Source organism: Necator americanus, chromosome IV (genome assembly GCF_031761385.1).
Source record: "Necator americanus strain Aroian chromosome IV, whole genome shotgun sequence".
In the NCBI taxonomy this organism is placed as follows: Eukaryota; Metazoa; Nematoda; class Chromadorea; order Rhabditida; family Ancylostomatidae; genus Necator; species Necator americanus.
Genome location: NC_087374.1, coordinates 28,512,803 through 28,795,140, shown reverse-complemented (window position 1 = coordinate 28,795,140; position 282,338 = coordinate 28,512,803). Strand labels below are relative to the sequence as shown.

Genomic DNA, 282,338 nt, shown 5'->3' with positions numbered 1-282,338 from the left:
CCCTATTTTGGGCGATCGGAGCATGGACATGAGAAGTTGACGTTGTTCTACTAGCTTGTTTAACGTAAACGTTAGCTCGTAACAATATTGCAATGGGAGCTCTGTGGACAGAGAAGTTTTGTTTCTTCTCCAGGGATTAAAAACAATACTGGTCAACGAAATGTTCATAGCCGTGTTCCGATTGAACGTCCTAATTTTTATACCCTGTGTAAACTCTGTGGTTGATGCTGATTTCAAGTAATTTCATTTATTTCTAATGTTATCCCTCTACTTTTTTGTGCCTGACAAGCCTCTGACATTCACTTTGCGACGATCTCTTCAGTTATTGTTTTTTCCCTGGTCTGTTTTATATTTGTCGAACTTGATTTATCTAGGTTCCGTTGTATCTTAGTTCTGTTTCACAAGTAAGTAACAGTAAGAACTTATTGTATTAATCGCTTTGTTAGCAGTAACCGTCCTTTTATGGTCCTCCAACTGTCAAATCCTCGACGCAGCAGAAATATCGAAACCGCTTCAGATTTGAAACGAGAAGGGTTCGTGCATGGTAATGAAACTTCTGAAAGGAATTGTTGCCGGTGTCGTAAGTTCCGTCGCTGTAAGTAATTAACAGCCCCCTTAACGATAACTTCACAGAAAATCAAAGACGTTTTTATAGCTGATGGATACGACATTGTTCTACGCTGCTAACAATTAACATCTCTTATAATCTTATCGATTAAATGTATATGTGAAATTTCCCGTTGAATTGTTCCGCTATCTGGTACGAAAATAAAAAAAAAATGAAGGCGAAATGAATGGAATGGCAGAGAGATCACAGACTGAGATCAAGAAACATTTCCCTACGAAGAGAACTGAATTATGATAGTTTAAGGTAATTTTGCCAATTTCCACAGAGATACACGTATTTTCTACTTACCTAGCCTTAATCAAGAGCAATGTAACTACTAATTTAAGAATTAGAGAGTTTAGTAAATATTGGGTTTGAAAGAGAAGAACGTGATGCACGGTGATCATCATATACCAGTAAACCATTACAAATTACTGTCAACAGAATGCAAAATCAAGTTGAATTAATTAACAATCCTGATTGTACGCTCCAATTTTACAATAGTTAGAGATATCCACGAAAATGCGTTCACTTTCGTTGATCCTCAATCCTATGCCTGAATCTAAGCATTAAATATGAAAGTTATGTACAAGCATAGAGGGTAGATGGTGGAAACGGAGAAGGAGAAAAGAGAACACACAACAATAAAAAAAACACAGAGAGAAAGAGTTGTTTTCTCAGAGGTAGTCATCATTATCAGTCACCGTGATTTCTGGTACTTCCGCTGCTGGGGTAGCTGACGGCGTTGGGATGACAAGTAGCTAAATCTTTATGCAGTATCCACAAGTATTGGATGAAGGTGGTAGTTTGACAAGTCAATAACTCACCGACTCCTTCAGTGGTTCAGCAGATATTTCAGATCCATGCGATGGCGATCGGGATTTTCTGCAAAGAAATAGTCATGCATGTGCTTCTAGAAAGCAGGTGCGAACAACTAAAGGAGAAAACAGCCAAATCGCTCGGATAGATTTTCGAGTGTGTAATCTTTTTGCCAATGGGCAAGGGAGCAGACATGATTTGCAATTACTAGGGTGACAGCCTACGACTATTCCATAAAGTGATGCCGTTAATCGGTCAACACGTTCACTTCAATTCAGAATCGTTTGAGGTTTAAGAACGCGTAGCTAGCCTGTACAGTGACTTCGGTGTCCAGCCGATGTGTTAGGTCAGTGTATTTAGCCTCCCAGAGATGTGTTAAACCAATTTATCTTCCACGGAGGGCTAAGAGGCTAGGTTGGCACTGTCGACGTTTTGGATTTATGAAGAGGAGCTGCGTACGATACTTCTGAACAAGGTTTTAGTCCAATGGTTTCAAAGGTCTTATGATCGACTCCGATAATCGCAGAAGAGTGTGGTTTTGAGGTGGTGCTACTGCTCATTCAAATTTCATCTGTACTGTCCAATAGTGTAGTAGAGATTGGTCGGCCCCAGGGGAAAGTGTAGTTGGAAGGGAAGGGGGAGGGAGGGGAAGGGGGGGGGGGCTTGAGGATTAGTGGCATCTTAAAAGTTGTGAATCTGCAGAGACTCAGGAATTTTTGTGGATGATAACCTCAACTTCACGAACATGTTGATAATATCGTAAAAGCATTTTCTTCCCTTTTCCGGCTATCCCGCATTGCCCACACCACTAATCCGACTTTTCTCACCCGTCTATACAAATCGTTCGTCTTACCTTATCTTGAATATGGCTCTCAAATTTGGAGCCCTTTAAAGAAAAAACACATAGCAAAGCCCGAAAAGATGCAAGAGACTTCAACCCTTATGCTATTCAGGAGAATGTTAGCAGTCTTAGCGATGACTAGCTACAAGGATCGTCTCAAAAAATTAGGAATGAGCAGATTGAGGAACAGTATATACGCCGAACTAATCTTCTGTTTTCGAGTCCTCTGAAACGAAAGCAAGTTAGTGCCCAGCAAGTATTGATGCTTCAGGCCTACTATTGAAAGAACTGGTGGTTTCACATTACGCTAAAACGCAGCATAGGAACTTTGCTCTGATGTTCAGTAATTTCTTCTGTAGAACTGCTAGATGGTTGGAGTTTTTACCGCGTGATGTTGTTAAAGCCAAACACATCATTTGTCGGTGTTTCAATATTGATGTCTAACTGAATGCCACTGATTCTAGCAATTCTTTGATATGTGATGCCTTTTGCACAGGGCATGGAACTGGATCAAGCATTTCCACCGTTCTGATACCTCCTAATTGTCTTTTACATTTCTCTATTTCCTGCACTGTTTCTCCTATAGTTATCTTTTTCAGCTTACTACGAGCCCACTTTCTCTCTTCTTCCGACATATGAAGTCTATTCCGGTCACTGAAGCTAACGAGGATACTGATATCTTCTGGTTAAATCTCTCTTTGATTCGTTCCTTCATGTTACCTCCCCTCTCAATTACTTCTGAATAACCTCCACTTACTAATTTCCGCAATTCTTTTGGCAGGTTTGGTCTTTACCGCCGCTTGTCTAGATTGTGGTGGTCACTCGTTTGAGGATAACGAAAGTTGGTGAACCCTCTTGCTTAAGGTCCCCCGTGAGATTGGCCCCTAGTTCCAAAGTGATCCTTATGCATTGGCAGTCCGAACCCTGATATTTCGATAATTGGACCAATGCTAAGGCTCTGGATGGGGGAGTAGATGTCATAAGAGGATTCTTCACATTCTGGAGTAGGAGAACGACATGTTCGACTAGTTATCCGCCCAGAAAGGACAGCGCCAGATTCCTCTGACAATAAATTTGCTTCCGGTTTTAGTAAAATTTGCATTTTTTTCGTAGATTTTCTGACTCAGACAAAGTGTGTTCCATTTTTATCCTTCTTTTCTGGTGCAAGATTGGTGTATGTGAATAGTAGTTAAATAAATAAATAAGTAAATAAACTTCCTACTGAACCACAGTTTCGACTTTTTCAGAAAAGATATTGAATCCTGCACCCACTAAATAGGTCTTAACTTCAAAAACTTCTCCGAACACTGTCTTTGCGAGCTACAATTCTTACTGCAAACCTAAGAAGCTGAAGAGCAACTTACGGCTTTTTCGAAGTCGCCCGCAGTAACGAGGTCCTGAGTTCAGCAAGGCTGCAAATATACTCATTAATGCATTTATTTACGTAGTGCTCTAAATCTGCTACTTCCAAAATTTATTATTTATTTCTGCACAAATCTAATTCCTGGTTCGTATAGTGTTTGAAGTGGTAACTGTAAGAATTTTGAATTTTGAAAAAAAATCTAAAGGAGCTGCATTCTTGTGAGATGAGAAGTAGCTTGATAGTGCTGAGGGATCCTATTCTTAGAAATAGCAGATTTAGGCTTTTGTAACTGTGGTTCTCCGGGTAGTCGCAATGGTTGTACGATTAGGACAAGGCGAAAAAAGAGGAAGTATAGGTTGATCAGAGAAAATGCATTCACCGATGTCAGAAACCAAAAAAAAGCACCGTATTTACTTACATAAACAAAGCAAGGAGAAAAACTTTTCAAGTAATACTAAGCACACATTAAGGACCAGCTTATTTTCGGTCCATTGATTTATTTAATCTCTCTGAAATTTTCATTTTTACGTATCGACGAGACTGACGAAATGTGGAAACCTGATGAAAAACATAGAGTTCAAGGTGCAAATTATGAATGTGGCTGCGTTCAATTCTCCCTAACCGTTGTAAAAAAAAGCGTGGGAAATAGGAATCGTTCTTAGAAAAACAAATAAATAGGCTGCTGATGGAACCAAAGCGTGTGGAGGATATCCGTAATCTTTACACCGAACTCTATGTTTTCCATCACGTTTCTACACTACGCAAATTTACGCCACTTTTAAAGTACGAATAACAATTTCAAGAGAAAGTTAGCAGACCTTCTCGAAGCCAAACCGAATCTCGTGTTTAGCACTTACCGTCTCGTTATGCGCTCCCATAGTGTGTTCCGTTTCAACTCCAGCGATACAACACTCACTCCACCGGCAGACCCTCTCGGCAGGTTATGCGAAATCCTAGTGATAGGTAGGATTAAATAATGGGAAACGAGTGATGTTCACATAGATGTTGCCATGCTAAAGCGAGTTATATAGTTAGATCATTGCATTTTTTTTGTATATTTTTCGTATATATTTTTGTTTTTGTTTTTCTTACGTGATCAATTGATTTTTCTACATTTTTATCCGATAAAAAAGCATTGAATTAGAGATGATGGAACATCTAATGGGTGCAAAAAAAAACCTCTCCTATCTGAATTCCTCCAGCTAAATGCTTGAAAATTCGAAAAGTTCCAAAATGCATTGACCCTCCTTTTTACTTGCCACTGCAAATGATAGAAAATGGAAAATGGAAATACATGCACGTAGAGACTACTAGCGATAGGCAATTCACTACCCTCACATGAAGGTTCTAATGACGAAAGTTCTCCTCAAGCGATCTACCGAATTATTGTTATTGCACAGCTCTAAATATTTCTATAGGAAAGAACGACGAAGGGGATAGAGGAAAGAGGGAAATTTGCCATGACCATTAGTATGTACCTAGTCGCCATTCCTAGGAGAACAAATATATTTTTTTTTATCAAAGAAACATTTTTACAAGGAATTTCGCTTTAGTTATTAGTAATACTATATGGAATTCCTTATGCTTATGGTTAGTAGGGTGTGCAGAATCCATACATAGCTCTCGACCGCTTACTACTTAGCTTATCATACATCAGCACTTACTTCTGATGAAGCATCTTAAGCGAAGAGAATACGTTACTGCGGACAAACTTAGTAGAACGACGGAGTTTTTCCTCCAACAGTGAGTACGTGAAAAAGCACTGACAAACAACTCTGACCGTTCCAAAAATTCAAAAAATTAAAAACCCTTTCAAAAATGTGTTTCTCATCAAAATTAATTTTTTAAAACACATTTGACCGTGAATCGGATCCAACAATGAGGCAAAGCTCGCAGAAAAAACCGCTAACTTAGAAATCGATACAATTTAATTAACACCTAATGCTGGTCGAGAAAAACCACTTATTTTCATTCTAATTTTGTTTTTTTTTCTGATTTTTCCTGATTCTCTTTTTTCTTCTGATTTTGCTTATGTTAGATTCTCTAGCAGTTTTGTAATACCAATACTATATCAATTTCACTATTAAAAGGTGTCTATCCTATCTTATAAGTTTTTTTCCTTATTTTTCGATTATGTTCGCATCCAAGAGCACCTTGTATCCTCTTCTTTCGTGCTTACGCAAAAATTCTTAACGCAGAACAAAAAAACCGCGACCGTTAATAAACAACGAAGCAGCAAGTCACAGCCGACCCCGAACGGTATTGAATTGAATGTGTTCGGCTGTGATCTGCTGATATGTTAGGTGATGACCAGGTGCAGACTTGTGGGTATGGCGAGCGACGAACTCAAGAGCTCCATGCGTAGCGTGTGTGAACGACTGTCGTTTCCTAGCCATCGCCATCACGTGTTGTTGTCGAAGTTCTCGATTGATTAATGCGTACAGTACGGGATTCGCAGCTGAGTTGAAACACACCTAGAATTACTTACTATTTAGACATCTCTTGCTATTAAATTTGTACAAAAGATAAACACACGAGTCACAATAATACAAAAAAAAGTGTCATTAAAATTACACCAGAAAAAAAAGCTCCAGTATGTAGGTCAGAATGTTAAGAAATCCAAAAGTAAGAATGGGACGCCTCTCTCCTTACAATTGGCCAAAAAAAAATGTTTCTCGAGGGCTACATATACGGATATAACTAAAATAAAACAAAATCTATTCAGATCATAACACATGTGACACAAAATAGCACTTCTGAAGTGTCAAATAAAAAAATAGGTAAAAATCTCAAAACATTACTGTGAGGTCAATAAATTAGTGAAAGGCAGATCATTCAATTAGGAGGAAAGTGAGTCTTAAGAGATTACGGCAACCCAATAAAACGTAAAACGTAAATAAAACAAAGATTATTCTTGCCTAAATTTACTACGACTACGGTAATCGCTTTTAACTTATTTCTTTAATTAATTAATTATTTCTCTGTGGTGAGCAGAGTTGCAAGTCCATAAAATTACAAGAGAATTGCAGAAATTTTAGCCGACTAATTTTAACCATTTCCTGACAGGGAAAAATCTGAAAGGTGAAACTTTCATGTGGAGCGACAATACCTCTCCGGAAGGGCCTACTAGTTTATTCACGAGAATGTCGAATAGACTGTAATCTTACCAGGAGGTGAGCTACGAAAAACATTGCCGAAAGTGCGGGTGTCATCCATGAAACCTAAATACTTATTGGATTAATCAAACGCACTCTGTCCAAAAATACTACCACTCAGTAAAGAGAAACTAATGGCTTACATGAATAAGATTAAATTGTGTCATAATATTCAGCGTCCACTGAGGTGTCCAGCAAAGAAAGTAGAACAGAATCACTGCCACAATTCGTTTCGTTACCTAAAATGAGTGATTGGTTCAATTTATTGGGCGGTGTAGCGCAGTGGTGAGAGATTCCGCTTTGGCTGCACCATGATCGATCAGAAGTTCGATTCCGTCCTAGTGCCAACCAGGGCTTTCATCTTTCCGGGATCGATAAATTGGTGTCAAATGTCTTGTCTTGTCTTGTCCGGGAGGATAAAAACACTGACTTCCTACATCCACTAGCACCTTCAAGTTACTGTATATGCCACACATTCGTTAACCTCAAACGATTCGAATTGAAGTGAACGTAGTGGCGTATCCCAAGAGGATTGATTAGGCTTATTATCGTTTTTATACTATATTGGGTACTAACCTCTTAGAACTGACTATTACGATGAATCAAAGAACAGATGGAAACTTTCAGCGTCATATCTTTCATTCCAAAGATAACTGAGTTATTTGAGGGTTGTCAGGATTAATGAGAAAAGCTCTGCTGCTGTATCAGTGTGTTTGTCAATAAAACAAGGTTGTTATTGCAGTAACTGTTAACATTTACCGCCATATTCCGCGATGAACCCTGAACAAATTAAATGAGCTGAAAAGTATTGAATTCTTAGTTTATCCCACCTACTCTCTTAATGTTGCTCCTTTGGACCACTGTTTGTGCCCATCGATGGCGCAATTCTAATTTTGGAGAAGTGAAGAACTTTTAGTTTTAAGAATAAATTCCGTTCATAAAATCAGAATCAGAGTGAGGGAGTTCTCCGTGTCGAAACAATTGGAGTGATGAAAAAGAGACAGGATTCAAGAATTGGCCGAAATAATGGCGATGACCATAACAGTTTCATTAAATCCGGATTTTCGAGGGAAACTGTACGGATTGCAAAGGACAGTCGCATCACAATCGTCCGGCACTACGCAGATATTGCTGTTTTTACGCAGGGACATTGGTTGGTTGTGTAGATGTGAATTCATGGACGAAAAAGGAGAAGATTGTGTGTGTGTGCAAATCGGATTGGGAAGTACAATCCTACGTAACGAACGCTATGAGGCAACGACAACTGTTAGAGGATCTTGGCTCGAGTATTACGGAAAAACTCAACGCACTTCTACAGAAAACAATGTTCTTAAATGCAGCGTATCACGAAATTCACGATGTTGGGATCTCCCTGGGGAAATGCAGAGTTCGACGTGTAGATTTTGAGTATGAGCGTGGCCCGGCTCAATTTCCCCCAAGAGTTCTAAAAAACCGCGTAGGAAAAGGCGTTTGTTCCTAGGAGTACGTAAAAACACACCACTTTTGGGCACGCGCCGCATCCACCTGCGAGCGATAATGAAATACTGTAGAAATTTTTCAAAAAATGAAAAATGAATATTTGATGGATGTAGTTTTGCAACATTTAATTGTATGAGGTTCTTTCCTAAGAGACTAAGATTTTATTAATTTTTGATTCAGGAAAACAAAGAATGCTTTTTTCAAGCAAAACACTAGAGATATCTCTTCTCCGCTCAGAGGCAATCTCATTCTGAGGAACTCAAATAAAGAAGTTCTGTACCTGCTGAACACGATGGCTGGGGATGTCCTTTTTCCCCTGTTCAGGGATCGTACGCGCTCCACGCATGTTACGAGAGGACTTCTGCACCTTGCATATAACCTGTTACAATGAGAGCATTGAATTTAGTAAATAATAGCTAAAAATCAATCTGTTGGGAAAAAACCCACTCTCGAGTAAAACAACGTGATAAGAATTGCAGGAAAAGCGAATCCTATCATGAAAGTATACATAGTAAACACTGCGTCCGAGTCGAACACACATTTCGATATAGTTGTACCATGAAGATCTGAAAGATTTTCTTCTTATCTTTATCTCTTTTTTTCATAGCCAAAAAAAGATTCTTCTATGAACATGTGGCAGGAGCGCTGGCTGACCTGACAATCGATGTTCGTCAGAGTCGTCCTGTAATGGCATCATGCTCATTTTGTCAATTTTGAAGACCGTTGATTGAATAAGTACGGGGAGCAGCAGGATGACGGCGAGAAGAGAGCAGATCAGCAGCACCAGCAATGCGACACAGTTGCTCCGAATCCTTAAAAAGTACCGTAAATGACTATCTAAACGTCGAGATAGGACACAAATATCGTGTCTCAATCAACATCTTTGAAGCCCATCAAGTGTTCGGAACCTGTCGCTTATGTTGAATACTCCAAATTCTATCTTCATACTGTAGTCGGTCCAAAAAGACATGATTTTCGGTGCAGTTGCGTAAGCGGCTGCGCTCGAGTCAGGGCGGTAGTGGACGCTAGCGGCTGGGATCGAGGTGGAATTAGCCGCGAACTGCAGCGATAGGTGGCGCTAGCAATGGTCCTCACACGATCCTTACCACTACGCTCCACGGTACCGCTCCGAGCGCAACCGCTTACGCAACTGCGCCGGGCTTCATGACGTTGTTATAAACCATTCCTATATTCCTTTTTTATTCTTAAAATAGGAGTGGATGTAGTGTAGTGGTTAGAGGTTCCGCTTCATGCACGATCGATCGAAGGTTCGAAGCCGCCCTATTGCTCACCAAGCCTTTCATCCCCTGTATAATGCAGAATCACTGCCACAATTCGTTTCGTTACCTTAAACGAGTAATCACTTCAATTTATCATGCGGTGTAGCGCAGTGGTGAGAGATTTCGCTTTGCCTGCACCATGATCGATCGGAGGTTCGAATCCGCCCTAGTGCTCAGCAGGCCTTTCGTCCCTCCGCGGTCGATAAATTTGTGCCAGACTTGTCTGGGAGGATAAAAACACTGACTTGACACATCGGTTAGCCACCAAGTCATTGCATAGGCCAGTTGCACGTTCGTGAACCTCAAACGATTCGGAATTGAATTGAACCTGGGGTGCATCCAAAGCGGATTGATTAACGCCACTTTATCCTTCATACCAATTAGTGATGCAGTGTGAATCGCTTGTTTAAATCCAGCTTCAGTAAAAAAGACTGTATAGTAAGTTCTATGTGAAATTCAGCTTTCGATCTTCGTTTTCGGAATCAAAAAGACTTCTGACAACAATTTTTCACAAATTTCCAAGCATTACGGTGCATCTCTTCCAGGACCACAGCTAATCCCTATTATGTATTACTTTCCACTCAGTATATATGGCTATATACAGTTGTATTCTGTATCGATAATTTGGATGATTATTATAAGCAGATGTTTAAGATGTACGCATTTTATTACACCAAAAATTACTCAAACTATGTTTGTACAAGCGGCAGCAAAGCAAAAAAAATCTATTGTTATCATTATTGCGTCACGTCATCTCATGGGAACGCAGCTCCTGACATGAAGTGGGAAAAACGAGGAGCGTTAGAATGTTTTGATCACTGCGACGACTCACGATGCTGGCTCGAGAAGTTCCACCTTCGGTTTGCGCCAAATCGCATCGTGTTAAACTAGCTCATCAAGAAAATGGAAAAGAAACCTTCAGGAAAATATGGAGTTAAGGATACACGAGTATGAGCGTTATCCCATCCAATTTCCCTGAAGCTTGCTGGAAAACGGCGTGGAGAAACAGCGTTTTTTTCTACGATGAACGTAAGAACGCTCCTCATAGGAAAAAACGCGTTGCACCTTCGTACACGCGCTGCATTCACTAACGAACGGTCGAAGATCAATGCTGTATTCTCACAATAGGCTGATGGAAAAACCGGAGCGTGCACGAAAAGATGCGCCTAGGCTTCGTAGGAACAACCCCCGTTCCCGCAGATCTTTTCAGGATGATTTGGGTAAATGAGCGGGACCAGGGTCATACTCCTAGTCTACATCCCAAATTTTATCTCTGCCCACAGAAATCCAAACATTGTCAGTTTCGTGATACGCTGCCTTTAAAAACGCGTAATGATCGAGGCGTGAAGGTGTTCCAAGGATTATACGGTGTCGGTAATGTCCCCTACCATTCGGATGAGTGCGACATCGCATATCCTTCAGACCATCAGCGGTGAAACAACTCTGGAAGCAGAATTCGTGCGCATTGTCGCATAGAAGGGCGTACAGGACACATTTCGGTAATTAAATGATCCCGTGAAAAAGGATTATCAATTCGATAGCAGACTTCTTTCATTAAGGAAAATTGACCAATTTCCAACAATCAAACAATTTTTCTAACAGATGAATTTTTGAGAAAATTCGATGTTAAAAGTTCAGCTCCGGTTTTGTCCGGCTTTTATGCCGTCCCCAAAATCGTTCAACGAATTCCTATGCTTTGGGTCCCTATCCTATGAAAAAAGTTCATTGCCACATGGATTTCAGAAGAATTGTCGAACTCTTAGCGCCCCGTTCCCCACGCATGCATTCCATTGTGTCGACACTTCATAATAATTGTCGCTAACAACGCACTTGAGTAAAGACTAATACAGCTATTTTTGGATGCAATTTTCTGGCGCATTCCCTGTTCAAGTACAAAACAGACGAAAACAAAACATGACAACATGCGAACAAACAAGTCTTGCAAATTCTTTGAGGCAACTCCTAGGACCAAGTCAATCTGTTTACAACAACTTCACAATCAAAAATCATTTCGCGATGCGAAAGATACGACCTTTCAGTAAACAGTAAGAAAAATTGACAATAAAACGAAATAAACGCATAACTGCACCTTAAAGGCATCACCCCACAAATCTGAGGTGGTACAGATTTCAGGTGGAGTATCCTTATAAGGGATAGTAGATTATGGAGAGGAGGGTGATTCGGTCCATTTCTTCCTAATTGCCGTAAAAAAAACGGCCGGGAAGATGCGGCGCCGCACAAGGCAGGCGCGCTCCAGTCGAACTCCTTGTAGAAAATAGTGTGCCAGAACGTCCGAAGCCGTATCGTCCGGGCCGTTTTTTTACGGGAATTAGGAAGAAATGGACGGAATCACCCTTCTCCCCATAATCTACGATCCCGTATACGAATACTCTACCTGAAATTGTGACCCACTTCAGATTTGTGGGGTGATGCCTTTAAAGGCAGCGTATCACGATTTTGACGTGGTGCGGAATCCACGGTGAAGGCGTAGAGCTCGGTAGTAGATTGCGAAAACCACTATGGTTCCAGTCATTCGTTCCTAAGCGCCGTTTTTACAACTTTTTTATTGTTATTTTTCACTTCAGTTTTTTTTTTCCTATTTTTTTTTCAGTCGCAACACACCACTCTTGCACGCACGTCGCATCCACGAACGGATCACATTGAGTTACACGATCTACTTACCGAACTGTACGTTTTCGCTGTGGGTATCGCAACAGGTTGAAATTGTGACACGCTGCTTTTAAGGATTTTCAGATTTATATCGAAACTCAAAAATGTGTTCCTGCCGGGATCCGGTGAACTTATAATCGAGAGGTCAAGGTAGTCCCATTCCTGGGAATCTACAACCGCAATTTCCTTCCCTCCCACTCCCTTCGCTCTGCAATAAGAAATCGATTTTCCAGGACACTACAGGACACTACCAGAATTTGTTTGTATTACGCTTTAGAATTAAAAAAGCGTAATGATTATTTGAAATTTCCCGACATTATCCCTGCATTATTCTCTACCATACCTGCGGTAGAAAAGGAAGTCTCTTCTTTTTGTTAAATTTTAAAAAATGTTTCGGTTCTGAGCAGCTTACCTCATGGATTTGACGGGACTGCAAACCGCTAAGTATCGATCCCAGCTGAGTACTGTCATAACGAAAGAACTCAGCAACTTGCTGATGCTTTCTCCAAACCAGTACAGCTTGCACATTGCAGTTCCAAAAAGCCATTCACCTATAAATCCGTAAAAAGAAGTTCAAAAATCCATAGAAATTGTTTGTGTATTGTCAAAACCTTTCAAAAGATCAACGACGAGGAACGGTAGATGAAGTATGACGACAAGATCGACTACAGATAAACCTGAAACAGATTAATTAGCTTTTTTTGTAAACGGCAATGTTACGAAGTTAGTTGAGAACTTCTGCCTCCTCTGTCCGCTCACCCCCTCATTTCGATAGCATGCGATGCGAGACACGAGGTTAGAGGCTCAGCTTTCGGCTTCTGATACGATTACTAGCATCTCCTCTGCCCCTAAGGCTTCACGCCCATGATGTCATCAATTTGGCGAAAGCGAGACATGCGGACGACCCGATTATGCTCGGATTTTTAAGTTGAAAAGCGCTCGGCTCGGCGCTGACCCGAAAATTCAATCAGGGAGGGGAGGTGGCGTGCAATTTACTCTAGTCACTAGGTACAGCTCAGTCTCCCTTGGATTTCCAGAGAATGAGGAGGCATCTATCGATCTCCAAATAGCAGCCATCATTTCTTTGGAAAAAAAACCCTCATAAAGTCTTGTCATTTTAAGAGGTGAATTTTTTTTTCAAAAGAAAAAAAAAAGAGAAATGAATAGTTTTGACAATCGACTTTTAACGATTGTAACAAATGCACTTTCGAAGTCTAAAGGAATCGGGGTCAATCCAGGTCATCAGCAAAGATTTGGTAATTGTTTATGTCAGTAGTAGAAGATATCCAGAAAAAAGTAACAGTAACAATTACTACTAAAAAGTTACTGTAAAAGAATCGAATTTGTGCCTATAATATGTTATCAGGAAATACCGTGACATGTAACTGACCACATACATTTATTTACGCGATGTAACAAAAAAGAGCATAGTCCAATCAGATACGGAATAAAAAACTGCATAAATTGAAATCTGATCGCTTGCACACATCCTTAAAGCATCACCCCACGAATCTGAGGTGGTACGGATTTTAGGTGGAGTATTACTACACGGGATCGTAGATCAAGGAGAGGGGGTGATTCCGTCCATTTCTTCCTAACTGCCGTGAAAAACAGCCCGTAAGATCCGGCTTCGAGCGTTCTGGCGCGCTATTCTCTACAACGAGTTCGATTGGAGCGCGCCAGCCGTGTGCATGTGCCGTATCTTCCGGGCCGTTTTTTTTACGCCAATTAGCGAGAAATTGACGGAATCACCCACCCCTCCATTATCTACGACCCCGTATAAGAATACTCCACCTGAAATCCGTACCACCTCAGGTTCGTGGTGTGATGCCTTTAAGCGGAAAATTAACCGTTTCGACGGGAAAGATGGGTAAAAAATCAAATTTCTACTTGCAATCACAAAGTGGCAAACTGGTAGTCTTGGATTTTCTCAGATATTCATCGGTTAATACCTTCTACTGGTTTATATTTATGTAATATCGTGAACTTATGGTTTGTGTTACTGTAGTTCTGTCAGTTGACCCATCAGATCCCTACATACATACGTTTAAAAAAAAACAGTGTTATGTATCAGTTATGTATGGAGGATGCCGATGTATACTTATTAAGGTGTCATAACGAAGAAATTAAGTTATTAATTTAGTTTTTTTGTTTCAGCCTGATACTACTATTTTTTGCTTCTATTTACGGTTTGAAAAAAAAATTAGAAAAGGTCCCATGCCTAGCACATAGATGAACACGTGATTGGTGTTCGACAGCGATTTTCGTTTCCCACGTAATGATGTCCTCCGCATTGACGTCAACACATTGATTATCATCACTATGACGATCCTGGAAAATCCATTTAAACGAGTCGACTCTTTAAAAGTTCATTCTCTTCCTCCTCATATAGAATTTCATGATCTTACCCGTTTCCAATGGTCCCAACTAGAAAAAGAATGATGTAAGCGATGGACAGGCTCAATTTTAGCGTTGTCCTTGATGCTTCTACCGGTAACTCGGCAGTTGTTGCGTTGAATAATGTTGAGTTATCCATAAGAAGACTATCTTTAAACAAATTTAAATATTCCATGGGAAAAATTCAATGCGCTACGGAACGCTCGAGCTCGTCAAAGAATCAACAAAACAAAATATTCCAAAAAAAGCGGGCAGGCTCAAAAATGAAGATTCCTGAGCTGCGTGAAACTCGAGAAATTAATTTGTGAAAAAATTCAAAATGATTTCTTAAAAAATGAGATAGACGTGGATCAGTGGAAACACCAAAAAAGCAGTATCGATTAATTAGGTTCGTCCTGAAAATTCTCTCCTCAGAAACGATGGAAAAGAAACTATATGATGCACGTCTGTAATTCAGCAAATGCGCATTGGAAACAATTAAAGGAACAGAGAACAAAAAAAGGAAGAAAACAATGATACGCTACGATAATAATGATACGCTAGTATTAATGTAATTGTCCTCGTAGGTACTCCTACTGTACGCAGCAAAGGTCAACTAATCCTGAATAACCCTGTACAAGTATTCAGATTTCTTTTTCTTTTCCCGCTGAATGCAAATGTGAGAGTCTGACGTAAATGGGGATGCACGAAAAAAAAAGAACGAAGAAAGGAATAGCTATCTATTGCTGAGATTTAAAATTAGCCTTTAAATGATCCTATGATGTAAGAATTGTATGGACGTACAAAAATGTCCTGTATGGCTTACATAACCTTCTTCACAAAAAAAGTAAAAGTAAAGAGTATAAGAAAGAAGTAAAAAAGTACAAAGAGCACTTATGAGAGAAAAAAAAGGATATTTAAGTACTAAGTGACGAGCACGATATTTAGACGCATTCTTTGAGAACTCCTATACGTCTTAGACAAAAGAATCCTGAAACTTTCCATAATGATCAGTGCAGCATAATTCCCTTAGCCTACGTGAAGCTCCTTTCGCATCGTAAACAAAATTTCCAGAGAGAAAATTCCAGAGAGAATTTCCAGAGAGAGAGAAAAGGCTTTTTTATCCTTTCCAAATAGAAATTAATTGATGGCGCAGTGAAAAGCGCATGGCAGCAGAGCACATCTTGAGAGTCCGTGGTTCTTTGAAAACTTCAAAATGTATTTGAAAAGTTCATGAAAGCGGCGCGGTCTAAAAAAATCTAGATCTTAATGATGAGAGATGTAACGGCATTGGAAAAAAAAGAGAGAACATTTTTCATATTCGACATTTTTTTAGATCATTAGAAGATGTCCAATAAAAAACTTGCGATTTGAATTAGCGTCTAAGTGAACACGAAAAAAACAAGTGGACAACTAATGAGGAAGTTTTTCGGTTAAGGCATGAACGAGTTGTTGTTCCCGAAACTGTCAGCGAAGAGCGACAGAACAGTAGAAATGTGCAATATCTAGCCAAAAATCGCATTGAAGGGAAGAAGTTCGAGGAAAATGGAAATACATTTTGAATCCTTTTTAATATTGGAGAAATTCGAAGATTGAAAACAAATTCGCTGATTCGGTTTTTGACAGACAGAACTTTCTTTCCATCTATAGATTGGAGCGTGTGATTACACGAAAATTAAAAATATGACTAGCCCTGTAAAAAAAATTCAAGAACTTCATGATTAGCCCTGTAAAAAAAATATAGGTTTTTTTATTTATCTCTACTATGTAACTGAAACATCTAGTAATACTTACAATTCATACGTATACTCAATGATTTTCTTAAATCTATTTACAATTTTTATGCATGCAAAACACAAGCATTGATATACAAAAGGTTTTTCTTTTTACTACTAAAGAATATTTTTTTCTTTTAAATAATAAATTTTTCTTCTTTTCGGGAAGAAACACCATGTAAATAAATGCAGCTCTCGACATATTGTAAGCAAAAAAAGTTGTTTTATTATCAAAGCTCTATGAAGGACGAAGTTGCCGAAATGTCAGACCATAAATAGAGTGTCACTAAAACTTTGTTAAAATAAATAAATAAATAAATAAATCTAGTTGTTTCATTGTTTGACGCAACTTTGCCGAAGCGATGACAAAGTTCAGATAATCGCAGTAAAGGTGGAGTTCATAATTGAACTCCCTCTTTCCCTTTCCTTTGAAATCCTTTGAATATTCTGTGCAGGTCTTCCTTCTGTCATTCCAGCATCGAAGAGCAAAGGTGCTTTCATTTGGCGTGGGATTTCAATCCTATGTTTTCCCGTGTGGCGAAACGTGATAATTTGATCATCGACCTGAGTTAATAGAGTAATTGGACACACGGAGAGTCCTTTAATTATTAAGGAGAAGTTCTATATTCGATGCTATAATAGTGTTATATTTGTCTAATGTTGAATTCGTTGATGTTCAGCTATAGTGTAGTGGTAAAAGGACAACACCTTGCATGCGGGGCGGTCGATGGTTCGATATCAGTCGAGATCAATCAAGCCATGCTTCCTTCTGCGATAAATAAATTATCGTCAATTTCGTGCGGCTCCGATAGAATGAAATCTAATTTGAATGCAGAAAAAAAAATCAATTTAGTAGCAAATCTAAACCAACTCATCGTTTTTTTTCTAAATGAATAATATTCTGTAAAAACAACTTACTGATTAAATTAGATTTAATTTGATTTAATTTAATTTAATTTAATTACTTCAGTTAATTGAGATGTTGTAATGTTAGGTACATAAAATAATGCCAGAAAGTTCTACAGAAGATTACGTGGAGCTCCACCATTTATTTTTCAAAAAAAATCTACGATGGTTCTCTTGTCATTTGCGCAGATTGAAGTCAAAGCGAAACTTTGTATTAAAATTGCAAGTATTTTCACACTCTCTAAAAAAAAGAAAATTACCTCCATTTTGATTGATTGCTTTTATTCAACGAACGTTCAGGATGAAAAGTGGAAAGTAGCGAAATTACCATCATTGCAGTGCAGACGTGCATTTCATTGTATGTGCTTACCTCGGAAAAAACTACTTGACTACATGAAGCGTTGATACTTTGTGAGATATGCACACACTGAAAAAAAAGAGAGACGCGACAGTGAGCTTTAATAATCGCATTATTAGTCGGAACTTCTCCACATCCTCCTGAAAATCAGGATGTACTCAATTTTACTTCTCTGTTACAAAATTATTGTGAGGTTCTTGAGGTTCTTTGTGGAGCTACGCGAATTTCTCTCCTATGCCACTCAAGCAGTGAACATTCTACGAGTAGCTGCATGGTTTCAGCATTGTGCTGCGAGGAGTTTGCGCCGAAGACTGTGGAACATTACGGAAAATCACTGCCTGATACTAACTTCGAGCAATTAACCAGACCCCATCAAATTTAATTTTTTCTCTTCTTAATTTTCTCAATTTTAGAACTATTTTTGCAGGGAGCACTTGTATGAAAGTGCAGAAGTCAGGAAGTGTTCGGGTTTAACGGGGAATTTGATGAGAACTTTCCAGTTAAAATCAATTGAGTGAAACCGTACTAGGAAAATAAGTAGCAAATGATTCCAAGGAAAAAATTTGTGATTTCACTGTAAAACTCTTTGACAGATGAATTTAGAGCAGATAGAAGCATAAATGAACTATTTCCTTGATGTGAAAATGTAAAAAAAAAATAAATGCACAATACTTGAGCACTACCAGAAGCTAAAGAAATAATTCGAAAGAAATGAGCACACCATAAAAAAGTTTGTTTTGTCGACGGAAAACAGGAGCAACGGATTCAGAATAATTCGGGGAATAATTTCAATTGAATGGTCATTGAATAGTTGATTACTTTAATTGGGATAACGATTTCCATTTTCCTAGTTTTTGTAGGAATGAGATATCTGCGAGATGTGTGAGATAAATTACGTCTTTTCGAAGAAGAATTCAAAAGAATTTTATGATCCCCACTTTTAGACGAGTCCGCTAAGGATGCTGCTTATTAAAATGTATCATATAGTTGCGAATATGAGAATCCGTGATATAAGAGCACCGGTGTTGAAGAAGAACTCGTTCGAAAATTCTCCGAAAAACGAGTTTCCAGGAACTTTCAGACAATTTCCGTTTATACTTAAAATCTGCGCGCTGCAAAAATTCAAGAAGAAGAATGCGCCAAAAACTCAAATATGAATGTGGGCGGGACGCTCGTCGCCATAACTCGAGTTGATTTCCGGAAGAGCGTAAATGAACGCAGAATGGAGAAAGAAAAGCCGTCCTCACCAAATAAAACGGAGGAAGAATAAGTGGACACATTAAATTCAAATGCGCAAAATAATAGTGCAGAATCCGCTGACTCGTTGTAAGCTTATTTATTTATTTATTTATGAAATGCAGAATGAGGCTCGAACCGGAGAAAAAGACCGGAGAAGGGAAAAGCGGGTTGATGATAGTAGAAAGTTGAAAGAGAGTTGAACAGTGTAAAACAGAAAGATAAGAACACGTAGAGGAAAAAAAGAGGTCCATGCCATGATTAGATATGATGAACAACATGATAAACATGATAAATAAATAATCCCTCAAGGCTCCTACATCCAACGCTTGGAAAGCTTCCGATCTTCAGTTCACCATTCATTTTTTATTTCCATTTAAAAAAAATGTTCCATTTTCCATCTAAGAAAAAGATCTAGGATCTTCAGTTAAATGTTCCGGACAGGCAGTCATAGACATGAGTATGTGTTTCACCGAGACATAGGTGCTCGACTTTGTTGGGCAGTGGATTTGGGCGATCGTTAAAAGCGGAGAAACGATGCTGTTTGAAGTTAATGCGATACAAGCGCATGCATGCATGGAACTACCGTATTACAGTGGCTGGGGCTGGGATGCTTTCTATTGTTGGGCTCACGTCATCAAAGAAACACAAATGGCAATTGATTTGACCATAATTAAATAGATTTCATTATTGTAGGGATCCAATTTAACGTCACCAGTTCCTGATATGACGGCAAAAGCGGTCGGCCTTTGCGCTCCACGATGCCACGGAGGCGTAATCGTTTTATTCCAATTGTGGAAAATAGGACTACACTATCTACACAAAAACACTCATCGGTATTTTCCTACAGAAAGACAATTTACTTGCCTATTCCTGAAGATTTACTGGAGTACGCAAAAAAAAGAATTTATTCAAGTACATGCTTGCGGTATTATTATTATTATTATTATTATTATTATTAATCCCTATTACTATTTTTATTTATTATTTGTTTATATATTCATTGGTTTATTATTATTTATTATTATCATTATTATTATTTTATTTATTTATTTCGGGACTTAACGCAGCCGTGGTTCTCATTGACTGATCGAGTACTCTTTCTTTGAAAAAAAAAACTGAAAGTTGAAATTCCCTCCGAAACCCAAGTCCTGGAGTCCCGAATTCCCTAACACCCACACCCACACAGAGAGAGATGAAAACAATGATTGTTATCGGGGAACGTATGAGAATGCCGCGCAAATCCCCATCTAAGCCAAAAAGCAACCTAGCAAACGAGTCCAGGAATGGGAGCGAGGATGTGGTGGAGTGAACCGCAAATATTACCTTCTTCCGAGAGATTTCTGGATTTATTTCAAGGGTTGAATTGTAAAATTTCCACATAATTACTCATAATTTGATTTTAAATAAAACATGTACAGTAATATTTGGATGGGTTGACTTCTACTAGGTATTATTATATGTGACAACTTGTTCAAAAAATTAGATTTAAGCTAGGTTATTGATTTTGTTAGAACTTAACCCATTTTTTAATGTAATTAATAGAAAAGAGACAAAATATGTAGCTTTTAAAGTAAAAAATGATGTTCATAATCCTCAAGGCTTTCCGGATGCACCGAGAGTTTCCACTTCAGTTCAAACCCGTAAAAATTTATGAGCTCATATGCTGGGAATACAATGACTTCGCCAGCAAATCCATTGCTAAATTACTGTCTTTATCCTCCCAAAGACGAGTCTCGGACAGCAATTCTTCTATCTAGACGTATGAAAGGATTAGTCGGCGTTGGTCGTTTTCGAACCATCGACTTGTGAATACACTTCTGAAGTTCATACCACTGCGTTATACCCATTCTGGACAGGTCCAAAATAATTTTTTAAGGTACGGGGGCAGAACTTTCTTGTTCAAAATTGCTATTCAGATAAGGAAGAAGTCTGAAAATAAAGGAATCGAAAGGTAGAGGAGCAAAGGCGAATGAGAAAATAACGAAACACAATACCTTTCCCATTTGAGTAGACATACTATGTTTATGCTTGACTGAAGCACGGAATAAGAGTAGTTAGCGAGTTTTGTTTTTGTTTTCCTGCCAAACACGTACGTCACTCCCACAAAAAAATTGCATCGAGTCGACGATGGCCATATATTCCTCCTATACGGCCACTTAAGATGAGCGTAAATTTTCCTACTAATTAAGGAATAAATGGTTACGTGATGTATGATCTACTCGAAAAAAATTCATCACGTCAATAACCTATGTACGATCACCGGTTCGTTATAGTTTCCTGGATAACAAAATATTAATTTTCTTAAAATAAAACCCCTACCTTTTGCTTTGAAACCACCACACAAAATATAATGATGTTAATACGAAGATAAATAAAGTAAATACAATAATAACAATAATTAATAATAATACAACAATCAGCAAATATGTACAAAAAACTAAATACATTAAATTGGAGTGTAAAAGAAAATATACTATTATATGTATATTGCAGAATTTGCATTTTTCATAGAAATAAAGGAGAATAAAGGAACCAGCAAACCCATGAATGCTTTTCGAAAGTGAATGGGAAAAGAGCAAGAAAAAATTCTTGAATTATTAATGGAGTATTTGTGATGGTAGGGAGAAATGACAAAAACTGCGGATAAAAAGATGAGGTGTCTGACATTAGCCAATCCGCTCTTGCCATTTCGCGGCGTTCGATTTTAATTCAGAATCATTTGACGTCCGTGCATTTGTGTGTGCACCCAGCACAATGAATTACTGGTATCAGTCAGGATAGTTCTTATCGATCCTTCAGTTATCCACCTAGACAGGTCTGATATCGATTTATTGAACTCCATAAGGATGAAAAGCCTAGTTTCCCAGTTTTTAAATGTAGACTGTACATTCGAAACTGAAACTTTGCTTAACTCCGTTACACCCATCTTCCATTATAAGAAAATTCTATGAATCAATAAAATTTCAATAAGAACTTCTCCTGTACTTGCATTTGCAATGAATGTATTTCTAACATCAACCTTTTTTTAAAGAAAAGTAACATTAAGTAGGAAAAGTGTCAATAAATTTTTCAAAGCCAGCTCCTATATCGAAACTGGAGAGTTAGCGAAAATTCCCAAGTGAAATGGTGCAGATAAGGGGGTCAATGTGTAAGTGAAAGCTACTTGAAGAACAAGAAAAAGCTCCGTATCAAATTCCAGAATGTATCCAAAAAATAAAAACTGGAAGTGAGGTTTATTTGTATTATTTTATTTTTATTTATATTACATGGTGTGTTTTCTATGCAAAAAGTCATATGTGGTTACACACAAAAAAGTGCAGTTGACTAGTACTTGGATGAAAAGTGAAACTTGTGGATTTCGGTCAATCCTAATCAAGGATACGTTAGCTTGTTAGTCAGTCCGATATTTGAGACCGCACGACATGTTCGCTGTTAATCACGTTAGGATTCTTACTCACTTATTAATATGTAGTGTACATTTAAACATGAGTTTTTTTTTTCTTCGAAACAAAAAAAATACAAATCCTCAAAAAAATAAATGTAAGCTAAATCAAATATCTACTTCTTATTGTTGTGTTCTGGAATTCGGAGTTTGATTTGATGAAGTGCTGGGACTGAAATTTTGAGAAATCTGCAATGCTGAGTCCTCCTATTGGACAAGAAATTGTGATATAAAGGAAAAACAAATAAATAAATGAATTTTAAGAAAAAAATTTGAAAAAAAAAAATCAGCTCAACTCTTCGACTCATGCTGGTTTGGGTCGTTTCGTAGGTGAGATGAGGTGACTCCTCCCTCATTTTTCCCTTACTATGCGCGATAAATCAGCTTTGCGAAGGGATTATTCACCAGCAAACAAGCTATATAGTGCTTTATTTCCTTTTTTTCCCTTCTTAAATATGAACGTGCATTAAGAGCCGAGTTATGTATACGTGGTGATAATAAACTTTATGTGAAGCACTAAAAATCCCAAACAATAACATAGTCCTATTTCCAGCACTGAAGGAAGATGAGTTTTTAGAAAAAATCTAAAGAAAAAGTCTTGAGATCCATAAAAGATGACGAAGTCAGCTGGTCACTCATTAAAATCCATAAAAGAGTTTTTTTTTTGAGGCTTTCGAGGAGGTGGAAAAACAGCTATCACCAGACTTGCAGGGGTGAAATGCTGTTACAGGAATACAATGCTCGGAGGCGACCTCCTCAATCGTTCGAGCAATTTTCAAAATTACATGGAAGTAGGTCAAAAAGACAGGGCCTTATTTAAGAATGGCAACCAGTATTCGAAATTGAGGGAGATTTTTTTTCCTTTCTTTGCAGACCAAACGCAGTTCTAATTGTTGTATTTAAGGGACCCACATATCGTACCAGCGTATAGATTAGTTTTGTTTTTCTAGACTAGTGTTTTTTCTGATGAGATGCCGCAAGAAAACTAATCCTCAGTCAAATGGTGGTTTATTTGACCTACCCAAAGCGTTTGACGTGGTAAATAGCATAAAGCTGATTCTCAGACTCGAAAACTGTGGAGTTCGTGGACAGTTGGTCAACTGGTAGAAGTTGTATCTTCAAGAACCGCACACAACTGTAAAAGTCAAACCTGCCTGAGAGGATAAAAACCCTGGCTTGATACATCGAATGGCAATCGCAAGTCATTGTCAGCTTAAACATGCGTTTGTAAACTTCAAACGATTCTGAGTTGAAGTGAACGTGTTGGTGCACCCGAAGCGGAATGATTAACGATTAATCTCAGACACTTCATCCTTTATCCATTGCAAATTGAAGTTCCGCTGCGCCATGTACTCTCACCTCTTCTTTTTCTAACGTACATTGCTGACTATCCCAACTATTTCTGAAAATCCATCCTGACATGAAAGTTCAAATTTCCGCACACCACATCAAAATATACTTTTTGTAGCGATCCAGCGAGGAAGCTTCCACTCATAATGCGGTTCCCCTGCCAATCCACAGAATGATCTCATAAGCAAGAAAACGAGATTTGCATTTAAATCCTTCGAAAACAGTGGTTTTGCATTAAGCTCCTGAGATTCCCTACATATGCAATTCAACAGCTATTCGGTATCAAGAACAAGTTCGAGATGTTGGGGTAATGTTTGGTACACTCATTTTGACTCGGTGACGAAAAAAGCCCTCTCTTCTCTTCTTATCACATTTAGAAATGTGTACGGTAGGGATCCTGGCTTACTAGCACTAATTTAGAGAACGTGTTGTGTGTTTCCCTCAGTCATGTGATTTCCTTTGTTTTGCCACCTCTGGAATATGCCATGAAAATCTCGTGTTTGTTCTTAAAGGCAGCATACCACGAATCTGAGGTGGTGCGAATTTCAGGTGGAGTATTTGTACACGGGATAGTAGATTATGGAGAGGGGTGTGATTCCGTTTCCATTGCGCGACGCCGCATCTTCCGGACCGTTTTTTAGGGGTATTAGAAAGAAATGAGCGGAATCACCATCCTCTCCATAATCTACTGTCCCTTATAAGAATACTCCACCTGAAATCTGCACCACCTCAGATTCGTGGGGTGATGCCTTTAAGGAACGGTATCAACAAGTTGGAGAAGTAATAAAAGTAGTAAACAAAACAACTACTACAGATGCGGCCTACTCTGAAACGCTTCCATCCTATGAAAATCGATGGATGAAAGATCGTACCGATGTGTGTAAGATGTACGTACAGGGAGAAATAAATAAATCAAAAACCTGTTCCAATCGAAATAAATAGGGAAAACATAAAAATTCTGAGAACTCATCGCTGATTTTTGAAACGATGGAAAGTTTGGAATTGACGGTAGAATAACAAGAAAAAAATTACAGTCCACAGCAGTATTGCTGTTTTGAAAGAAAATATGGAATCACATGAGAAGAAAATAACAGAAAACATTGCTGATGAATTGAAAAGTGATCTAAAGAAAGTACCAACGAACTGTACGTTCCAACTAAAGCAGTGATGTCTCAGTTTAACACAAAGCAATGCAAAAGAGAAATTGACGATTAGAAAAGTGCTGCTGTTTTGACTATAAGTTAAGTTAATGAGATAAACAGCAGAATGTCAAAGTAAAATAGTCAATGAAAGATTTATAAGCAACTTAAAGGCTAAATAATCCTCGAAAAAGAGCGCTGGAATCCATCTTTCTGTATTCCTCTACGATGCAACTTAGAACGCGCCGCCGCTCCTGGACACGCGCCGCGTCTGCGAATGAGCATGCGATAATCAGTGAGGTTTCCCCAATAGCCTATTCAGGTGAAACCAATGGATGGGATGCTGAAGATCCAGGTGCTATAAGAAGGTGGCGTCATAAGGAGCATCGTAGAAAAATTCGTACCGGACCGCCATTTCTCATGATGTTCTTCAGGATGATTATGGAAAATCGACAGTAACACCTAATCTATACCCCTGTCCCTATCTTTTCGCTGAGAGATCCCAATCATCTTCAATTCTGCCTCTAAATCAGTGCACATTCAAAGGTATAAAATAGAATTACCCAGGATAAAAAGAGAAAAGAATAGCTAACTGAAATCCACTGTTGGAGTGTTTTAGCCGCGGTAGCCTTTCAGAGCAGGGGAATAAAAGGGCGCCGCAGGATCTTATGCTTTAAAGTCCGTTCCAAGGATTAGGAGAAAGATAGATTTTGTGCATAAAAACTCTGCGCGCAGGTTTTCTTCCGAAAGGATGGCTCAGAGCATTGAAATGGGCAGAAAACAGAAAAATATTCAATCAGGCCTTTGTTTTAGGCCAACGCAGCCCACCAACGATATGCCTGCGAAGCACGCATATCTTCGTAAAAATAGCGGCTCTGTGGTTTAGTGCATAAAAGTATGTTGGTTGGTATCCAGGGAAGCAGCTAAGACACAAATAACAGTTGTCCGCTGGGAAACAGTAAATCCATAGTACCACTAAACTTTGCACGCAAATTCAGTATAAAATGCAGGGGAACTCCAGTTAAATACCAGGACTATTCGCCAGTAAGTAAATCTTGGAGAGCATCCCGCAGAAGCTCAGCTATCACCGTGCGGTTTTCAATGGCTACGTATCAAAGGCAGCATACCACGAACGTGAGGGAATCCCTCTCAAAACGTGCAGATGGGATTGTATAAGGGTGTTCGGAAAGTAATGTCCATTTTGAAACGACAAATTCAAACAGACACATCTCAGCTCCAATTAAACTTTGTTACTCAAAGTACGAACCATTGCAATCAACACATTTCTGCCAACGAGATACGACCTTACGTACGCGAATAGCATAAAAATCTGGAGAGATCTAGGAGCTTCGGAGTTCTCTGAGATTCTCTGGAGGTCGTTCCAATGTCACTTTCGTTCTTGAAGCATTCATCCTTTGTCCAGGTGCTTGAAGAAATAGTGGTCCGTAGGAGAGAGGTTCGGCGATTATGGTAGGTGTGGGAAAGTCTCGTAGCCAAACTAGATCAGTGATTGCAGGAGTGGTCCCGCTCGTCTCTCCCTAATCGTCGTAAAAAAATAGCGTGGGAACCGTTTTGTTTCTTACGAGATATGTTAGAACGTTAGATATGTTTCTACGTGAACGTTCCGGATCTTCCAGAGTCTATTCATTAGTTCTACTTGAAAAGGCCAGTGAGAAGGCATCATTGATCTTCGATGCACAATGGGTGGCACGTCTTCCACGGGGTTTTTTCTACAAAGGTTGGGAAGAGATGACCGGAACCACCCCGGATCCCGCCATCTACATCTCCACCTCTAGCTTTTACATTGCGATCCCCTCACCATGTCAGATTTGTGGTGTGCTGCCTTTAAATGAAACGGGAAAAGCGGCGACTAACGACTTTTTCAGTAACTGAGAGGGCTCTTGTAGAACTAACCACTATATCTTCAATAGGAGACAAAAACCAGGCACTATCGTGACAAGCAGAGTAGAGTTGTTGCTATCGAAAGCCTCTGGGTAAGATTCAGTAACTAACAAGATTACAAGAGAAATGTTAAGCCGAATCCAATGGTAGACCATATGCAGGCAGCTAACTAGTTACTTTATTGGTATTTTCTAGGAAGAAATCCCACATAGAAGTTCTAAAAATGCGTTGTTAACGAAGTATTCAGGCGGAGTTTACCCGGGGTACACCGAGTTCTGTCACCTCAGGATAGACCCCACTGTCTTGAATTGTCTTAAAAAACTGCGCGCACGTTTTCTTTCGAAAGGATGGCGCAGAGCATTGAAATGGGCAGATAACACGAAAATATTCAATCAGTTCTTTCTTTTAGGCCAACGCAGCCCACCCACGATATGGGTGGCTTTACTCGCACTCCATTGCAGTGCAAATTTCAACCTAGACATATCTGTGCTTGGATGAGCATGTACAACGAATAATGTGATACCCAAATCAAATAATACAAATTTTTGACGGATGCGTTCGGATAGGAATGAGGGAACTGGTATTCGCAAACACGAACATGACTCAGGTGTAGAAAGAAATCAGTAAACGAATTTTAATACCTCCTTCTCAGCCGCGGTACATTCGGAAAAGAGAAACAAACGATTCAACTGAAGGCATGCATCAACTCAAGACCAGTATTAAGAAGAAAATAATGAAGGTTGTCACAGCAAACAATAGAACACATGAACCTAGCAATTGTCCAAGAAACAACTTGATTAACGGCTTCCGAATGAATAGCTCACATGAGTGAAAACCCTGAAAACTCACCTTACGAACCACTTCAACAGTGTGGAATTATATTATTGATAAAAGTCAAGATTTTACTTTATGTGACTTCTTAGAAAAAAGTGAAAAAAGTGTCAGAAGTGAAAAAGATTCTATCCTAAAGAGCTTTAAAGCAATTATTTGTAGTCAAAGGAGAAATCCTATGGTGATCCCCAACTTTATAACGACTTAAACGCATCACCCCACAAATCTGGGCTGGTACGGATTTGAAAGGTGGAGAGTTTCTATACGGGGTCGTAGATTGTAGAGAGGAGGGTGATTCCGTCAATTCTTCCTAACTGCCGTAAAAAACGACCCGGAAAATGCTGGGCGTGCGCCAGGCTGTCGCGCTCCAATCAAACTCGTTTTGGAAAATAGCGCGTCGGAACGCTCGAAGGCGTATCTTTTTAGGGAACCGCCCTCCTATCCATAATTTATGACTCCGTATAGGCATAACCCACCCGAAATCCGCACCACCCCAGATGTCGGGGATGTTTCGTGGGGTGATGCCTTTAAGCACGCTTTCATTAGAATGTACGAATGTCACGACGATGCTAACTTCCATAACTCTGGCGCAACATTGTGGATATTTCAAGTTGGACACTTTACCGCATTCGCGTCCGAAATTGGTTACGTAACTTTCTTGAGGCATTTGAAGAATTACAAACAATTACAAAAGAAACAAAGAGAGATTTCTTCACAAACAACGTTTGCAATGAGGCTCCAACGTGAAAAAGCCTTTCTTGTAAAAAGATTATTTTTACGTCGTAAAGTCGAGGTCGGATAAGGTCAGATAAAAGTTTCAGTCTACGTTTCTAGCAAATTTTTCGGTGCAGATAAATGAAGGAATTAGAGTAAATAGATCTAAAATTATTGAGTTCTTGAGGAATGAATCTTTTCAGCATCTACTGAGTAGACATATTGTGGCGGACGTAGCGCGATTAGGTCAGTTTGTAGAGCTAATCTCCTACAAAAAGTCTGTGAGCTTGCAGTGGTCCTGCGCTTATCCAGCAGAACGATCATATACCGTTTGTACACCGTCAGGAAACTGTAAACTTTACAAGGGTTTTTTCTTTTTACTTAAGGACAGTTGAGCTCGTTCTTTCTTTGCAGTTGCAGGAATCCTTAGGTTCTGCTCGCCCGTAAGCGGGTGCATTGTGATGGATCGGGACCCTTGCAAGAACCACTCATCACTGCAGTTCGCGGTGGTCCCACCTCGACCTCAAGCACCAGCTCCATCTCGTCGTTTCGAACGCAGCCGCTTACGCGACCACATCTACCTTCATGTTGTTTTAACGAAACAGTAGCCCAGCACAGACCGAGAAAACAACTCATTCGACAGTCGTCACCATGGTCAAGTGTGCGTTGAAATTTTTGCAACAGGGGAGAGAGCGTAAGAGATCGTAAGAGGCGTGTCGGAGCAGGAGAGGGTCGCAAGACAAGTCTGAAGAGGAGAAGAGAGCAAGGGAAAAAGACAAGGGGTGTTAAGCAAACACATATTAAGTGCTGCAAAATGTCAGAAAAATAGATGGCGTGAAGTGTTTCTTTAAAGATTTTGATGGTATAATTCTACATCTTTTAGTGCGGGAATGGTTTGGGAAAATTCTAAACAGAGGTGGGAAATCGGAATTAGAATAAATGCAAGGGAGCACCGAGACAAGAAAAGAAGTGTTAATTATGCATTACGTTGTGAACTAAGCTTTGCGGCTTTGTTTTAAACTAAATTGTTTAAAGAAAACTTTACCAAGAAAATGGAAAAATGGAGCATGAGAGAAGGAATCAAAACGAGTAACTACTCGGTATCTGCAGTTACCTGTCAATTAGATTACAAACCATCAAATAACGAAGTAAACAAAATGCATTACAAATAATATAATAGAAGTTGTGTAGGTAGTAAAATGGAAAATAAGTGTTTTAAGTCCCCATGGGTGAATGAAAATTTTATTCCTCCTAAGAATTTAACTTGTTGTCATAACCATCAAATCCGAGCAGCAAATACAAATTTCTGTAATATTATTTTATATAAAAGAAATGGAACTAACCAGAGGTAACTTCGTATTGAGTAATAAGAGGCTGTAGGAGACAAACTTCATTTCTCTCATAGCCTGTTTCGGCACATTATAATCAATCCTCATTACATTATAATCATTATAATCCTTCATTATAATCAATTAAATATATTACGTACTCTAATGGATGGCCCTCTGAGGCACTGATTCAGTCCCAATCGATTACGCAAGGTGGTTTATCGCTGTTTTTATTACGACATTCAGTGATCAATCCCACGTAGCTGTGTGTTTTTGCATTAAGCGTTCAAAAAATTAAAAAGCATATTTTTCATTCGAGAGTAACGAATTTTCTTATTATCACCCGAAAGAGCAATTTCGATAATGTTACTGAGGGAAAAAAGACATCTGCAGTCAGTATTGACGATGAAATTAGCACAAGGTAGGGTCCACGAGTTTTTGAACAACGACAGAGTAAATTTCATCAATAAAACTTCTGCAAAGTTATAGATAGAGACTCCTACATTTGTACAAAGTTTGGTTCCTCTAACTTTCCTAGTTTTTTTTTTGAAACCAGTTGAAGTTGAAGTAGTTGATAAAAATTCTAAATTTTTCCTCAAGTATTCGAGTTTTCTTCAACTAGCCTTTGAGAGAACCAGAACTCTGGCACAGATCAAAATTTGCAGCTAAGGATTTTCGTTGATGCTCTATCAAAATATGGATTTTCTCAACCGCTTCACCGTAATCTGTCAACGAGATAAAATGCGGAATCTCAGATTTTCGGTTACGGGTCAATATTTGTTTGGAGTCATGCAAATTTTGACCCGTAACCGAAAATCTGAGACAATAAAAAAAGTCCAATAACACAGCTTGTAATAAAAAAGAATTCTTCCAAAGTATGTTGCAGAGGAGGATTTTTGCTACCAGAATCCATCTCTATTTTCCTCTAAGTGGTTCCCGTTTTCTAAAAGTAGTTGCGAAAAGTTGAGAAATTTGCTAAAATTCCAAACTTTTCCTCAACTAGCTTTCAAAAAACCAAAGAAGCTGGATGGTTTCTAAAAAAGATATTCTAACTATTTTATTCCGCATATTTTCCTTTACAAAAAACCGACACACCTGTCTTTGCCCGTTTGTTCTTCAGTTCGCTATTCATTTCTACTTAAATGTAACAAAATCGGACCAGTCCAGCTGTAATTTCCAATGAGGGCCTCGGCAAGTCACTAAAATGACCTATAAATAACTCCCATATGCAGCAAACAATGCTCCAAATACAATTTCAAAAACGTGCTTTAAGAATGCTTTAAGAATGCATAAAACGGTGCTTCAAGAATGCTTTAAGAACGCGTCCTGCTTTTAAATTACTCCTTTTAACGCTGTTTCTTACGATGTCCTCAACTGCAGCGCGCCACCCTTGCGCTCTTGCTCCCACCCGCCTGTGATTCGTTAGAATGGGTTTTAGACAAATCGCAGGCGGGGCGGGGTTGAGCGTAGCGCAAACGTTGCGCATTGCAACGTAAGCCGTCATAAGAAACAGCATTCCGTTTCCACTGATGCAGGGAGAAATGGACGGAATCACCCCCCTCTCCATAATCTACGATCCCATATACGAATACTCCACCTGAAATCCGTACCACCTCAGATTCGTGGGATGATGCCTTTAAATTGATACCAGACTTGTTTGGGAGGATAAGAACACTAAATTGACACACTCTCTTACTGGATGAACCCGTAAATCAGTGTGTAGGGTATAAAACCAGATTTCGAATTGAAGTGAACGCGTTAGCGCATTCCAAGCGGATTGATTAGCCCCAGAAAGTTTATCTACAATTTATCCTCCTTAAAATCTACTACAACACAAGTACCACACAGGTCTCGAGTACGCAGTTTGCAATAATGGCACAAAGGTTAGTGCCCTACACGGAATAGATGCAACAGGTGAACGCTTTGCTCAATAGTTTGCTCCTCTCGCAATATTCCTTTCGGCACGTTCGCTGCAAGACCCATCTTCGATGACCTAGATAACAGGGTGTGCTATAGGATTAATAACGGTTGTCACGGGAACACGTATCTAGTTCTGACTGCTATCTGCTAGCGGTCGCCCTGGTTTTATTAAAAGCATTCAGGAATTCGAGTGTACGCTCTGCGCACGTACAAACTATATAACTAGCACAGTTATATTCCGGAAGTTATCCAGATATTGCAAAAACAAGTATCGTCACTTGCGCACTGCCGGAGACCAACCCAAATAAACAAATACCTGGTTGGAATCCTTGGTGACAACTCTCCGTTTGTTTGCGGTGAAGTGCCGGACAGTTACCGGCAGTTCACGCGTGACAGTACGTCTCGCAGGATATGAAGCAGTGACAGAAAGATAGATTCAATGCGAACTGTTGCTGTAGATCAAGAAGATTTGGACAGAGTACAAACGACAACGGCTATACTCCTCGTTGAAAATGTAGGCCTCCGCGCCCGGCAATTATATCTCTTTTTTAATCTTTTCTTAGTTAGTTGGTACCTCTATCTTCTCCATTATCTTTTTTTAGTTCTTTGGTTAGTGTTACACGCTCATGACGATATTATCAGTATGAAATAGAGAAATAATGTCAATTGAATGTAATATGAACGAAAACAAACTTCCCAAGTTTCTCGAACTTTTTGAGATTATAAGAGCTATTACTTTAATTATAATATTACATTTATATTACTAATAATATTCCTAGAATATAATAATAATATAAAAATATATTATAATAGAATAATATTACTTTTTTTGAGGAACATAAAGAAACAGAGGAAAAATGGCAATGATAACAATGTCATTGGCAACTACAAAGAAACATATATAGAATGTGAAAATTAGCCGAAACTTCTGCTAATTTATCGAAGAACTGCAAAGTTTTTTTTTTTACAACGGCGAAGAGCTGAGAAATAAGGAGAATTCTTTTCTTCTCCTGGGAAACTGAATGTGCAAAATTCCTTCATGAGAAAAGTTTGCAGGCGAAAAGTTGAAGAAGTATCTGCATGTCACCGTCACATCTTCTCATTTGGACTCTCTAGCCATTTATTGACTAGTACTAGTATTCAAATTAAAAGATAAATACAAAAAAAATGCGATCCCGAAAATTTTGGAGCAGTTTGACAACGGTTTGTAATTAAACCCCAATATTTAGTTCAGATTTGGTTTTAACACTTACTCATCTCTAAGATGCATGCCTAAAAAGTTAGTAGTGTCCCTTAAAGTCTGGATAATTTGTGTATTAGCGCTGACCAATTGAATTTATTATTCTATTTTCGTTTAGTTATCAAATTTATACTAAATTTCGACCAGACTACTATCACCCAAATGTTCTCTCTCACATTAAGACTTGATATTTTATGATGTACGGAACAGTCATGATATATGCATGAGTTCTAGAAAAATCACGCGAAAATCCCTAAAAAAAACCACTTTTTTCTGCAAACCTACACAATCTCTAAACGTTGAATGAAAAACTGAAGTTGGAACGAAAAATTTCTGGTTGACTCAGGTTTTTCAAAATAAACTACACGCCGAAGCGAATGCTTCCGCATCTCATGGCAAGATGGCGGCGTAAAAAAAGATTACCATGGTAATTAGTAGCTACCTTTCACCATGGTACTTTTGTTAGAGACCGGAATAAACGAGGAAGACAGACAATTTCGTTGAGAGCACACAAAAAGGCTACAATTTCCTTGAACGAAAAAAACAACTAACTTTCTAAAAATGTTATCACAGAAGGTCCACAAAAATGACATGCCGTCGATGGTTCGCTTGGAAGCAGACTGTACCGTTTCCAGCCCAAATTCGCCGCACTTGAATGCTAACTGAGCACCGCCCTCACATCTTACAAGATGCTCAGTTGGCAGCTGGAGAGCTGAAGAAACAGCACAGAAAAACTGATAGAAATGAAAATAACTGCGTTCTAAGCAAGAAGAAGGAAGTAACCTTAGGATTAAATTGAATTGAGGACAGGGACTCATAAAATACAGCTCAGCTTCATTTCTCTCAAGCTAACAAGAATAGTTGATGTGATTCCAAGCGAAAAAAGTCATGAGACGCTAAAAAACGTAAATTTGATTGCTGTTCGAAATGCAAGATTTTCTATGTCTATCTGTCTATTTCTCCTGATTTTTTCGAACAGACGGAAAAAAAATTGAAGCGTCAGGGCTTAACGAACTCACAGGTCTGGTGCAATTCACATTTGCCCATGTACTTTCACATCGGAACAAAATCGCGCTCAAAAAATTTTATGAGAATGAGCGACGTACGTAGCGTCTCTCTTGACAAGTGCATATTAACTAGTACCACAATACGATCGCTTCAGATTTGTGATGGACATTTTTCGAATGTGAATGTGTGGTTTGATTGAAATTTACGAATTCAGAGCCTTCTATGCGAAAAGTGGATAGGTTTCCGTAGGCAGTGAGCTTGTGTGGGACCATTCCTGAAGTACATTGATTGTTTTATTTGTAAATATTTTGAGAAAGGAATATGCACAGAAATTAGAACACATTCGACACTTTGTGTACACTGTAATTAGCTACAAAGAAGCCACAAAGATATTTTTTTATTAATAAACCTTTGAAATTTTCAAGAAATTTTCTAGGTCATGTTACGAAAAAATCATCTTAATTTATTTACAATTCCAAGATAATTATTTTTATTTTTATCTAGTTATTTTTGCCAAAATCAAAGTAAAGATCAAAGGAACCGACTTCCAGAAAAACAATTGTTCGCATTGAACAATTGCACTTGGAAAAGAAGCCTAAATTAGGACTCGATAAAATAAAAACAGTGTTTGCGTGGACTTCGCCAAAATAAGAGCTTATCCTTGGCAAAGCCAAAATAATTGACTTTCAAGGAAGAAAATTAACTACTCTAAAGAATTGCACTTAGACAAGAAGCTTATTGAGAAGTACGCCAGTCTACGCTTTCAGCTCAAACATTTCCTTATCATTTCGTAGGAGAAATTGTGGATTTCCTATGAATAGCAACAAAAAAATTACTTCCTTCTCCTTAACATTACTACCTTATTACATCAGTATTGGACTTCTTTCTTCAAGAAACTAATATTGATGTAATTTAATAAATTCAGAAGAGTCATGAGTTCTGTGTCGTATTGACATTCATATCTTGTAGGAAATCGTTTGACAATCCAGTTTTCAGAGAAATAGCAGATGACATCAGATGTATGGGTCGCCTGTACTGAATAAACGGGGCTAACTAGTTACACGTTGAGCTACTATATATTCCCTATTAAGTGACCACGTTGATTCGATTGATATCCGAACATAGCGTCTGGCGTTAATCAATCCGCTTGGGATGCGCCCCCACGTCCACTTGAATTCAGAATCGTTTGAGGTTTACGAACGTGTAGCTGGCCCGTACAATGACTTGCAGTGGCTAGGCGATGTGTCAAGTCAGTGTTTTTATCCTCTCAGGCAAGTTTGGTACCAATTTATCGACCCCGGAGAGATGAAAGGCTTGGTGAGCACTAGGGCGGATTCGAACTTGTAGTCAATCGTGCAGACAGCGGAACCTCTTACCGACTGCGCTACAAGCGCCCTTGACCTTGATAAAACGCTTGACTTAAGGGTTTTATTTGTGAAAGTTGGTGCAACAGCAAACTACAAATTAATCCGATCGAAAGCTGGCCATCAGCTTATTTATAAAGCAGTCAAAAATGAGTAGTTCATAATAAGACGAGGAAAAAAACGTTTTTTAGACTTCTATCATACCCAGTACAATCTAAGCAGGATAATCACTAAAGCAGTGTTGGTCAGATTACTTGAAGCAAATTCCAGGAGAGAAGTGAGGATAATGCTGTTCGTGAACAAAAATACTGCTTTCAGTAATAATGCCCATGCCCTTTCGTCTTGAAAGATCGGCATTTAGAATTGGATTTACGTTTTGTTGTCAGGGAAAGGAGGTTCTGGTGAAACTTTATAACGATAAAGACGGAATGTTGGGCAAGAAATAAAATTTACCAAAACTTCGTTGGTACAACAAAAAACAGATCCATTGTCTTTAGTAGTAGATGATTAGCTCGGTGGCGTATCTTAAAAGCATCACCCCACGAATCTGAGGTGGTACGGATTTCACGTGGGGTCTTCATACAAGGGACAGTAGATTATAAAGAAAGAGTGATTCCGTTTATTCCTTCCTAATTGCCGTAAAAAACGGCCCGAAAGATACGGCTTCGGGCGTTGTGGCTGGCCATTTCCTACGAAAAGTTCGATTGGAGCGCGCCAGCCTTGTGCATGATCCGCATCTTCCGAGCCGTTTTTTTACGGCAATTAGGCAGAAATGGACGGAATCACCCCCCTCTCCATAATCTACTATCCCGTATACGAAAACTCCACCGGTAATCCGTACCACCTCAGATTCGTGGGGTGATGCCTTCAAACCACAGCTGAGCATGTCGTATGATCAAGTGTCACATAGTTAGAACTATGTGATGCAGATGGTTCCAGTAGCATTTTCTACTCAAAACAACTAAGGAAAATTTGACATTATTGCGGATCCAGTAAATAAACGAATCAAAGCGATTTTCTCTGCATGGAATTTTCCAAGCCAAGAAGGATATCGCTAGCAGGCGCTTGCTCAGCTAAATGAAGCAAATTATTGCGTGAACGATAATGGCGTTCTTTTTCTTTCATACGTATTTCCTAACTTATTCACAAGACTCTTCTGAAGACTAAAGGCACCGTATCACGAAGTTGACAAATATTTGGACGTCTCTACTAATATAAGCAGATGGGAGTGCAGTTTACGAAAATGAGCGTGATAACACTCAATTCCCTCTGCTAATCCAGAAAAATAGTAAGAAACAACAGCTTTGATCGCGTCTGCGCAAAGATCCAACATATTACATGAAGGAATAGAACGATAGCGATCAGCGTCGATGTAAGGCGTCGACGATCGCGTGGGTGGGGCAGCTTCTGTTGCATCCTTTGGAACGGATTACTTAGATCGGTGACGTTAGACGTCGACCAAGTTGCCCGCCAGTTGTTCTACAATGTAATAAGTTGCATAGTTGGAGAGACGGAATCATATAAAATTGTTCCATATTTTATTCCATATTTTATTTTTTATTTTATTTCACTTTTATGAATGTGTAAGAGGACGTGAGCGTGGCGCAAATTCATAAGCTGCAATCCTACCGTGCCTATTCGTGGAGTTAACCCAACGTCTCGTCGATATGTTTCCTTGAAAAACCCGATAACTTAGAAGAGATGTGCTCATTTTTGGAGAACCGACGTTTTTCCTGGTTTTATCTCACAACGGAATTTCACAATTATGCCTCGTAGATCAAGAAAACTTTCAATCTGGTTCAGCTCAGAACTCACACCCTATCAGCGAAGATGAACACGCGTTCACGTCTCAGTTTCTACAACCGTCATTGACTACGTTTTGTGGACGAATACACGATAACATACACAATATGTACTAACAAAATCAAGGAAGATTTCCGAAATGTTTCCTGTTTTCAGGCCATATACTCGTAAAAATTAAATTCTAGATGTATATTTGAAATTAGCAGCTTAGTTTTGTCCTCATAATATTTCTAAATTGCGTTTTCTCAAACCCCGAGGATTCGGATAACCTGCGACGGTCATGCTCCGCTGAAAAAAAAAACTTCTCCTTTTGCTCCGCGGAAACCGATACTGGGACAGAATTCGGTAACGGTGTTGTAGCGTAGCGGTAAGAAGTCACCATTACACGTCACAAGGACACGGTCGTTGGTTCGAAATCGCCGTAGTGCTAACCAAGCCTCTTTGGACGAGAAATTGGTACCAGACTTATGGGGGAGAATAAAGAAAAGTACTAAAAACAAAAAAAATAACAAAAAAAGATGCATCGGCTGACCCCGAAAGTCATTGTAAGGCTGCACACACGTTTATAAATCTCAAACGATTACAAATTGACGTCGAACGGGGCAGGCACATCCTTTTCTAGGGTTTAATTAAAGGCATCACCCCACGAATCTGACGTGATATGGATTTCCGATGGACAAAGACTATACGGGATCATAGACTGCACGAACGGGTGGGATCTCGCTCATTTCTTTTTCTAATAGCTGTAGAAAACAACCCGAAAGATACGGCCTCGAGCGTTTCGGGGCGCTATTTTCTACAACGAGTTCTATTGGAGCGCGCCAGTCGTGTGCACACGCCGCATCTTCCGGGCTGTTTTTCACGCAAATTAGCAAGAAATGGACGGAATCACCCACCTTCCCATAATCTATGATCCCGTATAGTTATAGCCATCGCAAATCCATACCACCCCAGGTTCGTGGAGTGATGGCTTTACGAACACGACTCACGAAACCGACGTAGTTGGGAAACCTATGGAAGAATATAGAGTTTGAGGTGTAAATTACTAGTATGAGTGTAGTCAATTTCCCCTAGTCGTCCTGAAAAGTGACGTGTTACGAGTGTCCCTACGAGGTACATGGAAAGGTGAAATATAAATTTTTCCAAAATTCCAATTTTTCTAGTGTAAGAAATTGACATCAGGCTTGTTCCCAACGTGAAGTGCACTAAATCCATTCATTCATCAACCTTCCTAGGTGATTTCCTAGGTTACCACAACGTTCAAAAACTCTCTTTATTAATCTCGACCTTATTGTCAAATCCTAGAGGAGAAATAATCAAGGGAAAAGGTTTTGACCCTCTAAATATTTATTAACCTACTACAAGGTTTTTTTCTGTAATTAAGCGAATAATTACGATATGCAAAGCGACGTGTATGAATATCAAAAACGAGGGAAAAAAGAAGGAGCGTAGGATGAAGCGTATTCACACATTCATATTACTAGTAGAATATGATAGTAGTGCGCCCAATAGTACCAGTAGGCGGAATACGACAGTAGTTTGTAGTATAATGCTAGTAATAAAGATTAGGAAGCGATCGGGTTCGATTTCTAACGGGATTATTCCTGGTTTGATGTGCAGGTATACGGTGGATAAATTGAAAATAAGGAGTTGACATCAAATTTATTCATGTATGTCACAAAAATTGACGGCTGGCTTTAGTTTAAAAAAATAAGCAGTTACGTATTTCCTATAAAAATCAAATGCAACCTGTATTCGTAGCGCAAATTAAAAACTGTAATTTCCGCATTTCCGTAGGTATTTGTTTAGCAATTAAGCTAAAGGCAACAAATGATTTCCGCTTAACGTAGGTATTTGTTTAGCAATTAAGCTAAAAGCAACAAAAAGTCAAGAAAATGGATATAATAAATAATAGACAGATAAATAAATAAAACAAAACATAGAAATATGTATGTACGAAGACGATTGCGAGACGAACTCAGCACGGCTCTAAGCACGAGAAAATCATATTTTCTGCTCTGTTTGCGCAGAGGAGCCACATTAGAGAAGCGACTGAAAATATCGAATGACACTTTTACATAGACATACAGAGACGCTTAAAGGCATCACCCCACGAATCTGAGGTGGTACGGATTTCAGGTGGAGTATTCTTATAATAGATTGCGGATTCCGTCCATTTCTTCCTAATTGCTGTAAAAAACGGCTCGGAAGATGCGGCGCATGCACAAGGCTGGCGCGCTCCAATCGAACTCGTTGTAAAAAATAGCGCGCCGGGACGCTTGAAGCCTATCTTCCGGCAGTTTTTTACGGCAATTAGGAAGAAATGGACGGAATCACCCCCCCCCCCCTACTCCATAATCTACGATCCCGTATACGAATACTCCACCAGAAATTTGTACCACCCACGATTCGTGGTATGCTGCCTTTAATGATTGGAGCAGCGGTTATTTTGAGCAACGAATTATCAGACATTACAGTACACCATAAATGAGTGTGTGCATGTGTCTGGGATGTCCTTTCTGGAATGATGTGTAGGTTGAAGTGATTAACATCTATAGAATTTTCCGTGACTGCCGGCCAAACAAACTCATTGTTGCATAGACAATTCGAGCACTCTGTTGCTTATTTGTTTTCCTGGAATCCATGAACGTAAACGCCATACATCAAAACGGATTGACTGAGCTCAGAAGAGCGTGATGTGACGAGTTAATCGAGCGTAAATTATAATTAGGAGCAAAGAGAAAACCTATTTGTGGGGGGAAATGTAGCGATGAGAAGAATCAATAATTCTTTTCCTAAAACCTCCATTTAATCATGTAATGTAACTAGTAATTCTGTTTTTAAGAAGGATTTAAAGTGCATGCAAAATATCTACTTTAATTTCCTATTTTTAGAACCTATTGTTTCGCGTAACGAATTCATTCTGTATGCATGCGGGGAAATTACCAAATTCAAATGTAAACCCACGCAATATTCTAAACCATTGAATAAAAAAATGGTTCGGAGGGGAATTTCCCCTTAAAATCCGTAGAGTGCATTTAAATGAAGAACAGTTAGTGAAGGTGGGGCTCATAGAGTAAAGTAAAAGTTTAGGTTAGGAAGAATTACGCTAATATTATCTTGGAGATAGGAAAAAACATAAAAACAACAGTAAGGAGGAAGAGAAGTGCTCCTTAGAGCTCCATTAAACTTCTTCCCATATTATTATTTGAAATTATTCATCCATTGCAAACTTTATTAACGCACGGAATTACTTGTTACTTGTTTTAAATTTTGAAAGCCTTAAAAATCATAATGTACACTTAATGCTACTATTTCACGGGAAGAATAATCACCTATAACGGATTATTAAATGAGTAATGAATTAATAACCAAGTCACTAAATATATAAATTATTATCAAATATGTAGGTGTTCGGACAATGTGGAGAAGTGTACAACAGTTTGAAAATGAGTTCGAAAAGATTGAAAGTCGCATGAAATGAGAATATGCTGCAGTCGAGACGGAAGTACCACCCACACCAACTGCACAGTCATAGTAAAGACGCAAGAAACTCCCAAAAAGGACATATTATTTTAAAAACTAAAGTTTCTATTTACTCGAACCGTAGAGTTACTTCTTCTCACGTTACTGAAAAGTAAAGCTTTATTTTCACTAACATCGACATCGATTCATCAACAACGGTTGCATTATAAAGCATGTGTGTGGGTACACAAATGCATTTTCAATTAGTTGTAAAGATTAAAAGTGAACAGCAACATACTTAGCGCAGTTAAGTTCACTCACAAAGTCCATACAAGGGATCGGCAAGAGCTGAAGTTGAATTTCCAAAAAAAAAATTAAAGGTGGGAGTCAAAGTCAAGGAGAACATACAAGGCAAGCTGAGCTTAGGTTTTTGACAAACTGCCGTGGGCGTGCACGTCCTCCATATTCCGGCAAAACTATCAAAGATACTTTTAACGACGTGGTATCGAAAAAAGAACGCAGCATAAATAAATAATTTCCGCTTTTCCATCCTGTCAACGCTATGCTTGATGACATTTTCTAGAAAACACATTGTGATCAGTTAATATGGAGAGAAGGAAGGGCGAGCGAAAATTGTTAGAATTCAACAAAAACAGAAGAGATATCTTGTAGGTACAACGAGCAAATTACATATATAGCGTCTTAGCGGTTAGAAAAATGCAGACTACGGATATCTGAAGGAAAATGGTGATTCTGCATTGTGGATCACGGAAGCGAGCGTAGACCCACAGTGGAAGACAGCGATCTTTCCTACGAAATCAGTTGCAACGCGCAGCATCCACGTCTATGCGTCCATTGAAAACCAATGACGTCTCCTCAACAGCCTATCATTGAATAGGTGGGACTGGAACCTACATAGGTGGGTGGGCGCGTACTAACGTCATTCGTAGGAAATAAAGCTGTTCTCACGATTTTTTTATGGGGCGACTAAAAAGAACTGAGCGGTGGCAGGCTTGTTTCCTTAATCTGCAAGCCGAGCTCCACGATATCCTTGAGATTTCCGTACTATGTCAATTTCGCGGCACGCTGCCTACAAAGATGCAGCGCGTTCAGATCATTCGGCTCGGGTAACAAACTGTAAGAATGCGCAAGTTCACCAACCCCGCTGGGCCGTGAGACTGATCAGTTTGTTTGTTCTCTGTTTGGAGTTCTTGTGCGATGTGCTCAAAATGTTATCGTGGATCGACAAGGAGGGAGAAGTTAGATAGGATACGCATAGCGTCCTCGGATCTTGGATCAGGCCTTTGACAAAGAAGAGGTTGTCGAAAGGTCAGGCCACTAATATCGTTGCATCAAAACCTCGTTGGTCCAACAAGAAGACATAAATAAAAGGATAAAGATATCAACAAGTTGGAAAAATAATGAAAAAACGATAAGGTAACTGGCGTATCAATCCGCTTGGGATGCGCCAACGCGTTTTACTGCAATTCGTAATCGTTGAGGTTTTGGAACGCGTGTTGGCCTATACAATGAATTGCGGGGGCCAGCCGATGATCAAGTCAGTGTTTGTATCCTCCCAGACAAGTCTGGTACCAATTTATCGACCCCGGAGGGATGAAAGGCTTGGTGAGCACTAGGGCGGCTTCGAACTATCGACTGTGCTGCCACAAAGGACCTCTAACCGACCGCGCCACAACCTCTAGCCCTAAACATAAATAAACAACAACTATTAGCAGAGTTCAAAATTCTGCTGTGGATAGAACAGGATGGCGCGTGCATGAGAGGAGCTTATGCAGTTCATTAATAAGTATAAGTAATGATGGCTTTCACGCCTATGCTCCAATGATTTTGCAGAAAAAAAAATCATCCGCGCTTATTAACTTTTTTGCAAGAAGATTTCATTCGACAGTGCAAGAGACATCATCGATGATCTTTTATCCATAACTTTTATTCACAAAGCTGATCCGTTAGGGATAGGGTGAATGAAGATGTCTCTTGCAAAAAACAATCACTGCAGAGCTAGAACATATGATAAAAACAAGCTAAACGATAAAGTTAAGAAGATGGATCCATCGCCTCCAATCTGGACGCTCCACTGAGGTTGAAGAAAAGGAATTTCCCTTCTCCTTCATCTGAATACGAACGATATCCTTCATGTGAGGCCAAATGTTACGTGTGTATGTGTGTAGAGACTAGAAATACGGTAGAAAACCGAGTTCTTTTTGTCTCCATATGGGCATATTTGAGCGAAACAAATGGCTTAGACCTACTATTTATAGAACGTAGTTAGAATAACACTAGTACTTTCCGAAGATAAATGGGGCTAAATGCCGAAAACTACGAACGTACTCATGGAATAACTACGAAGTGTCATCCTCCCCGCATTCTATGGAGAAAAGCCATAGTCCAGAAGCAGAACATTAGCAGGGATTAAGAAAAATACAGAGATTGATACATATCACCAAGATTTGAAGAAATTTATGAACTTCGTTAAAATTCGGATGCTCTGAATACAATAATTATCGAAATATGTGTAAGCTGCTAAACAACTACTCAAAAAGATTAAAAACATGCAGTTGTGGATAGTCTAAAATTTCCTTTTCAGGGATAAAATTACGTAATTCTGTTATTTTCGAAACCAAATGCTGTTTTGCCGCTTTCATTAACTATAATTATTTTCACCACGTCACATCTCACATTTCATGATTAGACAGCATTAAGCAGCTCCAAATTTTCCTATTAATTAACATTTCATTCAGAAAAAGAATCCATTTTGAAAAGTTGTACTTTCCTTTAAAAAAAACTGTAGAATTCAAAATTACGTTCGCATACTTTTTGAAGTCGCACCTGACTTCAGCGTCGATGCATAATTTTTTAAATTTAGTTTATCTCTAAACTTAAAATGCGACTTCAGGACACATAAAATTGTGTCTCTTTTTTTCGATGTGCTATTTTTTCGTAAACGCTCCATCGACAAGCCTTGAGACCGTGTTTATTCAAGCATTATTTTGAGAAAAAAGTATTTATGAACCGGTATACTGCTAAGAGAAACTCGCTGTCTTTTATGTGGGACTGAGTACATTTGCGAAACAGGAAGACCACTATGTGTCCGCGTCAGGGACCACCTAGACGGACTCGTAAAATCAAAACCATCATCCCCTTTAGGTGCTCATCGCAGACAGTGTCATGACAACACCAGGACAGCTTTCAGGATGGCTATCGCGATCTTGGCACGCGAATCAGACGTTCTGGCCATATCACGGCCAAAAGTCCAATTATGAATCGTAAAGAAGAATGTATCGCTGTGATCGACGAGCTGGCGCCATATCAAGATCTATGTGGGTTTTCACCTACGGGATCAGAGGCGGGGGCATCGTTACTAGTTACTACTAGCGGCGCAACTCCAACAACTGGTGGTCCGCTAACATGAGGATTTAATGGCTATCAAAGTGAGCGCCATGGTGGTCTGCTTTTCTGACGTTGCCTTTGAATAATCTGTTTGCTAAGTCATACCTTGTGGGATGACGAGGCGTTTGAGGGAGTAGATTACACGCGTCTCTGATTTTCTGAAGATTTTCTGGCTCTAAAGAAGGCGACGACGTCGAAACGTTAGCAAGCATGAAGATGAATAACAATCTTGGTTCTGCTCAAAAAGTAGTGCACAATCAAACTCTACGATGCCAAGATTTAAAGAAGTTCGAACTTGGGACTTACAAGAAAATCCTTAGTTATCAAAGTAATTTCATTTTGCAGCAGAACTTGTGTCCATGCCTGCTTTTCAATTTTTTGAAATATATTCTTACTTTTTGTCCTTTCATTTAACTTTTAGTCATTTAATGAACTAATTGAAATGGTCATGCACAGGAAGAAATCGACGGTTATGCTTGTCGTGTATCTTTGCCTCTTTTCTTTTTTCTTCTTTCTTTTCTTCAAAAATTGCTTTCGAAAATTCTGAAGCAATTACGCAGGAGAGAAGGTTGTTCACGTCGAGGTACGGTTGCTTGAATGACGTTTGCTGCACATTTATTATGCAAACGGCAGCACCATCCCAGGCAATTCTGTGCCCTAGCAACGGAAATGAGATAGTAAGGAAACTGGATAGTAAATGTAAGTGAATTATGGATATTCCTACTTCCTGAACAAATACAATTAGCTTTATGAGAAGAATTTCCGCAGAACACTAAACATGACATTTCTCTCGTCACCGTTATTATCCGTATTACAGAAAAAAAATCGACTATCATATTCCTAATCTTACGTGTCGTGGAAATAAAATTAAGAGGATTACGAAAAACCGGATTATACCATTCCTTAGAGGAGTTCACACAACTCCTAAACTTTCCAATCCCAAAAAATATTAACAAAAATAATTAGAAAACATTAAAACACTGTTGAATTGTTGAATTGATGAGTGTTGAGTACCTTATGCAGTCCCCTGACAATCGGAAATAATAGAAGGTCACATTCACTTTCTAATGTCTTCAGTTCTTCAGCAGAAGAAAGCTAGAACTCGTGAAGGGGAAAAAGAACTCCTCAACTGAGGAATTGTGGGGAAAATTGTTTGCTCGCCACCAATACGACGAAAAAAGAATTATTCAGAACCTGTTTTCAAGTAATTTTAGTTTCCGCTGTGAACCCATCTCCAACTTTTTTTACCCTTGAAAGAAAAATTATGTTTGAAAAAAAGACGCTTAAGAATTCTCTATATACATCAGAATTTCACAAAGAATCGGCTATATTCCTAATCTTACGTGTCGTTCTGCATAGAAATGGTGGTAGATCCATCCGAGAATGAGGTCATAAGGTGTTAGCAGTGGGACCCAATTCTAAGGGCAGCACTAAGCTTCACCGATTTTTCCGATGTATCCAAGAATCTAGGGATGTATGCTTTGTGGAAATTAGATAGATAGTAATGTGGTACATAGTACTGGTGGATAAAATTCAATCTCAGAGGAATCGGTCCTCATCAGGAACCATCCTAGGTAACGTGACGTAGGTAAGTAGATGTAAATCAGAAGAAAATCTGAAAATATGAAAGCAAAACACTTTTAAATAGGCGACAGATTTGATTTTTCTCAAGAAAAACTCCTGGAAAGTGGAATCATTCTGAGGTATATGCCAGTCGAAACAGGCGTAATTTAAATAAACTCGTACGTGAAAGAAAAAACGAAAATCTCCGAATTTTTCTACACTTCTGTACTTGTACTATGTTGCTCCGCTTGGCGAAACTGTGATATGCACTCTAGAGATTTGACCAAACAAATAAACTGAAGAAATAGCATAGACACGTAACCATTTACATGAATTTGACCTCAAATTCGGATTATTTTAAAGGTCCCTAAAAAATAGACATACATATGTCACAGAATCGTCAAATAATACATTTGACACACATGGTCTAAACTAGTTTCATATGTATAAATTTAACAACCTAGATATGTATATCAAAATTTTAAGAGCCGTCATGTCAAATGATTTTTGACGATTGACATCAAGCAACCAAAGAAAAAAAAATCTAATCAACAAGCCCGGAAAATAGTAAAAAAAACTATTATAGAAGATTGGAAACTTTCAATGAAAAGTGGTTCAGGAGAATTATTTCCTGTGGTGAAGTTAATTAATCGTTTATCGCTCATCAAACTTTGAAATAATGAGGTATAGGAGAAGAGGAATGAGCTCAACGCATATATATATATATATATATATAAAGGGAAAAAAGAAAAAGTTGTGAAAATCACTGGAGATTGCCACCACGTGGCCAGTCTAGAAGGCGTGAAGATGGACTCAAGATCCCCTCCAACAAGATCAGCACGAGGTGACGCACCATTTCAGTCAACAAGTTAAAGGAATCACTCCACGAATCTTGGGTGATAGGGGTTTCAGTTGGGTTATCCTTAAACGGGGTCGTAGATTGTGGGGAAGGGGGTGATCCCGTCCATTTCTTCGGCCCGGAAGATATGAAGCGGGCACAATTCCGGCGCGCTCCAATTGAACTCGTTGTAGAAAATAACGCTCGAAGCCGCATCTTCCGGGCAGTTTTTTACGGCAATTAGGAATAAGTGGACGGAATCGCCCTATTTCCCATAACCTACGACCCGTATAAGCATAAACCATCTGAAACCCGCACCATCCCAGATTCGTGAGATCCCCAGACTATCCTCCAGTCTCCCTGCGATTTTTTCTTATCGAGAAGGCTCAGGAACATAATATGCTCCATAATATCAGAAACATTTGGAACTCAGAGGCTGCGTGGATTAATACTTTAGAGTATTTGTAATATAGAAGAGTGAATTATCCATTTTCCAGCTATCAGAATGTTCTCCTGCCATTTCTTCTCTGTAAAATTCTCTTAAAAATCCGAACAACAGCTTGCATAAAAAATATACCAAAAGCTTAACAACTTTGAGTTTTCCAAGAGTTTTCCAGTTTAATGAAAATAGCTCCTACAATTTGGTTTTAGTTACGGTGGGAGTGTTCATTATTTCATTGATATTACTTATTTGATTCATGTATTAAGATTGAGTCATTAAATTGTGTGTGTGGTTCACCGTCGAAGAAGCCTCGATTCAGTTAGTACTCATCAAAGATGTAGAAGAAAAAGAACATCAGGTTCTTTTCAAACAATTTCCAATCAAGTGTCTCTGACGGCCATTCTTTCGACAGAATGCCAAAAATTTATTTTCGTCCGTTTGGATCGAATACTGTTTAAGAACGAGAGCTACTGCTTCTCAACGTATGTAATGTATCGTTGATAGCTCTCTGGATCCTTCCTGTCATATTTGGATTACATTTCGGTCCCTAATTAAACACAAATAAGAAAGGTTTGCATTAAAGATTAAAATGAGATTGTGTTAGATTGAAATGATTCGAATATGGACAAGTTGTAAATATTTAGAAAGTAAACAAAGACAGCAAATCACTGCAAGGACTAGGAACAGCGGAATATACAGCAAACGCTGTAAAAGTTCCGCAATCATAAATTAGCGTTGTTAGCAGATATGAAAATTCAATATACTTTGAATTAAATTTTAAGAAGTAATTTAAAATTAAAAGTTGAAATCTGAAAACATGAGGAGTCAAATGGGCAAAAAATGTCCTTTAAAGGGGTATCTGATATTTTTGCCAGTGAGGAGAACGTTATTACAAGGAGCGATGGATGACACATGGCCCTAATTCGAAAACAGAGTGTAGAGCGGGAGAAATAAGCATATGCGAAAGAAAATGTGAAGAAGTATTATATACAAAGCGCGAAAATGTTGGTTGTAGTTATTAAAATAAGAAATAAGTATTACTAGTAACGAAATGTATGATATGGCACTTTCCTTGACGTAATTCTCCAAAAAAAAACATTTTCCGATTGGAAACCCTCTAAATTCTGCAGAAACAAGATTGAAAACTTTTTTCATCGGACTAAAGAAAGGGATTACGACAATGAAAGTTCATTACTTTAGTTCATCCTTTACAGTTCAACTGAGAAGAAAAAATAGTGTAGAAAAAAGTATAACAAAAGCAAGAACATGAATATGACAATATGACAAGAATATGACAGAAGCATAACTGAAAAAAAAAAACCCTATTTCAATCTGACAGAAAAAAACGATTGTAGTGCCAGGCGACGTTCTAATAGTAATTGTCATTGTTGATAGAGAAACCATAGTCGGGTCAAAACGACATGGAGCACGTACGCAATTGCGTACGCGGCTTCTCTCAAGGCGCCTCGGTGGAGCGTATCGCCTAGGAGCGCGGTGAAATTTTTGCTGGCACCACCCATTGTTGCAGTTTCCGATGGTCCCACCTTCTTCCAGCTGTTGCTTTCACCACGCCGTTTCGAGCATGTACGCAAATGCACCGCAACTACATTCCTGATTCATTTAGTTTTGAACCGACTATAAAGCACGGCCCAGTTGCGTAAGCGACTGCGCTCGCAGCGGAGCGTAGCGGTCAGAATCGAGGTGGGGCAACTGCGAACTGCACTAAAGAATGGTGTCAGCAGGGGTCCCTACTGGATTCTGGCCGCTACGCTCCCCCGCACCGCTTCGAGCGCGGCCGCTTATGCAACTGCACCGTGTTTCATGTCGCTTTGACGATAAAGTAAAGTTATAAATCAGGCAAAAACACCGCCCCGTACATTGCTCTTTCATTCATGAAATGATTTAATATTAATGGATTTTGAAATCCCTATGACCATGGTGAAAAAGTAAAAATGCGAGCGGTACAATTAAACGAAGGGAACGGATAAAATTGACGTTTGTGCTAGGAAAAACACGAACACGAACATCTCCCAATTTTATTTTTAAAAAGAAAGAAAAACGGTCGTTGATGTGTTGATGCAGAGCAAATATGCTGATTCCAGACAGCAATTAAGCTTCGCTAAACTGAAAGCGATAGACAGCTGCAAATTAATTAGAATTTCCTACTGGGAAGAAGATCCGCACACATCGTGTTTTCATTACAAGAACTCTTTGTAACGAAAGTGGCTAATACGATCAGATCCTAATCCTAGATATACGAGTAAATAAACGAACACAGGTAAAAGCACAGTGAATTTACTGGGATTTTATTCGCTGTGGTCGTCTATTCCTCATCGTAAGATATATAAATTCATGACGAGAAAATCGAGAATTGCCCAATACTGTAACAGTTTCAGGACATCTATCGTTCAATCTTTGCTACAGTCCTTTCTGCAAAACAAGGAAACAGAGTTAAAAAAAGAAAGTATTTTTGAAAAAAAAACACGATTTTCTTTTTAACGAGCATTATCTCGGCGAGATCGTGAATTTCGTTGATGCTGACGAGGGTAAACAATTGTTTTGTCACATGAAGTCATGAGTAAGTCACTTTGAGCGCTTTTAGTACGGTACCACTAATCTGTTTTCTAGATTTGTAGGAAGTATTTTTTACCTTTGATGTGATATTGGCGAGCTACGTGAGCAACATTCCTCTGTTTACTACTGGGGAGAACCAAACATCGGAAATCTCTCGTGCCTTAACTTTAAAGGATACTTCAGAACTCAAAGGAGCGATGCTAGAATCTCTTATTTCAGCCGATATCTCAACGAGAAAAGTTATGTCACTTAACTGGTCAGAGGAGTTTTTGATTATTTGCGGCTAACTTAGAATTTCGCGTCTGCGGGATTACAGAATCAAGATTTTTTGGTTCATGGTGCAACATTGCGTAAGCGGTCACGTATTTCAGCTTTTCAACTGATCGTAGATGACTGCAAACATGCTATTGTAGTGCAGCTAACGACTTAGTTTTAGTTAAAGTTAGGCGAAGGTTCTTCCGCTGAATCGTTTACTGTAGATAACGTCAAAAGCACAATATAACGTATAGTCGGGTCAAAACGGAACAAAGTAGGGAGTATTTTCGTAAGCGGTTGTGCTGGAAGTGCTGCGATGGAGCGTAGCGGTAAGGAACGAATCAGTAGAGACCCTCGCTAGGAACATTCGTCCAACCGCTACGCTCCACCACGCCGCATCAAGCGCAGCCGCTTACGCAGCTGCACCGTGTTTCATGTCGTTTTGATCTTACTATACAACGAACATCTTGAATTCTATTAGAAATGGATCAGAGGATTATTTCATACGCTGTCATTTAAGGTTGCCTGGATTCATAACAATTTCTAGGTAAAAATTGCATGACATTAGAGCGTTGGTTCAAAAATGTGCAATATCTTGTTTATAGCCGGAAAAATTTTCCCAATTATTTCACAACCAGGCATTCTTATACAGACGGGTCAGAAGCACCTGAAGCTTGTTGTAGATGCGTAAGCGGCTACGCTCGAAGAGGCCCGATGAAGCGCAGCGATTGGGAATGAAAGGCGTCCCTCGCTGGTACGACTCATCGCTATAATCCGAGTTATTTTCGGGCGCACTAACCTACGCAAATACATACACTTCAGATGGTTCTGACCCTGCTATACTTTCAAATGTAGCGATAGATAGCGATATATAGCTTAGGGTAATTTCGAGGACCCGAAATATGCACGTATGGGACCCATAAGGGATAAGTGTATTTAAGGAGTCGAACGTACATAGAAAATAAACTGAATGCCGCAGACCACAAAATCAACATTTTGTCGCTTAACCATTTTATAATGTTGGTGAAAATTGAGAAATCCGTGCAAATCAGAAACATCTTACCATCATTACTCTATTTGGAGAGAAATATACAAAGTTCCATTCACCAATCTCCCTATAAAATGCTCATACCGTCTGAACCATTTAAAGGCATCACCCCACGAATCTGAGGTGGTACGGATTTCAGGTGGAGTATTCGTATACGGGATGGGAGACTACGGAGGGAGGGGTGATTCTGTCCATCTTTTCCTGATTGCCGTAAAAAACGGCCCGGAAGATACGGCTTCAGGCGTTTTGGCGCACTATTTTTTACAAGGAGTTCGATTGGAGCGCGCCAGTCTTGTGCGGCGCCTCATCTTCCGGGCCGTTTTTTACGGCAATTAGCAAGAAACGGAATCGCCTCCTTCTCCGTAGTCTCCCATCCCGTATACGAGTACTCCACCTGAAATCTGCACCACCTCAGATTCGTGGTATGCTGCCTTTAAAGGCATCACTCCACGAATCTGGAGTATTACGGATTTCAGATGTAGTATTCATTAACGGAGTCGTAGATTATGGAGGAAAGGAAAGGAAAAACGGCCTGAAAATACGACTTCGAGCGTTCCGGCGTGCTGTTTTCCACAAGGAGTTCGAATGGAGCGCGCCAGCCTCGTGCACGCGCCGCATCTTCCGCGCCGTTTTTTACAGAGTTTAGGAAGAAATGGACAGATTAACCCCCTCTCCATAATCTACTATGCCGTATACGAATGCACCACCTGACCTTTAACCATAAAATACAATCCAATTCTTGTTCTGGGCCCAGCTGAAGGTGTGGTGGAAGAAGGTGAAAAGTTGTATCTTTAACTGTTTACTTCTAAAAAAAATTAGACAACATTTTTTCATATTGAGATGGCTTTTAGATTGAGCGAGACGATACATTAGGAGGATGTGAGTGAGGATCGACGAGTGGAACAGCTAGTTAGGCCTCTTGACGATAACCTCGTTGATGCGGCTCACATCGGCTTGTCAACGCTATACGAACCATTTGGGGAAATCTGCCAGAAGCCAGTATTCACAGATAAAAAATCTAAGAGATTCGTTCGAGCTTCGAGTTCGTTTTGAGATATAATTGAGCCCGTTTCCATTGTGATTCAACAAAGTGGATAGAAGCAGTATGACGGATATTTGGGCAGCGCGTCAATCATACTGGTATCTGATGAAGATTTGTCCCTGCATAAAGACTTCATGTGACGGATACCGTATTTGATAGCAGATAGTCTCTTTCTTTTCTCTTGAGAAAAAAGTAGAGGAAATTGAGATACGGTCGGACCTTCACTTCCGACCTTCTTAATGTCCACCTCTCGCATCCGTGCTAGCCCATGGTTTTGCATCCGTTAACGTCACAATGTTGCACTTTTCTGAGCTGCGTTGCTCGTCCTTTGCTCTTTTGCTTTTCAAGTCATAATCGGTGGCTTCGAGACCCCAGCAAGCACAAAGCTCGCGATTGAAATCGTGGACAGTTAGGAAGCAAAAAAAAATGAGGACGGCATAAAATGAATGTAACTCCTACCTCCACATAACATAACAACATTCTTTTGAGGTTCCAACCTATGGAGCTTACCAAGCGGTCAAAAATTCGAGATCCCCATTCAGACTTCCGTTGTGCGTCGGAAGTATCCACAGTAGAAGTCTTCGCGGCGGTGCTCTCATACTAATATTCCGCCTTTGGACGGAAGCAGCCATGGTAGATGCACTGCAATGGTTGCCCACTGCAAGCGGCTGAAGATCCAGAAGATTACCCGCTTCATAGTCACCGGCGCGATACTGTACTATTAGTCAGAACGATTTAATAAAACTGTAGAGTGATATAGTCGGGTCAAGGCGACGTGAATGCTCGGTGCAGTGGCGCAAGCGACTGCGCTCAATGCGGCGCGGTGCAGCTAAGGTTAGGATCGAGGTGGGATCATCGCGGATGCAAAGCACCACTCACCGCTAAGCGAAGATTGGTGCTAGCAAGGGTCTCCCTCGATCCTGTTCTCTCCATAGAACCGCTTCGAGTGGTTGATAAGAGGTTATTCAACATATTCAAAATGTAGCCTCTCTGGTTAGAAGAAAACTACAGGAAAGAGGAAACTAGAGGAATGCTCCGCTTGCATCCAAATTCGTTAGGGAACCCGAGGAGGTTTTTGCAATTCTGCGAAAAACAGAGCAAGAGTAGCACTTGTTCCTGGTTCCAGCTCAATCATGCTGCACAAAATGAGGTGGGCGGAACAAAGTCGCGTTTTTAGTCCGGTGCCTGCTGTTCCTTTACTCAACCAGTCGGTTATAAGCAAACTCGTGGCGCAACAAGTAGCAGAGGTGGCACTCAGCGAAAAAGAAAATACTAGAATGGCATATACCCGACTTGACAGAAGCATGGATATTTTCAGTCATAAAAACACCTTCTTGTAGTAGGGTCAAAACGACATGAAACATGTACGCAATTTCGTACGCGGCTTCCCCGAGGGGCTTCTGCGGACGTAGCGGCTAGGAGCGTGGTGAAACTCTTGCAGGCATCGCTGCAGTTTGCAATGGTCCCACCTCGGTTCCAACCACTGCCTCCATCGCACCGTTTCGAGTGCGTACGCAAACACACCGTAACTACACTCGTGATTCATGTCGTTTTGACCCGACTATAACTTGATTGATTGCACACCGATCAGAGAAAAACATCCACTTAAAGGCATCACCCCACGAATCTGGGGTGGTACGGATTTCAGGTGGAGTATTCGTATACGGGATAGTAGATTATGAAGAGGGGTGTGGTTCCGTCCATTTCTTCCTAATTTCCGTAAAAAAAATGGCAAGAATCGGCGAAAAAAAAACACTTAACGTAGACATTTCGTAAAGCTTCTCATCGAAACAACTTTATACATGAAGCACACCTTTCGAGCTATTATTCCATCGTTGATGATGGCGTAAAGAATTGCCTCGATTGATGAATTGAGACTTTTGAGCACCAACGAGACCCCTGCTTCCCAGATTTGCGAGAACGTAGAATGCGAGTACTCGTCGCCATTTTTGAAAACCCGTCCCTGGCCCTGTCAGCGAAGGGAAGAAGCCGGAATTGAGGTGTCCCGCGAACCGTGCCTCTTACTGTAACATGAGGACGTTCATGGTTAATTTTTGACTGGACCCTATCGAACAGAATATTTCATGTTCTGACTTGTTAAACATGTCAAGATCCATCTATGCGCATGCAGCGCCAGCCCGCTCAATTCGTTTCGAGACCCGCAACGCAAACTAGAACGTTCGAGGTTGTGTATATGTAGATCTACTTATTTTCTTGTTGTTTTCAGTTGTTAGTTAGCGGTTTTTTTTTCGGTGTGACTGAGGTGAAGTATGTACCAAAAATGTTCTACTTCTCCTACTTCCAGGATAAATGACGAGCAGAGTCGAAGTCACGCTCGAAGCTATTCCGTTCATCAAGAAATCGGACGATCTTGCTGACCACTGCGTTCACAGAGCTAAAAATTTGTCTCGTACCATACGAGATGATCCGAATGCTACTGTAAGTACCCTTCGATGTTCTAAGAAATGTATTTTATTTTCGTTCTTTTTGTAGTTCATTCTTTTTCGTCTTTCCCGTTCTTTTTTGTTTCTCTTTGTTGCGATGATGCAAAACCTAAATTCTCAAAATATCGATGAGGCTCATCCTTGATTTACATCATAGCCTAGAAAGTGTTCCTAATCTTTGTTGAGATTTTATTAATTGGCAGAAGTCAACGTAGCCATATAAAAACACAGAACAATGATTTTTTGAACAGAAATTTTGAGAGCTGTAACATATGAAATTGCGCAGTGCCATTTCTATAAAAACATTGCCGGAAATCGAACTAGTTTCAGGATAAGAAATGATATATACAAATAATATTCTCGACTTGTAGAGAAGAAAAAACAGTACAACAGAGTGGTCATGAGAGGATGACCAATAAGTCGAACGTAGAAGAGAATGAGAAAGAGACAAGAGATTCTCTTGTCTCTTTCTTTGCAGCGATTCAAGGATTTGGACTCCAACAATGCTCGTGGACGCATTTTCTAGACATCCTCTACCAAGAGGTTGCAGCCGATAGATACAAATGAAGAAAAAGGATGAACATGAACAAAACTTTGACAGTCGCTCCAGTGGCAACGAATTTAATTCGATTTCCTTTCTAACCTTACTTTATTCGATTGTATGAATGAAACATTGTACGAAAGAAAGAAGAGAACAACATTCCTTTAGCAAGTGCTACCTTTTTGCTAGTCTGGTTCACATTTAACCAAAAAGATACATAGCTCGTCAAATCCAAGTGAGATTAAAGTTGATTAGGCTTGCTTCGATTACATCATTTTCAAAGCCGATCAATCTGATTAATATGAAGTTGAAGGAATGTGTTGCGTTAGGATGGACATGAATGTAACTGATCTGATAAACTTGTGCTGATGGGAAAACGAAAAATGCGGTAGGCATGTCAAAATAAAGGTTCCGACACTGTTTTCGTGATTTAACGTATCTGAAAGTTATCAATATTTTGATCGTAATAATTCCTTGCCTCTCCTACCTGCTTTTCGATTTTTCTGCTTTTCTTGTAATCGTGTTTTTTTAGTGCGTAGAAAATTAATATAACCTTGGGAGTATTTATGAACATCAATATTTGCATCAGGGGCTTTCAGACATCTCAGTGGCATGATCCAAGCTAATTGAATATTGTAAGATTTTTGCTTTTTCTTTTACAACCATTACTCAGTAGTTCAGTGTGTCTACCAAATATCGAGAAAAAAAACTCCAGATTGCGATGTTTGTCAGTAGTAATATAGTCGGGCCAAAACGACATGAAGCTTGGTGCAGAAGCGGCTGCATTCTAAGCGGTGCGGCGGAGTTAGAGGTGGGAGAAGTTGGGGTGGGACCACCCCAATTATGAGTCTTGTTTTCAGGGATCCCCCCGCCCCGCTATCCCAACTGCTAGGCGCTTCAAGCGCAGCCGCTTACACAACAGCACTGAACCCCATGTCCTTTTGATCCGACCCTACTGCTGACAGTAAGTTCTTTTTACTAATAACGTCAAACGCCAGTGCAGTATTGTATTCTGTAAAAACCTTGAGTATCGCTTACAAATATTTTTATGTTGTAAATATTATCCAGGACGGGTGTAGTGTAGCGGTTAGAGGTTCCGCTTCCTGCACAATCGATCGGAGGTTCGAATCCGCCCTAGTGTTCACCAAGCCTTTCATTCCTCCGGAGGTCGAGAAATTGGTACCAGACTTGTCAGGGAGGAGAAAAACACTGACTAGACACATCGGCTAGCCACCGCAAGTCATTGTATGAGCCAGTTACACGTTCGTAAACCTCAAACGATTCTGAATTGAATTGAACCTGGGGTGCATCCCAAGAGAAACTTCATCCTTTATCCTTTAAATATTATCCGGACACGAGTCAAAAACCAACATTCATAGAATAACATTGCAAATGGTTGGTTCCTGACTCTTTCGCTAATTTTTCGAAGCTGTGATCAGCTTCCTAAAAAGGCCTTTCAGATACCACTGAGCGATAGGTTTTATCTGATGAGCAGAGGCTACATCCCATTCGTTACACGTCCGAAATGGTCATGTCGCGATGGTCTTCCTGTCACTGTTGTCGCATACACTATGCGAGAAGATCAAACAACTCTTTCTAGACTGAAATTTCCCACGGTTGGTAATTTTATCAAATATCTATTTGGAATTCCATAATAAAGTATAGGAATATTATGAAGATCTGTCACGAATAACATTACGTATGCTATGATTCCAGATTTTTTTCATTCTCAGTGATGATTTACTACTTCTGTGCACCTTTTTCAGCACAACGATGATACCACATCTCTTGCAAGTTGGACCAAGCTAGGAGGTTGAATCGGTTTTATTCTCTTACCACTTTTTTCTGCTACACTTTAGTATGTTGTTTAGATAAAATGTATTTTTTATTATGCTGTGATGTAATTTATGAGCAAATATATGGACCCTGTCTAACATTTTGACATCTCTTCTTGTCTTCGGTCTGTTCACCTCAGTGCACACCATGTCCAATAGAATATGTTGAATATTAGAAAGAGGAGAGGAAACAATACACCTGCAAAGTTTTCAATTTTTTTTTACTTTTCTAGTTCTTTCTAGTAGTCTCATATGCGTCGTTTATTCAAACATTTAATAAAAATCTAACTATCTGTCAATGTCGAGTGCGTAGTACTTACGTGATTTGAGATCAATCATTTTCGGAGGATCGGCGTCGAACTTCCACTTCTGCCACCATGAAAGATGTGATCCATACCTTCGACTATGGTGGTCACGGAAGAGAGTTTCTTCATCGTGCCTTGCAGCTCCCCAGCTGTCTTTCTTGCTCTTAATACGGATTCATATGTAGCAGCACGTGCCAGATCATCCCATCTTTTTTCGAATATGAGAAAATACAAAGATGTTACACTCACTACTCTTTTTCTGCCGACCCGTTCTGAATGCCCAATATGGGAGTGTGCAGGGCCTGTAAAGTAAATTCTCAGCATCTCATGGGCCTCTTTTTCTGCTAATAGAAAATTACATTCATCCTGAAGAGATCCTCTGTACGAGACCCATGCAAATTCAAGCACTGCTGCGAATATGAAAGCTAGGCAGACTCCTATCCAGACGTCGACGGCTTTGATGTAAGAGACGGCTGGTAGACTGCTGTTGATCGAAGCAGCCTGACATTCCTCATTATTATTTTGAAATCTATCTATTTGATTGTGTTGCTATCATAAAAGCGTGCATTCCTGAGAAACGACGTAGGAAACGCCATTTGTTATTACAGCACGTCAAAAGATGCACACGCTCTGGTCTCTCAGCCGACTGTTCATCGGTTTTACTTGAATAGGCTGGCGAGAAGATGTCAACGATCTCCGACCGTCCGCTCGTGGACACATTGCGTGCACAAGATTCGAACATTTCCACGTACCGCACTGTAGCTGCGCGCGGACGAGAAATTTGTCCCGCGCAGTCGTTCAAGAACGAGCGTATTCTGCTTCCCTTGTCGATGTCAGGTTAGCAAAATATGAGTTTTGAGGGATTCCTCCTTCTTCAATCCTACAGCGATCGTTTGCAGCTGTTTATTGATTCGGTTACGTAGCTTCTACACGAAAAAAATCGCTGTACTGATAAAAGTAGAGTTTGAACCTCCTACGTAGTGTCGTGGGAGCTTTGTTAGAAGTCATTTTGAAGGTTTAAAATAATCTTCTAGTGTGAACAGTGAATACGAACTCACTTGTGTTGTCATTGTAAGGAGGGTAGTGACGCCAAGAGTAACTCGAGCAGGAACTGCGGTCCTATCCAGCCAAAATGACACCCAAGAAACAATAACAAGTAGCGATGACGGTATGTAGATTTGAGCCATATAGTAACTGCAAGGGTGTGTTTCTTTTGAAAAAAAAAAAATCCATAGCATAAATAGTCATTTTCGTGCACAAAAAAGACGTTTCATTCTTTTGTCCTAAGTGGTACCAGACAGTTCTGACAAAAAATTCTCCGCACACTATTTTTCCGTGGAGGTGATATTACCTGAAAAGCCTCTTCAAATGGAACACCATTCGAAGACATGAATATTCTCCTGTGGTTGTTATGCTCGAGCATGTGTCGGTATACGCTTCGTCAAGAGTGAAACATGGTAATGAAGTGTTTAGCATGGGGTGGAATTGAATAGGATCAGGTGGATGCCAACGATACACTGAAGTAACTTGTCACTATGTAGTAGAAGTATGTTACGTAGTTTGAGCTAACAATAAACATCAGGATGGATTCTATGGCAAAGAACCACCGTAGACATAGTCGGAGCAAAACAGAGCGTAAGTGGCTGCACTTGAAGCGGCGCATGGAAGACAGCGGCCGGAATCGAGGTGGGACAAACGCGAATCGGTGCGGCGCGTGTTGCTAGCAACGGTCCCACTACGATCCTAACCGCCGCGCTCCACCGCGCCGCTGCGGGCGCAGCCGCTTATGCAATTGCACCATGTTTCATTTCGTTTTCACCCTAGTATATATCTGGATTTGTTTTCTTGTTTTGCTAAGGCATGTTATTTATGGCCTGACGTCAACTTCGTCCTTATCGAAAGCCTAAAAATGGTGTAAGGTTTTTGATGCTGTGCGTATCTCATCAATCACACTCAATTTTACAGGTTCCGATGTCGTACAACTGGATGGGCGTTGTCCCACATGCAGTTCCTCAACGCCATTTGAACACAGATACTTAAAGGCATCACCCCACGAATCTGAGGTGGTGCAGATTTCAGGTGGAGTATTCGCATACGGAATGGGAGACTACGGAGAGGGAGGTGATTCCGTCCATTTCTTGGTAATTGCCGTAAAAAACAGCCCGGAAGATGCGGCGCCGCACAAGGCTGGCGCGCTCCAATCGAACCTCTTGTACGAAATGGTGCGCCAAGACGAATGAAGCCGTATCCTCCGGACCGTTTTTTACGGTAATTAGCAAGAAATGGACGGAATCACCTCCCTCTCCGTAGTCTCCCATCCCGTATACTAATACTCCACCTGAAATCTGCACCACCTCAGATTCGTGGGGTGATGCCTTTAAGGATTCTGCGCAGCGCGTAGAACTCATTTGACTATGTTGACAACCTGTAAGGAGGCGGTGGTTCACTAGCCTCGCTAGACGCTGAGACTGGTCAGTATATTCTCCTTTTGGTGTCCATGCGTAGTGTACTTAGAACAATATCGAGGCTTGGCAAGGAGAGAAGTTTGACGCGATACGCATACCATCAAAAACCTCGAAGCACTTCCGTGTCTTTGATAAAGACGAAGTTTTTGAAACGTCAAGCCATAAATAAAGCTTCACCAAAACCACATTGGCAAAACAAGGGAAGAAAACTTGAATCCAGTTGCCGAGGTTTCAAGAAGAGAGGAGTTGGAGATTGTTGACCTACATATATCATCAGTTGTGAATGCGTAAGACGCGAGATCCAAATTGCAAATCTGTTCGTCCATAGGATAGTTCTAAAGTATAGCGTGACATCGAAATCTCCCGCGGAAACTGCTGTCAAAGTAAACAGCTTCAGCATTTATATCATTGCTTGACGTACCTGTATATGCATAGGACAGGATAATGTGAGGGATATCCGTTCTGAATACATAACAGTGCCGTTAGCATGGACTCGAATCATGAGGTTCAGCTTGTCAATATCATGTCGGTGTGCTTTTTTCTCGTTCTGGAGCATCAACTCTTTTTATTATTGCAACTAATCACAAAGACTGCAAGATTACCAGAAAAAATGTGTCCGGAGTCCATATCGCGTCCTTTTCAGTTATTATCAGAAATTTAGGCACATCTTTTCCCGCAAACATGGAACTGTAGTCTAGACGTGAATCTTGCCAATACTGGCGGAACGTAATTTGAAGACTGTACTCCATCTTCACGAAGTCGATGTTTGACATGCTGAATAATCAGTTAGTAACGATACTACAATTCTTATGCCTGTAGAACCTACGCTTCTAGTTCTGGAAATCGTTACTTTGTTTAGTTATCGATTCCAGCACAAGAACGGTGTTGATATATCCTATTCCAGGTATGAACAAAAAAGGATAAGAAAGATGAAGTCTTCCGCATTAATCAATCCGTTTGGGGTTTGCCAACGCTTTCATTTAAAAGCATCACCCCACGAATCTGAGCTGGTACAGATTTCAGGTGGAGTATTCGTGTATCGTAAATCGGGATCTTAGATTATGGAGAGAAGGGTGATTCCGTCAATTTCTTCCTAATTACCGTAAAAAACGGCCCGGAAGATGCGCCTTCAAGCTTCCCAGAGCGCTACTTTCTACAACAAGTTCGATAGGAGCGCGCCAGCCTTGTGCACGCTCTTCCGGAAAGTTTTTCACGGCAATTAGGAAGAAATGGACCAAATCACCACTCTCCCCATAATCTACTATCCCGCATACGAATACTCCACCTGAAATATGTACCACCTCAGATTTGTGGGGTAATGCCTTTAAGTTCAGTAGCGTTTGAGGTTCACAAACGCGTATCTAGTTTACACAATAACTACCAGGGTATAGCTGGTGTGTCAAGTCAGTGTTTTTACTTTTCCAAACAAATCTAATACCACTTTGTTGACCCCTGAGGGATGAAAGGATTGGTTGACTTCGAGCCATCGACCGGCCGAGCAGTTACAGTGGAACCTCTTACTGAGTGCGCTACACCCACTAGATTAACGGGAGTAGTGAAACCTCAAACTGTGGTATTATATGTGTTATGGTGATCCACAACTTCTGAGGAGAAGTGGAAGGTGGCAAAAGATGAGTAACACCTGAGTCACCCACGATTGCATCGCTATAATGTGTATGCAAAGAATGAAATGATGGCGATAGTTACTACTGTGTATGTGCAGAGTATACAAATGTAGTGTGTACCTGTACGTACACAAGTAGGTGTCAATTAGCAGCTAAGAAATATAGTGTGCGCACGTTCCCCGCAGTCTCAAAGGTGTACTCACTTCAAAACGACATGGGTCTCGGTGCCGTTGCGTAAGCGATGAAGCTAGTGGTTGGGATCATGGATCGAGTTGGGTCCATTGCGAACTGCATCGATGAGAGGTGCTAGAAACGGTCCCTCTCCATCCTAACCCCTACACTACACCGCACCGCTTTTAGCGCAGCCGCTTAAGTTACTGCAGCTTAATGTCGCTTTGACCAGACTTACAGCCGAAGATCCTCTACGACCAGTTGTGGCTCTGTCTAGTCGGTAGGGATAGGTTGGCGTTTCAAGAATAAGTCACATTGCTCATCGCATTAAAGGCAGCATACCACAAATCTGAGGTGGTGCAGATTTCAGGTGGAGTATCCGTATACGGGGTCGTAGATTATGGAGCCGGGGGTGGTTCCTTTCATCTCTCCCTGCATCACTGCAAACAGCCGGCCCCTGAATGCTGTTTCCTACGACGCATTCTATTGCAACGCTCCACCCCTTGTGCCGCCTCCGCCCTGCGATTCGTCGAAAATCAATTCGGACTGCCCCGATAGGCAGTACGGGACGCTACGCGTGCAGAGGGGGCGCGCTGCAATAGATGGCGTCGTACAGAACAGCATTCCGGAGGCGGTTCTTTGCAGTGATTCAGGGAGAGATGAGCGAAGCCACCCCGGTCTCCATAATCTACGACCCCGTATACGGATACTCCACCTGAAATCCGTACCACTCCAGATTCGTGGTATGCTGGCTTAACGAAGACCTCACTGTTAGTGCTTGTACATAAGTCGTTTAGTTATTGGAAGATAAAAAAAACCTAGAACCCAAATCAAAACTAGAGAGCCCGAATTTCCGCCACTCTTGTCTTTATGTCCACGAACGATATGCTGTAGAGGTAGTATGTAGAACTGGGTGTTCTGCTTGCCAATTTATGAACCCAATTTATGAAAACTAAAGCAGATACTTACCTTCTCATGTAGAAGTTTATGTCTACAACAACGGGTTGGTTCTTCCCTGAAAGAACATTTAGTGCTCAACTATAGCAGTGCAATGCGAGGTTCTCGGACGTAAAAGGGTCAAAAGATGTGATACTGACCGAATGCATCATAATTCGGAGGTCGAATTCGTTTATCGTAGCTGGAATTCATTAACTGCGTGAAAATTTCACCAGCCCATACCTGAGGAAGTTTCCTATAATGATATTATCGAGTGCTGCATAGTACTTAACGGATTGGGAATTATAAACAGAGAAAGTATATTCTACAACATATTTTACTATTTAATTTTAAATTGACTTTTGTTACCCTGTATGACTCCTGTATGCAATTATGGTTGGATTTATTTAGGCAGAAAGAAATTGAAAACGACATAATAAAGCGAACTCAACTTCTATTGAGCCTATTTTTATAAGGTTCAAGTTTTTGAGGCTCCAATCCCCCCAAATATTGACAACAAATGTGATCGAAACAATATTCATTTCAGGTTGGTCCTGCCTTTCCGTGTACAAGTCCTGGATATCTCTTTTTATGCAATTACACGAAGACCCCTCTATGCAATTATGGTTAGGTACTGTGATGCATGGAATTCTTCGCGCTTAGCGCAAAGTACTTTTGTTTTTACGAAAAACGCCGTAAACTGGTGAAGAAATTCAAGAGAACGTCGATTAATGGTAGACTTTCCAAATCGCTCCTTGTAATGCGATAGAGAATGGGATGGCCTCGTAACGCATTAGATGGAAAAAGCCAATACTTTAACAATTCAGATCATAAGCACACACCATTTTATCCACATTTTCAAGCGACTCTTCACGTGTCTGTGTTTTCTCTTTGCATACAAACGTTCAGATTTTTGTTTTTTGTTCGCTTCAGGGCATCGTAGGAGCTCACGCGTATCGTGAGAGCTCCGAAATGGGAAGGAAGTGCGGGCGATGCGTCAGTCTGTCAGAGAGCAAAAGAAGCAACAAGGCTGCTCTGGCGGTAACGAGACTGCTCTGGCAACAACTCAGGAGCCGCGCAGCACAACTAAGCTTCTGCTTCATATACGTATTCATATATATTCATATTCATATACGGCCTCATATCAAACGGATACTTCTAGACGGTTCTCTTTCTTCTTCTCCAACACTTGTGTTGAATGTGAAATTCGCCCGAAGTCCTAATCCTTTTATCTTCTATCCGCTTTGGGATGTGAAACAGAATGGTAAGTCCTATCATAAACAGCGGCATAACGTCTAGTGCAGCGATCTTTTCCGAGATAAAATCATGCCATTCCACAGCCTGGCGAAATACCACGATAGCTTTCTGTTAAAAGCAGCATACCACGAATCTGGGGTGGTGCGGATTTCAGGTGGAGTATCCGTATACGGGGTCGTAGATTATGGAGACCGGGGTGGTTCCGCATCTCTCCTCGAATCACTGCAAGCAGCCGGCCCCTGAATTTTGTTTTGTAGAATGGCTTCTATTACAGCGCGCCACCTTTGCACGCGCAGAGTCCCTTACTGCCTATCGGGGCAGTCCGAACTGATTTTCGACGAATCGCAGAGCGGAGGCGGCACAAGGGGTGGAGCGTTGCAATAGATGGCGACGTACAAAACGGCATTCTGGAGGCGGCTGTTTGCAGTAATGCAGGGAGAGATGAGCGGAGCCACCCCTGTCTCCATAAGCCGTGTAAGATACTCCACCTGAAATCCGCACAACCTCAGATTCGTGCTGCCTTTAATCTTGTCGCTTTCTGATGTGGTTCCGACGGAAATGTGGTCTGCGACGATGAGATGTCTGCGCCATGTGACTCTCGTTTAGGTCCAAAGGAGAGCTTAAAGAAGTCTACTGTGTGTACTGTAATGACGCTCCTGCAATCAGCTGTGCGAGGACGAAAATTCCATCGCTTTGAATACAATGCTGTACGTTATAACGCACCTCAAAGGCAGCATACCATGAATCTGATGTGGTATGGATTTCCTACGAAAAGCTTCTGTACACGGTCGTTGACTGCGGAAAACCAGGTGGTTCCGCTCATCTCTCCGTAGTCGCTGTAAAAACGGCCCGCAAGAAGCTGTTTTTTTTTACGAGGACTTGGATTGCAACGCGTCACCTTTGTGCACGCCCTGCATGAACGAGCGAGTCTTCGAGGATCAACAAGATCTCCTCACCAGCCCATTCAAGTCAAACTGATGAATAAACCGATGAGGGGGACGGAACGTGCACATAGAAGCGTGTTCTAACGCACCTTGTGGGAACTGAAGGAATTCCCACGCCGTTTCTTGCGACGATCACGGAGAGACGAGCGGAACCACATGGTTTTCCGAAGTCTACAACCCCGTACAGAAGCTTTCCATGAGAAATCCATACCACGTCAGATTCCTGCTGTGCTTCCTCTTGGTCAAGACGTTTTGGCTAGAATACATATATGTAGTCCTTCCGTCTAGTCCTCTTCGATACAACGCAGAGAATACTTCGACTAAGAGGCAGCGTGACACGAAATTGACGACGTTGGGATCTCATTACAAACACATATGAGCACGTAGTTCACGAACACGCAAATTTGCGTGATAACTTTCAGTTCCCTTTAGTGATCCAGAAGAAGGACTACTGTGTGTGGACTAGCCATAGTTGCACCAATGTCCCCAACGTTGCAACTTGTCACGAGAGGTGGAACGATGGCAATCTGCAACGCAATTGCGGACATTGGACTACGGCGGAATTGTTCGCGTAAAGTGAAACAGTACAACCAGAGCTGTTTCCCACGCCTTTTTTAAGGAATAAGAGATAGAGTTGCGCTTGACTACGCTCACAGCCGTGGACTACACCCCCACCCCGTCTATTTCTATTCATGGAGAAAACCCAATACAATCGATTTTTTAAATAAAGAATATGAAATAGCAGAGATACCAGACCTGGTTTCATCGCTTGGAATATCACTGACATCATTGCTTTCCACACTCCTGCAATATTTGAAGTCTTAGTAGATTGAAGAAAAGGTTAGCTTGAAATTGAAAATATTCGAAAACCTCAGCAATGCGACTATGCCAATGAGACCACTGATCATCGCATTTGAAACGCCAAATTAGTTCGACCGATTAGCAGATAAATATCTGTAGACACGTGACTACAAAATGGGTGCGACAGAAAGAAGATACGAGTCGAGCGGTTAGCGACAACAACTAATTGAAGATGTGTTAAAGAAGTGACGGCATGCATTACTCGTGAACATATCATGAACGAGCGGACGGAGAAGTAAATGACTGTACATTTTAACAAAGTAGAATATGGAGTGGTAGAGGTAATGAATGAGGGATTTTTCAATTTGTTTCTCCGCTTAAGAACTGGAATCAGTGATGTGTCAACATTGAAACGAAGAAGCGATGGATGTTTTGAAGAAGCAGAAATCAAAAGTACGAAAAATTACTAGGATTCAAAAAAAAGAAGGAAAAGTAGAATAAAATTGCTTATTGTCTTAACCGGTTATACAGAAGATATATGGATGATTTAACTGCGATTGGTCAGAAACGTTAGAATGTCAAATTGTTTTTGAATGAATGCTAGAGTATTTCTAATAAAGGGTTTCTCTTTTGTACTTTAAAAAAATAATGAAAAGGCTTATATATTAGTACGCTGCTAGTTGTAATAATACTATATATATAGTAATATAATAATAAATTTAAAATAAACTGTGGACCAACGCACATGCATCCTCAAACTGAATCTAATAAAATTCTTTCCCTGAAAATTTTACATAGGAATTCCTTTTTGTGATATATAACGAATGATGTTATGCGTTGATATCTAATAAAAAAATTGACCTCCTCTCAAAGACGTGCTGCGGAAGCTGCACTTTTTCGCTTAGAATTAGGTCACGGGCTTCCGGCAATGTGTATAAGATGATTTTCAAAACAATATATGAGTTTTCAAATTAAAATGATTTTGAAAACTCGCATAATATTCTGAAAAAAAAACAAAAAAAGTTTTTTCACGGCTTTTTCCGAACATTGTTGGCTTGGAACGGGTAGGTCAATCCATCAAAAATTGATGCAAGGTAAATATATGTAATTCATATGTACTACTTGAGGAGCGAACATGTATTGTAGAAGAGTAACTCGTACAGAATCATTTTCAATCAGCGTGTTCAGAAAAAAGGTTGTTCATAAGTTTTTGAGGAATCCCATCTCTTCCTTACAGAAGGGATAGAAATGGAATCCAAAAAAAAAACCACAGAAACAATTCGAAGTTGAGAAACGGATGCATATAACACGTCAACTGGAAAAATGACATATGCAACGAGCGAAATATTTATAAGTTCATTCCATCAGAAACAAAAGTTTGGCTTTTTTCAGAGGGAAACTAGTCGTTTATGAAAATATACTTTTAGATAATTTACAGCGCTACTAACCTTCGAAAATGGGCGAAATTCTCGCCTAGTTGAGATCTGTAAGAAAATCTTTTAAGGAAATTGGACGCTTTATCAGACTTATCACACTCTTTTCTAACCACATGTTTGCCTTTATAGGATGGAGTAGTGAAGATAAGAAGTCGAAGTTTTCATTTCTGTGTCGTTATCTGCGACAACTGTGGGAAACAAGATTCAAAAGGAATAAGAGCACTGTCGTTCAGCGAAATGCACTGTTCAATCATACTTATTTTCAATAAAACATCGTTCTTTGCTTCTTTTCTGGCTGCAGAAAATCGCACAACATAGACGTAAATCCTACACAATTTTTCTGAAACTCCTTAAAATCTATCTAAACCTTAAAAATCAAAGCAGAAAATAGTCTGGCTAATGTTTACCTTGCCTCTCAATGAAATTTGATCTGGGAACAGCAACAACGTTTCCTTCTCGAGAAATCAGAAAACGGAAGCTGCACTTTTCTCCTTAATATCATCTTAACGTTAGGCAACATTGGCAAGGCCCAGATGTTACGAAGCACCTCCCAAAGCAGTGGTCAGTGGGGCGCACATTTCTTTTTTCGCCATCTACAAAAATGTTGGAGAAGAAATCCCAGCTGCGCAGCAAACTCGTAGAGAATCCACAAAAGATTGCAAAACGTCATAGAAGCACGTTCCTTTCCGGAGCGTTCACATATCTCTACGATGTGGTGCTAGGACACACACACACTTACACACACACACACACACACACACAAAAAACTTCCAGTATCCTAAAGCAGATTTAAAGTTACACTTAGTCTTCCTAATCCACGCAAAAAATTCCGGTGAATCTATAATTTTGAAACAGCCTTGCTTCATAAACTAGACAAGAAAAATACAATGCAGCAAAAAATAAAGTACGTATAAAGGTTTAATTTTAAAGAAAAAAACCTATAGAACAATTTAGAGATTCCTTCTTTAGATGCTCATCTCTATCCTCAACGGAGGGATTCATTGATGGCGAAGGATGAACGAAAATGAAACGAAAATGAATGAAAAATCCGAGGAATGAAATAGAATCTCTAGAAAGGAATTGAATAAGGAGAATGTGAATCACACAGCTAGATATCAATTTGAACAAAATTTCAAAAAGAAGTAAAATCTAACAGGAATTCGGTGATTAAAGGCATCACCCCACGAATCTGAGGTGGTGCAGATTTCAGGTGGAGTATTCGCATATAGGATGGGAGACTACGGAGAGGGGGGTGATTTCGTCCATCACACACACACACACACACACACACACACACACACACACACACACACACACACACACACACACACACACACACACACACACACACACACACACACACACACACACACACACACACACTTCGCTCAAAAAACTTTCAGTATCCTAAAGCAGATTTAAAGTTCACTTAGTCTTCCTAATCCGCAAAAATTCCGGTGAATCTATAATTTTGAAACAGCCTTGCTTCATAAACTAGACAAGAAAAATACAATGCAGCAAAAAATAAAGTACGTATAAAGGATTAATTTTAAAGAAAAAAACGTATAGAACAATTTAGAGATTCCTTCTTTAGATGCTCATCTCTATCCTCAACGGAGGGATTCATTGATGGCGAAGGATGAAAGAAAATGAAACGAAAATGAATGAAAAATCCGAGGAATGAAATAGAATCTCTAGAAAAGAATTGAATAAGGAGAATGTGAATCACACAGCTAGAAATTAATTTGAACAAAATTTCAAAAAAAAGTAAAATCTAACAGGAATTCGGTGATTAATGCAAAAGGACTACCCAGAAAATTGTAAGGAAAATGGAAGAAGAAAAAAAAAAGCGTCAACGAAGATTACTAGTAAGAACTGTAAATTGCAGTGATAACAATGATATATATGTAAGAAGAATGATGTGTTGATGGGGAGCGCTGGAAACTACTAGGCACGGCAAACTTGAATTCATATAACTGACGTTTTTCAGGCACTCGTTACATCAGAACTTGTTCTGCTGTCGAAGAATGGAAAAGATTGATGAGTTCTATAAACCTAGACGAAAACTATTCTTCACCATATGATATGGCGGAAATTGCGGTGCTTTATGTGTTTCTCGAGCAGTTATTCCTCAAATAAAACAGCATTTCTCGAGAAAAACATCGTTCCTCCGAGGACCAGCTCATTATTTCATCATCATCAACATCATCATCCTCATCATTTCATGGAGCTGTTTTCATGAGCCAGTCGTTACTACTACTTCGCGATCTAGTTGAGAGTAATTCTTGCAGTATTATTACTCATATTCTGCTATTTGATTGAATTAGGTAGGCGTATACATAGCTGGAGGAAGTTCACTTCGTCACTTCAGCTCAGATTAGAGCCGACGAAATCAAGCATGAATGGATATTTGGTAGGTGCCAACTATTCGGGAAGAGTACAAATATGTAAATACGAGGAAAATGCGTTAATTGAGAATAGTCAGTTATTTAATTAAATGCGCGAAGTAAAATTTGTGAGATTCGGGGAAAAAAGATTCGAGAACAAATTATGAAGTTCTTGCCGATTTTAAAATTTTACCCTCAACTATCGAAGATGAATATAAGATGAAGATGGATATCAAAAGTAGCAAGAGAAATGGATTGGTCAAACTTGGTGGATATGAGTCGCCGCCTTTAACAGCTAATCCATAGGAAAATGGGTAGGAGTGTAGAAAGTAATGGTCGAATAGAAAGCTAACCTATATATTTCCGAGCACATCCTAAGTAGGCTGGAAACCCATCTATAAAAGACGGGTGCTAAGCATCTTCTCATCAATTCAAGGATCCATCGAGAAGATTGCGGACTTTGATGCTGTGAGGAAGAATATTAAAGGAGTTCAAAGTACTATTTTAGATTGTTCGGGCTTCTCCATCGTTTAAATTGATTTAAAAATCTTTCTGAATAGAATCAATAATGAAGGAGTAATTTTGTTTGAGAGAAAACGGAGATGAAAAATAACTGTCAAGAATTCAGAGTATACTACAGGTTTGAACAGCGTGCGCTTTCATGCCGCACTCCTACATGTCGAGAAGAAGTGTAAAGTGAGGTCCTCGACATCATACTTATATTTCAGTTAGAAATTTAAAACTGACTGTTTTTTCCTCGGAAGGTTGTAAGCGGAAGTCTGCAGCACTAACGATAAAAATAACACTACGAATATATCTCTCTTTTCATTTATTCGTCAATTTTTCATTCCAAAAAGAAGCGCGTAAAATCGTATACGGACATTATGCACCGAATAAACTGAATAGAGAAATAAAAACAAGTATTGAAAAATTATAATGCGTTTAAAATACTGCGATGTTAAAAATTTACATAAAATTTTACTCAACTCAGGTCTTCCACATTTTCTAAATCACTGCGTAGTAACAAAAAAAATGCCCAAAATTACACATGTAGGTAGGGTATAAAACTTTTACTTTAACTGTGATATTTGAACCATTTTCCCGTCGAAACAACTTCTTTCTGGATTCACCTACTTGTTCTAAGGTCTCATTAGTTAAAAACATTATTTTGAACCTGGTTTCAGCTTCCATTTTCTCATTTTCCGTCCTTATTTTCCCGACATTCGCGGAAAGCTGTTCTTTCGACTTAAGTCAATTTTTCACTCTTTTAATCCATCATCATATCCTACCGTTACCACCTGAAGACTTTTAGAGAGTGATGCGTGTAAGTAGGAAAGCATAGATCCAGCGATTGCTCGCTATTGGGCGTATGACCTCTAAAAATCCGACGACAGAGAAACGCTGTTTCCACGAACACCCGTTGTCGTTTCTTGAAGGTGACTCCTTGACTAGATTACTCCGAGCAATTTTACTCCTTTCATTAGTGACATCTATTTTCAAAAAAAAAAAAAAGTTTTAAAACCAAATCAAATTTTTACCAAGCGACTCCTGATCAGAAATTTTTTAAATTAAAATAATAATGAGTTGTCATACTCCACCTTTACATGTAAAACTGCAGCGTGAAAAAGGATTTGGAATAAAAGTACTAGTAGACTTCCGTAACTAACGAAACTGGGTTAGTATGTGCTTAGATGAGCATGGGCGGAGCTTCGAAAACAATTGAAGTCTGTACTTGAAAAAAAGCACGAAATAAGTAGTATTTGTTCTATTCAATTCCGTTAGCTTTGATTATAAGTATATATTTCAGAGTATCATCCAGCAGCTTAATAGCGAGTACAATTCTTGTAAAAATCAAAGCAATTTTGCCGGTATCCACACAAATTCCTCTCCAGAACACTGGTTTCTTTTTCTTGGTAGCATACACTGACTACTCTCTGAATCTCTGTCTAAACCTGAAGGAATTTGAAGTTAACATTTTGCGAAGCCTGTGATCCTTTCGGCAAGTACAACCCTAGTGAGATTCAACAAAAACTTTTTGGGTGTCTGCAGATGAAGGAGTTTCCTGTTAACTTCATATATTAATCAAAGAGTAAAAGATAATGTGTAAGCTTGAGCTCAACAAAAAATTCTTGTACGGCTCAAGAAAGTCGTTCGAAATTTCCATCAGTGGAGGATTTTTGCAAAGCTGCCAGATGACGAGGACCTTGTCAGCATCGTAATAAAAAGACCTTAGATATGCTTAAACTTCTGAGTAAAAATTATTCGACCAAAAAAACTTCCAGACCGGAAAAACTCGGAAAGTGTGGAGAATGGCAAGCGTAACCTGGATGAGCAGTTTGCGGTTTTTTCAAGATGTGTGATTCCTTGGGCAATTTTTTTGGATTTTTTACGCAGAGAACTCCTTGACATTCCTTTGACAAAACGTCGTTACACCACATACGAAATGAGCTGTTCTTACTTAGGATTATTTTCATACGAAAAAGTGGAAAGTGAAATTTCTATCGAGTATAAATTTTCGCTGCAGTGCTGATTGATTTGCAGTTTTGGAATGTAAGAAATTACGAATTAGGGGAGGGTGTGGCGAATAGGTCCGTTAGAGGTCCGTTGTAGCCACACGGTCAAGGGTTTGAAACCACCCTCGTGCAAACCAAGAATTTCATCCTTCCGGGGTGGACAAATTGGTATCAGACTTGTTGCTTTATCAATGCTTTTATCCTCACTTGTCTGTGAGGATAAAAGCATTGACTTGATCATCAGCTGGCCCTTGCCATTGTATAGGCCAATACGGGTTCCAAAACCCTCAACGATTAGGAATTCCAGTAAAACGCGTTGGCGCATCCCAAGTGGATTGATACGCCAGTGACTTGACTTTGAAAAATCACCAACTTTTAAAATTACGAAAAGAAGCGATGACGACCAGCCGTGTATAAGTGGAGCTAAGACACTTACAAGAGTACTTTGCACTGTTACGTGGCAGAAGGTTCTGAAAATTGCAAAAGGGTGTGGCTCAGCGCACTGTCAGAGCCCATAAAATGGTAGATCACAGCCCAGAGGGTATATGTAATTTTGAACAACAAACATCCGCTTCGTACGTTCAACTAACTGACTTCAACTAACTGTAGAGTGAATTCCAACAGACCACTCTGTCCTGTTTGCTGCGATATCTGCATGCACCGTTTGCTTCATCGCAAGAAGAAGAAACTCGCATTAAAGAGCATTCCGTCAGCAACTTCAGAAACTACAGCACCTACTAGGACAATGCTGATCGGGAGAAAGTGATAGGCTGAACGCTCGAGAAACGACAACAACAACCTGACGAAGGAAGTTGGCCGAACGACAGCAAAAATTGCGCGTTTCTACGCGATTTCCGAATCGCAGAACACCAAAACTCTAGATACCTAAGGAACACCTAAGGTAAGGACACCTAAGGAAGCCCCTAAAGATTATTACAAGGATCCCTTCTGTGACCTGAATACCCTGAGGTCCAAGATACCCAACCTGAAAGCGTCCATTGTCGGAATAGACACGAGGGCAAAATTGCGACTCCAGGAACAATCCGATGTGCTCGGACAATGGTATTATCTCTCGATACAAATGACAGACAACGGTAATCGTTCGCTAAACTTTTGCAGGTAGACGAATCTCATCATTGCATCCATATCGAGTGCGATCATCGACGCCATCAAAAGTCCACCCTTTTACCACCAGAAAAGCAGCGCAAACAGAAAATGCATGACTCTTAAGCTTTAACTCTATTACGTTTTCATACGGGCTCGGCATGGCTATTCTGAAAAAAGTGGGACCCAGAATGAAGTGCGCCGAATGGGTATCGATCAATATTGTAACGCGGACCGACGAGAGACCGAGTTACGCCGACTCGTCTACTTAAAATGTCCAAGACATTATGAAGAAATTATGTTTTGTTGTTAAATAAAAAGTTCGCCTTCGCTTTGCAAGAACAGACCAGGCTGCACTTCTTGTGATCCCAGCCAGAAGAAGCGGCTGAGAAGGAAATTGTGTTATCGCCTGAAATATGATTGTGAGGAGACGTGCACTTAGTGGAGCAGTTTGAGAAGGCGTAAAAGAACGGAAATAGAAGCACAAGAAAAGTCTATAGTCTTTTGAGCGGTGAGCTTTCTGAACGTCAAACCTCTTTCGATTCTCCTCACCAAGCCTATCTCTTCATCCTTATTCACGATGGCGAAATGCAAGGAAGGTTCATATTCCTACGTATTGACATGAACCAACTAACAACTAATGCAGTTTGCCGGTGATTTCGTTATACTACTCGAAAGTAACACGATACGTCGACATATTGTCCATACGACCTCGTATAGAAATCTGCTGCAGTCTTTGAATCACTACCCTCATAATCAGAAGCAAAAATGGATCTCTTCGAGCCGAGCAACGTGAATCAGAGTAGGAAACCAGAGGAGATATCGCAATGCTTGCCCGCATATTGTGAAGTTAGTTCATCAGAGGATTAAGAAAATGAGCTGGACTACTTTGCCGCGTACGCCATGAAGTCCGGACTTTGTGTCTTCGTATTATCACGTATTCCTTTCGGTGAACGCTCTGGCAGAAGTTCGACAATTTCGATTAATTGCGCATCTGAACGGCCAACTTCTTTGGCTAGCGGTCATTCAATTCCTCAAGGAGAACGACCACTCTCCACGTGGACCTTGGTGTTGTTAACAGTTGTGGAGAATAGATCATAGGATAAAATGTTGATACTGCTCTGGTGAAAAATTTTGAAATTGCAAAAAGTCGCATTTTCCGAGACAACAAAATTAATACCTATGTGTTGACTGCAGTGAAACACCGGTATGGATCGAAGAATCATTTTCAATCTAGTAGTGATGATAGTGGTGGCGTGTTACTTTACCAACGATCGGAACTTCTATGAATTCGTTATTAGAAACATACAAGAAGAGTCTGCAGACGAACATGCATTCAGTTTTCATCGAAGATTCTGAGTGAACAAAGAAAAAATAAAAATGAAGAAAATCAAAGAACGTTTATTCTGTCCTGCTTGTCTTGCTTCTGCTGAAAGATCTTCCCTCACAATTCTTGTACGTGCTAGGATTTCAATTATTGCTGCGGTAAATTTCAGTTTCTCGGTCTTCACACATTTTTGAGCTGCAGCACGGCAAATGTTACAATAATGGCAGAAAAAGGAATATTCCGAGGGTCTATGAAGAAGAGCAACACGGATTTGCTGGTGTGGATAACGCCCATGTACGGCTCACTGATAGAGGAAAAATTTCAGTAATTCTCATTGCTTAGAAACGCGTAGCAACCAACAGAATTTGCTTCGCTGCAGGCCAGAGAACGGCTCCTCCACTAAAATTCCTTAAGTTCGCACATTTATTTCGGAATTACGTAACAGAAAAATCAACTGATGGATCCTGAGAACTGTCTATTAATTGCGTCTCCACGGTCCACGTTTATTGCTAACAAATCCATTTTAATTCAGCTGAGCGCTATAATCGAAAGCCGAAGAGCTGTGATGCAGGCGTTTAAAACTTAGAGGAAGATAATTTCCTCAAATCGAGAAGGAAAATAAACTTTACATTATTGCACATAGAACGAGAAAGGGTCTTCTCGTAAGGTAAGAAATACGATGTAACACGTTTATCAGCACATGTGTTGCAAAGAGGCAATAAAGAGACGATGAAAAACGACATTGAAAAGAGAAACGGAAGTGGTGAACGATGAAGGAATTTCGAGCAGAATAACATGGACACACAACATCATAGCGATCATCATAACAACAAAAAAAAAATGACATTAAAAACACACAACATAAAAAAAAGTACAGGATCACAACCTGATTTTGAGAGATAACTGCAAGCAAGCACAAAAGGACTGATTACAAAGTAAATGTGATTTGACTCACTGGGCCCCAGGCTCCACAAATTTATTAGGTTGAGTCATAAATAACACTCCCGCTTTTTTTCATACAGTTATTGTGATTGTGACATATTGAGCTTCTCTGCTAACTCCTCCGTTAGTTTGCTCCAACATTGACTCTCGAACACTCCACGCTCCATTTTGGTCCAACATTGACGACTTAAAAAAACCTTCATCGTCATCGATATCTGAAGTCCTCTTCCTCCATTACCATGCTTGTCTCTCAAGGCCACACCTCTAGAATGGAATTTGACAAACGACGTTTCACACGACGTAAATATATTTTTTGTTTCTGGTTCCCTATTTTCAAGGTGAACCAAAAAATTACACGTAACGTCCACTGCATTACTGTCTAAAGACCATCCGAAGTTCTGCCTAGCGATAGTTAAAAATTCCTTCTTTGGGTAGCCCACTGTAAGCGTTAGCAACAACAATCGTTAACTTGGGCACAGCAGGAAGTTATTTATGGCTTGTTTACGTTTTTTAGTTTTTTCAGTACTAGCTCATTGCTAGTCAATCTAGGAACTCTAGAGTTTCCTCTAGAACAATATTATCAGTCGGCACTCCAATTGAAATAACCCACCAAGAATTGTCGGTCTACCGATTTGATTGAAGTCTGACCCATTTGAGCCTTTCAGATAGATACTTTCTGCTTTCATCGCTTCGTCTTTCTTGGCTTATTGATATGTGAAAAATTTCCATGTTTCCTCCCCATTTTCCACACGCTCACTTATCTGTGACTGCTGATCCCGGACATATCGTGAATGATGTTCAATAGTTAGTGTCAATTCTTTAGATATCCATGCAGGTCCATCCAAGTGTCATCTTCGAAGTTTACTCAGTTGCACACATTGAACTTCACATTGATGAACGATGTACACTCAGTCCAACCGTCTAAGCAGTCTAAGCACAACACACACACGGCAACACACATGAAGTATCTATTTTCCTTTAGGTTTACGCGTTTCGATTCCATCCAATCACAAACGGGTTGGTTACTTCGACAGTCTTTTATTCCATGTTTATGCCTTCAAAAATTACGTCTGCGACGTGGTTGTTGATCCATAACTTTTCCCGCTTTGTAGAAGGAACTGCTGACAGTGTATAAAGCGTCGGTGGTTCAGTGGATTTCTCGCGTCTCAACTTCTCTCGAAGGTACTTCAAACTTGGGCAGTTAAACTTTATCCTTAATACACAAAATAACAATGAAAGAAACAATAAGAAACAATAAGAAACAATAAATGAAACAATCTCATGCTAGAGTTCACCAGAGCTCCTTTTCTTCAGGGTAAGTAGGCGGAGCCGCCTGGTATGTGCATGAGATATAAACATGATAAGCGAATTTTGTATGAGAATGTTTCAAGTGCTGCCTAGATCCGCCTACAGATAGCAAATCGAAGAGTTACACGATGAATCAGTGATGCTGATGCTGTGATGCTACATACATACACAAGACAATTAAGAATAGAGGAATCTCTATAGAGTGTTCAACCAGGTTACTAGTGCACCTTTAAGATAATTTCAGCTGAAACAACAAGTGGAGTAAGCAAAGCGTTCAAGCACACAAGTATACATTTCTTCAAAAATCGTTCATCAAAAATCTGCGCTATCTTTACGACGCTATTAAGTGCATCAAAATTTAAAAATTTCATCATAACTTTCTTCAAGCAGTTGAGGACAGTTAGGAACAACACTAAGCAAGTAACATGGATGGCAACAGGTGTTACTGACACACTGATGGTCAAAGGATAACTTCTACACCATCGCCGTTAAATCGAATATCCTCGGAATTAAGAAGAAGCGCAAACAGTTGCGACTGACAACAGATTAACATACATTATTTACATTACATTTATATACATTACATTTACATCACATGTACATTACATGTAACTAAGCTGGAAGCGCCACGACGGAGCGATCGGTTACTATCGCGCTCCGCTGTTAGCTTCATTCGGGTTGCAACGATGATGAATGTAGCAGCCCAAACTCGATCCAAACCATTAGCTCCACAGCGTCGTTTCGAACGCAGCCGCTTACGCAACTGCACCAAGAGTCAGGTAGTTTTGTCCCGACCATCGCGGATAGACCGCAATTGTGATCGTTCTCTAGTGATTGTTCATTAGTATTGGTACTATTAGTACTGATGCATTGCTGTTGATTAGTTTGTTAAGAAGATTGTGTTCTGGGATGAGTTTTCGTTAAATTGTGTTGTGAAAAGATTGAAAGAGAGAGGACTCGAACACTTCGCTTATCAATGTTAACAATCTTTCGTATAAAAGCTCAAAAGCACATTCTTTGGGCTGTTCTTCTCTTTTCTCTCTCAGTAGGATGCTGCGCTTTTAGCCCGTGCAATTCTACTTCATTCCATAATTGCGGGGCACAACGTTAAGGCGCCGATCCGCTGATACAAACTGCGTAAAGGTCACGATAGAAGGGAGGGCCACCTCTTTGTCCAAGTAAAGTACTTGAACTACTAGAGTTGAATATTGTGTCTGCCCTCATAGCCATCACGAAGCTTCCAAGGGGTGAACAAATGAAACCAAACTGCAACTTATTCGATCCTTAGACAATCGTAGTCTAGTCTTTCTGGATTATAGAGAAAACCATGCTCGAAGAACATGACCTTGGCGACAAAGTGGCGAGCTAAAAATGTAGCGACCTCGTCTTACAGTGCTCGTCTTTCAAACTGACATGTGTTGAGTGAACAGAATGCTCGACAAACTTGTCACAAAATGAACCCAATGACCTCTTCTTAGTGTAACTTACCTTCCACCTTTTATATGTAAATGTTTGTAATGTAATGTATTATAATGCGGTGCTGAGTGGGGCACAAAAATACGCTCTATTTGACGACTTAGAATAATAAGACCTCTGACGACCTCGCCTTACCGTAATACACCACTTAGGTACAAATTATAATGTGGTGCTGTGTAATGATAACACTTTGCTCTGACTAGCCACTGGTTATGATTTAGCTCTCCTCAGATGGGTCTGAAAACCACAAAATTGCAACAAACAATAGTAGCAGCAACTCAAAAACAGGCTACCTCTTCTTTCACTTCTTTTTCGCTTTTTTTGGCCGTATGGAACTTTTTCTTAGGGCTTCTCACTCGTTTAGCCTTTCATCTTCTTTTTTTTCTGGCAGGTCCGTTTTAGCCGGACTTACCTTTTATAAAATTCACCGCAATTTTACGTGCATACTACTCCTAAAGACTGACTCTCTCTCCGTTATGGTTCAGTTATGTAAAGTTGAAAAGAGAATAAAACCCTGCAGATACAGGTGGTTGTGGGATAATTTGGGATTGACATACAAAGACAGCGCCTTCTCAGAATTCACCAGAATTTGGAGGCAGCGTCTCACGAAAATGAACAGGATGGGTCCTCTCATCAATAAACGAAAGTAAAAGTGCGCTTTATGAAAATGAACGTGATCACTCAATTCTTCGGAGAACTTCTTCTACGTTTGTACGACTGTGCAGGTGGGGCACTTCTCTTGCTGGCTTATTTTCTGGTTTGAAGAAGTTGGAGGATGACTAAGTTGCACGCGCCCTGCCACGTTATAAGTTCCATTTTAGAGAAAACGGGATCACTCAGTGTTGTTTTACACCGGTTTTCTGGATTACTGGAGGATTTGAGTGTGATAGTGCTCACACTCGTAAACTACCCTAATCTGATCGTGCACAAGTCCCAATGCAGTTAATACGTATATATTACATACACCTTATATTACATACTTTTGATACAGCTCCTTCGTAATCCGTAATACGTAATCTATAGAGAACCATTATTAGATAGTTTAACTTACTAGTCATTCTCAAGATGCTTGGAACAATGTTTGGTTAGAATTGTGTGCTGAAGCTCCTTCCTTCTAAATGAGACTTGCGCTTTCTCAGTAGCTACTGTCGAAACAGCGCAACGATCCAGTTATAAACGCACACGTAGCGGTAACATAACTGTCTCATAAATTTCGCATTACCTTTGTTGTGAGGCCATCCTTTCTGATGCCTGAAGGAATAGAGCATGTGGGAATCAGTTGGTTATTGTGATCAGTTATGAGGTTAAGTTAATCATTCAAATTCATGGCGCGATGGCCGAGTGGTTAAGGCGTTGGACTTAAGTTCCAATGGACATAAGTCCTCGTGGGTTCGAACACCACTCGCGCCAATACTTTGTGAACTTCTTAAACCTATGTGACAATTACTTCATTCGGATTGTGACGATTTCAAGCGATCAATGAGTACTTTATAAGAGACTGATGGAATAAATCTCAAGGCCTATTCAAACGTAAATTTTACAGAAAACGTTTTCAAGAGTTCTCTCCAATTCTTGTCTTGTTTTTGGACCAGCACATTGAAGAAGTTTCGGGAGAAGAAGTGTAGAAGTCAGCCATTCCAACTTGTTCTAGATCGCATTTTTTGATGAATACAATTGGTGGGAGAGACAGCGTCACTAAGTTTTTTTGGTTGTTAGTCAGACGGACATCTACACCCACTGCCAGAAATTCTTTCTGCATTATTTGCTCTTCAGACCCTTAGGTAGAACTCCTCGAGTCTTCTCTGCAACAGTATGCTTGCAGAGAAGACTCGAGGAGTTTACAGATCCCTCTATTCAATTCCAACAACCGCCAAGTCTTGCTTCATGCTAAGCAAGACTTGGCGGTTGTTGGAATTGAATAGAGGGATCTGTAAAATCCCGGACGTACCACAAGAGAACTTGTAAGAACCTTGTCAGAGCACAATCAAGTTAAAGTCTAAGATTTGTCATCTTCTGCCGACGCTGCTCTTCACGCTTTAAAAAGGTTATCCTTCCCCACATAAGTTGGTGTCGTTGATGATTCCTCTTAAATGTGGCAGAAATTATGAAATTATCATAATATGGTCTTCCAAGCACATAGATTAACAGCAGACGGTACAGGCAGCATCATAGTAGTCTGGACTGACGGGTTGTTGCAATTCCTTTGACCGCGACAGGGGGTTCAACGTTGCAAAAAGGATGCTTTGTGCCACAAACTTTGTGTTCTCTCCAGGGATTTGACCTATGGGTATGCTGGACGACAGCGCCTTTTTGCGATGTCTTAGAAACTTGCGCCACATAATGGTGCAAGTTATGTAGCTCGTGCACTCCCAAGAAGTATGCCCGATTGTGTTTTTTCGTAAGCTGAGCCACCATGTGTAGGTTGATTTCACACTTATATACGCGACCTCCTCCACAACGGTTTACCGCCTCATAGTGGCGTGGAGGTGACAGTGGGCGTCAAACTGCGATGCACAGCGAGGTTCGTCCTTCGGCAGGGTCTCCCAAGCTGAGTAGTTCGACAGATCCGACATTCCGACTTCTCGGAATCGGAAGCCTGGCTAAGAGTAAACCACTGCTAAGATTCGCCACCGTCTTGGCAAAATGTCGCAAGGTGGCTCCCTGATCCATATAGGTTGGGCGATGACCTGTGGTGAAACCTAAGCTCGCCGTGGCATGGCTGCTTAGTTTGGGGAAAAGTCTTTTTGCCACTCCAGCATATACACTGCCTCAGTACCCTGCACACTGGGCCCTGCCGTCTCAGACGTCGGACAATATGGCGACCTGTAAGAGGCGATTAAATCTCAGGTTGCTCAGGACGTCATTGATTCTGGACCAAGGCGACACACGCATGACTCGCCATGGAGACTGTCTCAGACTGTGTACTTACAATTCGAGGACAGTGTCCACAGACGCTGACCTGCATGCCCTTCTCGGAGCTGCAGAGCGTATAAAATTTCACGTGATTGCTCCGCAGGAGACCAAGTGCAAAAGGAACGACGTACGACAGATCAATGACGGTACACTCGTCATTCGTGGAGAGAAGGTTCTGTCGCGAAATGTAGGCGGTTTTGGTTTTGTTTTGCACTCATTTGTCGTCCATCTTGTCGATTCTCACAAGATCCTGTCACCTTGTCTGGCCATTCCTTGCCTCCGCTCTCTGCGCCAAAAATCCATCAGTATCGTCAACTGCTAATCACCAACATCAGCAACTGATGAATCTGATTGTGTACTACTTTCTTAAGCTGAATCAAGATTGTTATTGATCTTTATTCTGGCTAACGTTTCGGCGTCGTCGCCTTCTTCAGAGCCTGGAAAAATCAAAGACACGTGTAATCTCGTCATCCAACAAGATATGATTTAGCAAACAGATTATTTAAAAGCAACGTCAGAAAAGCAGACCAGCGCTCACCTTGATAGCCACGAAATCGTGATGTTAGCGGACCACCAGTTGTGAGAGTTGCGCCGCTAGTATTAACTAGTAACGATGCCCCCGCCTCTGACCCCGTAGGTCAAAACCCGCAAAGGTCTTGATATGGCGCCAGCTCGTTGGTCACAGCGATGCAGCTGACTGAGTCTTGCAGACCCGCCTGTTGTAAGCTTGCTCGCACTGCATTGTTCATGTCATCCGAAATAAAAGGAAGGCAGAAAGGGATCTTTGTTGCTTGTTCTACCCTGTGGCACTGCCGCTCAGTTGCATGGCTCCGATTTGAATGAGAGACCTTTGCTGGGACCTTAAAATATGTTTAAGACAGCGGCAACCTTTTCATCTGAAGCTCAAGGGCGCATTGCCTCCATAAACATGGCTAACCGCATTGCTCAGTCCAATGGGTACTCAGCAAAGGTCTCTCATTCAAATCGGAGCCATGCAACTGAGCGGCGGTGCCACAGGGTAGAACAAGCAACAAAGATCCCTTTCTGCCTTCCTTTTATTTCGGATGACATGAGCAATGCAGTGCGAGCTAGCTTACGACAGGCGGGTCTGCAAGACTCAGTCAGAGTAGTGGGCACACCACCTGCGAACCTGAGGCAGCAGCCAGCTCGCAATCGCGCCTACGACAGACTTTGTGAGACCCCTATTTGCATCGTCTGTCCGAACGGGAGGCAGGGTGATTGCGTGGTATCAGGGGTTATCTACCTAATCACCTGTCAGTTATGTAGGGCTGAGTACATTGGCGAAACAGGAAGATCACTATGTATCTGCGTCAAGGAGCACCTAGACGGGCTCGTAAAATCAAAAACATCATCCCCTTTAGGTGCTCATCGCAGACAGTGTCATGACAACACCCCTTTCAAGATAGCTGTCACTATCTTGGCACGCGAATCAGACGTTCTAGCGCGAAAAACATTGGAAGCGTTTTATATCACGGCCAAAAGTCCTATCATGAATCGTAAAGAAGAATGCATCGCTGTGACCAACGAGCTGGCGCCATATCAAGACCTTTGCGGGTTTTGACCTACGGGGTCAGAGGCGGGGGGCATCGTTACTAGTTAATACTAGCGGCGCAACTCTCACAACTGGTGGTCCGCTAACATCACGATTTCGTTGCTATCAAGGTGAGCGCTGGTCTGCTTTTCTGACGTTGCTTTTAAATAATCTGTTTGCTAAATCATATCTTGTGGGATGACGAGATTACACGTGTCTTTGATTTTTCCAGGCTCTGAAGAAGGCGACGACGCCGAAACGTTAGCCAGAATAAAGATCAATAACAATCTTGGTTCAGCTTAAGAAAGTAGTACACAATCAAACTCTACGATGCCAAGATTCAAAGAAGGTCGAACCTGGAACTTGATGAATCTGAATTGGACGCATTTTACGAGGAGCTGGAGGAAGTAATCCGCAACGAGAAGTCCTTCTAAAAATTCGTTGTCGGAGACTTCAACGCAAAACTATGAAAGGCCACAGAAGAGGAATACAGGATTGGAAGATTTGGACTAAGGGACCGGAAAAAAAGGATCGCTGAACATGAAAATCGCCCAATGACGCGACTCGTGCGGAGATCGACCACATACTCACCAACTGGAGGTGGTGTCTACTTGACGTCTCAGTAGTACCATCCTTTTGTAGTAGTTCTGATCACCGTCTCCTTCGTGAGAAAATGCGACTTAGCCACACTATGGAAAAGAACATCTGCTATCGGCAACGAAGGAGAAAAGAAGTCGTCTATGACGATTGCATACTCGAGGACTCCTTGTCCCAAACTGACTGGCACATCGAGGAGGACCCAAACGTGGACTACGAGATGCTGCTCAGAGGATTACGAGCCTGTGCTGAATGTGCCTCGAAGCCGACCAAGACCACCAAGGAATTATTGGAAAGAAGAACAGCTTTGAGGCTTGATCCGAACATTGAGCGGTTAGTAGCAAACACTAGCTGCAGAAAAGCGTTGCAGGAGGATCTTTTGAAATACATTCAGAAGAAGATTCTGGAAGCAGCGCAAAGAAGAACGAGTATAAAGAAGTGCCGCAGGGATCTCCGCGAATATAATATTCCGCTAGCAACCTTGCTGAGCGAAGACGGGATTCGCACGTCTTCTCGTCGTGAGATGGGAATCATTACGGAGAGGTTCTAGTCGAAATTTTTCCGTTCATCAACCCCTGTGTCAAGCCCGATTATCCTCACTGGTGAAGCTCCACCACGGATTCTCCCTTCGGAAGTACGAGTCGCTATCAAGAGCATGAAACCTGGCACAGCCTCCGGACATGATTTTATATCAGCAGACTTTCTTCGGGCTGGTGGCCATCCGCTTCATGTAATCTTAGCAGCGCACATGACATCCTACCTTCAGAAAGAAAGAATCTCAGACCAGTGGAAGACCTCACGAACCGTTCTTATCCATAAGAAAGGTGACCGAGAGGACCTTCGGAACTACCGTCCGATATGCTTGCTGAGCGTGTTATACAAAGTATTCACCAAGATCATCCTCACGCGCATATCTAGGACGCTGGATGAAGCCCAGCCTCAAAAACAAGCTGGATTCCGCCAGGGGTTCAGCTGCTTGGACCACATCCAGACCGTGTCTAGGGTCATAGAGGTTTACCGGGAATACCGCCTGCCCTTTGTTCTAACCTTCGTCGACTATGAGAAAGTCTTTGACAGCGTAGAAACGAATGCATTATTGTCAGCGCTGGTCGATCAAGGTGTGGACGCGTCGTAGGTGAGAACATTAGCTAATTGCTACGATCGATGCACGACTAGGATACAGCTTTTCCACCGCCGTCTCACCATACTCATTGGAAAGGGGGTACGACAAGGCGATACTATATCGCCGAAGCTGTTCACGGCTGCATTGCAATGGATAATGAAATCACTATCCTGGAAGAAAGGGGCATACGTGTTGATGGAAGATTTTTTCGAACCTTCCTTTCGCGGACGACATCGTTCTCTTTTCGAGCAGTATCAATGAAGCAGAAATGATGTTCAACGAATTGAACGAAGCAGGGAAGAGAATAGGACTACGAATAAACAGAAGGAAGACACAGTTCATGAAGAACGCCTGCGAGGACGGAGGAGTACAGCTTGAAGGCTCCCAAATGGAAACTTCGTCATACGTATACCTCGGACGTTCTATGAACATGGAAAGCGACTTGAAGAAAGAACTGAATAGAAGAATGAAAGCAGCATGGGCAGCATTCGCAGCCGTCAGGGAACCAACTAACTGACGGACCAAGATCTTTGTGCCCATCTTTTCGACTCGACAGTTCTTCCATCGCTCTGTTACGCAGCGGAGACGTGAGCAGACACAGCAGCCACGTCTAGGAAGCTACTCACTACCCATAGAGCCTTTGAGAGATGTCTCCTGAAGTTTAACCGGCGCACACAACACCTAGCCCGTCTTCGTAGCTCCGACTTAAGAGGTCTTCGCGACCCAGCGGAATATGTATCGAAAGCAAAACATAGATGGGCCGGTCACATCATGAGAAGAATCGACGATAAATGGACTAAAAGAACGCTAGAGTGGATCCCAAGGGACGCTAAACGCCCCCGAGGGAGACCGCCAACGAGATGGAGTGACGTGTTCGCTACACGGATGGACCGGCTGAGAGCTCAGCTGGATACGGCTCAAGCACCTCGTCAACGTCACTCACGAAGCTTGAGAACATCTTGGATGACAATGGCGAGGGAACGAAACGAGTGGAAGAGATGCTGGAGCCCGCACGTCCAGTGAAGACGGGCCATCTAAATATCTAAGTATTTACGTATACGCGACCTCATTTCAGGATTAACCACTACTAATGTCAATGTCTTTTCCTTGTACAAATACAACTACAGAAACAAATACAAATATAAATGCATTAATTCGAGTCATCCTCAAAAGACCAGCACTGATTAAACGTTTACGTTTACGTTAAACGTTTAATCAGAGGAATAGCTGGTCTCTTGAGGATGACTCAAATTAATGCATTTATATTTGTATTTGTTTCTGAATTTATATTTGTACAAGGAGAAGACATTGTAAAAGTTCTTCCATGATGTTCAATCGTTACTATGAATTAGTACAATGAATCGATCCCTAAAATTAAGCTTGAGACAAGACGTGGATTACATCATTCTACGGTATATATCAGTGAACACGTTTCGATGACTCTGGACTGTCTTTGTCGCGAACGAGCACAGTCGATCGACTACATAACTTTCTTAGGAGTACCATCGCAGGATAAAAATCAGGAGCATTTTTTCACCGCAGACTTGCTTTCACAGCAGTTCGTGGCCAAGGCCTTCTAACTAAATTAGCACACTTTCACAATTCAACCTACAAATCTGTTTGGAGTTTGATCGTACGATCGTGATCGTCTTAACAGTCCTTGCTGACTTGCGATTTTCGTCGCACTCACCCTAAAGGCAGCATACCATGAATCTGAGATGGTGCGGATTTCAGGTGGAGTTTCCGTACATGGGGTCGTAGATTATGGAGACGGGGGTAGTTCCGCTCATGTCTCCCTGCATAACTGCAAACAGCCACCTCCAGAATGCTGTTTTGTACGATGCCATATATTCCAACGCTCCATCCATTGCGCCGCCTCCGCCGCCTTACGATTCGTCGAAAATCAATTCAGACTGCCCCGATGGGCAGTAAGGGAAGGGCTACGCGTGCAAAGGCATCGTACAAAACAGCATTCAGGCGCCGGCTGCTTGCAGTGATTCAGAGAGAAATTGGCGGAACCACCTCAGTCTCCATAATCTACGACCCCGTATACGGATGCTCCACCTGAAATCCGTACCACCCTAGATTCATGGTATGCTGCCTTTAAACTTGAATGGAATTAACATATGTATTATAGTTGCTATTGTTTCGTGTATTATCAAAATTATATGGGGTAAGTAGCCAGAACTCTATGTTATTTAACTGGATATCTCATGACCTCTTCAGAACTGGCAAACTAAGTATAATACGATTTGGGAAAGATCAGATGCCGGTGCTTCTTTCTATGATCATTGATCTTGGCTTGGAAGAATTGACTGATATCGTCTCATCCATAAATTGTCGTGTGCAAATAGTCGTTTGAATGGCTCTATAAATACAAAACTATTGGCGGATCCAATCACTGTCGACAATGCAATTTTTTATATTAGTCCTATTTGTTCCCAGCGGTATTCTAGCGATCAAATGTTATACAGGTAAGAAAAAATTGCGGAATACTAGAAGCCATTCTCCAAAAAGTTTTCAACTCCAGGCTTAGTAACGGGAAACACCAAACCTACAGAAACCAGTGACTGTATTAGTGACCGCTGCCTCAAGTAAGAAATTTTTTGATTTGCCTTACTGATCAGGAAAAACTGCAATGCAATAAAACCTTGGTTTTGTAATCTTGAATGAATTGCAATAACCTTTCTAATGTGCACAAATATCATACAAAATTATTTAATGCAATATATTAAAGTGATGTAAAACATAAAGTCTTGTAATTACAGGATTTCCTGCATCACAATCTTTGACCAGTGACCTACTTTCAGTCTTTCCCAATACTGTTCAAATTCTGTTTAATTCAGTTCGTTACAATTACAATTCAATTTTATTCAGTTCGTTGTTAATATATACGAATGCACTATGTAATAATCAAATAATGAACAAATGATTACTCATAATCCCTCTGGTGCTTTGAAGTAATTGAACTTACCTTAGACTGAAACCGTACTTCATATCTGAATGTGGATCTTTACGAATAACTTTCTCTTCTTGAGAAATTTGATGACAATATCCAGAAACTCAAAACAAAAAAGTTCGAGATAAGGAGGAAAAATATCGCACAGCTTTTTTTCACACAATCTTTTCGTCTGTTTCTTTAAAATGTTCTCTTTTATCGAAAACTTGAAGAATACCTCAAGATGACATTATTATTGGCAATAATTTTTCAGAGTTACTGGACGCGTCTCTGAAACAAAAGGAGCGATATATGATTGTGGTGCTGAATGCCTGAATGTAGGTTTTCAACTATTTCATTCACTAGCAAAGGATCTGCATGATGATCTTTTTTTTGTGCGTGATATGAACAACTCTACTTATGGCTCATGCAAAAATTTCTCTAACATCGAAACGCTTGCTTGGCTCATTTAGTTTCACAAACTCCACCTTCTTGTAGTTCACATTTTTAAAGGAAATAATCAGAAAATAATTACGAGATGACTTGCCAGGCTTCCCGGATGTTTTTTTTTTTGCGAATTTATGAATGCGTTCGGTGGAGGAGTAAGCCGTGAGCGTTTTTTTTAAGTGAAAAGTGCACATAGGAATAAGAAACGTTCTTGAAAAGTTATCTATCATTCGATAAAAAATTTTTCCTTCTGCAAGGCGGTCCTAATCTGATTTTTTAAAAGATTTCTTTTGGCGTTTTTCTGAGATTATTAAATTGAAGAGTTAAAATGACAGAACGGAGTTCCTTCGACACATTCAGTTTCTTGTGATTTATCGAAGTTATAAAGCCACTCTGACTATATAGCTACTTGTAGAGATTTCAGTTGCGCATGAAGGGCATCATCGGAAATTTTGAAAAATTAACAAAAATAATATGAAGGAATGTGGAAGGAGGCAAAGAACGAAACATGACACACGAATAAACGGCATAGAAACACTATGAAGCGAAGCGGAAAGTCTACTGTAGATTAATCTGCGGTTAGCTTCTATGTTTTCAAGAAAATCATTCATAGTGTTTCTAAATGAACTTGTGAATGAATAAACTTCCTCCCACCTTACAGCAATTGGCTCGTTTTCGGAAATCGTTTCTGAGTTAAAAATTCCCAATTTCCAAGCGCAAAAATAGATGACGGTCGTTAATTTCAAGCATTGTTGAATGCTTCACCCCGTTTGAAATTTGAATTATGATTTGAAAAACAGGTGTCAGCAAAACAAGAAAATTTGAGTAGAACTATCCTGTGAACAGTGAGTCATTCTCCGCCGATAACATTTTTGTAACATAACATTTATATGACATTTTTGGAAATAATTTTTTACGGGCATTTTCCACTTAGAAGAATCTTTTCCTCATCCTAATAGTTTCTCCTTCCTCACAATCGGTCCAATACCGTACATTTGCTGACTGTCTTTTTTCGGAAGAAATTTGGTTAAAAAAAAAGTGTATGAGAACTCAAGAAGACTTCACTTCATGATTCCAATGTATTTTCATCACGCATTCAGCTGGAGGGATGCGTCAAAACAAACTCTGACTCGGAAGTTTGCTGCTGTTCCAAGAATCTCTGCAATTCCTCGACAACGCTATCAATAACCGTTCTCGTCGTTTCTGCTGCTTTAGGATCCATTTTTGTTCTTTAGGCGACAGCTACAAATAACACAACGCCGAATTCCAAGATTTATGAGTTTACATGTGATTTTTCTTGAATAAATGTTCTTAAAGATGAATTTCTAAGTGGAAGCATTGCAAGTTCTGAATCTACCCCGTATTTTCTAGAAAAAAAGTGGAAGAGCAGTTTCGAAGAGCAACTCCCGTCTGATATTCGAGAACAACGATTCAAAATCATGTCATTTTGTTGTTTAGTAGTCAGAATCGAGTATCTAAATGGAGATCAGAACAATCTGAACGTCGTTCCTTCAAGTGAATCCTGAACGCAAAAAACGTTGATGACTCATCAACAAAATTCTTCGTTATCTTACGTGAGGCATCGGTGAATCACTGATCTCTAACACACGTTCTTATCCCACACAGTTGATGTAACAAAAAAGATTGTTTGGCACTAGGGTTTCAAGCAAATATCATATTTCTCAGCGATTTTGGGATGATCGCTGTCGCTCTGATCTGCTCTGTAATATTTAACAGCATCCGGTCCCACGAGAATAGGGATCAGTCGGATTATGCTAGCTGTCTGCAGCCTCAAAGGTGTTTTCGAGTGAAAAAATATTGGTTGAATTGGATAAAATGCGAAGTAGGACTCTGTTACATGCGCTATATTTCCGGGTCGTTTCTGCTTTATATGAACCAGGTCAGATGCAGGAATTGGGCAGCTTCAACAGGACGAACACTGAGCGGTTTTAAATAGAGCTTTTTTTCTTAGATTAGAAAAAAATTCGTAACCCCTACAACAGCGCCATTCGTCATGGTGTATAATATTCAAGAAAACTTTGGTTTCGACGACACATCGCTGAATCGCATGACTAATGCGACAAACCTGCGTGGAAATAGTGTCCGTCACCGAAAGCAAACATTCTTTTAAGGCGAAGAACCAACCTAAGGTATTCCAGTCGCTGCAATGTCATCTTTCCGAACCATCGCTCTTCTTTTCGCTATCGTCAGCATCAGTTCTGCGATGAAATGTTACTCTGGTAAGTTTTCATACTGTACTGTCGCACCGTACTGGATGACTAAAACGCGCTTTACTGTGTGCTATATTTTGTGTTCAATGCTTTCCTGCAAGTTAATCATGAAATCCTGTGCAACATTTCGAGACTTTTCATTTATGTAGAATTTCTCCCAATGTTTCGAAAAGTTAGTGGTCGAATTCAGTGTGATGAATAGAAGCGATACTTTTGAACACTGTTGTGTGAAGTTAACCGCGGAAATATTTGATCCACACCCCTAATTCACCCTTAATTCACTGCTACATTAGATTTTCTGTAATAGGTTTAGGTGCTTTAAAAGAAATTTGGCTCTATTCTGAAACAAAAAACATTCATTATCATTTAAGCGTCCTTCTGAGCTTTCGAATGATTTCAAAGAAATCCTGCTAACGCGATCACACATATATTTCACCAGTTTGGAGAACTTCATAGAAGCTTATAATTGAAATATTCTAGAAAACAGTAAAAGTGCTTTAAGAACAACGGATCAAAAATATTGTATGATTTTTTTGCTCTTATTGGTGAATTGGGTGCCTAAAAAGCCTACTTAGCTAAAAAAAAAAATCCTAAAAATTCCTCTGAAGGTATCTCACGAAGGCCCTTCCTAGAAAGACCATCGAAAATTGCAAACCAATGCACATCATCAAAATCGAGTATAAACACATCTATCGATGACGTTGAATCAAAGACGATAGCCTTCACTCAAACCTAAATCTACATAATAGAGTTATAAAAGTAAAACAGGCGTCATTTTCTGGAGGGCAACAAGGGGCTTAAAGGCTACATTTACGGGAAGATTTATGATGTTGAGTTTTCTTTGTTAGCAGATGTGGTTCAGGAAAGAGTAATCAAGAATGGTAGAGAAAACGTTAAATACACCAGCGAGACGTCACCTTACAAAGCGAAATTTCTTTGAAAGAGTTGTTAATGTGAAAAATCTCAATGTTTAGCAAAAGTTGAGTTTGCATCATTTTCTCGTTTCAATCCGTCACTAAAGTCCTACAATGGATGGATGAAACGGAACTTCTAGGGAAAATGTCAGATCTTTTATTTGGAACACGTAAATGTTTTCGTCATCTGCTCCTAAAGCTTATTAAAGGTCTCTATAGACAATGAACCTTTTTTCGTTTTCTAGTACAAGTTTTTCAGATTAAACTCTTCCATCGAAATTTTCTCAAAATGTTAGGGTGAGGGTTGAAAGACTATAACTCGGAGAACAAGGCCTGTGCAAAAGATCACTTCGTCTGTACTCTGTTCCGGAAAGGAGTAGAGACGTTCAGATATCACGGCAAAAACGCGTGTGTAAATAAATGTGATATGATGCGTCATACAAAGTTGCTTAGCTCTAAACAAACACTAAAACGCATCGTTAAATCTTTGGTGTTGAATCGAACGTAGCAGAAGGGAAACGGAAGGTCTTTAAAGTTTCTTTTTTCACAAGACTATTAATATAATTCGTTCAGAGGTAGTGAACAGCGGCAAACCATCAAAATCGGATGACTGCAACGGTCAGTACTGTACTAAGTAGGTTTTACTACTGAATTTTTTCCAACTCTCCTTTTTTAGGTCATCAAATGTGGATGATACAGTAATTAGGAGCAAAAACTAAGAACTATTTATATCTTCTCTTATTATCCTCTATAAATGAGAGCATCAGTATTTGCAAGCCCTCAAAAAATTGGCGATGAAATCCAAAAGAGGAAATAAACCAACCAAATAATAAACGAAAATTGAAAAGAGGGAAAAGAGAAAAAAAGATTGGCATGCTACGAGAAGCGAACACGGCAGCGTTGTGTTGGTGTAGGCTGTTCTGGTGTGTTCGGAAACGTCGGTAACGAAATCTCCACTACGACGGATGCGAAAGAAAAAAAAGATCACCGTCAATCCCATCGAACTGCCCTAAAGGAAAAATGGACGGGGAATTTAGTGGTAATTTTTGAGGTTAGGTAAACTATCCCAAAACTATTAAGAAAAATGTAGCAGAACTCTCATAGCTTCCCATAAGGAAAAATGTACGATAACTATATTTCTTCATTGAAGCCTATTACACTCTTCACCTCCTCGATGCTGACTCTTTAGAATACCTTTAAAGCTGATAACATAAAAATGACTAAAGAATAAATAATAAAAATAGAAATAATCTCAAAAATCAACGTAGAAGCGAAAGTTATAGCTGGGAAAAGTCGAATGGAATCAAAAATCTGTCAGACACCCAAAATTTAAATTGCAGGATTGAGATGAAGGTGGGTGGAAACTCGGCAATTGCCTATGGATGTGATCAAACACAGTTGTGCAAGGTGAGTCTCCATATCAAATCAACTAACCATTGGTTTCTATCTCGAATATCTTGAGCTCTTCGAAAATTTCAGTTATCGTATGATATCGTTCCATAAAAATTTCAGAGAACTGTAAAATACTCCACTTTTTAAATACGATTTGAATTAATAAGGATTTTCGAAGATTGATAGTAGCGGAAGAGATCGCCGTAGATCAAGAGGAACAAAATCAATGGCAAAGAGTTGATCTGTCATTCCGCAATGCACCCTCTTTCCGAAACGAATCAACCTTCTCTGCTACTCTCTACTACTACTTCGGCCTATAATTTCTGCAAGATTTCCCAAATATTCAGTTGTGCACGTAAAGAAACAATGTGACCCTTCGAAGGAAGAGGAGTGATTAAAGGCATCACCCCACGAATCTGAGGTGGTGCAGATATCAGGTGGAGTATTCGTATACGGAATGGGAGACTACGGAGAGGAAGGTGATTCCGTCCATTTCTTGTTAATTGCCGTAAAAAACGGCCCGGAAGATGCGGCGCCGCACAAGACTGGCGCGCTCCAATCGAACCTCTTGTACAAAATGGTGCGCCAAAACGAATGAAGCCGTATCTTCCGGGCCGTTTTTTACGGCAATTAGGAAGAAATGGACGGAATCACCCTCCTCTCCGTAGTCTCCCATCCTGTATACGAATACTCCACCTGAAATCTGCACCACGTCAGATTCGTGGGGTGATGCCTTTAAGTAACACTTTGTTGTATTCGTAGGCGATCCTATAAAACAAGCAGATGCTGCCGTAATCTTTAAAAAATATTGAGAAAAAAACAAGAAACAAAATACGACTAACTAGCCGTACAGAGTGGATGTTATAGATTTGTTATTTTCCAGAGCAATGGATGTTTTACTGATTATGGAGGATCGAAAGTGTGTTGTTGTAGCGGAGATCGGTGCAATTCGTCTTCAAAACTCTCCTCCATTCTCGCCCTCTTTCCTATTGTCATATATAAACTGTTGTAAACGTGGTCTCTATTTTTATTTTCATTTTTTTTCCTTGGACGATCTTTATCTTTCAAATGGATCCCATTTTACTTGGTGCATTATAAATTCGTATCAGTCTCCAGATCTATGAGTGGTCCTCTTTTTCCTTCGATTGGTTTTTTTAACTTCTCGTTCTCAATAGTAGTATTTTTAACTTTGCGAATTATCTGCAGTTTGAGTAGTCAAAAACATACACCTTAATAATCCAAGTGATTCCACTTTTTCCAACGTTCGAGAATAAATTTTTTGCTAAAATTCCTGTTAATCACACAGCTATTGCGAATATGTTACAATGCATTTGCGCAACACGATTTTTATGCTGTGATTTGCAGCAAATCTCCATCGCCGTCAATTTTGTCAGTTCGTCAAGAAAATTCTCATCGATTAAACATAATTCCCATTTTTTCTAAAAAGGCAAACATCAGAATTCAGCTAAGAATAAGAACCTTTCCTTTTCGACATTCTACCCTAGCTCGAATCACTGCCTCATCGATTCCTTAAGCCTACAAAACCCCCTAACCTAAAAACCTAAAAGTTTTCGACGAAGATGAATCTAAACCTAAAAAACTAAAGCCTTTTACGGCATCACCCAACGAATCTGGGGTGGTGCGGATTTCAGGTGGAGAGTTCCTATACGGGAAAGTAGATTATGGAGAGGAGGGTGATTCCGTTCATTTCTTCCTAATTGCCGTAAAAAACGGCCCGGAAGATGCGGCGCCGCACAAGACTGGCGCGCTCCAATCGAACCTCTTGTACAAAATGGTGCGCCAAAACGAATGAAGCCGTATCTTCCGGGCCGTTTTTTACGGCAATTAGGAAGAAATAGACGAAATCACCCTTCTCTTCGAAATCTACAACTCCGTATAGGCATAACCCACCTGAAATCTGCACCACCCCTGATTCGTGGAGTGATGCCTTTAAACTGGGTGAATCGAAACCGGCCGAAAACGGCCTTCGACAAAGTTTCTTCTCATCCTCAGTCATAAAAATTGCGGTCAGTCAGTGACTATTGCAGACTACCTTTACATAAATTCTGGGATGTTTCACAGTAGTAAACGAGAAGATTTTGGGTAGGTGTGCTGCAGGCGGTTAGAGGTCCGCTGTAGCCACACGTGGTTGGTTCGGAACCGGCCTAGTGCCAACCAAGCCCTCCGGAGTCGACAAATTGGTACCACACATATCTGGGAGGATAAAAACACTGACTTGATCATCAAGTGGCCCGGCGAGACATTGTATGGGCCAACACGCGTTCCAGAACCTCAACAGTTACGAATTGCAGTAAAATGCGTTGCCGCATTTCAAGTGGATTGATACACCAGAGACTTCATCATTTTATCCATACAAGAAGGCGAAACCTGTTAATTTGTGCTTCTAACGTTATACATGAGAGTAAATATTTTGAGTAATGTGATATCTTTCCTGCCGATGTGATTTGTGATGGTGCGGTTCACCATTGTTATGAGGCTTCTATTAATAGCGCCGCTCGGAACAGTTCTTGTTTCGGCTTGTTGTAAGTATATTCAACACTGTAAAAATTACAACACAGCTCAGTAATATTTTAGGGTCGGAGACCATATGCAACGTCACGAGCAAGAACGATATTATGAAGGAGCCGTACTGTAAATGGTTACGACTTGATGTTCCGCCCGAAATTCCGTTATATCCGAATTTTTACAATGTAAGGTTCACACTGTTTCACTTCAAATGTGAAGAATGAATTGCTCCTTTATCAGAAGCTTCTTGCTTCTTAAAAGTATTGCTTCTTACTAATGGTAGCAGTTTCTTATGCTCATCTTCGTCGAAAACCTGTCAATTTTTACTCTGCTCTGAGGTCACTATACCTCACCGCCTATCAGTTTGTGCTAGCACTACTGTAGTATGTGCTTTTTGCGCATGGGTTTAACCTGTTCCACCTAACGCATCGGCCTTCGGTGGAAACGGAGGCGGAGACTGGTGGCGTGTCTCCGTGACAGATCTACCAATAGATGACGACGGCGATGATTTACAGACGTGTTGATGTAGTGTGGGGGCGTTAGTTCACTAGCAACTGACGTTTATCGATCGAGCGCTGTAACGCCACAGCGTTCAATCGATAGTCACCAGTCGCTCGTGAAGCGCAAACGTCATCGCGTCTGTGAACCTTGATGGAGGGTCTCGCGAATGGATTCAGCGACGATTGTGGCTCTGCTCCAAACACCGCTTACAGGAAGACATTAAAGTATGAGCGAAATAAGAATGAAACCGTAGCTACTTTTGACCCCTTATCAAAGTATTCAAGTCAACACGAGCTAACATCATTTTAATGGAACAGTCGTTCGAGAGCAGTGTTAATCATAAACAGAGTAGCATTGTGAAAGCTGCCTTTAAAAAACAGTTCCACCAAGAACTACTCGAATGCAGCATAAACACAATACTTCAAGAAATAGGCATGTTGCTGATTAATTGCGATCACGGCACCACTTGGATAAGTGGTGCTAACAGTGAAGATTTCTTCTCTGGTGTTACATCTATCCTGATCTATAGTATCTAGTGATCTGCAAAATAGCTTTCGTCACCGGAATAACTATAATTCTAGAGTTCCCTCACATCTGCACATGGTGACCCTCTACAAATGCAATCAAGCACTTGAGTATATTTCTTAGGAGAATAGAACTATTTAACCTACACTGTTACAGCACACTGTAAGAGCACGTACTTTCGTAGATTAAATGCCTAGAGAGAACACAAAAATTTTGGCTACAACGTCCATTTCGCAGCGTTGTACTACCTGTGAACGTCGTTGAATGGACTCCAACAAGCCACTCTGTCCAGGCTGCCACGATATCTGCATACTCCGTTTGCTGATTTGCAGAAAACGTGCATAAAAGGACGTCCCGTTATTGACATCGAAAACTGCACCATATTCTGCGATGATGCTGATGGAAAAGAAGTAGAAACCTGCGCTGCGAAAAATGATTACAATAAACTTGGTTCAGGGAATTAGGTCAACGTATGAACTCAGCGGGACAGCAGAGAATACGTTAGTGTTCACGTGCCTACACATATCTACAGAGTAACCGCCGAAGACTATCACAAGGAGGATTTTTATGATGAGTTCAATACACTGATGTACAATATACCCAGCTGTCATCTGGGACTTGATGCGAACGTAAAGGTGGATCTCAAAAAATAATCCGATGTGCTTGAAAGTGGTGTTATCCCGCGAACCAAGCATGAGACAACGGAACTCGTCAGCTTTAACTTTGCGGGCAGAAGAATCTCATCATTTCTTCCACATTTGAAACGAATCAACGACGCCTTCAGCTTATGTGGCAGAGGACAATCTTTACATCTTCTGCTTCAGGAGCATCATAAACCGAACACGACAACTCTTAAATTACACCTCGACCACGTTTCAAGGATTGTACCCTTGAAAATGTAGAGCTGTGTGGGACGATTTGATTTTGACCAGCTCCCAGTTCTTCTCAGCTTAAATTTAGCTCTCCAAAAAAGAAGTGGAGTTCAACTTTGACCGAAAATTGACATAGCAGGTGTGCAGGATGAAAAATGCAAAAAAAAGCTAACTGCTAACTGTGTCCATAAATAAATACTGAAGAATGGGACTAGAAGTTTATGGATGCGAGTCTCTCATCAAGTATTGTATTCAGCGCGCTGCAAGATAAAAAAAAAACTTGTCCATCTGAAAAAAACCTTATCCATCTGCTGGAGACAACCATTCAACAACCTGCTAATATCTGATCTGTTGATCATATTCTGAACTCAACGTTTTCGACGACCGATGTACACCGCTGCGAGAAACTTACGATCATCGACGGTTCTGTATCCGAAAAATGAAGAATGCAAAAATGAAGAATCCAGGGGAACGATGGAATCGGTACTAAAATCTTTTCCTCTTTCTGGGAAAATTGAGATGACGAAGATCATCCGTTCAACACGCATTGACGGAAGGAGACTTGATTCGTGGAAAAACGTTATAATCATAATAATAATCGTAATCATAATTCCCCTCCACAAGAGATTATTCGTAACGAAACTCAAGGATTACCGAGGAATACTTTACATTTGCTGCGTGTATCGCTTACGGTCTGCGAGCGGGTGAACTCTTCCCGCCTGATAAACAAGGCGGCTTTTTTTCCCGTATATGTACGATTGAACAGGGGTTTATAACGCTTATGCTGTTAGACTTCTTGGACTTCAAAGCTGCTTTCGACTAGCCTCACCGAGGCCGTCTTTTCATTATGCCAAGAGACCGTGCTTTTCTAGGAAAGTTATACAAGAAAAGCCTAATCGAGAACATGAACAGAAGAACAACTGCTTTTGTGTGAACAATTGCCGGATTTACTATACCGTTTGAAGTGGAGAATGAAAGATAAGGGGCCTTCGCGAGACACTCGTACAACTTCGCTGTCGATAGTATCTTGCAGAGGACAGTTGAGCAATATCCCGTTGATGTGATTCTTGCACCACTGGCCTCTCTTGGTGTCGACCTCAAGTACGCCCACGAGCAATATTAATATTGTAATATAATAGGTAGTAATATTCGCTTCAATTCGTCGATGTTGTATCGAAATTAGCTGTGGCCTACGGTTCGCGACTCTGCCCCGGGAAACGTAAGCAGATGTCAGTTTTCCCGAGACCCCCAGCAGAAATAAAGATGAATGGGCAACCAATTAAATTTCTGGAGACGTTCTATTATTCGGGCTGTATACTTAAAAAACTATGACAAGTACGAGAGAGTTCTTCAACAAAGGTGTGCTATAGCCAATTTGGCGTTCAACTCTTTGACCAAGTGCGGGGTCGACCATCATTGGCAGTGAAGTCAAGCTGCGAACCTACGCAATTTGCCTTATCATGATACACGGACCCAACATGAAAAATGGAGAAGCTGGAGAGGAAGCTGTTTAGAAGACTATTAGGCTACTTTTTGCCGATTGTCTTCCACAATGAAGATCTTTAAGTGGAGATCGATGTGGTGTACTGTTTTCTTTGGTCACGTCACGAGGAAATCGTTTAATTGTTTTGTCCAACTTGTACTGAGAACGCGGACGAAGACTGATGTCTCACCGATTATGGAATAGCAACGGATGGATGAATTTTCTGCGAGCTCTAGCTGAAGAAGGAACAGAACGGGCTCAGATATGTGTAGGAAAGACATGCCCCAGCAAAGATGCGGATAGCCGTGTTAGGCAGTGACATGCCAGTTAATTCAACAGCACGTTGGTTAAGTCAACATCATGTTTATACACCACGTTTGTCAACATCAAGTGATTGTACTTTCATAACAGACACCGAGAAATCTCCGCTTTGTGCAAGTGAATTGACGGCGAAACTCCCTGACGAAAGGAGAAGGCAACGTTTAACTTTTGCACGTGGTCATGATAAATGATAATCTTTTACTGGCGCCGGCCTCAGTAGAAAATAGTATGATAAATAGGTGATACAGATGGTGCCGAGTGAAGTCTTGACCATTTCTCCTGCCTAATTCTTAACATTTACTCCTTTGTTCCCCACTTCTCCTTAACCTTTACCCTCCTTAACCACAGCGCGACACACTGCTGAGTCACATTTTTTTGTTCGCGTGGGATGATCCAGCTCACCGGTGAATCGGGCACTTCTTAAGAGTTATTTTTTATGATTTCCTATTTTTTCTGAGAACTTATTCTGTACACTGAATGCGTTCACTATCTTCGAGTAATATTACACACAATATGGACCACGAGTATGAGAACTTAACCAAATACACAAAAAAACGCTATCGTCAATGGGTTGAGTAAGGTTCTCGATATTAAATTCAAAAACTATGAGGTCAAATATTCTCGTGAAAGTGCAGTGAAATACTAGACATCTTCTATTTTTCAAAGAAAATACAATAATTGCTAAGGACAATAAGCTGCTCATGCAGCTTATGATTTTGATTTTTTTATTTGAAATTTTGAACAGGGCACGAAATATTTTCCACCGGCCCATATGACAAACATGCAACAGACATGCATGCATATATCTGCTTATTTATTTATTTGTTTATTCATCCATATATGACAGACTCAGAATTATTATGATCCGCTTTTATTAGTAGCATTTTTTTTAGTTTATTAAGAAGATCCCAGGTTACGATTATGTCTCTGTGAGACACACTAATCTTGTAAAGCTAACAGAATTGAAGACAATTAAGCTTAAGAATGGTGAGTTCTTCTAGTTGGCGTTAAATCTATTTTTCGCAACATTCTCTAATTGGCTTTTCTCCGTAAATAAACTCGATAGCTCAGCTCTCGATTCTCCGATTCATTGTAAATGGTCGTGAAGCCTATCAGTTGAACACTGATCAACACGTAGTTTTCAAAGGGAGTACAGTCATCATTATGGACAACATGCTCCTCAAGGAACTTCCTGAATTCGAATGGAAGGAGAACAGTATTGTGCGTTTCTACATTTCAAACAACCCGAAACTAGACACTACTGCGCTTCGTACGAAGATCGAGGAGCATCCCATTGACGATACCTCGTATGTGCAGAGACCCTTTGGTAAGATTTATTTCCTAACTATATGAGGAGTTGGATTCCTTCTTGGCTTCGACCCCTTTCACTGACTTCTGAAAGTGTATGTAAGATATTTTCGGAGGTTTTTGTGGTTTTCTGTGCTGAGTTGAAGTTTGTGGTTGACTGTTTCACTGCTCTCTACTGTTCAAATTTGTTTTTTGTCTTTGTTTTTCCATTTGAGATCAGATCGCCACTCAAACAGCGAGAATGATGTGCAGCCTTTTGGGGTTTTAACAACTGACAAACACTTTCACGATACTATATTATTTTTGAAAAAAAAGTGCACTACTCTCACTTCATTTCCTACTTTTGGTGCATCTTCGTTGATTATGCATGCGATTTATAGTGTAAAAACAATCGAATCTTTTTCTTCGTTTTGTTTTTTAGACGGAACTCTCCACTTTTACTAAATAAAAACTCCTTTATAAGATTTTCAGCTTGTGGAAGTAAACGGGAATCGTCATGCAATTGCCGAGTGATCGAAGACAACTTTGTGATTGGCCTGGAAAAAAACGAAGATGTAGACAAAATTGAGGAAATTTATGGCTCTTTAAAGATAGAGAACACAGAATTGGAAGAGCTTCCAAAGATGCCAAAACTGAGAAAAGTGGTGCAACTTGAACGACATGGTTTTCCAGCAATTATTATCAAAGATAATCCGAACTTGAAGAACATTGAAGCGTTATTCGATGTCGAAGAAGTGTCCAATGTTGATATGCAAAATGTTGTTATTATCAAAAATAATTCCAAATTGTGTGTTAAGCCAGAGCACGAGGATATCCCTTTTGTTCTTAAATATGGGGATGACATTGAGAGATGCGGGTGATGTTTTTTTTGTATTAAATGAAGATGTTAATTTTTTCCGAATGTTTTGATGCACAACACACATTTTTGCTTTTGAGTCTTTTTTTTTGTTGAAAATAAATTCCTGTAATTAGTTTAGCAATCACCAGTAGTTCATCTTTGGATCTATTGGAATCCATCGATACCCTCAAATTTTTTCACCTCTGCATAATATAAAATTTGCGCTGACTGAATGCGCTGGTTTTCTGCACCAAATGAATCTCAGAACCTAAAGAAATATCCGGAGCTACGTTAAAGACACCTCAATCTCAAGAAAAGGAAAAAGCTCAGAGAGTGATTGCGGATCAAGTGAATCAATTTCGAGTTAGTTGGAGGAGTTCCAACTTCCAACTATTAGTCGCTTGCAACCGTCAAAGTGCAGCTTTTGTAGCACTGCCGTTGACTCCTTCACTTTACTTTGAAATGTTTTTTTGAACACACTTTCGGCAATACCGGAGGAACGCTGTATATTCAGTGCAGCTTCATTGAACTATCATGCATGTATCGTTTAGCCATACCATTCAACCGATTTGTCTAGAAAATATATCATGCATCTAATTCTTTTTGGAGAATCCTCAAGGTTCTCCTGCGAAGGTTAGCAGACGCAAAGACTCATATTTGGATGTGGTCTATTACTGCTTCAGTCTGTCGGCGGAGGAGAGCAACCACAGGTTATTAAACCTTTAATCGGACTTTCAAATGTGCACCACTTTCAAAGAAATTCCGAGTTATAGCTTACTGATCAGTTGCATCCATTGAAATCCAATCGTGGTCATATGTTCTGTCTATAAACTTCATCAGTCTTTTCTTTTCTTAGGTGTGAATCATATCAAATTCTAAAATCAGTTAGCTCGCAGATTTCGTTTTCTGTTTTTGTACGCAACTGGAAAGTGATCACAATAAGAATGATTCGGTTTATATGGAGGTGTGGTGCTGAATGTATCCGAAGCATTAAAACTGTTTTAAAAAGCAGACATTACGGAATAATATATATTCTACTGAATAGGTGGAGGACGCGTCAGCCTGAAGATCGGGGTGCTTACTTAGCGGCGAAGAGGGAGGCTAAGAAGGCAGTCTCCAAGGCGAAGTCGGACCGCTACAAGGCTGTGTACGACATGCTTGATACCAGAGAAGGCGAGCGGGCAGTGTATCGTTTAGTCAGAGCACGTCATCGCTCAACGTTGGATATGGAGCACACCAAGATCGTTAAGGGAGCTGATGGAGCCGTTCTGCGCCGCTCTGGTCAGATCCTGGAGAGGTGGCGAGAGTACTACAATCACTTGTGTAACGAAGAGTTCTGTCATCCTCCCATCCCAACTGTTCCCAGCGTCGAGGGTCCTGTTCTACCAATTACTGCCGTTGAAGTCAGTGCTGCCCTCGCAAAAATGAAGTCGAACAAGGCAACCGGTCCTGATGACATACCCGTTGATATCTGGAAGCTGCTAGGAGATCGAGGGTCCATGTGGCTCGCAACTCTATTTAACAAGATCGTTGCAGAAGGACGGACTCCAGACGTTTGGCAAACTTCCGTGACCGTGCCTGTCTGGAAAGGGAAAGGAGACATTGCTGACTGCACCTCGTACAGGCCTATACGACTGCTCTGCCATACGATGAAGATTTTTGAGCGTGTCCTGGAAGCTCGCCTGAGGAAAATTGTTAGCGTTTCACTCAACCAGTGCGGTTTTGTGAAGGACTGCAGCACTATAGATGCTGTCCATGCTGTCCGAATCCTCCTGGAGAAACATCGAGAGAAGAACCGCAATGTGCATCTTGCTTTTCTCGATCTCGAGAAAGCTTTCGACCGTGTCCCACATGAGTTGTTATGGATGTCCATGAGGTCGCATAGAGTACCAGAAGAATATGTGCGGTGGACGAAGCTGCTTTATGCGAAGCCTACCAGCGTTGTACGATGTGCTGTTGGAACAAGCAGGCCATTCCCTGTACGAGTAGGGGTTCATCAGGGTTCATCCCTCTCACCTCTGCTGTTCATACTGTGCATGGACACGATAACAAAGGAAATCCAGAAGCAGCATCCGTGGACTCTACTCTTTGCCGACGATGTCATGCTCGCGTCGGAGTCTCGAGATGATCTTCAGAAACAAGTGCAGTCTTGGAAGGATCAGCTGCAGCAATATGGATTGCGCCTCAACACATCAAAAACTGAGTACATGGAGTGCGGACCAAGGATAGAGGATGGTTCAATTCGTGTTGATGGCACCGAATTAAACAAGGTGAACTGCTTCAAGTACCTTGGATCCAAAGTGACTTCCACAGGCGACATTGATCAAGAAGGTCGAGCACGTGTTAATGCTGCATGGATGAAATGGAAAATGGCAACAGGGGTACTGTGCGACAAGAAAGTCCCTGTTCGACTGAAGTCGAAGATCTACAGGACGGTTGTGCGTCCTGTTGCCCTTTACGGATGCGAGTGCTGGCCGACAACGAAAGCCTTGGAAAGAGTGCTGCACGCTATGGAGATGCCGATGTTGAGGTGGACGATAGGTGTAACGCTAAAAGAGAAAGTATCCAACGACACTGTGCGCCCCATCTTCGGCGTCGTCCCGATAACTGAAAAGATGAAGGAGGCCCGACTGAGATGATTTGGTCACGTCTTGCAGCGAGAGGAAGATTCCGTTGCCAAAATCGCTCTGAAGCTCGACGTTTCAGGAGTGAGGCCGCGTGGGAGGCCAAAGATTCCCTGGTTAGACCGTGTGAAGTTGGATATGATAGATGCACGTTTGTGTACGGCTGATGCAATGGATAGAACCAAATGGAAGACAAGAAGCAGAAAAGCGGACCCTGCAACAACGCGGGACAAACGCTAGGAAGAAGAAGAAGAAGGTATATTCTACTGAATAACGCCGTCAAACACTGCTAACTTCGATTTCGTTTCTCTTAAGTAGTCTCTCTGTACAAGCGTACTATCCACGATGGTGTAGGATTTGCAGCACGGCGCAGTATAACAGAAGTCAAGATTACAAATGAAATGCAAAAGGAGTTCGCCTTCACAAACATGCTAGTAGTATTCATGAATTAATTGCCAGCGCTGGCCTAGCTGTCGAAGTCAAAGTATTAAGCATTTTTTACAGAATTAAGAGTTTGATAGGTCAGTCGCATCACATAATCAGATTACCTTATACATATACTGTTTACGTCAATAAGGGTAGCAAAATCAACCTAACACGATTTGGAACCTACGTACGGATGTTAAAAGTAGATTCATCTCATTTCTAACCATATGAAGAGGATTCTTCACTTACAACCTTAACCTTTTAAATCACTGAAAAGAAAACATTCAAACTGTAGGTAAACTCAAACAACAAGACAATGGCTAGTGCTTATCATTAGTCATTCGCTAGACTTGGTGACGCAATAGAGCACCACATACCACGACTACGAGTCACAGGAGTTTTTTTTTATAGAGATCTGACGGCCCACCCCGTAGATAGATAAGATATCATGTTCTTAGAACAAAAGTGTAGCAATCTCTACTTCTATTTCGGAGTTTTGATGACTTATTTTACGGTATGCTCCGAGCGGGGTGTAGAATCACGAATCTGGAGTGGTGCAAGTTTCAGGTGGGTTATGCACACACGGGATCGTAGATTGTGGGAAGGAGGGTGATTCCGTCCATTTCCTCCTAATTGCCGTGAAAACGACCCGAAAAATGCGGCCTGGAGCATTCCGAAGCGCTAATTTCTACAAAGAGTTCGATTGGAGCGCGCCAGCCTTGGGCTTCCTCCCCATAATCAACGACACCACATAAGCATAACCCATTGAAATCCGCACCACCCCTGATTCGCGGGGTGATGCTTTCAAGGTTTGTTGGTGTTTCCACAACCCTCACGTCGTTCTCAATACAGGCTTTTTGGAGACAGCTCTGTACCACCTTCCTCATATCATCAGATGTATAAGGTAAAGAGAACGGAATTTTTCCTGGACCATTCACCACGCTGGATCTCCGAGAAAGTTGTCGTTCTTGTCGAGCAACACAGTCTTCAGTCGGATATCCATTGGATATTGCCACTTTATGGGCGAGATCTACAAACCATGTTTTTTCTTGGCTATCAGACTCTTCCTGTACATGTTACCTAAAACAGATTTCTTTTCATTTTGCAGGGATGCGCTAAAAGATAGTGGATTAGGATGTTTTTACTGCTGGGTTTTTAATACCAGTCTTCTAAATCCCATTCCGCAAGTAAACATGCAAATTCAAGGAAGCCAACCAGTTTTCTAACGGCTTCTCCTTTGTGAACTTAATATGCTGGCACTGCTGGTTGACAAGACTGAAGCATGTGTCTAATTCTGCCTGTGTTGAGCAGGCGACGCAACAATCATCTACGTAACGACAATGGTCAGCTCTTATATGTTCAATGAAGCTCAGGTTCTACGTGAGCCTTCCTCGCAATATCGTTTGAAGCGTTCATATACAGTGACGTAACGTCAAACGACTCTATTACACATTTACGTTGAACGAGGTGGTTAGTAATTGTTTAAGAAAGCCGTTAAAGTTGCTTAGGTGGGCAGGAACATATTCGACCAGCTGATAATAAATATCAATACTAATCTTGGTCACAGGTCAAGCAAATCAATGAAAAAGCTCGTAGACGTGTTTCGCATCATATCGTGCGAACTTTCCCAGTGAACTTGAGCTCCTAGCTTTTTTTCGATCCAATGCACTGGTTGCTGAGGTGCTGCTGACAACCACAAATTTAATCGCACATGAAATCAGCGATGGTGATCACGGATATATGTTGTCTGTAGAGAATGGCTGTGATTGACCCAGTCAGCTTTTCTGCACTTTCGATTCGAACTTACCACTCAGCGTTTGCAAAAATTAGTGATTGTGGGTACTAATATCCCGTAGAAATAGCTTCCTGACGAACAGGAGGCTTGATATCCCTGCTTGGTTAATGCCCGTGCCACACGGGGCTTATCATCAAACCTCAAACCTGGGTAATTAAACCTTTATTAAGATCAAAATGGCCAAAAAGAACGAACAAGTTTTTTTATAGATAAGGAAACATTGGCAACAAATATGAAGCCGCAACAAATAAAACAACAAACATGAGAGCCGCAAAGGAAAATAATAGACAAGATATTTAATAAAGGATGTCGCAACTCCGCATTTTCCCTTTCGTATTTCAGACCTCTTTTATGTCGTATTTGTCGCGCACTCGTCGTTCCAAAACACATGATTCGCTTTTCTCTTGAGGTAAGCCTTATCTCATTAGCAAACGGAGATGTTTTGGGAACGAGAAAAAAATATGTGTATCACGTTCTCGGCGATATTTCTACGTAATCTACAACACCACTGATGTCGAATTATGTTCGTAACATAGGCGGTGACAACGTAATAACTGAGCTTTTTTTGCACCTTGACCACTATTTTTACATCAGACAAAGAACTTTCGTTTATTAAGTTGTCACCGTCTATGTTACGAACATAATTCGACATACGTGCACTCTAAGGGAATTAACAGATTTTTATGCTGATATACGGAAAAGACACTTTGAGACGTGGTAGTCCGCCGGCAGATCGGCCAGGCAGTTCTTGTTGTAAACTAAGCCAAATACGAAATCACATGAATACTACCACGCTCGTGTAGCTCCAGATGTTCTAGCCTACAACAGAAAGATCTTTACCCAATAACCAAAACGGAAATACAAATTAAAAAAGATGCAAAAAGTACGACAGATTAAAAGGCAGCGTTTGGTAAGCGTTTGAAATTAGTAGGGATAATTTTTGGGGTAGTAGAAACAGAATTTTGGGAATAGATACCGTGAAACCGTGAAAACGCCACACCAAACTTAGAAGTCCGATTTTTTAAGGCAAACAGGCTCTTTGCCCTGACACACGGATTTGTGACTATTCGCCTTGTTCACATCACATACAGGCCAACTAAGCTCACCACCGGTGTTTCAACTATTACTGAGGATGTCAACTTTCGCTGACCACTTTTCTAGTGACCCAAGCATGACTAAACTATCATTTCCAAATGAAGAGAACGATTGAGTTGTCCTTCAACTTAACGAAAGTTTTGTAAGGGTAGAACATGGGTTATTTCTGCTAAGGAAATAATAAAATATAAATGCACAATATAGGTATTGTTAGGAGTAGCAACAGGAGACTGCAAAAAAAAAAAACTTTGTATTGTAAAATGAAAAAGGTGGAGAGGAACGAAGAACAAGTGCACTGGAAAGACAAAGTATGAAGAAATGTTGAGCCAACTGTTCAATTTTGAAGTAAAAAAAAAGTACACCACGACCGACCTAAAATCTTTTGTTTGATAATGTTATTTTTGAAAAGAAGGTCACAGGAAAATACAATATTGTCATACGTTTCGCACGATTAGAAAACATACTTGCACTTGATTTTAAGATAGAGATAAAGGGAATTTATCACCGCGAATCTGTTGCCTGTAAATCTAATGCTCACGATCACGACACTTCGAAAAATCGCACAATATCTACGTTTTCGTGACGCCAATATGTTCTGGAAAAGTTAAGAAAGAAACTTGATGAGAAGTATGTGAATATCATTGCCATATTGACAGGGATGAGCATCTTACATCACATATCCTGATTTACTGATACTTGATAGATGTCATTTCTGAATGACCTCCGTTCACCTCAAAAGGTGGGAATCCACCTCCAGCTGCTGCACACCTGTCTATCTGTATATCTATTCAATTCAAAATTTAGTCACTCGGTATCCAACTTGCTTTTTATCCAGGTGACCAAATATCACGTGATACTAATTGCCGGTTTCCCCAGACGAGAAACAACGCTCTGACTAAGTCAAACTTTTCTATTTTCTTTCTGATTTTTTTGATAATCTCCTTCGGAGCGTTCATGATATGTTTATTGAGCTGCTTTACTTTCCCATCTTACTACAGGTGGGAGTAGGAGAATTTAATTGTTAGAAGATACAGAACAAACTGCATGGTGTTAATCAATCTGCTCTGAACGCGCCACTAAGTTCTCGTCAATTCACTTGTGTTTGAGATATTCGAACGTGTAACTACTCTATACAGTGACTTGCGGGGGCTAGCCGATGTGTCAACTAAGTGCATTATTGTCGCAGACAAGTCTGGTACCAATTTGTCTACCCTCAAGGAACGAAAGGTTTGATTTACAGTAGGGGGATTCGAACCTCCGATCGATACTGCAGACAGCGGAACTTCTTACCGACAGCGTACACTCTTCCCTATTACTTATGATTCACTCATTGTGACTAATCAATCTCAAACATTTTATAGTCTGTGTTTTCGAGTAAGTAAGTCAGTATAGTGCAAAGATATGTTATAACATATCTCTAAAACATCGGAAATGTCAAAAATTGATAGTGAAAGTGAAATATAATAGGTCTGTACAGTGATTTGGGGTAGGGTAACGGATGTATCAACTAAGTGCTTTGCCGTCGTCGGCAGGTTTACCACCTGTACCAATTTATCGACCTTGAGAGGTCGAGGGGATGGCACTATGACGCATTGGAACCATCGACGTACTGCTAAAGCGGAAAGAATCTCATGCCAACCGCACTACACCCGCCCTGGTTTGGCTGTTAACAGACTTTTAATTATGCAAAATGAGTTTCACTAGTCTTATGGATGTAAAAATTTGATTTGTCGATAAATTAATCACTTTGTTCAATGTAATATAACTTCAGTTAAACCATCTAATTCTTAAATTTGAAGGATGTGTTTCGTGCTGCTGCGGTACAACACCACGAATTCTACTTCTGCACACAGCTCATTATTACTCAGTATTTGATTTTGCATGTGTCATCCGATAGGAAGGAGTACTTCGGATTCCCATTATAAAGCTTACATACCACTTTTGGAGTCCCGTCTTCACGGGGAGTACACGAAAAAGGAAAAGCCCTCGCTGTCAGTGTTGTTCAACCTGTTGGAGCCGACGTGTCTGCAGCATCGCACACTCTTTTTTGGCTTGAAAATAATATTTTAAAAAAGCTAGATTTCGACTGTCCTGCTTTGACCAAATGATGGAAGTTGAACCAGGAGAAAGTCGAATCAAGATATGATATCACAGTTTCGAACATCAACAGCATGAAGTAAAGTTCATTCCAATTGCAGTAATGCGATTTCTGGTTGTCGGAATATTTGCTGCTGCTTCTTTCATTTCGAAGAATCGTATGTCTTTTTATCACTTCATCTATCAAATGATTATTTTCATACCTTGAAGATATAAATGTCAGTTCCATAATCTAGACGCTCAAAAAGTATGTACTGTAACGCAGTTGGAACATCTTGATCGACCTCGCGAATGCTCAGTTCTACATTTGAACACATACCTCGAAGGTCGACTATCTCGTCATCCAAAGCTGTACGACGTGGGTTCACAAAGAATATCGTCTAGTTCTAGTTCATAAATATCGATTCGTGAACATTTCAGTACATCAAGAACATTGGAGAATATCGCTTGTTCATGCTGAGAAACTCCACTCTTCAGAAACTCTCGGAACGTGACGTCATAAAGCTGCGCTCTGGTCAGATAAATAACATTGATAATAGAATTAAGTGTTGTAGCATGTCGCAACATCTACAGGAGCCGTTGTGAACATTGTGAACAACCAGAATCTGAGAACCCTTCCAAATTTCAAATGGGAAGACGGTGCTGAAGTCGAATTTACAATTTCTAACAATGTAAATCTCGATACAACCAATCTGTTGAATCTTCTCAAATCAAAACACATGAGCACTTCCGGTGTCCAACGACCTTTCTGTGAGTTTGTCGTTTCTAGCCTGTCCGGCTATGCAGCAACATGTTTTATTCTTCTGAATTTCTCATTTGTCGAAGATATACAATGAAATGCACAAATCACAAAAAAAAAGCGAAATAATATCTATAGTAAGAAAGCAACGTTTGCGAGATCACCATAGAAGCTCTGAAGATATCTTTGAAGCTGGGAACTTCTTCAAGATCTAAGCCATCGTAAGACCGATAATAAACTGCTCAACGCAATATATGATCACTTAAATACACTATTGCAAGGGATTTGTGTTTGTGGAGCGGTTGGTCTGGAAGCTGTCTGAATGAATTTCGGTTACCGAGCCAATGACAACGTTATACTCCACGAATATACTGCACTGGTTCTCTGTCCTCGATATGCTTGTGGATTCAGGAAAGCTGTCTCTGTGATCTCTTTAGGAAATAGTAAACAAAGCATGCGATTCCCTGTTCCTTCGACAGCAGTAAACGCAAGAAAACTCTCTGACTCTTTCGCTTAGACTTCCGTTCGAATTGAGAAAATGTCGCTCAGTTCTATAGTAGGGCCAAAAAGCACGAAGTTCAGTGCAGTTGCGTAAGCGGGTGCGCTCGAAACTGTGCAATGGAGCTGGCAGTTGGAATCGTGGTGGACCCTTCATAGCACCAATTATCGCTGCGCGATTGTCCCACCTCGATCCCTGCTGCTAGCTCCACCGCACTGCTTCTAGCACAGCCACTTACGCATTGCACCGATCTTCATGTCGTTTTGATCCGACTATACATCCAGTTTCGTTAGTGGAATTTGGACAAAGTTCTCAAACACATTTGTTGTACAAAGTTATTTCAAGAATGGCTATATAAAGGATAAAAAATAAAGTCTCCGCCGTTAATCAACCCGCTCGGGATGCTCCACCACGTTCACTTCAATTCAGAATCGTTTGGGGTTTACGAACGTGTAACTGGCCTATACAATGACCTGCGGTGGCTAGCCGATGTGTCAAGTCAGTGTTTTTATCCTCCCAAAAAGTCTAGCACCAATTTATTGACCCCGCAGGGATGAAGTGTTTGGTGAGAACCAGAGCAGATTCGAACCTCCGATCGATCGTGCAGGCAGCAGAATTTCTAACCGACTGCGCTACACCCGCCCCCGACTACGAAATTATATCTTACAAGCAGTTAGAGTCAAAATTGATGTAAAGCTTATATACATGACATAGTATGTGGATAAAGTGTGATTCCATATCGGATCAATGAGCCTCAAAACGATCAATCAAACTTTAATCACATCCCAAACAACTATCGACGTTCGCAGAGGTAGCCGCCGAACACTTCACAAATTGTCGGGACATAGTGAAACGGGAAGCAAAAGGGCTGACTTTGGTCAATCGAAAACATTGTTTAAAGACAGTATAACACGAATTCGACGTGGTGAGGTAATGCGAGGGAAAAGCTGGAGATGGGGTTGTAGACTGCATGATCCGGGGTACTTCAGCTCATCTGCCTCTAACCGTAGCAAAAAAGGGCGTGTGAACCACCTTAGTCCCTGAACGGTACGTTAGAATGCTACTCTATGTTCCGGTAGTTTCACTTAAAGGCATCACCCCACGAATCTGAGGTGGTACGGATTTCAGTTGGAGTATTCGTATACGGGATCGTAGATTATGGAGAGGGGGTGATTCCGCCCATTTCTTCCTAATTGCCGTGAAAAACGGCTCGGAAGATGTGTGTGCACAGTGCTGGCGCGCTCCAATCGAACTCTTTGTAGAAAATAGCGCGCCGGAACGCTCGAAGTTGTATCTTCCGGGCCGTTTTTTTACGGCAATTAGGAAGAAATGGACGAAATGACCCTCTCCACTCTCCTCCTTCTCCTTAATCTACGATCCCGTATACGAATACTTCACCTGAAATCAGTACCATTCAGATTCGTGGGGTGATGCCTTTAAAAGGGAAGTGAGAAGCCAATAGTGACCACCAACCGCTCGCACTTGGATGAGATGCGCGCACAATGGCGGCGCATTGCAATGAAAAGAAAAACGTCGCAACAACCGCTATCCTTCATGCCGTTTTGTACGGCAATTGTGGAGGAATGAGCGGAACCACCCCTTATCCTGCAATCTACAATCCCATCTTTGGCTTTTTCCGCGGATTCCCTCTTCTCCTCAGATTCGTAGTGCGTTGCCATTAATGGTGAGGTCGATTAAATTGCGAAGTCGTGTTTAACGCCCAGTTATTGGGTTGAGGAATAAGTTCTTTCCGTTTTTTCTTTATTGAAAAATCCTGATATTTTACAACAATTATAACAAGCAATTAATCAACTATGTATTCTCCGTCATTGTTTACGACCTGCTCCCACCTCTCGACCAACTTGCTAATACCGTTTTGCCAAAAACCGCCGGGCCTGGACTCGAAGAAGTTGTTGAGCCAATTTTCGAGGTCCTCGTTGTTGTCGAAGGTAACACCTCGCATTTGGTTCGACAGCGAGCGGAAAAGGTGATAATCTGTTGGCGCAAGGTCCGGAGAGTACGGTGGGTGCTGAAGGACTTCCCAATCGAGCTCTTGGAGGGCGGCTTTGAAGATGTTTCTTTCGGTAAGCTCGTGTGGTACCCAAGCTCCGAGTTTTTCGGCAAATCCCATCGAGTGAAGATGGTTCAAAATTGTCTTTTGGTCGCAGTACATCTTCTCGGCCAATTCCCGACTTGATCGACGGATGTCTTCCTTCAAAAGCGCTTTGAGACTCTCCTCGTCGAAGTCAGAAGGTCGACCAGAGCGGAGAGAGTCGTCCAGGTCGAAATTGCCATTTTTGAATTTGGCAAACCAATTTCGAGCAGTCCTCGCAGTTATAGCATCCTCTCCATACACGGCGCAAATATCCCGAGCAGCTTCGGTGGCTTTTTGACCTCGGCGAAAGGCGAAGTAAAGAAGGTGTCGAAAATGTTGTTTTTTACCGCCTGGAATGTCCATTTCAGAGGCCTGAAATTAAGGCAACATTTAGTTATCGAAAAAATGGTTACAACAAGTTTGTAGAGCAGAAAAACCTCTTTAAAATGGTATATTACGATTGGCCTTACGACAAAAGAATCGCTGTAAACAAACGATCGATTAAAACGGCAAGAACTTATTCCTCAACCTAATATTAGCTACTTACAGTTACTGTCCAAATCGCTCGGTTGACCTTGAAGGAGAGAGCGGACCAGGGCGGGGTTTTGGGGAGAAAACCAAAGAAATGTGAGGGTTGCTCATAGTTGGTAGAGTTGGAAACTAGCGTTAAACACGAAAAAAAAGACAGAAAAACAAAATAAAAATAAACAGAAAGATTTATCTTCTGTCTTCAGTAAAATACAGCCACCACTCCGCAAAAGAAGTGCGGTTGGGGTGCAAAATCGAAGATGACTTTCTACTCTTCAGTCTGAGCCACCTAATCTTAATCTTCTAGGCAAAGTTTTTGATCTTCAGAAATACCATGAGGAATAACTGAAGCTTGACAACACTGACTGCGCCAGAGCCGGTTTTTCTTGCATCTCAGACTGGTACTTTCTCCGTTTTCGAAGGCTGTACTGCTCCAAGTTTAATTGAATTTTTTCTTTTTCTGATAAGAACAACCCAAAAACTTCACTTTCTATAGTGCCGCACAGAAAATGCACAGAAAGCTGCTTTAATTAAAACTGATGTCATATTCGCGCAAAGGTAACGTAAAGTATAAAGTGTCTGGCGTTAACCAATCCGCCTGGAATGCGCTACCGCGTTCACTCCAATTCAGAATCGTTTGAGGTTTACGAACTGTGTAACTAGACTGTACAATGACCTATGTGGGCTAGTCGTGTCAAGTCAAATCAGTGTTTTTACCCTCCCAGACAAATCCGGCATCAACTTATCGATACCAGAGGGATGAGAGGCTTGGTTTGCACTAGGGTGGAATCCAATTATCGAACACCGACTGCACTACACTTGCCCTTCTTGTGCAATAGAAAACTTTGTTCGACGCATTTATTAAGTACATATGCTGTTTTGCTTCCTAAAAATCACGGATGAGTGAGCTTTTTATTACAGCCATAGTTGTTGTTTGAATACTTGTTGTTAATCAAGTTGTAGCAGTTTCTAACAGATTTTGGAACACTAAGATTAGATGTGATTTTCACTGTAGTCGAAAAGCTCTGATTCATTCTGCTTCGTCAAGACATTTTCTTTTCAGCTTGCGGCGATACACGTGAAAAATCCTCCGAATGTCGTGTCATTGAAGGAACGCTCATCATTGGAGACCCAAGGAACGAAGATCTTCGCAAGCTTGAAGAAGTTTATGGTCGTATTGTTGCCAGCAAGACGAATTTGACAGAACTCCCGGAAATGCCAAGGTTAAGGAAAGTTGAATGGAAGGGGAAATCAAAACACCCTGCAATCTTTATTAAACATAATTACAATCTGAAAAGCATTCAATCGCTCAGCCGAATTAAGAACATTGTGGTAGAAGAAGGAAGCAAAGCAGTGGAAATTGAAAACAATCCGTTGCTTTGTATTGAACCAGAAATTATTGAAAGTCAATTTGTGAAGAAATACGCGAAGGGAATAAAAATGTGTGGTAAGTAGTGCTTGTAAGCACAGTTTTTAAATTAAGACAGATCGTAGTTTTAACTATAGTATTTTCCGTACATCTTTCTTTGCTTCCCCAGTTTAATATAGAGAAATTTAGGAAACGGTCAGAGAATACACCCTGCTCCTGTTCAAAAGCAGAGTTCAGGTTGTCGTTTTTCTGAGACTACAAAGATTTCTAGATTTGGGGAGTTGGAGAATTGAAAAAAGGGAAATCTCATTTCCACTCACCATGCTTTTCGTGGACTCTTCTTCGCTTATCACACGAGTATCGAAAAACTTAGGGTGTAAACAGAAAGTATAATATTTCAAAGCGTCTTCAGCAACACTATGTTGTAATTTCTCCAGTTCATCAAAACAAAATGATAGAAAATGAAAATAAAAAAATATAAGAAATTTATCTTTGGTATAATTTTCTCTCCAAAGTTCCAGTTTCCAACAAAGTTTTTGGTCCAGCCATTTTCTTCTAATTTGTTCGCTCGAGCTATATTTGGCGACAATCAAAACAACAAATACGTCACTAATGTCTGTACTTTCGTGTTCCTTTCTTGAGTCTGTTGCAAACCTTCTTGCATTTAAAGGCATCACCCCACGAATCTGATGTGGTACAGATTCCAGGTGGAGTATTCGTGTACGGGACCGTAGGTTATGGAGAGGTGGGTGATTCCCTCCATTTCGCCCTGTATCAGTGGAAACGGACAACCCACGAACGCTGTTTTATACGTTCTCAATTCCACCTTTGTGCCGCCCCCGCCTGCGAATGGATTTTCAACACGCGAACATTTCGAATCACAGGCGGGGCGGGGTTGGGCGGAACGCAAACGTTCCGCATTGCAACATAAGCCGTCATAAAAACAACATTCCGGGGTCGTCCGTTTCTACTGATACAGGAAGAAATGGACGGGATCACTCCCCTCTCCATAATCTACGATCCCGTATACGAACACTCCACCTGAAATCCGTACCACCTCAGATTCGTGGGGTGAAACCTTCAAGAAAAGCAGCCCACGCGGTATTGAGAACCTTTGAAGTGGCTTGAAGTTCGTCAATCTGAAAGTAGAAAATAACTAGAGGAATAGTTCAGTACACCTGGACTGTGCACGAAATGAAAAGGAGATCTGAAAATCACTGAAGTGACTAATTTTTCAATGAATTGCTGATTCAAGCAGAAGAAATGCAAGTGGAAAATTAGCAGCATAAAAATTGAAGTCTGCTTAGACTGCTTTATGCTTTTGTGCTTCGCGATCAATGCTTTTTGTTGTGCCCGCTTCACTTCAAGTGATTAGGAAAAGTTTAAGTGTGGAGCAGTTTCCGGAAATTTCCGCGAAAGAAACATAATTCATTGTATAAACAGCGTATTACCACTCGTTTAGAAGTGCTCCTAATCACCAAAAACTTGACACTTCTCTGAATAGATGTCTGTGTCCAATAGAAAAGAAAACTTCCCACTGTCATTTGAACGTATGTATATGTAAATCTAAAATTTTGTGATATATAAATTTAATCTAGTTCAGATCTATGATTTCTTATGCCTATATTTACAATTCCGCATCTCTGCTATTTAAAAGCATTGTTTGAAGTGTTGGGCAGGGATCTCTTTTCTTGTGCTCTTACAAATCTTTGTCTGAGGAATTCTAGAAGCTGGAAGAGATTCCAGCATTTCTGCCCTGAGTCCATAGTTTCTGCTAGATTTTAGATCCTCCATATTTTGAATACAGACTTGAACGTCCAACTGCGTCGGTTGTTCTTCGCTGACCGCAGTATATGTCGGTCGTTGGAGTGCTCGAGTTCAAGGATAGACGGTGCTTGTCGGTGTTGAAATGTTCCCTTAGAATCGGTAAAGCTGCCTCTCCCACGGCAGTGTTGAGAACAGAGGAACATTTCTTCATCTTGTCGCTATACTGCCTAGGAAGAGTATAGTCCTCCCTCGGGTTTTTATCATCCCAAGCCTTTTCAAACTCCATCGGTCTTGACATTCGTTCTCACGACCACGTTTCGACTGACGACGCAACTTCTTTTTAGACGCTTCTCTCGTCTGAAGACACCGGTAATGTTTGCGACACATACAGAATTGTACGTTGATCGTGATACCGTATGTCAAACACCAACTTGAAAGCGAGAGCGGTTTTCTTTGCAGCGTTTTGAATATATCTGACGAAAGAATCAGCGTCATCCACTCTCTTCTTGGTCTGGAATGCGATATTAACCCGCATCCCTTGGCAAAATTTCTTTCTCCATCCATCCTCTATCTTTCAGACGTGCTCATCGAGCTCCGGCTTGATATGGAACTCCAGGAGTCCTTCTTCGGAGCCGTACGTTCTAGCCGCGAAGGAATGGGCGGTGGTTGGATCCCCAGAAAGCTACAGATTTTCAAATGTCCGGAAGAACGATATTTCCTGTCAGAACGTAATCTAACTAAAGCTTAAGAGTCGGCACTATTTGTTTGCGCGGCTTTTCTAGCGTTAAAAATGTTATCTCTTGCAATGTAACCTGATGGCGCCAATGGTTCTTCTTAAATGTGGAAGCAATGTCGGGATTCGTCTGCTATGGTATACCGCACGACTTTTGTCATCCGATGTTTGCTTCGTGTGATAATACCACTCTCCAAGCAAATCGGATTTTTGTTTGAGTACAATCTTTGTGTTCGCATTAACTGCGAAATTAACCGCCTGCATGCATGGGTATCTTGAATGCAAACGCATTTAATTCATCATAAAAGGCATCTTTGTTGAATATCCCAGCGGTTTCCATAGAAGCGTGAGCACTTGTGGTCCAACGTTCGACTCCTCCCCGATTTCACCATCGTACAGAGTCGCGCCTCGGTGTTGATCCAAACTTCTCTATCAGATTGTTGCACACATCCCTCTCAGCTATGCACCCGTTCAATTTGATCGACATCACCAGTAAGTAGTGTAGCTATCGATAGCATGGAGATATTGCAGTAGTCTAAACAGAGCAGCTCGTTGGAAATAATTGGCACCGATCGCCAGTTCAATGTTGCAAAATGGATCTTTATTGCCAAATGTTCTACGTTCCCCTCAAATGATGAACCTACAAGGATATGGAGACTGGGAAGGTGCTGGATCACAGCACTTTTTTGCAATGTTTGGGAACCTTGCTCCATATAACAGTGCACGTTATATAGCTCGTAAAGTGCACGTTGTATGCTTGGCAATCAGGCATCTGAGTACACGTTCCCAAAGAGTACACTCAGATCCGTGATTGCGTTTAGTGGCACATGATCACCACCTGCGGGTAACATTGTTATATAATTGTAACAACGTAACTTGTATATATAGGATCGATAAATTGAAATTAGTTAGCTTTTTTCTTTCCCAGGCAGGTTCGGTATGATAATTTGGGCCAAACTTATCTAGGGATTAAAATACCAACCAGCTATATTACCCTCTCTGAGTTATTGTGTAGACTAGACACACGTTCGTAAACCATAAGAAACTCAGAGTTGGGGTAAAGGCGTTAGCGCATCCTCGGCAGACTGATTAACGGCAGACACGGCAGATAATCCATCCAGATAATTCCTTTCAGCTGTAAGTTAAGCGCAGTACAAGATCGGCACTCTATGTCAGCTGACGTTGCAACGTACGCTACGCGCCTCCTCCAATTCAAAGACGCATGCGATGTATCCGCCCAAACACCTCACCACAACCCAAGTTACCATTCAACAAGAGAGTAGTAAAGGAACTGGATCAGAGAATTACAATAGTTGACATTATCTTAATAGACGTGTGGAGATAATGTTAATGTTAGCGAACTACTGTGTAGTGTAATTCTTCCGCTTACAATAATTAGGGTACGACGTGCACCTCAGACCGACTCCCATTCATTATGCGCTGCTCTACTTTTGACACGAACAGAATGGGCAATGTGGGTACCAACTGTTGTCAACTCCCCAATCTGCCTCCAATGATTTCCTGTCAAGCGAAAAATAAAGCAAGTGAGAGATTTGCTCAGCGTCAGCGTCATGACCTGTATGATGGAAAAGACCACAAAGGCTAATAAATAGTATGTCGATTTTTATTGAAGAGATCAAATACGATGTGTAATGCAACACGTTGGAGATATTAGTATACAGCGAGAATTATCAAAGCAGCCATGATATTCTGTTTTTTTCTTGTCCTCCTGTATTTACCTCAGCAATAGGATTGTTGAAAAGGCATCACTTCACAAATCTGGGGTGGTGTGGGTTTCAGGTGGATTGTGACTATACGGAGTCGCAGATTATGGAGAGAAGGATGATTTTTTTCCTTTTTTCCTTCCTAATTGCCGTTAAAACGGCCCGGAAGATGCGGCGCGTGCAAAAGACTGGCGTGCTCGTCCGAATGGGATTTCAACAAATCGCAGGCGGGGCAGGGCGCAAACGTTGCCCAGTGCAACAGAAGCCGTCACAAGAAACAGCGTTCTGGGGTCTCCGTTCCCACTGATACAGGAAGAAATGGACGGAGTCACCCTCTTCCTTACAAACTACGACCCCGTAAAGACATGAGTTACCTGAAACCCGTACCACCCCAGATTCGTGGGATGATTCCTTCAGGACATCTGCGGGATCGTTCAAGGTAAAAGAAACAGAACATGAAAATAAGGAATAGTGATGAATAGATGGACAATCAGCTCACTCGTTCTGCTCACATGACGCTGTCGCAACGAGAAATCGCATCTGTCCGTGATAGAAGAAGTTAATAACAAAATAACGATTACAATTCCAACTTTTTACGTTTATTGCATAGGATAGAAAATGAGAATGTCTAATTGCAGCTGAATCCTTAGCACTTAAATCAAGCAGCATTCCTCAGAAACACGAAGTTGTCATTCCATTTTTTTTAGCTTACTGTGAGTTTTTCATAGAACAAAGTGCACATCGATAGAAACGCTAGAAGCACAATTGCAGATTACCTTGCAATGTAGAAGACGCTGCTCTTAAATACCCGAAATATTCCTTAAACTTCTGAGTTGGCAAGAACTTCTCTATGCTGAAAGATGTTATTCTCCTCAGCTTACTTTATTTGTTCTATTGGCCTTCAAATAAATGGAAAGTTACATTTTAAGAAGTCTTGTCCAATAAAATCATTATTACATATGGCTTCAAATGCTGATTTTTGCTGTATTGAAGCTATGCGGAATCTACTCACAATAATAACATCCACATTACATGAAGCAACGTAGCACATTACTGTTGTGAAATAATAGATCAGAAGAGGCAAGTGAAGGGCATTGCTAAGAGGTTCAAACAGCGTGTGCACGGTTAATTTCATGGCGTTCAGAAATACCTCAATTGATCAGAAACGGTGCAATCACGCATTTTGTTCGAATCCAACTTTTCCCGACTAGCAGAAGTCTCGGACACGTTAAACTCTGCATTCATAAACTTACGCAAACATAAATTACTGGAAGTTTAATCAGTCATTGCTCGCTTTTTTCAATCACCTTGGTCACCTTGATCACCTTGACTCTCGTTGATCTTCGAACTGGTCGAGCAGGCGCCAGTAATTCTTCCATTTGTCCCGATCGCGTGCCAGAGTAGCCCAGTGGTTCCTTCTTTCGCGTGGGACACGAAGAGCATCATATTTTTCTTTGAAAGACTTCGTGAAGAAATCTGACCATCGGGTCGACGGTCTTCCTGTAGTGCGCTTAATATCGCGGGGAACCCAGTCGCTCACAGCTCTGGTCCAACGGTTGTCATTAAAGCGCATCACGTGTCCGGCTCACCTTATTTTACTTTCCTTGGCAAACGCGGCGGCGTCACTACTCTTCGATCGTTGACGTAGGAGAGAACTTCGAATTCTGTCCCTCACTTGCGTGAAACGGGATACTCCTAGCATCACTCTCTCAATTGCGCGTTCAATGACGCTCACCGCGTTTTCTTCCTGCTTGCAAAATACCCAGGTTTCCGAAGCATTGGTCAAAACAAGGAGTACGGTGGTGTTGAAGAGGTGAGCACAGAGCCGGGTGTTCCTGGTCTTCTCCAGTGCATCCTCGATGCTCTTGTACGCTCCCCAAGCCGCTCGTCTCCTCCTGCCCAGCTCGGGGGTCAGGTCGTTCATCATGTTCAGTTCCCGACCCAGATAAACGTAGCTGGTGCATTCGGATATGTTCGTTCCGTTGAGCGTGAATGGGGCATCCGAGACCCTCCGTTCCGCATGAACATCGTCTTTTGTAGATTCAGCTGAAGACCGATGCATCCACATGTTTCGTCGAATTCGGTCAGCATTCGTTCCGCTTGGCTGATGGTAGGTGTTATCAGTACGATGTCATCAGCAAAGTGCAAATGGTGTAGCTGCCGACCATCAACCTTCACTCCCATGTTGTCCCATTCCAACTTTCGCATTGCGTTCTCGAGGGTGGCTGTGAATATTTTGGGTGAAATTGTATCACCCTGTCGGACCCCCCTCTTCACGTCAATGATGATGTTCTTGTGGAATGGCGAAATTCCGGTCGTGAAGTTACTGTACAACTCTCGAAGTACCTTTATGTACTGAGTAGGGACGCCTTGGTTGTCCAGGGCTTCCACGACCGCGCTTTTTCAATGGTGTTAGTCAATTTGCTAAACGTTGAACTAGATGTGCAGTTAGATCGTACAAGGATTTAGCAACCCTCGACTCTTTGACGTCAACGCTTTTTTTTCGACGAGTCGACTGTTACACTCTCCATTAAAAAATTGCCGATTGTTGCAATTTTTCCGATTGTTCCTTTCTTTTCATACATACGCATACAGTCGTACGAAATAAATTACATCGATTAAGCATCTCCGAGTAGACGTACGTTCTTGTCATTCTCTCTGGCGTCTCGTAATCGTAACGATTCAGCAAAACTGCGTTGATGTCAAAATGAACTAGAAACTTTGCTATGACAACAACTCTCAATTTAAATTTATATTTAATTTCTACGTAAAGTCTCGGGAAAAAAACCGCAGAACTACCAAAACGTGAAAGAAAAGCGCTCATCGGAGATGTCGCGACATCGAACGATTACAAACTCATCGATCGGCTAACAACAGCTACCGCTCGACTTCATTGAGGACGTAACGCTTCTGAATACGCAACACGTACGACGACCATCGTTCTCACCTTCACGACCATCTGATTATTTGAAGCCATACCACATGTACATCTACACGTTTTGTGTTATCATCGAAGCAGAGTTTCGTACGCTTTGACATCAAAAAAATGAACGAAATAGGATCTATAATCAGATGCTATAGAGCTTTTGGTACCGCGCTTCCATTGAACTTAGATGCAAAAATAAAGTGTAATAATAAAGCATAAAGGATAAAGTGTCTGGCGTTAATCAATCCGCTTTTTATGTGCCACCACGTTCACTTCAATTCAGGATCGTTTGAGGTTCGCGAACGTGTAACTGTTCTATACAATAAGCTGCGGATGCTAACCAATGTGTCAAATCAGTTTTTATCCTCCCAGAAAAGTCTGGTTTTAACTTGTCGACGCCAGGGGAATGAAAGGCTTGGTGAGCGCTTGGGCGGATCTTAGCGAAACCTCCGATTGAAGTACATTAATCCAGCACCGACGATAGCCCCACATGTTCCCAAATACCTCTTTAGTAGTAATCAATCTTGTCAATATACGAGAGGTATAAAAGGCTATAGCGTACAAAATAGGAGTAATAAGTGTATTGATGGAATTGCTCTTAGAACGCATTGAACACTTGCACTCGCTTCAGATAGCTGTGCGTGGTTTTTTTTCAGTAAAATTATACCTCATTGTACCTCATTTCATTTCCTCATTGTACCTCATTTATTAATAATTTCTGGAACTTTCATATTCATATCATTCAACACAGGAAATGGAACTATGTGTGTAGTGACCAAAGTCAGTGACTTAGAGAAGAGTAATAAGTGCAAAATGCTACATCTAGATACGTATTCCGATCAGGATTTAGCGCATCATCCAAAGTTGCTTAAAGTAAGCTTACCTTGCACGTGACGCATCTTGCTTAGTATTACGTGGAACTTTTCAGTTCATTGAAGCTATTAAAGAGTACGACTTATTTATTCTGAGAGATTCTTATTTACCAAGAATTACGAACCTGTCTGGCATTAAGCTGCATAATGGTGAGATTCAACTACTAGTATTTGGCTGGACAGAAAGTCTCGCTAGCCATTTTTCAAAACTCTAGAACTTTCCAGAACTTTCATTTTTAGGCGGAACACATGTTGCACCATGTTGTAGTTGTAAAACATGTTCAAAGCTTCTCCACAATGCTATATAGCCGGGGGACCATCCTTAACTTTAATCACGTTGTCAGTTGACTTCTACTTCGCAAGAGCAACTTTGAGCTATCTTCTATTAATGGGGGGATTGGAGCAACGGTTCAGCTGCAACATCAATAGCAGCCATTCTCGACGCTGTCAAAGAGGATCCGGAGATGAACACCCGAAGTCTTGCGACGAGACTCGGGTGTAGTCATTCAACGATCGTCAGTCGCCTCCAGGCCATGCAGAAAAGTGCTGGCTCGCTAAATCCATCACACTTTGACGAATGGCACCGCTTTACTCGTATATCCATCTCTCAATCTCTCATTCTTCGCCCGCATCGAAAGGAGTTTCTCAAAGATCTTATTGCTGGAGATGAAAGTTGGGTCCTCTACGATTCTAAAGCGCACCGTGCCGTGTGGCTCCCTCGAGAAGAAGACCTGCCGACGCAAGCTAAATCGGACCTCCACCCCGAGAAGTGTCTCCTTTCTTGCTCCTGAGATTCGAGGGGATGTTGTTTTATGAGCTGCTCCCACAAGACCACAGCGTCACCGGTTTCATACACGTTAGTCAACTCCAGAAGCTCGCATCGGCCGAGAAGAGCTCTCGTGCGCCTCCACCACGATAACGTTAAGCCCCACGTACCTAAGGAGACCAAAGAAAAGTGGAGGAGTTAGGCTGGGACACAGTGCCCTTTCCCCCTATTCTCCCAACCTTGCTCTGTCAGACTACCACCACTTATTTCAACCCCTCAAGACGTTCCTAGCTAAGAAAATCTTCACCACGTTTGAAGAAACCGAACGGGCTGTTAGCGACTTCTTCGACTCCTAGTCTCCCCATTTCTGGGAGAAAGGTATTTCTGATCTGCCTATCAGTTGGGACACTGTTGTAATTAATAATGGTGACAAAAATGAAAAATGCTGGCAAAACCTTCTGTCCAGCCTAATACTTTCTTGTAGTGTGATATTATATCTACATATTTGCAGGTTCGCAAGTGATCATAACTCAAAATAGTATGCTGGAATGGCTTCCCTACTTCTTTTGGGGTAAAGGCGATCATGTTGAATTCACGGTCGCTGATAATCCGAAGCTTGACACAAAAGATTTGCTCAGATCCCTTAAATCAAGGAAGATCAGTACTAAGAACGTTCAGCAACCTTTCGGTGAATCAATCTTCATAATCATCTACAGAGCTGCCGCTCGCCGCTCTCCTTCTTCACCTCGAATGGTGCTACATCTCCCGAATCTCTATTATATCAAAATTTGTTTTTGTTTTTTTCCCCTATAATATCACCATTTCAGCATGCGGTGACCTACGGGTGAACTCGTCCTCCTGTCGAGTTATTCAAGGTCCGCTTGATCTTGATGAACCTAGAAACCAGAACCTTGAACAACTTGAAGAAGTCTACGGACTTGTTGTTTTGAGGAATTCTAATCGAGAACGACTACCTACAATGCCAAAACTGAGAAAAGTTCAATGGGAAGAGAAATCAAGTTTTGCTGCAATCACCATCGAGAATAATCCCAATTTAAAAAGCATCGAAGAGCTTACGGGTATTGAGACAGTTGTGGTGGGACCCGAGAATAAAGCAGTGGATATCAGGGGAAACCGTGTGCTTTGCATTGAACCAAAGAATGTCAACCGTCCGTTCGTGAAGGAGTATGCCCGCTATATTAGAATTTGTGGTATGTCTCATCCAAATATTTTCGACAAATTCTTAGCACTGTGTAACTTCAGGAAGGAAAGGTGGCAAATCACAAAACCAGGGCAAAAATTCGTGTACGTTTTTGAAATGATTTTTCACTAAATAGAAAAATAGATTGTGTTAGGAAACATTCTTTGTGATTTAGTTCCGTTGACCACCACTAGACTTCGAATAGTTTTATGGTTCGGTAGCCCATACAGTGATTTGCAGAGTGCAGCCGATGTATCAAAACTTTATCCCACCTTCCGTAGAGATTAAAGGCTTGATGCCCTCAGGACGTTTCTCAAACATCTATTGTGCAGCCCGAACTCCTACAGACTAGGCTACATCCACCCATTTCTTCAAGTTATGTACCAAGACAGTAACAAGACCGTTGCCGAACTCTGAATTTCCTCAAGAAATCTGTTTATCTAAAAGCCACAACATAAAAAATGTTTTTGCTTAAACTTTGTCCACTAGAGAGATCATTCCCGCAATGGTTGGCCACGTTGCTCATCCACAGGCGCTATTAGAGAGCTAAACGTCGACTCAAAGCGACTTTTGCCCGCTATGAAAACAGGTGAATTCAGGGAACGAGAAATTCACTCTGCTGTATCGGAATAGACTTGTGATATCCTTTCCCACGTTAGCTCGGCCAAAGTGCTCCAATTAAGCTACTGAAGGGTTAAGGGAAACGATTTGGATTGCCTCTAGCAAATATGCTCCATCCGCTCCTTTTAGCAAGACATGACGGTTTTCTACAAAATCCGTGAAGAAGATACCAACAACCTGCTTGTGGGTTTCAAGTTAATCGCTAGACAATAGTAAGAATGAGTCTCCTGTCTACAAAAAATGTTATGAAGACCTGGTACGGAAGCAAGAGAAAGGACAGAGCTGCAGGAAAATCTTTAATGCTCCCAATACAGAAGAGGACTAGGATGATCAGCTGTACATACAACATTTGCTCTTCCGCATCGGAAGTAGTCATTGATGACCTGATGAGGTGAACCAAGAAGATCAAGTACAACGTCATCGAAATGCGTGAGACTATTCGACGTGACCTCTGAAGTCCGTCTGTCTCACCCTAAGAGAACTGTTGCTAGGATTATGAGGCAGTGGAAGAGTGGAGACTGCAGGTAAAGCAGCTGTATCTCACTTTTATATATCCTGTATCTTTAGACAACCGAGGCATCCCTACTCAGTAAATAAAAACAGTGCAAGAACAGTAACTACTTACTAATACAGTACTAGTAATTACTTCCACAGTAACTTCACGGCCGGAACTTTATCATTCTGCACCAGCATCACATCATGAGAAGAGAAAGAAAGGTTCTTTAACGTGGTACAATCTTGTCCATCCTTTATGTCGTATTTAAACTGAGCTCTTGAAAATTACCACATGCTTTCTCAGCGACCAAATTCAAGGACCAAATTGTTACTTTGAATATGTTACATGAGTGGAATTTGCTGCAAAAAAAAAGCGCTCATAAATGGTAACGGATAGAGAATAGTCAAAGATCAAATCATGTAGTTCTTCTTTCGCAGAAATTAGCATTTTTAAAACTAGTCCGAGAGTATAAAAAGACGAGTTGACATGTCGGCTATCATTCTATAGTCCCTATAGCGGAAACGATTCAGCAGGGATTCTGAATTAATGCTAGAAGAGTTGGCGCTTTCTAAGAGGTGGAAAAGCAGCGTTTATTATCCAACGAAAGCTTCAGCGACGAGAGACAAGATCCGAGGTTTTTTCCTTCCAATTTATGGAATTTGATAAAGCTAAGACTGCCATGCTCAATAGTTACACAAAAATTCAATTTTTCACTTCCTAAAACTTTATTTCTTTTCCAAATTTCAAAGATTTAACTAACACGAACGATTTATGCAGGTACGATGTTGAGCGGACTAGTTGTAAGTGCGTTTTGGATCTGCAAATTTTTCGTTCTTTCGTAAACATGTGGTGAGTATTCTATAAGAAAACTTCAAGAGAAAGCATTTGCATCACGTTCTCTTTTAGGATTCAGAACCAAAAAAGAGAAATCATCTATAAATACTCGTCTTTCTTTTGCGTATTTCATATTAGTACATTTTTAACGGAAATAAATTTTTGCTGTCAGACTTTCTAACTTAATGAAAAAGATTCACTCACATGTTTTGAATGTGAAAAGAAGAATGTGTGTGGATTAGGTGATCGCTAATGTACTTCGAATTGGTTTACCTCACATCGATGCTACAAATGACAATTTAGTAGAGCAAATATTTCGGAATTCATCAATTATGAATAAGGTTCTTATCCACTACAAACGAGTGATATTGATGAACGAGGAATAGCTCAACCTTTGCTCGTTGCTTGTTCTGCCGAACATGCGACCCCGCCATGTAGTTAAATGTTCTTGTAACTTTCTTTCGATACCATTTTACTCGTGAAACGCCATTTGACACTTAGTTTAGTTGTTTAGATAGGACATCAAACCCTCATAGTGCAACTTCGGTTGTATTTTCCAAAGATCTGCGTCTTTTAAGGATTGCGTTAGTGTTATCATATGTAGTGCATTGTTACAAATGAAACTGTTGTATATAATTATCAGTGCTGTGCTCCAATAGTTTAAAAATCGTCAACCAAACCTTATGGATAATGTCTTTCTAGTCTTAGCATTAGCAAGAACTTCAAAGACCTCTACTCAACTAAATTTGTTTATTTTTATCCTTATCTGTTTGTCGAATTTTCAACGGTTACGCTATTTTCTTGTCGTCCCCCGCCTCTGTTAAGCTCTCTCCACAAAAATATCTGGTATCATCACTGATATGTATAAATGTGAAATGACCACACACTACATAGATCTACGGTCAGTATCGCATATACTGCTATTCGTAGGGTGATAGCAAATACAACAAAAAGTATAAACTGGTAAGTACTACGTAGATCAGAGGGCAGGCAACTCGTGCCACGATATCCATACGTGCAGCGTATAATGAGAACTTGTCGCGAAAACGTCGAAATCGCGATTCTACAACCGTAGATGTGCTGCAAGCTGACTTGTCCTGTAAAATTGTAACTGCTGCACTTGATATATACATATATATGTAGTTGAAGAGGCAGAAAAAATAATGGCAGAAAAAATTGTGAAGTGGTATTCAGATCTCAGCTTTTTTTTATTTATTTTTTATCTGTACTAGCAAAACTTCGAAGTAGAGGTTAAGCAGTTTTAAATAGTTTGTATAGTTTAAATGCATCATCACTCAGCATAACTTTAACTGAATAGAAATTAGAACAGAGACAGAGAAAAAAGTGCCGAGGTATTTTGAAAAGGCTGCAGGAAAGAGGTAAACAAATAATTCTCGCTAATATTACCGGATCCTGCAGATGATGATGAGCAAAGAACTGGAAATTTCTGAAACGCTTAGCACTGAAGCCAGAGCCGTGGACATGCTGCAAGCCACCCCTTATAATCTCGATGTGACATTCTTAAACCACCTTGGGTGGGTAAAACCGAAAACGTGTAAAAATAAAGTAAAGGAAAAACACAGGGATGTTCTAAATTTCATAAAAGCAAGAAAAAATATGCCATGCACTCGTTACAGCTACTATTATCTACAACCATTATTGTGCCCGAATATGCGAGTTCAATAATTATAAATGAAGTCAACACAAGTGTAACTCAAATTACTTCATATTTTCTTATCCTTTATAAATGTATTCGTTTTATTTTAGTTTCTATATTATATTAGCTTTATCATATTAGTATTTGGTTTCTGAAAAATCCAAGTGACATTCGCAACGTTCACCGCTGCCAGAACTCCCAATCAACTAGTCAACTGGTCAACTAGGTCAACTGAAGACTAAAAGCGATAAGAGCATTACTTTTAACGTCCTATAGCAGAAAAGAAAAGCTAAAAGAGAAAAGAATCCTAGATGGCTTTGAATTAAACGCAGGTCGTGCAGTGCTGTGTGGTGGAACAACTTCATACTAGTTTCATAATTATCACAACATCAACAAAATCCGTCGTAACGTCGTATGTAACTGCATTATAAATGATCAATTTTGCGGTTAATTGGAGTTTTCATATGACGGGAACTTACCGGATTATCGCTCTCTTTTCTGTACATAACACTCCTCATTGCTTGTCGCTCATGTCGTGATCTGCTCTCATCTCTGACATCTTTGCTGCCGATGGACAAATCATGATATTTCCGCACTCGAAATTCGATAGTCATGGACATGAAAAGCTAAATTAGCCATATATCACGTCATTAATCATTTCTGGTATCCAATAAGTCGAACATTTCAGTAGAGCTAACACATCGAAAGGAGGAAGATATCTTCCCCTCAATACCTCGCATGTCGAGCTCCACATCATTTTATTGCTAATTTTCTACGTCGCAGGATCAGTATTTGGTTTTGAACGACGTTCAAATTAGTACTTTTCCCTATGCCACCTCATAACAAATCGCGTTAATCCTAAAGAAGGGACGCCTTCCACAACTTGATTTATACTATTCATCCGACTTCTCAAACAAACATTTCCATTATCAGAAGTCTTATCACCGTTATGCGTGATGACTATGATGTGGTTCGAACCTGCAATCTTTAGCCTTGCAGGAGAAAAAATACACAATAATTTATTAAGCTGGGTCAAAATGACATGATTTACGGCGCATTATCAAGCCGTTGCTATCGCGGTAAGACCCAATAAAACGGCGCAGAAAGTGAACATTTCACAGCATCTCTTCGAGTTCAACCGCATATGCAACTACACATTGAAGGCATCACCTTTAACGAATCGAGGTGGTACAGTTTTCAAGTGGGTTATGCCTATACGGCGTCGTAGATTGTAGGGAAGAAGGTGATTCCATCCATTTTTCCCTATATCAGTGGAAACGGACCGCCTCGGAACGCTGTTTCTTACGACGCCCTCTATTGCATCGCGCCACTCTTTGGCTCCGCGCTCCGCCTGCGATTCGTTCGAATTGGTTTTCGACGAATCGCAGGAGGGGCGAGGGCGCAACGGTTGCGCATTGCAACAGAAGCCGTCGTAAGAAACAGTTTCGGGGTCGTCCGTTTACACTGATACAGGAAGAGATAAACGGAATCACTCCCTTCCCCACAATCTACGACTCCGTATAGGCATTGCCCGCCTGAAACCCGAACCACCTCAGACTCGTGGGGTGATGCCTTCAAGTCGCGTCGTTTCAATAAGACCGTAAGCACTGGTGTGATGTTGCACTCAATTCTTTTTTTGTGTTCTGTCACTTTTTCTATTTAACTTTACAGAAACATGACATGAATATCTTGAAATATCATATATATATATATATATATATATATATATATATATATATATATATATATATATATATGTATATATATATATATGTATATATATATATATATATATGTAATATGTATATATATAGAATATTATGTAGACTTACAAATATCACCACAACTGCAGATTGAAACGCCAACAACGTACACCACACGTCGGCTGGAGTCGTGACAGTAATATGAAGAGCAGAAAAATATATGAAAAAGCAACCCTAAAAGTGTTCTTCAGTCAGTTCTTTTGATGAATTGATCCATGTGAACTCACTAAGAATATCTGAAGGGATATGGAGATAGACACAAGTAGAATTCGACTGACGAGATCCGATCGGGTCACATAGAACGATAACCACGTCAAGAATAATACTAACGAAGTGGGTACATAAAACCGATACATAGCTATGCATAAAGGCCGACTAAACTCAAATCGCACGGCAAGGCATGAGTGCGACACTGAAATTTGTAAAACTATGAACCCACACACTCCAAACGTATATACAATAACTCCTAGTTTTCGTTGATTATTTGCTTATTTCTACTTTTAAAAAAAATTTGTATAGCTATATGTTAGATGCTTCCTAATAACAGGAAAGGCTATTGCCCGTAAAGAACTGGTACACGAAAAGCGGGAAATCTCCTATTGCTAGTTAGAAATAGAAATAAGACTCAAATGTATAAAAAGTTGGAGAAAAATGGGGAAGAAATAGAATACTTGACTAATTTGGCAAAATGTTTGGAAGGGAAGAATTCAAGGCAGCGTCATACCAACTCGAATCACTAACTCACTATATATACTTCCTGAGAAAAGATAAATATAAATCACCAGATGTCCCCTCACCATACGTTGAGCTTGACGTCAACGCTGATGGCACTCCCGAGTTGTGCATGCAAGTGATTTGCGTCATCTGAAAGGACAGCAATCAAGGTTCTACTCAGAAATTTGTGGCAATTGTAGATACAGAGAGCATTTGGATAATTTTTAGTGCTTACTGGCATGTTTGTTTTTTTTCGAATTTTTGCGAGGCTTGTTTTGATTTTTGCTTGCACAACCAATCCAGGTTTGGTTGTTGCTTTTGGCTGTTTCTAACTTTGTTGTTGACGGTTGAGCTTTTGCCTTCTGTGAGCAAAGTTGAGTTCACTTGCTTACCGCCTTTCTTTTTTTTACTCAGTGTTTCCCTTGTCATGGGCTTCCTTGCGTTCTTTTTCCTTTGTGGTCATGTGTGCACTTTTTCGGATTTCTTGACTCGTTGTTCGTTTTGGAATTCAAGTTAGGGTGTTGCGAAATGTTTCGCGACTGTTGTGAATGCGAGGCAGGACAATGAAAAATATTCCCAAATTTGGATTTGCACGACATTTTATATAAGGGACCGTTGGTGTATCCCCCTTAATCCTACGTCACTATATTCTTGGCTGCTGTTCTTCTGTTATTCGCTTGATATAACATTTCCACTACCATCTCTTCGTTCTTTGTACTCCTCATACCCCGCTGTTCTTTGTTTTCGATATTGTTCTTCTTCTGTTTCCCATTCATAACTTTCATTCGCCACATTTGTTTGTAATTAGGGTTCCTTCTGCATAACTCACGTTGCATTGTAGTTTAACATAGCTTTTCACCACATTGGTAGTTGTAGTAGTGTACTGCACAGATGTTTCCTTTCCTTCAAAGAATCCTACTTCCTTTACTTGCTTAAATCTGTTATAGACTCTTCTTCCTTTTACAATCACGTGTGCCATAGCGCTTTGCATCTTTCACGGACTTCTCTGCTATCTGATCGTGAATCTCTAAGTAAGGCTTTCGTTGGCGACTTTTGTCATCCTTGTCCAGTGCGATTGTTTAAAGGTATCCATTCCGGATTGTGATGGGCCCGCCCGTCAATCGTTCACATGCAATTTCTACACATTCTAAAGCGCTTGCTTACATTTTCACTAAAGGAATCTTCTTTGAGCAGTGTTAGAAGGAGCGCTGGACGCAATCAATATTATGGCCATGATCTGCGACTTTTACCCTAAGGAACCTTACAAGGACTAGTTTCTTTCGGCATTTCTTGCACCCTGAGGAGGACGTCGTACCTTTACGGGAGTCCCAACCCATCCAGGAAGACGAACAGTGACTCGTGTATAGAGTAGGTAGTGGTTTGGGAATTTCCGCCGTTACACGGAGTTAAGTAAGCAACAGATAGCCCGGATCATTAAAGTTCTCTATTTGGCCTTGTCAGCGATAAGTACCGCGGATGACGACTTGCATACGAATTGGGCCGCCGCCACAGTGCGGCAGGCGGATTTGGACTCGCGGACGAAGAACCTGGGCGTAGTCGGCAACGTCTGATCAAACCGAGCAGTAAAGCGATTCGTACGCGCGCATGTACGCTCTTATCGACGAGTGTTTCCTTGTCGAAATCGCTGTTCGACTGACGAAAACGTAGCGGCGAATCCCGTTGACAGACATATTTCGAAGATAGTGGACAATTTTGCACGAGACTCTGCAGCCCTCGCCGTTATGCTACGGGTCTTTGGAACTACTGTCCCAATGACGGCGAAGTGAGGCTGATGGCACCGATAGTTCAAGTTCAGGATTGATATTACTCTTTCGATGGAGCAACGCAAGGGCATCATTGAGCGAGAGATCGGCAAAATCTCCATTGCAGCTATCCAAGCATTTTTCAGTACCGACAAGATGGTCGTCAGCACCATAATTGCAGAACGATGAGAGGCAGCTGTTCCTTTCGTTCTGGCAACAGAGAGCACTGTGGCGGTTTCGCAACTTGCATAGTCGATGTTGTTTACGATTTGGTCGTTCTGAACAAAATACTCACGTTCTTGCAGGAGAAGTACGCGAAGGAGAATTAGTGTACTCTCCGACTCGGAAAGGAGCACCTCCGACTGAGTCGCAGCCGAGCGCAGGTTTTTGGAACAGTGTATAAACATTTCGGGATTCTCCTTCCTTCCGAATGGCGAGGGAAGATAAGTCCTTTTATTTTCAATTATGAACATAATGTGAAATGCTATCGTGACAAATACTGGTATCGTAACCGATGAAGTATTCTCTGCAAACTTTAATACACATGCCAATTAGTAGGGATGAAAAGGGAAGCGTAACGCGTAACGCGCCGTGGACAAAAATGCGAAATTTATTCAGGTTCACTTAAAAACTGCCGGATCTTTTGAAAGGTTTGCTCGAAGTTTCAAAATAATCTTTGCGAAAACTGGCGCTATCTTCAAAAACGTTTTGTTTATCCAAATCTTCCCAGATGTCTACCCTGAATCCTCACGGTGTTTCGCTTCAAAATCTAGCTCTATCACATATCTTATCAAACTACGACATTAGATTTCTTGCCTTTTCTCTATGAGTTTAGGTCTGGTTAATTAGCTCAGTTAGAATTTCGGCGACTCCAGTATATTGCAATTTAAACATGCGCAGTATTATCAAGAATAGAAATGCTTAAGAAGAAATGAACAATTCAAAAAAAAAACTTGCCTTGTTAAGTATGAAGTAGGGAACGTTCAAAGGAGCCGTGGTGATATGTTGTGGAGCACGCCACTTGAGGAGCAATTTGTCGGATGGGTATCTTCCTGAGAAAGCCTCTTGAGTGTTCTAAGCTATGCTGAGACAACGCAAGTTGTACACAATTGCAACGCATGTCAACCGCTCGACACGTAAAAGGAGCATACCACCAATCTGACGTGAACGAGAAATCCGCGGGAAAAGCTGGAGATGGTTGCAGATTGTGGGGTCCGGAGTGGTTCCACTCATCTTTCCGTAATTGTCGTGAAAAAAAAACGGCGTTGGAGATCCCGTTCTCTACGACACGTTGCAACGCACAACGCGCCACGTCCATGCGCGAGCAGTCGAAAGTCAGTGAGTTCCCGTTGGCTCTCTATCCAAGTAAAACCATTGAACAGGCAGATGAGGGAGCCGGAGCGTGTACAGGGTGACACGTACCATGCCTCGTAAAACAAGCGCCATTCCCACGCTTTTTCTACGACGATGTGCAGAGATAACCCGCAATCTACAATCCCACCCCTGCTGATTCCTTGAACACGTCAGATTCGTTGTATGCTATTTTTAAGTAATTTCTGTTTTTACAAATTGGAAATGCGTGCCAAAAAAACCTATTTAGACAGAATGTAATGTTATTTCCAAGGGACTTTTCTTGTGGAATGATGTTCTGTTTTTTTCCGCTTGATATTTTTTCATTTCTCTTAAAAGTTAGTAAAATGAGGTCCAAGTTAATATAAACCAGCGTACACCTTCTTTCCAGGTCTAATCAATATATTCCACAACCGTTAACGCTGCATCTGGTATATGTGCTCAGCATGAAGGAGGTCCAGTGCATGAAAGTGCTACTCACCTTCTGCCGTTGCTTTTCAAAAGTAGTAATTTCAACCTTAATGACATGGTTGTCGTTGAGGTCAAAATTACAAACCGCCAAAGTCGGCTAGTTGACAACGATTGATTGACTCCAGCGTGGTTTGACATTCGCTATTCTTGGTAAAGATAGGAAAGGATAAAGCCTCTGACGTATCAGTCCGTTTGGGATGTACCCAGACGTTTTGCTACACTTCAGAATCGTTGAGGTTCATAGAACGCGTGTTGACTTATGACTTGCGAGCGACACAGCGACTTGTGAGGGCCACCCGATGTATCAGGTTAGTGTTTTCTTATCCCCCCAGAAAAAGGTGGTATTAAATTTTTGAACTCGAAAAGGCATGGTTGACATCAGGGCAGTTTCAAGCCATCGATTTCGCAGTCACAGCGGAGCTCGTAGTGACTGCGCTCTACCCGCCCTACTATTCTTGATAAAAGGTGAAAATTCGCTGTTTGGTTGCGAGAACGCTCATTACTTTTGCACTATCACACTGTTTAAAGGCCGCTTGTGCAGCACATGGGGGAACTCCTGTGAAAAGCTTAAACTATGATTTTGATCGCAAGATTCTTCTGCTGGAAGTTTTAATACTATGTATAACACAACTTCGGCTTCATTTTTGTGCTAGGGCTGCTAGAGCTACAGTAGAATCACTAAATCTTCGAAAAAAAACTACAGTATAGTAGCTAAGAAAAAAGAAAAGAAGATTTTTTAATGGAAATAAAATGAAAAAGACGCGACCTTTTTCGTTTTCGTCTTCCATCAAAGAATTAGTCACTCTACTGTATGTAGCATTCTGCTCAGCAGTGAAACAAACACAAATCTCTGCGAAAAAGTAAGATGTAAGCCTCTGCCATGAGTTGTTGTTTTTACGCGCGTTTTTAAGTTTGGAAAAAAGAACACTTGCATCTTATTACTGAAACCAATAGCTGTCATGGGCTGCAGTTACTGCACTAGCCTTTCATTTCGTAAAAAGAAAGAGAAAGGCTGGTTTCTGTGCATGCAAACCAGACAGTCGGTAGTGGCGTCGCACTGCTTAGCATTTGTTCTTAAATTTAAAAAAGGCAAGGAAAGGAAGAAGGAATAGAAAAGTGTATCATATTCCAAACAAATTTTTAGTTCAGTAAGCATTAACGTACATGGAACGGAATTATGCCACTAAGTAATAAGTTAAAGAGACCAGGTTGGAAAGCATGCTTTATTTCATGTTCTTGATGGACTTGACTAAAATATCTTATGAGAAACTTTAATGCAAGTTTCTGATGAATTCGTTTCTCCACAAAGAGATTTTTCAACTGTTGAGGAATTGAGCAGATGAGAAATAACGAAAGAGTGTGAAAAAAGAACTCACTCGAAATCATTTTTACCAAACAAGTGTGACTATCGAATGGAAAGTAGTGAGAAAATTGGCATGGAATAGTCAGCATCTCTCTGAAATGGATTTAGCTTTATTCCAAAATACTAGTGAATTAGGCTAAAACTGCTTTTTTGTTTAATTCTGAAAATCCTCCTTAAAATTCTTTTTTTTCAAATATGACAATGTATAATTCAGCGGCTAATTCTTTCTCAGCCATTTTTGTGCTGAAAAGACCAAATCTGTTCACATGAGGAGCTTATGTAACCACTCTGTTATGTTGTTATGTGAGGACAGACCTTCTCTATTACAATAACAAATTAACTATTGTTTCTGTTTAAGTTGTTTTTTACAGTCGGAACATTTTAGCGAACAAAGAGTGGCAAAGAACAGTTTTAACGAACAAAGAGTAGAGCACCAAACCTATGCATTCCAACCCACTCGGAGCACACCGTAAAATACGTCAAGAAAACTCCGAAATAAAGGCGAGAATTACGATACTATCTTTCAAGTCCGAGATAAATGCATGCAGAACAATAAAAGCATTTTGGATAACTGCCAGAAGTCTAAAAATAAGCGATAAAGATAAGTGCACTCCAATCAAAACTGAACTAGCCCTATATCAAGATCTGTACCGGTTCTGATCTACGGGATAAGCAGTTAGTTTCCCTATAAAAACTCTTCCGAATTATAGTTGACGTACGTAGTGATCTGTCACGTTACCAGATTCAGCAGATGAGGTAAGTGCTAGCCGAAATGTTGTTCCTCGTGTTTGTCTATCGTTCGAATGCTTTCTGTAGGATGATGAGGCGTTTGAGAGGTTAATTCACTGATGGGTTCGATTTTCCAAGCTCCGACGAAGGCGATAACGCCGGAACGTTAGCTATTAGCAAAAAGAGATCAGTACCAAGCTTGGCTACAATTGAAACAAATTATTTAAAAAAAGCTTCTCACTTTGCTACTAACTTTTCATAGAAGATAGGATCATAAGAACGTCCTTTGCGCCAATTTCTCTCTTGCACCTTATTCTTAAATTTTTACAAGTTTTTATCCTGTAATGCTGAAACTAACCTTCTCCGCATTCCTGTGATATTTGGAAGTTGCACAGCATGGTCATCGTAACCTATTATACGACTATCAATAGCGTCGAATCGAATGTCGTGGAAAAGATTAGCAGTCTTTTCGACTTGCATTGTTTCTCGAACCTCACGAGAATCCAGTGTTGCTAGACTCTGCTCGACTTCCACTATGATATCAAAAGTCTGCAAAGTCAATACAGAGAGAAATCTAAAAAAGGAGAGGACGTTGTCTCAAAAACTTTTGTAGAGATACATAACGGTTTTAATTCTGCAAAAAAGAAGAGTTTATGTCTTTAACCAATTTTGTTATGCTACTATTTTCTATTTCATTTGACAAAACTTTCTTGCTAACGGCAGCGTGTAATAAAACTGACGATATTGAGGTCACTGTAGGAAAATTAAGAGAGTTCGGAGTGAAGATTGCGAGTATACTTACTCACTTAGATACTTAGATAACCCGCCTTCACTGGTCGTGCGTGCCCCTCTCTTCCACTCGTTTGGTTAACTCCCCATTGTCATCCAAGATGTTCTCAAGTTTTGTGAGTGACGTTGACAAAGTTCTTGAGACGTATCCAGCTGAGCTCTCAGCCTCAGTCCATCGTTTAGCGAAGACATTACCTCAGACCCCCTGAGAAAGCCCTCTCTGGAGGATTCCAAAATAGACGCTTGAAATCACTCTAGCGTTCTTTTGGTCCACCTATTGTCCATTCTTCTCATAATGTGGTCGACCCATCTATTATTTGCTTTCGATATATATTCCGGTGGGTCACGAAGACGGGACATTGCTCTTAAGTCGGAGCTGCAAAGACCGGCTAGGTGTTGTGTGCACCGGTTAAATTTCAAAAGAAATCTTTCAAGAGCTCTGTGGGTAGTAAGTAACTTCCTAGACGTGGCAGCGGTGTCTGCTCCCGTCTCTGCTGCGTAACAGAGCGCTGGAGGAGCTTTCGAGTCGAACAGATGGGCACGGAGTTCTTGTTCCGTCATCTAGTCTGTAGCTTCCCTAATAGGTACGAATGCTGCCCATGTTGCTCTCATCCTTCTATTCAGTTCTTCCTTCCTCACATACGATGCGTCCACAATTACGTCGACCACCGCTGAAAGTACTGTATTCGTTTCTACGCTGTGGAAGGCTTTCTCATATTCGACGAAGGTTAGAACAAGGGTCAGAGGGTATTCTCGGCAAATCTCCATGATCCTCGTCACGGTCTAGATGTGGCCCAGGCAGCTGAACTTCTGACGGAGTCCAGCTTGTTCATAAGGCTTGGCTTCATCCAGCGTTTTAGATATGCACTTGAGGATTATCTTCGTGAATAGTTTATAAAAGATGCTCAGCAAGCGTATCGGACGGTAGTTTCAAAGTTCCTCTCTGTCACCTTTCTTATGGATAAGCGAGATCTTTCACTGGTCTGTGATCCTTTCTCTCTGAAGGTAGGACGTCATGTGCGCCGCTAGAATTACATCAAGCCATCCCGAAGAAAGTTTGCTGATATAAAATTAGGTCCGGAAGCTATCCCAGATTTCATGCTCTTGGTGGGAACTCGCACTTCTCAAGAGAGAATCCGTGGTAACGCTTCTCCAGTGGGGATGGTCGGGGTTGACACAGAAGATGAAAAACGGAAAAGGTTCGAGTAGAACCTCTCCATAATAATTTCCATCTCACGACTAGAGAGATGCGAGTTCCGTCTTTGCTCAGCAAAGCTACTAGCGGGATATTATATTCGCTGAAATCCCTGCAGCCCCTTTTTAGTATTGTCTTTCTCTGCGCTGCTTCGAGAATCCTTTTTTTGCCCGTTTTTTAATGTGTCCTCCTGCAACGCCTTTCTGCAGCTACTAACCGCTAAATGTGCGATGCGTGCGGATCGAGCTTCAGAGTCTTTCTCCTTCCCAACAATTTCTTGGTGGCCTTCGAAATTCGGATGCAAAATGATGATACTACAGAAACGTCAAGTAGACACCACCTTCGGTCGGTGGGTATGTAGCCGATCTCCTCAAGATTTGTGTCATTGGACAATTCCCATCTCCACCGACGATAATCTTGTTTCTGAAAAGAGCATTCCCATGAGAGGGGCGAGCAGCTGACAGCAGCCCGGCGAGACGACTACCATTTTCATTCCGATCCCCTAGTCCAAATCTTCGGAGCCTGTATTCTTTTAGAGCCTTTCTTAGTTTTGCAATGAAGTCACCGACAACGAATTTGTAGAAGGACATTTCGTTGCGGATCACTTTCTCCAGCCCGTCCAATTCAGATTCATCAGCTGCTGATGTAGGTGAGTATCAGTTGATGATGCTAATGGGTTTTTGGGGCAGAGAGCGGAGGCGAAGGATGGCAAGGCGAGGTGACAGTATCTCGTAAGAATCAACAAGATGGACGACAGATGGATGCACAACAAGGCCAACACCGCCTACACTTCGCAACGCAACCTTCTTTCTATGAATGACGAGTGGAGCGGCATTCATCTGTCATACGTCGCTCCTTTCGCTGTTGGTCTCTTGCAGGGCAATTACGTGGAGTTTTATGCGTTCTGCAGCTCCGAGAAGGGGATGCAGGTCAGCGCCTGTGGACACTATGCTCGCGTTGCAAGTATACAATGTGAGACTGTCTCCGTAGCGATTAACAAACCTAACAACTGTTCCTTAACAAACCTTGTGTTGCCTAGTTCCAGAATCAAAGACGCCCTGAGCAACCTGAGACTTGATCTCGCATACTGTCCGACGTCTGAGACGGCAAGGCCCAGTGTGCAGGGTAGTGAGGCAGTGAATATGCTGGAGTGGCAAAAAGACTTTCCCCAAACTAAGCAGCCCTGCCACGGTGAGCTTATCTTGCACCACAGGTCGTCGCCCAACCTTTATGGATCAGGGAGCCACCTTGCGACATTTTGCTAAGATGGTGGTGAGTTGGTTAGCATTGGTTTACTCTTAGCTAGACTTCCGATTCCGAGAAGTCAGAATGTCGGATGTGTCGAACTTTTTTTAGCTTGGGAGACTCTGCCGGACGACGAGCCTCCGCTGTGTATTGCAGTTCGTCACCTCCACTATGAGGCGCTAAACCGTCGTGGAGGGTTTGCGAGTATGAGCCGGCTTAATTTCTTCTAATCTTTCTAAAAAAAAATGTGGAGGAAGCCGCGTTTGTTCCTACGAGTTGCGTAAAAACGTACCAACTCTTGTGTACATGTTCCGTATACGAGGGAGCAGTCGAAATGAAATTAATGAGCTATCCTTCGCAGTTCATTCAAGTACAACCAAGCTCAGGGAACCGCATCGTGCGCAATCGCATTCAGAACGGTGGCACAGTCAGAAGGTATCTCGTAGGAACAAACCATTTCCCACGCCTTTTTTCTGTACGAACAAGGAAAATTGAGTGGGGCCACACTTATACGCTCATAAACCACTACCCGAACTCTATATTTGCCCACTGAGACCCTAAGATTGTATTCATTTTCATGATGCTCCGCCTTTAATGGAAAATAGAAAATGAGGTTTAGTTCCCTTGTTATCTCCGTAGTATGGTAGTTATGTTACAAATTCTGAACGTTAGAGTTCTAGGGCCAACAGCCTCAGTCTCATTTCGAAGAATATTTACCACTAGTGTAGTGGGTTTCCAGTGTAAGTTTTTTAAACGTGATTTATGTACTGAGTCTATGTAGGTACAGATTCCAGTGCTGAGTTTATATAGGTACAGATTCCACTCACCTGCTTAGCAAAGTCGAAATTTGAAATATATTCGACGTTCATCCCAACTAACATCGTTAATGATGGAGTTCCTTAAAATAATCTTCTCATATATTGACTGTGCTTGCCGAAATTTCGTTTTTAAAGCAACGTTTTGATGGATCTATGTTTCCACTGTATTCTAGATTTAAAGAGGCTGTTGATTCCTAATTTTATTTTCGATTGTTCATTCCATTTGATTTTGATTTGATTTCATATTATGGCCGACGGAAGACATCTCCGTCTATAAAAGTTGAAGACCCAGGAAAATCTTGTCAAAAATTAAAGAAAAAACGTTGCTAATTTTTGTATGGTACAGTGTTAGTTATCCACTACGACTTCGTTTGGAATAAACCGTTCATTAAGACTGGTTATTGCTCCCATTGGTGAGAGAAAATTGATTGTTGAGTTTCGGGTTGAATAGATGTGAGGTTGTATGTATTGCTCTTAATCTTCCTATCTTTTGCGTGATCTTCCTGATCTGATCTGCATTTGCCTGATCTTTTGCAGAGTGGGTAGAGGAGTAGATGTTCCACCGCAAATGTTACGAAAAAAAATCCACCGATTAGGTGCAGTCGGATCTAATCGATCTGAAGTCTTGTGCGATAGAGTTAGCGATTGCTATCGAGGTGAACCCTCGCTAGCTCACCTCTGCAGTCCGAGTGAGGGTAGCGATGGTCCCACCCTGGGTCAAGCGTATAGTTGGGAAAAAACCCACCTGATAATGACCCCTCCATAGAAGTCCCTCCAGAAAACGGCGCATCCTGTCTCATTCATTCTAGTATAGCCGCTCACAGCGATAAAAAATAAAGCAACAAATAACTATAGTATATATACGTTGTGTACTCGGGCACTAGCGTTGTACCCTGGACGGATTTTGGTTTACTTCTTGGATTCATTGATGACAGCGTGGTGGGACAGGAAGGTACCAGGCTCAGATGGCTGGATGGAAGGAGGTTTTCCGACGATTCCTCTTCGAAGTTGGTCTTGTATGATGTCGTTGTATTTGTCCAAGTATTCCGGTTTCTTTGATACTGTCTTCCAGTTCGAGCGTAGGCAAGTGAAGCTATGGTCGAAGTTGTCCGGTACTGATTCCTGTTCGAGTTTAAATGGTAGACGCGTGTAGTATCGTTGTTCTGTTTCATCGTAGCGAGTGGTGTTGTTAAAGAAGTCGAGACATGTGATGTCGGCTGAGCGGGTGACTTCGTCTCCTGTTTCGAGAGATTCGCATTTCCAAAATCGTTCGACCATTTCGTCGAGGTGAGTTTTACTCATTGGGTGGTCAGCGATTTCGTTGATTGCTGAATTGATTGTACGAGTAGTGAGCTTCTTGCCTGATATGACTTTCCCTAAACGTGTGTTGAGGAGATGATATTCATTTGGTAGTACGATGGAGTAGAAAGATGGGGATAGTACCAGATTCCAGAAGTGATCCATGCCTATCAGTATCCCAGGAGTTGATGACGTTGTTGGGATGTCGACATCTTGAGCGGTGATTGTGATTTCGTCTTGAGCAATGGCGGGCGTCTTTAGTGCTTGAGTCAGAATTGGTAGTGATTGTGCGGAAATCGTGTATGGAGTGTTGTCTTCAAGTTGGAGTTGGAGCGTGTGGAGCTGTGATGGTATTGTCGTGGGATCACACGTTCCAAATGTGTGAACGGTGATATCCTCTGATTCGACTTTGCGGAGTTCTAGTTGGGTGGCGATGTCCGTTGTGATATATGCATGAGATGATCCGTTGTCCAGGAACACGACTATTTCGAGTCTCTTCGAGTTATCTTCTGGGTTCATCAGTGTGACCTTCGTGCACATAAGAAGGATTGAATTCCCTTGGTGGATGTCATCGTGGTTGTCGTTGTTTGAGGTTACGGTAACAGTGTATGATGAGGAGGGTTCTTGAAATTCTCCGACGGTGTCTTTTTTATTGTGTTCAGGAGTGCCGTCCGAAAGATGAGCGTCATGGGTTGTTCGTATTGGATGACTAATTTGTGATTGTTCGTTGCGAATATTGCTTCTGCTTTACGGCCTAGAGTGCATGTTGCGAGTGACGCGTTCACCATTATGTTGACGCGTGTTTTGAGGAGATGTGGGTTTGTGTGGTCTGCGACTGGCTGATGAATTATCCGTGGTGGGAGCGATCTTGAAGCAAAGAGCTGGATGGTAATGGAATTCGCACTTGTGACATGGAGGGCGACTGCAGCTGATTGCGCGATGTCCTTGTTGTAGGCATTTAAGACACATTCTGCTGGTTTTCGCGAATTTCCTTCTTTTCTCGGCCGTTTGAACGATGCGACACTGTATGGCATTGTGGGATGTTCGATTGCAAAATGGGCATCGTACTATTCGGCGATGTTGTGGCGTGGTCCCTCTGTTTTGGTTGTCCTGCTGCTGGATGTGTATTGGTCGTAGTTGGCGTCGTACTTTCTCGGAGATGTGGTACGATGTGTGATGCGGAGTGGTAGAAAGGTCCATTTGTCGTAACGTCGATTCCTTTCTTACGATCTGTTCAAGCAGCCTTATCAACTCGGAAGGTGTCAGGTTCTTTTGTCCGTCTGTCATGTCGTAAATTCTTGCTCTGACAAAACGCGGTTTGTTGTACAATAGTGCTCCTAGTGCGAACTCGGGTGAATATGGCGTGAACATGGCGGTGTGCTGTCGTACGAGTCGAAGCATTCTCAAGTAGAGGTCTTGTAGTTGTTTGGAATCTGGGTCGCACTGCGGAAGACTCGACAACTGCGTATAGATCAGATGGCGGGGTCGGGTGGACGGGTTGTCGTAAGTAGCGGGCAGGATATCGATAGCTATTGCGTAGTTGTCATCGGTGACTTGAAGGCAATCAATCGTTTGAAGAGCTCGTCCTTTGACACAGCTTTTCAGGAGGGAGAATTTGGTTACTCCTGATAGTGTTGACTTGGAATGGATGAGGGCGTGGTATCGAGCCCAAAATTCTGGGAATTCTAGGAGATTCCCTGTGAATGAAGGGAGGTCGAGACGGGTGAGCAGCGACGCGTCGAAATAGTTGAGGTTTAGTGTTTCCTGTTGAATCGTGGGATGAGTGGCGTTGGGATGGGTACTCGACGAAGGAGGTAGAGAATAGATGGTTGAAGAGAATGTTTGGTTGGAGGTATTCGGAGCGATCGTGTGGGGGTGCGCGGTTGATGGGAATAGTGGGGGATAGGTGGACGTCGGTGGAGGCTGGAGTTCTTCGTGGTATGGATAGGCGGAGGCGCTTTGTCTTAGCATTTTGCTTCTTTCGTGGGAGACGTTGCTGTTGTCTTGTGAATGTGGAGTCGAGTACGCGTTGAAAGTGTGAGCGATTCCTCTTTTTTCTAGTTCCTCTTGGATGAAAGTCTCACTGCTGTCGATTTGTTGTAGTGCTTTGATTGCTTTCTGTATGCCATCGCGGTAATCGCCATACTTGGAGATGAAGTCGTGGAAGATGATTACTTCGTTGGGGTCTTTGGTCATCAGGGTGGTCCATTCTTTATTGAGGTCTTCGAGTTTTCTCAGTTTCGTGAACAACGATTCGTGATGGGTGTCCTGCAGCTCAGCGTAGTCGAGAAGATCGTCATTTACGGCTGTTGAGACGAATCCGGGAACATTTTCCTTGAGATCTTCTTCGCATAGAATCAGGGTTTGTGCCAAGTGCTTACGTGCGATTCGACTGCGATTTTTCGGCGGAGCTGTGCGCTCATTTTCGGCAATGACGACGTCGAGAATCGTGGCTAGGAAGAGGCTGGTTCGTATTTAGGTGGGCAATTTTGCGACGCGGTTTCGGCGCGATTGTTGTCGGCTGGAGAGACGGAGGATCAGACGTTGGCTGCCGTGCTCGCCATGTTGCGACTAATCATCGTTGGGAACGTTTATTGGGGAAATCCGATGAGAATACAATTCGCTCTCCTTTTATGTGGAGCATTTTCATTTCATTTTCATCGAAGGAACGATGATTAAAGGCACTAGACAAAATATAACATTTCGGAAGGAGATATGATTCACTATTCAACTATGTGGAATTTGCCATTTGAAGCTTAGAGGACTATTGAAATTCTTGCAATACAGAAGGCCGCTGACACTACAGCGCCGCTTATAGCGCAACAACTGTGGGGACTTCAATTTTTTTTTTTACCCGAAATTTTTTAAATCTTTTTATAGCAGATTGTTCAAATTCGAGAAAAAGAGGATAAGACTAACAGAAAGCTATTGGAAACGAAAAAAGACATAAACACAAACATAAACATGAAATGGTGGATGGTGCTAAGCAAACGGTTCATGATGGCTTTTGTCAGAGTGTAAAGTTAGAAACTACGAACCTCATCGAGGTATCACGAGAGTACAAGATACCGCTCCGTCTCACATTCATCAACTCGCAGAAGCCTTCAACTCACTTGAGACGGAAGCGGTCGTTGAAGCCTTGGACAATCAAAGGGTCCCCACTTGATACATAAAGGTACTTAGAGAGTTCTACAGTAACTTCACGGCCATTCTTGCAGAATTTTCCCATTCTACAAAAATATCAAGAGAGGAGTCCGACAGGGTGATACAATCTCACCTTAAATATTCACAGCCACCTTCGAGAGCCCAAAGTGAAAGCTGTAATGGGACGACATGGGAGTGAAGGTTGATGGCGGGCAGACACACCATTTGCGCTTTGCTGATGACATCGTTCTGATAACATCTAGCATCAGTCAAGCTGACCAAATGCTGACCAAAATCGACCAAACAAGTAGAGGCGTTGGCCTTCAGCTGAATCTGCAAAAGACGATGTTCATGCGAAACGGATGGGTCTCGGATGCCCCATTCACGCTCAACGGAACGAACATAACGGAATGCATCGGATACGTTATACGGAGACGATCGGCTTGGGGAGGGTATAAGAGCATCGAGGATGTAGTGAAGAAGACCAAGAACACTCGGCTCCGTGCTCACCTCTTCAGCACCACCGTACTTCTTGCTTTGACCCATGCTTCGGAAACCTGGGCATTTCGCAAGCAGGAAGAAAACGACGTGAGCGTCATTGAACGCGCACGTTGTTGGAAGAGTTATGCTAGGAGTGTCCCGCTCGACGCAAATGAGGGACGGGATTCGAAGTTTTCTCGTACGTCAGCGATTGAAGATTAGAGATGTCGCCGCGTTTGTCAAGGAAAGTAAAATAAGGTGGGCCGGACACGTGATACGCTATAACGACAACTGTTGGACCAGAGTCATGAGCGATTGGTTTCCCCGCGATATTAGGCGCGCTACAGGAAGACCGCCGACCCTATGGTTAGATTTCTTCACGAAGTCGTTCAAAGAAACCTATGATGATTTTTTATGTCCCACGCGAGAAGAGGAACCACTGGGCAAACTCTGGCAGGCGATCGGGACACATGGAGGGAATACTGACGCCCGCTCGATAAGCTCAAAGAACAACGGGAGTCGCGGTGATCAACGTGGCACTTAGCGAAGTGGTGTTGTTTGTTTGAAATCGACGGGCAGTTTGCACCCTTCGGCTATGTTTCCTCTCATCCGATCTTCAACAACTACTACATACTATGTGAAAATGTTGAACAAGAGTTACAGAAACGTACAAAGAAAGGAAAACTAACCTTTTTTACACTCGATCTGCATTATCAGGTAATGAATGAGATAGAGCACAGCGAATAGCATCGTCGAATTTGCAGTCAATTTGTTGAATAACCGAGCGTTGTTTTCTAAAACGTTGTGAGCGTTAGTAAATCCATCAAACAATCCCAAACAATAGTCGGTTTTGAAGAAACCGGAAAAACCACTATGCTTTCTGTACAAATCTCCAGAAAAATACCAAACAACATGAGAACTAGCAGAAGAATGTGCCGTTAAAACGACGTAGAGATTGGTGCAAGCCACTGAGGTTTTGCGGTAGGATCCAGGTACTTACCACTGCAGTCCGATTCCCAGCTAATGAGGATCGACCTTGATCAAACCCACTTATGCAGTTGCAATACAATAACAGTACATTTATGTGCTTTTACAGCCTATGGATTATTTACTTATATTTATTCATTTACTGCTTTCACAAGTATTTAAATTAGCACAAAACAAAACAGAATATAGTTCATTCACAACAATAACTTTGTCCAAAGATTTTGTTTTGTGCTAATTTAAATTTAGGACTTTAGGAATGCACATAGTGTGCCGTTAGAATCCGGGCAAAAATGAAATTCCAGCTATATTTGAATAGAGGGATGGGGGCTACTTGGCTCTGAAGCCAGTTAAATGTGTCACTAGGACATTACTTCAGAGTGGTAAAGTTCGTCAAGTGTGGTGCATCGTAGAAGAGCTGCGATTATAACGATTATAACGCCTACTGGAATTCTTCGAGTGATCAAAATCAACTGCATATGAACTTGCGAAGAGAAACGCAGTCCTACATAAGTCAAATGAGGACACTTCCACCCCAGGCTCCTCCACTTCGAAAATACAGGTTAGAGCGGAACTCCAAAGATTATCCGAAGAGCCCAAATATGATTTTGGAAGCTTCAGAATCACGGAAATACTCCTGCGTTGAGAAAAAGTTCGACAGATCGCTCGAAGTTCTCAGATATAATTCTTACTTCCTTAAGCTCTAAAATTAACTCTCTGACAATGATGACATGTTTTGGTAGGAAGACTTTTCGCTTAATAACAATTTCGACCTACATTCTCCAGACTACTACGTATAAACCCTTGTCAAGAGGTAAACCAACCAGTCTAGGCACCCTTATGCCAACTTCCTTGGAGGGGGCAGAGTTCACCGCCGTGAACTGCAATCACTTGAAGGCAACGTGATAGCGCTTTAGGGTGAGGATCGAACACGTGAAACAAGCGCAAGACTTGAATGTGAGGAGTTCCATGCAGGAATCCTTTGAATGAGATATGAAAGCATTTCTTGGTATCATCGTGTATTAGCTCAAATAAACCACTTTTTGCATAAAACGTTCTTTGTGCGAATCGTTCTATAAGAACGAGATAGAACTGTGTGAAATTAAAAACAGAGTGGAAAGAATCAGCTGTCGTGTTCTCGGAGAAAGTTGCTCACAATTTCTGAAACATTTCCCCCACATGCGGGCGGTTTCTGCTGATATCTCGTTAATGGGTCACACATTGCAATGACATGCTCTGCCTCGCGTAGAAAAATGATCGTAGGAAAAAGTGAGATGGAGTTGATTGAGTGTAATAAGATTTTTGATTGATCAGAAGACAGAACGCTCATGTGTCGTGTCACCGGCGCGGACGTAGCTGAAGAGGTGTGTATGAAGCATGAGTGTCGAGTTTTTGCTTTTGCACATAGGCTCATCGAAATAACAATTCATGTGGAATATCTTTGTCTCTGAGTAGTTGGGAATTATTATTTTTAGTACTTCACGTTACTCAAAACGAGTGTTGCACTCCAATCGAAAAAACTTCATCAATCCTGCATTCGAAACGAGACCGTTCCGTGCTGCTTCCAAGTGACTGCGGCGGTAACATGACTGCTCGGCCAGTGCCAGGGTTCAGAAGTTTTTCTTATCTTAGGTTCTTTATCGCTCAGACATGTGAGGATTCATAAATTCATCAGTGGCACAATAACAAGGAACGCGAATTTTCGACCGGATTCAGCCCCGAGTTTTTTTTTTACAACCAAAAGGGTAAGCTGGAAGGTGGCTGACGGGTTCGTGATTCATGCTATATCTGGGCTTTTCAAACGGACCTTAATTGCCATAGAATTCACGAGATGCGATAGACGTTGAAGACGTTTCAAACGTAACCAGTTTATGACTTTTTCAAATCCCTTTGGCACTCTCACGTTCTAGATTCCATAGCCGTTTCATCGCTAAACTTAGGAGGTTCATAGTAATCTTTAAGGCAGTTTCATTGGATTGCAGTGAAGTATTATTACTCTACATAGTAGCAGTTACCTCTACTCTACCTTTTAAAGCTGAAAAGAGAACGTCGTTAATTTGTTGAACGAAGGCTGTCTCAAATCGCTAGCGATACTCGCAAAAAAAAATTCCCCGTTAAAATGTTATCTCAAGCACGTTTCCTGAACTTTACCTTGCCACTAGATTACGTACCTCTCTGACACATGCACGCTGCGGGTCTCCTCGAGACACTCAGCGGGAGTCAGGGTGAATAGACAACCTGTCAAACTCGTGGATGAGTTCTGATTTTCTTTAGGCTGTATGCTTAGAAATGACGGCAACTACGAGAGACATAACCACCAGAGAAACGCTGAAGCAAATTCGGCATTCAACTTCATGACTGGGTGAATCATCGCCAATAGAGTCAAGCTGCGAGTCTACCTATTTACAATTTACGGTATTATGAAGTAAGGTTTTGGAGATTCCGGGGAATACTACCAACGGTGATAGAGAAGAGACACGGCAGTCAGGCTGCAGTGAGCCATAACGCAGAACTTTACTCAAAACTGGATATGATGTACCAGTGGATGACTTATGAAGAACATCAATATTTTGCCCGGCTTTGAGAATTATTCAGAGAAAACCGTCTTCGTCTTTTTGCCCACGTTATAAGGAGATCGTCTTACCGCCTTATCCGCGTTGTCTTGAAGAAAGCACCTAGAGTCAAAGTGGTAAAGGCCTCCTGGTCTTGAAAGAATGTACTGCACGGAAGTTGTGAAGAAAGATCTGAGGACACTTAGCTTTGATAGGCAGTTTAACGAGACGACGTAACGTACTGCAGATGGATGGGAAGATTCTATGTGAACGCTAGCTGAAGATCGAACAGGACTGTCTCGGATATGTTTAAAGGCGACACACGCAGACAAAGATGCGGTTTTTTCGAGTTAGGCCGTAACATCTGTCCGTCGTTGTCGTTTAAGTCAAGTAAGTCACGTTCCTCACTCATACATTTAGGTTGATTATTGAAAAATTTCTGACGGATGAAAAACGGTATTTTCCGAAGCGACGGTAGGCAATTAATATTAGGCAGTTGTTGCAGGCAAATTAGTTAACAAATCAGCACTAAAGCGTCATTGGAATATGTTAAGAAGAGAAAACAAGAATATAATAATTTCAACAAAATACAACTATTCAGTGAATACATACAGTGGATGAGCAACAGATCAGTAAAGCTGAAAGTTATTGTAAGAAATAAGCACACTTCTATTGTTATTGTAATTATTATTGGAACCGTGAAAAAGTGAATATTGGAAGAAAGGCGCTTAAATTGTGAACAATCGTATTATCCACCCTGAATTATATGAAAAAGAGAAGAAGAAAACTTCTCATAACATTAAAAAAAATAGTTCCATCTTTGTAAAGATGATTACTAAAGACTTTCTAAAAATAGAACGAAAAAAAAAGATATCTAAAGCGTCATTGAAATATCAGATGTTGAAGGAAAAGGCGGAATTTCCTCTTTGAGCAGCTATACCAACAGGAAGTAAAACTTGAGCAAATGATTACATTTCTCCTATCGCATTTTCTCCTATCCTCGTGGTTCGGGATTGTGCGTGCGAGAACAGGCGACTCGCAACATGCATCATTACACTAAGAAATTAGAGGATCGTGTGACATTTAAGCAGAAAGATTTCAAAAAACTCTGCAGAACTCAATGACAATGAAAAAAAAACTAAGATGACTACGATAATTACTAATAATTAATAACCATGAAGACAAGAAACAGAAAAACAACAAAAGCTTCTGTTTTTCCTATAATTAACTGAGATCAGTGAAAAAACAAATAGTGCTTTGAAATAGTGCTTGGGAAACAGGTTTGACGGATCCCTTGTCAGAAAAATTAAAAACTAGAAATACAGAAGATAAGGAACTCCATTGTTTGAGGAATAAACTCGCAACGTTGTAGAAGGTCACAATTCATTAAAAATTTTGGGATTTTGCATGCATTTTGCCAAATTTTTTTCGGCTACCAAACATCTTGGACACCTCAACAACTGCGTTTGTCAACTTACTCTAATATCGACCCATTTGAAAATTGATCTATCACTGCTCGCTTATGCAAGTGGCCTAGTAAGTGTGCTAAACTCTATCGTACGACTAGATATGTAGCTACTCATACGATTCGGCAATCTTCGACTCTTTGCCGTGATTGTATTTTTTGTATGGAAAAAAGAGCTAACTTACTTTAACGAATTGTTACGTTCATTCAACACCAAACGAGAACGTTCCGATCTACGCTACATTACGTTCTCGGAGTTCGTAAACAGAGTGGAACCCTTCTCTATTGACGTATCCGACGGTTACCGAAAGGGCGATGGTGCCACCAATAAGGAAAAAAGATATTGTTACGAAAAGAACAATGAACTAATCCCAATTATGCACAATCGGCTATGGTCCCATCGACCAACAGAGACGGGTACGGTCTCCTCCGAGTCACCCAAGGTTTCAGACCGACCCAAGACGTCTTTCGATGATTGTGCGTACAAAAAAGAGGTCTTTGTCAGATTACAAGATGTATAGGATTACTTAGGAACCTCTAAGAAAAATGCCTAGAAGAGTGACAAGTTTAAGAAGAAGAACGGTTAGAAGAATGACTCCCAACTCTAATCCACACCATCGGGTAGTTAAAATTGACTGAGATTCTCTGAAATCCTAGCAATCCCGTGACTCAAATGCGTTATTACACAATATATGCAGCAATGGTTCTTTAGGTGAGGAAGTGCAAGTTTTTCTGGTTCCTTCTTTTTTTCTCAGGTCAAACAGAAACGTCGCAACAGTCACAAGATATGCTCTCACGAAGGCCGGTATCACAATATTACATTTCAAGTTTGCGACTTTTTCAAACTTCAAACTTTTCGTTCTTTCTGTTCAAGGGAAGACACACATTTTGTTTACTCTTTTGGAGTTCTTGCATAGCGCATTTGAAACGATTCGAGATTTGGCAGGGAGAGGAGAGAGGAGGAGTTTGATCAGATAGGCATAGCATCAAAGTCTCGAACTGTTTTCAGGCCTCTTTCAGAACCTCAGGCCACAAATTGAATAAACATCAATATAATAAATAATAATAAGGTGAAATCAACAATAGATGTAATCAATAAAATAACTTCTCTCTCTGCAACAAGTATCATTTTTTGGAAAAAAAAGTCAATTTTTTTACACTTCTACACACCATTAAGTTTTTACACATACACACCTTTCTAAGCGTTTCATCAACTTTAGATTTTAGAAAGAAATGTGCGTGCTCCTTCCAAGCTATGACGAATAGAAAAAACTGACGACTATCCACATCTGGCATCGGCGCGAAAAACATTGATAGCCTTTATAAAAATAGTGCACACGATGGAACGTAAAATATCTCGAACACATTTGGCGGTACGGTTATAAAATTGGGACCGAAATCACTCCGAAGGATAAATAATGTCCCAATCTTTGATTAGTTGCAAAATGTTAAGCTTTTAAAGAAAAAAATCACCTGTGGAGCCTTAGGTCAAAAACAATGTTTCCTGAAATTGACGATGTCGGAATCTCCACGAATATGTGGAGTTATGGATGTAGTTCAGGAGTCTGAGCGTGATCACGCCCAATTTCCCTGATATTCTAAAAAAAAGGCGTGATAAACAGGATTTTGTTGTCTAATTTCTTCAACGATAGAACTTATTATGAGTAACAGGACGATGGGAATCCGCGGCGTGTCTAAGACTGCGCGGACATTACCGTAGTTCAAGTTGTATTAGTTGGATCGCTGACGTTGGGCGACGACGGAGTTGTCCCCTTGTTCTACCTTTCGAAAAATTGCGTTGTTAGGGGAGGAGGCTGCAGAAGGCTCTTTTCTGGCATCTTCTGAATTGCTAAGGGGAATCACACGCGATAATGTTCATATTCGTGAACGACTAGGTTGAGTCATGGATAACTTATGACCAAGTACATGCTACTTATTGTTATTGTTTCCGCATACAATAGGTTAGCCAAACAAGGGATTTTTGTTATTGCTACCCACGCAGAACTTAGGTTAGCCTTTAGACGTTTAATTTTTCGTCCACCTCGAAAATGGAGAATCTAAAAAAATTCACTTGTACCATGTGATGCTTCGGGTATTTAAAGGCATCACCCCACGAATCTGAGGTGGTGCGGATTTCAGGTGGAGTATACGTATACGGGATAGTAAATTATGAAGAGGGAGGTCATTTCGTCCATTTCTTCCGAACTGCCGCAAAAAACGGCCTGGAAGATGCGGCGCGTGCACAAGGCTGGTGCGCTCCAATCGAACTCCTTGTAGAAAATAGCGCGACGGAACGCCCGAAGCCGTCTTCTGGGCCGTTTTTACGGCAATTAAGAAGCAACGGACGGGATTTTCCGTGGCTACGGTTTGAAAAAACAACCAGTGTGCATCGCGAAGAAGTGATGACCTATCGAGCGGTTAGAAATTGGTCTGTCAAACTTCGTTCTGGAGATGTAACCTTGAAAGAAGAACCAACGGAGTCGCCCTTTAGACTTCAATAACGATATTTTGAAGTGAATAGTGGAACAAAATTCACGTCATTTAACGAAAGAATTAGCAGATAAGCACGATGCGCCATAATCAATTTTTCATTATATTTTATGTTGTTGAAAAATAAATCTATAATAAACAAAACAAAAATTATTTATTGCTTAACCTAATACGTACATCCATACCTCTATTCGCTTAGAGATCTCAACTCTTCAGCACTGTCAATTTCGGCTGTCATCACACACCTCATCAAGACATTCATCGAGAAGAATGTAATTGATATGCTTAGTAAGAAGAGCTGTTTTCAGTTCAGTGTCCAGTATCGGATTTTCGTGGAAGAAACGTAATACACGAGAACAAGCACAATAAACATGGAAAACAGGAGGAGGATAGAATGCACAGCAATAGCCCGTCGGTGCAACTGCTTGGAACCTAGCGAAACCACCGGGTTATGGGCGGAGACAGAGAATCGGGTAGCTTTTATTTCGGCTGTATAGTGGACATTGCTCATAGCTCCGAACTACTGAGTCAATCCGGAGATTTATTGAGCAGCTGTATGTTCTCGAAGATTCTCACAATCGCATTGAATGCTTCGGAAAAATGATGGCAATATTCTTCAGTGGGGTTCGGGAAAAAAAAATTGCCGAAAACTCCCCTTTTATTTCCCTCACCGCTCATAGTTAAGAGTGGCGCAAAACTCGGCAGAAACGAGCTCATTAACATTCAAGTCACTTTCCATGGTCATTGCAATTAAAATTAGATACTTAGTTTCTTTAATTGAATCGAACACAAGGTTTTTATAATTCTTTATTAAAATCCTTGGAATTATCCTTAAGATTAGAATATAATATTATATGTTATATTAATATATTATATTGAAGCAAATCATTAGATTAATGCATCAATATACCTGAATGATTATTTAAATCAATTAAAATACTTATATTAATTGTTAAGCACAAATTATTGCCTACATAATTACTGCACAACAATGCAATTGTTTGCGTTCCAATACTTGACATAAAATCTTGCCTGATTTATGTTTTGTGGGCCTACACTTCAATTTAGAACAACGATTTTCGAATAAATAATAGATTTTCTGGAATTCTTTTGAAATCTTTTTTATGGGGGACCATTGGGTAGCAGGAAAGATTCCATTTTATTCTTTATACCTTTTTTCGACAAAAACAAGGTGCACTCCTTTTTGGAAAAAACGGAACTGTCTGTGGCTAACTTTTATAAAATAAAGATTTGGCGACAAAACTCCCCTTTTCTTCAGATTCAATGAAACCTGGTATTTTTTTTTTAATTTGGCATGAAATCAACTGACTGTGGAATGGGCAAATTCCTACTCCCACTCAAACTATGTGTCCTAGAACACAGTTGTGTGAATCAGAAGAATAACTCACAATGATTGATGTGTTGAAGGCAGAAATGACATCCATTAATCATTTCCATCATTAAGAAACTGAAGACTTTCCTCGCGAATAACAGATTTCCGCTCCAGATCTTTCTTTGGAGCTATCTTTTCTTGCTCTTACCAAAATGATAAGATCAGGGCAGATTTCATCCTTCTTTTAGTTTTCCCTACTCATTAAAATTAGAGCATTCAAGAGAAAAAAGAGAATTTTATGTGATACTACCCAGTCAGGGATTAAGCAGTATTGTTTTTAGTTATTTATTTTGGACTCTTTTTATTGATTTAAGCTATTTTTTTAAAGTAATTTTGTGAGTTAACACTAACATTAACAATAACATTAATTAATTTACGTTTGTCGTATCCGAAGGATAAATATTGAACAACAACTTTCAAATCAAACCCAACTTTTGAATCAAACTATTCTAAATATGTATGAAGGTGAAAAAACAAAGAAAAAAGTTATATCTCTTGTGTTCTTATTTTTGTTTGGTACAAAAATATTTTTCAAACCAATCCGTAGGTGTGCTTCATGTTTTGCTATTAAATACAACTCGAAAAACGAAAGTGTTTAAAGTAAATCTCTCCGCTTAATTGAATTGAACTTGCAAAATTTACACAGTTTTACGAAATGTGCTGAACAGATGTCGTTGAACCTACGCATTACGTCAATAGCAGTGTACAACAACCTCAGTTTTTCTCAAAATGCATAAGGTTGCACCATAAAGTGCATCTATTCCAAGCGACATGCGATAAGAGGTCGAAGAGCGGTGGAATACTGTGGCAGCAGAGTCCCATCGGTGATACGGTAGGAAAACGTGTGGAAAGAAGCAAGAAATAGACGGAGCTTCAAGATTGTTTATTATCTACGTAGCTCCTGATTACGAGTATGCCGTAAGTTTTGTCTTATGGTGAGAAATCAACGCGAATCCTACAAACACCTTTTCCCTCTACGGAGATGTAACCGTGGAATGTACTAATGAGAGAAATGAAAAGGCGAAGGTCGCGGAAACTGTTTCCCGTTTTCAGGACACACATATATCAAAACTAAATTCTAGAAGTATATTTGAAATCAGAGGCTCACTTGAATGCTATTTTCAAATTTTCATTTTGCTTATTCTCAGGGATCAGAACGGTTTGCGAAGGATTAATCCGTCTGAAGCGGATCCTGGGACCCAACTTATTAACCATGTTGTAGGTGAAACTGAGAGTTAACCTTCAAGTACATTTGGTTACGTTCCGAATGACCGCGATGTAGAAAAAGCTTAAAATGTTTTTATTGTAGCATTTTGCTTCGATTAGTAATAAATCCTAAAATAACGAATACCCTTTACCTCAGAATATCTGCACCTACGACCTCAAACCTACTAATCACCCAATAAATTGCCCTCATAAATACTCTTATAGAACTATTGCAGAATCTGCAGCTAAAAGAAAATGAACGCAGTGAACTGTAAAAACCATCCCGAGGATATTTTTCGTAGTCGTAAATGTTACAATCCCGGAATTCCTCTGCAATACTTCTTACAAAAACATAACTGGTTCGTTGAATTCTTTCCCGGAGCAACAACTGGCAATGATTTATCGGTTTAGTGTCATTCCATTTGCGAAAGTATGAAGAGAATGTCGGATACATTATCTCAAAGGCATTCGTACCGTTTCCTTTAGGATAATTCCAATTTTTACGACAGAACATAGAATTTGGGTATCTATCAGTAAGTAACTGAACGATATGAGCCCACTCACAAAACGAACCAGAAACTCGGATATTTAGTCCAAAAAATTCTATCCATTTTTTTTTGTCGAATGGCATGTCTTACAGTGCAGTAAAACAGTAAAAGAGTATAGTAGATTATACAGTAAAAGAGTCGTGAGGGTGGTGCTGATATAGTAGCTGTAAACTGTAAACGGGCCGGAGAGGCCGTTTCTCCTTTAAGAACACATTTGTCGCTTTATTTATATTATAATTAACTTATTATTGTTCTTATTTATTATATTTATTACTGTGTTTACCATTGATTTTATTTTTATTCTATTGTATTTTTATATTATATACCACACCTTATTTATTTGTCGCTTTATTTATTTATCTCTGCAAGCCATATTGCACTACCTGTTCACCTTGTTCTCATTAGCCGACAAATGCATCCGAACCCTACTGATGAACTAGAAAAAAGGTGGACTTCGAAACTTTTGATTTCGTTGAATGTAATTGCTGATCGTTGATCTTGCTTCGATTTTCGATTGGGCTTCGATTTAGGCCTCACTTCAACAGAAGATTTAAAATTTCATTTTTTTCTTTATTCTGACATCTCCTGAAGGAGCTCTCTGCCGATAACATGTTTCTGTGGAGCACACAATCTTGAAGGATTTTAATGAAACTAATGTTAATTACAGTACGAAAAATTTAATCAGAGATCACATAACAGTGGAACACCTTCGAATCTAAAAACATCCAGGGAGAAGCCGAATACAGACATCTAAAACTATTCGCAACAACAATTCTGGAAAAAGGAGAGGAGATTATCCATTGTTTTTCCCAAATATTCGTAGTTCATCAGAACTCTGATTCCAATTTTAATATTTAATTAATTCTTTCTTAATTTCCATTCCAAACCACTTTTGCTCAAACAGCTACCCAAATATTCTACTGAACATCCATTCCAAATGTTCGAATATTCGAAGAAGCAAATGCTGGGATTATTATAAAGTCGAATATTAATCACATACGGAGTAATTGTCTATTCGAGTACCCAAAAAGAGGTTCGAATAAAAAACCCCCGTTGCTGTGGATATGTTTACGAAAAACAATGCAGTCGAGCAGTAGAATCAATCCAAAGTAGGCAGGAAAATATTTGCTGGTGATAGTTTATCGACTTTCTCACTTCGTGGACGGATTCCTGTTTTAGTAGGAGCTCGTAGAATCCCTGAAGCGAGATCTGTGGAAATTCCAAGAAAAATCGCCATTTTATTACTTCACTCCTCACTACCACTTGCGCTTTTCTCGTATATTCGGCGCACATACGTTGTCCAAGAACATAGAAATATTCGGTTCAAACCGTTAATGACCAGTCCCAGTTAAAGGCATCACCCCACGAATATTGCGTGGTTTTGATTTTGGAGTATACCTATATTGGGTCGTAGATTGTGAATACGTGAATAGGGCTGGTTCCGCTCATCTTTCCCTGCATCACTGTAAACAGACGAGTTCGGATTGCGATTCCTTACGACGTCCTCTATTGCAACACGCCACCCTTGCGCCCCGCCCCCGCCTGCTATTTGAATATGATGAATTGCCTGTTAGGGCGTCCAAATGGATTTTCGACGAATCGCAGGTGGGGCAGTGCACAGGGGTGGAGCGTTATAATGGAGGACGTCGTTAAGAAACAGCGTTTTGGAGCCGTCTGCTTACAGCGAGGCAGGGAGAGATGAGCGGAAACACCCTTATATTCATAACCTACGACCCCATATAGGTATACTCCAACGAAAATCCGTACTAGGTCAGATTCGTGGAGCGACGCCTTTCAAATTCTAGTGAGCTCAAAAGTAATGCGTTTTTCCGTCACCTAATGACCATAATTAGCTCTTCTGAGGGCAAAGTTCTAATGAATTCCACTTACCCTGCTCATAGATACTTCTGCCAAGCAATGGTGCACCAACTGGAGGAATCCCATAACCTCCATATCCTAGGCCTAAGCCAGGTCCGAAACCTAGAGCATGAGGTATCAGGGTGCGGAGTATATGTGAATAAAAAGTTTTAAAAAAGAAAAAATAGGAGAAATACACGTACCAACTCCGTAGTCTACGCCCGTCGCACAAGTGCCGCACGATAACGCACACATTCGTCGCATTACAATAGCATTAGTGGCGCATTGACCTAAGACACGGATCTACTCGTTCCGAGCAAAAAAATTTTTCGAATCATGTGATCTCCTACCCGTACTGGCCCAAATCGGACATTGCATGTTAGTGTCTACGCACATTCCGCTCACAGCTGGATCCACAACCATTCTGAATTCCCTCCAATTTCAATCACTTATAAAATTCCAATGAATTCAATTAAATTTTGATTATTCATTGTTTTGCTCAGTTCCCTCAATATTTTCACAGACGCAGCACGCAATCAAAAACCTTATCGATGACTCACCCTGCCATTGCGTAAGCATTTGCGGCGTTGTACGGCTCCACGTTCATTCCGTACATCGACGAACCCCATCCTGGAATTGACGACAAGCGTTTAGAACTCGTTGTTCTTTAATGAACTTTAGATTGCTTTAAAAAACCGAGATTAGATTTGTGGAATGAATCCGTTTCAACATTTCACGTGGTTTCAAAAAAAAAAAAAACTCGGAACGTTCAGGAAAAACAAAGAAAGATTCGAGGCTGATTACAAGTAATCTGATCAGTGATCCCGTGCAAGCCTCTTTCTACAAGCACCGCTTATGCTTTCTCATCGATTTTCTCTGTACAGAATTCAATGTTTATGACAGTTCGGGCGAATGTTTACGATAGTTTATCACGAGTGTCGCTCATGTTTTGTTATTGTTTTTCTTTACAGGATTCATTGTTTATGACAGCTCGGGAGGACTGGATGCAAACGTCAGCTGTGGGTTAATTTATGTAATAGTGCGATTTCAAGTCAGCGGAACCCCGCTGAACTTCGAATTTGTTTCGTGAGAATCCGCTTGCCGCACAAAAATGATGGGAACATCGTGTCGAGAATTTGGCGAATAAAACACTTGGATATCGTTGAAATGGGAAACACAAAGGATATTTTTTGAATGATTTGCTTGAATCGGTTGATATTGATATTGAAAAGGTATTGATCTTCTTCATTAACTAACAGCTAACGTTTCGGCGTTATCGCCTTCGTCAGAGCCTCGAAAATCAACTCATCACTAGCTTAACCTCTCAAACGCCTCATCACCCTACAGAAAGCATTCAAACGATGGGGAAACTCGACAAGAACAACACATCAGCCAGTGCTTACTTCGCCTGTCAAGTGTTGTAACGTAACAGCCAACCACAGCTATGACTGGTTTTTGTAAGGGAGCCTATACTATACATAGAGCCTTGTGCCGTTGATCAAAATCCTCACAAATTTTGGTATGGGGCTTGTTCGTTTGTGACTGTAATGCACTCATCCTTTCTGTTCACTTTGGGAATTGTCGGAGTTATCCTAAATGCTTCGAGTGTTCTGCGTAGTGTGATCTCGGACTCAAAGTATGGTATCGTAGCTTCTGCCTCTATTTCGAAGTGTTCATCACGTATATCACGGTGGGGTGGAATGTTTGAATTTCGCGATTCCTGATAGACAACTCCGTACTGCTCTGCTCAAATCATCAGATATAAGGAAGAGTGAAAAAGGTCTTCTGGGTCGCCCACGGCGTTGGATCTTCGACAAGGAAGCCGTGCCTGCCGAGCAGCACAGTCTCCTGTCGCAGTCGGGTACCCATTGAAAGTAGCCATTTTATGAGCCCGGTTTACACACCATGTTTTCCCTGGGCGCTCGATGCCACCCTTAAAACCGTTCTGTACATGTCACCTACAACGTATTTTTTCATTTTGCTTGGATGTGCTGAAAGCTAGGGGACTAAGATGTTTCTGCTAGTGGGTTTTCGATATCACTTAGTCTCTTCCATATTCCATTCCCCAAATAGATGTGCATATTCAGGAAACCCAACCAGTTGTCTGCTGATTTCTTCCTTGTGAACTTAATTTGCGGACACTGCTGGTTGAGAAGATTGAAACACTTGTCCAATTTTGCTTGCGTTGCGCAAACGACGCAACAGCCATCTATGTATCGACAATTCAGCAGTGGTTTTCCATCCAGTGTATGCTTTTCGATTCTCGATTACATGAAGACTATGGCGAGAATGGGTGCCATACTTCATCCATAACCAGACCTCTAAGCTGTCGGTAGTACTGTCCCGACAATCGATAAATAGAGAAGTTTAGGCACTCGTTTAGCAGTGACATGATCCGTCATGCCATGTCAGTGCTCAATCCGTGTAGGTTTAATGAACCCAGCAACAGTATTCTTGGAAAAAAATCCTAGAAAACTAGCTACGTTTTGCCTTTCATAATTCTTCTCTGGGATCTACTAAATCCCAATAATGATCATTATTGCTTACATTACATTTTATTCATTATAAAAATGACAATACTTGGAGCAAATTTTCAGTTAAAAATGGAGATTGTGCATCAACATATAGTTGATTATGTTTTCCGGAGCGTCAAGCAATCATATTTCAACTAAACGATTTTCTAAAAAGAAAAAAAAAACACAAGGGGTATACGTTTCAAGAGATCAAAAGGGAATTAGGAAAAAAGCAACCGTTTAGTTTAATATCTTAGCTTTTTTGAAACGAAGGAATTTGTTGTATTATTAATCATAGTAATTATAGTTAACAGACTAATTATTATTATTCAATAAACAAAACGGTTGCTCGTAGTAGCAGCTTTTTACGCCTTTTTTTTTACCAATGTTCCCGAATAATCTAGATAGAGAATGTATGTATTTGTAACCTGTGCACTGTAGATTTAAGCTGTACATTTAAATTACAGTTATGGTTTTAAAAGCGAATTTATAAACATAAAATAGTGATAAGAGGATGATTAGTGTGCTAGACTAGGAAACAAAACAAGCGTACCAAGTCTCGACAAGTAGCCGGAGGCAACAGGGAACAAGGGAATTGGACATGGAAAGCCTGTAACACATAGCTAACATAAACAGCAAACGAAAACATTAAAACATCAACATTCACATATTCAGCACATAAAATCTCAAAACGCTTAGAAAGAAGTTACTAAATAGCATTCTATTACACTGTTTACACATCAATTACCGTCTCCACCTGAAAGTTTCAGCAGGAATTTGATTTGCGTAAATAAAATGCTATTTTGCCCGAAACTCAATATGTGTAAGAGGTCATAATTCCTGACATGAACACATTTATAGTACGAGGTAAAGTGAAATTCTCACTACTGATAAATCTTGTTCAACAGTATGCCTGATTCTAGTATACTGTAGGATTTTATGTGTTTTTTTTGAATATTTCATTATCTTTGCATTTTGTACGTGACGTATGGCACTGTTATCACTCGTAGAAGATTTTGTGAAGGATGACGAGGTCGAGAAGAAATTATTTACCAATCCAATCGTTTTCACTGATTATCCTTACATCTACTAAATTATTATGCTGACACTTTTCGCCACATGTAATTATCCTTCACATTTTTCCCTCCTCCAGTCCAAAAACAATATCAATTTTTATAAGGAAAAAGGATAAGCACCAACGAAAATTTCGCTGATAAGCCAATCACTGCATCGCGCACCCGCCCTTGTATCTCATCGCCCTCCCTCTTCTAAACGTACAAATTCCTATTTCAGATAACCTAAAGCAAACAACAGCAACTTACCATATCTTCCGTAATAATTCCCATAATATTGAGCAGAAACGAACGATATCAACAGCAGCACTGAAATCATCATCGAATAATTCACCGACAATCAACGTTTGAGCTGCGCTACTGTATTTTCGATTGATTCATTGTTTTCGAGTTATGGTAGCATTTTTCCTTTGTTTTTATTCGAAAATCGCATGAAAAGCCAGTTTGTGAGCAAGTAATTGCGAAAATAGCTCTCCTACAAGTGCAAAGGATTTTTTCCGTATCATCGCTCTCCAATACACCTATCCCTGCATGTATGTGTTAATAACATTGGTTTGCTTATAACATAGCTTATTTTTGCTTCAATTTTTTTTACAAAACATACTCAATCCGCAAAATCGAAAGAATTCATTGCACTGAGGAATTATGTCACATCGATATCTGTTATGTTCATCGATGGATGTTAGAAAAAGGAGCTATAAAACGCACTCACCCAACCACACGTTGACCATCATTACGTATGAAACTAGCCGTTGCGTTAGCTTTTTATACGAGAACCGATGCGTATAAGCTTAACGTGAGCGAAAATCTCCTCAAATCGAGAATTACGATAGCGGTTGACTGGTCCATGATGTGGTTTAGTTTGGATAAACGAGATCTCACGTCCACGTAACATAGTGCGCCCTCACCCATGCGTGCCGACTTTGCGGAACCAGTTATCGCGGATGTCCTGCGGTTATGACAAATCATACACCTTTTTTTATTTCCAGAGGGAGTTCAGCCCTAAACTGCATACATGTGCGACGTGTAGCTGTCCATGAAAACTCTTTGTTTAGAATTCCTAAATTTTATAATAAGCAGCGGTTATCGGAGAGAAGTGACAGGCGAAAGGGTAGTGAGGAAATATTATTTTTGCTCAGATTTTCTTTATTTTCTCTTCATCTTTCCTCCGATTTTCTTTGTTTCATTTATGTTTGCTTTAGTGATTTAGTGATAGCGTTTCTGTATTCTGCATCGTTGATTATCTGGTTATGTAAAATGCATTGGGAGACAACTAATGCGTAGTATAAACGATGAGTTCTTGAACAAGGCGGCATTATGATAATTAATAGTTGCTTGAAGTTCGTATTGACTTCAAAAGTGCGACCTTTTTTATGATTCTGTTTTCTATTCTTCTAAAGAAAATAATCTTTTTTAAAAAATAGAATTGAAGTAGACATAAGGATACACTTATCGAAGCAATTGTTCACAAAGATTCCTATAAAAGTGAAAGATCAGACAGTCTCACGCTAGTTTCGTTTTTTAATAATTCTCGTTTCTCTCTGCGGAAATTCTAAGTTCGTATTGCATGATGTGCCTTTTACCAATGGGAACACAAAGACCTGAAGAAAATAAGACAAAATTACTGCGGCACAATAATAGCTTTGTTTTCAAGGCACTTGGTTTGGTTACCATACATGACGTTGATGACTTCATCCCTTATGCTATTAAAAAATTCATTGGATAGGTTTGAAAAGAAATTTTAGTTTGTACAGTGTCCGAGTATTTTTGAGTTCAGAAGGCCTAAATCAAAATAAAAACGGACTGATTATTTTTGATTTCTAAGCCCTATGAAGGAATACAGATCAAAAACTGAGCTCCACAAATCCATGCTAAGTTCTTTCCACTACTCAGCTCTTTTTCTCTTTTACCATTCCCCTCTTCTTGTTGTCTTCATTTGTGGCAGGCAGCGGCCTTCTGCAAACCTCAATCACGATAACAAGTTTATCCAAAAAAAAAAGACGAAAATCCAGGATTTATTTCACACAGTTCATTTGACACTGGTTTTGTTAGGCCATTACAGTTTCGTTCATTAAAGGCAGCGTATCCCAAAACTGATGTAGATGGGAAACATGTGGAAAATATCGAGTTGGGGGTGCACATTACGAGTATGTGTGTAGCCCCATTTTCCCGTAATCATCCTGAAAAACGGCGTGGAAACTGCATTTACTCCGACGAGATGCCTGCAAACGCCTCTTTGCACACGAACTGCGTCCATGCGCGAGCGGTCAAGGACCGATGATGTCTCCTTACTAGCTTTTTCAGGTAAAGCTGATGAATAGGCTGCTGATGGAGCTGGAGCGTCTAGAAGGAGGCACGTTCTAACGTACATCGTAGGAACAAATGCCTTCGGTCCTACGCTCTTTCTTCTGAAAGATTAGAGGGAATCGAGTGGCGCCACGTTCATACTCGAAAACTAACACACCAAACTTTATATTTCTCCACACGTCTCCTAATTACGTCCATTTAAGGAGAAGGTGTTGTAAAAGACGACAAAAAGTAGTACTTCGGAACAAAGAAACTACTCATAATAAGGGTGGCGTTGGGAGGATACTTCCAGATTCTGAGGTGATGAAATCCATTTCCGAAACGCAATAAAATATAAAATATCACTTAAAATTCCATTCGTCGCCGGCTGTACTTCGATAGAATACAAATTATGCCTCTTAAAGATTTTCTTGAGGCTCCCAGAGTTGAGTGGTCGACCGCGCACTCCACACCATTAAAGGTATTTATCAGGATATTGACGATATTGGGATCACTTTACGAATAGATAGGGTGCGGGTGTAGTACACGACTATGTGCGTTATCATTGTCAATTCGCCCAAGTAGTCCAGAAGAAGCATGAGAGAGAGACAATTTATTTACAATTTTTTTTCTCGTGCTACGCGATGCAACATGGCTTTGAAACTAACAGCATAATTAGTTATTTTGATGACTATGGAGAAATAATGTAAAATAATAATAGAAAGAAAAGAAAAAGGAAGCTACATAAGTTGGAGTTGCTCAGTGATAGCCGTTATGTTCAGCTGAAACATCACATTTCGTGGTCCTCACGATTCTGTGCTGTAGTCGAATGCATTGACGCTTCCTAGAGGCTCCAAACACTTTATCCTTTAAGAGACTATTTCTACGGGAATTAGAGGCAAGAAGAAGTTTTTCAAACTTCTTCCTTCTAGCCATTCTTCCAATGCCCAGGAGCACTTTTCACAGAAAAGAGCGAGCAGTAAGATTCTCGGTGCTTTGAATTATTCTTTGGAAAATGAATCCCATTTCACTATTTCCATGCCAAGGCATGCAATAGATTCAGTTACATGTATAGTAAATTTGCAAGATGAGACTTCTCTTGTGTTAGTTTTTTTTTTGTTCGTTCGAGTTAGTCTCAATTGGGGTCCTAAGGCTCAAAGGCAGCATACTACGAATCTGAGGTGCTGCGGATTTCAGGTGGGATATTCGTATACGGGGTAGTAGATTATGGGGACGGGGGTAGTTCCGCTCATCTCTCCCTGAATCACTGCAAGCACCCGGCCTCTGAATGCTATTTTGCACGGCGCCATCTATTGCAACGCTCCACCCCTTGCGCCGCCTCCGCCCTGCGATTCGTCGAGAATCAATTCAGACTGCCCCGATAGCCAGTAAGGGACGCCAGGCGTGCAAGGGTGGCGCGCTGCAATAAAAGGCATCGTAAAAACAGCATTCTGGAGGCGACTGTTTGCAGTGATCCAGGGAGAGATGAGCGGAACCACCCCGTCTCCATAATCTACGACCCCGTCATGGATACTCCACCTGAAATCCGTAATCACTTCAGATTCGTGGTATGCTGCCTTTAGGAAGGCCTCGCTAGTGCTTGCACATAAGTCGTTTAGTTATTGGAAGATAAAAAAAACCTAGAACCAAAACCAAAACTAGAGAGCCTGGAAATTTTAGCGTCACTCAATTCACTTCAACTCAGACTTCGATTGAGGCTTATGGACATGCGTGCAGCCTAACAATGACTTGCCGGGGCTGGCCGATGTGTCAAGTCAGTGTTTTTATCCTCCCAGACAAGTCCGGTACTAGTCTATCGAGCCCGGAGGGAGCACTAGGACGGATTCGAACCTCCGATCGATCGTGTGGACAGCGGAACCTCTTGCCGCCTGTGCTACACCAGTCCAAATATAACAGAGTGATCTAAATGTAAAACGATAGGTCCAGTTAAAATTCAACTCTTTAATCGATGAGAGTTAAATGCATCGCAACGTAATTACCGACACTCGTGACCCCTGGGGATATGTTCGGATAAACGCTGCCGGCCCCTCATCATACACACCACCATGACTCGTCTTCGAGTTTCCCGCCGTCGCAGCGTTTTCGAAATCAGACGGAATAAACGTCGGAAATCACGGCAGGCACGCTGTGCCGTCAGTGTTATGCGTCTCGTCTTTTCCTCTGGATCTAAGTCAGTATAATTCCAGGTCTTAAATGTTATGGCAGTTACATTGCATACTACTGCCGGTGACATAAAGATCGAACTGTTTTGTCAGGAGTGCCCAAAAACTTGTGAGGTATTGTTCTTGACGTGAATATCTATCGAAAATTATGCGATTACTTTGTGTAAAGCTTTTCGTTTAGAATTTTCTTGCTCTCTGTGCTAGCGACTACTATAAAGACAACATTTTTCACAGGTAATTCATGTCCTCAAGGATTTTTCTAGAGTATATGTTCTTATGGAATTACTATTATGAAACAAAACGAAAGCACTCTTGTAATAGAAATTTAATTCGTCTAATTCAGAAACATCAAGGATTTTATGGTCCAGACAGGTGACCCAACAGGAACTGGAAAAGGAGGTAACAGCATCTGGGGTGGTCCTTTCGAGGACGAGCTCTCTGTAGAGCTTAGGGTAAGCTAGTTTTCATGTTGGGTTCCTTTCGTGAACTCGTGCGTATTCATTGGTTTTCAGCACGAAGGTCGAGGTATAGTGTCTATGGCAAATAACGGACCTAATACGAACAAATCACAATTCTTTATCACCTACGCTAAACAACCTCATCTGGACCTGAAATATACAATTTTTGGGAAGTGAGTGTTCATGAACCCCTTGTTCTATTGTTCGATCTGTTCGAAAGTTTCCTTCATAGCTAGCTAGCTTCATGTCAGCAATGGTAAGAGTTTCCGCTTTGTATGCTAAACTAGTCAGACCTTTCGTCCCTCTGGATTCGACGAATTGACGTCGACTTGTGTAGGACGACGTAGACAGTTGCCTGATACATCATGTGACGCTCGTAAACCATTGTTTATATCCCTAACGCGTGCGTGATACTGAATTGAAGTTGAACCTATTGGCAGATCTTAGAAGTTGATGTCAAATACTTTATACCTTATTATTCAAGTTAAGGGTAATTGATGGATTCGATGCACTTGATGAGCTTGAGACTATCAAGGTGGATGCGAAATATCGGCCCGTCGTGGAACAGAGGTGAGCTAATAGCAAATACTTCCCTTCTTTTTTGGATTTTTATGCATTCGTTTCCAGGATTCGCGATGTCACGATTCACGCCAATCCTTTTGCGGTCTAGTCCATCAAATACTCACTGCAATGTAAAGTCAAAGGAAAAATACATGTAAACATTCTAAATTCTTCGCATATAGTAGGGTCTAAATAGTCGATGCACAGATTTCGGCCTCTCTCGACTTCTCAAGAAAAAATCGAAGCTCAGAAGTCTAAAATCAAACAATCTCAAGAGTACTTTGATCAGTATATTGAAGAATACTACGACTACGATGAAGAGGAAGAGGATACACCCGTTAAACATGAAGTAGTTGAGGAACAGTTAAAGTGAGCTTTGTTACTTGAAAGAATGCAAGAAGTTTTTGTTTTTTCTAATGCACATGTTATTATGATTTAGTGTGGAATCGTTGGATGATTTAGTATCTTTGTTAAGAAGAGAACGAGCTTATGATATTGTTGTTATCGCATTAGGTGCGGATGGGCCTGGTATTGTGGATACTATGGTAGGAATTTCAAAGTAATAGTATTTTTCTCATTGTAAACATTATCGCATTATCAGTAACATTATCAGTTAAGTAAATTACAATCACTGCCATTATTGAGATGCATTAGTTTTGTTCTTACTCGTAAAATCTTGCGTCATTACATGCATCACGTTATTCACAAAAGATTTTTTTTTAACCTAGGGACTCACGAAAAGTGTTATGACCTTCACATTTCAGTCAAGTCGTCTGGATTCATCATTTTTGTTGTTCGGTATGGACTTTAACACTTCTTTCTTCTTTTGTTTGGACTGACGTTTCAAACGAGGTTTGCTCTGGATCTGTCTTCGACCTCCTGTCGAGAGCAGCAGTAAAAATCTTTTCTGAATAACATGATGTATGTAATGATGAAAGGTTTTACGAGTAAGAACAAAATTAATGCATTTCAATGATGACAGTACTTTTTTCTTTACATCTCATCTCTTTCCCAACTAATACCTTAATACCTTGGAACTTCTAGGTAATATGTACTCCATTCAATACTAGACACGGTGCCGCTGTTGCTGAAGTCCTAAGGAAAGCAGGAAAGCAAACTGATGAACAAGTAATTAGCTTATATCTTCTCTATGTAGTTATCATAACATCATAGTAATGCTACTGATGTCTTTTTCTAAACATTAGCTTCGATTCTGACATTTTCTGGCACTTTTTTTTTCAATACCTCTTGTGTGCATTGATTGATTTTAGCCGAGAAAATACACAGTGCGACACAACTTTGGATGGTTTCAAATCGAACTGGGGAAAATACAGGTATCTGTCCCTCTGTCCTTTCGTAAGATGGCAAGTTGAAGCATCGAAACTCGACAGTGCTGAACAGGAACTTAAGCTGTGCTACCACTTCTAGGCACACTTTCTTAATTACTTTTATTCCTCTCATATGTTACACATGCTAACTCACTGATACCATTGTCTCATGTCAGTGTCGTGAATTGTACAATTGCAGCAACTGTATTTGAATCGTGGTTTACTTTTTTGAACAGAACTAAGGTTGTTATAGACCTTTATTCTGTCTAACATTTCGGCATTGCCACCTTCTTCAGAGCCTGGGGAATAAAAGACACGTATTATATATCCCCTCAAACGCCTCGTCACACCACTAAGCAAAGACATTGTCATCAAACACAACGTCAGAGAAACGACTACAATAACGCTCACCTTTGTAGCGGTAAAGCCGTGATGTTAGTGGACCAACAGTTGTTAGAGCTGCAACGCCAAGATGCCACTTGCATGTGACCCCGTAGTCAAAACCTACATAGGACTGGTGCGATCTAATTTGTTGGTCACAGCTATGCATTCTTCTTTAGGTGTTACAATTGTATTTTTAACTGTTATGAAGAACGCTCCCATTGTTTTTCGCATCAGAAGTACGGGTTAACGCGCCAAGATCATAGCTGTTATAGTGAAAGTGGCGTTGTCGTGACGCTGTCTGCGATCAACAGCTAAGGGGGTTGATGGTTTTGACTTTACGAGCCCATATAGGTGCTCCTTCACCCGAGTGCATAGTCCTTTCCGGTTTCGCCGATGCACTCAGCCCACATAACTAACAGGTGATTAGATAGATAATAACCCCGTTCCAAGACCTTTGCTGGTTTTGACCTAAGAGTGAAATGCAAGGGACATCGTTATTACTATTAGCAGCGCAACTCTGACAACCGCTGGTTCGCTAACATCACGGTTTTATGGCTATCAAATTGAGCGCTGTCGTGGTCCACTTCTCCGACGTTGTCTTTGAGCAATCTGTTTGTTAAGTCATATATTGAGGGATGACGAGGCCTCTGAGAGAATAGATTATGTATGTCTTGGATTTTCCAGGCGCTGAAGAAAGCGGAGACGCCGAAACGTCAGACAGAGAAAAGGTCTGTAACAATCTTGATTCTGCTAAAAGAAAAAGGTAGTACACTTTTCAAACTCTACAATTCCAAGATTCAAAGCAGGTCGAACTTGAGACTTAGTCATTAGCTAGTAGTCATTAGCTTTCTCTTTAACGTGTTTGTTGTTGGAAGAGACTATTTCCCGTTAATTCTATTATTTCGTTGCCAGGTGCATGTAATGGGTGAGGAAACTCGTCAGCGATTTGATCTCGAAACACTCTGGGGAGTGAATGATGTAGTTGAAGAAGAAGAAGACATACCATTGATACCGCCACCGAAGGAAAAGTCGTCGTAGGCCTTTATATATATTGCTCAACTACTCATGTACTCTTTTTATTCTTGTAGACATCTACAATTCCTACAAATACTTGTCAAGAGTCGGTTCCATTGTTCATTCACCTCTTACCAGACTCTTTTTGTTAATGTTTGTTCTATTTTTAATCAAATGCAGGATTTGCATCGACTCTAACTTTTGAATTAGGTAGCCACACTTTAGTAGGTAGCCACACTTTAGCGATGTTTACCTCTTAGTTGTTATCATGATTGTTCATACAAAACTATTGTTATAACCTTGTTCTTCTTCTGATCTAATCGCTCTGTTTAAAGAAACATGGAGAGAAACGAATGTACGACATAGAACTCATTCCTCTCAAGAAGGAAGGAAAGCTATTGCCTGTGTCGCTCCAAAAGAAACCCTTCGAAACTGTATGCTATTTCCAAAACTCGCCCGCTGGGGGCACATTATAGTGATGAAGAAATGCAGCAGAGTGAATTTGATTGCTCAAGAATTCTTCTTCTACTCATTTCCTTCCTTCCTCATTTTATAACGATTCAAACCTTCATTCAAAGCAATTACGAAAAGAGCAAGTTTAAACAATTGAGCCGGTGTGAAGGTATCGTTTCAGTTGTGCAATTACAACTGAATATCGATGAATACGACCAGAATTTCTCTATTGAAGTAAGCATACGCGTTAGTGCTAATCTCGAATATAAATACTCACGTTATTATATTACGAAAAAATGATGAACCAGAACAAACATTGGGATGAAGAAACTCGTAACTGACAACTGAATTAAGCACAAACACCAAATAGACGATTGCATGGAACAGCTCCAGTTTACCACTAAAAAGGCGATATCACAAAGCGCAGTAGAAAAGAACCTGGGTGTATGACGAGTTTGTTGGAGAGAGATAGACGACGGAGACATAGATTACTCTAAAGACAGAAAAGAACGCGCAAGATGAAGCGTGGAGTAAAAAAGGAGGTTGACAAAAAGTTATCAGCTTAATCTGATGGATTCGGAACATGAGATTAAATACATGTATTCGTTCGAGAGACCTTAGGCACGACATAGTGTAACAACAATTAAACGTCGGCATTAAGCTATATGAAAACGGACGCCCGAACATCAGTTAAGCTCCGTTCCTGTTGAAACCTGCGCGACCTGAAACCGACTGTTCTGAAAAGATCTTGGAAAATCAGGGATCAGGAGAAGATATCACAAGAAAAGTAGGATAGGTACAGTGAGAACAACTCTATACATTGAGCAAAGGACATACCACATAATACATGCCCCACATGACCTTATGAGAAGAAGAAACTACAATTCGAGAACATTCCGAACAACTGATATACGTTATATACTATTCTCGCATGAATTCTACCTCTTTTCTTTTTTCTTTGTTGAACGAGAGCACAAAAGAAACAGGGCAATACTGTAGTGTTGGGTTAAGGAATGAGTCGTGATTTTTTTCGATCTGAAGAACAGAAACACGCAGAACCAAAAAGCATTTCAAAACATTACATATCATTCGATATAGAATGTTGGTCTTTACAAGACAGTAATATCCACATTTCTAATCTTATGAATATTCACTTTTTTTAGATAATTAAAGGCAGCATATCACGAATCGGGTGGTACGGATTTCAGGTGGAGTATCCGTATACGGGGTCGTAGATTATGGAGACCGGGGTGGTTCCGCATCTCTCCTCGAATCACTGCAAGCAGCTGGCCCCTTAATGCTGCTCTGTACGATACCTTCTATTGCAGCGCGCCAACCTTGCAAGCGTAGCGTCCCTTATTGCCTAGCGGGACAGTCCGAATTGATTCTCGACGAATCGCAGGGCGGAGGCGGCGCAAGACGTGGAGCGTTGCAATGGATGGCGTCTTACAAAACAGCATTCTAAAGGCTGCTGTTTGGAGTGATTTGCAGGCAGGGAGAGATGGGCGGAACTACCCTCGCCTCCCTAATCTACGACCCCGCATACGGATACTCCACCTGAAATCTGCACCATCTCAGATTCGTGGTATGCTGCCTTTAAAGTAGTGTCACTTGAATATCAGAGAGACGAAAACGTAGCCTTTTCTTCACTTAATTGTTTATTTCATTTATTTTTCATTCATTCATTTTAATACCTATTCAATTATCTCTTGACAAAACCTCTGAAACAAAGACTAGCACTGTATGACGAAGGACAAATGATTATGAAAACCACTCGACGTTTGTCTTCACGCTTCAATAATTGGGAAGATCTATAAAACGAATCACACATCTGGTCGATTAAATGTCGGAGGTTGAGGAAAAAGTACATCACTTTGTTGTTCTTTTCATCAACTTCAACATATTTCTACTGTTATCCAATAATTTTTCGATGAGTATTATTGGTGTTTTCATGTTTTATTTGTTCTTTTTTAAACTTCCCTCCATGCCCAGCACAAATGTTACAACCAGCTTCAGCCGACCTATTGTCATGGTTAAATGTAAAGAGGAACAGAAGCCAAAAAGGTCCTTTTGAACAAAGGTAGGTGGGGTGTGAAAGGTAAGAAGTAATAGAATTATTTCTAAAAAATTGAATAATATTGCGTTGTAGAGTGAGAATGACATGCAACCCTTTCTATTTATATGTGTACTTTTCACTTCGAGAAAAAGAGTATTCCTCAACCCAAAATTTGATTAACACAAACCAACATACACATTATCGTCTTCACCCAACCGACAAGTAAAGAAAGACTTTAGCAACTCAACACTTAGGAACTCTTACCAGAAAAAGTGGATCAAGCTGTCCAGTAAAAATAATGTATAATGATTCACTTTCTTGTAATATATCGCGCATTTTTTTAAATAATAATAAACATAATTTCGGCCAAAGGAGAACAAACAACGATCTTCCTGTTTCCAACACGTAGCGGCTTCGTTAATAATGTTCTATTAATTTCTCTCAAAGAGCGAAAGAGTAAGACAATACTAAAACAGCGGTTGTGAATCTTTTCAAAAACTCGGTTCACTCAGAAGTTTCTACGTGAAGAAGACGAACCCGAAAGTAATAAGACAACAACAAAGCACAATAGCCTTCGCCGTAGCTTCATTAAAGCAAGTTCACCGAGAGAAATCGAAATCCAAAGGCTAATCAAGAGCATGTAAGAATCTTGCAAAGAATTTCTATGGTGTATCTCCTAAAATTTTGGGCTCGGATGTCATTAACATGAAGAGTAAAAGCAAATAAACCCAACAAAAAAGAAAACTGTTAAAGCAAACAATAGCAGCGGCAATGCGACTATAAATCCCCTTAACCTACAACATTGATTGGATTGTTACTATTGCATGTGGGCTCCACTCTTGCACAGTGAATCTGAACAACTAATATAAATTGTTCTGACCGCAAAATCGTATGCGTCATGACCAGAAGCCTAGTAAAAACATTGAACGAAAATAAAGAAATAAGAAGAGGAAAAATTGCAGTTTTCAACACAAATGCATACCGCGTCTTCGTCCCGCGCTTCCTCCTCTCTCTCCGCTTCCACTGCCCCCGCCGCGCTGTCGACCCTGACGACGTTCCTGGTCTTCAACATGTTCTTCTCTATGCTTCGATTCTTCAGTCCCGGACCATTCCTCATCACTGTATCGAGCGCCATCACCACCTCTGAACGAGTGAGGGGTTAGAGCACAGAAAATGCGCTGAGCTAGAAAGCAAAACCTAAGTCTGGAAAGTCCCTTTTCCATCACTCGGAGAACCATTTCGCCGTCAAATCCACTCATATTCAATAATACCAACAGAATTAACAGTAATAACAATGTATACTAATAGTACCACCCACCGAATTGAGTGATGATCATTTGTGATGACTTTAGTGCTTAAATAAACCGTTACCACATGCACAGGTTTCTCGTGATGAAAATCGAAAGAATTTTGCCGAAGCGAATCGCGGCTTAGCTGCACACGCAACCCAGGATAGTGCGCTAGTTCCAGTGCTTTCTATTAGCTGTGAAATTAGAAATTTCATTCTAAGGTCTAAAGGTTGAATACGACTACAATTTCGGGAAGATACCAAAATTTAGCGACCACCAACGAATGCGCAGCATGACATAAAGAAGAAAACAGCACAGGTAAAAAACAATTACCGCGCAGCTTTTCTTTTCTACAAAATAATGGTACTACAAATAGTACCACGGGAAAGCAAGTGAATTCAATCACAAAAGAATTCCAGCATCGGCCCATGATTCCTAAAAAAGCTTACCTCCAAGGCTTGCCTACATTACTCGAACTTCCATTCGCCGAGCCTCCGTTCTGAGAATTTCCGTTACGATAACCACCTCGACCACGACCACGACGTCCCCGTCTATCAAATCCACCGCGATCCCCATATCCATTGCGTTGAAAGCTATCTAAAAGCATCACACGTTAGCTTAAACTCTGTTAAAGCCCAGAAATCCGTTTACCGTTTCTCTGATAACGCTCATTGTTACTGTAGGCTTGTCGCATCATGTCTTCTATATTATTGCGCAACCCTTCGGTTTCCTTGAGATGATTTATCTGGAAATCCACCAGAAAGGATGCCATTGACGTGGACTCCCTTAATAAAATATTACACAAGTGGATCTCTTTACTAGATATAATTAGCACACATGCTAAATAGTTTCGAATCATAGAAGAAAGCAAAAAAATTAACTTAAAAAAAACACTAACGTTATACATTTGAGTTGCTTGAATCCACTAAAGAGACAGTAAAAAAACATACCTGGTGCCTGTGAAAGTGAAAGGGACTGGATCCATAGTATCATCATCCTCACCAGCGATCTGGACGCGTACAACACCAGATTTGTCGACTATTTCCTACAAGCAAGGTTTCTCAAAATGATGAAAAATTTCGACAAAAAAAGAATAATGAACCTGTATGCACTTTCCATTCTTTCCAATCAATTTACCTACAAGGAATCTCGGTACATGAACACATTCAACACCGAAGTCAAGCTGTGCGCGAGCCTTCTGGGCGGCAGCCGCAGTTTTTGCGAAGATCTGAGAACATATACTGTACTTTCTGATGGACACCTTTATAGGTACAAAGTGAGCAAATAGGGGGAGGGGGAGGAAAAGTATTGTCATTACAAAAAGTTAAAACTACTGTTTGGATTATACTTTTCGAATTCCATAAACCCCAAAAAGATCTGTAACTAGAGACTGTAGAGATTAACACAAGAAGAATGAACATTTAGAAAAAAAACATCCCCGAAATGGTAAGGCCTTCTAATCAGGCGAAAAAGCAGAGATGCAATGTAAACTCAACTGCTTAATTAGACCAAATAGGTAGCAGCAATACAACATAAAACGAATTTCCTGCGAAATGAAACGCAATAAATTGTACGTGATTTTTAACCCATGGCTGTAGATTATTGCAAAAAGATGAAGCACAAGAACTCGAATAGACATGTTTATACAAAAGGGCATTAACGTTATCCGTGAAACATAACACGCTAACTAAAAATTCCCGTAGACTTTTGTGGAAACAAAATCTTCATCAATATGCTGTCAGTGCACTTACAAAAGAAGCCAACTTCGAGCAAATATATGCGGCGAACGACTATGTAAGCAGAGCTCAAAAGCACATACGCACATCTTCAGAGAAAAACGTGTATCAAAACGCACAACTATTGCATTGAACAACCTTAAAAGACACTATATTCACGAATAAAATGAGGCCTTACACCTTCTGCTACCCCAGGAAGGAACATTGAAATAAATACAAAAATCGTGAACGGCCGAACCTTGATAATACATGGCTGCCCGTCGCCACCACCTTCGAATACTTGAATATCGTCGACATCCTCCACATTGCGAGCTCTTTGTATATTCGAACCATGAGTTCCGATTGCCAATCCCATTAAATCAGCAGCAACCCTTAACCGAACGTGGACATTAATTGCAAGTCAAAATATATAGCGCCCAAGCGTATTCAACGCACTCAAATTCATCTACAAATGGAGAGTCCCTATCACTGCGCTGACCCCCATGCTGCAGCATGCGTTCCGCCTCTTCGGCTCGTGCACGTAGTTGATTCTTCAGACGCACGTCCTAAAAAAAGTGATAAAAGTGCTATGAACAAAAGCAGTGAACTTGAAGAGAAATAAGCCGAACTCACTCTAAAGTACATTTCGCTAAGTACTACGGCCTTTTTGAGTGAAATAGTCCCGAAAGAACTTAGCTTTATTTCGCGCTTCTCCTGGAAAGTGAAGACTGTGCGACTGCACATTATATGAACTAACGGTTCAATTACCTTGTCGAATGACATTGCAATATCTTTGACGGTATTCTGGAACTCAAGCAGATTCTTCTCGCTTGAAAAGTAGTCGACAAGGTCTTCCGGAACACCTGAACAGTTCAACGTTCATTTTGAGTTTTGAGTTTGAGATTAAAAGATTTGCAAAATACGTTTCCTCTCAAACAAGAAACTATCATTTTCAACAATCCAGATGAGGAGCTGTACAATTTTCTCCACATGATTCACATCGTCACAATTTACGTGATGTGACTCCTTAATTACAAATATACAATCATTGCTCATTCCATTTATTATGACCCGGTTACATTTGGCCGTGCGGCGGGTGTAGCGCAGTCGGTAAAAGGTTTTGTTGTATGCACGACCGATCAGAGGTTCGAATTCGCAATAGTGCTCACAAAGCCTTTATTGGTATCAGACCTGCCTGGGAGGATAAAAACACTGACTTGACACATTGGCTAGCCTCATTTTCAGTTTTTTCTGTTAGTGTATATGCTAGTTACGTTCGTAAACTTCAAACGACTCTAAACTGATTTTAACGTGGTGGCGCATCATAAGCGGATTGATTAACGCCAAACACTTTATCCTTTATATTCCGCCGTAGTTGCAAAAAGCAACATAATAAGTAAAAAAGCAAGGGATTGCTCAAAAATGAAAAGTAATCTCAATTCATAAAAGTTCTCACGTACTAATTGTATCAGTTCTCAAATCTGCGGGTGTTATTTTCAAATACTGTGCACCACTGGAGCGGCATTTATTCGCAGCGACTACGTCAGTATGTTGTGGTCCCTCAACGGAATCGACAACGATGAAATCGGCCTGTAAGAAAATGAACGTAAGAAAAATGTATTTGAGCTTTCAGGAAATTGGCGAAAAAGAAATCGTGCACCTGCATACATGACTCAGATACGTACGGGTATAATAGAGAAGACTACTTCCGAAAGTCGGAGTAACATGGCTCACCAGTACAATTTCGGAAAATTAAGTCAAAATTATTAAGGTGAGTGTTACACTGTATTTAATATATAACACTTCCTTCCAAAAGGAAAAAAAATCGAAATAGAGGACACTAGGACGGGAATAATCACAGAGTTTTCATGAAAACAACGTTTCCAATCATTTTTGAGACGATCGAACAAGACCAGAAGAATAGCTGACTATTTCAGCTAATTTCGAGTACGGACCTCACAACTACTTCATTCAACGCTTGGTACTCTTTCATCAATTCAAGGCCTACAATCGATACGTCAACGTTACGTTACGCACTAGATGTTTTAGAAGTTTTCTTCTAAGCATATTTGCAGTGCAATTAGGATAACAGACATCAAAGAAAACTTCAATGCCTGTTTCCTACTATCACAGAAAGCCCATCGATTTTTGGAACTGCGAGTTAGAAAAGCGATACAACTGAAATTGAAAAGGAAAATATCATGTTACATCACTTACAGAACTGACCTTAATTTCACGAACAGAAGCTTTCTGCCATCCCGTCTGGCCATTTTGCTGTTGAAATAGTGCCTCAATGATGTCACCCTTGTGGATAGGATGTGAAGTGGTCGCTTGGAGGACACGACAGTTACCGAAGCTTACAGATTCACGTGCGCGCCAGTCTCCAGGGAACGATGTCTGCAATGCGTGAGAAAAATACCAAACAGAAATGCATAAAACGAAAATATGAGGAAATGTATGTAGTCGTAAAACATGTAAATGGTGGCACGGACTGTGTCCTATCCTACAGGAAGTGAACAAGGATACAGCGCCAATTCAGTGGAAGAACAGAACCACCAGAAATCAGACCACAAAAACAGGAGTTCATCTGATCTGATTTCTCATTTCTTATTCTCTCAGCTGATTCGAGCTTTTGAGTGAAATATAATGAAAAAGAGAGTAAAATTCTGGGAGAAAATCAAAGAAAACACATAGATACTCAAGTTTCCAGAGTATTGTTAGTATTATACTTACCAGCACTACACCAAAAACGTGAATATCTAAAGGGCATCCATATTGGGTAGATATATGTAGTAATTTTGCTGTTTCATTCCATGAGAAATGAATTACTACCACAAGTCTGTAGAGCAAGAGTGCTAATTGCCGAAGAACCTATTCAACAATCGCTCTCTAAACAAGCAAAAAGATACTCGTGACAAGAGCTTATGCACAAACGGATGCTGTAGACGACTTCATTCAAATTACAAAATGTCATGTAATTAAAAAAAGAAATGGGAAAGAGTACCTCTAGAGTCTTTTCATCCTCCGAAATCCGCTCAGCAATTGCTGGATAATAAACACCATCGATGTACACCTAAATTTGACTGTATGCAATAATAAGCGCATTCTAACAGATTTGAAAGGTTTATCCACGATAGGTACGGAATGAATTCTGAATTAAAATCTCCTTTATACTCCTACATGTGTTTTTGCCTCCCCTCGAAAAGCCACTTCGATTCAGACTGCGGTGTTCTGAAAGGTTTTTCTTACACATACTTTCGTACTGTCAAACTTGTTGAAAGCCCACATGGGAGGGAGAAATAGGGTCTCTTCCAATGGATGGGGTAAAGATGATACGATGATAACATATTATCTATCTATCTATCTCTTTATCGCATAATCTATGACAATCATGTACTATTGACGGACGCACACAAAGAAGTATGAGGATTCGATCATAAGACTAAGGAGCCCCACTCACAGAACTGAAATATACGCTAATAAACTAAAGTATGATTGTTTCTCAAAGCCAATAGTGACGGGAAAATTGATTATAGGGAAATCAACGGTGGAACATCTAATAATCAACATGATAGTTGATTGAAACAACACAAAATTTGCTAAAAATGTAAAATGTTTCCTTGAAGCATACTACAAACCTTGGTCAGCCTCAGCTTCAACGCTTAGAATTGATTGACAGTAAAAAAATCAATACAAGAATTAAGACAATCATAGCCTATTCCTCTGGTAAATTTTTTACTAGAGTAGAATCAGCAAAAAAAATCAGATTGAGTAACGTACACACGTAGAAATAGATGAAAAAAGAAAAAATTTTACAGTTCCCTCCTTAATTCAATTTATCTCGTCTAATTTAAAAAAGAAGGCCGCCAATAGTATAGATATGGTCTACTCATTTAATCACAAAATATTTCTGTTCAGCCCAAGAGGATCGCTAATATCCGCTTTAACAACAAATAACCTATAGTCAAGAACACTATGAACATCCGAAACCATATCTTAATGCTGCAATGAAAATATGGCTTCTAATTACATCAATAGGGTACTACTTTACTCTAAACGTAGGTAGTTGCGGGTGGGGCACTCAGTGACGCCCTTGTCTCTGGAATCAATCCGGGCCATAAAACCTTAGCATTAGTCTATGAGAATCTACGATATGTAAGCTAAAGTTATAAAGAGAAAAAAGTAGGATAGAGCGTCCAGAAATAAAGGTGCCACTGAGCGCAAACCCTTCCAGCGTAAAAGTAGTGTAGCAATGTTAAACTGGAAAACCTTCTTAACATTACATAGAGTCGACGTCACTGCCAAATATCCATCTTCGTTAGAACTTCATCTATCTATATCTACTGTTTTGTTACCGCTTTTTCGTCATTTTCGTTTCGTCTCAAGCATTATTTAAACAAAGACATCGTATTCCTTCATTTTGGCAAGAAATGAAACAGATTAATTATTCCGCTTTTCTTCCTACAAACCACGAAAGTAATCCATATTACTTAAAATTTTGTCTGTTCATATCGAAGGGGAAGAGAAAGCGGAAGGGTGCAGATAAACAGAGTTGGCAATCACGAGCAATCTAAGAAGACGCAAAACCGCTCATTCAACTCCGTTTTTGAATGAGTGGTTTTTTCTCCTTAGGCTTTCGGGGGGGGGGTTGGGCATACTACCCAAACATGTAGAAAAACCTGCCCCTTTATTCGTAAGAATGCGCTTCATCCGCTTTTTTTTTCAGAAACGAGATATCCATGGACTCTTTTCTACGATTTTCTCATAACTGTTAACACAAACGTTGGCGTAACTATGCAATTGTCACCACGACATCAAGCCTTTTCCTAATCCCTGCTGTTCTAGGAACAATAGTCCGAAAGGCTTATTTCTGTGATGTACAGTGTTTGAGAAGTGCTCTGCTAAAAGAAGCCCATCCTGCAGACAGTCAATACTGACAGACGCAGCTCACATCGTAAGCATTCTTTTTTTTTTAGAGATAAAACAGAACCTACCTCAATATTCATCGCTTCCTATTAATGCGTGGAGACCTCTGATCGAATTCAATCTGGAATTCGTAAATGTTCGAGCAGTGCAGTACGAATCGGACAGCCGGTGAAAATGCGACTTCGATGCCCGTGCTCTTGTGCGATTCGTTGGCTGCGGTGCAGGCGTTATAGCACGTGCACGTGTACGCAGCGAAATTTAAATGCTGGTTATTAGAGGTGGACGGTCGTCGGCTGTGCACATCTTCGCGCTCATTGACAAGATCTTCACATTTTCGTCGAGTATAATATTCAGATATTAATTGTGGAAAGTTATCGGCTCCAATGCATGGATTTTCCATTTATGGAGGCTTAAAACGGGTTGGGGTGGGTGTGGCGCAGTCGGTTAGAGGTCCGTTGTAGCCACACGGTCGAGGGTTCGAAACCGCCCTAGTGCAAACCAAGCCCTTCATACCTCCGGGGTCGATAAATTGGTACCAAACTTGTCTGGGAGGATAAAAACACTGAATTGATCATCGGCTGGCCCCCGCAAGTCATTGTATAGGCCAACCAAAACCTCATCGATTACGAATTCCAGTAAAACGCGTTGGAGCATCCCGAGTGGATTGATACGCCAGTGACTTTGACTTTTTAAACGGGTTGGATCGCTGCAGTTTGGGGGGGGGGGGATGGGGAGACACTCAGTGGCGCCCTTATTTCTGGAATCAGTCGGACCAAAACGTTAGTCTTAGTGGATCTATGGCGTATAAGCTAAAGTTACTAAGAAAAGAAAGTAAGATAGGTCTTACAGAAATAAAGGCGCCATTGGCTGCCCCCTCCCCAACTACATTTCCCCGCAGAACGTCATATGTGCAGCTATTTGCCTGCTCTTGTTTTCCTTCCTTCGCAGTAACTACATTAAGGGGACAGGACTTCTTACACAAGTGTTTGTTTAGATGTCGTAAGTATCCCATGTCGATAACGCAGGCAGGATTTCCCTATTTTATCAGGAACCATCTATTGTTTTTTCATCTCAAACATCCTCACATGTATCCACCATATCTCTGCACGAGACGAAGTAGTTTTTATTTTGTAAAACTCACACGGGACATTTGTGAATCAAGCCCTCGTTTAATTCGCGCGGCACATTAGTCGCAGCATACTGTGCACTCAACATGGAGGATGAGATGACCTTATAGTGCAAGCCCAGCAATTCCTCGCCTGGAATCTGTTATTTCTTTATTGGAGAGGTAGAAGTTAACTGTGGATGGGTTTGCCAACGTGCTCGAGGAAATAGTCGGGTCGTAATGAGCTGAAGCTCGGTGCAATTGCAGTTGCGCGCGAAGCGATACAATGGAAGTAGCGGTTACGATCGGAGAGGGATCCTCGCTAGCTCCCCTCATCCGCGCGGCCCGAGCCAAGTTGGCAACGGTTCCACCTCGATCCAATCGCTAGCTCAGTCTGGCCGCTTAGGCAACTGCACCAAGCGTCTGGTCGTTTTTGTCCGACCCCGGACTCTACAGGCGATCCTGAGCCCCTATCCAATAAAATCTTTCCAGTTGAGTAGAAATGCTCCTGAGAAAGAATGTGCCTTGGTCGGACGTATTGGTAACTACCAAAAACTTGTCGGTGGACGATGAATCAAATACGCCGAAGGCGTTTACGCTTGTTTTACCATTGGATATGTTTCTGCAACAAACGGCTAGGTCCCACAGCGGAGTCTCATCGCACCGAGTTTGCGTCAGTAAGATAAACAGGTCATACTGGATGGCACGATTGGGAAGGAAGCCATCGTTGCTTTTGTTTCCATTGTATTTATCCTAGCAGAGACAAAGATATTGGAGACGGGCTCTGATGTTGGTTCGGATGACGAGCGAAAATGCTGACAGTCACATACGCACGTGCACGCGTCCGCAACGCCCTGGAAGAACCTTCTCGATCGCCTGGTAAAACACATAGTAAGGTCAAAACGACATGAGCAGGGTGTAGTTGCGTAAGCGGTTGCGCTCGAAGCGGTACGGTTGGGCGTAGCGGTTACGATCGAGTGAGGACCTTTGATATCACCGTTCACTGCTGCAGTTCGTGATGGCCCCACCTCAACCTACCTTCCAACCGAAAATAAGTGGATTTGTTAGGTTGAGTAGGTTGTTGTTTATTGTGAGTGAAATGAGGTGGCTGTTGGGGGTTTGTTTTTTTATAAAATAATTGAATTGTATTTTTTTGTCTTAATTATATTTGTAAATTTGAAAGGTAAATGTAGAAGGTAAGTATTTTGTTATTTATATTGAATAATGAGTTTATTAGAAAATTAGGGAAATTAAATAAAAATTTTAAAATTTTTTTTGATAATTTTATTATTATTTTTTTTAAATAGAGTGGTGGGTGTGCTATCTTCCAACTCTATTTCCGCGCCGCTTCGAGCGCAACTGCACCTGCTTCATGTCGTCGTGACCCGCCGACTATAAATACCTGCGCCTAGAACTCTTAAGAAATATGTCACCTCTAAGAAGCAAAATCTAGCGGGTAGAATTAAAAAAAAAGAACAAAAAAAAACAAAGCGTATTCAGAGGAAGTTGAATTATGATCTGTCGATTATTATGCCCACTATCTAGATAATGCTAAGAAACTTTTCTTCTCTCACGACTTTCGCCGTGGATATTTGCATCCTGATAGGCTTTAACTTCCGAGAGCAGCGCTGTACTTATCTCTTTCCCGTCTTCTATTCTAAGACAATTTCTCGTGGCCGCGTCGGTAGTTACCCTTCCCAGAAAAATCTAAGTAGGGCGGAACAACGGTTGATGTTCAGAAAGCGACTTTATTTTGGTGAAAAAAGGTGAGTTTTTTCAGTTCTTTTTATAAATTGTGGGAATACTCTTTTATGGAGTGGAAACTTTACATCAACGGATTCTTCGGATCCCATTAGGCTGAAACATGTTGTGACGTTCTGCCGTGTCATTTGCTTCGTAATTATTACGTTCGAATATTTGATAAAAAAACAAACGCTTTTTAGTTCACATGTACTTTCACATGGGGCTCAAACATCATCCTTTTTTATCTTTCTCACTAGGAAACACCACATTTTCCAATTTCCCGATTTCCAGTTTTTTTTTTTTCCAGAAGACTGACAACTTTAGAAGATTGGACACCATGTGGCGATCTTATTAACCGGTTATATGATATCTGTAGCCAAAGGTCTTCAATCGGACTGATGCGTCCGTGGCAACGTTAGGCACGTTGAAATATTGAAAAACGCACCTTGAAAAATCCATTTACAGTTAAAGGCAGCAAACCACAAATCTGATGTGGAGAGTAAATCTAGGGCAGAAGTTAGAGATAGAGTTGTGGATTACGGGATCACGGGGTGGTTCCGCTCACCCCTATCTAATCTTCCTGAAAAACGGCGTATTTCCTACGTTAGGACGCTCTTCTATGTACACGTTCTGGTCCCCTCAGCAATCTTTTCATAGTTCACTTGAATAGGCAGTCGAGGAGAATTCACAGGCTTTACTGACTGATACGCAGCTGGATGCTGCGCATGTACAAATGGGCGTGTTGCAACTGAAGTCGTAGTGAGGAACGAAGTTTTTCACGCCGTTTTTTCTTACTACGATGAGGGAGAGATGAGCGGAACCCCCCTGATCCCGGAGTCTACGATCCCGTATAAAGTTTGTCCATCGGAAATCCATACCACCTTACATTCATGGGTGATGTCTTTAACCTCTGGCTCTCCAATGAAGAAATAACAGATTCCAGGCGAGGAATTGCTGGGCTTGCACTATAAGGTCATCTAATCTTCCATGTTGAGTGCACAGTATGCTGCGACTAAATTGCCGCTCGCATTAAATGAGGACTTGGTTCATAAATGTCCCGTGTGAGTTTTACAGAATAAAAACTATTTCATTTCGTGCAGAGATATGGTGGATCCATTATGTGAGGATGTTTCATATGAAAAAACAATAAATGGTTCCTGATAAAACAGGGAATTCTCGCCTGTGATATCGACACAGGATATATGCGACATTTAAGTAGGCATTTGTAAGAAGTCCTGTCCCCTTAACGTAGTTCCTATGAAGGAAAGAAAACAAGAGCAAACAAAAATCTGCACATACGATGAGTTGCAGCGATCTCCAACTTGTTTGGAGATTCCAGCAATGGTAAATCCATGTTTTGGAACTGATAACTCCTCAAAACTACTTTCTGAATACTATACTCGGCGAAAATGTGAAGATCTTGTCAATGAGCGCGACGATGTGCAGAGCCATCAAAAACTCAAGGAGGATAGTGGCTGTTTGGAGTTATATACAGCCCTGTCCAGAACATACCTACAACACCGCTACTAACTTCTGTCCCAAAATCCGTCGCGAACCGTCGGAATTCTTGGGAGTGCGCAAAACTCAATTTTGAAAATACCAATCGAAAGCAAATGAGCTGCTGATTTAAAATATACTTCAAGAATTTATTTTCGACAAATCTATGGCCTGAAAACAAACAAAGTTTCTCCAACTTTCGTTAATTACTTTCACACCTCCGCAATCCTGCCATTGGCATGTCCAGCAGATACATCTGACTGATCTGCGTATTAGAACGCTCGACTTTCGATAAACGTAGATTTCCATGCATTTAGAGAAAAAAGAACAAATATTAGTTGGAGTGTGCTTCTTATCCGACATATCATAGGCGTTTAAGATTTTCTAAACATATACAGCTCACGTTTTCTATTTTTCGCGTGTTTTTGATCCGGTGGTGGACCCAACCTAATATCCAGGGATCCGAAAGACTTCAGCTTCAAATGTTGAAGATGTCAAGTAGGAGATTAGGGTAAGTGTTGGTATCGTCATAGTTTGTAGATCCTGGATGCTGCGGTTGCTTTTTTGACGTATATTGACGGCAAACATATAAATGCAGCATAGAGGAACTCGCATGTCAATGCAATCTCCTTGACGACTTCATCGGGGTCTCCTAAATATGTCGCAACTCCGTGGTTAGTTCAAAAATTCCTTTGGTTGCAGTAATTAACTTTAAAAAAAAACCAATTTTCAAATCATCCTGTTAATATTCCTATCCTATTCCTATTCCTTACGCTATTTTTTCTATTTCTATTTCATCTTTTCAGATCTCTATGACGACTACACTATTGATGAAGATTACCATATAGAACCATACGAAACGAGCGATGTCCATGTCTACGATTACGGTGAGAACAGTTCAGAAAACATTGGTAGCAACATCAAGTAGCTTTCGAAAAATTTCGCGGAAATCGTCTTGAAATCCATAAATAATAATACCCTATGGGAGTAAAGAGAGAGAAGCATAGTTTCTCTTTTTCTTTTTTTTCTGGCACCGAGTAACTATGTATGAGAGGAAACCTTTTTCTTGAAGCTGAATAGTACAATATTTTTGGAAAATATTTTACCTAGACATAGTAGGACCAAAACGACATGAAGCGCGGTGCACTTGCATAAACGGCTCAAAGCGGTGCGGTGGGGAAAACGAAAAAAAAAAATCGAGGTGGGACCTTGTCGACCCGAACCGCTACGCTCCATCGTGCCGTTTCCAGCGCAGCCGGCTCCGCAACTCCACTGTGGTTCAAGTCGGTTTGGCTCTGCTATGTATACCGTCGATGAGGGTTTAGACTTAGCAATTGGATTAGGGAATCGATTTGTCGTTTTCCAGGCACAGAATTAATTGAATTAATCACCTTGGCCCCTTACCTCATGTAGTGCAGTATTCTATACCTAACTATTTTTCGAAATTAAGATGGGCAGAATTTTTGAATTTCAAAGCATAAACGATTAATTATAATGTACACGGCATTGACCAATCTCTTCATGGATGCGCCTGCCATTCGGCTTCATTTAGAATCGATTCAGGTTTAACGTTTATGAACAACTTACGAGTTGTGGTCGTGTGCCGATGAGATGATAGATAGATGCGTCAAGTCAGTGTTTTTATCCTCCTAAACAAGTCTTATACCAATTGACTTCATTGACTCCGCAGGGATGAGAGGTTCGGTTGGTACTGGGGCGGTTTCGACCCATCGATTAGTCGTGCAGCACATATTAGTTGGACCTTTTACCGACTACGCTACACCCACGCCATTTCTCTTAGAAAAATGCTATTCTTTATTTTCTATCATCCTCTTCAGTGTTTTTTTTGTGGATTTCAATGTTTCTCTTCCAAACTAATATTGTCCGTGAAAAAAAATACCAACATAACTGAAAAAAAAACTTGAAACTGCCCACATCACATCAGTGAGGTTGCGCTGGATCTGGACCCCTTCCTCATTCTCACCTTTAAATATCATTCCAAGAATGACTGTTCCTAGTACTAGAACTTGCACTTAGATAATGACATTAACTCACGATGGATTATTAGGTTGAGTCATAAATAACTTCAGCCTGGGTATATGGTATCTATTGTTATTGTTTGTGCATACAATGAGTTACCCGAACAAGGGACTCATGTTCTCGCTACGGCGGTAGAACTTCGGTTGGTCTTTAGACAGCAGTTTTGTTTGTCAAACTAATTTAGTGTTGTGAACGTTACGTTTATTTATTTATTTTTGTTTTTTTTTTGTTCAATTTGAAAATGGAGAGTCAAAAGATACACTTACGCCATCTGATGCTTTGGGAATGTAAATAAGGTAATAATGTCTCAAAAAATATGCAGCACGCATGGTGAAGGATTGGAAACCGATCGGGCGTTTGGAAATTAGTTTGACAAATTTCGTTCTACAGACGTGACCTTGAAAGAAGAACCAGTGGAGTCGCCCTTTAGACTTCGACGACGATATTTTGATGTCAATATTGGAACAAAATTCGCGTCAAATAACGAGAGAGTTGGCGGAGAAGCGTGATGCGCGACAATCGCAATAAATCAACATCACAATAAATGTATGGAAAACAAAACGGAAGTTAATTATGACTAATCTAATATTTTGCAAATTTGTGGTATATATATAAGGCGGGTGTAGTGCAGTCGGTTAGAGGTCTGTAGCCGCCCTAGTTCCAGCCAATCTTTTCATCCATCCGGGGTCGACAAAATCGTAGCAGAGATGTGTGGGAGGATAAAAACACTGACTAGATCATTGGTTGGCTCCCGCAAGTCATTGTATAGGCAAACACGCGTTCCATGACCACAGCGATTACGAATTGCAGTAAAACGCATCCTAAATATTGATACGCCAGTGACTTTACTTTTTAGCAGTTCATACCTGGAAAACAAGTTTAGCGGTCGTTAAGAAGTTCGGATGTGGAGGGGACAATAAATAGTATTAGAACTGCTAAAAAGTAAAGTAATGTCACTGGCACATCAATCCATTTGAGGTGCGTTTTACGGCAATTCGTAATCGTTGTGATTTTGGAAGGCGTGCTGACCTCTACAATAAATAATTGATAGATAATATAAATATTAATAATTGCGGAAGCCATTTGATGATCAAGTCAGTTTTTTTGTCCTCCCAAACAAGTTTGGTACCAATTTATCGAGCCTGGAGGGATGAAAGGCTTGGTTCTGCTTAGGGCAGAATCGACCATCAACCGTGCGGCCACATCGGACCTTTTATCGCCTGCGCCACACCCGCCCATAGTAACTTTTAGTACGTCTATAAATCAGATGAATTCGCGAACAGACGGAAAAGTATAAGTCCTTATCAATAGTGAGAGCTGATTATTAGTGCAACTCGTCACTAATATTTGTAGTTTATTCTTACTACAATTTTATATTTTTTGTCTATTGTCACTTATTTCTATTATTTTGCTTTTTTAGAACCTGAGTCCACTCACTACGAGTACACCACTCCTAGATCATACGAAACTCGAAACTACGGAGATGAACAAGTAATTGAAAGGACTACCTACCTCAGGGATAAGGTGCCCTTTTATGGAGAGACTACGAATCGATCCGAGTACACATGGAACGATCCAGTGTTCAGTAAAACTAAGTAAGGTTGATTTTGATAGCAACTCAGGCATTAGCAAGGAAAACACGGTTTATTACAATACAGAACCTACGACAACACGAGCGTGGAACGTCCTAATCCAACTTTTTACTCCGAAACAACCAATAGAGCAGTGTATTCTCCAAAAGTTGTACGGACAGTCATTGAAAGGTGATCAGCGTTGAAGCGTGACCTCATAACATCCCTCTATGTGTTTCTTCTAAGTTGTGCGCCAATTTAATGATGATCTGATAATTCGGTGATTTTTAGAAATCAATCTGAAGGTAAGGTGGAGCGACCGCATATTCCGTTCTACTCCGATACAACGAATCGATCTGAATATGTTGAGAAGACCGTCGTTAGGCAAAGTCCGCAACGGTACCACTTTACTGTTATCAGATTTTAATCTAAAAACTATTTTTGGGTCTTTCTATATCTTTTTTCCACTTTGAAAGAGAAAAAAACCTTTAAAATTTTTCTATCCTCTCAGTACAAGGATAAACAGTGTAATTACCATCGTTATCAGCAGTAAGTAGTCAGTTAATGGGCAAATTCTCAATACCGTTTTCTCCAGAAGGAAAAGGGCTGAAAGGCCTCTGAAAGCTTTTTTTTTACCGCGCAGATGCTGCTTGAGGGCGTGGAACGAGTTATAGTCAGATAGGTCCGAGCTATAGGGAGGGTGTAGCACGGTCGTCCAGCCCAGACCCTCTAGAAATTTCCGCTTCACCTTTACTGTGTGAGGCCTCGCGTTATCATGCAGCAGTGCAACATAGAGGCGTTTTGGAAGTTTTTCGTGCAATGCAACGGCCGCCCGTTTCTACAGTTCCTTCATGCAAAGATTGGCATTGTCTGATTACCTATTAACCGTTCCGAAAATTTTTTGAAACAAACTAGAATAAAAATTAAAAGTTAAAAGTTGGGGAAAATCTGTAAAGACCGAAAGTCTTTATTATTGTAACATTTGACTTTCTGGAGCAAAGCATAAGTGTTAATGCTGACAACTCTCAATGTCTGAAACCTATGTGCTCCTTCAAAAACTACTCAGGCGTCATCAGTTATTTACTTGGAAACTTTGTTTGTTTCATTTTTAGACTTACGTCCGGAAGTATCCGGACACAAATTTACCACTTCCAAAAGCATCTTCAAACTTTCGAATTTTTACCCGGGGTTTTGATGGATTTGGCGGAGAAGCTTAGAGGCCTAAAGGCAGCATATGTATAACGAATCTGACATGGTACCCTGGATTCCCCATTGAAAGCTTCTAGCAAAATTGTTGATTGCGGAGAACCAGGTGGATCTGCTCATTTCTCCGTAGTTGCTGTAAAAAACGGCCCTGAAGCAGTCGGTTTTTACGACAGTCTGCACTGCAACGCGTCACCTTTGTGCACGCGCCGCATCAACGAGCGACCCTGCGAGGAAGAGGCGTGTACATAGAGGAACGTTCTAGCGCACCTCGTAGGAACAAAAGCGAATCCCATGCCGTTACTCACGACGATAACGGAAGAGATGAACGGAACCACATGGTTTCCTGCAATCTTCAACTCTTATATAATCTTTCCTCGAGAAAGTCATACCACGGCAGATTCATGGTATGTTGTCTTTAACGGAACCCGAATAAATTTTGATAAGATCATAAATCAGTACATTCCCCGGCAAAGTTGATAACCATGAAATGTGGAATACCTGCTGTATCCTTAGAGAGCGTAATGAAGATACACTTGCATACATAATACAAGTTCGCGTTTGATTATTTTTATGAGCTGAATAAAGACAACGACACCAACCTCATCTTTGCTATCCTATTAGTATATCAACTGTGGTTTTTGTGAACCCATTTTACGAGTTTATTTAAACCTAGAACAATTTCTGAAAAATCGACAAATCAATGGAACTCATGTCTTTGTCTTCGTTTGTGCTGCATGAAAGAAATGCCGCTTGTTTAAATAATGTAGTCAGGTGCAAGGAAATCGTTGTCGTTCAGAATTTACAGCATCTGAGAAAAATGGAAGAAAGGCTTTTTTTAGCTGGATAATATAATCAACACGAAATTTTGATGTTTCATAGAACCAATCCAATTCGAGATCACTAGTTTCCTTTTTCTTTAGGAAATCATCTTCTATGGGCACTACTCGGATTCCATTTGAATCGGAGACCACTAATACGGCAGAATTTACATCAAAGGTATGTGGTGTTTCAAACTTTTTCTTCTAAATCGTTGTTGGTAGCATGTCTTTACAAATCTGCTATAATACTGATTAAGTTGAGGATTTACGGCGAGAGGTAAAAGAGAAACTAACGATGTTGGTACTTCTGTAGGAAAAGAAAGGGTCAGCGGTATAGATCACGAACATGAGTGCGATCACGGTCAATGCCTCCTAACTGCTCTGAAAAACGGCGTCAAAAACGGCCTTGTCGATTGTGATGTCCGCGGCTATGAGCGAGCGGACGCAGGATTTTCTTGGGTAACTGAGGTGAATCCAGCATGAGTACGCTCATACTCCTGGACTACTGCTTGACCATTCCTGTTCGTGGCAGGGTCAGGAGTATAGTCGGGTCAAAACGACATGAAGCACTGTGCATTTGCGTACGCACTCGAAATGGCGCGGTAGAGGCAGCAGCTGGAACCGAGGTGGGACCATCGTAAACAACAGCGATGGATGATGCCAGGAAGTGTTCGGGTTCGCTTCTAACCGCTACGCTCCACCAAACGCGATTGCATCGTACTTCATGTCGTTTTGACCCTACTGTACGTTGAGATTCCTAAGAGGAAGAGATTATGTCTTGGGGAGAGAGGTAAAAAGAGGAGTAGAGTAGGAACGGAAGAAAAATGAAGATTGGAAGGAGTGAGAAGGAGAGGAAAGGGAAAAGGAGAAGACAAGAGTAGGAGTGGAATTCGATAATAGCACAATACCTTGATCTTAAAAAAATGTGAACAGACATTACTAGGTTTTTTCTTCTCTGGAACGAAGTTTTCCCAGAGGCGAAAAAATCTGGAGCTGCACCACACAAGGGGTTAGTAGCTCAATATAACATAGTTTTCAACAACCTATTGAATTTGATAGTCCGTAAGTTCGCAATGGTCCCCACTTCGATTCCAACCGCTTTTTCCACCGCGCTGATTAGAGAGCGGCCATTGAGCTTTATTTCATTTTCAGCCGACTGTAACATTGAATTTCCAGAAATTCCAGATTGTGTTTACATGGTTACGTTTAGAAAGTCATTTAAGAAATACTTTTGGACATGTTTCGAAAAGAAAGTTTGTTATACAGAACATTATATAATGATCTCCTAGCTTTTGTTGGAACTAAGATGGGAGAAACTGAAAAATTTGCTTTTTTTGAATTTTCCCGATTTAGATTTCAAGAGATTCAGACAATTTAGTGAGCTTTAGATAACCTATCCAAATGTGCCGACAGATATTTTAAAACATGGCACCGCCTTTTCGGAGAGGGAAAATATGCTAGACTTCTGATTTCTGCTCGAAATTAAAGGCATCACCCCACGAATCTGAGGTGGTGCAGATTTCAGGTGGAGTATTCGTATACGGGATGGGAGACTACGGAGAGGGAGGTGATTCCGTCCATTTCTTGCTAATTGCCATAAAAAACGGCCCGGAAGATGCGGCGCCGCACAAGACTGGCGCGCTCCAATCGAACCTCTTGTACAAAATGGTGCGCCAAAACGAATGAAGTCGTATTTTCCGGGCCGTTTTTTATGGCAATTAGGAAGAAATGGACGGAATCACCCCCCTCTCCGTAGTCTCCCATCCTATATACGAGTACTCCACCTGAAATCTGCACCACCTCAGATTCGTGGGGTGATGCCTTTAAATGAAATGGATTAAGGATGAAGTGCGCTTGGGATGCACCATTCGCAAACTTGGTCTTAAATAAAACGATGAAGTCACTGGCGTATCAATCCACTTGGGATGCGCCAACGCGTTTCACTGGAATTGGTATTAGTTGAGGTCTTTTGGAATGCGTGTTGGCCTATACAATGGCTTGCGGGAGCCAGCCGATCATCAAGTCGGTGTTTTTATCCTCCCAGACAATTTATCGACGCCGGAGGATGAAAGGCTTGGTTAGCACTAGGGCGGTTTTGAATCCTCGACCGTGTCGCTACAACGAACCTCTAACCGGCTGCGCCACACCCACCCCGGGGCCTCAAATAATGACTAATAATTCGGGTCATATGTACGTTCACGCATGAAATTGTGTTCTTAGTGCGAGCAAAGGTTTCCACTAACAAGGTACAGATTTTGCACTTCCGAAGACTCTCTTTTTAGGTCAATATTTTTAAATTTTTCAATATTTGGAGAAGTACGCATTCTGCCATCTCGGTTCTATCTGTGTTTCCAAAATTTAACTATTCGAGAGCCTAATTTGAATAGTGCACTGTTTTTGACGATAAGTAAATATGATGTAAACTCCACCTTTGAGGTTGCTTTGTGTACGTTCATAAGTCAACAATTTCCAGGAACTACATCCAAGCTGTCCAGCCGAACGGTTTTTGAAAACAAAGAAATGGTTTGGGTTTTTTTTGTGATTTTTCCTCCAATATCTGCTGCTTTCCTCACCTCGTTTATGCCTTTTTTTTTCTTGCAGGAAAGCTCGGCAACACGATGGACACTGGTGGTTTCGGGAAGCATACCGTACACCGATGAAGAACAAGCAGAATACTAAGTGGGAATCGTTACAACATCTTCATAAATTAATTCCTGGTCAACGTTCAACGTTCAGGAACGGGTGAAGGGGGAGGCAGTCCGATAGATAGCCTTCGTATTTTCATCAGTCCTGTGGGATAGGCAAAAATTAATAGGGTGCAGGCTAAAGCTACAACTAAGGTCAGGTCCTGAAGGGAGGGATTGTTCTTAGAGGATCCATAACATGTAGGCTAAATTGACCAGGCAGTTTGTTTTTTTTCTACCCAACCAGATTAGTGCCTGCAATATTTTTAGTTTCAATCCAGCGCAGAGCGATTGATAGAATATTCCTGGAATATTTAGTTGAGATAAACTTTCGTCAGATAAGCTTGGCGCCAAGAATGTTCAACCGGCTATGGCGCGGTGGGTGGTTCGATTCGTGCAAGACAGATAGAAGAGGGACTGTGCACTGTGTAGACGAAGAACGTGCTCTGCTGCACATATGCATAGCGAACAGACGGTTGAATACGATCAGCGCTGATCACTCGCACCACTATAGTTTTTTTTTACAGCAATGAGAACACTGTCGACGATCATTGAACTTTATACGTTACGACAGCATTTCCAATTTCATATCCCCAAGATCTCAATGGTTAACCATTACATTTTCCTGGAATTTCCGTGTTCTTGACGTTTTATCTCAAATTCAGGCGATAATGAAGCATCTAGCATCCTCCACAGCTTACGGAAGCTCTAAGAAACGTTGCTAAAGAAGTGTGTGCCTCCAATTTTCGTACTTCCGTCGAGTAATTGTGGTGGAGCGTTAGCGACGATGGTGTATGGAAATTCTTGTTTTTTTTAAACCTTTCATTTGCTTCTTATTTGATTATTTGTGTCCTTTACGTATCTAATAACGTAAAAAAGTTCAGTATTTGTTGTGTTGGAAAATCAATAAGCCGCTAGATACCTGTTTTTTTTTTGAAATGTTGAAAAATTGAAGCATAAACAAATATCCGGTGCAATTCTTTTTTGAGTAAATATTTCCTGACGAATATTCATTTAAAATTAAATATTCTTCACGAATACGAATATTGCAATGACAATTTTCGATCCCGACATATCTCTGATATTGGAGGCTTTAAAATATTACTGTATTTTATGTATTACCCATCTTATCGCTATCTGGCACTAGTGCACCAATTTCACGGCATGGGACCCGTCCTGCCCACTTTATCGCTTAGCGATCGACGCGCCGATTCGACGTTGTGGGACCGGTCCCACCCCACTTTATCGCTTTCTGGCCCCGGCGAACCAAGTGGACGCGGACTGGAATCAGACCCGCCTACCCCCATTCTTGAATTATGTTTCGCATACACACGTGACAGACTAACTCTGTTAAGATATAGCACGATAATGAATATGTATTACTTCTGTATGACTCAGAGAGCAAAGTTGATCTTTTTCAAATTTATTGAGGATTCACGTAGAAAAGTCCTATCCAGCAGGAAATAAAGACAACAAGTTGTGCCAACTTTTCAACCCGTTACGTACTCAGTGGAGTTTCCTCTCCATCGATCATCGGTAGTACGACTGCGCGGACACCTTGACCTGTGGCACGTGAACGAAGGCCAACTTATTGTCTGTACACAGGCGTCTCCACAAGAACTGTGGAATCATAGCGTTACGAAAACGTCGTAGAAATATAGCCGGTAGAAATGCAGTAAGAAAGTAAACAGTGTACGGAAGAGTGTGAGCAATTTCACTGAATATCTTGTTGAAAGCAACTGAAAATAAAAGTTGACAACAGTGCAGTAGTTTGAAGTAAATTGCGTTGCTGCTGCTGAGAAATTTTAATTGGAGTAGAAATTAGAAGTAACTGACTTACTTATTTGCTTTGTGACTGCTTCGATTATAGATAAACTCGACAGAAACATAGGGATAACCGATTGATAGAACATACTTTTTGCCAAACTCAACTCTTTTACCGTCCACATGCTCGCGTTGGCACCTAAATGAATTATACTTAGCATCACTGATTACCTTCCACACAGTTTACCGCATCATAGTGGCGTGGAGGTGACATTGGGCGTCGAACTGCGATGCACAGCGGAGGTTCGTCCTCCGGCAGGATCTCCCAAGCTGAGAAGGAGTTCGAATCATCCGACATTCCGCCTTCTCGGAATCGGAAGCCTAGCTAAGAGTAAACCACTGCTAAGATTCACCACTGTCTTGGCAAAATGTCGTAAGGTGGTTCCCTGGTCCATATAGGTTGGGCGACGACCTGTGGTGAAAGCTCGCCGTGGCATGGCTGCTTAGTTTGGGGAAAAGTCTTTTTGCCACTCCAGCATGTATACTGCCTCAATACCCTGCACACTGGGCCCTGCCGTCTCAGACGTCGGACGGTATGGCGGCCGGTGAGAGGCGATCAAATCTCAGATTGCTCAGGATTGATTCTGGATTCTCAGGTCATTGATTCTGGACCAAGGCGACACACGCATGACTCGCCATGGAGACTGTCTCAGACTGTGTACTTACAACGCGAGAACAGTGTCTACAGTCTGACCTGCATACCCTTCTCGGAGCTGCAGAGCGTATCAAATTTCACGTGATTGCTCTGCAGGAGAGCAAGTGCAGAAGGAACGACGTACGACAGATGAATGACGGTACACTCGTCATTGAGAGAAGGTTCCGCCGCGAAATGTAGGCGGTGTTGGTTTTGTTGTGCACCCATCTGTCGTCGATTCTCACGAGATCCTGTCACCTCGTCTGGCCATTCCTCGCCTCCGTTCTCTGCGCCAAAAACCCAGTAGTACTCAGTATCATCAACTGCTAATCACCAACATCAGCAGCTGATGAATCTGTATTGGACGCATTTTACGAGGAGCTGGAGGAAGTAGTCCGCAACGAGAAGTCCTTCTACAAATTCGTTGTCGGAGACTTCAACGCAAAACTAGGAAAGGCCACAGAAGAGGATTGGAAGATTTGGACTAGGGGACCGGAAAAAAAGAACCGCTGAAAATGGCAATCGTCTCGCCGGGCTGTTGTCCGCCGCTCGCCTCTTTCATAAGAACTCTCTTTTCATGAAAAAAGATCATCGTCGGTGGACATGGGAATCGCCCAATGGCGCGACTCGTGCGGAGATCGACCACATACTCATCAACCGGAGGTGGTGTATACTTGACGTCGTCAGTAGTACCATCCTTTTGTACTGGTTCTGATCACCGTCTCTTTCGTGCGAAAATACGACTTAGCCACACGATGGAAAAGAACATCTGCTATCGGCAGCGAGGGAGAAAAGAAGTTGTCTACGACGATTGCGTACTCGAGAACTCCTTGTCCCAAGGTGACTGGCACATCGAGGAGGACCCAAACGTGGACTACGAAATGCTGCTCAGAGGATTACGAGCCTGTGCTGAGCGTGCCCCGAAGCCGCGCACGACAAACTTGGATCGAATTTCGAAGACCACCAAGGAATTGTTGGAAAGAAGAAGGGCTTTGAGGCTCGATCCGAATGCATCGCACATTGAGCGGTTAGTAGCAAACACTAGTTGCAGAAAAGCGTTGCAGGAGGATCTTTTGAAATACATTCAGAAGAAGATTCTGGAAGCAGCGCAAAGAAGAACGAGTATAAAGAAGTGCCGCAGGGATCTCCGCGAATATAATATTCCGCTAGCAACCTTGCTGAGCGAAGACGGGATTCGCACGTCTTCTCGTCGTGAGATAGGAATCATTACGGAGAGGTTCTAGTCGAAATTTTTCCGTTCATCAACCTCTGTGTCAAGCCCGATCATCCTCAATGGTGAAGCTCCACCACGGATTCTCCCTTCGGAAGTACGAGTCGCTATCAAGAGCATGAAACCTGGCACAGCCTCCGGACATGATTTTATATCAGCAGACTTTCTTCGGGCTGGTGGCTATCCGCTTCATGTAATCTTAGCAGCGCACATGACATCCTACCTTCAGAAATAAAGGATCCCAGACCAGTGGAATACCTCGCGAACCGTTCTTATCCATAAGAAAGGTGACCGAGAGGACCTTCGGAACTACCGTCCGATATTCTTGCTGAGCGTGTTATACAAAGTATTCACCAAGATCATCCTCACGCGTATATCTAGGACGCTGGATGAAGCCCAGCCTCAAGAACAAGCTGTATTCCGTCAGGGGTTCAGCTGCTAGGACCACATCCAGACCTTGTCGAGAGTCATAGAGGTATGCCGGGCCTTGTTACCCCTTCACCTGTCCCTTGTTCTGACCTTCGTCAACTATGAGAAAGCCTTTGACAGCGTGGAAACGAATGCAATACTGTCAGCGCTGGTCGATCAAGGTGTGGGCGCGTCGTATATGAGGACATTAGCCAATTGATGCACGACTAAGATACAGCTTTTCCACCGCCCTCTCACCATACCCACTGGAAAGGGGGTACGACAAGGAGATACTATATCGCCGAAGCTGTTTACGGCTGCATTGGATGGATAATGAAATCACTTTCCTGGGAAGAAAAGGGTATACGTGTTGGTGGAAGATTTCTTTCGAACCTTCGTTTCGCGGACGACATCGTTCTCTTTTCGAGCAGTACCAATGAAGCAGAAACGATGCTCAACGAATTGAACGAAGCAGGGAAGAGAATAGGACTGCGAATAAACATAAAGAAGACACAGTTCATGAAGAATGTCTACTGCGAGGACGGCGGAGTACAACTTGAAGGCTCCCAAATCGTGGAAACTTCGTCATACGTATACCTCGGACGTTCTATGAACATGGAAAACGACTTGAAGGAAGAACTGAATAGAAGAATGAGAGCAGCTTGGGCAGCCGTCAGGGAAGCTACGGACCAACTAACGGACCAAGATCTTCGTGCCCATCTGTTCGACTCGACAGTCCTTCCAGCGCTCTATTACGCAGCGGAGACGTGGGCAGACACCGCGGTCACGTCTACGAAGCTACTTACTACTCACAGAGCCCTTGAGAGATGTCTTCTGAAGTTTAACCGGCGCACGTAACACCTAGCCGGTCTTCGCAGCTCTGACTTAAGAGAAATGTCCCGTCTTGGCGACCCACCGGAATATATATATATATCGAAAGCAAAACATAGATGGGCCGGTCACACCATGAGAAGAATCGACGATAAATGGACTAAAAGAGCGCTAGAGTGGATCCTAAGAGACGCTGAACGCCCTCGAGGGAGACCGCCAACGAGATGGGGTGCCGTGTTCGCTACACGGATAGACCAGCTGAGAGCTCAGCTGGATACGGCTCAAAGACCTCATCAACGTCACTCACGAAGCTTGAAAACATCTTGGATGACAATGGCGAGGGAACGAAACGAGTGGAAGAGATGCTGGGGCCCGCACGTTCAGTGAAGACGAGCCATTTATGTATCTAAGTAAGTAAGTAAGTAAGTAGCACTGATTACTAGTTGAAGGCAGCAAACCACGAATCTGAGGTGGTACGGATTCCAGGAAGAGTACACGCATACAGGGTCGTAGATTATGGAGATGGGGGTGGTTCTGTTCATCTCTCATTCATCCCTGGATCACTGCAAACATCCGCCTCCAGAATGCTGTTTTGTACGATGCCTTCTATTGGCGTGCGCCAGCCTTGCACGCGCATCGTCCCTTACAGCCTACCGGAGCAGCCTGAGTTTATTTTCGACGAATCGCAGGGCTAAGACAGCGCCCTAAGGAGTGGAGCGTTGCAATAGATGGCATCGTACAAAACACCATTCTGGAGGCGGCTGTTTGCAGTGATCCCGGGAGAGATATGCGGAACCACCCCCGTCTCCATAATCTACGACCCCGTATACGGATACTCCACCTGAAATCCGTACCCCAGACTCGTGGTATGCTGCCTTTAAAGATCGTGGAGATAGTTGCTGAAAAGGAAAATGAACTACTCTCGATTGAAATTTGTAAATGTAAGTGTACGATTAGCAGTGATCCAACATGGGGCTTTGAAGGCGCCGTACCACGAATCTGACGTGATAAGGAAATCCACGAGAAAAGCTAGAGATGGGTTGTAGATTGCGGGATCGGGGGTGGTTCCTCTCATTTCTCGCTGATCGTCGTAAAAAAAAGACGGCGTGGACGACGTTGTTTTTTTACGACGATTGCAGATGCAAGCAGCTTTGTGCATCGTCGCATCCATGTGCGAGCTGTCGAAGATTAATACAGTCTCCTCAGCAGCCTATTCAAATAAGGCTAAATGAGCGGAGCCATCCAGGACTCCATAATCTCTCACTACTTCTCTAGCTCTTCCCTCGGATCCTCACGGTAGATGTCAGATTGGCCCTATATTAGTCCTAGTTTCCGGGAAAAGGAATTGTCTATTTACTGATCCGTCACAACGTCTTTAAGAGCAGCATGCCTCGAATCTGAGGTGGTGCGGATTTCAGGTGGAGTAACCGTATACGGGATCGTAGATTATGGAGACCGGAGTAGTTTCGCTCACCTCTCACTGCACCACCGCAAACAGCTGCCTCCAGAATGTTTCGTAAAGCGCTATCTATTGCAACGCTCCACCCTTTGCGCCGCCTCCACCCTGCGATTCGTTGAAAATCAATTCGGACTGCCGTGATAAGGGACGCTACGCGTGCAAGGGTGGCGCGCCGCTGCGTATACAGGGTCGTAGATTATGGAGATGGGGGTGGTTCTGCTCATCTCTCATTCATCCCTGGATCACTGCAAACATCCGCCTCCAGAATGCTGTTTTGTACGATGCCTTCTATTGCAGCGCGCCAGCCTTGCACGCGCATCGTCCCTTACAGCCTACCGGGGCAGCCTGAGTTTATTTTCGACGAATCGCAGGGCTAAGGCGGCGCAAGGAGTGGAGCGTTGCAATAGATGGCATCATACAAAACAGTATTCAGGGGCCGGCTGGTTGCAGTGATTCAGAGAGAGATGATCGGGAGCACCCCGGTTTCCATAATCTACGACCCCGTATGCGGATACTCCACCTGAAATCTGTTCCATCCCAGACTCGTGGTATGCTGCCTTTAAAGGAATTTAAAGGAAGAAGAAATAGCTCTAGATTGTTTAGAATAGTTCGACTGCACATATGATGCTTACAAAACACAATTTCCAACTATAAAAATTTCATTCAAATACAAAATTTTTAAATTGGAATACAATTGTGGTGTACTTTAATGGCAAGGTCCTCCGTCTTTCGTAGGTGGTCGTGTCTCACCAATGAATTATAACTTTATCGGTGAAATACATTTCCACTTCACCTGACAATGAAACCTAGCAGCGATAATTTTCTGGGGCGAAATTGCAAATGCAAATGAAAATTGAAAAAAAACTCTCTATTATGATCTCCTCTGGGGCACGTATAATTTAAATCTTGAGAATTTTTTTCTTAGCAAAGAAAAAGGTGGTGAATGGTCAACGAATTAGTCTTTGAGGACGTTTTTTTTCTTCCTGACACTCTGCTATTATATCGACATCGTACGCTTAAATGAAAAGAAATAGTCGATTTTGCGAAAACGCCGATTTTATGAAGATCACAAGGAAGCATACCAAAAGATCAACCAATATTCCAGCCGATCAGTCTGCTGTATTGAATGAGCAATGAATACTGTTTCCATACTGGAAAGAAACAAACTACTAAATTAGTATCATGACGAACCCACCTCGTCTTTCTTTGGCATCGTTATAAATTTTTGTGGTCATCCACATATTCAACGATAGACCGAATAGTGTCACAATAAATCGATAGGAGAAAAATGACTGAAAAAAGCTGTCTGTCGCAGATTTGTCGAATGTATAAAATCAAAGTCAAACACGAGCTACAAATCTTGAATGTCTACAATATATTTACACTAATTCAAACTATAGGACCTCCGTTAGGTAAAGCCAAAATAAATTTTTTTTGATATCTTTAAGTCAAGAGTATGTTCAATGGGAACTTGAACTTCGCCAGACTATAGAAATCCAACCCCCTCTCACTTTCTTTTATGGTCAACCATTTAATCAGACCATCAGATTTACTGCTGAATTGATCCCAACATTTATCTTGGCTGGATTTTTCAGTCACAATGTAGCGCCTTGGTTAGGGAAGAGCTGATTTTTGGAAATTTTAGCGGAGCTTCTTCCACCCGTTTCAGAAACACATGGAAATTTCTTTGATACTCGTTTCTTAAGTACTACTAATTCTGAGAAGGTATCGAAGAAATCTAATGGCACACACTATTCTTTTTCATTCTTGCATAGCTTTCATCAAGTAGAAGGATACATAGTACGCTTAAGTTGCGAGTTTTTTTTTTACTATTTAGCCTCTTACCCGACATTAACTGATGTTTTCAAAATTTTGAAAATTTGAAATACCTGAGATCTCGACATGAAGTGAAGATTATGATTTTTTTCTAATAAAACTTTAACACTTAACTAAGTATAATGAGTTTTTTGAAATTTGATTTTTTTTCCAGAGAATAGAAATTCCGTTTGCTCACCAAGGTAATCCATGGCTCAGTAGTCAAATATATTGTGTAACCACACAACGGTTCCGGTCCTTGAATAGGTCCCATAAGTAGTATATAAACTTCGGCTAGAACCTAAAAAAAAAGGATTTGTTACTTTTCGTTACTTATAACAACATACTTCTCATACCGATAATTCGTTCTGAACTCATTGTGGCCACATGTGATTATTATTGAGAAAGTAATGTAGTTCTACAGCCTGATATTAGCGCAGAAGAAAGAAAAACGCTCCTAAAGCACTTACACCTGGCAGACATATACAGTAAGCCAATGCAGCGTGACGTGTGTGAACATTAAGTCGATAATGAATAGTTATACATCGTATTATTGCAACTACCTGAAATAACAAAGAAACATGGAAAAGATTTAGATGTTTTTCTATTTTCAAGTGATATCTGCGATTTGTAACTCTTTGTTTGTTCCTACTTGATCACCTTGATCACCTTGACTCCCGTTGATCTTCGAACTGGTCGAGCGGGCGCCAGTAATTCTTCCATTTGTCCCGATCGCGTGCCAGAGTAGCCCAGTGGTTCCTCCTTTCGCGTGGGACACGAAGAGCATCATATTTTCTTTCAGGACTTCGTGAAGAAATCGACCATCGGGTCGGCGGTCTTCCTTAGTGCGCTTAATATCGCGGGAACCCAGTCGCTCACGGCTCTGGTCCAACGGTTGTATAAGCGCATCTGTCCGGCCCACCTTTTTTACTCCTTGCAAACGCGGCGCGTCTCTAATCTTCGATCGCTGACGTAAGAGAACTTCAATCCGTCCTCACTTGCGTGAAATACTCTAGCATCACTCTCTCAATTGCGCGTTCAATGACGCTCACCGCTTTTCTTCCTGCTTGCGAAATGCCCGGTTTCGCATGTAAGCGAAGTACGTGTGTTGAAGAGGTGCACGAGCCGGGTGTTCCTGGTCTTCTTCACTACATCCTCGATGCTCTTTACGCTCCAGCCGCTCGTCTCCTCCTGCCCGCTCGGTCGTCGTTTCTGTTCGTTCCGACCCAGATAAACGTAGCTGTGCATTCATATGTTCGTTCCGTTGAGCGTGAATGCATCGAGACCCATCGTTCCGCATGAACATCGTCTTTTGTAGATTACGCTGAAGACCGATGCATCCACATGTTTCGTCGAATTCGGTCAGCATTGATTCCGCTTGGCTGATGCTAGGCGTTATCAGTACGATGTCATCAGCAAAGCGCAAAGGGTGTAGCTGCCGACCATCAACCTTCACTCCCATGTGTCCCATTCCAACTTTCGCATTGCGTTCTCAGGGTGGCTGTGAATATTTTGGGTGAAATTGTATCACCCTGTCGACCCCCTCTTCACGTCAATGATGATGTTCTTGTAAATGGCGAATTCCGTCGTAAGTTACTGTACAACTCTCGAAGTACCTTTATATATTAGTGGACGCCTTGTTGTCAGGCTTCCACGACCGCTTCCGTCTCAACCGAGTCAAAGCCTTCTTTAAGTCGATGAAGGTGAGACAGAGCGGCATCTTGTACTCTCGTGATACCTCGATAGTTTCGAAAGTGTGATGTGGTCAATCGTGCTGAATCCTTTCGAAACCCTGCTTGCTCATGGCTGTCCTTCATCCAAGACTTTTTCAATCCTATTAAGGATTACTCTTTAAGAGCTTGTAATGACGGACGTGGCAGATTGCGATAGTTGCCGATGTCATGTATCTCCCTTTTATACAACAACACGGTCTTGCTGGTCTTCCACTGTTTAGGAACCTTGCATTCCACAGATAACGGTAAAGAGCCTCGCCAGGTGTTATAGTACTGCGGAAGGCTCTTGTGTTCTGGTCTTATTTGTCGATCGGGTGCCGTACGATCTTACCGACATGATAGCATGTCGTATTTCACGGAGAACCTCTAATGACTTGTCCATCTTCCCTCGATGGTGAGAGGCAAGTACATGGCTGTCAAGATCGTAAGTCGTAATGATTTTCTCCATCCCCTCTCATGCAATGGTTGTTCCCTTTGGGTTCCAGAGCAGTCATCCTCGTCTTGCGACTGGCAAGTCTCGACGGCATAGCGATGCTTTTCCCGCCTCTGCAGCTTCAGCCAGCACTTCTGCTCTTCTCTCTTAAGGTCTTCCTTTATCGCCTCTCGGCAAGCCTTGCGAGCTCGACGTAGTTCTTGTTCCCTGCGGCTCGTGTGCTCCACGCTGGCGTATCAGCTCAAGTTTCAGAGACAGACGCCTCTTGGTGGTTTTAAAACTCTCAGCCTTCTTCGCGCGTCGTGAAGGTGTTCACAAGCCGGTCATATTCCTCGTCGATGTTGTCCATTGCGAATCTTCCCAAGCCGACTAGCGTAGCGAAGAGATTCCAGTTATGGTAGTCCTGATTTTCTGAACTTGGCGGCTTTCTCTGCTCTCCTTGTGAAGGAAAATCTTCCTCAGAGGCGATGGTCCGATCCCGTAAAACTTTGGTACAAACCACGTCGTCAGGCAGAACCTTTTATTGACGATGATGTGGTCTATTTCATTAGGTACCTCACCGTACTCCACGTCCAGCGTAAAGAGGGCTTCTAAATTCAGTTCCATATGGTCTTAGTCGTCATATACTCAAGCCCTCTCCTGGTCATTCCATTGTAGGCCGTGGTCCCGGAAGTTCCTCCGGCGTTTTTGCCAACCTTATCGTTAAATCGCCAACTATGACCTTGAAAGGCATGACCTCTTGTAACTTCTCCGGTCCATATAGAAAGCTTCACTTTTCGTAGCTTATGTTAGCGTAAACGACGAATAGTCAAGCTGGTATGCACATCTCTCATCCGACGTCCATCGTCGTAAGTTGTTCAAAGTCGATGTCTTTGCCATACTCGTTTACGGACGCCAACCCACCACACCTCTACTGGCATGTCTAAACAGTCTTCGCTATCCGTTTGTCCTTTCTTCTCCTTCCTCTTATTTTCTATTGTTCCTCATTAGTTTTTATTATGTTATATTCTATATATCATATTCGTGAAAATGGTAATTGAATGGGAACACGAGAACGGCGTCTGAATCCTTCTGTTAGGGGTAATGTATTCTCGCTCTTACTTACGTAAATTTAAAATTCAATATTTTCGGATCAAAAAAATCCTTATTACACATCTGGAATTAAAATTTTGCAAATAAAATGGCAAAAAAGTAGTTGACAACAGATTTCCTCCTATGTTCAGGTTTTCCAAGGACCTATGCTGTTCCAGACCTCGTCATAATTTTTTGGTAGCAAATTTCAACGACTACTGCGATGTGAACAAAAATACAATGATTGGGATGTGCTTCTCACCGTGGGAGTGAACATCACCGCAGTAAAGCACACAGCTTCAAGGTGTCGAAAGAAGGAGCATATAAATATCGTCCATTTTGGTGGATGTTGAAGTAGGAGTGAACCAAAGATATAGGCATGAAATCCAGTAACAGGTACACAACAAAGAAAACAAACAATTGCTGGGTAAACTATTGTGACCTGTAATGTAATGGTAAGGTATTGGATTCGAGTTTATTCTATCATCTGTTATCCCTAATGGTGTTTTTATTGATCGCGTGGTTACAGTTTGACGCGGCTATCCGCATCTTCGCGAAGGTGTGTTACCCGTTAAGATATCTGAGACCATCCTATTCCTCAGCTCGCGTTCGCATAGGATCTGTACATGAATCATTGTGACACCGTGAGCCTTGAATGAACTGCCTTTCAGCGCTAGGTCTCCTCAAACGTTCTTTTACCAGCTTTGTTAAAAACGGTTTTTTAAGACCAGGAGGCCTTTCCAGGTTTGAGTCTAGGAGTAGCCTCGAGAAAACTCGAGCAAAGCGATCAGATGGCCTGCTCATAACGTGATCAAGTATGTAAAGATGGTTTTCTGTGACCATCTCAGAAGGTCAGGCAAGATATTCATGTCCCATGCGTGGCGGGTATTCACTGCATAAATTTCTTCCTCATGAAACTCCATCGGCGAAAAGTAACCTAGAAGTCATCTGAATAGCTTTCTCTCTAGCTTCTCCATTACCGTTTACGGTGCTGACCGACTTTCCAGTTTGTACATCATATAGGGGCGAATAGGTAGGTACCCAGCTTGACTTCATTAGCGATTAAGGTCGACCACAGGCTCTCGGTCAAGCAGTTGAACACTAAGTTGTGCCTTAGGGGCATTTTTGAGGAATATGTCTTCAGTAGCTGTGCTGTTAATCTGAGAAGAACTGGGCAGTGGTCGGAATCTAATTTAACGTCCCAGACAACTCTGGATTTTCGGATGTATGATAAAGAGATTCTCCTTGTCAGAGCATTACCGAGCTGAAATTAAAAGTTCACATCTTTCGCTTGTGCTGCTCTTCTGGCTGACTCTTTCCACTTGAGCTGAACCTTTTTAGTGTTTCATATAGGACATTCACACCTTTTTCCGCTAATCGGTATGAAACGCTAATACTTTAGCAACATTACTAAGAGTTCGTAGACACCACTTGGCGATCGCGACTTGTGTTCTACGTTGAGGCCATGAGAGTATTTAGAGTGACAGCATCGCGGTTGTGAGGTGCAACGCAAAGAGGTACACAAAAGTGTAAGGGATAAAGGATCCAGTGCTCCTCGTTGACCAATCTCTTGAAGGAAGTGCCTGCACGTTCGACTTCAATTCAGGACCATTTGAGGTTTTGGGCTGCCCGCAGAGTTCAGAACCGCGCGGCCGCCCGGTTTGGCGGCGCTGCGATTTTGGCGGCTATTGACTGCCCACAATAGTGCGCTCAATAATCATCAAGTGCAGATCCGCGCGGCTGTGAACTCCACGGGCAGCCTCGCGGTGTAGTACCAATTTTAGTCATTCTATAGGCCCAACAGGCGTTCCAAAAACAAAACCAAAAAAAAACTGGTGTAGTGAAGTGTAGTGGCGTTTCAATCCAGTTGTAGTGAAACGCGTTAGCGCACTCCAACTGGATTGAAACGCCAGTGACTTTATCCTTTATCTGACTTGTAGAGGCTTTGAGGAGCCTATGCATTGACGGCATATGTATCAGCTATGCAAAAGCAGAGATATTTAAAGGCAACATACCACAAATTTGACAATTATCATGGATTTCCCATGGGAAGCTTTTATGCAAAGTCGCAGATTGCGGAGAACTAGGTGGTTCTGCTCATCTCTCCGTAACCGCTGTAAAAAATTTCCCTGAAGGAGGCGTTTTTTTACGACTGCTAGTACTGCAACGCGCCATCTTTGTGCACGAGCTGCGAGCGAGCCTTCGAAGATCAATAAGGTCTTCTCATCAGCTCACTCAATTTGAATTAATGACTGCTGATGGGAACAGAACGTGCACATAGAGGCGCGCTCTAACGCACCTCGTAGGAACTGAAGCAGTTCTCATACCGTTTCTAAATTCGTTTCGTCACGCTGAAAAGCCGAACACTATCGAGTGAACTCCAACAAGACGCTCTATCCAGACTTCTGCAATATCTCTGTGTGCCTTTTGCTGCACTGCAGGAAACACGCATGAGGGATCGGCCCGTCATCAGCATTGAAAATACACCATATACTGCGGCGATGCTGATGAGAACAAAGTAGGTGGCTGCGCGATAGCTGTGAGGAACGATTACAAGAACCTGGTGGAGGAATTTGGCTCAACGTCGTCTAGATTCGCCTTTCTACGACTGCGGGATCGCAGAGGACGTAAACTCTGGATCGTAAGTGCTCACGCACCTACGGAAACCGCGGAGGACAACAGTAAGGACGCCTTCTATGATGAAATCAATGCGTTGATGTCTAAAATACCAAGCCAACAGGTGGTCATTGTCGGAATCGACGCAAATGCGAAGATGGGACTCGAACAGCACTCCGATGTGCTAGGAAAATGGTATTATGCAGCGGAGTGCACGTCGGACAACGGTGACCGTCTGGTCGACTTGTGCGAACAGACGGGCCTCATCATCGCTTCCACGTTTAAGAGGAATCATCGACCCCATCAGCTCACGTGGCAGGGGTCAACCCTTTTAACACCTGAAGAGCAGCACATGCGGAAGATGAGGATTCCTAAGCTTCAGCTCGACTACGTCCTAGCGAAGAACATTCCTCAGTCAGACATCCGAAAATCTAGAGCTGTTTGGGACGTCGCGTTCGAGTCTGACCACCGTCCAGTTCTTCTCAGTTTCAAGATACGGTTCCACAAGAGAAACCGAGGAGTTCCTCTTCAACCGAAAATCGACATGGCAGGTCTGAAAGACGATGAATGCAGAAGAAAATCCCGCCAATGTGTGTCTATTCATGTTGGAGTACGGACCAGGAAGAAGCTTAGCGATGCGGATTCCTTCATAAAGTGCATCCAGGACGCTGCAAGGGAAACGCTCCCGGTTCTATTGCCGCGGAAGAAGTTTGCCTTTGCATCTGCGGAAACAAAATCCACATACAATTCTGTATGTGTCGCTCGCAGCGCTGGTGACTTCAACCAGGAAAAGCGTCTTAGAAGGAAGCTGCGTCGTCAACTGCAACAAGACCGCGATAACGAGTGGACGTCAAGAGCGATAGAGTTTGAGAAGGCGTGGGAGGGCAGGAACCCGCGGAAAGCCTACGCTCTACTAAAACAGTATAGCGGCAAAATGAAAAGATGTTCCCATGTCCTCAACACTGCTAATGGGGTGGCTGTCGGTGAAGCAACCGTTCCAATTTGGAAGGAACACTTCAAGACCTTGCTGAACCGGCTAGCACCGCCAGCTCCTGAACTGGAACACTTTCATAGACCGACATATGCGGTTAACGAGGAGCCACCGACCGAGTCGGAATTCGTGGTCTGTATTCAAAAAATGAAAAATAGAAAATCTGGTGGAGACGACGGGATTAGCGCAGAAATGCTAAAATATCTTCCTCCGTCTGGGATTCGTGATATGACAAAGATCATCCGTTCAATATGAATAAACGAAAGGATACCTGATTCGTGGAGGCACGCTATCATAATTCCCCTCCACAAGAAGTTATCCGTCACGGACCCAAGGAATTATCGAGGAATCTCTTTGCTGCGCGTTATGTACAAGGTATTGGAGTGCATTATCCTGGACCGACTCATTAAACATCGCGAAGAAACAACGCGCGACGAGCAAGCTGGCTTTCGTCTCGGCCGATCTACGATTGATCAGGTGTTCATCGTCAAGAGAGTGATCGAAATCTGGCAGCGGTATTCAAAGCCAATGCAACTAGCGTTTCTGGACTTTGAAGCCGCGTTCGACTCTCCTCACCGAGGCCGTCTTCTCAACGCGCTTCGCGCCGATGGAGTACCAGGAAAGTTCGTTCGCTTGCTTGATGACATGAATCAACGAACAAGTGCCGCAGTTCGAACACCAGCCGGATGTACAACACCTTTTGAAGTGGTAACTGGAGTAAGACAAGGGGCGGTGGCAGGACCCTTCCTGTTCAATTTCGCCATCGACGACATTATGCGAGGAACAGTCGACCACTGTCCTGCCGACATTGTCTTAGCACCATCAGGGTGCCCCTTGACTGACCTCGAGTACGCCGACGATGTTGTTATATTCGCGGAAAGCAGTACGAAACTTCAATATGTTGTCAACCTTGTATCGAAGCTGGCTGCAGCCTACGGACTACGCCTACGCCCTGATAAATGCAAGCAGATGTGGATCTCTTCGAGACCTCGAACGGGAATCAGGGTGGACGGACAACCGATAGAACTCATCGATGAGTTCTGTTACCTGGGCTGTATGCTGAAGAACAACGGCAGCTACGAGAGAGATGTTCAGCAAAGATGCGCTAAGGCCACTTCTGCATTTAACTCCTTAACGAAATGTCTGTGGTCGACCCCCATCACCAACGAAGTCAAGCTGCGAGTCTACCTATCCGCAATTCGTCCATCATGATGTACGGATCGGAGACTTAGGCAGCATCATCAACGGTTATGGAGAGGCTTGACTGCACGGAACGAAAGCTGCTTAGACGGCTACTTGGCTACTTTTGGCCTAGGGTATGTCACAATGGAGATCTTTACGCAGAAATTGATGTGGTGTACCGGCGGATGACACGTGGAAGACACCAACATCTTGCACCGCCATCGAAAGTGGCTAAAGTAAATCGTCTTTGCTTCTTTGGTCACATATTAAGGAGACCGGCAGATCGCCTTGTCCAACGAGTTCTGAAGAGTTTGTCAGGTTCGAGCTGGAAGAAGCCACCTGGCCGAAAACGGAAGTTCTGGACTGAGGTGGTAAAAGAGGACCTGAGGACACTCGGCGTGGATAGGCAGTTCAGGTGAGACGTAAGAACATGGAATAGCGACGAATGGGTTGATTCTGTGCAAGCTCTTGCAGAAGATCGAGAAGGTTGGGCAGAGCTGTGTTCAAGGACGGCACACCTTGGCGAAGATGCGGGTAATCGCGTCAGGCGATGACATCAGCCCACCGATTAAGTCAAGTAAATAAGTCATGCCGTTTCTAACGACTATCACAGAGAGATGGGTAGAACCACGTAGTTTTTCGTAATCTTTAACCCCATATAGAAATTTTCCATGAGAAATGCACGCCTCTTCAGATTCATGGTATGCTGCCTTTAAGGTTGATCGTACGCAACAGAATCACTCTCATGTGTTCGAAACATTCAATGGAAATAAATCTGCAAGGATAAAGGGCGAACAGTTTGGCGCTGGTCATTGCGCTTTGGATGCGTCAACGTGCTTGATTTCAATTCAAAATGCTTTGAGATTCACAATTAGTTGGACAGTTGGACTCTATAGAATTGGAGTATAAGTAGTTACTCTATACAGTTGGAGTATAGCCGAGTGATAAAATCAACTCAGCGCTTTTTTATTCATACAGAGAACTCTGATGCCAATCCATCAACTTCTGAGCTTCACTCGCCGTCACAACGAAATTTCTGTACTACAGGAATGAATTTACTCCTAAAATGAGATCTTAGACTTCAGCGTTTCCAGTACAAAATAAATGCATTGAACTGTTGCAGAAAGTCAGAAGAAAAAGTAAGTTCACTAGTTAGTTATGTTTTTCATGCTTGCAACGTAAATGTTAAGAACAATAATTGTTGTAAATTTAAAAAAAGAAAGCTTACCTTGTATTGTTCAAACAATCCAGCATTTTTTAGAAGAAACAAAAGGAGCACGGAACAACCAAAGAATGAAGGCAACAAGAATAACATTTGCAGTATAAGTGACTCGAATATCTCCGGTGATGTTTCTGTTCTGCTCCACCATGACAAATTTGTCTACAACAGCTATTATTTAATTCAAAAAAATGTGAGAAAATCAACTTTCACACTAATTTATTTCTTGTTCTTATTTTTCAAACTTATGCTACTATTCTTTGCATGTTTTTCTCTTCGTTATTTGAAAAAAATCTGCTCACCATCGTTTGCATTACTTCTGTCTGAGCGAAATGTAAATATAAATATTTCTAAAATGGAAATTGGGGAGAAGTGTGAATACTTCGAAGGCTTCGGTCCTTCTGTAGGAACTTTAGGCAAATTATCTCAAATTCTGAAATGAATGGTCTGAGGTTGAGTTAGATTAGAAAACAATAAAAATCATAGGTATTTGAGGAAAGAAAGAACACAACATCGTGTCGTAGCTATAGATATCTCTCAATCATGTACTAATAGTTTCTATGTACTGGAGTTACTGAAACTGCTTTACGAATAACGTCGGTGGTCGATTAAAAAAAGAGTAATTCACATACTGAGGTTGATTAATTTGTTGGCTCCAAGAACACATAGGTACGGTATTACCGGAAGGACACGTGAGCTGGAACTTTCGTGGTTCAAGCAAGCAGAATCGTTTGTAATTAGTGCGCAGTTGAGCTGCAATTTTCAGAATACACCTTAACCACTTTAAAAGGTAGGAGTGGAATTTTAGAGGGTAAGATTGTGATCATAAAAGGTAACTTCTAGAAATTAACTAAGTCTAACTTCTAGAAATCTCTGATCTTTTGTCTTGAAAGAGTATTAGTAAAAATGATTTGATCAGGTTGATCAGAGAGAGCAAATGATCAATCGAATTACCAAATTCTACAACACTTCGGAGAATAAAATGATTGGCACATCCCCGACAGAACAAAGCGTTTCGAATGTGGAGCGCTTCGCCTGAATGATGCGGATGGGGCGGATCCACTAAAGGTGAAGGGGATATTCATCTATAACTAAAGGCATCACTCCACTAATCTGAGGTGGTACGAATTTCAGGTGGAGTATTCGTATACAGGATGGGAGATTATGGAGAGGGGGTGATTCCGTTCATTTCTTCTTAATTGCCGTAAAAAAAGGCCTGGAAGATACGGCTTCAAGCGTTCTGGTGCACTATTTTCTACAGGGGGTTCGACTGGAGCGCGCCAGCCTTGTGCGGCGCCACATCTTTCAGGCCGTTTTTTACAGCAATTAGGAAGAAATGGACAAAATCACCCCTCTCTCCTTAGTCTCCCATCCCGTATACGAATACTCCACCTGAAATCTGCACCACCTCAGATTCTTGGGGTGATGCCTTTAAGCTCATGTGTCCCGGATAGAAGTTTGAAGACCCAAACACGTAGTTCAGTAGCATGTCAGTATGAATCAGATGATTATTGATCGATTTCTATGACCTTGCGGTGTTCGGACGACAATCAACGGTCGGAGGATCGCGCAAGTTACGCCTTCTTCAGTGAAGATCAATGTTTTCCAAACAGGCGTTCGCCGCCATTGATTCATGTTGCAGAATCAGAGTTGATCGACAACTTTTTGTACAAACGGCTAGGAGAAATCATTTGTCAAGCTGTGGAAAGAGAAAAAAGTTGGTTGAATAGGACTTTTGAAACATAAAGCACAGAGAAATGGAAGATTGAAAGGGTTCGGAAGCTAGTGATATAGTCCCCAGACATCCGTCAACCCATCATCAATCCTCCTAAGAGTCCTTTTTCTTCTTTTCTTGCTTTCTCTCTGGTAGAGCAAAGGTACTTCTGTAATCGAGCTACTCTTAGAACTTGTATTGTGCATCCTGGTTGTTCTGGGAGTGTTTCTCTTGATTGAACACCGATTAGATGAACACGGAAGATGAGGAAATACTTCGTGGCTCAATTTCCTCAATCTCTGAAGCGTTGGTTATGCGAGAAGTGGTCGGTTGTTCTGGTGGAGAGGGGTTGGATCCTTCTTTTCGGTCAATGCAAGTTGTGGGTATTGTAGTTTTCGGTGCATCAAATACCTCATTTGCGGTGCATCTAATTATCTCATTGTTGAGCGTAGTTCTCAGACGCAACTATTTCAGGATGCACTAATGGATTCGGCCACTTGCAGAACACCAAGCAGTAGTAACTTAGTTCTCTATGCAAGTATCTTCTTGGGAAGTGCTTGGGAGGTTCATAGCTGTCTAACTTCTGAGGCTATCGTAGCTGATCGCCGTAATGATCTGCTTCTCTCCACCTGTAACAACCTGAAAATACAGAGGGCAACACGCAAGAGTAATGTTTTTCTACTGCTTTTATCACTCACAATTCTCCTGCGACTAAGGTTTACGGTAGGAGTTTACGGTAGCAGCTCCGTTTTTTTTCTGGACATATTAGTCTGCATGGAAACATTACAAGATTTCTTTTAATTGAAGTCGCGCAACGCTATACAAGGTGCAAGTGGTAAGAGGTGTGGTGAAGCCGCACGGTCGAGTGCTCAAAGCCGCCCTGGTGCCAACCTAGCCCTTCATCCCTCCGGTTTCGATGGATTGATACCAGAAGTGTCCGAGAAGTAGAAAACACTGACTTGATCAACGCCTGCCCCTGCGAGTCGTTGTATAGGCTAGATATGCGATATGGCTAGATATTCAAAACCTCAACGATTACGAATTGCAGCAAAACGACGCATCGGCGTGGATTGATACGCCAAAGTCTTTATCCTCTATCCTTCTCCGATGACGCTCAATTAGTTATTGTCTACTTCTGATGTTTGGCCACTACGGCCGTCGTCTGTGAGGTTCAGTTCTTCACTTTTGAATCATCGAAGTATACTGTATGTGGCAGCTAGATGCGCTCCTGATAATGCCAGCTGCTTCTGTTCTAGATTGTTCTAGATTGTTTTTTATATGTTGCGCTATGACCCCAATTTCTAGATTGTTTTTTATATGTTGCGCTATGACCCAACTCAGCCAGAGATTTTTAAAAAAATCGCCTCGCGGCAAAAGCTGCAAATGTACATTAAATTCATGTTTAGCATTATCGTGGCTATTGAACATTGAATTTCAAATTCATGTGTTAAGTGTTACTTGCAAAATGAGGTTATAACTTTGCAAGAAGCATTAATGGCCCGTTGCAGCTCTTTCTCGGAATTCACAAAACTAGAAATTCAGTGGAACCATTACAACGTTCTAGATTGTTTTTTATATGTTCTCCTTTCGTGTCTTGGATCCACTTTTCACTTACTTTCACTGGTTATGTGTTTCTTTTAGTGATGGAGTGCACAGGGTGATCCACATGAAGTGTGAAGGGCTATGGGAAATCCAGAGATGCGGTGATTCCTTGAGCCAAAGAAATCAGGACACTAACAGGACCTTCCTGCAAAATAGGAAGCCAACTCACGGCTTAAAGAAGGCAGTGGAGTGGTGTAAGACCAATCTTCCGGTTTTCTGGACGAAGGTCTTTGGCTATTGAACTCGCCCGATCTCAATCTTTTGAATTTTGTTGTCTGGTCGATTCTAGAGCGAAGAGCATGCTCTTCTAAACAAAAGTCACTGAATTCGCTGAAAGGAGCCTTGGATGAGGGATGGGGCATGGGAACTGATCCTCAAAAATCCTCAAAAATTTCTGGAAGAGATTGTTTGTATTAAACCTAAAGGCGGTCATTCTGCATGTGATGTGTGAGAACTTCCGCAGAATTTTCTGACTGTTGAATTTTGAAAAAAATCTTATTTGGATTAATTGACGCAAAGTTGTGGTTAGTGTTTTGCATCGCACTTCATGTGGAACTTCCCGTATATTTAAAAATATATTGAAAATTCTAAATATTAAATATTAAAAAAAAACGAATTTATTGCAAGAGACCACTGCACAACATGGAACACGGGTTCCTATAAAATTGTGCATTCACACGTACAGGCGGAAGAACGCGCTCACAGACTTGCATGAAGTAAACCGAAAACTTTTTTTAGGGAAAAACGAATCACCGGTAGAGAATTCCCTTTTCCTACAGGATGTAATGAGAAGACGTAAAATTACAGAATTGTGAAATTGAAGTAAATATGGTGGCGATACGGTGTGGTCCAATAGCAGCAGCAGTCTTTCTATTCTGAGTTCTAAAGAAATTAAGTTACGTGACAAATGGCGTAATGAGGTAATTGCATTGTAGACAAAATTATTGAAGTTCTGCGTAAAAGCCTACTTTTGGAGTCGACGAGTTATTAAAACTAAGAGCTGAGGGTGAAAAAAAAACCTCTCTAGTACTCTAGTAAGCTGAACCTTACTAATTTTGCCTCCTACGTTTAGAGTTTTTCGTTGTTTTCAAAGGTTTAAAAGTAGTTCCGGGAACTGTTTAGTTCATTCAGAATCGTTTTAGGTTTACGAACACCTCACACAATGATCCACGGGGACGGCCAATGCATCTAGTCATTGTTTTTATACTCACAGGCAGATCTGGAACCAACTCATCAGCTCCGGAAGAGTAAAAGGCCTGCTCGGATTGGGGCGGTTTCGAAGCATTGAACGATCGATCGTGCAGTTACAGCGGAACCTTTAACCGACTGCACTACACTTTTCTATATCTCAGCCTCTTGGGTTTACTTTTTATCTCATTTTTAATGTAATTGAGCACAATTTTCTTCTTTGGGTAGTCGTAATACCAAAAAAAACTAGTCTGCGGCATTTCATTAGTTGCTTGTGATCGCCTCAAAAGTGTAATTTGGCAATGATTGGATTTCTACAGCTCTTTTTGCGTAACTCTGCAATGTTAAGCTTCTTTTGAGACGGTTTTTTAGTTTTTACTATAACTTCGATTACAACAGACGCTAATCATGTACAGTGGTACAAAAGATTGGACGGAAATTTATTCTTTGTAAAGCACGATCTTAGAGGTGTCCTAGGAGCAAACAAACGGTAAAATTATTGAAAAAGAGATTAGTTAATTCTGCACAACGTAACAATGACCTACTCATACACTATTAAACAAAAAAAAGTGAAAACTGCAATAAGCAAAAAAAAAGAAAGAGGTTCGGAAAGTTTTCCGCATACCGTGGAGGGAGATTGGTGCACGTCTTGCGGTGCAAGATATAGTCGGATCAAAACCACATGAAGCACGGTGCAGTTGCGCAAGCGGCTGCACTCGAAGCGGTGCAGTGGAGACTGGAATCGAGGTGGGATCATCGCGAAGTGCAGCAATGAACGGTGCTAGCTGTGGTCTTCACTCGATCCAAGCCGCTACGCTCCATCGTACCGCTTCAATCGCAACCGCTTACGCAACTGCACCGTGCTTCTACTATAGACGGCGTGGAGAAAGTGAGTATGCAGCAACCTCATACCTCCCTAAGCAACATGAAGAGGAGAGAAGCTCATAGCGACATGCTCTCTCGTCATGTCAAGCTATTTAGTGTTTATTGATGGATCGTCGGCAAAAATTCGAAACGTTTTAAAAATCTTCCAAGTATATACATTCCCCCGCAAATAAGAACTGTTCAACACTAAAGGCATTATGTTTATCCTTTTTTAGTCGCACCTAGTAATTTTGTCACACGAATGTCCTTTGTTGCGTGCGTGGGCTCAACATGCTTCCTGTCTCTCCAATGTAATAAGCTTGACTCAATTTGGTAGATTAGCTCAATCATAGAGCAACGACGTAAATATATAATAATCACTAAAGTGAAGGAGAAAGTAAGGATTGATTTGTTCCTGGATTAATAATGATATTCAAGCTATTGGAATAGTCTTAACGTAACTCATGTGAGAGGTTCTTGTGAAATTAAATAAGAATAGAATTCTCCGCATTTTAGACTTTAATCCTGCCAGAAGTAAACCATTCCTGTACAGAGAATTTTCTTACGAAATCATTTCAGAGTGTTAAAAGGTTTTTTCCCTTGGTTCTTGATTCACTGGTGGACGATACCAAATGTATTGCTTCCGCTGATGAAAGATATTAGGCTTCTAGGAAGCGGTAACAGTTCATACCCTGTTTTCAAAGTGTTCCATCAATCAATCAGGATTCAAGAAAAGAACACTTAAACCCTCAAAAATGGTTTTGCAAGAAAAGACTGAACTCAGTCGATTATAAAGATGATAGTTCGCATTGCGGAGCTAATTCACTTCCAAGAATTGAAATACGATTTGAAAATTTGAACAGCTTGTTATTCAAATTCATGAAAACTTCCTAATAACTTATATTCAGGTATTCTATGAAAGTGCTTCATTAAACTTTCGAATAAGAGTAAGCTGAGGTTATGATGTTCGTTAGGGTTTAATAGAACGATTATGTACTCAAGTAAAAAATAATTACTTCCTTCGTTTGATTGTTACTGTACATCCTGGGACACAAAAAACTTTTCTTTTTGTCCGCAAAGGAAATGGAAAAGGAAAGCAGTTAAGTATTTGGCTATCCATCACAACACGGTAATAGAGGGAAGGAATCACTGAAGGACTGAAAAAAAAAATCTGAAAAGGAGGAATGTTGATTAAGTTCCTACATATTTATAAGCGGCTCTTTTTTATGGGTCAAGGGAGACAAGAAAGGGATGATTTGAAGCGATGCTAAAAAAAAATTGGAAACTGAGTGGACTGAATCATACGAAGGACCAAACAACGTCGAGGAAGACCTACTGGAGCGCGATTGGGAGCGCCACTGACGGAATTTACAAACATCCTGCCAAGAAGGAAACGAAACGTTGCTGGTGTCCGAACGTTTAGCGCAAACGTATCATTCGGCTGTCGTAGTATCTCCGTAGAAGCTGGGAGCAAAAAGCCAGAAGATTCTTTCGAATCTTTGAATTGCGTTTTCTTTCTAGTCACGCATGGAATTTCCTGAAGCATTAATTGACGCTCTGTTGGATTAACAGAAGAGATACATCCATGCAACGTCTTCTTTTTCAACAAAGTATATTTGCAAAAAAAAAATTAGTACTAAAGAATTCAATCTATTATTTTTTTCTCCTGAATCAGGTATTCTATGAAAGTGCTTCATTAAACTTTCGAATAAGAGTAAGCTGAGGTTATGATGTTCGTTAGGGTTTAATAGAACGATTATGTACCCAAGTAAGAAATAAACTCTCTAAGAGACTTCTTTCCTAGAATGTGCGTCTTCCACACATGTGGTTAAGGATTATATTAGTAAGTAACAGAAAACTAAATTACGGTGTAACGTGAATGTAGCAAAAAAATCCCGTAAGGTTGTGTGAAACGTTCTGGAGAAGAGAAACACCTTTATGGTGCTATAGTGCTGTGCTGCAAAAAACAAACGGGCACCTGTCAATTTGCATGATCACGTCAGATAAATTTTTTTTTGAAACCCAATTTTTACCCTTCTTGATGTATCGGGTCGAACGTACTCATTAATACTTTTACTAAAAGTCCAACAAAGTAAGCAAAGAAGATCAGAATGACCAGAACAAAAAAGTGACTGAAAAACGTTGCACTTTATTGAGGAATTTTTCCCGAAAACTTCTTTCCGATAGAACGTACGAAAGTCGCATTTCTATCCGTCTTGGTAGGTGTAGTTCACGTCAAAAATGTTGTCTTCCGCTCTTCTCATACTGCGATCGCCGATCGATCGACTGCTTGAAGCATGGCGTATGGTATGGTAAAGCTGAAGAAAATGCTAAGAAACGAATTCTTAATTTATCACCTTTCACCGGTGACGGGCGTAGTGTAGCGGTTAGAGGTTCCGCTTTCTGCACGATCGATCAGAGGTTCGAATCCACCCTAGCGCTCACAAGATATTTCATCCCTCCGGGGTCGACAAATTGGTACCAGACTTGTCTGGGAGGATAAAAACACTGACTTGACACAGCTCGGCTAACCACCGCAAGTCATTGTATAGGCCAGATACACGTTCGTAAATCCCAAGCGGATTGATTAACGCCAGAAACTAGACTTACTTTGTCACCTTTGACCCAAGTAAAGATTCCTTTCACTTCCCAAAATGTGACACATCATCTGCCCAACTACTTCGTCTCTATCACCTCTTACAGAGTTTGCACTGCCAGATAGCATGGGTTTAGAAACTACTCTACTGCCTTTCGTTTCCTCGAAGCATTCTCTGGCAAGATTTTCTGGATTGTCCAAGTTGCTTCTGTGATTCTATGTTTAATAACAGACTCCTTAAGAGCGGATGAAGAGGGAAATTATATTTCTGTGGTTATATTAGGAAAAAATGAGGCAGACACCCCGTCACATACATAAAAATGTCAGCTAAACAACATTATAACAAAATGGTTGCACTATCTCAATACATGTGTCCAATAACGTAATATTTCGCATAATTCCACAAAAACGAACTTTTTCTTATAACAACGCCGCTCTGAAAAAGTTTAACGTCTCTTTCTATCCAAGGAACATATATCAACATATATCAGTCGATGCTAACCGGGAAATAACAAGACGTCCTCGGTCAGTGGCGGTCAATCCGCTATGTAGTGGGAGTGATGTTGTAGGGAGAAGGCGAAATTGACCATGTTGGGGTTCATGTAGGCAAGTAAAGAGCTCTGGATTTAGAGCACGAGTATGCTCCACTCTCCTCTCAATCCCTCTTAATCGTCCACAAAAAAAAAGAAGGAAAACGGCACGGGTCCGGCATTTGTTCCTACGAGGTACGTAAGAGCACAATCCGGTTCTCTCCGCAGCCTATTCATCCGGTTTCAGTTGAACAGGCTGCTGAGAACACCTCATTGATTTTCGACCACTCGCTCGTTGATGCGGCGCGCTTTCACGAACATCGTAGGAATTAACGCCGTTTCCCATGCTAATTTTCAGAACGATTAGACGAAACTGGCTGGGGCTACTCGTAATCTACACCCTGAACCCTCTATTTGCACACAGATACCTCAACATCATTAGTTTACTGCTACCGTCCCTTTAACCAATGAACGCTCAATCTATCGCCACATTAACAGAAAAATAGTTAAACGTGTTCCTATGTAGTGGTTCGAATAATCACTCACCCTCAATAATTATATAATAGTAAATATTTATACTCAAAAAATATTGGTGATGGACATATTTTGTACCGTATCATGTAATCAATTAGGAGACAGCTGGAAGGATTCGTCTTGGAAGGCCAGTTTGACGGAGGAAAAGGCGCATTCAAAAATGTGTGCCGATCCAGGAAATTTTCGATTTCTACGTGGAATTCAAATCTGAAGCAACCAACTAAAAAAAAACTGTTTTGCCGCAGAGATGACTGTGATAGCGTAACAGAGGTACGAGAAAAAGAGATGGAGGAGATATAAGCATGATTTATCTCTTACAATTGTATAGCAGCTTTTTTTGTTCTTTTGCAGGATTTTTCTGGAACCGAGGATCACACATTTCGCAAATAATGTAAATGAAAATGTCATTCGTATAGAAAGCACTACGACTTCCACTAGGGAGAATGGCTAATGGTTCCTCTAACAGATGAAATATTCTAACCAGGATAAGCCGTCCAGTGATCACCGGGTACTTGACCCAAACGAGAAACAAAAAGAATAAATCAGAAAATTTCTCTCTAGACTGGACAAATAGTAAAAAAATATTCCTGCGTCATTAATTGTTACTAATTGTTGTAAATGTCGTGTTTTCTGATCGATTCCAATAAAATAAAGATTTATTGAGCGAGGACTATTAGTTTTATTGTCGTCATTATTGGAGAAAAGATTGTATGGTGTTTGTAACTGAATAGCTGTTTGCAGCATTCATTTCCAAGCAGGAATTTTTTCTTTGTTGGTGGAGACCTAAAAATGAGCAAACTTGTATCTAAATTCGCTCTTCTTTCTAACTTCTGAGGGACTTTCAGGGAAGGTTTTCTCGTCGAAAAAGAGCTTATTTATTTTATAACTAGTCGCAAAGGAGGTGGATGAAGAGAAAGGAACATGCAAAATGTGAATATGTTTATATGCCATTTTGCAACTCGTTCGAGTCCATTGATAATTTCATTGATCCCACAAAAAAGAGCAATAACGTTTAATTCGCACATTGTAACTACTGTCATGCAGATAACACAGGTAAGCTAGCTAGCTGCTGATTAGCTTAGCTAAGCGTTTAGCTGATTGAAACATCGACAAAGTTTCATTGTGGTAGTCAATTCTTCTTTCACTGTAGTAGTTTGAGTCGAAAGTTCTCGGGCAAATAAACAATATTTTTATTTATTCTGCAATTTTTAAACGATAAATGTGAATTATTTGAAGTATACCCCATTGGCATCGATGGACTTCTGCTAACGTTTAGGCAGATCGTTGATGCTCTTGCTAAAGAACCCCGGGGGTTACTCCTTGAAAAACTGCTAGAGCGCCTTTTTGATGTCGCCGCGGGTTTGGAAAGTGTTGAGGATACAGATGACGTCGAAGGTACGAAAAAAGATGGGTATCGGAGGGAACTAGGTCTGAGGAGTACTGTGGGTGAACACGTTTCAGTTAAGCCTTGGTCGTTCTTGAAATGTGTGGTCGAGCTTTGTCGCGGGGACGTGCCCCTTTTAAGCTTCCTTCAAACGTTTGCTCATATCCGCGAGAGAAAGAATATGGCGGTGCGGAGGTGTAGTGGCGACAGCTCGAAATTGCGCGACTCTTTGGCAATAAAGGAACTAGTTCGGTTTTTCCGTTAGCTTGTACTTTGAAGAGCTTTTTATACTTCATCAATGAAGAGCTTTTTATACTTCATCAAACGGCTCGTGCATCCATTTTCTTTAACTCTTTGCTGAATTATGATCTCTAGAAGTTCACTACTACATTGTCCGAGAACTTTCGACTCAACCCAATATTTCATGTGGGAGGAACATTTTTGGTGTATCTTTCAGTAATTTTCTGGCTATTTTCCGCCAAATCACAAAACTACACCTTCTTCCGGGCTTAAGATAGTAGCCATTTAGCAGCATAACTTTGTTTGTTTTTAATAACGATCACTATTCTGTGCAAAGTTTTATGAATAAAGCAGCGCAGTCAGTAGGAGGCTTCGCTGTGTCTGCACAATAGATCTGAGTTTCGGAATCGCATTAGTTCCAATCAAGCCTTTCGTTCCTATTTAGTCGATAAACTGGGAATAGACTTGTTTGGGACTAGTCTCAACAAAAACACTGATTTGATACAATAGTTAACCTCGCAAATCATTGCATGCGCTAGACAGGCGTTCGGAAACCACAAGAGATTCCGAATTAAATTGAACGCGTTGGGGTCCACCAGGCGGATTGATGAGCACGAGGAACTTTAACCTTTATCCTTTATTGCTTTGCCTTAAGAGCCAACGAATCTCTTAACAACATATAACTAGTATAATATAACTAGTCATTTTCTACACAGCCAACAAAATTGATTCGGTTTAATGGAAGAAGATAGGAGAAGAAGCATGACCACTTTTATATTTACTTAAGATAAATAGACGAAGAAAAACAAAAGCTGAGGAGATTAATTTAGCCCACTTCCACAAACTTCATTTCTTGAATTTTCCTTCTCTGGAATGCTACATATAAATGATTTCTACCACAATTCTAAAAACTTCATCGAAATCGCGAGATTTGGAAATAGAAATTAAAGAAAGAGAGCTATTAAACACAGAGCTACTAAAGTCGCCATCTACAGATCAATGGATGGAATCAATATTTCGAAGTCTTCCATGAACATTGACTCCCAGTGCGCTTTGTCTAGGACGTAGGACAAACACCTTAAATATTGTTGTAATTAGACATGGAAGCAGTTATGAATGTAAGTGAACGAAGTAGTAAATTCGCAACAACAAATTGCAAGAATACAAACCTCATCACAGCATCCATAAAAATGATGAGGAAATAGATCGATTCAATTTGATTTTGATTTGAAAATTTTTCGCCTCATACTCTCTGTTCGGAAGTTAATCAGTTTTTTCTTGTTTTGTTACAACTTGATAAACAGTTCAGGATCATTTATTTGAAATAAATCTACAGATATTGTTTCTGTTGCGATACTAAGCGGTGTAATATCGTAGACCCGTAATTATGTAACTATAGAAATATACGAGGACTACAAACGTATTTAGGTCTGCCTCGAATCTAGTTCAAAAAGAAGCACCAATGGGGGGAACCCGAACTGCGGGTACCCGAATCCAGAGAGGTTTGTGCTGGTGGCAAGAATTTCGTCTACTCTTCGCCGACTCATATATGTAGGTTCCCGTTCCTCAACGTTCCAACTCCCAGCTTGAGCATCTAACTCCCCTCCCATCCCTCGAACTCGGCCAGCACTCGCATCTGTAAAGAGCAACAGGTCGCACAACCGTCCTGTAGATCTTGGACTCCAGTCGAACAGGGACTTTCTTGTCGCACAGTACGCCTGTTGCCATTTTCCATTTCATCCATGCCGCATTAACACGTGCTCGACCTTCTTGATCAATGTCGCTTGTGGAAGTCACTAAGGATCCAAGGTACTTGAAACAGTCCATCTTGTTCAATTCTGTGCCATCGACATGAATTGAACCATCCTCTATAATTGGTCCTCACTTCATGCACTCAGTTTTTGATACATTGAGGTGCAATCCATGTTACTGCAGCCGATCCCTGCAAGACTGTATTTGTTTCTGAAGATCATTTCGAGGCGCGAGCATGACGTCGGCAAAGAGTAGGGTCTACGGATGCTGCTTCTGGATTTCCTTCGTTATCGTGTCCATGCACAATTTGTCGAAGGCTTTCTTGAGATCGAGAAGAAAAAGATGCACACTGCGGTGCTTCTCTCTATGTTTCTCCAGGAGGATACGGACAGCATGGATAGCATCTATAGTGCTGCAGTCCTTCACAAAGCCGCACTGATTGAGTGAAATGCTGACAATTTTCCTCAGACGAGCTTCCAGGACGCGCTCAAAAACCTTCATCGTATGGCACAGCAGTCGTATAGGCCTGTACGAAGTGCAGTCAGCAATATCTCCTTTCTCTTTCCAGACAGGCACGGTCACGGAATTTTGCTAAATGTCTGGAATCCGTCCTTCTGCAACGATCTTGTTAGAGTTGCGAGCCACACGGACCTTCGATTTCCTAGCAGCTTCCAGACATCAGCAGGTATGCCATCATGATCGGTTGCCTTGTTCGACTTCATTTTTGCGAGGGCAGCATTGACTTCGACGACAGTAATTGGTAGAACAGGACTCTCGACACTGGGAAAAGTTTGGATTTGAGGATGATAGAACTCTTCGCAACTCAAGTGATTGTAGTACTCTCGCCACCTCTCCAGGATCTGACCAGAGCGGCGCAGAACGGCTCCATCAGCTCCCTTAACGATCTTGGTGTGCTCCATATCCAACGTTGAGCGATGACGTGCTCTGACTAAACGATACACTGCCCGCTCGCCTTCTCTGGTATCAAGCATGTCGTGCACAGCCTTGTAGCGGTGCGACTTCGCCTTGGAGACTGCCTTCTTAGCCTCCCTCTTCGCCGCTAGGTAAGCACCCCGATCTTCAGGCTGACGCGTCCTCCACCAGAGCTTATACTTTGACTTCTTCTCACGAATTGCTGTCTGAACGTCCTCGTTCAAAAACCACTAGCCTTTTGTGTATTAGGCTTACCTAGAGTCGTCTTTCCCAGAGTGTTCTCCGCGGTCAAGCTTATAACGCTGGAAGTAGACGACCACATTCCCTCCACACTACGAGTAGTGTGGAGTAAAATACTTCCTTTCGATCCGTCAGATTCCACCATTTGATGCACTGTGTTTCAGTCCTTGGATGTCTCTTCCTTGGACGCGAGATTTTCAAGTCTATAACGAGCAGATGGTGTTGGGCAGCGACATGATCCGTAGGGATGACTTTTGAATCCTGCAGAAGTCGGCGATCTCGTCGGCGTAACATCCAGAAATCTATTTGTGTTTCACGACCGCCGCTGCTGTACGTGATGAAATACGATTTTCTTTTCCGATACTGCGTGTTAGCAGTGATCATGTCACTTGCAACAGCACACTCTAGGATTCACAACCCGTCGTCGTTACGAGCTCCATAACCGTATCCACCATGACAACTCTCGAACCCGTCTTTCCGAGAACCGACATGTCCGTTGAAGTCTCCTCCGATTAGAAGTACTTCTTCGCCAGGGATTGGACGTACTGCTCCAGATCTTCCCAAAAGCACGCCTTCTCTTCTTCACTACAGCCCTGTGACGCATAAGCAGAGACGACTCGCAATTCCACTTCTCCTGTGTCCACTTTTACAGCCATCAGGCGATCCGATAGTCGATCCACTGCTGTGACGCTGTTTCTAAACGGCTCGTTCAATATGATACCAGCGCCACTGTGATTTGATGTGCCATGGTGGATGAGCTTGTAGCCATCGCCTAATTCCTTGATTTGGACCCTTTCCAGCGAGTCTCCTGTACACAGCATATGTCGTACCCTGCGTTTTCTGAGACCGTCTGCCAGTTCACAACTTCTTCCAGTAGGCGTTCTAACGGTAAGTGTTGCCAAGTGCACTGGATGTTGTTGGCGATGGCAAACTAACTTCTTTGGCCGGCTCCGTCCTCTAGCCGGTAGCCCTCGCATATTTGCCACATTGCCCGGGCAAGGACAATGCGCGTCGCTTCTGGGGGACGCCCTAGCTTCTGAAGAACACATAGTAGACATTAGCAGTGTGACGCAACGGGGGTATTGTCCTCGGTCGGCTTGTCGCACTAGCACGCTAGCAGCCTGGCACCGGAATCGTCGCACTACCTCTTCACTTAGCTAGCCTGTAGCCTTGGCCCAAGGACCGAGCTGCTAGCCGGACACCTTTGTGTCCTGGTTAAACCTGCCGAGACGAAGTCTCGCCACCATAGCTGCCCGACAGCCAGGGCCACCGCTGCGTAGCTTTGAGGCGTGAGGTAGGATTTGCAGCAGGCACATGTAGCAGAACTAATTCAAGAAAAGTGTTACGTTCTTCTTGGTAAGAAACTTTGAGATGCAGGTTTTTGCAGTTTAGCTCACGTAACTAGTTATGGTTAGTAAAGTTAGTTCAAACGTACCAATTACCGTGCAAATCCAGTCAAGGTAGTGACGCACATCCACGAATCTATTGCGCCTGACTAGATACGAGAACAATTTTTTGGCTTAGTTTGTTCTGAAATATTGGTTCAAATCACTTACCATTAGTATCGAATGTGCACTTTTGTTCCACTGAGGAAGCTATGCCGATCTGCACGTATTGTTTTCTTTTGTTCATTTGGAAGAGTGGGCTGCCACTGTCGCCCTGTTACACATTCTCTGGTTCAATACATTACCTTCGAGTTCTCATTTCAAAAAAGACTCACCCTACACAACGAAGTATTAGTGTTCGTAGTTTCGATGAAGGATTTGAACTGAACAGCTGTTCTTCCTGGTGAGCTCATTTTCTGCAAGGTTCCAGAAAGTGGGTCACGCCTGCTTGCTAAATTGAACGCAACGGTATAATCATGATCATGCTATATGATAACGCACTTAGCCCGTGTGTGTGTGTGTGTGTGTGTGTGTGTGTGTGTGTGTGTGTGTGTGTGTGTGTGTGTGTGTGTGTGTGTGTGTGTGTGTGTGTGTGTGTGTTTTTGTCTGTGTGTCACGAAAATACTCCAAGTGTCGAACGATCGCCATGCACATGATAGGCAAGCACTCTCCCTTTTTACCATCCTCCAAAGCTATGTATGTGTGTTGTAAAAAATTAGCTTAGCGAAAATTAGCTTCTCTCATGTGTTTATGAGGGTAAAGAAACTTTTATGTGTATGCATGCTTCCAAACTTGCAAACTACCATGCTCTATAATAACGGGCTTATTCTGCCACGTGCGTCAGTCTGTGTATGTGTGCGTCTCAGTCAAGAAATTCCAAAAAGGGAGGGAGACGGATACCAAGGCGTCGATTTGGTGCGCTGGAGCCTCAACGCGGTAAAATTGGGTCAGACGGGTCCTACGGCGTCGAATTTGTGCCTGCCAGATAGCAAAAAATGGGGCGGGGCTTGTCTAACGGCGTCGGAACGATGCGCCGGTGCCAGAAAGCTATAGAGTGGGGAGAGACGGGTTCCACTGCGTAGGATTGGTGCGTGGGAGTCCCAACGCGGTAGAATGGGTTTCTATGGTCCCTTCGCATATCTTTTTCCCAGCATGTCTCCTGATGCTGTTAACATCCTTTCTTCAAGAGGAAACACACATGCGAGTACAATGTACAGTAGCCAGCTGTTTACGAGATCTGACGTAGAACGTAATTTTTATCTCTACGATAGTGATATTCACATCATTTCATGTTAGCACATCGTTCTTTGCTAATAGCTGAGAACAGAGGAAACCCATACTTCGAATGATGTTTCCAAATTGTGGAAGTTTGAGAGAAACATAGATGTTAAATCATGTTCTATTGTTCTCCAAATATAGGATTGAGCGGCTGAGGAAAACCATAAAATCTTTCATCTGCGCTCAAAATTTTGAAATTGAAGAAAGCGTTAATAGAAAGAAAACAACTCTAATTTAAAAAAAAAATGTCGCTACTATTATTTCTTGTTGATCGGTGAAGGCGAGCGAAGCGAACACCAAAAAACGCCTGATGTCCGGATTTAGCCGGACGTTCAGGCTGGTCACGATCATCGTCATTATATATCATAATCATGATCATGATATATAAGCTTATTCTGTCACGTGTGTCTGTGTGTGTGTGTGTGTGTGTGTCAGTCACGAAATTCGAAAAGGGGGTGCGACGGATCCACCGGCGTCGAGTTGGTGTGCCGGCGCCAGAAAGCTATAAAATGGTGTAAGACGGGTCCACCGGCGTCGAAATGGTGCGTGATAACTTCGTGCGCAAGACGCAAAAGATAGATGGTCGCACCCGTTTCATACCCGTGGCCACTGGGCGCTTTGCTTTTCGCCTTTATGACTCCTCCGCTTGTCTATTCCTTTCTTTTTTCGCCTCAAGTTGGTAGCATGCCGTTCTCAGGAAGTGGAAACACGCATGCAGACGGCTGCTTAAATAGTAGTAAGATGTTTATGTGATCTGACGTCATCTTTATCAGTAGGATGATCTCTTTCACGTCATTTTATGCCAAAACATCATTTTTTGATAACTGTTTATAGAAAAGAGGAGGAAAACCCATATTTCGCGTGCCACTTTTCAATTTTGTCTATAATATATTGAAAAACAGTGTTTGAAGCTGAAGTTCGAATGTTCTCCAAATGTAGAACTGACGCGTCTAGAAAGAAGACTATGAAATCTTCCGCTTTTAGTTATAATATTAAAAATTAAGAAATATTGTTGGAGGTACACGTCCGGTCCATGAAAACGGCACTAATATTAATTTTTGTGGATCAGTGAAGGCGAGCGAAGCAAACACCACAGAGAGTCTGAAGTCCGGCTTTAGCCAGACGTTCAGACTGATAGCTATAATGTGGAGTGCGACGGGTCCCGCCGCATCGAGTTGGTGTGCTAATGCCAGGTAGCTATAAAATGGAATTTGACAGGTACACCAGCGCCAAATTGGTGCGTCGCCAGGTATCCATTAAATGGGCTGCGGGGGTTCTGATGCCACGATGGGGTGCGACGTGTGCACCGGCATCAGATACCCATAAAATGAGTTGCGACGGGTCCCACGGCGTCGGAATGGTTTCGACACGTCGAAATGTCTCTAATCGTGAAAGGGACGTTGTAGCCACTTTATAGCCGTGGCCACTGGCCGCGTTGTTTTTCACCTTTATGACTCCTCCGCGTGTCTCTTTACTAGGACGTTTGCTTCAGGTTGGTAACATCCCTTCTTCAGAGAGAGGAAACAGGGAACTGTTGCTTAAATAGTAGCCAACAGTTTACATGATCTGACGTCGAACGTTATCCTTATCAGTGCGAGGATGTTGTTTACGTCGTTACACGTTAAAACATCATTCTGTGATAACTGTTGGATAAAAACAGAAGGACGACCCCTACTTCGAGTGATGTCTTCAAATTTTGTACATATTATATTGGTATCGAAGGAGTGTTTGAAACTGAAGTTTGAATGTTCTCCAAATGTAGAACTGACGCGTTAGAAAGAAAACTGGGTCTTTTGCCAAAACTTTAGAGGAAAAAGAAAGTGTTTTAAGAAAACACATTTCTAATTTTACAGAAAATGCCACTACTATTAGGTTTCATTGATCAGCGAAGGCGAGCAGAGCGAACACCACAGAAATCAGCAGGCCAGCTCTAGCCGGACGTCCACACTGAATGGTGTTTGAGTAATGTTTCCAAATTGTGGCGATATCAAAGGAGTACATATATATAATCAAATGTGGTGTAGAAGATGCCTGCAGATGTCGAACTGACACATTTGGAAAGAAATATATGAAATGTTCTATCAAGACTTGGACTTCTCAAAAAAGAACCACAAAAAAGGAGTGTTAGAAAATCCAAATTCTTATTCTTCTTCTTATTTGGACAAAAATGGCACTACTCTTAATTTTTACTGATCATTGAAGGTGAGATAAAGGAGTACCACAAGAGGTGACCACAGAATACTATCAGTTTTCGGTGGTCATTCCAAGTATGTGATCTCATATCACTTTTCCCTTAACAATAATAACTATTTCAACAAGCGAAAAACTCTCATTAGAAGCATTCTCATTAGATGGCTGAACAGGTTGGTCGTGGTTCTTCGTGTTTTAGCCGGAAGAAAAGGATTGCCACAAGAGTCGTTAACGAGCTGCGTTAGATGTATGTATGTATGTATGTATGTATGTACATATGTGTGTGTATGTATGCATGTATGTATGTGTGTTGCATGTATGGATGGATGGATAGATGTATATGTATGTATGGATGTATGGATAGATGTGTGGAGAGATGTGTGGATGGACGGATGTGTATGTATATGTATATATGTGGAACAAAATTCTTCCGCAGCACCAATTATCATCTCATTCGTGATGTGATCATCAGCCTGAAAGAATTGGAAGTAAGAGGGTGCGACTGTAACAACGCGATAGTTGTCACAGCTCTATGCGCTCTCTTAAATTCGGCAATCTAGACTATTACTCTTCTGTGTTAAGTTCTTTTTGTTTGGTATTCCATACTTTCTCCAAGTCTTTTCAAGTTGTTGGCCCTAACTTTTTTTAGGGGTGTAAGGGCAGATTTTTGCTCAAAAAAGCTAATACAGAGGTATTTCAATTTGATCAACAGCTTCCGATGAAAGTTTAATTCCATGACCCTTATTAATCCGTATTTCTTATGCTACTATTCTTACAATGAAACTTGGAGCTGCAATAACCATTGGACTACCTAGGATGCTCTAAATCTAAGAGATCTGCCAAAAAGGTTTTGTCGTGTCTAATAATGCTTACAATGTGAAACGTGGACGTAGAACCAAGTTGAAGCAACATTCATAATACTCGGAAGTAGTCCGCAACGAGAAGTCCTTCTACAAATTCATTGTTGGAGACTTCAACGCAAAACTAGGAAAGGTCACAGAAGAGGAATACAGTATTGGAAGATCTGGACTAGGGGACCTTAATGAAAATGGCAATCGTCTCTCTGGGCTGTTGTCCGCCGCTCGCCTCTTTCATAAGTACTCTCTTTTCATGAAAAAGGATCATCGTCGGTGGACATGGGAATCGCCCAATGGCGCGACTCGTGCGGAGATCGACCATATACTCACCAACCGGAGGTGGTGTATACTTGACGTCTCAGTAGTACCATCCTTTTGTACTGGTTCTGATCACCGTCTTCTTCGTGCGAAAATACGACTTAGCCACACGATGGAAAAGAACATCTGCTATCGGCAGCGAGGGAGAAAAGAAGTTGTCTACGACGATTGCGTACTCGAGAACTCCTTGTCCCAAGGTGACTGGCACATCGAGGAGGACCCAAACGTGGACTACGAGATGCTGCTCAGAGGATTACGAGCCTGTGCTGAGCGTGCCTCGAAGCCGCGCACGACAAACTTGGATCGAATTTCGAAGACCACCAAGGAATTGTTGGAAAGAAGAAGGGCTTTGAGGCTCGATCCGAATGCATCGCACATTGAGCGGTTAGTAGCAAACACTAGCTGCAGAAAAGCGTTGCAGGAGTATCTTTTGAAGTACAGGCAGAAGAAGATTCTGGAAGCAGCGCAAAGAAGTACGAGTCTAAAGAAGTGTCGCAGGGATCTCCGCGAATATAATATTCCGCTAGCAACTTTGCTGAGCGAAGACGGGATTCGCACGTCTTCTCGTCGTGAGGTGGAAATCATTACGGAGAGGTTCTACTCGAAACTTTTCCGTTCATCAACCCCTGTGTCAAGCCCGATCATCCTCACTGGTGAAGTTCCACCACGGATTCTCCCTTCGGAAGTACGAGTCGCTATCAAGAGCATGAAACCTGGCACAGCCTCCGGACATGATTTTATATCAGCAGACTTTCTTCGCGCTGGTGGCCATCCGCTTCATGTAGTCTTAGCAGCGCACATGACATCCTATCTTCAGAAAGAAAGGATCCCAGACCAGTGGAAGACCTCGCGAACCGTTCTTATCCATAAGAAAGGTGACCGAGAGGACCTTCGGAACTACCGTCCGATATGCTTGCTGAGCGTGTTATACAAAGTATTCACCAAGATCATCCTCACGCGCATATCTAGGACGCTGGACGAAGCTCAGCCTCAAGAACAAGCCGGATTCCGCCAGGGGTTCAGCTGCTTGGACCACATCCAGACCTTGTCGAGAGTCATAGAGGTATGCCGGGCCTTGTTACCCACCCCTTCACCTGTCCCTTGTTCTGACCTTCGTCGACTATGAGAAAGCCTTTGACAGCGTGGAAACGAATGCAATACTGTCAGCGCTGGTCGATCAAGGTGTGGGCGCGTCGTATGTGAGGACATTAGCCAATTGATGCACGACTAGAATACGGCTTTTCCACCACCCTCTCACCATACCCATTGGAAAGGAGGTACGACAAGGCGATACTATATCGCCGAAGCTGTTCACGGCTGCATTGCAATGGATAATGAAATCACTATCCTGGGAAGAAAGGGGCATACGTGTTGATGGAAGATTTCTTTCGAACCTTCGTTTCGCGGACGACATCGTTCTCTTTTCGAGCAGTACCAATGAAGCAGAAATGATGCTCAACGAATTGAACGAAACAGAGAAGAGAATAGGACTGCGAACAAACATAAAGAAGACACAGTTCATGAAGAATGTCTGCTGCGAGGACGGAGGAGGACAACTTGAAGGCTCCCAAATCGTGGGGACTTCGTCATACGTATACCTCGGACGTTCTATGAACATGGAAAACGACTTGAAGGACGAACTGAATAGAAGAATGAGAGCAGCTTTGGCAGCATTCGCAGCCGTCAGGGAAGCTACGGACCAACTAACGGACCAAGATCTTCGTGCCCATCTTTTCGACTCGACAGTCCTTCCAGCGCTCTATTACGCAGCGGAGACGTGGGCAGACACCGCGGTCACGTCTACGAAGCTACTTACTACTCACAGAGCCCTTGAGAGATGTCTCCTGAAGTTTAACCGGCGCACACAATACCTTGCCGGTCTTCGTAGCTCCGACTCAAAAGGAATGTCCCGTCTTCGCGATACAGCGGAATATGTATCGAAAGCAAAACATGGATGGGTCGGTCACACCATGAGAAAAATCGACGATAGATGGACTAAAAGAACGCTAGAGTGGATCCTAAGAGACCCTGAACGCCCTCGAGAGAGACCGCCAACGAGATGGGGTGCCGTGTTCGCTACACAGATGGACCAGCTGTGAGCTCAGCTAGATACGGTTCAAGGACCTCATCAACGTCACTCACGAAACTTGAGAACATCTTGGATGACAATGGCGAGGGAACGAAACGAGTGGAAGAGATGCTGGGGCCCGCACGTCCAGTGAAGACGGGACATCTAAGTATCTCAGTAAGTAAGTATTATAGGCCTTCCGTTGATGGGCAAAACAGAAAATAAAACAGTAAAAAAACTATGGTAAAACCCACACTGTAACAAGCACACTATTACGCACAACACTATAAGCGTCCTTAGTGATCTTTTTTTCTTGCTACAGCTTCATCCTTAGCTCATGCAAAAAGCGCTTTAGTGCGTCAAAAAAAATTACTCAACTACTTCACTCAACCAGAACGAGATGAATAATACTGTACATATCTCTAATAACCGCATTGTACGTGCACCTTAGATGGCACCACTTTCATGGACTATAATTTTTAGGGGGTTAAAATCAGCTTGCTGTATACAATATTTTGTTCTTATTTGAGAACGTAGGTGCATGCTAAGAGCGCAATAGATTTTTTTTTTTCAAAAAAAAGTTTTGACTCTTTTCATTTCCTACTAACAAGTATATTTTGACTGATTTCATTACTCCCAATAAATCAAGTTTTCAATTGTGCTATTTATCTCATCAAATCTCATTTTTTCGAATCCAGAAAAGCTATTTGCAGGCTTTCATAGAGCAACCAACGCAAAACCGACGACCAGGGCGACCTCGAACTTACGTTAATGACGCTGAACACCAAGGGAGTCATCGCCACAGAGAGACTTCACAGCAGCGCAGAACCCGTTGACTAGCAAGCAACAACGACGAAGGCGACAGAACGAAAACGATGAGCAACGTTCGGTCAGCAGCGCTTCGGGAAAATAGACGCGAAAGCGAAGACATTGAACAGCGTTTTGCTCGGCAGATGGCAAATGCAGACCGTGAGCAGAGGCGATGCCAAAGTGAAAACGATAATCAGCGGTCTGCTAGACTACTGTCAAATGCCCAACGTGGACAAAGGCGGCGTCAAAATGAGGGTTCTGAGCAATGTTCTGCAAGACGCCCTGCAAACGCTGAGCGCCAACGAAGGCAACGACAGAATGAACCAGATGAACAGCGCGCTGAACGCTTGTGCAACGACTCCGAAAGACATATTCGCCGTGATGCCGCTCCTGGAATGACAGGTTTAGCACTGCGTTCTCGCATTACGGATGTGAACTACCTTGGAGCACTAGAAAACCGCTGTTCAAATTGTGGAGCGTTGCACTTCGCCTTTCAAGTAAAGCGACAGCATCCGAACATCTTTTCTGATTGCTGCGACCGAGGGCGATTCAACTTGAATCTGTTTGAGGAGTTTTCAGAGCAATTAAAACAGCTCTTTGCACGAGATAGAGCGGCTCCCACCGACGTGACGCATCGCCAGCGCAACTTCCTTGAAAATATAAGAAACTTCAACTCTGCCCTTGCGATGGCTTTGATGGGAGCTCAAGTTCACACAATTTCTGGAAGAGGGCCGTACTGTCACCGAATTCACGACCAAATATGTCACTGATTGGGTGCGCTTCATCCCCACCAAGGGGGGCAACGTCAATTCGGTCAAATATATATTCTTGACACTGAAATGGCTGCCCAACAGCGCCTTAGGAATGTGCGGAATTCTGACTGCGACCCTAACCTTGTGTTGTTTCTGAGTGAATGGTTTGCCCGTACCAATGCTTACGCTCAATCATTTAAAATGATGAGCGAAGTGGAGCAAATGGAAATAGCGGCAGCTCAGCGAGAAAATCGGCAAACCATACCGATTCGCATGGTATTCGATCACAGCAGAGAGAGGGGTTTCGCAAGAGGACAGTACGCTACTCCTACTGCGAACAAAGTGGCAGTCGTATACGTGGGAGAAGAAAACGACGTTCCTGCAAGCAGGAGTCTTGCTGTCCATCTTCGACAGGCTGCAGGATCAACGTTGATGAGCATCAGTGACATAGATAAACGTTGCGATCTTCTCACGTATCCACTCCTCTTTCCAACCGGTAGAGGTGGATGGGATCCGATCTTAGTTGATAATGACGGAGCTCAAATCGCTCAAATGAAGTATTACGATCACCTCTTCTCCATTCGTGAGTCTTTCAATCCAATTCTGCATGCGGGTAAACTCTTTCAACCGTTTGCTGTTAACGCTTACGTCAAGATAGAGCAGAACAGACTAAATTACCAAAGGGTGCGTCAGGTTGATCTCCGTTCTGATTCTTATAGACGGTTACAGAATTATTTGGCCGGTGAAGATAGCGATAAACCACCAGTAGCAGAGTTATCTTGGCGTCTTCACACATTGGCAGTCCGAAAACCTATGCAGCAATAATATCAGGACGCCATCGCCATCGTAGCCCGACACGGGAAGCCCACATATTTCTTCACTATCACTTGCAATCCGCAATGGCAAGAGATTCAGGAAAACCTTCACAACGGCAGGTTGCATCAGATAGACCTGATTTGACAGCAAGAGTTTTCCACGGAAAATTGCAAGAATTGTGTAGTGATCTCTTCAAAACTGGCAGGTTGCATCAGATAGACCTGATTTGACAGCAAGAGTTTTCCACGGGAAATTGCAGGAATTGTGTAGTGATCTCTTCAAAAAGCACGTACTTGGGGAAGTGGAAGCCTAAGTCTACGTTATTGAGTTTCAAAAGCGAGAGCTTCCTCACTGCCATATGCTTTTGATAATGTAGGAAGGATGGGAAGTACGGACAGTGGAAGAAGTCGATAATGCTGTGAGCACAGAGATACCTAATGGAGATGCGGAACCAGAGGTTCATGCTGCTGTTACTTCGTTTATGCTTCACAGGAAATGTGAGATCGAAAATCCTTATTCGCCATGTATGCGTGATGGGCAATGCTCAATACGTTTTCCGAAAGCGCTGCGCGAAGAAACGTCCATGGAAGTGAACGGCTATCCAAGTTATCGGAGACGCAACTGCACAACTGTTGAAGTCAGCGGTCACGAGTACAGCGATGAGTGGGTAGTACCAACTAATCTTTACCTACTTACCATGTTCCAGTGCCAAGTGAGCTTAGAAATATGCGGTACAATTTCTGTGGTAAGATACTTACAAAAAAATGCTGTACAAGTACATCTACAAAAGATCCGATCGCGCACGGATTAGCATTGAAAGTGGATCGGATGGAGAGGGAAATGCTGTTGTTTATGAAATTAAAGAGCATCTCAATACTCGGTATGTTTGTCCACCTCAGGCTCTCCACAGAATTTTCGGCTTCTCCATGCAAGAAAAGTCTGACACGGTATACAGACTTGCAGTTCATCTGCATCAGACCATTCACTTCATTGCTGGACAGGATCGACAATTCCTCGATCGGGCCCAAAACCGCTTCACTACGCTCACCGCATATTTTGAGCTGATCCACCAAATGTCATACAGAGAAATATTCAAAGAGATCACAGCAATTTGATTTGAAGGCGCTATTCTTTTCTCACACCGGAGTATGATTTACAAAACATCTAGTTATGATATAAAAAAGAAAGAAAGATTGTTGAAGATGAACAAGTCCACTTTCATGGAACTAATAACACTAATATTAATTTTCGCTGATCAGTGAAGGCGAGCGAAGCAAAGCCCGTTATTATATACCAGGCATTATATACGAGCCGGACATTCAGACTGGCATATAATAACGGGCTTATTCTGTCACGTGTGTATGTGTTTGTGTGTGTGTCTGTGTCTGTCACGAAATCCGAAAAAAAGGGAGGGTGGGGTGCGACGGGTCCACCGGCGTCGGACTGGTGCGTCGGCGCCAGATAGCCATAATATGGAGTGCGACCGGTCGCACAGCGTCGAAATCCTGTGTTGTGTAGAGGTATCGCATAGTAACATGCATGTCGCAAAAGGTAATAAACCAACTTGTATTTTGGAAAATGACTGGGAAAGCGTTCATTCATAATAGCTTCTCAACTTCGTCAACTCATTCTCACGTATGCAATTTCTTTAAGAGCGACAAAGAAAGAGAAAATGGAGCTTCTTAGTTCGGCAAAGACCTAAGCAAGAGAATTCGCGTTGGAAACAGTCCCCCTTCCTGAAGGAGTGAACATGAAATTGATGTGTTACAGAAACCAGGAAAAAGCAGGAAAAACGAAGAGTTCCGATTGTAGATTGAGGACGCAAGCGTGGTCTCGCTCTACACCTCCTAGTTATCTAAAATAGCGGGAAACACTCTAGTTCCTACGAGTTGCATTAGCACGCACACTCTTGTGCAAACTTCGAACCTCCTCGGCAGGCTGTTCATTAGTTTCACTTAAACAGGCTAATGGGAAGATCTCACTAATCCTCTACCGCTCACTCGAGGGCGCGGCGTGCAATGGTGGAGAAAGAAAACAGCGCGAAAGATGGCGTTTTTTCCTACGAAGTTAGTTTCGTAGGAAAAAACGCGAAAGATGGCGTTTTTTCCTACGAAACTAACTTCGTAGGAAAAAACGCCATCTTTCGCGCTGTTTCTTGCGACAATTACTGCGACTTGAGCGATGCCACACTAGTTTCCGTAGTCTAAAACCCGAACTCTTTTTCCGTTGTTATAACTATTTAAAATCAAGAGTTGTTGTCGTCATCATGCAGCATAAACCGTTCGAGGTATTTAATAACACTTGGGGATCGTGGGATCTTTATAATAACGATTTTCATACTTAAAAAGCTATGTATGATACGTAAATTTGTAATTAAAATGTGTGTTAATACTTTTCGTGTAACACGTTTCATCGGAATGCTCCGCTTCTTTCAAGAAAAAAGATCACCGGAAGAACATTTGAAAAATATCTTTGTGTATAAGAATTGATACGATCAACATGCTGACTTACGATCTGAACCGGTGCCTGCTGAATGAAGAACTTTTCGAAGACGTTGATCTTTGCTCGGAAGGCAAATTGACTTCCATCGCCATCCTGGGATTCGGCTTTTTAATTCAATAATTGCAATATCGTTATTACTGCTACCGCAAGGATTATAGTCTCCTCGGAGAAGAATCTTAACAAGGTAAGTTGAGAAACTTTAAAGATGCGTTTTGGAATACAATGTTTTACCTCTCGCACCTGGCGGCGTTTTTCGCATTCTTCCGGCACACTACAACCGCTTCCAATGTACACTGACCAGTCCTTCGGTTTGTCGTTGAAGCCAAATTTGAAACTAATAACAATGAGTATTGAAAAGGTTGCAGGTCCTTATTAATCACAGAATTTAGTTGCTGGTTTTTCCAATACGTCTAATATCAGAAACTACTAAGAAGTTTATCAAAAAGTCTCTTTTCCCACTTTTAATTATCCTAGGCTCTCTGTTTTATTCCAATATTGTTGTTTTAACCAAAAAAAATGTATCAGTTTTCAAATGAAATAAGAAAGAAATAAATCAAACATTTTGGAGAACTTAAAAGAGATAAAATATAGGAAATAAAGCGACGTAAAAGCTTTCACAACATACGGAACGAAACTGTATGTGGAACAACTCTTCACTGCTCTCGTTACCTTTTAGACTATTGGTGATACATACTTATTCGTGCAGAGAGACAAAACACTGCTGCGGATCCTCAATCAGAGAATGTTATTAAATTAGATTATTACAGTTGTTGTTGTTATATTGTTTGTTGTTGTTTACTACAGTTCAGTATTAAAACATCATTTTCACTCACATTCCTCCGTTACGGTCCTTTTTGCACGATTCCGTAATCGAGTCATTTATTCTTAGTATGCAATGAGCGGCTGTAAGCACGTGTAACGGAGAGATCAGTGAGCCACCGCACATTTCCTCCATTTCACCTCAACAGAAGAAAATCACCGTTAACAAACGAAAGAAACTGGATATTTAGGCTTTATATCAAACCTTTACTATATCTAAGAGTTGCAATAAACGGAAATTCGTTTTCTTTTACGCTCTTCCCATTTAAAACTTTGAACGGACATGCTGGAATTAAAAATCTCTTTCAGTAAACAACCTCTAACAATCAGAACCAATACAATAATAATCATAAAGTCAAATTTCAACAACAACTAATTAAAAATAAATTAACAATAAATGTTTTTAATATTCATAAAGCGATATCTAAGCAGTGTTTAAGAGAATGTGCAATGTATGGGACCAACGTTCTCAAAACCAAGGCGCGGAAAAAATTGTATGCACAAAAATTTGAATTATTTGAAATTTGTTATTCTCACATTGAGAGAGAGCGAAAGCCATTTTCCCATCTGTGGATTTGTGCAGGATAACTTCCATTCAGAACAAAACATGCACTTCTTTCTTGAATTCGCGTTCATTTTATAAAGAATGCGTAGCTTAAAGACAGCATAACACGAAATTGAGAATGTTGAAATCTCTCCATTACCAGAAGGAGTTAGGGATGTAGTTCTTGAATATGAGTTCACCACTGCTTAGCTCCCTGTACCTATCCAGAGAAACGGCGTGGGAAACAACCTCATCGCACCGGATCCCTTTACGAAGCACCTAATAACGTGCCGCGTCCCTGAGAGATAGTATAAGCGCCACGCCCTGTGCAGGGTGAGCGGACAACCAATGGGCTGCCGAAGCTGTTTTGTTCATTGGCAGTGTTTCACTGGCGTAAAAAACGGCCCAGAAGATGCAGCGTGTGCACACGGCTGGCGCGCTCCAATGGAACTCGTTGTAGAAAGTAGCGCCAAAACGCTCGAAGCCGTATCTTCTGGCCCGTTTTTTACGGCAATTAGAAAGAAATGGACGGAATCACTCCCCTCTCTTTAATCTACGATCCCGTATACGAAAACTCCACCTGAAATCCGTATCACCTTAGATTCGTGGGATAATCCCTTACACAAAGCGAGTATGAGAGGTGGGATGGCCTAAAGTGCGAGATGAGCAGCATGCTAAAGCCTTTTAAGAAGAGCGATGTCATGTCAAGCAAAATCTCCACCTAACCTGCGAGGGATACGAAACTTGAATGTAACTTCTAGAAAACCTGAGGAGAAAACCATTCCCCTGTCTTTTCGTATTGCTCTTTTCCATTCTGTTCCTTTCTTAGGACCATTAGGCTACGATCAACCATTTCTATTTTCTTGTGATGTCACAGCATTCATAATGTTTGTCAAGGATTGATTTGTTTTGGAAGATTCAATAGATCCTGCAAGAACAACTTTGGGATTTTCTGAAAAAACGACGCGCTTTATCACTTATCATCAAATTCCCATGGACTTCACCAAGCTGTTGCTTTACACGTCAATTCCAACATTCAGCACTTTCTAGAAATTTACTGCTTTGAACCATTTCATTCATTCATTGTTAGTTGGGCAAAATTCGATGATTTTACAGCGAATATTGAAATATGTACAAGTGCCAATTTCCCCAGAAATCTCAAAATATTATTGTCAAACACACTAATGGATGTTGTCTTCAAAGTACCTACCGTGATTTTCTTTCAAGCCTATTGTTTCAAGGAAGGCTACGAAAGTGTGTTTCGTACTTTAAAAATAGAAGGATAACGTACTTGGTCTGCGTCCTCCACAACATTGATTCAAAAGGAAATTCTCTCGTGGAGTTATCTTTTTACAATTGATTGTGAGGAATATGCCGAGAAGATGGAATACTTTGATGGACATCGTCAAGAAAGTTTCTTGATGTGAGACGGCAAAATACTACAATTCTGCTATGTCATGTAAACAACGTAGAAAAGTATGAAGTGAAAACTACCAAATAGGAATGACCGATCGAAGGAAATTGTGTCAGCTTTATCTACTAACAATGAATAGAATATTCAATTCTTTACAACGATCAATTATACATTCTCCGTGGAATCACATAATATGTACTGTAAATAAAATGGTTATGCATATTAAGCTCCTTACATCGATATGCGTTACATTCTAATTCTAATGACGACGCTTGTGAATATCCATGCGAAGAAACTTTTCCGCGAATGCCTCCTCACTAATCCGGTGGATATGCCTGGAGAAACGAAAACATGCCTCAACAAAGCCACACTTCGGTTTTTCACGGGGATACAGACAATCGTCGTGAATAGCTTTCTGGATATAGGAAAATCGAGAACTACACGGTCACAGGGAATTACGAAAAGAAGAATGGTGAGAATTGTCGACACTACTGAATCAATTAAAAGGCAATGTAGTTAATAATATATGACTTTTTTGTGGTGGTCTATTGAGAGGAAGGGAGCGAATTCTGTTAAGATATTACCTTCAGGAAGTCTTATCAAATGAACTTTTCTTTTCAAGAGGTCAGAGATACAGAACGCCCCTCTCTTAAGCACCTATTTTCCGTCAATACGACCGCCTTTTCATCATTTTCTTCCCATTTATTCCCCATTTGACGAGCACTAACATCGATGATCCTAATCTTCGCTGGTTCTGAAGCCCGAAATGTTCCCTGTTCTAACGAGGATTTTCATACGCGTAATTTGATGCTACTAGATGTGTGGATTCATAATTGACGTGGATTTCTCTTGTTTACGGTCACACATTTGAGACCACCATAGATCGCAGTTCTTTTCCTAAAAATTTTCGGCACCCCTTTTTTGGAGTTTCGTGACTGACGCACACATGTGACAGACTAAGCCCGTTATTACATGGCATGATCTAAGAAGGGATCTCCTTGCTTAGTATATCAATGCTATCATAATTTGTACCTGAAGATTTATGTTTGATGTAATCTCTTCATTATGCCTGTTCTTATCAATTTTCCTTCAGACACAGTGAAATCCTGCGAGCTTATGGTGATAATCGCACCATAGGAAATATCGATGGTTCATTTGTTGATTTTCTCATAATTTCTGTGGAGTACTAGCAAAACTTATCTATTGCGGTTTTCACATGTGTTGATTCCAAATACGATAGTTATTTTCCAAAAAAAAAAATGCACTATGTTAAAGAGGGAAGAATGTGCTCTCGCGCTCAGTGACCGTTCTTCTAAAACAGTTGCAAACATTGTATTAAAAAAGATGAATCAAAAATCGAAAAGATCATCCACTTGACAGAAATGAGTAATGCATTAAAATCTAATAATTAAATCTCATCAGGAAACTAAGATATCTTACTATTACAGTCCAGCAAAACGTGTATGTACAATATAAAACAGCTGAACGCTTGCGAAGTGAAGCCGAAGACAGATCGATGACAAAGAATATCATAGAGTTACCGTCTTTGAGAATGAAAATATCGTTATTATTCGTGAAAGGAAGGGAACAAAGAAACTATTCCAGGCAACTATTGCAACGATATATGATATTTGCCAATATTAGGGTGATGCGCAAGTTCTCCGCCACGATTCTGTGAACTTTCTGCTTTATGTCCTTGCCGAGCCAAAGTACGATCATCAACGATTCTAGCCGAAGGTGGTCTCAATTTTCTTAGCAGTGAGATACATGTTCTCCTTCACGTTGGTACGCAACATCTGCAAATTCAACTGCATCGCTCTCCACGAGTTCGAGGCAGTTTCGAGAGAAAATGTCCCTTCCTAAAGTTGCCGAGCCATGCGCATGTGTCACAGGAGACAACGCCTTCGCCGTAGATAGCTCCAACAGCTTGACATGGGTCCTCGTTTCCATTCGAGCCGGATTCGTACAACAAACCAAACAGAGGACAATTTATCTATAGTTTATTAGTCTAGTTTTCTTCTAGCTTAGAGGCAGCATACCATGAATCTGTGGTGGTACGGATTTCAGGTGGAGTATCCGTATACGGGGTCGTAGACTACGGAGACCGGGGTGGTTCCGTTCATCCCTCCCTGAATCACTGCAAGCAGCCGACCCCTGAATGCTGTTTTGTACGATGCCGTCTATTGCAGTGCCACCGTTGCACTGATAGCGTCCCTTACTGTCTACCGGGGCAGTAAGAATTTATTCTCGACGAATTGCAGAACGGAAGAGGCGCAAAGGGTGGCGCGTTGCAATAGATGGCGTCGTATAAAACAGCATTCTGGAGGTGGCTGTTTGCAGTGATGCAGGGAAAGATGCTGATACGGATGCTCCACCTCAAATCCGCATCATCTCAGAGTCGTGGTATGCTGCCTTTAATTCGTTTAGGTAGTGACTGTGTTGAATCGTGGAATTGTGACATGCAGGTTCAGGGTACGTGAGTGCCGGCCAAAGCACTATCCCATTAACGACAGAGCGCCTTATTTTCCGTGTTTTTCGCACATGACAAGCGGGTGCGGCGCAGTCGGTTAGAGGTCCGTTGTAGCCACACGGTCGAGGGTTTGCGACCGCCCTAGTGCAAACCAAGTCTTTGATACCTCCGGGGGTCGATAATTTGGTACCAGACTTATCTGGAAGGATAAGAACACTGACTTGATCATCGACTGGCCCCCGCAAGTCATTGTATAGGCCAATACGCATTCCAAATCCTCAACGATTACGAATTCCAGTAGAACGCGTTGGCACATCCCGAGTGGATAGATAGCCAGTGACTTTATCCTTTACCCCTTTTTGACAAGCGCGTTTGAGATAATCTGGCGCGGCTGATCACTCAGTCGCATTGACCGACGATTACCATTTTTTGCTGTAGAGAAATTTTTATATGATTTAATTTGTATTTGTTGCAAATCGCGTTGTTACAGAAGTTCTTTTACTCTTATTCATTTTGTTTGCACAATTAGTGAAGTTAATTAGTGAAGTCTCTGCACGAGTTCATTAACTGACAGGTCACAAGCAGTTTTCAGTAAAGGTGTTCCTGCCACGTGAACAACGGCTTGCTATAAGCTAATATCATAGCTGAATCAATGAGAAGCATTAGAAAAATGCAAACAGTTCGCATTGGAAAAACACCAGATATGAAATAAATACAGATGCGAAGTCTTTTTCATTCTAAAATCATGTGTTTAAGAGAACGTTTTCAAAATTGCTACATGAAGCCAAAAACATTTCTGAGATCTACGAACGAACAGCACGCAAAAATAATTGTTCAGCCTTTGCATATACGATGGAAAAATTATAAGATCAACAAAGCTATATCATGAGTGAATTCACGCACATTTCGTGTACATATAACGATGGAATCAAAAACTCCTATGCAACGCTTTCAGTTGCGGAAATTGGGTTTGCCTCTCCTTCTAAGAGTTACAAGCTGTTGACCGTAATCTAGCAAACTGTCGGATTCACTCGTCCAAAACCACTGTGCAGATCTGCTAGCGATCTCTGCGTTACATCGTGTGGGCCGGAGATCGTACATATCGCTTATCTCTGCATGTCTTTTTTCGCACCTCTGATTTTAAACATTTAAACTTTCAAAATTATATCCATTTTTCTTATTTTTAAATGTTTAAACTTCTCTAGAAACTTTCGAGAAATTTTTGGAACGGTTGATGGGCAATCAGACAATCATCGGCAACCCCTACAAAATGTAACTCCAGAAGTTGGCTAATGCAGTGCAAAGGAAAAACGATCAAAACGCAGCAATACAAGACACTGCTGCGCAACAACACGAGATCTCACTCGACAAAAGTGAAGCGGTCTGGGTTGGATAACTCTGTCCCACCCTCCCTATAGCCCGGATCTTGTCTTATACGACTATCACCTGTTCCGTGTTCTAAAGCAGTATCTGGGCGGAATTTAAAGTCCGCGATGATCTCAAAAATCTACTCAACAAACTTTTATCGTCGCAGCCCGTTTTATTCCGGAAGAAGGGCATTAAGACTTTGCTCATTGAGTAGCTAGATGTTGCAAATAATTACGGTAATTATACTGTTGATCCTTGATCTGTACTAGAAGGATAGGAATTTTTCAACTTTTTTTTCAAAAATAAGAAAAAAATTTGCAAACGCCCATACAGTTGTTCTTTAAATGACAGCTCCGCTATTTTACAGTTGTAAATGAGATGCATTTTAGCAGTACGGTAACCGGTGTTTAAAGCTTAATTGGTATAGCCTCCAAGTCTTTGTGGTAACCTGTTCACAAACACTCACAATGAATGTGCTATGCTTATGTGGCGAAAAATTTATTGCAGCTGTAATTGCTCTTCTACGTAGAATAAAAAATTCCCCCAACTTTTCCATGGATTTATGGAGTCTGAATAGGCGGATATCTCTGCATTATGACGGCAGCTCATAGAAATACCAAGCACAGCCAAGCATTTCCTCAGTCTTTCTTTGTTTTAAATTTGAAAAAAAATGAGGGGACGTGTTTGGTGCAGTGACGGATCATAGCACCATTACATTTCATTCTCAAGAATAACACAATAGGTATTGTGACGGATAATGTCTGATTGCGCAAGATTAACGACATTCAATCAGGTTTAAGACTCGTTTGGTCGTCGCCTGAAATCTCTGCTTAGCTAATGGGTATCCGCCCATTATGCTGCTATTATGCATCATTGCTGCTTTGATCGTGGTTAACTAAGCGTCATCTCCTGTGTTTTTTCTTTTTGCTGCTCCAAATTCTACCCTTTTTTGTCAGCTATGAATCTCATTTCTGGGCTACCATGGATCTCTTAATCAAGGCAAAAAAAAAAACGCTCTTGAAGCATTAGCCTGCTCAAAAGCGCCACTTTGAGTGTTTTAGTAGAGAATTGATCTTGCACATAATTCCAGAAATCGGAATCTGTATAACATTCGGATACTGTTTATTTTTATTTCAAATAGAAGATGATTGAATAATATCTTACCTAAATGAATCGTTTTATACATCAACAGTTTTATACCTAAAACTATATCTATAGAATAACTAACGTGTCTTACAACTACCGTAGAAAATACCTGAAAGGCGACTTCACTGTGATGTTTTTTAAGGTGCAAACTGTTTGGAATACAAAAAATTTGGTTCTTAAATTACGTTAGCTCAATGTGTCTAATGCCCAAAGCCTTGAAAAATTAAAATATCATCATATTAAAGTGGTGAATGATAATTGGCGTCTTGTAAAGAATTGAATTAAATTTAATTTTTTAAATTTTTTTACTAAATTAAATTAAAGAATTGTGCAGCTCGTGGAGTTCTTCTGCAGAAATTGATGGGACCTATATTAACGCAAATCACCATCAAAATATGACTTTTTTCTCTCAATTGGCTGATGATATGAAAATCAAATGATGTAAAGTCATTGATGGAGACTAGTGCGCAGAATCTCCATTGAATAAAACTGTGATTTTTGAGAAACAACTTGAAAATCATGCGTAGATTACTATTATTATAATTTGAAAATCATCATGATAGTAATCCACATAAGAATAACGATAAAAAAACACTTAGTTACTCGTATTTTGCATCAGTATCCGTAACTGTGCACACTTTTCAGTGTTTTCTGGAATAAAGGTCTCTTTTTCTAGAATGTTCCCTCTTCTCCTGTTAATTGCTTCATTAGGCACCCAGGCTCAAGAAGAATTCAAATGGAATCGCTGGGGTAAGTTAAACTTAAGCGATTCTCTCTCAAAGGATACTTTGAACCAGCTATTATCTGTGCATTAAAAATGATCGAGGTAACTTCTCACAAGAGAGTTTTTGCTATTGATTGTTGCGTTGATCTTACAGAACAACGAACGGTGGACTGCATTTCCAGCGGAGAAAAGGATGTCTGTATTCTCAAGGCACCTAACGCTGTTCTGCCGAAGGATCCAAAAGAGTACAAGTATGTAGGAACTGCTACCGTTACCTAATAAGACTAACTACAAGTTTCTACCCACTGCAACCAAACACCTCACCAAGTGAGATGTAAGAAACAAGATCTTTGCTATCCAGAGAGCTTTCTGTGTTTTTTCTTTCTAAAATTCCACTGAAGAAAAATCCTTATGGCAGAGGGATCGTAGAAACAGCCACGGACTTGATATTTCAAATCTACCTCACAATTTGGGAAGAAGGAACCACAGCCACCTCTTCTGAATTTATGAAGCAAATTGTAAATATCGATTGTATTTGCTCAAAAATGGAGAAAGGAAGAGTTTTTGTAGTCTGACAATAAGGAAGCAATAAGAATTTATTTATTTATTTATTAGAATGTCGCACAAACTGGAGAACTTGTAGAAGTGATTAGGTTTAACTTAATTTTACTGGTCACTAAAATTAAAACCTTACAGATGTCGCCGTGAACCGATGCCACAACATAAATGGAATCAATTAGCACGAAATTCTACCACCAGGCTAGCCTGTCCTATAGGATGTGAACCAGATTTTGACCTTTCTGTTGGTGAAATTTCAATCAGAATATTTGTTGAGCACAGGAATTGTTGAAATATTTTAGGTTATAACGAAAGTCCCTTTCGACAATAGTAAATGTCAAAAGTACTATACCTATGGAAAGTATCGAGAAGTAACTGAGAATGAATGGTGAGTCAAATTCAATCCATTGATGACAACATGACCTCTCGGCTGATCATACATGAGAGATCAAGAATAACATTCTTATCCCATATGTCATAAAAATTGAAAAGAGCACTGTCCGCACTGAGTTGAAGAAAGGTGCCCTTATTCTCACATACAAGAGGTGATTCCTGCTGCTAACAGGAGACCTCGAGGCTGTATTGACGCTGACATAGAGGGTCTTAGCGTTTATTCAAATTTCACATTCAGAATTGGAATTCACAGACTTCGCAACTCTTCTTTGATCAGCAAGAATGTCTCATTCTTATTTGTGATCATTGACAATTAAGTGTTGCACTGTTAATTCACCAAGTTTGAGCTACAACAATAACTTCACACCGCTATCTACTTCGTTGAAGCAGCTGACCGTCACTGATCACCTTCTTGACCACAGATTATAATTAGTTAATTATTCCAGGTATCTCTGGATGACAGAGCCTTGTGTAGCTGCTCTCACAACTCATTGCCGCTTTAAGGACGTCCCACTAAACGCCAAGAACACCGAGTCAAGAAAATTGAAGCAGAAAGCTTTGCTCAGGAAAATATGACATGTCTACATGTTGCTTATTTATTGATTCATGTAAGCGAAATAAATGTTGTTGGAAAATACTTCAGAACTACAACAGAATGAAATTGGAACAGTAAAATGTAGCAGGAGACTTACAGTACAGGGCAGTATTTTAACAAAACACATAGTCATCGGGACTCGATTCTTTGAAAACTCATCCGTCCTCGAACCCCTTGAAATAATCTTTACTTGCTCACTTTGATACTTATATGGACCGTCTTCACTGAACATTCGGACCCCGGCATGTTTTTGTTCTTTGTTTTTTTTCTAAAAAATCGTTTCGTTTCCTCGCAATCGCCATCCAAGATGTTCTCAGGTATTGCGAGTGATGTTGAGAGGGTCTTTTAGCCGTGTACAGCCGAGCTCTCATTTGGTCCATCCGTGCACCAACTTCCCTTTTTGACGCCCTCCATCAAGCGTCTCTTGGCCAGCGTCTCTTGACTAATCTAGCGTTCTTTCAATTCATCTACCGTCGATTCTTCTCGTGGCCGTGTCATCTATCCGGAGGGTCGCGAAGACGAGACATTGCTCCTAAGTCGAAGTTGCGAGGACCGGCTAGGTGTTGTATGCGCCGGTTAAACATTAGAATATATTACTCAAAGATTTGAGGGTAGTTGGTAGCTTCCTAGACGTGGCAGCGATGTCTCTCCACATCTCCACTGCTTAACAGGGCACACAGAGGTACTGCTCCGTCACGTGGTCTGTAGCTTTGAAGGGTGTAAATAAATAAATAAATCTGAAAGGTATAAATACTGTCCACGCAGCTCCCATCCTTCTATTCCATCCTTAAGCCATTCTTCACATCAATCGTCCAAGAAAGACGTATGAGGAATTTTCTGCGTTTTGGAAACCTTCAGGTAGTATTCCTCCGTCCTCGGAGTAGACGTTCTTCAAAAGCTGTCTTCTTTCTGTGTATTCGCAAACCTATCCTTTTCTCGGCATCGTTTAATTCTTCGAGGATCGTCTCTGCTTTAATAGTTGTTTCTGGAAAAGAGAACGATGTTGTGTGTCAAAAGAAGATACGAGAGGAATCTCCTGTCAATATGTATGCTCTTTTCTTCCAAGCAGGTGATTCTCCAGTATAACACAGCCGTGAACACCTTCGGCGATGTAATATCGCCTTGTCAAACACCGTCTTCGGTGAGAGTGTGGTGGGAAGGTAGTGGTGCACCAATCGTAGCCATTGGTTAATGTCCTCATGTATGCCACCTCCGCACCTTGATAGACCAGTTAACAGTATTGGACTCGTTTCTGTGCTATCGGAGGCTTTCTCTTAAAATGATCATGGTGAATACTTTAAATAAAGCGCTCAGCAAACATGTCGGATCACAGTTTCAAAAGTCCTCAGTTACGTTTCTTATCAATAAACGATAAAGGATAAAAAAAAACTTGATCAACTAGAGATTTTCTACAGTATGGTGCTGTGTGGGACGATTCAATCATTAGTGCTGCAGCTGATAGAGCATGTGTAACTTTAACATTCCATCTTTCAAATTGGTTGTCTTTAAATCATTAGGAATGTCCAGAAATCCTGAATCATGGGAAGTGAAAAACCCTAACTTTTGTTTATTTTTCTATTCATGTAAGGTTTGTGCTTTTGCGGTAGATTAAAAAGATCAAATCTCCTGAAGGCACTCTTAATGACGTTACTTTAGGATCCTCATAGACGTATAATTTCTTTTTCGTTGTTTCTTTATTAATTCACAACACTATTTGCACTTTCACTTAATGACAAATATAAAGTCTTATTTGTCTCATTCTTCATACACCTTTTTTCTTAGCCAGTGCTTGAACAGCTCCCCAATTACTAACACATTCGTCAATAGTTTCAAAATCATTAGCTTTACGCATTTTTTCTGAAAATGAATGATAGACAGCAGAACACTAGAAAAGAGATCAGAGATCTTGATAGAATATAGATGAATGACCAAAAAACGAAGCAAGCGAAAAAAGACGATAGTAAAGTCATACCTTTTGCTGGTACAGGTACGAGTACAGGTTTCGGTTTTGGTGGAGGAGGAGGCGGAACGTTTCTTCTAAAAACATAAAAGGTAAACAAGCACAGTACTGATAGAAGTTTCATATTCTAACTTACTTTTGTAACATTTCTTGTGCAGCACCCCAGTTACTAACCACCTCGTTAACGGTTTCGTTATCGTCTCTCGGTCGAAATTTCTCTGAATGAAGAAGCTCGTGAACAAAAGGAAACAGTGTAACATGTCATTTTCAAGCATTTGATCAGATCTCAAGATTCCATAAAGCTAGCGCAAATTCAATTTCGTACGTTGTGCTGCTGGTTTCGCTGCCTGTCTCGGAGTTAAAAATCCTTTTTTATCCTTCGAGCCTAAATTCTGATGCTTTTTAAGGCATGTTTATATGAGGAACCGAAACTTACTTTCCGCGGCAGCTTGAGCCGCTCCTCCTTCTCTTCTGAAAAAAGGATAAAAATATGGGAGAATTTATCGGAATATGGCAAAATTTACTTTTGCATCATTGCTTGAGCAGCACCCCAGTTGCTGACAACTTCATTAACAGTTTCATTATCGTCTCTCGGTCGGAATTTCTCTGAAAATTAAGCTAGCAAACGATAGAAGCGGTCCATTACGTCGTTTCTGATGTCATCGCTTGAGAAATTTCATGTAAGGTTTAAAACTGCTTTTTCGACATCTTACGAGGTGCTGCTGGTTTAGCTGGCTGCGCTGGAGCCTGAAATCCTTTCTTGTCTTTCGCACCTAAAGTTTGACGCGACTGTTTCTGGCGTGTTCATCTAAGGAACTGAAACCTACTTTCTGCTGGAGCAGCACCTCCCTCTCTTCTGAAAACAGGATAAAATATAGGGGAATTTATCAGAATATGGCAAAAATTTACTTTTGCATCATTGCTTGAGCAGCACCCCAGTTGCTGACAACTTCATTAACAGTTTCATTATCGTCTCTCGGTCGGAATTTCTCTGAAAATTAAGCTAGCAAACGATAGAAGCGGTCCATTACGTCGTTTCTGATGTCATCGCTTAAGAAATTTCATGTAAGGTTTAAAACTGCTTTTTCGACATCTTACGAGGTGCTGCTGGTTTAGCTGGCTGCGCTGGAGCCTGAAATCCTTTCTTGTCTTTCGCACCTAAATTTTGACGCGACTGTTTCTGGCGTGTTCATCTAAGGAACTAAAACCTACTTTCTGCTGGAGCAGCACCTCCCTCTCTTCTGAAAACAGGATAAAATATAGGGGAATTTATCGGAATATGGCAAAAATTTACTTTTGCATCATTGCTTGAGCAGCACCCCAGTTGCTGACAACTTCATTAACAGTTTCATTATCGTCTCTCGGTCGGAATTTCTCTGGAAATAAGACAGGTGAACAAATAAAAGCAGCTCGTTACGTCGTTTGTGCGGCGATCGCTTGGAAAGTGCTAGGTATGACCACTAGTTTTTTGATGTCTTACGTTGTACTGCTGGTCTGACTGGTGGTTTTGGTGGTGCATTCTTGTCTTTTGAGCCTAAATTTCATTATGATTACTTGAAAGTATACATAGTAGGATAGCCGGAACTAACTTCCAGCGGGTTCCTTCGCTTGTGCTGCTGCTCCTTCTCTTCTGAAAAAATAACCAAGCCAAATAAGTAAACGCTGGTGAACGTAGCACTACCGCCATGTATTGATGCCGTTGACGGAGGCTACCCAATTCTTGATACTATGACATAGTGGGATCCAAACGACATGAAGTGCGTCGCAATTGCGTAAGCGGCTGCACTCGAAGCCCCGCGTTGGAGGAAGAGGTTGGAATCGAGGTGGGGTCATCGCGAACTGCAGCGAGGGATGGTTTCAGAAGGAGTGCTCCCTCGATCCTATCACCTACGCTCCGCCCCACCGCTTCAAGCACAGTTGCACACGCCTCTGCACCGCGCTTTCTGTCGTTTGTTGTCCTACAATATGTGCTGATTGTGGGCGTGGATACGCTCGTTTCGCTCACAATCAGTGCCTGTCGAGAATAAAATTCCTGCCGTGGTCGACAACGTAGTATAGTCGCATAGGACAAAAATTCACTTCTGCATCATAGCTTGAGCAGCACCCCAATTGCTGACCACTTCGTTCACTGTTTCATTATCATCTCTTGGTCGGAATTTCTCTGAAATTAAGGAAGGAATGACGAATCGTTTTGTACACCTGGAAATTTTTTGGAGCTAAGCATACGTGGAACGGGTTCCGCTGTTTGTTTCTTATCACGTGATTCTTTAGATTCTTTGGACTCCTTAGATTCCTTGGGTTCCTTGGATTCATCTTCAATAGGAATCGCTTCTTACATTCCTTGTCATCCATTACAACACAATACTACAGAACTTACCTTGTGGTGAACTGAAATAGAATATTTATTGAATTTCTCACTGGTACCCAAGCAAGCAACGAAATCTTCTTTCCATCGGCTTTATGTAGAAAACCCTACTTCAACCATACAGATACAACTTTCCGTCAGACGCACTCTCAATTTCACGCTTCAGGTTCATGGTAACAAGCTGCAGCGCAAGAACGACACGCGCAATCAAAGAGGGGCGTCGCTGTCACAGTCAGCTAAGGTAGGGTGTACATTCAAATCTAGTTACAATAAGCAAATTAACAACTCCATGTAGTTGGAGGGACTCATGATCAAATTTCGTGAAAGATCAAAAAGGACCTGAAGTCCTTAAGACCTATACCAGCACTAACAGTTGAACTCTGGTTGATAAGATGGTAGCTAGCTCGTGTCTTACAAATACTAATCATTCATGGAACGAGTTCATGATTAGATTGGTGAATTAGTTCTTCTTTTTTGTTTGAATATAAAAAGATGAACAAGTGAAAAAGAATTACCCAGCATTTTGTCCCGGTGTAGCGAAATACTTCACATCTTCACCACGAGCTTGTGCCATTGCTTGTGCAGCACCCCAATTACTTGCCACTTCATTAACAGTTTCGTTGGGATCGCTGGGTCGAAATTCACCTATGGAATCCCAAGATATCATCGATAATAATTAAATTGTAAATAGCTCACTGTATTATGTACAGTTTCCGCGTTCTAACCTTGGAAATAAAGAAATTTTGAAGATTGGACAGCTAACCTTCCCTACTCACAGAAAACATTCTTTTCATATGATATATCATTCCGCGCATACTAGAGGCACTAAAAAATCTTACCACGCTGGAGACCTTCTTGCATGCGCCTTTGTTCTTCCTGTAGCTCCTTTCGCTTTTTCTTAAACATCACTAACTATTAGAAAGAATTGTATTTCATTGTATGGAACGTTTAATTCACTCTTTTTTCAGATTTTACCCGGCTAATAATGGATTGATAAGACAAGTAAAAATCATGTTACCTCACGAGCAGCCCTTTTTGCCTTCTGAAAAGATTAACGTTGATTATTTCAATTGCATCCAAACATTTCTAAGCGGTTTTAAAGCTTACTGCTAACCCACCATTGCTGCTGAGTCCGCTGAAAAAGGAACTATTTTCCCTTGTTTCAATGAAATAATATAGCCTTTATAAACCTAACAACTGCTCCCTTCAAAAAAAAGGAACTCACGATCATCATCCTCAAATCGCCGAACGTCTGAAATTAAACACTGTGACTGCGTTCCTATCTGGGATAAGCTTCCAGCTTACAACGCTCATCACACATAATTGAAATTAGATTGAGATCGGAAATTCATATTTGATGGCAGTCTCCGGTCCTTCGATCCTTCTTAAACCTGTTATAAACAAACACTACAACAACCTGGTAGAGGATTTTGGATCAACGTCGTTAAGATACGCAGATATACGATTGCCCGATACACAGAGAGAAAGGCCATGTAGCATTCTGTATATGCCGTCTGCAGCACTGATAATTTCAACGAGAAGTGTCAGGGATTGGAGCTTCGCCGTCAACGGCAACAAGTTTACGAAAGTGAAAGGGTGTCTATAGCAAAGAAGTTTGAGAAGGTATGTGGGGCCAAAAATCTAAAAAATGACTAAGCTTCATTAGGAGTATAAGCGCAGAAAGAGGTGCTCACCTGTTCTCTACACTGAGTTGGACTCGCAATTTTTCCAGTCTGGAGGAAACATCTTAATGCCTTACTGAGCCTGAGAGCGTCATAACTCCCTGAACCCAAGCATGTCAAAAGACCGAAATAAGGAAAATAGGAGTTGTGGGTCCTTCCAATCTCTAGTCCAGTTTCTTCACAAAAAGTGCTAATGCCTTCCAGCGGAGATCTGGGCAACCTCCTTTCCTTTACAGTCGCGATGAGCTCGACATCCCATCGGCCCTCCTCTATTTTTTTTTTTATTTTTTTTATTGGTTCAATATCCGGTTTTGTCGATGAACTCTTGATCGGAGACAAAAGTGGTGATTAATGAAGATAATAAAGTGGCAGTTTTTACTAGTGATCAATCTAGGAGTATATACTGTAGAATCACCACTTTACGTTTCCTTTCTGCAACAGAGAAAAACCTCTTTATTGCCACCGCAGCTTCTCAAAAATCTACCGTCTGTGTTGCAACTTTGAATGAGACCGATGCTATTTCGTCGTGCTCCATTGCTAACTATTCGCCTTTTCTAAATTGGATAAGAAGACTTTTCCGCACCGCTTCTCCGACAACAACTGACTTAATCCAGCCCTCTCTCATGAGCCGTCTAAGCCGCCTCATGCGGGTAGAATGATGCTATTAAGTTGAGTCTAAAGTTCTCGGACAATGTGGTAGTGATGATTTCTAGAGATCATCACTCAGCAAAGAGCCGACAAAAACGGACGTGTTTGCAACCGTTTGATAGAGTATAAAAGCCTGTTCAAAGTGTAGGTTAACAATTGCACCAAGCTAGTTCCATTCCGAGCACCATGCCGCGCAATTTCAACCCGTCGTCACTCCACCACTGCAACGTCACACTCTTTCTCCATCTATCTGGTCAAGAACCCAGTCAAGATATCGATAGACGTCTGAAGGAAGTTTACAAGGAGCACGCCCCCGCTAGAAGTACAGTCTACAAGTAGCACTCGAAGCTCGTGACAGGCGACATTGAAGATGAAGACAGTTCGGGACGCCCGATGGAGTAGGATTTGGGCTTGCCGCGGAGACAGGTAAAAGCCGATCCGTTTCTAACCACTCGTGAACTGACAGTCGCTCTTGGGATGAGTCAAACCACGTTGTTCGCGGATTGAAGTCAATCGGCAAGGTGTGAAGACTAGGTCGATGAGTACCACATAGTGAGTGCTCTGACGCAGTATGACATGGACTGCCGCGCTGATACGGCACTTTCTCTCCTCACGCTCGAGCGCACCCACACTTGGCTTGGGCACATAGCCACAAGAGATGAAAAGTGGATTTCTTATTCTAACATTCACCATCGTGCCCAATGGACTGACAAAGCTACGGATGCAGAAGACGTCCGTAAACTCAACGTACACACCAAAAAGGTTATGCTCTGCATCTGGTGGAGCGTCGAACACTGGGAGCTGCTCGTTCAAGGATGTACAGTGACCGCAGATGTCTACATTGAGCAACTGAAGAATATGAAGACAAATCTCGAAAATGCACGCCCGCAGCAGCGCGAAGTCTACTTTCTGCACGACATCGCTCGGTCGGACATTGCAAGAACGACCAAAGGCAAACTGATGAAATTTGGTTGGACCATTTTACCACACCCACCGTATTCACCAGACCTGGCTCCCTTGGATTACCACCTTTTTTCCTATCTCCAATGTCATCTAGATGGTCAAGACTTCCAAACCCGCGACGACATCGAAAAGGCACTTGAGCAGTTCTTCAAGGAGCAGCCCCCAGCGTTCAGGAGCAAGGAGATCTATGATCTGCCTAAACGTTGGCAGAAGACCATCGATGCCAATGGGGCATACTTCAGATGATTTACAGTTATCATTTAAAAATTACTAAGTAAATAAAAATGGTGCCAATTTGTCCGAGAACTTTCGACTCAACCTAATACATTCCCAGTGCTTCAAGCAACTCCGTCCACAAGACTCTCATCCTCAACCGTCTCGCGAAAGAATCCTGAAAGTCCATGGCGTGGCAGGGTCGAGGCAGAGACGCCGCGAAGTGTCCTACGCAATAAGAGCAGTCCTCGCCGTCCGATTAAGATTCCATACCCTGATCAGTGCGTAGCCCGAGTTCAGGTCCTTGAGATTGTGATGGAAGCCGAAAGATATGGCACCTTCCATCATTACATCAAGGAATTGAACCCGTGGAGGAAGCATGTTAACTTACGTCCTATGTGTGTTTTCCGGAGCTTCCTACTCGAAATGGACCTTCGATGTCTAATGACACTTACAGGTAGCTTCTGTCAGCGGTCATCTCAAGCACAGCTTCGAGCGGATTTTGTTGAAAGCCGATATCCGCAGGTACTTGCTCATTGGACTTTTTATACTCACAGGGCATTTCGACAGCGTTTCGCTAACCTTACCCATGTGGCGCATACATGGACAATAGAGAAGACTCCTTTTGATCGCCACTCCACCGCGAGCACACCGCTACCGCATGAGACCGGTCCTCTAGCTAATGCGTTCGACAGGATGAGGTTCGGAAGTCGTCCTCGAACCGAGGCATTTTTTCACCGAAGGTTAGGTTTCCGTTAGTCACGACGCACACTGCATAATCGTGATCTAGCACCCGGTCAACTCATTAGCTCGAGCAGAATGTACTACAGGTCGTAGAGCCGACTCGATAAGCGCTCAACAATCCACGCCCTGCCTTGGCATAGAACACGACCCTAATACGACCCTGGAGAATAAATCTCTATATTTCGTTGGGTCTGCCGGAAATCCGTGGCGCCGGACACTCTGCAGAAACCTGTCTATTTGCTCGTCTTGGGCCTGTTTTGCCGAAAAAACCGCGTAACTCACCTTCTAGTTGAAGAGCTCTGATCACCATCACACCCACTATCTGCGCCTCTCTCCCTAAGGAAATTCGTGACCACCAGTTCCTTTCACATTGGAAGCGATACAACGTTCCATCGGCGATGCTCTTCTCTGAACTCTAGGCGTCAAAGGGTACTCCCGGGCAACTGTGCCAGCAAATCCGTACGTAGGACTGAACCAGAAAATGGAGCGCTTTGCCCGTGAGCATGGTTGCACCATTAACAAAGGATTCCTCGTCGTAAGGGGCAGGAACAAGTTGAAAGTGAGGATGACTTACAACATGGCAGGAGGATCGGCAGCGCTCGTCATTATGGTCATTACCGATCGTGTTTGTAGGACGGCTTCCCTTTGTTCCCTCAATCAGGGCAAAGTGAGGAAGCCGTCGTCACGGTGATGGACTTGGAATTACCACTTCGACGGCGTACCGCGAGACTGTCCTCTTAGGGGTTGCTAAGGTTCCCACTGCTGCTGTTCAGGGAGCCTTCGGTACATGGCAGTCGTCGGCGGGATCATCGTGGCACAATGGGTTCCAGGTGGAGCTTCCTTCGTGACGACAGCGAATACTGATGTCGTCTTGTTTGTGCGAAAGATGTTTTCGCCACCAGCGTACAAGCACTTAAATATTTTAAGGTTGTGTCCGACACGGCGGGTCAGAAGAACTTCATGTCTCTGCCGGTGGGTATGAACAAGCTGCAAATGTAGATGAGTAAAATGCACCCCGATGTCCTTACAACTCGGAAAGGAACGTCTGCGACCGATTAGCAGCATAGAGTGCAGTCCTAGAGTAGCACTTCGATGATCCGGAGCTTGCCCTCCACATATCGGAGAGCGATAAGGAGTACCACACCAAGCCGCGCGATACGTTCCTCAGACTGTCGAGAAAATGCTCCAACTCATGTTCAAGCTTCGTCCGCCGCATCTCCTATGTGTCATCATAATTCTTCTTCTCGACCTCACGGATACGATTCTGATAAGGGACGAGGCGTCGCCAATATCTGAGCATTCACAAACCTTCTCTCCATGCCCCAGCAGGTCTGCATCGGCAACATTCATCAGTTGGAACCGCAAGTAAAATGCCACCGCGACTAAAAGCCGCAGTTTATATAGTGCCTGGTATTATGTCGGTGCTCAGGGCGGTTCGAACGTTAATATTAGCCTCCTTGCTCCGCGTCTATAGGACCCTCTTCATCGTCAAAGTGTTGCCCAACAGCATCACGTACAGGAGCGCTCTCGTTAGCGGCCTACGGCAGAAAACCAGGCCACATCTCTTTCACAAGCTAACCTTTCCGATAAGGTAAGCTTTTTAAGGTAGGCGATAAGGTAGGTTTCCGGTAAGCGAAATAGAAGTTTTTCTTTTTTTGATCACCAGAATCAAATGTACCGAATATCGCGACGAATGTAGGTGCAAGAACGTAATACTGTCCTGTTATCGCCAAGTTCAGTTCATTTTAAGTCATTTAATATCTTTTCATCGGGATCTCGTTCTAAAGAAAGGTATCAAGTGAGCTGCTTCCTTCTGCGCCTTTGTGCCTTCGACGAATCTTCTACGGTATTTTGACAATATTTACACGTCAGTTCTTGGTATGGGTTCCTTTCCCAATGCATAGAGAGGTCCGGGACGGACTTGTAGAAGTGGTGGGAGGAGTAAACGATGGGCTTCGCACTCGATCAATACTATGACACTTTCTTTCAGGGACGCAGCTTCCTAGCGAGAAAGAACCCCGCAGCTGGGGCTCTGAGGGCGTACTGCTAGAGCACCGCAGAGACTGTGCCCATAGATACTCATGGACATATGGGCCAAACTACCGACAGCGATACGACAACGCCGAGTTGCCGAACGTATTGCTGTAGCACAACTTTAGGCTTCTATCGCTAAAGGGGAGCTAGGCGAGAGTCCCACCTCGGGGATTTTCTTGTGGATCGATCGAAGGCACCATGGAGATGAGAACGGAGATCGCAAACCTTATTCAATTTTGAACTTCTGATCTCGTTCACAGAATACTTCGTACGAATACGAATTAAAAGCGTATAGAGTTCGCACCTTGCGACAGTTCCGCAACCAATCATGGTGACTTGATTGCGCGGATACGCGCTCAAACATGTTTTTACTTGTTAGGGAGATATCAGTTGCGATATCCAATGATTGGAGCCTGGAGGGAAAACCTGATGTATGCCTGTAACATTCTCACGTGATACCTCTCAAACAAGTAAGAACATGTTCGTACATGTGAGCCTGCTACCAAGTCCTTAGGGGGCGAAACCTTCGGAAAGTGCAAATTTTATAATTCTCTATGGGAATCATACTCACGCTACGAGAAACTGCGACTTTAACATTTATCTACAACTTTATTAGACCGACCTTACGCTCACATATTATTTTTCCTTATAAAAAAACAGATATGAACTGACTTTTCGAGTCACAAAGGAACGAAGCGAGTACTGTTGATGAAACAATCGTTAATGCTAACCATATGAGATAGGGCGTCTGCACCTTATGGCCCTCTAAAAATGCAAAGCTTCGGAAAAATTAGTACTGAAAAACTAGACTAGAACTAGTACAGATTGGTTCTCTTGTCTGCACACTATGCAGTGAACCAACCATGTATAAACTGAGCTATAGATCTACAATCCACCAAACTTACCCCAGTAGCAGTCAACCATGACAGGTCGATGTTCGAGTGTGAATGATCCGCCATCCATCTTGTTTGCTGTTTTGTTATGTTGAAAAATTTTTTTTCTTATTCCATACCAGCCTAAAGGTTCGGCTGGAGCGGCTTTCGGACATGTTGTGCTGCTTCTTTCGTTCATCTTCAGCGATCAATAAAAATTCAAGAAGGAGCTTTCTTCAAAATTCCATCACAGGATTAGAACTGTTTTTTTTTTCTAACACCGTATTCCTTCGCTTTTTTTATCAGAAATATAAGCATTGATCAAAGACTTCATAATTTTGATAAATGATTATGCTTCGTATTTGAAGAATTCATAATATCATAATAATTTGAGATGTTTCGGTGCTACATCTACATTATTCAAACTTGATTTTACACCTATACTCCAACGATATCCCTGGAATTTTCAAACATTTGGATTAGTTCTTCTTGTCCTCTAGCTCTTCATAACATCTGTAGAATGTGTTAAAGGCATCACCCCACGAATCTGAGGTGGTACGGATTTCAGGTGGAGTATTCGTATACGGGATAAAAGATTATGGACAGGTGGGTGATCTCGTCCATTTCTTGCTAATTGGCGTAAAAAACGGCCCGGAAGATGCGGGCTGTGCACATGGCTGGCGCGCTCCAATCGAACTCATTGCAGGAAATAGCGCGCTGGAACACTCGAAGCCGTATCTTCCGGTCCGTTTTTAGGCCGCAATTAGGAAGAAATGGACGGAAAATCACTCCCCTCTCCTTAATCTACGATCCCGTATACGAATACTCCACCTGAAATCCGTACCACCTCAGATTCGTGGAGTGATGCCTTCAATCCCCATAAGTACTTTCTGGCTCAACACTTCGACGCCGCAGGGCCCGTCTCACCCAGCCCACCGCTTCTTGTGCCAGACATTATCGCAGTATTTTTTTTTACCATGGCATAATAATAGATTGCAAAAAGTAAAAAAGTAAAGTAATGAAAGTTATGGTTGCGGACTGCAAGGAACCTATCTCCTAAATTACGTACACCATTAAAAGTTCTCACATTTTCAATGTTTGGTGCTTGATTTTTGAGGACGGCTTGCCGCTTGATATTTTTAGAGAACTTGGAAAACGCAAAGATTTAATTAGCCATTGGTAATTCACACTTTAATAATTTGCACCATCTGTGTAATCATAACTTTTCCCGTTTTCCTCGTGTCACTTAAAATTTCTTCATTTTTGAAACCATTACAGCCAACGCTTGCGAAAAACTCCAAAACTCGAACATTACGTATCTTCACGAGAATGTTACAGCTTGCCTTTCAGTAGTTTTGTGAGAATTTCCTGAAACACCAGTGATAATAGTATTGTGCGAGATTCAATCGAACAAATCGAATTGGTGTGCAGTCAGAACAAGTACACCGTTCGAACTACCGTATGTTCTGGAGGTTTTGGAAGTTTCTCACGAATATTCGCTCATCATGTATAAAAAACGAATAACACATGAGTGTGTTATTCGTTACTTATTTATGATGAGCAAATATTAACCCTAGGCAAGTCCGCACAAATAGATTCGATTGGCGGATCTGGAGGATAGAGATAATTTGCGACTTTTATCACTGAAAGAGCAATATTCCGGACTGATACTAAACGATGCTTCTGTTGTCGACCGGAAGGTGGAAGACAATTTATCAGTACGATGTATTGGAATATGATAGAGACCAAAACTTCTTGCAAAATTCTACGTCACAAAACAGTCACACGGAAGTCACATCGCTGCATTTTCTGCGGGCCATTCTAACTTAGATTCATTCCTCAATGGCTTTTAGCTTCCGCTTAAATACGGAATCAGCGCTGATTCAACGCTGTATGTATCGTCTGAGCTTCTGTGTCTTCCGCTTTTTGCTCAGCACGAGGTAGGTCTTGCTATTTAGGGACGCTACCAATGAATTTGATTCCGACCTAAATCAACTAGTTTCCATTCATATTTAACTTCGATTTCTTTCTTGGCACTCTTCGAAAAGAGCTAATAAGCGAAAAATAACGGATAAGGAATGAAGTGTTTGAGGATGATCGTTCCTGTCGGGATGAGAGCTATCGCCTTTAAATTCAACTAAGGATCGTAGTGATCTATGAAAGCGTGTGCAACTAATGACGTGAGGGAGCTCACATCAGTGTATTTACCCTCCTTAACAAATCTGCTACCAATTTATTAGATTCCAGCGCGACAATGTCAGGTTGCCTCTGATAGGGATCGAACCATTGAGCTTGTAGACGTTACGGTCGCCTACAAACAGCTACTTTTTATGAGCGTAGTGCACTTCCGTTTTCTAAAAAACTAAATAGCAAAGTAATTAAGGAATACTAAACGAAAGCATAGAACTCATATCAGTAAAGGTGACAATGATAGCTGTCGCTGCAACTCTATCTACTCTTAATGCTATCATATTTAAAAAAAAAACACTATTAGTAATTGTAGTAGTAAGTATTATTAATTAATACGTACATGAAGTTGAAAGAGCACATAAGGCAAATATTCTTACAGACAACTACTATGTTATCAGTGCAGTGCTTCTGTATGTGGAAATCAATCAACCAGGAATCTGGGATGGTGCGGGTTTCAGGTGGGTTATGCATATACGGAGTCGTAAATTATGGAGAGAAGGGTGATTCCATCCATTTCTTTTTAATTGCCATAAAAACGGCTTGGAAGATACGGCTTCAAGCGTTCCGGCGGTATTTTCTACGAATTCGATTGGAGCGCGCCAGCCTTATGCACGCGCCGCATCTTCCGGGCCGTTTTTTACGGCAATTAGGAAGAAATGGGTGGAATCACCCTCCTCTCCATAATCCACGACCCCGTATAGGAACTCTCCACCTGAAATTCGTACCACCCCAAATTCGTGGGGTGATGCGTTTGAGCATTATAGCAGAACTCGGGGATTTAAACGTGTCCATTAGGAGGAAAAACTGAATTTAGAACAAAAAGAAAAAATTGTGAAAGGAGTCTTTATGCGAAGAGATACCCTTTTCGAATATGCTCCAAAAAAATTCACTCAAAATAGAACAAAAAATCTATTGAATTAGTTTGGTTTTCCAGTTTCCACTCCAGCATAGAGCATGCATACATTTAAACGACAAAGAAACGCTTGTACCTTTTCGCTTACAATTTTTTCAGAATGGTCGTCATCCACATTGTCGCGCAATTGCTAAGTTTCTTTACAATTGTTCAAATAATATCGGCAAAAGTAAGCGCTTTCTTCTTTTTAACATAAACTGCGTAAATTTAATTTCTTTATGTGTTTTAAGGCGAAACCGACTATCATCTTCGCACAGAAAAACAGAGCAGACATTGTTCAGTTGAGAGACAAAGAACGGTGACCATGCTTTTTTTGCTGCGTTTCTGAGCTGAACGAGAAAGAGATTGGAGTGATTGGCATTGGTCATTCCTGTTAGGATGCTCCAAAACATTCGACATAATTTCTAAATCGCTTGTGATTAAAGGCCTCACCCCACGAATCTGAGGTGGTACTGATTTCAGGTGCAGTATTCGTATACGGGGTCGTAGATTATGGAGAGAAGGGTGATTCCGTCCATTTCTTCCTAATTGCCGTAAAAAACGGCCCGGAAGATACGGCTTCGAGCGTTCCGGCGCCCTACTTCCTACAACGAGTTCGATTGGAGCGCGCCACCTTTTGCATACGCCGGGCCGTTTTTTATGGCGTATGCAAAAGGTGGCGCGCTCCAATCGAACTCGTTGTAGAAAGTAGCGCGCCGGAACGCTCGAAGCCGTATCTTCCGGGCCGCTTTTTTTACGGCAATTAGGAAGAAATGGACAGAATTACACCCCTCTCCATAATCTACTATCCCGTATACGAATACTGCACCTGAAATCCATACCACCTCAGGTTTGTGGGATGATGCCTTTAAAGGAACAGCAATGAACGGTAATCCTAGGGGTCACCCCTCGGTTCCAAACGCTGCGTTCCACCGCACCGCTTCGAACGCAACCTTTTACGCAACCCTGCTCAATGTCGCTTTGACTCCATTATACGTACGTCAGCGCGGTGTAGTGCAGTCGGTGAGAGGTTCTGCTGTGGCTACAATCGATCGGAAGTTTGAGTCCGTCCCAGTGCAAACGAAGCAGCTAGCCACTTTCAGCCCTTCGTTGTCGATAAATTGGTACCAGACTTGTCTGAGAGGACTGACTAAAAACACTGACTTGGTGCATAGGCTAGCCCCTGCAAGCCATTGTAAGGCTGCATGCGCGTTCAGAAAACCTCAAAAGAAGTCTGAGTTGAAGACGCGTTCTCATAAGGATTGATCGACGCTGTCTACGTTATCCTTTTATGCTTTTTATACGTACGTTGACTAATAATTGTGGAGTCTTACGAAGAAAATCTATGGATTTTTAGGGCAATCTAGAGAGGAGCTTTTTTGGCTTGATATTTAAGGATTTTCTTAGCACACATGCTTCCTCATATTAGTATGTGTGTTCGAAAAGTGTCACCAGGGCGAAGGGCAGACGAAGTCGGCAGCTCGCCATGGTGAATATATAAGTATGGATGAACTACACAGTGATCGAAACTGCTCCAGAATTACGGTGAATTCAGATAGGAGATAACATGTTACTTGTATAGGAGTGACATACGGGAAATCGCGTCCTGTGATCACCTCACAAGGCGTTGTAACTGGGATTGCCATTCGTGCTCCAATGCGAACTCTGCGCTCCACCTGAAATATATCCCTATGGTTTTCTGCGTTCTTAATTTCTCTTCTATATGAATTATTTTTTGCATTAGTTGAATTACAGGATGTGTCTGGGAATCATCGTTTAGACTACTCATTTTCCACTCATTCAACAACTAATTTAGGATGACGGACCTTATGCCAATAATCCGAGTACGCCGAAAGCGATCTGCTGATCCACGTGCAGCACTTATTATGGAGACGAAAAAGCGAAAAGTGAGGGTGTTCAGTCATTGTTAATCTTTTCTGATTTTACATTGACGTTATATTTTCTGATTTTACATTTCTTTAGAAGTTTTAATTTTTTCTTCTTTGCGCAATGTTTTTATCTAACGTTTTTTTACTCTAAGATTTGGTTGAGGTGAAAATGTGTGGTATCTTTCTTTTTTTATTTTCTCTGTTATCTTCTTGCCTAACAGCGGACGTTATCGTATCTTATTTTTGTTCCTTTTATTTCTTAGATTCTTTTGTGAATGCGTTTTTTTTCTTTACTTTATTTCATTCTGAAAAAGCAGCATTTTCTCACCGCAAAACGTCGTAGGCCGGTCAACAACAATGTCTCAACCAACGAAATATGTTACGGTTTTGCTCTTCGTCTTTGGTTTGCAACCATAATATTTGCGTAGTTCTTGCGACTGCTACTATTTGAGAATTTAGTTCAAAACTGAAAGAAAAGCTTGCAAAAAGTTTTGAGCGTTGCAACGAAGATTGCTTTTGGCTGTTATTGTTATGTGTGTTGCTTCAGATTCTTTTTATTTAGTTATTATATGTAGTAATAAAAACGTGAAGTTTAAGTTATCTTATACGAATATATATATATATATATATATATATATATATATATACGACATTCTATTTACATCTGAATGTTTCCGCCAGTGTTATGTATTTATCTCGATTTTTTTCCTATTTCAGGATGATCCGCTTTTGTTCTCTTTGTTTAAAACCGACAATGATAACGAAGGCATAGATGGAATCAAAAGTGGTGTACGTGTTATAGATTTCAAAGCTGATAGTTCTGGTGAGCTTATTTCCCGTCATATTATGTATTTACCTCTAAATGTTTCTTCCGTCAACCTATCTAGAATTTCTTCTTTTTCCTTTCCTGTTCTTGGCGCTCATTTTTTTTATAGCCATATATCCTTTCAGAAGTTGCAGCAGGCCGAGGCCTTGAATTCATTGGTGAACTTAATGAACCAGGAGCAGGACCCAGCGATGATCCTATGGTACGTTCTCCCTTCCTGCATTCGTTTTTTTTTCGTTTATGGTGCTGCAGTCGTGTCATATGAATCGACTGGTTTTTTTGTCTTACGTCTCTTTTTTGTGTTTTGAAGAAACAAATTATTGTTTCACGTTTAACCTGTCTTTGAGACAACGTGAGCTGAGCTTCAAAGGATCCTGAAAACAATTTCATATTTTATGTGTTTGAGCGAATATTTCAATCATACTTGTGTGAGAATCCGTGAGCCCAATGCTGTTTTACTTTTGAAATGTAATTGTACTTCTTGATTTTGCAACTTTCGTTGAAAATCCAAGAATAGTAGCGGAAGTGCGTTACATGTTTTGAACCCTTCGTTCTAATACTATTTTCCTTTTATATCTCATTTCTCACAGCGCAGATTTAAAAAAGAATATGAATGTATATTCGAATCCGACGATTTTTCTTGGGCATTTGTTTCTTAGTTCAGAAGTTACCGTGCAATGAATATTATGAGAAATGAGAGCATAAACGAATGAATAACAACGCATTAACATGTACAAATCGAACCACTTTAGTTGCGTATTTAACCTCGATATGTTCTAGGGAAATATCTCTTTTTCCTAATTCCTTCATTTTCTTCTTTTTACAGCTCTTTTTTAGGGGGATCGAGGAGATGTAGAGGAACCTGTCGGCTATGACTATTATAAAATATACAGAGGATCAATGACAGAACCTATACGAGAATGGGACGCAGATGTGGAATTGAGATTTGCTACTGAGTGAGCATATTCTGGTTTTTGTTTAAGTTTTGTTCTTGTTTGTTTTCGTATTCCAGTTCCTTTTTTTTTTCTTTGGAAAATCCCCTGCTACATTTTAATCCATCTAGAGAAGAGCAAACTCTCTTGCTTGGAAACTCTGATTCTGAAAGTGACTGCGCGGCCGATGACGATGACGACTCGAACGATGAAAATAACTGGCGAAACGACTATCCAGAAGAGGAGGATGACGATACTGAGGATGAAGATGTCAATTACTATGATGACGATGACAGGGTTAGTTATTTTCCTACGAAGTATTTCTGCATTTATTTTCTTTTTTACTCCTATATTTCCACAACTAATTTTTCAAGCATTAGAGCCTTGCAATTTTTCCTCTTTCACGCATTCTCCGTAACAATATGGTCACTGGTTCAATTTTTTTAAAGGACAGCACAAGAAAAGAATACCACGGTACTGTTTTAGTATTTAGCTTAATCTGATCAAATTATCTATTTCTTAATATCACCTCTAGCTACTGAAATTGGCTTTTCCTTTTCAAATGTTGGTTTTTCCTTCCTGTCAAATGTTGGTTTTTCCTTCCTCAATGCTTCCTCTAGCTATTGAAATTGGCTTTTCCTTTTCAAATGTTGGTTAAGTGTCCATTACTTATCACAGTTCATTTATAAGCTTTATACTTGTTCATTCAATTTCTGTCTATTAAATATCAAAGTATTCAATTTCACTCATATGCGTCATTTTATTTTTGCTACAATGATCCTCTCGATTAATAAAAAATCCGGCGGTAGAATTGGAAGTGTATATGAGCCGTACTTTGAAGACAGAAAGAGAAACACTCGGATCGATTATCAGGCGAGAGCTTTCGCGTTTTCCCCTCTGGAGAATTTCTTTACATTGCACTCACATGAGCTCATGAGCTGTACATGCTTGGGATGACAGATACCAAGTTCGAGTACACGGGTTTTAGCTCTAGCCGTCTTAGTCTAACTTCAACCCAGCGAAAAATATTTGTGTTCGAATAGAAGGGTACATATGCAGCGGTTTGCTAAGCATTGTCATCTGGGCGGAAAATTTTTCCTTTTTTGGCTTGCTAACAACATTATTTTCTGAGCGGATAGGATTTCTCTTTGTAATGCTTTGTAATGGACTTTTCTTACAAATCGTCCTTGCAATCTTTAGTTCGATTGATATTTACATAGCGTTGACTTGGAGAACATATCGAGAAATGCTATTTCTCGACACATGATTAGGTTTCTTGCGAAGAGAACGAATTGAAAATGTTATTCTGTTTCATGTGTGTTCAAAGATGTATCCTGTCCTCTTTTGTATTCCATGTCTTTGATGTCATTACTTTTATTTCTGGAATTTATTCTCCACTTTCGAAAAGAGCATTCATGGTATTGTTTTTAGGAATTTAGGCGTACTGTCCACGAAGACAATGACGAATCACCCTTTGCACTGGAAGGAATGCGACGTCGCTTGGAAGGATTTGCTATGGAAGCATATGAAGGGGAGGAGGACAACTCAGATGATGATGATGATTACTTACGAGGCAATCATTCTGGTCCTAGTAACGATGATGACGACAGTTACGATGATAGATATCGTGAAGACTAATTCCTTCTTGTACCAATAACCCTTTTTTCTAAATCTGTGCTAGCAGTCAGATCACCGGTGCAAGTTTGTAGATTTTGCTGTTTGTTGTTGTTTCACCATGTATAACATGGCTCCTGTAACGTGTATATAATCTCATTTGTTGGCTTTCATTTTATTTTGGAGTGTTTTACGAAGTTAATGTTGATTCTAAAACCGTGTTCAATGACAGTTGGAAGCACCGCACTATTTTTTTTTTGTGCAGAAAGAAGTGACTCCGGAGCACTTCTCTCCCATTGTACTTCAATTTAGCATTTAGTTTAATTCGGCATTTCTCCGCCGCTATATTACAAGGAGGATATGAAGTGACAGTTGATGAACGTATTAAGCAGTATTATTCGTAGACTACATCGTAACTGTGCAGTTTTAATGTCCTACGTTTGCTTATGAAGTAGACTAGGACATATAGTATGGTCAAAACGACATAAAACACGATGCAGCTGCTAGGATAGAGCGGAGATTCATTATTCGCTACAGTTCGTGAAGGTCTCACCCGGATCTCAATCGCTCTCTCCAGCGCGCAGCTTCAAACGCTGCCGCGTACGCAACTGCTTTATGTTTCGTAACGTTTTGACCATAAAACCCTTGAGGGGTTGTAGGTCGAATTCTTCTTGTCTGGTGGTTGCGTTTTTAGTGTATCTGAGGATATGATGCTACTATATAGCTCTCGAATTTCGCTGCTAATCTGATGATGGGTGCTGAGTGAAATCGACAACGATCATGGACTAATGTAGCAGCATTTGGTGAACCCGATAGTTTTTAATCTTTAGTCTAACCCGGTTCGAAAGTCTGCTGCAACGTCCGCTCTTTTTCTGCTTGACATAAGTCATCCCTATCCAAGTGAATCGCTGCGCATCGCTTTCATCTGTGGACACATTCGACGCCCATCACAGCAAGTCAATAGTCATAAATCATAACCGGGTCAAAACGACATGAAACACGGTGCACTTGCGTACGCGCTCGAAACGACGCTGTGGAGGCAGCAGTTGGAACCGAGATGGAACCATCGCAAACTGAAGCGATGGGTGGTGCCAGCAAGGGATCCACTGCGCTCTTAACCGCTACACTTCACCCCCGCTCCTAGAGATGTTGTACCGTTACCGTCACACACAGTTGTACCCTGCTTCATGTCGTTTTGACCCTACTATACTGCGAGTGGTTGTCCCTCTGCAGTTGCGTAAGCGGCTACGCTCGCTTGAACAGCTCTTATAACAAGGTTTCATTCCTTTTTTTACTTCGGAGTCAGATCAATCTTTACACATATTGTAGGATCAAAACGACATGAAGTGTTGTTACGTAAGCGTTGTTAAGTGTTGTTGTTACGCAAGCGGCTTCGCCCGAAGCTCTGCGGTGGAGCGTAGCGGATAGGATCGAGGGAGCAGCCTATTTGAAACCATCTCTTCCTGTAGTTCACGATGACCCAACCGCTATCTATACCGTGTTGCCTGCAGGGCAGCGGCTTACGCAACCGCACTGTGCCTCATGTTGTTCTGACCCTACCATAATACTATACCCCTCCAATATACAGCAATACTTTTTTCACCTTTATGTCGTCGTCACCATTCATTATCATAAAAAAAAACTTCATAACCTCTTTATTACACTTTAGTTTTGATAAAGTGAACTAGAAGTAGTAGATATTGGTGAGTAACGGCTTGAATGTGCAGTGTCAGTTAGAAGAGGTTGATGACGTTCGCGAAGGAAACAGTAAAAGTTAAGAAATACCTGAAAATATGTGTATTAGTAGTCAAACAATCCAACAGAGAAATGACCTACCTTCAAAATGTACATCTGCAAGCAGGCGATTGTAATGAACCCCAGCCCAATGCACACGAGCATGTTAGGTTTCTCTGAAAATGAGAGTGATGAGCTTGCGACGTGCCTTATTCGACCTAGGTGAAAAACATACTATTCTGAGACTCGACTATATCCATATAGCTGAGAAGTGAGCCTTTCGTATGTTCTGATACTTTATCCCTATAGGCAACATGGAGCGCTACCCATATCAAGAAACTGCTAACCGTTGCAAGTGTTAGAAATGCCTAAATTTTGCAATGAAAAACCTTTTTGCAATGAAAAAAAAAATGAAACCTTTCACTTCAAGATGAAAATTGTATCTCTGTAGTGGTAGTTCTAAAATAACCTTAGCTGCAAGAAACGGTATCAAGAAATATCGTCGTTCTGCAAATACACCATACACCAATGTGCAGATTATGAGGAAAATGACGGCGGAACTGAAATGAACAACACCTGGTTGTGTCATCTGGATCTGTGATATCGTACCCGATGGATCTGGATCTGTGATATCATACCTGATGGGTGAACCCGGATAACCCGACACAAAGCCGAAAGCATTCAGCAGATGTACAGCAGCGAGTAGCAGGAAAATCGTGGAAAGTAAACGTGCTCCAGACTAAAAACACCGTCCAAATCTACAAAAATAAGGTGTGGAAGTGTTGTGTCGACAACGTACCCGTACATGCATTGCACCGCAAAGGCAATGGTTCTTAACGAGTGACATAGGCATGGTTTCGAGTTTACGGAGGCAACAAAGGCAACTGCTACAGAACCACCTCTGTTGGGCGCTTAGCAAAAATGAAAGCATCGAATGTCGGAGAGCATCTTTTATACGCTAGATATCCCTACTATTACTAATCAGCAGTTTACCACAACAAACTTGCTGGAATTTCTTAAATGATCACCACCGAAGTTGCACTGTGGAACTAGCGATTGGAATCGTGGTGGGACCGTTGCTTGCTGCTATCAGACTGCAGAAATAAGCCCCAATTCACGCTGTAGCACCAGGGTTAAAGTGTTTTTTTCACCAATTGTACGATGTATGTAGTGCAAGGCATACAAAGTAGGATAAGGGCGCAAAAACTATGGCAACTACTCCCGAAACTTTGAAAACCGTCATTCTCACTGTTTTAAATGTACCTTGCTTTTCGCTACTGCATTCTAGCTGTCAGTAGTTGTACTTGACAGATCATTTTGTAAGAAAGCATAGCGTTAGCATAGCTCTTATATGAGCAGGTGTTTGTCCAGTCACGTCCAGGTCTCCAGCTACGCTCATCAGACAAGCGACTCGCTGTCCTATCTCAATTCGTTTAGGTTCAAGGAATAAGAAGTGAACAAACAAACTCCAACCTTTTTTGTAATCGAAAGTGATGATATCGGACGATGAGCTCAACGCTCTTCGCGCTGAATACGGTAACCAGCAAAACTCTGATGCCTTCGAAGACGGATCAGAAAACTGTTCAAGGGCGCCACCCCACGAATCTAAGGTGGTACGGATTTCAGGTGGAGTATTCGTATACGGGATCGTAGATTATGGAGAGGCAGGTGATTCCGCCCATTTCTTGCTAATTGGCGTAAAAAACGGCCCAGAAGATGCGGCGTGTGCACACGGCTGGCGCCCTCTAATCGAACTCACTGTAGAAAATCACGCGCCAGAACGCTCGAAGCCGTATCTTTCGGCCCGTTTTTTACGGCATTTTTAGGAAGAAATGGACGGAATCACACCCCTCTCCATAACCCAATATCCCGTATACGAATACTCCACCTGAAATCCGTACCACCTCAGACTCGTGGGATGATGCCTTTAACATACAGGAGCGAGCCGAGCTGGAACCAGTCGTACACATTTTTGCCGAGGCGTGTCGTTCTTGATCACAGCTCTCACCAAAAAGTATTATACAAAAAACAAAACACCAAAAAGTAACGGACTATTATTACCAAAGTTTCCATTCTCCTTTTAAGTATTTGACCTATTTGGAATGGACTTTGGCAGTGTGCTGGGCAGCAGCACCTTTTCGCAATATCTGAGTGACTTCCGCCATATAATTGTGTAAGTTATATAGCTCCTGCGTGCCCAGAGCGTATCTCAAGTGCCTGATTGCACTTAGTGCAAATATGTCACCGTTTACAGATAGTAGCGGCCCCAAGGACGCGGGATAATTTCTTTATTATTGTGTAATTGCCAGGCTTTTCCACGTGAAGATTGCAGTCCTTCTCCCACCTCTTGATTCTCTTGATTGAAGGTTGAGAATTTTGCTGGTACTGTATCCTTGTCCATTCCAGGAAGAGCTGCGCATTAATTTAAGAACCTGTGTAAAGATCACCGTATTGGATGAGATTCAGGGGCACTGTAGGATATTGAAAGCAAAAATTAACTCGATTTGTCTGGCACAGTTTGGAGAAGAAATTCAGCCGTTCAGCTGAAGAGGTTTCGTTGGTTAACTAACAGCTTTTAGCTGAAAATTCCAAAATCTCAAGCACACCTTTGAAACTACGGTGCGGAACAATATTCTCATGAAGTAGATCTGTTCATTTCACTTGGAAATTCTTTTTCGTTGGAGTGAAGATGTTGTACAAGAGGAGAGACTAAGAAAATATGTTAGTCATGCAATTGCTTCTAAAAGATTTCCTCCTCGTTTATTGTTTGTTGTTGTTGTGAAGTCGAAGCAAGAGCTTCTGTGCTATGTGGTAACGCGCTATTCACACATAAACAAAGTCGGCGTGCTCATCTTTTTCCGTTTTCATCCGGAACATCTGACGCCCTGTCAGGTCACAGTAAAGTACCTGTGCTTTTTCTCGAATTTTGGATACCTAATACCTTTTTATGCGTTGAAAGCTGAAGAACATGAAATGACAAATAAGTTGCTACTGTTGCGAATCATGATACACAAAGGACTCTTATATGGCTCCATAGTTCAGAGGTGAAAATTTATTCTAGAGAGCTTATAAGGTGATCGTCTGTTGAGTTATAATCATTTATTGTCCCAAAGCAGCTTTCAAACTGATATGGGTTTATTTTTCGCAGAGACCAGAAGCAAACACGTGTGTTGTAATGATAAAATCTACCAAAAGTACTGCTCAACACAAGTACAGTACGGTTATCATCATGATCATGGTCATGGTATATAATAGCGGGCTTATTCTGTCACGTGTGTGTGTGCGTGTGGTGTGGTGTGGTGTCTGTGTGTGACACTAAGTTCGAAGAGGGTGCGACGAGAAACCCATACTTCGAGAAATGCTCTCAGTTTGTGTCTATATTGTATTGGTATCGAAGGAGTGTTTGGAACTCAAGTTTGAATATTTTCCGAATGTGGAACTGACCCGTTTGAAAAGAAAACCACGAAATATTTCATCTTCATTTGTTAAAAAAAGAGGAAGAAAGCGTTGTTTGAATAACACAAATCTAATTTCATAGAAAATGCCACTACTATCAATTTTCATTGATCAGTGAAGGGGAGCAAAACGAACACCATAGAAAGTCTGAAGTTTGGCTTTAGGCGAACGTTCAGACTAGTAGAGTAATATAAATCAAAACTACAATTAGACAATCAGAAAGAGAAGAAACTGCATGAAAGGAAGACATGTGTATATAACCGTAGAACAATGAGATTACCATGAAATCACGATACTTCTTGTATACCTTACTATACTATCAATCAAGAAAGCCCAGAAGGCTTGCATACTTATATTATATAACACAGATAGGTGCCCTCATCAGGAGTCTGAGGAAAAACTGTCCGGCGTGCGCTTCGGCAAATGGAATTCGCAATCATCGAGATCGCCCAGACGACTCGTCCAACACTCCTTGACTCCACTCCATGATGCATCCGGACGCCTCGACGATCTCAAAGTGCTCGTAGGAGCGTTAAGGCGCTATGCTTTGTGCTATCTGATGCTATTAAGTAGACAATCTTAACAGCACTTAGTAGAGATTGTAGAGTCACAATTGTTATCAGTTCAGTCAACAAACACAATATGTTGTTTAGCTCATTATTTTTGTGTTGGTAAACAAAAGTACGGGTCAAATTGTTGTGGATTTGGATCCCCTGGACGTGGCGGCGGTGGTGGTGGTGGAGGTGGCGGTGGGGGTGGTGGTGGTGGAGGAGGAGGAAAAGCTGGTGGTGGAGGAGGGGGAAAAGCTGGTGGTGGTGGTGGAGGAGGATGGAAAGCTGGTGGTGGAGGTGGAGGTGGGGGTTGGCCAGGTGCAACTCCAGGCAACGAAAAGAAGTCTTCCTTATTATAAATGTAGCCGGCTTGAGGTATGAGTATCTTTAGTGGTCCCTTCTTTTCTTGGTTTCCTAACTTCCCTCTCTTGGGTGTCCGTGGCTTTGATCCAGGAAGCGGTGGTGGTGGTGGTGGCGGAATATTCAGTGGTCCTTTCCAGTTGCTCACGAATTCGTCGACCGTTTCGTTATCGTTTTGAGGGCGAAAGTCTTGAATTGGATCATTAGTAAACAGTTAATTTCGTTTATGGAAAATAATTTAGCCCAACTTTCTTTTTTCTTCTTTTTCTTACTGCCACTGGCCGATAAACGTTCATGACAAGCGATGCTGGACGTGGTCGTCTCCTGAAGTTTCAGTCGGTACACACTTCAGGTACACGAATATAGTACAATATAGGTCTGACAAATGTTCAACAAATGTTTTGAAAGGTTTCACTTCAAAGGCTCTCAATTTTCGTTCCGTTCAACTGCACAACTGACAACTTACCGACTTCTCAGAATCCTCTTCTGCATCTTCATCCCCTCCTCCTGGAATTTCATTTGGATAAGCCAGAGCTTATCGTGTACCTCTTGAAATACTTACCCATGCCGCGTCTGGATGTTGCACAACAATAGATGGAACAGAAGAACACTGCCGCAAACGCAACATAAGTAAGCGACACCAGCTCAGCTACCATCAATCGGATTTGTAGACATAGAGTACGAAGAGTGAACCTTACTTCATTTAAGACGACTTTTATACTAAGAGGCTAATGATAGAGTTTGATATAGATAAAGATTGTAACCACAAACAAACCCGGAAATGTTTCGACTAGCGGCTCAAAGTAGCGATTTGGATGACATCATTACAGTTCTAATTCAAGTTCCTTTTATAATTTCTATCAGTCTGAACGTCCGGGTGAGGCCGGACTTTAGACTTTTTGTGGTGTTCGCTTCGTTCACCTTTAGAGATCGATACAAATTAATGGTAGCGGCATTTTCTGTAAAAGTAGAATTGAGTTTTCTTTAACAATGTTTTTTTTCCTTTTTCTAAATAAATAAAGGTGGGTTTTCTTCCTGGTTTCCTCAAGAGTTATCACGGAATGATGTTTTAACGTAAAATGACGTGAACATCTTAGTACTGATAAAGATAACGTTCCGAGGCAGATCAAGGTGTAAACTGTTGGCTACTATTTGAGCGGCCGTTCGCACGGGTGTTTCCACTTTCTGAAGCAGGCATGTTACCAACCTGAGACAAACGTGCAAAGAAATAGCTACGCGGAGGAGTCGTAGAGGTGAAACGCAACACATACAGTGACTATAAAGAGGCACACAACGTCTCTTTTACTCTTTGCCAAATCCACATAAATTAATTGCGCGATACTACTGCACAACGGCGCACCAATAGGACGCTGAGAAACCCGTCGCACCTAGTTTTATAGCTTTCTGGTATCGGCGCACCAATCAGGCATCGTAGGATTCGGCTGACTTCCTGCACTTCCTGTTTTGAATTTCGTTGCACACACACCACATCCACCACACACACATCACACCCACAACACACACACACACACACAAACATACACACACGCACACGCATACACACATACACACGCGAAACGTATATTTCGTTAAAATTGAAGTCTAGAACAAGTTAAAGGGAGCCCAAGAAATATTAGAGAGAATTTGGCTCTCGTAATTTACAGGCATCAAAGCAGGAATACAAAACACTACGTAAAGAGTGTATATAACCGGTTAATTGTCTGTCGTCAATCAATCCGCTTGGGATGCGCCACTGCGTTCACTTCAGCTCCGAGTCGTTTGAGGTTTAAACGCGTGCAGCCTATACAGTGACTTGCCGGAGGTGGGGAATTGAGACGGGGCAGTGTTTTTATCTTCCCAGACAAGTATCTAGAATCTAGTATGATATCAGCTTTTTGGCCTCGGAGAGATGAAAGGCTTGGTTGGCATTGGTGCGGTTTCGAACCATCGATAGAGCTTACATTCACAGCGGAAGCTCTCATCAACAGCGCTACTCCCGCCTTTTTTTGTACGATATTCCTTTTATTCAACTCAAGAGTACATCACAGGCAAATCTTTCTTTCTCCTATGGTAAGACTTCGTTGATCTCACGACTGTGGTCGCTGAGCCGAGGAATAATGTACGGCATGTTACGGTTGTTGTAGGAAATCGTCTGTGTAACAATGAAATAATACAAAGAAAGTTGGTAGAAATTAATTGCTGCTCGTAAAACTAAAGGTACAAGGAGAAGTCCAAGCCTTCATATTTCGCTTTGTCAAAAACCACATTAATGCTTAATTTACGTGACAATCAAATGGAAACGATTGAGTTTGTATGAGACATATTGAACTAACATACTGCGGTACGTTCACTTTGATCGCACCATCATGATAGTTACGAACATCGGCCCCACTAGGAGTGAGCATCTCGTTCGATTCAAATCAAATACGCAAAGAAGCATTTATAGAGTGACACTTGGAAATAGGAAATTTTGTGTGTAGTAGTGACAGCTCTGAGGAGTTGGTAGACAAGTGGGAGTGGCGTCCTTCCGAATACAACTACTACAACGTGCATTTACTACGAAGTTATTTTACAAAAATGGTGATACTGCGGCTGCTGCTCAACGGGAATTCCGACGTCATTAAAATTTGAAAAGTCCTGCCCAAGTTCCAACTTGTCATGTCATCAACACATAGGTTAGGAAATTTGAGGAGATCCGAGAAGGAAACCAGGGTACCTTGTTCTCAGCGAACCCCAGAAAACACTGAAGCAGTGCGGGTTTCAATTGCAAGGAGCCCATAACGACCGGCAACGTAACACGTGGCAGCATTGAACCTAAATCGTACAGCCGTTCGTCGAATACTCTACAGTATCTGTTGATATGTGTAGGTGAAAATCCAATATTTAAAAGTTACGGGGAAATGTGAACCGTTGAACAAGAGTCGCACTCTCTTCATTTTTGTAAAACGGCTCACAGCAAATGCATGTTATGAACAGATACAATGGTACATGCTTACGAAATGCTTACGAGTAGTTGTACACTGAAGGATTCCATCTCTCGCACCTGTCTACCAACTCCTCAAGGCTGCCGGCGCTCCATTCAAAATTCTCCGTTCCCCTGTGCCACCCTGTATATCTACTCACAATATGATCAATCTATAGTTGATCTCTTCCCACTATGTCGATGAAGCTACACGAAGAAAAGGATAGTCACTGGCGTATCAATCCACTTGGGATGCGCCAACGCGTTTTACTGGAATTCGTAATCGTTGAGGTTTTGGAATACGTGTTGGCCTATACAATGACTTGCGTGGGCCAGCCGATAATCAAGTCAGTGTTTTTATCCTCCCAGACAAGTCTGGTACCAATTTAGCGACCCATTTATTTGTAATATATCGAGGGATGAAAGGCTTGGTTTGCACTAGGGCGGTTTCGAACCCTCGACCGTGTGGCTACAACGGACCTCTAACCGACTGCGCCACTCACGCCCCTTCAGCCAGATACGTTTCTTAAAATTAAAAATTCGAAGATTGCTGTTAATTTTATGGCAACTGCTTCTTTCAAGCGATTGTTCGAAGATGTTTTACATTAAGATAGGCATATTTTACTAGAAAAAGAGTGTTCCTTCACATCCTATTGAAAAACATGTAACAATTCCAATGTATATTAATTAAGAACAATGCAAATATGATCACTGTATTGGAGAATTAAGGAACTGAAAAGTAGTCATCCTTATCTTGACTATTACCGTACGGAGAGCAAAATCCAGGTGGAGGAGCACCCGGTGGTGGTGGAGGCGGAGGCGGAGGCGGACGTGGAGGTTGTGGACGCGGCGGTGGAGGCGGGGGTGGTGGCCGCTTCTGTGGCGGTGGAACTGGTGGGTCTGCCTTTGGTGCTTCCCATGGTTTTGATGGATTAGCGAAATACTCATCTTTATTATAAATGTAGCCTTGACGTCCTCCTCTTGGTGCTGCTACTGGTGCGGGTGGGGGTGGTGGTGGTGGTGGTGGTGGTGGAGGAGGAGGTGGAGGAGGAGGAGGTGGAGGAGGATACTGCTGCTCCCAGGGAGAACGTTTATCGTACGGTTGCTGCCCGTATGGCTGATTTTGCTCTGCTCCATAGGGTTGTTGTCCACCATACCCTTGTTGTCCACCATACCCTTGTTGTCCACCATACCCTTGTTGTCCTCCATACCCTTGTTGTCCTCCATACCCTTGCTGCCCTCCATATCCTTGTTGTCCTCCATACCCTTGCTGGCCTCCATACCCTTGTTGTTCCCTATAAGGTGGGTACGTTTGTCCTCCTTGTCTATCAAGTCTTTTCTGAAGCGACATTGAATCCTGAGTTTTTCTGACACCTTCAGCACTTTTGCCTTTGCCTCGAAACACTTTGAGAGGATTCCAACCACCGCCTTCTTTGGAGGTTTTCCCTGAATAATCTCCTCTTTTTTGAAAATTCTTCTAATGTTTGATAAGCCTGATTTCTTCTTCACTTTTTTCGATACCATATAAACACTTTGAGCTCACTTTTCTTTTCTCCAGTTGCCGGCGATCTTTCCAAACTCTCCCTTGAACTTGAGCTCTAAAAGGAAAGACTAACTTTTTTTGAGCGCAAAAACCGTTTCTTTGGAACAGAAACACTAAGGAAGTAAAAGTCAAATGATTCTATGACCAGCGTAGATTTGAGGCGGAATAGTTTTCATTTGGTGCTTTGTTCTATGATCTATTTTAGGTCACATCTTTCAAGTTTTGAAAGCGTTACTATGCCAACAAGTAGAGCTCAAATCATTATCATTTACTTTCCCAACCCTTCTCCTTCTTTTCTTGCTAGCTCCTCCTCGGCGACGTTCTGAAGTTGAAATTTCGAACGATCCTTGCTTTTTCATAAAGGTCGCTAACTTACCGTCGCTTTCATAATCTTCCTCCTCTGCTGTTCTGCTGTGCTCCCCCCCTGTGGCTCTGCTGTCTTCCTCCTCTGCTGCTCTGCTGCATATTGGTAGAATATAAAGAGCTGAAGTCGCTGCTACTATAAGCTGTGCTATCCAAACTATCATTTACACCTGAAGAGTAGTATGCTCCATCTTTGACTTCAATAATCTCACTGTAGTCCTACAATTAGAAGATGGTGGAACTGCTAGTAGGAACGAACCCTGAGACGACAAAACTGGAAATGATCCACACCGTGCAGTCTTTTTTCTAATATCACCATCTTTAATATATGTATAATATATATGTAAACATAAACAACAAACAGTTAGCTGGAAGAGGGGTAGCATTGATAGTAGCGTATCAAGAAAATCGACGTGATACGGAAACCCCCGAGGCAACGTAGAGTTCGGGAAGATGACGAAAACGAGCGTGTCTTCCCCTAATTACAGTAAAACACAGTGTGGAAGACGCTGTTTTTTCCTACGAACTCAGCTGCAACGCGCTACCTAAAAATCCCAACACCCACTAAATCGAGCGGAGAGATGCTCGTTTCCGTAATCTACAATCTGAAATATACTTTTTTTCCGTAGTAGGTTCCATCCGTACCGCGTCAATTTCGTGATACGCTGTCTGTGAATATTTCTCCGTATTCAACATTATTCACTACGCCAAACCGGCAGAATTTGAGCATTTACCCACGGTAGGGTGAATAGCGAATCACTCTCCATATGTGTCTGTAAGCATGTATTTTTATCCATCACTACTTTTCTATGTAACAAAACTGGTTCTCGCCCCTAAGTTGTTTTATCCGGAATATTGATCACCTCATTATGTTTGAATTTTTTAGAAATCTTTTGCAAGTCTTTCGGATAAAACAGAAATGCACCGCATTGATCTGCTCCTACGACTATGCATCTAGACTTTACGGCTTTAATTCAGAATCGTTTGAGGTTTTGAAAGCGTGAGCAGCCTTACAGTGACTTGATTGGCACTTGAGCGACTTCCAGCCGTTGATTGTGCAGACACAACCGAACCTCTTGCTGATTGTGCTATACCTGACCAGTTTTCTAGACATTGCAGACGAACTTGGAAATATCTGCCCAACCGGAATATTTCGCGACGTTGGGAGAACTAGCGCGATAGCTGCAATCCCAAACACTATTACTGGCACTACTCCAGTGCTGAAAATCGTGATAGTAGTTACAGTGTGGTAGAAGTCATCTTATGGTGCAGCTACGTGTTAAAGTAGCACTAGCGGCGGGACTTCCGCTCGACTCCGCTACGTAACAGGATCTAGCAAAGGTCCCACTGCAAACGCAACCACTCGCTTGGTCCCAATAATAGTCACGTTGTTTTGACTTACACAGGTACCGTAGTTGAGTGTGTTGTAGCTTTCAGCAAATTCCTGCTAGGGATATTATCCCTCACTTCTTTATAAATCTTTTCCAACCTTTTGGCTGGGCCTAGTCCTCTGAAAATGTTTATGGAACACCGATGTTAGTCTGTACCCGAGATTCCACAGTAAAAACAGGAACATTTTACGTAATATGTGATTTGTTATGTGTTCTAACATATCTCCTCCTTGATCATCGATGTTGTTATGGGTGGTATTTATGTTGCTGTGCCCTTCGGACTTTTAACACATTGAAACTTTCGTTGATTACATTTATGCAGCCTCATTCTTTGCATTTTCTTCCTTTTTTTTTTAAAGGCATCACTCCACGAACCTGAGGTGTTCCGGATTTCAGGTGGAGTATTCGTGCACCGGATAGTAGATTATATAGACGGGAGTGATTCCGTCCATCTATTCCTAGTTGCGGCCTAAAAACGACCCCAAAGATACGGCTTCGAGCGGCGCGCTATTTCTTACAATGAGTTCGATTGGAGCGCGCCAGCCTTGTGCACGCGCCGCATCTTCCGGGCTATTTTTTACGCCAATTAGCAGGAAATGGACGGAATCACCCTCCTCTCCATAATCTACTACCCCGTATACGAATACTCCACCTGAAATCCGTACCACCTCAGATTCGTGGGGTGATGCCCTTTAATAGAAATCATTTTTTTCGATAATGAAGAAAGAACAGCGGTTGGCGGGCGTCTTCGATTTTTCAAATGTAACATAGAATAACAGTCAAACTCACTTTGACTGATATGAAGCCATGCACAATCAACTCTTATTTGTTTCAATCAAGAAGTCACTAGTTCTTCCAGAGCTTTTTCTTTTGTCTCTATAGTTGTTTCGAAGTTTTACCGATCCCACCATTCGGTCCTGTATTTCACAGCCGGATTTCTCAAGTACACAGTAAAATCGCCTTATCCTGTCACTTTTAATTCATTCAAATTTACCTATCCACATTTTCACATTCACAGTTAATTGTTAGAGAATGTAGTTGTAAATGCTTTCGCTTAATCATTATTTCTTCAGTTTTTCTTCTGCCCTTCAGCTGCAAAAGTATAATCAAGGAATTGAAAAGAATAACATATCAAATCGTAAAAGAAAAGCAAACGGAAGACAATCAGAGTGCTTGTATTTATTTATTATATGTATTATGCACACATTCTACATACATCCCTTCCTCATATCCAAAATATATTGGTGCAAAACTTAAAGGCAGCATACCACGAACCCGATGTGAATTCGTGGCAAAAGATGGAGATGGTGTTGTAGACTGCAGGATCAGTGGTAGTTCCGGTGGAGAGACGCCGTTTTTGGGATGATTTCAGTTGCAACACGCCACTCTTGTGCACGTGCCGCATCCACTTGCGAGCGGTCGAAGATTAATGATGTCTCCTCACCGGCCTATTCAAGTGAAAGCAACGAATAGGCTACCGAGGAGACTGGAACGTGAACATAGAAGCAGGATCTAATTAACATCGTAGGAACTAAAGCGGTTCCTTTTTTTACGACGATGAGGTAGAGATGAGCAGGAGCAATCTCCATCCCACCTTCTACAACCCGATATATAGCTTTTCCCGTGGATCGTCACACCAGATGTCAGTCTCGTGGTCCCTTTAAAGACATCACCCCACGAATCTGGGGTGGTACGGGTTTCAGGTGGGGCATGCTTATACGGGGTCGTGGAATGTGGGGTATTATAGATTTATAGATAAATCCCTTCACGAAATAAATTCGTTAGGTTCTTCCTTAGAGCAGAGACATTAGCAGAGGCTGCAAAACAGAGATCCCAGTGACGATGACGTCACTAATAGAGTTCTTTAAAGGCACCACACGACGAATCGGTGGTGGTGTGGAGGTTTCAGGTGGGTTATGCCTATACGGGGTCCTAGATTATGTGGAGAAGGGTGATTCCGTCCATTTCTTCCTAACTGCCGTAAAAAACGGCCCGGAAGATGCGGCGCGTGCACAGGGCTGGCGCACTCCAACCGAACTCGTTGTAGAAAATAGCGTCCCGGAACATAGCTGAAATTCACCTGAAATCCGTACCATCTCAAATTCGTAGAGTGATGCCTTTAAGGAATCCATAAACAGCTTCTTTAAATACAGAAAGTTTAATGGGACTGGATATTTTTTGCACGTAACTGAAGGGGCTGAGCCAGTTCTGTTAACGAAAAAGTATATTGTTTCACTGATGACCTAGCGATGTTCAACTTAATCTTGATTGTAGGACCACGACTTATCTTATCTAGCATGATGTCTACAGTTGGACTTCTTGCTACTGCTCGTCTGCTACAAATACTTCTCTCACCTTCTCAAAAATCCGCCTTAACCACGTTCTCTGATCTGAGAGAATATGGTAACTACTGGTAATCAATTACGTTTTGGATCTATTAAAAACAAGCATAAGAATAACTGAGAAAAGAAACCTAAAAAAGCAGTATTAGAAACCATTCATCGGGTACTATTCTTGAATGTACCCATTCCTTCACGAACAACTAACCCCATCCCAGCACCCACGACTACCCACGCATTTTACATCACTGTCCTTGTCCTGAATATGATTTCTGGCTGTCCGAAATCCTATCAGAATATCGAGAATCGATGCACTTGAAGACAATAATTACGCTGACGTCATCCCGATTTATGATGGTTTTCTAAACATTACAAAAGACAAGGCAGATTCCTTATGGGCTGTGTGACTACCACAGATGCCAAAGCATGCTCTGCAACGTGCTCTCATCCTGGCTACAAGGTTAGTAAGGAGTTCTTATGGTAAGGCGCCATGGTCTATTGTCGCGCTATAGTCACGCTGACTTCACGCCCAGCTTTCTGGAAGACCTCTACCAACATACTCCCACTCTTCCATTTATTCTCCCACAGTTGTTAATACAATGTTATGAAATTTTTCCACACCAGCGTAGATAAGTGGAACTATGGGGAAAAACAAAATAGGACCTTAAACACAGTAGCATAGTATTTTCTCTGCACAGCTAGCGAAATGAGAGACTTCCTTAATGAGGTGGGTGGTGTCGCTTCTTAATAACTCTGAATTGCTTGACTTGGGGATGTCATGGCCTTACGCAGTTTGTCCTCCTTCGCCGAGGTCAATCGTCCTTACACATATTCGAGATCATCCTGTTCTATCTTTAAATACAGCTCGCACAGGATCTATACATCCGTCGCTGTTCCATATTCTGCGAAACTTTGCGTCTCGTCTGAACTGCCTGCCAATGCCAACTCAGGCAACTTGGACAAAGCGATCCGATAGTTTTCTTATAAAGTGGCCTGGAAAACGATGACGGTTCTCTGCAAAAACTTTAGGGGGGGGGGGGGGGAGTTGCAAGGTGTTGATGCTTTCCTCGCGTCATCAGTCGGCACACATCTCCATTTCTTAGTAAAGTTCTTCGTTATGGCACACTATAAACCAAAAGTAGCCAAGGATCCGTCTAAACAGCTTCCTTTCCATGCACTCGAGCTTTTGACGGCTTGACTTCGTTGGGGAAGGGGACAGACCACAATCACTTCACTAAGGAGTTGGATGCAGAAGTGACCTAAGTGCATCCTTGCTGAATATGTCTCTCGTGGCTGAATTACCAATGTCGACAACCAGAAAAAAAACTGACTAATTATCACTGTACTGAAATAGATCTGTATCAACATTGAAAAGCATAACAGGTACAAAATCAACGGAATGTAATTTTGCTTCTTCATCGTCATGGCAATCAATCACCTAGGGCGAGTTTGCTGCACTTGGATTATTACTCGTTATCGCGACTACACCATCATGACTCAGTTTTGTATGCATTGCGGGGGAATTTTCGAAACAAAGATAATTATGATAGTTAGTTTGTGCTTGATAAGAGTGCAGAGAAACGTGTATGACTATTAGAAAAAAAAAGAAAAAGAAAAGCTGCACTTTCAAAAATCTCCCATTGAAGTCCCATGAAAATTTTTACGAATTTTTCTTCTATGACTACGAAACATTCCCTAATCGAAGTGCTCCTCTATTGTGGTGTTTACAAGTCACAGATACATGGATATTGTAAACCCATAATTTTCGGATTTTCACTACGCTTTAGAAAAGGGTTCATTGCAAACCAGAAAACCGAGCTGAATGAGTTAGACCTGTGAACAACTGTTTCATCACCTCTCACGTGATTTTTTTTTATTGTTCTCCCGTTCCATTTCTGCCCTTCAGTTTCTTCCAGGAATGAAAACGTTCATATGAATGTTTTTAGGAGATCTCTCGTTGCTTTTCTTTCTTCTCAAATTCAATTACAAGTTATGTTAAGAAATATAAGCATCAAGAGTCACGGTCTAGTGAAAAATATTCTAGATGAGAATTTCTCAACCTTCTGCACCAGGAGAATGACCTGTCAGCCCACAACACAATGTGCTGCAGAAAATTTAAGCGGAAATCATAGTGAGTTCTGCTATTTGTTGTTTCTATTTTATGGCACATTTATGGGTGTTTTCAAGTAAGTAAATAAAGGGCAAGGAAAAAAAAACACGCAAAAAAGTAATTAGTTCCTGACTCCGTAAAAATCTGATGCTGTTTTAAAATTCACGTTTTTTTAATACTCAATCTATGCGGCATCTGCAAGAAAAAAATTGCAAACATCAGTGATGAGTAATTTCAACTCATTCCACATGACGATGACCTTTCCGCACAAAATTTCTTGAATTATTCGTTCGTTCGTTGCTTTTGATAGGGAACTGTCAATGTTTGCATTCTAGACCACAACAAACCAGCTGATGTTCACAATAATTTTGTGCTTTGAAGCCAACAACACTTCTCTTTCCATTCGTCTGCACATATATCGCTGAACTCTCGGAACTGCAATCAAAT

At 41.4% G+C, this 282,338-nt stretch overlaps 49 protein-coding genes across 70 annotated transcripts; 28 read left to right on the top strand and 21 right to left on the bottom strand.

Moving 5' to 3' along the window:
* Window positions 1-1,284: 1,284 nt before the first annotated feature.
* On the bottom strand, window positions 1,285-14,750 carry RB195_003067 (uncharacterized protein; the record flags this gene model as incomplete). Of its 2 annotated transcripts, XM_064200578.1 has the most annotated exons (14): window positions 1,285-1,368; window positions 1,435-1,492; window positions 3,632-3,679; window positions 4,488-4,583; window positions 5,977-6,104; window positions 6,798-6,851; window positions 6,929-7,024; window positions 8,545-8,643; window positions 8,712-8,830; window positions 8,919-9,076; window positions 12,627-12,765; window positions 12,826-12,891; window positions 14,490-14,545; window positions 14,623-14,750. In XM_064200578.1, 14 exons carry the CDS (start codon window positions 14,748-14,750, stop codon window positions 1,285-1,287), a joined length of 1,329 nt encoding a protein of 442 aa, XP_064056459.1. The 2 variants fall into 2 exon arrangements, with proteins under 2 accessions (XP_064056459.1, XP_064056460.1); XM_064200579.1 differs by lacking the exons at window positions 6,798-6,851; window positions 6,929-7,024; window positions 12,627-12,765; ... (1 more) ...; window positions 14,490-14,545; window positions 14,623-14,750 and having other exon boundaries at window positions 8,919-8,961.
* A 39,104-nt stretch (window positions 14,751-53,854) lies between these two features.
* RB195_003066 (uncharacterized protein) lies at window positions 53,855-56,346 on the top strand (the record flags this gene model as incomplete). The annotated part of the gene is made up of 3 exons (XM_064200577.1): window positions 53,855-53,983; window positions 55,990-56,145; window positions 56,296-56,346. 3 exons carry the CDS (start codon window positions 53,855-53,857, stop codon window positions 56,344-56,346), a joined length of 336 nt encoding a protein of 111 aa, XP_064056458.1.
* A 149-nt stretch (window positions 56,347-56,495) lies between these two features.
* RB195_003065 (uncharacterized protein) lies at window positions 56,496-64,975 on the bottom strand (the record flags this gene model as incomplete). The annotated part of the gene is made up of 13 exons (XM_064200576.1): window positions 56,496-56,563; window positions 56,685-56,832; window positions 56,919-56,971; window positions 57,029-57,170; window positions 57,728-57,863; window positions 58,021-58,186; window positions 59,400-59,469; window positions 59,556-59,681; window positions 59,737-59,908; window positions 61,900-61,945; window positions 62,028-62,122; window positions 64,824-64,871; window positions 64,938-64,975. The coding sequence occupies 13 exons, from the start codon at window positions 64,973-64,975 to the stop codon at window positions 56,496-56,498; spliced, it is 1,308 nt and encodes a 435-aa protein (XP_064056457.1).
* A 15,201-nt stretch (window positions 64,976-80,176) lies between these two features.
* Window positions 80,177-80,596, top strand: RB195_003064 (uncharacterized protein; the record flags this gene model as incomplete). Its single annotated transcript, XM_064200575.1, has 1 exon — window positions 80,177-80,596. One exon carries the CDS (start codon window positions 80,177-80,179, stop codon window positions 80,594-80,596), a length of 420 nt encoding a protein of 139 aa, XP_064056456.1.
* Window positions 80,597-81,142: 546 nt separating this feature from the next.
* On the top strand, window positions 81,143-81,856 carry RB195_003063 (uncharacterized protein; the record flags this gene model as incomplete). Its single annotated transcript, XM_064200574.1, has 1 exon — window positions 81,143-81,856. The coding sequence occupies one exon, from the start codon at window positions 81,143-81,145 to the stop codon at window positions 81,854-81,856; it is 714 nt and encodes a 237-aa protein (XP_064056455.1).
* A 643-nt stretch (window positions 81,857-82,499) lies between these two features.
* RB195_003062 (uncharacterized protein) lies at window positions 82,500-82,973 on the top strand (the record flags this gene model as incomplete). Its single annotated transcript, XM_064200573.1, has 1 exon — window positions 82,500-82,973. One exon carries the CDS (start codon window positions 82,500-82,502, stop codon window positions 82,971-82,973), a length of 474 nt encoding a protein of 157 aa, XP_064056454.1.
* Window positions 82,974-83,078: 105 nt separating this feature from the next.
* On the top strand, window positions 83,079-83,558 carry RB195_003061 (uncharacterized protein; the record flags this gene model as incomplete). Its single annotated transcript, XM_064200572.1, has 1 exon — window positions 83,079-83,558. One exon carries the CDS (start codon window positions 83,079-83,081, stop codon window positions 83,556-83,558), a length of 480 nt encoding a protein of 159 aa, XP_064056453.1.
* A 256-nt stretch (window positions 83,559-83,814) lies between these two features.
* On the top strand, window positions 83,815-84,063 carry RB195_003060 (uncharacterized protein; the record flags this gene model as incomplete). The annotated part of the gene is made up of 1 exon (XM_064200571.1): window positions 83,815-84,063. One exon carries the CDS (start codon window positions 83,815-83,817, stop codon window positions 84,061-84,063), a length of 249 nt encoding a protein of 82 aa, XP_064056452.1.
* A 1,893-nt stretch (window positions 84,064-85,956) lies between these two features.
* RB195_003059 (uncharacterized protein) lies at window positions 85,957-88,166 on the top strand (the record flags this gene model as incomplete). The annotated part of the gene is made up of 4 exons (XM_013448128.2): window positions 85,957-86,020; window positions 86,077-86,140; window positions 86,759-86,822; window positions 88,032-88,166. The coding sequence occupies 4 exons, from the start codon at window positions 85,957-85,959 to the stop codon at window positions 88,164-88,166; spliced, it is 327 nt and encodes a 108-aa protein (XP_013303582.1).
* Window positions 88,167-89,098: 932 nt separating this feature from the next.
* Window positions 89,099-92,480, top strand: RB195_003058 (uncharacterized protein; the record flags this gene model as incomplete). The annotated part of the gene is made up of 4 exons (XM_064200570.1): window positions 89,099-89,171; window positions 90,650-90,710; window positions 91,417-91,483; window positions 92,352-92,480. 4 exons carry the CDS (start codon window positions 89,099-89,101, stop codon window positions 92,478-92,480), a joined length of 330 nt encoding a protein of 109 aa, XP_064056451.1.
* Window positions 92,481-93,938: 1,458 nt separating this feature from the next.
* On the top strand, window positions 93,939-102,481 carry RB195_003057 (uncharacterized protein; the record flags this gene model as incomplete). 2 transcript variants are annotated; one of them, XM_064200569.1, is made up of 6 exons in its annotated part: window positions 93,939-94,011; window positions 94,064-94,179; window positions 98,590-98,683; window positions 98,844-99,023; window positions 99,476-99,860; window positions 100,888-102,481. In XM_064200569.1, the coding sequence occupies 6 exons, from the start codon at window positions 93,939-93,941 to the stop codon at window positions 102,479-102,481; spliced, it is 2,442 nt and encodes an 813-aa protein (XP_064056448.1). The 2 variants fall into 2 exon arrangements, with proteins under 2 accessions (XP_064056448.1, XP_064056450.1); XM_064200568.1 differs by lacking the exon at window positions 100,888-102,481 and having other exon boundaries at window positions 99,476-99,864.
* RB195_003056 (uncharacterized protein) lies at window positions 100,787-102,481 on the top strand (the record flags this gene model as incomplete). Its single annotated transcript, XM_064200567.1, has 1 exon — window positions 100,787-102,481. The coding sequence occupies one exon, from the start codon at window positions 100,787-100,789 to the stop codon at window positions 102,479-102,481; it is 1,695 nt and encodes a 564-aa protein (XP_064056449.1).
* A 5,501-nt stretch (window positions 102,482-107,982) lies between these two features.
* On the top strand, window positions 107,983-125,230 carry RB195_003054 (uncharacterized protein; the record flags this gene model as incomplete). 4 transcript variants are annotated; one of them, XM_064200563.1, is made up of 12 exons in its annotated part: window positions 107,983-108,037; window positions 108,116-108,237; window positions 108,300-108,393; window positions 108,453-108,629; window positions 112,804-113,187; window positions 113,299-113,346; window positions 121,011-121,132; window positions 121,188-121,281; window positions 122,409-122,585; window positions 122,725-123,108; window positions 123,161-123,202; window positions 123,849-123,880. In XM_064200563.1, 12 exons carry the CDS (start codon window positions 107,983-107,985, stop codon window positions 123,878-123,880), a joined length of 1,731 nt encoding a protein of 576 aa, XP_064056445.1. The 4 variants fall into 4 exon arrangements, with proteins under 4 accessions (XP_064056445.1, XP_064056447.1, XP_064056443.1 ...); XM_064200565.1 differs by lacking the exons at window positions 121,011-121,132; window positions 121,188-121,281; window positions 122,409-122,585; ... (1 more) ...; window positions 123,161-123,202; window positions 123,849-123,880 and adding exons at window positions 117,972-118,046; window positions 118,105-118,121 and having other exon boundaries at window positions 112,804-112,963; window positions 113,054-113,187; XM_064200564.1 differs by lacking the exons at window positions 107,983-108,037; window positions 108,116-108,237; window positions 108,300-108,393; ... (2 more) ...; window positions 113,299-113,346; window positions 123,849-123,880 and adding exons at window positions 124,993-125,064; window positions 125,122-125,230 and having other exon boundaries at window positions 121,073-121,132; window positions 122,725-122,976; window positions 123,026-123,066; window positions 123,101-123,108.
* Window positions 118,474-119,541, bottom strand: RB195_003055 (uncharacterized protein; the record flags this gene model as incomplete). Its single annotated transcript, XM_064200566.1, has 4 exons — window positions 118,474-118,568; window positions 118,641-118,843; window positions 118,923-119,288; window positions 119,342-119,541. The coding sequence occupies 4 exons, from the start codon at window positions 119,539-119,541 to the stop codon at window positions 118,474-118,476; spliced, it is 864 nt and encodes a 287-aa protein (XP_064056446.1).
* Window positions 125,231-125,969: 739 nt separating the features above from the next.
* On the bottom strand, window positions 125,970-144,579 carry RB195_003049 (uncharacterized protein; the record flags this gene model as incomplete). Of its 5 annotated transcripts, XM_064200554.1 has the most annotated exons (13): window positions 125,970-126,146; window positions 127,186-127,332; window positions 128,539-128,643; window positions 128,697-128,881; window positions 129,267-129,333; window positions 131,904-131,998; window positions 134,144-134,223; window positions 135,218-135,408; window positions 138,916-138,986; window positions 139,863-140,828; window positions 140,991-142,658; window positions 143,502-143,906; window positions 144,519-144,579. In XM_064200554.1, the coding sequence occupies 13 exons, from the start codon at window positions 144,577-144,579 to the stop codon at window positions 125,970-125,972; spliced, it is 4,218 nt and encodes a 1,405-aa protein (XP_064056435.1). The 5 variants fall into 5 exon arrangements, with proteins under 5 accessions (XP_064056435.1, XP_064056438.1, XP_064056439.1 ...); XM_064200555.1 differs by lacking the exons at window positions 139,863-140,828; window positions 140,991-142,658; window positions 143,502-143,906; window positions 144,519-144,579 and having other exon boundaries at window positions 129,252-129,333; window positions 138,916-138,957; XM_064200556.1 differs by lacking the exons at window positions 139,863-140,828; window positions 140,991-142,658; window positions 143,502-143,906; window positions 144,519-144,579 and having other exon boundaries at window positions 138,916-138,957.
* RB195_003053 (uncharacterized protein) lies at window positions 137,158-137,433 on the bottom strand (the record flags this gene model as incomplete). The annotated part of the gene is made up of 1 exon (XM_064200561.1): window positions 137,158-137,433. One exon carries the CDS (start codon window positions 137,431-137,433, stop codon window positions 137,158-137,160), a length of 276 nt encoding a protein of 91 aa, XP_064056441.1.
* Window positions 137,590-138,318, top strand: RB195_003052 (uncharacterized protein; the record flags this gene model as incomplete). Its single annotated transcript, XM_064200560.1, has 2 exons — window positions 137,590-138,034; window positions 138,200-138,318. The coding sequence occupies 2 exons, from the start codon at window positions 137,590-137,592 to the stop codon at window positions 138,316-138,318; spliced, it is 564 nt and encodes a 187-aa protein (XP_064056440.1).
* On the bottom strand, window positions 140,953-143,434 carry RB195_003051 (uncharacterized protein; the record flags this gene model as incomplete). Its single annotated transcript, XM_064200559.1, has 2 exons — window positions 140,953-142,669; window positions 143,319-143,434. The coding sequence occupies 2 exons, from the start codon at window positions 143,432-143,434 to the stop codon at window positions 140,953-140,955; spliced, it is 1,833 nt and encodes a 610-aa protein (XP_064056437.1).
* On the top strand, window positions 143,539-144,051 carry RB195_003050 (uncharacterized protein; the record flags this gene model as incomplete). The annotated part of the gene is made up of 1 exon (XM_064200558.1): window positions 143,539-144,051. One exon carries the CDS (start codon window positions 143,539-143,541, stop codon window positions 144,049-144,051), a length of 513 nt encoding a protein of 170 aa, XP_064056436.1.
* A 10,987-nt stretch (window positions 144,580-155,566) lies between the features above and the next one.
* Window positions 155,567-160,644, bottom strand: RB195_003048 (uncharacterized protein; the record flags this gene model as incomplete). Of its 2 annotated transcripts, XM_064200553.1 has the most annotated exons (8): window positions 155,567-155,664; window positions 156,358-156,447; window positions 156,528-156,614; window positions 156,675-156,748; window positions 156,885-156,954; window positions 159,391-159,447; window positions 160,160-160,219; window positions 160,623-160,644. In XM_064200553.1, the coding sequence occupies 8 exons, from the start codon at window positions 160,642-160,644 to the stop codon at window positions 155,567-155,569; spliced, it is 558 nt and encodes a 185-aa protein (XP_064056433.1). The 2 variants fall into 2 exon arrangements, with proteins under 2 accessions (XP_064056433.1, XP_064056434.1); XM_064200552.1 differs by lacking the exons at window positions 159,391-159,447; window positions 160,160-160,219; window positions 160,623-160,644 and having other exon boundaries at window positions 156,885-156,940.
* On the top strand, window positions 159,826-168,322 carry RB195_003047 (uncharacterized protein; the record flags this gene model as incomplete). 3 transcript variants are annotated; one of them, XM_064200551.1, is made up of 13 exons in its annotated part: window positions 164,416-164,493; window positions 164,561-164,613; window positions 164,723-164,831; window positions 164,892-165,010; window positions 165,327-165,407; window positions 165,465-165,501; window positions 165,536-165,552; window positions 165,606-165,767; window positions 165,838-165,943; window positions 166,443-166,526; window positions 166,670-166,732; window positions 168,023-168,144; window positions 168,199-168,322. In XM_064200551.1, 13 exons carry the CDS (start codon window positions 164,416-164,418, stop codon window positions 168,320-168,322), a joined length of 1,155 nt encoding a protein of 384 aa, XP_064056430.1. The 3 variants fall into 3 exon arrangements, with proteins under 3 accessions (XP_064056432.1, XP_064056430.1, XP_064056431.1); XM_064200549.1 differs by lacking the exons at window positions 164,416-164,493; window positions 164,561-164,613; window positions 164,723-164,831; window positions 164,892-165,010; window positions 168,199-168,322 and having other exon boundaries at window positions 165,335-165,407; window positions 165,465-165,552; window positions 168,023-168,148; XM_064200550.1 differs by lacking the exons at window positions 165,327-165,407; window positions 165,465-165,501; window positions 165,536-165,552; ... (4 more) ...; window positions 168,023-168,144; window positions 168,199-168,322 and adding an exon at window positions 159,826-159,870 and having other exon boundaries at window positions 164,404-164,493; window positions 164,892-165,014.
* Window positions 168,323-169,267: 945 nt separating this feature from the next.
* On the bottom strand, window positions 169,268-178,643 carry RB195_003046 (uncharacterized protein; the record flags this gene model as incomplete). Of its 2 annotated transcripts, none has more annotated exons than XM_064200548.1 (14): window positions 169,268-169,299; window positions 171,616-171,776; window positions 172,372-172,519; window positions 172,574-172,707; window positions 172,873-172,967; window positions 173,025-173,150; window positions 173,897-174,029; window positions 174,094-174,203; window positions 174,271-174,351; window positions 174,406-174,500; window positions 175,098-175,227; window positions 175,864-176,034; window positions 176,642-176,710; window positions 178,632-178,643. In XM_064200548.1, the coding sequence occupies 14 exons, from the start codon at window positions 178,641-178,643 to the stop codon at window positions 169,268-169,270; spliced, it is 1,497 nt and encodes a 498-aa protein (XP_064056428.1). The 2 variants fall into 2 exon arrangements, with proteins under 2 accessions (XP_064056428.1, XP_064056429.1); XM_064200547.1 differs by lacking the exon at window positions 169,268-169,299 and adding an exon at window positions 171,451-171,485.
* Window positions 178,644-182,752: 4,109 nt separating this feature from the next.
* RB195_003045 (uncharacterized protein) lies at window positions 182,753-191,222 on the top strand (the record flags this gene model as incomplete). Of its 2 annotated transcripts, none has more annotated exons than XM_064200546.1 (7): window positions 182,753-182,882; window positions 183,715-183,795; window positions 186,369-186,543; window positions 186,607-186,711; window positions 186,811-186,918; window positions 188,646-188,721; window positions 191,145-191,222. In XM_064200546.1, the coding sequence occupies 7 exons, from the start codon at window positions 182,753-182,755 to the stop codon at window positions 191,220-191,222; spliced, it is 753 nt and encodes a 250-aa protein (XP_064056426.1). The 2 variants fall into 2 exon arrangements, with proteins under 2 accessions (XP_064056426.1, XP_064056427.1); XM_064200545.1 differs by lacking the exon at window positions 182,753-182,882 and adding an exon at window positions 183,567-183,582.
* Window positions 191,223-192,757: 1,535 nt separating this feature from the next.
* Window positions 192,758-194,247, bottom strand: RB195_003044 (uncharacterized protein; the record flags this gene model as incomplete). Of its 2 annotated transcripts, XM_064200544.1 has the most annotated exons (5): window positions 192,758-192,966; window positions 193,068-193,190; window positions 193,223-193,372; window positions 193,754-193,972; window positions 194,193-194,247. In XM_064200544.1, the coding sequence occupies 5 exons, from the start codon at window positions 194,245-194,247 to the stop codon at window positions 192,758-192,760; spliced, it is 756 nt and encodes a 251-aa protein (XP_064056424.1). The 2 variants fall into 2 exon arrangements, with proteins under 2 accessions (XP_064056424.1, XP_064056425.1); XM_064200543.1 differs by lacking the exons at window positions 193,223-193,372; window positions 194,193-194,247 and having other exon boundaries at window positions 193,754-193,913.
* Window positions 194,248-194,302: 55 nt separating this feature from the next.
* RB195_003043 (uncharacterized protein) lies at window positions 194,303-194,929 on the top strand (the record flags this gene model as incomplete). Its single annotated transcript, XM_064200542.1, has 1 exon — window positions 194,303-194,929. The coding sequence occupies one exon, from the start codon at window positions 194,303-194,305 to the stop codon at window positions 194,927-194,929; it is 627 nt and encodes a 208-aa protein (XP_064056423.1).
* A 728-nt stretch (window positions 194,930-195,657) lies between these two features.
* On the top strand, window positions 195,658-196,182 carry RB195_003042 (uncharacterized protein; the record flags this gene model as incomplete). The annotated part of the gene is made up of 1 exon (XM_064200541.1): window positions 195,658-196,182. One exon carries the CDS (start codon window positions 195,658-195,660, stop codon window positions 196,180-196,182), a length of 525 nt encoding a protein of 174 aa, XP_064056422.1.
* A 36-nt stretch (window positions 196,183-196,218) lies between these two features.
* On the top strand, window positions 196,219-196,542 carry RB195_003041 (uncharacterized protein; the record flags this gene model as incomplete). Its single annotated transcript, XM_064200540.1, has 1 exon — window positions 196,219-196,542. One exon carries the CDS (start codon window positions 196,219-196,221, stop codon window positions 196,540-196,542), a length of 324 nt encoding a protein of 107 aa, XP_064056421.1.
* On the bottom strand, window positions 196,397-200,152 carry RB195_003040 (uncharacterized protein; the record flags this gene model as incomplete). The annotated part of the gene is made up of 4 exons (XM_064200539.1): window positions 196,397-196,561; window positions 199,629-199,730; window positions 199,900-199,992; window positions 200,090-200,152. The coding sequence occupies 4 exons, from the start codon at window positions 200,150-200,152 to the stop codon at window positions 196,397-196,399; spliced, it is 423 nt and encodes a 140-aa protein (XP_064056420.1).
* A 325-nt stretch (window positions 200,153-200,477) lies between these two features.
* Window positions 200,478-200,891, bottom strand: RB195_003039 (uncharacterized protein; the record flags this gene model as incomplete). Its single annotated transcript, XM_064200538.1, has 1 exon — window positions 200,478-200,891. The coding sequence occupies one exon, from the start codon at window positions 200,889-200,891 to the stop codon at window positions 200,478-200,480; it is 414 nt and encodes a 137-aa protein (XP_064056419.1).
* Window positions 200,892-201,618: 727 nt separating this feature from the next.
* On the top strand, window positions 201,619-202,939 carry RB195_003038 (uncharacterized protein; the record flags this gene model as incomplete). The annotated part of the gene is made up of 3 exons (XM_064200537.1): window positions 201,619-201,747; window positions 202,058-202,146; window positions 202,819-202,939. The coding sequence occupies 3 exons, from the start codon at window positions 201,619-201,621 to the stop codon at window positions 202,937-202,939; spliced, it is 339 nt and encodes a 112-aa protein (XP_064056418.1).
* A 2,177-nt stretch (window positions 202,940-205,116) lies between these two features.
* RB195_003037 (uncharacterized protein) lies at window positions 205,117-206,528 on the top strand (the record flags this gene model as incomplete). The annotated part of the gene is made up of 2 exons (XM_064200536.1): window positions 205,117-205,184; window positions 205,259-206,528. The coding sequence occupies 2 exons, from the start codon at window positions 205,117-205,119 to the stop codon at window positions 206,526-206,528; spliced, it is 1,338 nt and encodes a 445-aa protein (XP_064056417.1).
* A 111-nt stretch (window positions 206,529-206,639) lies between these two features.
* On the top strand, window positions 206,640-207,485 carry RB195_003036 (uncharacterized protein; the record flags this gene model as incomplete). The annotated part of the gene is made up of 1 exon (XM_064200535.1): window positions 206,640-207,485. One exon carries the CDS (start codon window positions 206,640-206,642, stop codon window positions 207,483-207,485), a length of 846 nt encoding a protein of 281 aa, XP_064056416.1.
* Window positions 207,486-207,523: 38 nt separating this feature from the next.
* Window positions 207,524-207,874, top strand: RB195_003035 (uncharacterized protein; the record flags this gene model as incomplete). Its single annotated transcript, XM_064200534.1, has 1 exon — window positions 207,524-207,874. One exon carries the CDS (start codon window positions 207,524-207,526, stop codon window positions 207,872-207,874), a length of 351 nt encoding a protein of 116 aa, XP_064056415.1.
* Window positions 207,875-220,315: 12,441 nt separating this feature from the next.
* Window positions 220,316-222,333, bottom strand: RB195_003033 (uncharacterized protein; the record flags this gene model as incomplete). The annotated part of the gene is made up of 3 exons (XM_064200532.1): window positions 220,316-220,403; window positions 221,730-222,213; window positions 222,267-222,333. The coding sequence occupies 3 exons, from the start codon at window positions 222,331-222,333 to the stop codon at window positions 220,316-220,318; spliced, it is 639 nt and encodes a 212-aa protein (XP_064056413.1).
* Window positions 220,893-221,153, bottom strand: RB195_003034 (uncharacterized protein; the record flags this gene model as incomplete). Its single annotated transcript, XM_064200533.1, has 1 exon — window positions 220,893-221,153. One exon carries the CDS (start codon window positions 221,151-221,153, stop codon window positions 220,893-220,895), a length of 261 nt encoding a protein of 86 aa, XP_064056414.1.
* Window positions 221,337-222,545, bottom strand: RB195_003032 (uncharacterized protein; the record flags this gene model as incomplete). Its single annotated transcript, XM_064200531.1, has 3 exons — window positions 221,337-221,604; window positions 221,730-222,217; window positions 222,369-222,545. The coding sequence occupies 3 exons, from the start codon at window positions 222,543-222,545 to the stop codon at window positions 221,337-221,339; spliced, it is 933 nt and encodes a 310-aa protein (XP_064056412.1).
* A 218-nt stretch (window positions 222,546-222,763) lies between these two features.
* On the bottom strand, window positions 222,764-223,309 carry RB195_003031 (uncharacterized protein; the record flags this gene model as incomplete). The annotated part of the gene is made up of 1 exon (XM_064200530.1): window positions 222,764-223,309. The coding sequence occupies one exon, from the start codon at window positions 223,307-223,309 to the stop codon at window positions 222,764-222,766; it is 546 nt and encodes a 181-aa protein (XP_064056411.1).
* On the bottom strand, window positions 222,764-228,020 carry RB195_003030 (uncharacterized protein; the record flags this gene model as incomplete). Of its 2 annotated transcripts, none has more annotated exons than XM_064200529.1 (4): window positions 222,764-223,287; window positions 223,687-223,746; window positions 223,808-223,910; window positions 223,972-224,049. In XM_064200529.1, 4 exons carry the CDS (start codon window positions 224,047-224,049, stop codon window positions 222,764-222,766), a joined length of 765 nt encoding a protein of 254 aa, XP_064056410.1. The 2 variants fall into 2 exon arrangements, with proteins under 2 accessions (XP_064056410.1, XP_064056409.1); XM_064200528.1 differs by lacking the exon at window positions 222,764-223,287 and adding an exon at window positions 227,978-228,020 and having other exon boundaries at window positions 223,690-223,742; window positions 223,972-224,087.
* A 194-nt stretch (window positions 228,021-228,214) lies between these two features.
* RB195_003029 (uncharacterized protein) lies at window positions 228,215-229,405 on the top strand (the record flags this gene model as incomplete). The annotated part of the gene is made up of 1 exon (XM_064200527.1): window positions 228,215-229,405. The coding sequence occupies one exon, from the start codon at window positions 228,215-228,217 to the stop codon at window positions 229,403-229,405; it is 1,191 nt and encodes a 396-aa protein (XP_064056408.1).
* Window positions 229,406-229,613: 208 nt separating this feature from the next.
* On the top strand, window positions 229,614-230,378 carry RB195_003028 (uncharacterized protein; the record flags this gene model as incomplete). 2 transcript variants are annotated; one of them, XM_064200525.1, is made up of 1 exon in its annotated part: window positions 229,614-230,378. In XM_064200525.1, the coding sequence occupies one exon, from the start codon at window positions 229,614-229,616 to the stop codon at window positions 230,376-230,378; it is 765 nt and encodes a 254-aa protein (XP_064056406.1). The 2 variants fall into 2 exon arrangements, with proteins under 2 accessions (XP_064056406.1, XP_064056407.1); XM_064200526.1 differs by having other exon boundaries at window positions 229,728-230,378.
* An 844-nt stretch (window positions 230,379-231,222) lies between these two features.
* On the top strand, window positions 231,223-231,927 carry RB195_003027 (uncharacterized protein; the record flags this gene model as incomplete). The annotated part of the gene is made up of 1 exon (XM_064200524.1): window positions 231,223-231,927. The coding sequence occupies one exon, from the start codon at window positions 231,223-231,225 to the stop codon at window positions 231,925-231,927; it is 705 nt and encodes a 234-aa protein (XP_064056405.1).
* A 69-nt stretch (window positions 231,928-231,996) lies between these two features.
* On the top strand, window positions 231,997-232,734 carry RB195_003026 (uncharacterized protein; the record flags this gene model as incomplete). The annotated part of the gene is made up of 1 exon (XM_064200523.1): window positions 231,997-232,734. One exon carries the CDS (start codon window positions 231,997-231,999, stop codon window positions 232,732-232,734), a length of 738 nt encoding a protein of 245 aa, XP_064056404.1.
* Window positions 232,735-233,595: 861 nt separating this feature from the next.
* On the bottom strand, window positions 233,596-237,993 carry RB195_003025 (uncharacterized protein; the record flags this gene model as incomplete). Of its 2 annotated transcripts, XM_064200521.1 has the most annotated exons (6): window positions 233,596-233,693; window positions 235,237-235,402; window positions 235,459-235,561; window positions 236,061-236,187; window positions 236,252-236,332; window positions 237,882-237,993. In XM_064200521.1, the coding sequence occupies 6 exons, from the start codon at window positions 237,991-237,993 to the stop codon at window positions 233,596-233,598; spliced, it is 687 nt and encodes a 228-aa protein (XP_064056402.1). The 2 variants fall into 2 exon arrangements, with proteins under 2 accessions (XP_064056402.1, XP_064056403.1); XM_064200522.1 differs by lacking the exon at window positions 233,596-233,693 and having other exon boundaries at window positions 235,220-235,402.
* A 5,672-nt stretch (window positions 237,994-243,665) lies between these two features.
* On the top strand, window positions 243,666-245,239 carry RB195_003024 (uncharacterized protein; the record flags this gene model as incomplete). Its single annotated transcript, XM_013447106.2, has 5 exons — window positions 243,666-243,738; window positions 243,867-243,963; window positions 244,409-244,514; window positions 244,573-244,658; window positions 245,110-245,239. 5 exons carry the CDS (start codon window positions 243,666-243,668, stop codon window positions 245,237-245,239), a joined length of 492 nt encoding a protein of 163 aa, XP_013302560.2.
* Window positions 245,240-247,020: 1,781 nt separating this feature from the next.
* On the bottom strand, window positions 247,021-256,830 carry RB195_003023 (uncharacterized protein; the record flags this gene model as incomplete). The annotated part of the gene is made up of 24 exons (XM_064200520.1): window positions 247,021-247,115; window positions 247,231-247,295; window positions 247,355-247,436; window positions 247,544-247,603; window positions 247,655-247,689; window positions 247,743-247,824; window positions 247,932-247,991; window positions 248,046-248,074; window positions 248,128-248,209; window positions 248,317-248,376; window positions 248,431-248,459; window positions 248,513-248,594; window positions 248,699-248,752; window positions 248,808-248,848; window positions 249,298-249,379; window positions 249,445-249,531; window positions 249,596-249,606; window positions 250,099-250,228; window positions 250,423-250,480; window positions 250,602-250,625; window positions 250,702-250,718; window positions 250,809-250,835; window positions 256,540-256,632; window positions 256,773-256,830. 24 exons carry the CDS (start codon window positions 256,828-256,830, stop codon window positions 247,021-247,023), a joined length of 1,443 nt encoding a protein of 480 aa, XP_064056401.1.
* Window positions 256,831-258,581: 1,751 nt separating this feature from the next.
* Window positions 258,582-265,106, top strand: RB195_003022 (uncharacterized protein; the record flags this gene model as incomplete). 2 transcript variants are annotated; one of them, XM_064200519.1, is made up of 10 exons in its annotated part: window positions 258,582-258,630; window positions 259,309-259,387; window positions 259,942-260,011; window positions 260,073-260,140; window positions 261,638-261,728; window positions 262,428-262,533; window positions 262,662-262,738; window positions 263,374-263,492; window positions 263,600-263,765; window positions 264,900-265,106. In XM_064200519.1, 10 exons carry the CDS (start codon window positions 258,582-258,584, stop codon window positions 265,104-265,106), a joined length of 1,032 nt encoding a protein of 343 aa, XP_064056399.1. The 2 variants fall into 2 exon arrangements, with proteins under 2 accessions (XP_064056399.1, XP_064056400.1); XM_064200518.1 differs by lacking the exons at window positions 258,582-258,630; window positions 259,309-259,387 and having other exon boundaries at window positions 259,943-260,011.
* Window positions 265,107-266,747: 1,641 nt separating this feature from the next.
* RB195_003021 (uncharacterized protein) lies at window positions 266,748-267,669 on the bottom strand (the record flags this gene model as incomplete). 2 transcript variants are annotated; one of them, XM_013447103.2, is made up of 6 exons in its annotated part: window positions 266,748-266,867; window positions 266,919-266,992; window positions 267,052-267,184; window positions 267,286-267,376; window positions 267,455-267,555; window positions 267,616-267,669. In XM_013447103.2, the coding sequence occupies 6 exons, from the start codon at window positions 267,667-267,669 to the stop codon at window positions 266,748-266,750; spliced, it is 573 nt and encodes a 190-aa protein (XP_013302557.2). The 2 variants fall into 2 exon arrangements, with proteins under 2 accessions (XP_013302557.2, XP_064056398.1); XM_064200517.1 differs by having other exon boundaries at window positions 267,616-267,627.
* Window positions 267,670-270,929: 3,260 nt separating this feature from the next.
* Window positions 270,930-271,839, bottom strand: RB195_003020 (uncharacterized protein; the record flags this gene model as incomplete). Its single annotated transcript, XM_064200516.1, has 4 exons — window positions 270,930-271,372; window positions 271,432-271,507; window positions 271,650-271,690; window positions 271,746-271,839. The coding sequence occupies 4 exons, from the start codon at window positions 271,837-271,839 to the stop codon at window positions 270,930-270,932; spliced, it is 654 nt and encodes a 217-aa protein (XP_064056397.1).
* A 3,030-nt stretch (window positions 271,840-274,869) lies between these two features.
* Window positions 274,870-276,818, bottom strand: RB195_003019 (uncharacterized protein; the record flags this gene model as incomplete). 2 transcript variants are annotated; one of them, XM_064200515.1, is made up of 7 exons in its annotated part: window positions 274,870-275,591; window positions 275,689-275,743; window positions 275,961-276,010; window positions 276,065-276,172; window positions 276,210-276,221; window positions 276,275-276,311; window positions 276,765-276,818. In XM_064200515.1, 7 exons carry the CDS (start codon window positions 276,816-276,818, stop codon window positions 274,870-274,872), a joined length of 1,038 nt encoding a protein of 345 aa, XP_064056395.1. The 2 variants fall into 2 exon arrangements, with proteins under 2 accessions (XP_064056395.1, XP_064056396.1); XM_064200514.1 differs by lacking the exons at window positions 276,275-276,311; window positions 276,765-276,818 and having other exon boundaries at window positions 276,065-276,215.
* Window positions 276,819-282,338: the final 5,520 nt, after the last annotated feature.